This window comes from Panthera leo, chromosome D4 (genome assembly GCF_018350215.1).
Source record: "Panthera leo isolate Ple1 chromosome D4, P.leo_Ple1_pat1.1, whole genome shotgun sequence".
In the NCBI taxonomy this organism is placed as follows: domain Eukaryota; kingdom Metazoa; phylum Chordata; class Mammalia; order Carnivora; family Felidae; genus Panthera; species Panthera leo.
Window position 1 is genome coordinate 50,400,494 of NC_056691.1, and position 212,127 is coordinate 50,612,620.

A 212,127-nucleotide genomic window follows, 5' to 3' on the forward strand; every position below is an offset into this window, starting at 1 on the left:
AGGATTGTTGATACCTTTTCCCCTCTATGTTCTAAATATTTCTTGAAAATGCTTAGACTCTTACCCTTTGCTGATCTGATAATATATGAGGTCATGTCTCAATTGTATGATATGATTTCCTCTGGAGCAGATATTCCCCTTAATCTAGTGTGCACTAATAGTTACAAACTCAATCAAAGTTTATTTAGTTTGAACTGCATTTCCTCATTTAGTTTTTAATTTATTAAGTACTGGCAATTTGTGCTTGGTTTCTGTGTTCATGAAAACTCAGATGATGAAAGCTGCATTAAAACAATGAGAAGTTTCTGTTAACACATGGAGTTCTGATGAAATCTACCTCACAATGAAAGAGAAAAATGGGATAAAATATAGAGTTGTGATAAATGACACTACCATTGTTTTCAAGGACACTTCTTTATCATTATGGTCAAAGTAGCAATGAAGTTTGCTTGGGAGCACAGTTGAAGTTTAAGAATGTACAATCATTGAAAGGTTGGATAGATTCAGTGATTGGCTTACAGTCCACGGGAGTATCAATTTTTGCTGTTGTTGGGTGGAGGGACTGAAGGCATCTCATCTGAAAGTATTATGTTCTAGAAGAGTTTTCCATTCATTATCATCAATACAATGTAGGTTACAAGAAAGAACATAATGATATAGCAGATAGTGTGTGTAGGGACAGCTTGAAGATTAGAATCGTGGTTTCCTCAGTGGCCTCTCCAGACATGGTGGAGCAGGAGCTATGACCTGAAATGCCTTCAGGGGAACGGCAGGAAAAATGAGCAAGGGAAGCCTACCAGAGGAAGAGGACGATGGTAACTGACAGCCAGCCACGTGTCTGGGACACCACTGTGAGTGGTGAGGACATGCGTGAATCAAAGAGAACGTACCCCATCACAATGGGTGAGCCACTTCCCAGCCAGTCCTGCCACACAAAAACAAAAGTCTGGTGTTGCCAGATCTGATTTTGTAAGAGGAGACAGGCATTCTGATTTTTAGGTGTCAAATTTCTCAACTTTAAACTGTTGGCAGCTAGTTAGAAAAAGGAAAACAGGGGCACCTGGGTGGCTCAGTTGGTTAAGCATCTGACTTCGGCTCAGGTCATGATCTCGCAGTTCACGAGTTCGAGCCCTGCATTGGGCTCTGGCCTGACAGCTCGGAGCCTGAAGCCTGCTTTAGATTCTGTGTCTCTCCCTCTCTCTCTGCCCCTTCTCCACTTGTATGTGCACACGCACTCTCTTTCTCTCTCTCAAAAATAAATAAGCATTAAAAAAAGAAAGAAAAACAAAACTGTGTTAGTCTAACAAAACATGCCTGCAGACTAAATTCAGTCTACAGTCTGCCTCTCTGTCACATCTCGGTGTATATTTCAAACAGTGGAAGTGAAGTAGAGGAACCCTTTGTATTTGTGCTGGGGTACCAGAAGTCTCATTCCTCACTAGAAATTACCTCATCACAAATAGCTTTTGTCAGACATAGTATTTGATTGTTGCTATTAGCTACGGTGGCTATTACACGAGGCATTTACAATTATTCTAAAGTGGCTGTAAATGTACTAATACTATAAAAATACACAGAATTTATGTATTTGTTTTCCAAATATGTTAATATTTTTATATTATATTACTTTGCAAAACAATTGTAAGTTAAATAGGAACAAATCCATGAGCAGTTGCAGTTCTAAAACCTGAGACAAAGAACAGTTGAATATAATATTCAAGGTCACACAAGGAAGGCAGTGGCAAACCTGAGGTTAAAACTCAGGTTTATTTAATCTGATTGATGAGCTATTTCTATAGTCAAGGTTTATTATATTTATATGCCATATTGTCATCAAATTTAATGTTGAATTCTACCACAAGAAAAAAGATGCACGACATGAATCTAAACCATATGCATGACATACCCTCCTGGGAAAATCTGAAGAGTATAAAGGAACTTCTGCTAAAATACAAATACATGTATGTGTGTTCTAAAATAAATACACTTTGAATTACTTTTTGTAGAGTTAAGGTTCCATTTCATTTACCTGTTCCAGGATGGCTGCAAAATGAAAAACATTTTTGGTTAAAGAAATTAATTAAGCACACACAAAAAAGACAGACTAGATGATGGTTACATGTCTTTTATTTGTGACATTTGAATTCCTAAGCTCACATGAACTGATTCCATAAATACCCTTTCATTTCCTCTTGCTTTCCTAATTGATATAATTGTGTTAGTTTGTTCTTAGAGTCAAACCCTTAATTTAATCTCAAATGGAACTAAAATATAGTAAACATTTTTTTTTCTGATACAATTAGAAAAGATACTGGAAAACCTTGACATTAGAACACTAAAAGCTAGTAAAATAGCTTAACTTTCAGATTAGAAATGGACGCTTCCCTCTAAAAGTTATAAAAATCCTTATTTAGTCATCAGAAACTTCTCACCCAGAATTAATAACTGCCCAGAGGGAAATAACCTAAGTTTTTGTTGTTGTTGAAATATTTTTTAAAGCGGGGGTGGGGGGACCTTCTATTTCCAAAACACTGTTTGGCTACTTCTAGGAGAGAATCACCGATTTTATCATGGACCAAAATGCTCCAAGCACAAACAACAACACCTGGTGTATCCAGGTGTCACGACTGACTCCTTTTCATGATTTTGCCTTTGTACATATTCCTTGAAGATATGGCTGTTCTTGTCCCATGATATTTCTTTCACTCACAGTGTGATACCCGTGGGATACAGGAGCGATGGAAGGTCAGAGACCACAGGGAATGATGTGCTTCCATCAACGACCAGATGATGACTTGGCCTAATTCACCACAAAAATACAAGAGGCCCTCCATCCAAGTCTCAGTGCTTTGCCAATTAAAGAAGCAGTTAAAACAAAACTGTCATCTGCTGAGGAATATCAAAGGTAGAAAGGAAGGAAACTCAGGAAGATAAACCAAAATGGTTGACTATAATGGAGATATGCTCACAAATGGATTAACAAGCAAGTCAGGACTTAGCAAAGAGACAATAGAGTTTGGAGGAAGCATGTGGTAATTTCTTACACGTTCACTGCTGGCTATATCCATAATGCACAGTGACATGGAAAGCTTGGGGAAGGGTTCAAGTTGAGGTGCAGAAATGTTAGCAACTGGGCACCAGGGTTTCCGTGAGAATTCTGCCCCTGAGAGAGCTGAAGGGAAAGGAAGCCGAAGGCCATTGGTAACAGTCTTCAAATACTTCGTGGATATGCAAATAAGGCTCTCATTGCTTATGCTTCTTCTTATCCTAATCTTTGTGTTTTCCTTAATGTGAGACACTAGGAAAGGTGTGCTGAAACCCAAAGATAATAGTTTGGTTCAGGTCAGATGGAAGGATTTCAGGTGTTGTGAAGTGCTCAGTGGGGACACACCAAAGGATGTTGTAGAACGTCTATGCTTGAAGGTCTTCGAGAGGAGAATGGGGTTTTCACCGGGAAGGTTACTGATAGCATTTGGGAGGGTAGAAGGGATGGATGAAGAAATCTCTTGAAGTTGCTTCCACTGATCCTAGCCCTCAGAAATGGGAAAACACTCCAAGAGAGAGTTAACAACCTAAGAAGCAGGATATGACTCTAGATGAGTATTTCTTCATGTATTTTTTTTTTTCATTATCATCCTCTTAAGGAGCCTTTTAGGACAGTTTATTCTTAATCATGCCCATGAAAGTTTAATACCACATATACGCTTTATATCTGTTTATGTACTATGGCCCTTTGAAGGGCCACAACGCACTGTAATATCTAAGATTTCTCCCCCACCCCTAAAACACTCCTCACAATTTTGAGAGAAATCACCTTTAATGAGAACACACACTCTCTAAAATAAACCATGGGTCTGAATGGGAAGTCATTGAGGATGGGAGCAAAAAAAAAAAAAAAAAGTTATATATTTCAACTCTGGCTACAGGGACCATACAGATTCTCATTAGCCAGCATACCAATCTAGTGCTGTTATTACTTCCCCTTCCCTCTGTTAAGGGGGAAGTTATGAAGCCTTTGTCATTGCTGTATCATTGAACTGCAAGGGTTATAATCTTTTGGAGATCGTGGACCTCTTTGAGAAAATTAAGAAAGGAAGCCACATTTGCCCAGTCTCAAACTATAAAATGGGTGCGTGTTGAATTTCAGAGCTTCTTAATGGATTAAGTACCTTTATAATGAATGGATCAGGCAGACAACGCCTGAACCCATTGGTCAAGTTTAATATCATGAAGAGACAACTGGTCATATGTTTCCTGATAAATGCAACAGGAACAAATCTTCACTTGTGTAATGTTCTTGCTAAAATAAAAAAATGTTTAACTGAGTCTAATAAGAGGAAATAATCAGAAAAAAAATTCCAGATTGTGGAACATTCTACAAAAAAATGTCAGTGTCATGACACACACACACCACAACCACCACCACCATACCACACACACACACACACACACAAGACAAGAACTCTAACCCACTAACGAAAGAGAACAACAACAAATGCCACATGTGATTTGTAAATGGATCCTGGATAAATAAACAAAAGAAGCTATAAACATTTTGGGGACAAATGATAACGTATTTAAAGTTTTATGATGTCTGCAACATATTTTGAAATGGTTCGGCAATCAGAATGTGTATTTACAGAGAAAGAAAGAAAATGTATGGAAACTGTCAACAATTAAAGAATGTTAACAACTGATGTGCATACATGAAGGGGTGTGGATATTCACTGTAATCTTGATTCTTTGAAATTTCCACTTTAAAATTTCTCAAAATAAAAAAAGGCAGTGGATACATGTATCCAACTAAAAAAAAATGGTGTGAAATGAAAGAGAGCCCATCAAGTTAGGAGGCAGAAGCAGAATGTGAGGCTCAGATCCCCTGGTTGCAATAAGATGTACTTAGGATGTAGTCAGGTCAAAGAGATAAAAACTGTTGTGATAATTTTCTTTAGAATTGGCCAAAGTTCTGCAGGAGTAAGGAATACTCAGTAATTAAAAAATAGGAGTGGTTTGCCAGAACTTATCCTAGAGGAGTTGATTAATGCAATTAGAAACATAACCAGGAGGAAATTGTGCCAAGAAGTTTAAAAAATACTTTTTAAAAATGGAATGGAAATTTCATATGCACACACAGTTAATAGGAAGTAGCTTTAAAAAGAATTAATAATAAATGTCTTCAGAGTCCAGTATCCTGCTTGATTAGGCGTTGCTGAAATGCAGGAACATAGTCAACTTCTTAATGCAAAAATCCTGTGGTTTTCCATGATGGCAGACCTTCGGGGTTCCTCCTAGGGCGTGGGCTTCGTTGTCATTTCTCTTGTCTCTCTGCCAGAACACTCCCATGAAGTACTTTACAGTGTATTGCATAGGTTGGGAATGGAGGTTCTTATTTCTCTGTTTTCTGGATCCTTAGGACAGTCATATTCTTTCAGCCAAAAATGCCCAGAAGAATCTTTGCCGATCTTGTCCTCTCAGAATTACTTAGGAAGCCAAAAAAAGGGGAGGGGGTCTGTTTGTTGTTGACCAGAGCACAACAATATGGAAAGAGGTAGCAGCATTTGGATTCCATGAGATAACTCTGACAAGATCGGAAGCAAAGGTCAGTTTGCTGGGTGAGGGCAGAATGCCACAGGGTCCAGGCAGTCAGCCCTTTCTCTGGACAAAGAAAGATTTCATGCTCTCTAGGCTCCTGTGGCAGCCACAAAAGGCTTTAACACATTACATCCAATGAAACGAAATCAGAGTTTTTTAGTTATTCTTTAATTGGTGTTACATTAAAATATACTAATACATTCTTATCTACTTCCCTCCACCAACTGCTATTTTGTCAGATTCCAAGGATCGCCAGATTATTATCACCCTCCAATCACAGGCTCTCAGGACTACCACCAGTTTCATGAATGAAGCAGAGAAGGCAACATTTCTTCAGCTAAGACTCACTTGGGTTTCAAAAGGCAGGACGTAGCACAGAATGCGTTATTCTGTTTACTGGAATAGGAAAACTGGGAAGGAATGGAAGAAGGAAGTTAGCTCCAGTTACACTGTTGCCTTGGCAACTGTGGCACAATCATAGGGGCAGAAATTAATTCTTGCCATAATATAATATGGCCAAGGAGGGGGAGTGCAGAGGAAGAGAAAGAAAACACGGGCTGGATGTAGGAGCTCAGAGGGCCAGCTGGGAAGGCGACAAACCAATGAGCTGGGTGTTTGAGCTATGTGTACCAAATAGCCAATGGCACTTGTTTTATTTTGTTTTGTTTTGTTTTTTTCCACCGAAACTTCAGTATTATGTAGAGACAGCCAGAACTCCCTACCCTTTGCTCAAGAACAAACACTGCACTAATCTGGCTCAGAGCTTTTGCTGATCATTCTTGGTCATTTATAACTTCCTTTTATTCCTCTCTTCTTGGAAACAGGAAAAAAATTTTGAATAGAAGAGACAAGGAATGGTGTGGCTATAAAAAAAAACACATTCTATTCAGAGTTAACTGGTAACCAGTCAGCTTTATCCTAACAGCCAGACTCTTCCCCATAGTTAAGGTTTGTCTGGGGTCATGGGTGGTCCCTGATAAAACTGCCGAGTAGGGAATTCTCGCTGAGGCTGAAGGGTGGGGGTCTCAGACGTCTTCAAGGCTCCGTGGTCCTGCATGAAGTTAAACCACAGAATCAGATCAGGGTGGAAGCTTTCAAAGACCTGAAAGGAAGACTTGTTATAGACAAACTTGCTGCTCATCCAGAGTTCCAAAATTCACCCGGGATTTAGAAGACACGGTACGGAAAAGTCGGCCAGTTGACAAGACAGGAGTGGGGAAGTACAAGTAAGTGTCTCAGTCTCAAAACCTGAATTCCAGTAAAGCTTAGGCGGCAGGTCACAGGCAGACTGCGACGCGCACGTAAGTGCAGAGGCTTCCTCGGGGCACTTGAGAGCCAGAAGGGAGAGGGGGCAGTCCTTCCTGCACACTGTGGTCAGACAGGTCCACAGGTCGTGGCTAGCAGCACTCAGAGGGTTAAGAGCACACGGGGTGAGTAGGGAACGTCTCTCAGGAATCACTGCTCGTCTCCACCTTGCCTGCTCCTGGAAGCAGGTGCCTGTTTGGCCAGGGGAGGTCTCCCTCCTGCTGGTGCAGGGCTCCAGGAGGGAAGAGCTTTCCTCAGTCTTCCAAAGGGGAGATGGGGCGTTAGTGACACATCCTGCTCGTCATCTCTTTCTGGAAAGCAGGGAGAGAAGGATGGTTAGGAGTGACTAGAAGCAGTGACATGTTGAAGGATTCTAAAAAGAAAGCCCTCACAATCTCTGGAGTCTTTAAACAAGAAATTGCCAACATGGCCCATGGACAAGGCTCAGCATGTGAATGTGTTCCATTTGGCCTGCAGGTTTGGGTTTTGTTTTTTGTCTTTGTTTTTTTTTTTTTTTAATTTTTTTTAATGTTTATTTATTTTTGAGAGAAAGACAGAATGCAAGTGGGTTAGGGGCAGAGAGAGAGGGAGACACAGAATCCGAAGCAGGCTCCAGGCTCTGAGCTGTCAGCACAGAGCCTGACGCGGGGCCCAAATTCATGAGCTGTGAGATAATGACCTGCGCTCAACCAAGTGACCCATCCAGGCGCCCCTGTCCTTGTTTTAATCAAAGCATATATATATATATATATATATATATATATATATATATATATATAGGCTAACTTGCCAAAACTCTAGGTAGCTCACTTTTTTTTTTTAACTGCAATATCTGGAGCCACTGGACAGTTGAGGTTGAAGAAGGGCTGTCCTCCTCAGATGGAGAATATGGTCTCCAGTTGGCCCCAGTCCCCACCACTCCCAGTTGTCTCCCCAGGAGGAGCCAAGTATCATTCCTGATTGATTTGATCATTGGATTTAGGCTGCTACTTTTCTAATAGGAGAGAACAATTTCTTTTTACCTAAGTTTCAGTCAAAGATGGAAAAATGAAGGATAGCATAAGAGGGTATAAGTGAAGGAAGAAAAGTGGGAGGGAGGATTTTTTTTTAATGGGCATGAAGAATATACCAATGTGTCTGACATGCAACCACCTGGCCTTTCACTCATCTCCATCACCTGCTGGTTCTTGTGAGCATTTGCACATCCCTAATGTGCCATCTGCTCTCTGTCTCCGGGCTGCTGCATCTTGCCTCTGCATCGGAGAGACCCTTGCCTGTGCCCTGCTCCTACCACAGCCTGCCCTCTTTACCTCGCTAACGGCCACTCATTTTCCCAACTCAGGCATGATGAGTTTCAAGATGCCTGGGAGACCTTCTGAGACTTCTGCCCCAGCCTCTGTGGCGTTAACCACTCCTTCACCTGTGCCAGCCTGGAGTCTTGCATGCAATGAGCTGGTCTGCACATCAGTGTGTATGCATGTGCTGTGGGCATTCTGTGGGCCCTACTCCACTGTGAGCCACTGTGTGTCAAGAAAAGAAACATTCACGGCATCACCAACGTCTATGCATCTTGTATCCCCTGCCCTAACACAGTGCCTGGCACAGGGCAGTCACTTCACTTTCATCTCCAAGAATGGCCTGGACAGGCTGGTAATGAACCTTACACCCTGCAGCATTTGGGAGGACACATTTTACACCACTTTATGTAAATGAATGAGCTGCTTTCAAGTTTCACCTATTGCACAGCTGATGCCAGCTGCTACCTCTCTCACGTGCTGACCCCGGATCACCCCAGCTTATAAAACAGAAAACATCTGAGTAAAAGGAGTTTGGGACCAGGAGTGCCCAGGGGCTTAGAGATTCTATTAGAAAACCACACCAATGTGTTGGTTAAAGAAATGACGGGATATACATGGCATATTCTAGGTACTTTTGCATCCTTGTAATATTATTAAAGACAAGCAATCACATACAGATACATGTATTAAAACACTAAATGACCAATTCCTTATGCTCATGACTTGTGTTATGCACCATGTGCCTGGGAGATGAGGTTGTTGTTCGCAAGGAGCTATGATCTTTCAGAGAGAAAGAAATATAGATCACAAGCTAAAATACAATGACATGAATGCAAATATTTAGAGGAGGAAAGGCCATGAGGCATGGTGGCACCAAATTCCACCCACATTGGAGCTCACTTCTGTCCTTACTATCTACCTGTGTGATCTCCCTGAGTCTTTAGGTCTTAGCAGAAATACCTTTTCTTTAGGGACACCCTCCCTAAGCTCTGAGATAGGGCATTTCCCCATTCTCTGCTTTTCATGGCACCCTCTTCACAACTGGAATAGTCTATCATTTGTTTCCCTCCTGCCTCTTGGATTCATCCTCTGTCAGATCCTGGAAGATCCACAAAGGAAGGGGCTGCTCTATTCCCTGTGTTGGCAACTGATATTCAATACGTATTTGTTTAATGAAGCAATGGATGGGCCCTCAGTCTCCTCAGCTATAAAATGGAACAGTGATACCTACCTGACAAGGTGACTGGGAAGGGTAAAAGTATTAAGATATGACCAGACTCAATATACATTAATTCCCTTCTCTTCAGAAATACACACATAGCAACAATCACTTCCTGTCAGGGCAAGAAGAGGCTTGAAGAAACTTCTCTGATAATATACCCATTTAGGTGGGCCCTCAAATTTATTTATTTATTTTAATGTTTATTTATTTTTGAGAGACAGAGCGTGAGTGGTGGAGGGGCAGAGAGAGAGGGAGACACAGAATTTGAAGCAGGCTCCAGGCTCCGAGCTGTCAGCACAGAGCCCGACGCAGGGCTCGAACCCACAAACTGCGAGATCATGACCTGAGCCGAAGTCAGACACTTGACCGACTGAGCCACCCAGGTGCAGTGGGTGGACCCCACAATTTAAAGGAGTCTGATGAGTGAGGCAGGGAGAAGGGGCTGGAGATCTGAAGGGGGGTGGGAAGAGTGGCCGAGGTGATGACCTCTATGGTCTGGTGGTACCGTGGCTGGAGCAGAGGGGCCGGGCCAGGATGGGACAGTGGGGTGGGGACACAGAAAAATGCACAACTGCTCAAATAAGGACTCATGTACTTGGTGTGAGGAATGGTAATAAATGACAACAATCTTAAAATGAATTTGCTGCTCCTTTGTTAAGCCTCCAAAAGTTCTTGGACTTTTGGTTAACTTCCGATGACAAAGATGGAAAAAATAAGGTGGGAATGCACAGTGTGCACCTGTGTATCTGAGCTAGCAAGAGAGACAGGTGGCGGGGGAGAGATCATGGGATGAACACAATTTGGCCTTACAACTAATTCTGCAGGTATCTTCAGTGGGTTAATATTTTTGGAAAGAAAGGAACTAGCATTTGTTAAGCACCTGTGAGGTGCCAGATGCTTGGTGGGGATGGAGGAGGTGTTATGTCATTGCATCTGTAAAACCCTAAGAGAAGGAACTCTGGCCCATTTGACAGATGAGGAATCCAGGCCTCTAAGCAGAAGTGATTCACTCAAGCCGAACAAGTAAGCGCAGAGCCTTCCATCAAACAAAGGTCAGCAATCCCCTCGTCCCACTGACCCTGCAGTCATTACATCCCGTAACTCTTACACTAGCCCTGTGAAATAAGATTTGCCATGCTCATTGACACAGGCTCAGAGACAGACAGTAACTTCTCAAAGTCACACAGAAAGTGGCAGGGGTAGGACTTAAACTCAGGTCTACCTGAGTGGAAAGGCCAGCTCTTTGCACTACACCATGTGATTTGTGGTTTAAAGCATCTGAGAATTCCTTATGAAGATGCATTCAGATGATACTGACATATATACTAATCGATAGATATTAATTGCAAATGGTTGCAGTCATTCTTGGATTTTCAAAAGGTCAAAGATATTTTTTTCATTACCTGGACTGATGCCAATTACAGGTGCACTGGCTAAATAATAAAAAACAATGATGCCACTAAAATGCCATACACACTAGAAATATGGAAGAATTACACACATACACACATACACACACACACACACGGGAACGCTTTGATAGAGGATATGGGACTTATCTAAAGCCATTAGTCTATGAAAAGCCAGGACTTTCCTTACTGCAAATGCTTTCATGACCCCAAAATGAAGGAGAAAAACTGTTTATGGGGATGTCTCCTAACATTTTTATAGGGAAAGAATGATTGAAATAACAGACCAGGAAGTTCCAGATCCATCCCTGAGGAAGAACATCTATCTCAGTTAGATCCACCCTTCAAAGCTGTATTCTAGCACTTCCCCACTGGATGGAGCAAATGAGCTGGTTAAGAAACAACTGGTTCTTGCCGGAAACCACCCCCCAACCAAAAACCAGCCAAATATTGGGTTCCATAGCTTTCGTCACCATCAAAGCCCTCCTGAAGTCATCTAGCAGAACCAAACACATTCCCTGCTATCACAGAGAGTGGCCTAAACAACATTTGCCCAGACTTCTTTAGGAATGAATTTGCCATTGTAGGAGTCATCTATATGCAATGTGTATTAAGGCAGACCACTCAAGAACTCCAAAAGGTACTTTAAAAACTTCTGCAGAGGTGCTGAGAATTTCCTGAGAAATTTTCATGAAGACTGTATTTGACTTGTATAGGAAGATGTTTTTAAGTACCTGGATTTTTAAAAATCCATCCTTGAGGAAAGAGTAAAGCTGGGTTTTGGTTGTGCTCACTCAGTATTATTTGCTTTAATGTAAGGCAGTACTTGATTTTGTAAAGTCCCTGGTTCCCCACTGTCAACAGAACAAATTCCATACTCTATGGCTTGGCAAACAAATCTGTTTATAACAGACTCACCCCCTCTGTTCACCTCCTGTTGAACCCCCCACCCAGTCACACACCACGCCCACCAGGCAACCCAAACTCCTCCCATTTCCAACAGGGCACCATCTATCAAGGTTTCTAGTAGTTTTTCTAGCTCTTTCTTCCATCTGAGAAATACCTTCTGCTCTTCTGTGCCTGGCAAACACTGACATCCTTCAGGATTCAACTGTTAGCTCCCAGAAAGCATTCCTTAGTTTCTTCGGTTTCTTTGGTTCCCCATCACTTTGCACACACCTGTCACTTTCTACCAGCATTGGAACTCATCATTTCATTTTTTGCCAGAGTCTGAAAAGACCCTTAAAACTTTGTTATATATTAATGTATGATGAGAAATATTTTGATATATGGTTTGATATAATTATTTTGGGGAAAAGTATAAACAAAATAGGAGTCCAACATGATGAGTAAGCTTATCTCTGGGTGAAGGAAATGATGCATGTTTTCTATTTCTGATATTTGCCCTTTGCATATCTTCTGGATTTTTAGATATTTTTAATACACATGTAATTTTTTTCTAAGAAAATAAGCTCCAATAATTTAAAACAACAACAAAAATAGAAGTGGACCAAACCTCCAAATTGAAATCATATTTGCTTTTAGAAATAAAGTTAAAATGACTTTTGGCTAGTTTTTGTGTGGAATGGGGGTGGTGGATGAAATCAGCATATCTTCTGCATAAGAAATTCAAGCTCTTCTGTTCTAAACACTTTTAAACTGAAATAGAGATCTTTCCTGGCCATTGGAACAAGAGTTTGATATCTGTAGAACAAACTTGCATGAACTCTAAAAGTCAAAACTTACTCTTATCTCCCAGGGTAGCCATTTTTAGAATGGGCAGTGGAGGGCAGAGAGTACATGGTTGCAAAGAGAAGTGAAATAAGTTAACTGAGGCCACACAAATAATTGCTGATCCAGCTGTGACTAACAGAGCCCAACTGACTCTTTGCTTACCGTACTTACCATCATACATTTTAGCAATTTTTCACATAAAGGGAAAATATTCACATCTACTGGGTGTCAGTCATGTTCACATAGTGATTTTACTAAGTTAGCATTAGAAAACCTAAAACAAGCTCTGAGGGATGCCTGAGTGAATCAGTCGGTTAAGTATCTAACTTGATTTTGGCTCAGGTCATGGTCTCAAGGTTTGTGATATGGAGCCCGGAATATGGTTCTATACTGATAGCACTGCAGAGTCTGCTTGAGGTTCTCTCTCCTTTTCTCTTTGCCTCTCTCCGGCTAGCACTCTCTTTCTCACTGTTTCCCTCTCAAAATAAGTAAACACTAAAAAACAAAACAAAACAAACAAACAAAAACACACCACCAACAAGCTCTACAAAATGGTGGCATGATCACAGAATCACAGCCTACTGTTAAAGCCAGGAGGACTCTTGGATATTGTCTCAGACCTTCACTTCAGAGACTGAAAACCCAGATGGTGGGAGAGTGGAGACTTGCCTGAGGTGGCACAGACAATTAGCAGCAGGGTTAGCACCCCTGGCTGCGGGCTCTGGGTGCTTGGTGTTTATCTGAGAGAAGGAATCTGTGTAAACGAGGATGTCTTAGAGTTAGCTCAGTGCACTTCAGGTAAAGTCCCTCCCACGTTATTGGCTTCCCCTAACCTACGCTCTAACAGCTGTCCCTGGTTTTCACACTAGTAAGTCCCAACCCTCGTGTTCAATGCTCTTTTTCATCTGGACTCCCTACCTCTCTGCCACCCTGCCACTCCTCAGCTCTCCTTCTCTCCTTTTGAACTCACAGCAACTCTTCCTGAATATAGGCTTTCCCTTGTTCCTCTTCTTCCACAACACCCTTCTCCCAACTCCAACATCCTTCAAGGCTCTTGATCAGGGTGGCCTCTTCAGGGACACCTTCTCTTGCCTCCTCCCTCACCCTGTCCCCAAGAAGTGTTCGGTGCTCCTCTTCTGGTTTCCCTTAGCGCCCACAGCACTCTTCACATTGTTCTGTGATAGTTTATTACTTTCCTGGTTCCTGCATGAGGTTGCCACTGAGGAGATGAACCATATCTTGTGTCTGTTTGGACCCTGGTGCCCAAGGCCTGACACATATCAGGTGCTGAAAAAATATGTGTTAATTAGACTAAAATCCAATGAAGAAAAACAATGATTAGGTCTACAGGCCCGTAAAGTGAGTGGTGGTAGGAAATATGTGTTGAGAACCTACTTTGGTAGAGACATTTATATTTATTTTATGGACTTATTTTCAAAACTGTAGAGTACACATTGTTTTCTAACATACAGATGAGGAGACAGAGGCTCAGAGAATGGAGGTAACTTGCTCAAGTTCACAGAGCAAGCGAGGGGAAGAAAAAGGATTTGCATCCGGGTTTGGTGTGACTCAAGAACAAAAATAAGCCAACAAACACCAAACATACTGTCTCCATTACTGCGCTGCCATGAGAAATAAAAGAAGAGCAGTGGGGCCTTTGGTTTTTCTAGTGTTTTCTAGTATATTCGGATACGAGGGCATAACAACAGCATTCTGAAGTCTACTGTTTTCACTTCACCAACTCTGCTAATTCTGAGAAATAAGAGGAGAAGGAGAAAGAAATATTGGAAATGAAGACGTGTCCGAGGAAGAAGGGGAGCACAGAGAGATGAAAGGAAGGTGGGTGCAGAAGGCTGGAAGCACGGTAAGGAGAGAACACAGGGCTGAAAACTGTGAAAATGACCTTTATGTAAATAAACGGCCCCTCCCCCCATCAGCCACCATTAAAAACCCAGTGGCTTAAAATGGGGTAGTTTGAATAGACAACCTACTGTTAGATTTGGCCCTAAGAGGGCAGTAAATTGCTTCTCAGTCAACAGAGTGTGTGTGCACACACACCCTCACCTTCTCCAGGAGTGGAGCATCATCTGACACATTTAAAAGACAGTATGTTAAGGTAATGGTTGCTGAAAAACACCAAAGAAAAACGGTGAGTCCACCAGGAAAAGCAATCAGGTGTGGTGATCTTTTTATAAATTGTCTCCTTGCCCACCCACCTGCAGCACGGCCTCAGCCCCCGCAGTGACGCACCCTCCCCTCACAGTCTCCCCCAAGAGCAGAGCCAGCCCCGCCTCTCATCAGCCCCCAGGCTCCCCTCAGAGAGACTTGGGAACGTGGGTTTGAACTGCAGCCTGAAGTACAGGGGCAACATTTCTGGCTCCAGGGTGAGGGTGTGGCTGACACCAGAGTCCTCTAACGGGGAGAAATTTCATTCCCAGCAGCGAGTTGGGCCTTTTAAGGGGTGGTGGCCAGGTTAGAGAGAAAGCTTTCAGTGGTGCCTTTCATCCTACAAATTCCATTTTTTAGACACTTGAAAACCTCCAAGTTGTATCCACATTATCCATTTGTTTCTTTTGTTATTGGATGTTTTTCCCCCTAAAAGTGGGTGCTTTGAAAATGTTAACCATCTTGAAAATTCTTTCTGTCATGGGTCTTGCCCCCTTCCTTCCTCCATTCCAAACGACTATACTGCTGGTGTCCATGCCAAGATTTCACCAGAACCACTGCAGTCCACCTGCCTCTCCAGGGTCCTCGGCTCCTGCCAACACCCATTTCTCTCAGGTCATGTTGCTACACTAGAGGTCAAGCAGATTATTTATTTCTTTATCTCGAGATCTGACCCACTGGTAGCAAAAGCAAGTCCCAGGGGCGAGGAGAGTGAGAACCAAAGTCAGCTAAACTGTGTGGGTCAGGCTGAGGTCAAGGGACAAGGACTCAGTGAAGTTTCTTGGGCACCAGGACACTAAGAGTAAGAATTCCAGGAATGGGCAGGTGTGGCCCTAGGGGCTGTGGATTCAGAAGAGGAAAGTGGTATGTATGGTGATAAGGCATTACATGGTAAGAATCAACATCAGCTGTTGTCTCCTAATCATCCAGTTTGAAGGACTCAGAATTTCCTGCGATCCCACGCTGCCTTATGATTCCAGAGAAGCAGGCGCTCTAATCCCTGCTGGTATCATCAACGGGGCTGGCTGGAAAGGTGCCCTTGAAAATCCACAGGGGCATAAAACTTGCTTCCACTCATCTCCATCTCCTACCTGATAAATCCAGATATCTCAGGATCTGCCCCGTTCTTCTCTCCAGCCTTGCACACACCTTGCTTCTGTCTGCTTCTGTATCTTTGTGTGCTTTCTTCTTCTACCTGGAGAGCCCATTCCCTTCTCCTGCCCAGAACACTCCTGTTCACCCTTTCGTGCTCTGCTTACAGGTCTGTGAGGGTTACAAGCTGCCTCCATGGGACACAGAGAGATTCAGAGAAAGGGACCAGGACTCGGGGAAAGGAAAGAGAGAAGGAGGGTCCCAGTGTCCCTAAAGCTGGTTGCTAAGAATGTAGCCTGGCAGCTAGCTCTCCCTCAGACAGGGGTGCAGAACAATTCTGCTCTGGAGGGCAGTGTCTCTCTTCCAGGGGGAGCCCAGGAAAACCAGGAGGCTGCCTGCTGCAGGGAAATCCCCAGAACAAGAAAAGACGGAAAGAAAAACAAACAAGGAAATACAAAATGCCCCATCTACTTTCCAGCCCAGTCCCTGTGGGAAAGCTGGAGAGTTGACAGTGGAAACAACAGGGTTAGCGGGGGGAGGGGGGGGGGCGAGGGGCGGTGGGGGGGGGGGGCAGCTTCCACCTGCCCTCAGGCCCCAGAGAAGCTGCTATGTCTCAGGACCACAGCCCTTGAGCCCACCTTGCAGAATCTCTGTGGCACCCTCCCCCTGACCTCTCCTGCTCCAGGGACTTGTTTCATCCTCAGGGCTTTTGAAGCCAGGAGGATGCAGTTTCTCTCCAGGGTCCTGTAGGCAGGGAGCTTCTGTTCAGGAGGGCAAACTGAATAGAGAGCAGGTACTTTGTGCAAGGATCAGGCATTGGGCTTAAATGTTTTCTTAAAACTATCTTTTTTACATAGTTGTGTCTCTTTAACAGGACCTGAGAGAAAGCATTCCAGTGGGAGACTGACACCAGACACCTAAAATTATTTTTGGAACAAGGCTTTATACATTATAACTAACTTGATGAATGAATGAGTGAATGAATGAATGAAGTAGTGTCAGGTCACAAAAGATGGAGTGGACAAGTTGGGGCAACGGTGTTAAGAGCCTTTGTGAATCAATAAAAGTCTATTGTGTTCCTAACAGAATAGAACCTATCACTTCCTGCACTTTTTCTATGCCAGATGCTGTGCTCAATGCTGGACATTCGTTATTTCATTCAGTCCTTACAGCCGTCTTCTATAGGGAGTGGTGTTATCCTCATTTTACAGATGAGGGAACTGAGGTTAAGAACCTTGGTCAAAGTAACACAGCTATTAGTGAGGGTAGACAATGTGGGAACTTGAAAACCTGTCTTTCCAACCAGTCCACCATGTCCCAAGGCCTTGTGCTGAATAGATCTTCCTTCAGCTGCATTGATCTGAGTCTGCGGGCACACACAGCCAGCACTGGCCTTGGGAACAGGGACGTGGCCAGTGGAATCATTCATGGGAAGCCCACGGTCAGCATCCCAAAGTCTGAATTCTTGTAAGGCAGGCAGGGCAGCCAGACTACAGAATTAAGATTTCTCCCGGTTCAAAGTATACATGGGATCCAACCAGCACACAGGAATTAAGAACGTTCTTTCTGTTTTCTTTTAGGAATGTGGGTGGCAAATAAGCCAAAAGAAATAAAAATAGAAACATGGCAGGCCAGACCTCCCTAAACAGGAAAGAACAATATTTATTTGATTAATTCTGTTCCTAAACAGCAGCCCACATTACTGACACAGAGGGCGTTCCCCAACAGAGGGGTGTGTGTGTGTGTGTGTGTCTGTGTGTGTGTGTGTGTGTGTGTGTGTGTGTGAATGTGTGTGCATATGTGTACGCCCCCAAGTACATGTATACATATGTATGGATAGATAAACACACAGACCTGCCACCCACAGAGAATATTTATTCATATGATACAAGAATCAAACTGCTCTTCTTTTCCCCAATCCTGCAAGCATTAAAAATAAGTCACTTTATGTAAACATATTCAGTCTCTTGATTTACACTGGTTCTCATAAAGGCAGAGCTGCACATTTTTGAAAACTCTCTCACTTAACCACAGGAGATGGGTTATGGACACCCTCCAGATGGAGACAGGCTGCCTTACCAGGCATCATGAAAGCAAGAGTGTGATTCACAACGTTCCATCACCGCATTTCTCAAGACCTTCTCTCGAAGCCCTGCAGGGCCCGTTCTGACACTCCAGGCATTGTAACGTTCCGACTTACTCTGCAATGGAGCTACCCTGTCCTCCCCATGCCATCCTTCCGCTGGTGCACTATTAGCTCCTGACCATTAAAGTGCATGCACCCAACCGGATTCCTGCTCAAAGTGATGCGACCTATAACCCAACGAGGCACAGTCTTGGCCTCTCTGGCTGGCAGCCGCCCCTCCCTCCTCCTTCCCATCTCTGCCTGCCTCCCTCCTCCACAGCCTGGAGCCTTGAGCTCCACACAGCTATAAAGTGTCTGACTCCCTCCCTCCCATACCCTGCATGTGTCAGCACAGCCGGACTGCTTTCTGGCACATGCTCCTCAGACCCCTCGTTTGGGGATGAGCAAAGTGTGGCTGAGTGCACTCACTCCCCTAGAGGGAGGTGGCAGGTTTCAAAGTGGCCCAGTGGCCACTTATCAGGTTGCTGCTCTTTGAAGGCTGGATGTGGGAGGGCAGGGTAAGGAATTCTCTGGCTTCTGTCACTTGGCCTTTCCATGAGGGGGTGGGGGAGGGGAGGCACTGGCTGGTGAAGCAGTTCTCAGTCTAGGCCAGGCAGCTGCAGGCACAGACTTTCTTATTCCTAGAGAAGCTTAATGGACCCAACTCTTAATGACATTCAAGAAACGCTGAAGAAACACGACTTGTCATTTTGGGTGTGCCCTGAACTTTCAGGGCATGGGTCCCCGGAGGAAGAATTTACCTCCCCCAGGAAAACAAAGAGTTCATAGAAGTTGTTCAGCCGAGCTGACTGCACCACAGGACAGAGGCTGCCATCACTTAATAAGACCTCTATTGTGTGTCTGATGAAAACACATGGAGATTTGCTTCCTCAGAGAGCCTATAATTTAGGAGGATAGTAGCTTCTCAGCAGTCCCATTCCTTTGGAAGGAACAGAGTGTTAGGTTAATGAAATACATAGACATGAAACAAACGGAATCTTCATTTTAACAAAATAAGATTGCTTGCTCAGGGTTAGACTACAGAAATGAAACATGTTCTCAGGAGCCTCAGAGGTTTAGGTTAGGGGCCGATCTTGGTGTCCCTCTTGGTGGCCCACTTTGTCACTGACCCTCATCTCTATGGGGTGGCCATTACGATTCCCCTACAGAGAAGCTGAAAGTTACAGAGGTTGGTGGCTTGCCCACGGTTACGCGGTTAATACTTGGCAGAGCGAGAATTTGACCCGAGATCTGTCATTTGGGTCAAAGGGCCTCAGAATCACATCTTTCCTTTATATCAGAGAACTGGAAACCACAGCCCACAGGCCAGATCCAGTCCACACCTGTTTTGTATGGCCCATAAACTAAAGATAGTTTTTACACTTACAAATCATTGGAAACAAAACAAGAAGAATATTCCATGACACACATGCTATGAAGTTCAAATTTCAATGTCCACCAATAAAGTGGTCCTGGGACACAGTCATGCCCATTTGTTTATGCATTGTCTCTGGCTGCTTTCCCACCTGAAAGGCGGAGTCGAGCAGCAGTGACACAGACCATTTAGGGGCCACAAGCTAAAACATGGGAGTGTCTGGACCTTTTCAGAGAAAGTTTGCTGTACCCTGATACCATGGCCAGTGTGACTACAGTTTTAAAGACCATGGGATTATAAATGGATCCTCAGGCTGCCAAGCTTGTAAAGTTTACCTGGCCACAAACAGTTCAATATTGCTCCTGCTGTGGGAGGGCAGTGACGGTGCATCAGGAAGAAAACACACGTAAAACAAGAATAAACTCTGCATGTGCCTGCAGCCCCTTAGAACCATACTTGTATAGCTTTCAGAGTCTGGGAGGAGGCAAGCCCCTTTCTTTTCTTAGCCTCTGATTCCTAATTAATGAACCATGAAAACAACATGGATTTTACTTAAAGGGGATGTGCTTCAGAGAGCGAAAGCAAGTTTTACTTGTTAGGGCTCCTTCCTCACTTGTTCTGCTGACATTTTAGTATGAAGCTGCAATTTTAGACATTGTAGCAATCGGGGCGATTCTGTGCCTACGTGGCCACACTGTGTTGCTCTCAGGAGGGAAACTGTCTAATGTATTGAAGGTGGGTAGCTGTTCGGTCTCAGTTAAAGAGAAATAGAACCAGATATGCTTTTTCTTTGCATACTTTTTTGTTCCCTTTCCTGGCCTCATTTGCACAGCCTAGACTTCTGGCTCGTATGTGAAAACAAAACAAAACAAAACAAAACAAAACAAAACAAAACAAAACAAAACACAAAACAAAACCCACATGTATCAAGATGAAAAGAGTTCTGAAGATGGATGGTGGTGTGGATTGCACAACAATGTGAGTGTACTGAATGCTAGTAAACTGTACACTTAAAACAGTTCAGATGGTAAATTTTATGCTATGTGTATTTTACCACAATTTAAAAAAACAAAACAAAACAATACCAATAACAAACACCCCCATAGGTATCAATTTTGGAAAAAGGATTTTAAAAGCTTCCAGGAAGAAGATTTTTATGTGCAATTTCAGTAACAAAACGGAAAAAAAATCCACAGAGAAGGGGTTTTGAAAGATCTGAAGCTTTCTCAGAAAAAATGCGTGTGTCTGTGTGTGTCTGTGTGTGTGCCTGTGTACCCAAGTGCACACTTGTGTCCAGCTAATTAAATGCCCTCTATTATTGCTGTTCATATTGGAAACAAATGTTCACCAGAATTTTTCCATTTAGAATGATCTATTAATACAAAATGCCAAGCACCCTTGCAGCAGCAACAGAAACCAAAATAAAGGGTAACTGTCTGAGAAGCTCTCACAACTCTAACATCTTATGCCAGTGACAGAGGAAAGAACCACACGTGCGAGTACCTATCAAGATTCCTCTGTGGTAGAGTACGCACAAAGGCTGCTGTCCCTGTCAAAGAAGGAGAGTTCCAAATAAGAGAAAACCACAATAGAAACCTTCTATTAAAAGTGGGATTTAGATATGGATAGGAGTGCCAACTTCATGAAAAATCTACCTCTTCCATCAGCAGGCCATAAAATTAAAACCAACATACGTTGGATGTGGTCAAATATCTTATTTGACTCCTGTCCATTTGCCAATGTTTTTCAAAGATTAATAAGATAAAATCCCTTGAGTGTGTGCTGTGAGGACTCTGGTACTTTCTGCCAGTTTCCCCGAGCAGAGATGGTACATGGCGGGGCTTCTGAAGGCTCCACTGTTTGGAGCGAATGTATACAATAACAACAGCTGCTTTGCGGCCCTGGGCCTGGCAGCGACGGGGTCAACAATCTCAGTGCCAACTGGCGATGACACCGGTCGTGTCAAGTGAAGCCAACGACAAAGGAACAGATGTGCTCTGTGTCTCTCAGTGCCTCCAGCAATACAGTCGCTGCAGACCGGCAACGGTGACGAGCACAGAGCAGCATGGTGTGAAACTAACACCAACTCAATCAAATGGCCACTCTCTTATCTGCTTCATCCAAACCGTGCACACTCCCCCCCCCCCCCCCCACACACGCACACACACCGATGCTCACTTCATAGGTTTGGAAGTTCTGGGCTTCCAAGATATGAGAAAACTCTAAATGTAACACTTAAGTGCAGGCAAGTGTGAATGTGTTGCCAGACTGTAATAGGTCAGACCCTGCTCTGCCCTGTCCAGAGGCTCTATAAAAGGCAGGAGGGCAAAATGATGGCTCCTAGGTAAAGTGCACTCCTAGAAAGAATTTATTAGGCCTCTGGCGTTATGAATGGAATGGAAGAGAATGGAATGGAATGGAATGGGATGGGATGGAGTGCAATGAAACGAAATGAAATGAAATGAAACGAAACGAAGCGAAACGAAACGAAACGAAACGAAACAAAAAAAATAAAATAATAAAATAAAATAAAATAAAATAAAATACAAGAACTGCTCTAATAAGTTGCCACCATTTAAAATTCTGAAGAGTTCACCTAAAATGTTGGAGCTTCAATTTCTTCTGATGTGCAAACTCTGGGTCCCTACTCCCCCCAATGAAACCATGAGCTGGAGGTGCATGGCGGTTGCTCCCAGAGCTTCCTTTTTTTTATGGCCTGCCTGTTAATTCGCATTTGCTACCTGCCTGGACTCTGTAGGCTTTGGGTTTGGGTCATCTGGTCTATACACATTACACTTCTGGAGGCAGGTGCCATTCTTTTTAGTTGCTCCAGCACTCAGCGCCAGCTCTTTACACACTGTCATCTCCTTGGAATCATTAAACAATGCACATTCCACGTGCCCAGAGAGTTGACGTGACTTGACCGTGGCCTCACAGCCAGATGATGTTCTATCCAAGGGTCAGAACCTTAGGAAATCACCTGGCTGCTGCAGATTATCAGAAACCGTTTGGGTTAGTGTGCTTCTGAGCAAAACTCTGCCTCAGTGAAGGCCGTGTCTGGGTTTCTGGGTCAGAATGCATATGTTGAACTCCTGACTCCACAGGGCTATGTGACATGGGACAAGTGACTTCGCATCTTGTCCGATTTTCCTCTTCTTTAAAATGGAGATAAAAACAGTATTTATCTCACAGAATTGTGTGCAGATTATATAAGGTAATACAGGGGCACCTGGGTGGCTGAGTCAGTTAAGCGTCTGACTTCGGCTCAGGTCATGATCTCACTCACAGCTTGTGAATTCGAGCCCCACATCAGTCTCTCTGCTGTCAGTGCAGAGCCCTCTTCAGATCCTTTGTCTCCCTCTCTCTGCCCCTCCCTGACAGAGAGCCCCCAGCTCTCTGTCTTTCAAAAATAAATAAACATTAAAAAACAAATAAATACATACATAATACATAATACATAAATACATAATACATAAATACATAAACACATATCCCACAGCACTTGGTCCATAGCTTTATTTTAAAAATTTCCCTATTATTATATCCTCAGATGCTGAGCATATCAAATTTTAAAAGTATATAGTTATTACCAGCCACTTAAAGTTCTTATATGCTGAAATACTTTAATAAGACATAGACATAAATCTCTACTATAAACCTGTTTCAAAATAATTATACTATTATGAATAAATGAAGTAAAAAAAAAGCCAGTGGACATTTTATTCATTCTGGATCTACACTGTGCCAGAACTGGAAGTATATAGAAATCTCCCCTAATCCAGTGGATTTACAGCTTATTTTAGTTGTAGAAACCATTTCTTCTAAAGCAATCTTACACAGAAGCCATTAAGGAAAAAATATAGCAAATCTAGTTGAAGAGGAGGAAGGGTCCCAGATCCCAGCTCTGGCTTCACCCTGCATGGTCACAGAACCTGTTGCTAAGGATCACTGATTTGGGCTATGCCCCCTCATTTTACCCGTGGGAAAACTAAGACCCTTCAGACCTCTCCACAGGTAGGAAGACTCAAGTTAAGGACCAAGACTGACCTGTCACGGTATCCCCAAAGCCTAGCCATATGCCTGGAGCACAGGGTCCTGGAGGTACTATGGTTTGTGTGATGGGGGTTCAACACATGAGGTGCTATGCTGAAATGGTGAGGTCTGGAAGGGATGGGCTTCTAGGGTGTGGTGATGACTAGTGCCACTGGTGGGGGGGGGGGCGACAAAAACACCATTATGGTTTAGACAGGGTATGGAGTGTAGGTATGGAGTGATTCTGGGGGAAGGGATGGGGTGGAGGAACGTGAGCCTGAACTTAAGCAAACAAAAGTAGTGGGTCTGGGTGCCATCTAAGAAATCAAGATGAGGGGACCATTCTTCAGCCTAGGCATCTTGTTGGATTCCATTTCTGCCCAGAAATTTGGGAATTGATGGTATTAGTTTCTTATTTTTATTTATTTAAATTTTTTTCTTTTTTTATGATTGAGAGAGTGAGAGAGACAAAGCATGAGCAGGGCAGGGGCAGAGAGAGAGGGAGACACAGAATTTGAAGCAGGTTTCAGGCTCTGAGCTGTCAAGCTTGAGCCCCACATGGGGCTTGAACTCACACACCATTAGATCATGACCTGAGCCAAGTCTGAAGCTTAACCGACTGAGCTACCCAGGTGCTCCTTGATGGTATTAGTTTCAAAGTGTGATGCCTGGCCCACCTGCATCAAAATTACTTGGAAGCTTTATTAAAGATGAAGATTTCATGAGTCCTATTCTGGAACTACTGAATCAAAATTTCCAGTAGTAGAACCCATGTATATATCCTCCACAAGCTCCCAGGTGTTCTTGTGTGGCAAAAGTCTGAGAAGCACCATACTCCATCTCCCTGGGGCTCACCTGGTGGCACATGAGAGCCATCTAGAGAGCTTTACTTTGCTCGAGCCCCACCCTTGGAGATTCTAATTTAATAGGCCTGGGATGGAGACTGAGAACCGAAAAGCCTTCTGAAACCTCCCCAGGTGATATACAGCACAACAGTTTACAGGAATGCAGACTGGTGCAGCCGCTCTGGAAAACAGTGTGGAGGTTCCTCAAAGAATTAACTACCCTACGACCCAGCAATAGCCTGCTAGGAATTTACCCAAGGGATAAAGGAGTGCTGATGCACAGGGACACATGTACCCCTGTGTTTATAGCAGTGCTTTCAACAATAGCCAAATTATGGAAACAACCATTCTTAACTGGTTGCCAGAGGGAAGGGAGAGCTACTGTCTCTGTGACAGGAATTACTTCTGTTCTTATAACTATATTCTAATTGGCCCTTAGGGATAAGTTGCTACTTTTCCTTTCAGTTTGTCTTGTTAACCACCCAGGCAGCAGGGAGACAAAAGTTTTCAACAAAGACCTGTCAAAACACTGTTTTGGTGAATCCTGACGTTGTTTAAAAAATAAATTGAATGCATTCACCAAGCAAACTTTAAAAATAAAGTGTATCGAGGTAGACGTGGTCTTCTAAAGTGCTTCTATTTAAACGTACAGTTTGATGAATTTTGATATGGATATGCTCCCAGGTAACCACCACATTAAGATATGGAACATTTCTATTACCTCTGAAACCTCCCTCTTGCCCCTTTGCAGTCAAGCCCCTACCCACACCCTTGGTGCCAGACAACGACCAACCTGCTTTCTAACACCGTGACTTATTTTAGACTGCTTTAGAATTTGATACAAATGGGATCAAACAGTATGTACTTTTTATGTCTGTTTTCTTTTGCTCAGCACAATGTTTTTGAGATCTGTCTGTAACATGAATTATACTACTTGCTGTTTCTTCTGTTTCAAAGGCAAGCGCACAGGGCTGCAGGGCACTACTTCAAGGGCAAGTTTCTGGAGTGACGGAAGGCGATTACTGACACAACAGGCTTGACTGTCTTATATAAGGAGCTTGGCTAGGAAGGGGAGGAGTTTGCTACCACTCTGAGGTAACAAGTGTTTTCACTGAAGCAGGTGGTTTCTGGAGGAACGAGCGCACTGGGGGAGGCAGCAGACCTGAGCTGCAGGACGTGGGGAATGAAAGAAGAAAGGGCAATGCATGGACCAAAGGCAAACATCACCTGTGAAGTAAATTTGGTCTCTGGTTTAAAAATATATTAGAGGAGGCGCCTGGGTGGCTCATTTGGGTGAACGTTTGATTCTCTATTTGGGCTCAGGTCGTGGAGCCTGCTTAAGATCCTCTCTCTCCTTCTGCCCCTTGCATACACATGCATGTGCGCTCTGTCTCTCGTTCTCTTTCTCTCAAAAGAATATTAAAATAAAATAAAAACATACTAGAAAATTCTTTGATATTTCTCTCTTCAATAAATAGAGCTTAATTGCCCTCCCCTTAAGTGTGGGCTGGACTGAATGACTCACTTCTAAGGAAAAGAAAATGGTGGAAGGGGGGTCGTTTATCACTTCTGATACTAGTCCTTAACAATATGGTGGCTTCCATCTTGTTTGCCCTCTTTGGGCTCAGCGAGCAGTTAGCACGGACCCAATGTGGTATAGCATGAGGGGAGATCCCTCTGAGGAAGGGACAATAAAACTGCAGCTTTAAACTGCAAACTCTTGATCAGGACTCAATAGGACATGGTGATCAAGGGCTCACATGGATCTCTGGCCTGGTGGTGAGAAGCCAAGGCCCGTTCAAGGAACTCTAGGAAGTTCCCTTTCGAGTAGTCTGTATTTCTCTCTTTTTTTTTTCAATCCAGACCTACCTGTATGCATTTATTTTTTATTTATTGGTCCAGGTACACTCACATTCACAATGTCATAGGAATCTGTTACCACTAACATCATGGAACTAATATTGATTCATAGTATGTTATAGTACTACACTATGGCCTAACTGGCTTTGTTGGTGGCCTATATATATCTGAACTTTATGCATAAAATTATTTCATGGGAAGAGGTGTTCCTAAGACCACACAAGCCCCTAGGATAGGGACTGCCATACTCTTATCCTCATGCTTTTATGGGGTGGATGGAGCAGGTGGGTGGTGAGAGAAGACATACTGTTATATTTCAATAAATAAAACCTTCCCGCATTCAAATACCAATACTCATTTGACATCTTTTGGAGCCAAAGAATCTAGTCTTATCTGGCTGGGAAATTTGAACTAGTCTAGACCACACAGAGCAGCCAAAATTTGGCAGGCTTATCTATGGGCATCAAGCCATACTGACTATTCACATCTTCATATAAACGCTCATGGAGATGAATTAATTCCTACTGTGACTGACATTCTGTAGCAATTTCCAATACCGCAGACACAATGAAGTATAATTATGATTTGGTGCCCCAGAGACCAACAGCAGTCCCGAGGTATGGAGCTGCTCTCTGAGGTGGAGGATCTGACATTGCACCGAGGGAGAAACACTAAACATATGATTTCGAGTTTTATCTATCTTTCATCTGTAAACTAGGTAGGAGAGGAGTGGCGTAGCAAAAAGAGACAGACCATGCAAGGAGCTAAATGCCAATGTCTTACTGAGGCATCCTAGGGACAATTTTAAACATATTTGGCAGCCACTGGTGGTGGGACAGGGTATTAACAGTGTATTGTAGGAAGGAATTCTTGAAGATAAACCCTCTACCTCAGCGGTGTCCAACAGAATGTTCCATGATGATGGAAAGATTTACTATCTGCACTATACAATAGCCACTAGACACATGTGGCTTTTGAGCACTTGAAACGTGGCTAGTAAGATTAAGAAACTAATTTTCATTTTAGTTCAATTTTAATTAATTTAACTTTTAGTAGCCACAAGTAGTTAGTGGCTTCTGTATTGTATGGTACGGCTCTAAGTAATGGATTAAAGGGTAGGATTCTTTAAAAGCATGAGTTTCTTGGGGCCCCTGGGTGGCTCAGTCAGTTAAGCATCTGACTCCTGATTTCAGCTCAGGTCATGATCTCACCGTTTGTGAGATCAAGCCCTGAGTCAGGCTCTATGCTGACAGTGTGGAGCCTGCTTGGGATTCCCTCTCTTGTTCTCTCTCTCTGCCCCATTCCCCCTCCCCTTGACACTCTCTCTCTCAAAAAAATAAACTTTAGAAAAATAAAATCATTCTTTAAAATGGAGATGCATCTTATATGACTGGTACTCAGCACAGTGTCTGCGATATAGGTTTTCAAAAAATGTCTATTAACAGACACTCAGCAGCCAGAAGAGAACTGAGCTCATAATACAGAAAGTAGATTACAGAAGACTGAGTAGTTAGTATTTCCCAAAGGGTATCTCAAAGCTTTAGAAACACAAAACTCTCTGTAGCGAGAGGATTCCCTGATCAAATAAATCTGCACATTGTGTGCTTTAGCTGGAAGGTTAGGATTCATGTTAGGGTATTAAGGACCCCAGAACAGCTAGCTAGCTAGCTTCCTTCCTTCCTTTCACATTTATTTATTCTTGAGAGACACACAGAGAGCATGAGCAGGAGAGGTGGAGAGAGAGAGAGAGAGAGAGAGAGAGGGAGACACAGAATCTGAAGCAGGCTTCAGGCTCTGAGCTGTTTGTTAGCACAGAGCTGACGTGGGGCTCGAACCCACGAACCATGAGACCATGACCTGAGCCGAAGTCGGACGCTCAACCGACTGAGCTACCCAGGTGCCCCCTGCCCCAGAACAGCTTTATTAACTCACTGTTTCCCAAGTTATGTGACCATGGAACTCCCTTTCACATAACACCTTCTGACATCCCTTAGAACTAGCAGATTTGGGGAAGAATACTTTGGGATATGTTACACTAATGACAGAGTAGGAGGGAATCTTCCAGTGAACCCCTTCAAAGCAGGGACCCTGATTTTCAGCACATATTCAGCAGGTAATAAGTGTTTACTGAATGGTCTAGAAATGACTCTCTTCCATTAAAACTCAGAGGCAGTCTGTAACCATGCCTACTCAGCCAAGGTAAAGAGACGAGCCAGTGTGTGCTCTGTAAGCCTAGGCATTCTTAGGCTGCTGTAGTGGGCATACTTACAGAACTGGAAGATAATCTGACATGTAAGCATGACACAGAAGTATGTAATGGAAAACTGGAACAGGAATAACAACAGCTATGGAAATACATATATTTAAAAACTTTTTAGTAATCTCTATGCCCAACATGGGGTTCAAACTCATCAGAGATCAAGAGTTGTATGCTCTACTAACTAAGCCAGCCAGGTACCCCTGGAAATATACTAATAGCATTTTAAGACTAATTCATTGTGATTGGAATATCAACTTCCATAAAAAAGAATCACACCAGAGATACAGGGTGGTGTAAAACAAGATGGGGCATGGGTTCCTGGGGATAGGAGAAGAGAATGGTCCTGTCTGAGGGGGGCGGGGGAAGATAATACAAGAGTCTGATTGAGACCAGGGTGGTCTTAGTTATTTAGTTACTTCCCTAGTTACTTCTGATTCTAGGCTTTGCTAATATTTTAGTAAGAAGGGTTTGGAATTAACTCTAAGTCCACATGATAATTTCAGCTAAAAATTATTTGTAGTTATTGTACATACACATATGCTTAAGTTTAATAACGTGCATATAGACCATTCCATGGTCTAGATTAATCTCTTTTCAATGAATCCCTTTTGTTATCTTTTATTTTTGTTTATTTTTATTTTATTTTGGAGAGAGAGCAAGCAGGGAAGGGGCAGAGAGAGGGAGACAGAGGATCTCAAGTGGGCCCTGCACTGACAGCAGAGAACCCGTTGTGGGGCTCAAACTCAGGAACTGTGAGATCATGACCTGAGCTGACGTTGGACACTCAACTGACTGAGCCACCCAGGTGCCCCCCGCTTTTGTTCTCTTAAAACTTGAAATTAAAAAAAAAAACCTCAAAAGTCTTTTCAGATCTAGTTGAGTAGAGGAATCTGGATGGAGAAAACTCCAACCAAAACCTTTCATCAAGATCACAGAACCCTGTGCCATGAGGTGCCCGCAGGGCTGGGCGTGTTATATGTGAGTATATCTGCAGCCTTCACCGCAGGCGTGTTATATGTGGGTATATCTGCAGCCTTCACCATGTGCTTTAGATTCACCGAGATCTTTCCCCTTCAAACTGGGGCTTCAAAAGGAAAATGTGTACATAGTGTAAAGATAAACATTACCTCAATGTTTACAAAGATGCTTAACTCCCTACTCCAGGAGGGACCACTCCATCTCCAGGGAAAGCTTAATTGTTTAGTTCAAGGAGACTGTATGTAGTCCACCTTCAACTATAATCACAAAGTGACCTGCACCATCACCAGCTTGCTCCTTCAAGCATCACTGCCATGGCAGTTCTGTGAGGGGGGAGCAGAGGGTATGGCCAGAGAGAGCAGAGAGGACATTCAGAACGCCTGGTCCTGGGCACACAGGCCACCATATGCAGCTTTGGTCTTTGTTGGTAAGGCCTTTGAAAGCAAAAGATTTGATTTTTCTGCTTCTCATAAAAGTGATACATGTTTGTGATAGAAAACTTGAAAAGACCAAATAATTATCTATATATAATCCATATATATATATATATATATATATATATATATATATATATAATCCACACACACATATATATATATGAAGCATTACCCATATTTCCACCAAGAGAGAACTACCCTGGACACTTTTTGCCATATTTCCTTCCTCATCTATGATTAGATGCTTCTAAAGGACATACTAATAGATACAGGATTAGAGTGATTTTCCAATACATTTTGAATCTTGTTTTTATTACTCAGTATTACATGCTGACAATTTTCCCATGGGCATCATCTTCAGCTATAATTGATCACATTTTAGGCCCTGAAATAAACCAGAGCACATCTCCCCTGACCCAACCAAAAAAAGAAAAAAAGAAAAAAAAAAAAAAAAAGAAAAACCCAAAAAACTAAAACCAGTCATCAGCCCACAGACCAGAAGCAAAACTCTCTGGATATCAGCAAAGGATGAATAAATAGAACTGACAAAGACATGTAGCTGATTTTGCCACATTCCCAGTAACTCAGTACAATGTAGTTCATTGAAATTAGTCCCACATTTCTTTGCTGTTTTTCAAACTGCCACTTTACAGTATGTTTGCCAAGGCTCTTAAAATGTTCTCAGCCTGGCACATCCACTCAGCTCTGGGCATTAAGGTTGCCCTGTACTACCACCACCAGCTGATGCCACAATGGACACACACACATACACACAGCATGTCATCTAAAATGACAAAGTCTCAGGAATGCAAACTCCAGCTGTTCTTTGGGCCGGGTGTACCCCCCTCTGCTGGCATGATGGGCTTTAACTCATGAACGCCCCACTAAGCAAGAAGATGCCAGCCTGGACCAAAGATGACAAGGCTGGGACATGCCATGTCAAAGATCATAATCACCGTACTCAAGCTGGGGGAGACTCTTGATACGGTGTCTTTTACATCTGGGAAAACTGAGGCCCACAGAGATCACATGCCTTGCTCAGGGGCGGACAACTACTGGCGTAGCATTAATAGTGGAAGCATCCTTGTAGGGAAGGCCGAACTGCCAGACTCACAGGCTGAAGCTCTCTCTTTCTTCTTCAACGCCTGTGCCCATGTCCAAGCCATTTGGCCGCAAGTCAAGGAAACTGCATGACAAGAAACACCACAGAGGACTTTGCAGAGATGACGTTTCCAAAGAAAAGTTCCTTTCAAAAGCCCACAATGGCTCTTTTGGGGAGCAGCTCTGGCTCATGTGAGAGGTTCTGCTTCTTTTTACAGACCTGATCTCATCTTGCCATGACAGGCCAACCTTGGCTACCGTACTCACCCAGGCATCTCCAAGGGGAGTTTAGGCATGATCTGGCCACCCCTTAGGGGAATATAAGGTCAGCATATGCTTGGGCCTACATGGGTTGTGGCGAGGACTTATAGAATAAGGCTTTCCAAATCTTTGGTCTCCAAAGTGCCCTGGTCCTAAATTATCCATTGTTAAATGGGTGGTTTTGGAGCTAAAGCCTAAAATCACTAGGTGCAAGGACCTCAATAATTAGCCAACTGGAGGAGGAGTGGGAGACTTAGTGTGACAAAATGGTAGTAATGGCAGTGAGAGACGGAGAGGAATGTAGTTTAGATATGGAGAAACAGATGACCACACTTGTCTGAAGTAAAGGTAACAAGTGTGAGAAGTAGATAAAATAATTACGTAAAGAACTTAATGGAATATCTGGAATTCAAGAAATGGAGCTACTGTCTATTTCTTGAAAATGCTTGTGTGCCTTGTACATACTAAGAACTCAGTGGCAGGTGTGATACAATGATGCAGAAGGACTGAGGGGTGAGAATGAACAGGGCTGGGCTTATTTTCTTTCTCTGAAGCCCTCCCTTAGGATGAGTTTCATTTCCTTCTCATCTTCCTCTTTCCATCTTCTCTCCTTCCTCACCCCATGCAGCAGTGGTGGGTGTGGTAGGGGCCCAGGTGGAGGCAGGGAGGGAAACCTCAAAATCTAGAGACATACCACAAAGATGGAACAGTATTACCCAAAGTTTGCTGCGTGGACCATGATCTTTATGTTAACGAGTGATAACAAATGAAAAAAATTTTGCGGGAGTCAAATGTAGTTAAACTGAGTGGGTTACACAAAACTGAACCAGCTTCTTCACTGCAGGACGTCTCAAGGTCTTTAATCTGCAATTCTACATTGTGGGTCTTCAGGGCTGGAGATGATATAGCATTTTGTAAACTTACTTGATCAAAGGAAAGAAGTCTGTTTTCACTGAGCATTACTCAAGATCAACTTTTTTTTAAAATATAGTTGGCACACAATGTCACATTATTTCAGGTATACAACATAGGGATTGCCATGCTTCTTTGTTATGCTATGCTCACTCACCATCTGTCACCATACAGAGCTATTACAGTGTCATTGAGTATATTCCCTATGCCATGCCTTTTATTCCCATGACTTCTTCATTACAGGACTGACATTTTGAGGAATATTCTTGGCCAATACTGATCCTTAGATTTTTCTTCTTTGCTTTACTTTCCCACCTCATTGAGCTAACCTCCAATCCTAGAGAAGACCCGGAGTGCTAAAAATAGTAAATCTCACATCTGAGAGTAATTGTCATGCACAGCCTTGCCGCCAGAGTGTGGTCTGGGAACCAACAGCACGGACATCACCTGGGAGCACAATGTGCACGTTCAAGTCCCCTTCCAGGTGTACTGAATTGGAATCTACAGTTTGGCAGCATGCCCATGTGATTCACATGCACAGTAAAGTCTGAGATGCAGACCGAGGGAGCTTGGTAGTAGGCCCTGAGCTCAATAATTCTGATTTGCTGTATCTGTGGCAAGGCCCAGGTATGTGCATTTTAAAACATAACCTCCAGAAGATTCTGATGCGCTGGCATATGGACCCCTATTAAGAAACACTGATTTAATTTAAGAGCTTCTATAGCCCAAGTGCCCTGCCATAAGGTAAAAGAACAGCCTTGTGACAGTATTTGGCCTCACAGCTGCACCTGTGCAAGGTAGGTTCTTAACAATCACCTTCATTGTTAGAAATAAGGAAATGAAACCCTAGAGGGAGATGGAGAAGGCCCTGGACCAAGATCACCCAGGGGTCAGCAGGTGCACGAGGGTGAGCAAGCACCCTCCTTCCTCCCCACCTCCACAACCTTCCTCCTCCTCCCTAATCAGCTTTTTATTCACCAGCTACTGCAATGCTAACAGCGCTTTCGGAGTCTGCTTTTGTTTTTAGTGAAAGGCCCACAAAACACTGCTGGTTATTTGTGCTTGCTAATGATAATTCTGATCAGCTCAATTCTGTCAGCTGACTCCCCGGCTGCCAGGGGCCCACAGCAGCCTGCTTATTCAATCAGGGACTGGCCCATTTTCTAATTACCAGCATCATTTGGGCTCGTTTCCTCCAACTGTGAACTTGCTTGAGTTCAAGTCTTCTTCAGCTGTTGCATTTACATGAGAAATGGCTCATCTGTCAAGTCTGTGTCTCTGTTCGCCTCCCTCTCCCTGTTGGAGACCAGATGCAATGGGTTCCCAGGCTGCCGCTGACCAGCAGGTCCCAATGGGAGCCATGAGGCAAGCCCTGTGGGGGGATGCACACACTGGCCTTCCTCACTGGGCTGGCCAGAGTGACCTCTTCCCAGCTTCTGAATTCCAAATTTCACTCCCACTCTGAGGCCAGAGAGGGTCACCAACCGTCCCAGTTTGCCAGGGATCGAGAGTTTTCCCAGGACATGAGACTTTTAGTGCCAAATCTGGGAGGGTTAGTCACCTGGACGCAGTAGTATGAGAGCATTCAACGCTGCCCAGGTGACCTAGCTGGAATTTAAAACAGAAAACTAACTGAAAGTTGGGGTATAGATGATACTAAGACTGATGATACATCCTTTCACTGCTCTGTGCCTAATTTTGCTTTTAAGTTCTATTGCTAATCCAACAGGATGAAGCTTTATTTCCAACAATGAAGAAGTGAAGTCTGCTGGCATGTTCTGAGATAAAGGTGGCACCAAGGGAGGAATGATTGGTATACAATCTCTGTGGATGGAGGTGCAACACCCTCAAAGTACTCTTCCTAATTCAAAACATATTATGTACTTGGTGTGTACTTGGCAATAGAGGCATGCGAGCATATATCCTGTAGACCCCCAATTCTCAAAGAGTTGACCATTCTATGGGAGACACCAATACAAAGATGATAAACTGCATCTGTTACAAGGATACCTAGGGGATCACTAAGATGGCAAAAGGCCATGGGAGCTGGGAAGGGAGAAATGGGGTATCCTTGCTCACTATATGCCAGGGACTTTATATTCATTATCTCATTTAACAGCCAACATTCCTTAAGCCCTTACCATGCGACTAATCCATTTAATGTCTACAACAATTCAATTATTATACCCATTCTAGGAGTGAGGAAAATGAGGCTTTGAGAAATCAACTACTTGCTGAAGATTGCAAGTTAGTAAATGAAGAGTTTGAACCCAGAGAGACTGAGTCTGGTGTTAGGCACTGAAGTTGAATCTCCTCCCCTGTGGGGTGCTGGACACTCCGTAAACATCAGATGAAAGCTACAGGGTAGTCTCTGGGAACAGACGAGTACAGCTGTCCATGGTGGACGCATGGCAGAGAGGAACCTGAGGTGGGGTCTCTGAGTTCTACACTCATGCAATCCCAAGGCATGATATCGGAAATATCCCACTGGAGATGTGGGAACTCAGAATGCTCGTGTTCTAAAGGAAGCTGGCTGCTCAAATGTTGCCCTTCTGGCCTTTTGCTGCATTAGATCCTAAAGAATGCACACTAGAATGTGAAGCCAAAATGCCTGACTTGCTTATCATTTTGCAAGGGCTGAAGATGAGTGTGTCATTATTTTACATTTTTTAGTTTGTAGCTATAAGTTCTTCAAAGCATACCCTTCTTATGAACATCTGAGGAACTTGTGTTGCACATACAGGGTACCTGATATATGCAAATTAAATAAAAATGTGTTCATCTGACATACTATGACTGATTTTAATATGTTCATTGCTACAGTCAACTTAGAAGTTAGGTGTTCTAGCATTATCAACTACTGAAAGTGTTCCTATCAGTAAAAACAGTCCAAGAGTACAGTATTCTTAGTGGATACTGGACTATGCTAAGTATCCAGAGCCCGATATCATATAATTATAATTATTTTTTTAAAGTTTATTTACTTATTTTGAGACAGAGATCATGGGAGTGGGGGGGGGCAGAAGGAGGGAGGGAAGGAGAGAGAGGGATTGGGAGAGAGGGAGAGAGGGAGAGAGAGAGAGAGAGAGAGAGAGACTATCTTAAGCAGGCTCCGTGCTGTCAGTGCAGAGCCTGATGCAGAGCTCAATTCCATGACCCAGAATTCAAGAGTCAGACGCTCAACCCACTGACCCACCCAGGTGCCCCTATAATTACTGTCCTTAGAAACGTTCTCAGTATCTTTTTCTGTTAACTTTATAGGCTTTGGTTTGTGTAAAATGAACACATAATTTCAGACAATTAGGCATGAAAAACATTTGTTAATATGTAAAAGCATTAAAGTTAATTACCCTGCAATTATAATTAAGAAAGCATAAAGGTAGGAAGGATTCTGTTTCAAGCAAGATTTAAAGAAATAAAAGGTTCTAGGGGAAAAACTGATAACCCTTCTTCCTCAGTTCCACTGTTAACAATTCCTGGCTAACCTTGAGTCAGTCTTCCCTATGCCTCCAAAGAAGCTCTCGTCTGGAACACTGAGCTGTTCAGAGCCTTTCTGTGACTCTCACTTCAGTCAGCTCCTAGTACTGCCAGGTGTTAGAATCCCTGGGGCTCTTCCTCAGTTACTGAAAATGACTGATAGTTTTTTGATGGCTAAGAAAGGCTGGCTGGAGCTCAGCTTAGTCTTACAATGGCCTTTATGCTTTTGTATGTAAAGAAGAAACTGTTGCTTCTATCCAGCTGTTTCTGTTCCTTTGAGGCAGTGAAACCGACACAGTGAGTGCTTTGGGGAGACTCTTCCTTCTGGTGGACCTTTGGGGGAAGGTATTTCCCCTGACGGTTTCTCCACCCTCTTGGTTTCCGTGGCCTGGAGTCCCTCTTTCCTTTGTCCTTGACATTTTCTAAATTAGCTTTGTCAACTCTTTCCAGCCTTTTAACTCCCTTGAGCTGTTTGCACACCTTTTCTTCTTGTACTGTTTACCCACAGCTGCCTTAAAGGACAAAGTAGGAGAAGTTCAATCGTGAAGCATTTCAGCTTCTTTCCACACTACTTGCCCAACTGAATTCAGAGACAACCTAGTTCCTGCCCCCAAGAACTTTCTAGAAAACTATTGTAAAAGAAAATGAAGAAGATGAGCACTTCTGTAGCCAACGATATATCTTATTTGTGTCCAGAAAGTCCTGTTTTTTTCCAGAACTCCCAGTGATGCAAACAAAAATATTTTTTCCCCATGTACTTTCATAGCATGATAATAGATTTCAAGTTGAGAAACTCTAAATGTGATATATCAATTTCTTTTCCAGACACAGATACTGTACCATATTAAACATCTCTCTCTCTCTCTCTCTCTCTCTCTTTGTATTTTTGATTCTTTAACAACAGAGCCTTGTTGACCCCGGAGGGACTGCCCCTCCCAGGGCTAGCCAATTCCTATATGTAGTAAACAACTCACCCTCCAGCTGTTTACTCCCCAACCAATACAAACCAATCAATCCAGAGCCCACAGCCCCAACCACCTCCCCTATGCCTCTCACCCTTAGGGCTACTAATGCCTTCCACAAATCACCCCAGATCCAGGTACCACACAACTAAGGCAGCCCCTAATCCCCAGGGCCTCCTGAAATTATTCAGATTAGTCAATTCTAATCTTGCTTAGCTTGGCTCACCTGTTCTTTCCCAGAGAAACCCCAATAAAGGCTTTTGCCCCCATTTTCTCTGTTTCCCCTGCCTCTAACCAACCCTGGTGGCTCCCCCACCGTGCCTTGCCCTGCCCCCCACCTTGACATGGTGTGTGCCCCTTGCCTTCGATCTGTGAGTGTAACACTCTATCTTTCCAATGGCAGTTGTTTCCTGATCTGTTGGCCTCACCATACATAAATAACAACAAAACCTATACTTAAAAAACATGTACATAAAGAGAAAGGAAGATGGACTAGCAAAAGACCATAGTCTGGGTCCTGTGTTGGTCATTATTCAAATGGACTTGGAAGAAAGTTAGTTGCAAAACTGCCATTTTTAATGTTTTAAGAAGAAAGTGTGATTTTAGTATAAAGCTCTGTATTATACGGGATAAGTACTCAGTAGAGCCAACTAGAAATAGCTGCGATGAGGGCATCCACATTAAGATACTACATGTTACAAAAGATGTTGAGGATTTCAAGGGTCCTTGACTTCTAAAGCACAGACTGAGTCCAACTATAAAAACACCTTATGAAGAAAACACAAGGAATTCCCATTCACCTAAACAATAACTGTTAAGTTTCTTAAATCAGATGTTCTGGATTTTAATATATCCCATTAAAATGCATCACAGGAGATTCAGTACGAAAAGCAAAGCCCTTCAGACACCGTATTCTCATCTGGAGCTTACTTCTGTCGCCATTTCTGGAGTCCAAGGGCTTACTTCTGTCTCTGTCTCTGGAGTCAAAGTGCTTACTTCTGTCTCTATCTCTGGCATCCAAGCACTGACTTCTGTCTCTGTCTCTGGAGTCCAAGCACTGACTTCTGTCTCTATCTCTGGAGTCAAAGCACTTAGTTCTATCTCTGTCTTTGGTGTCCAAGCACTGACTTCTGTCTCTGACTCTGCAGTCAAAGCGCTGACTTCTGTCTCTGTCTCTGGAGTCAAAGGGCTTAGTTCTGTCTCTAACTCTGGAGTCAAAGTGCTTACTTTTCTGTCTTACTCTTTGGAGTCAAAGCGCTTACTTCCGTCTCACTCTCTGGAGTCAAAGCTACTCGCAGGTAGTTTTGCTTGACTTGGCATGCCTAGCAGCAAACAGTAGGTGCTAAATATGTGTTCACTGATTAAAGGAATGTTTCTGGTTATCTTTGAATGGAGGTATAATGGATAACATGAGAGATCAAAGATGCTCATTTAAGGGAGTAAGTAGATAGGTGGCTGGTTTGGGAGCTGAGAATTAAAGCTACTCCCTCGAGCCCAATCCTACTACATTCTGCCAGTATAATCCCACTACAAACCACTATGTGGTTTACTACACTGGGTGCTGTGGACATCTTGGCATCTCCTGCTCCTGAAGCTGACCTCTAACTCCTGTCTAATGCTGTAGGCCTCTGGCTGACGGCTCATCATGAATGAGCATTTTGCATGGGTTTGTCAGTGTGCTGGGACAAAAGGCTGAGCTCCTAGAAGTAGCATGGTGACACTTACCAAAGGCTCTAGCTCCTTGCGGTCTATGAGGTTCATCTCTGTGACGAAGTAATAGAAGTGCTTGTAGCAGGTGTTGACATGGGCCTCCGCGCCCATCACAATGACCCGGTCAAAGTGGTGGATGTAGACGTGGACAAAGACTCGGAAAAGGCGGCACAGGATCTTCTTGCAGATCTGAAGGAAGTTCTTTGGGAAGGGAACACCTAGAGAAGTTAAAAAAAAGAAAAAAAAAAAAGGAGAACAAAGCCATGATGGGAAAGCTCTCATAGCCCAGGAGCACATGTGTGAGGCTGGAGAGCATCCTGGACCTGAGCTCCCTGGCCAGCCTACAGACGCCTGCTCTCTGCGGGTGGCTGTGTCGGATCCTGCCTAAAAAAAGTGGCTGAAATGCTGTTGTATTTAAATGCCAACAATGACCAGGAAGAGACCAAAAAATGAACGAAAAGGGCCAGGTTGGTTTCTTTACCTAAATGTATGGGTGTGTATGTGTGTCTATATCTGTATATATCTGTATATATCTATATATCTATATCTATAGCTATCTGTATATATCTATCATATATCAGTATATATCTGTATGTATAATGTGTGCATATACATTGGTTATATTTATATAAAAATATTCATTTTTACATACAAATGTGTGCTCTCCCTTCTTGTGTTTTTCCCCCACTTGATAGAGCACAAGAAAGTTCATCTTCCTCTTACATTAACATAAAGAAAACCAGCAGGAGGAGGGGAATGCTCCAAGGAGACAAGCGCTCCCTGACACATCGTGATGGGGGCGGGGCCTTGAGCACTGAAGTAAATTGAAAACACCTTCTCCTCAGAGGGAGCTGTTGTGCCAAAACTCCCGCCAAGGGTGGCCATGTGAGAACTCCTGAGTTTTCAAGATAATTCAGAAATTTGGAGTGCTATGTGAATTTGCTGCGTTTTTAAAACATCAGCAGTTAAAGTTTTACAGAAATACCAACGGTCAACACAAGACATCTTTCTAGCTTAATTTCACCTACAGGCTACCAGTGTGCAAATTCTGATCCAAATTTCTCCTGAGATTCACTGTTTCTGAGGTGGGCAAATGCAGCAAACTCCATAGACACTTTGCATTACTTATTACCACTTCATCCCCTTGTGGAAGGTAAGAGTGGGTTATGTGGCCAGAGGAGACACCCAGATTTCCTGTTTGATGACCACTACTGCTGTCTGGTCAGAGCAACACACAGCAGGATCCACAAACCCACTTCCTTTCCCCCTCTTAAACACTGTTCAAACTCTTGTTATTTACACTGTCCTAAAATGGTGACAAGTCTGTTGTAAGTCCAACAGACTTTGATTTCCTGCTCTGCAACTTTTCTATCTGTATCACCATAGGCAAGATACATAACCTCTCTGAGCTTCAGTTTTGCCATATGTAAGTAAAAGTTGCAACAGTTGTGAGGATTCGATACAGGTAAAATTTCCAGTGGCTGTCAAGAATGAGAAGTGGTACTCATGCAATTTTGGTTTCTCATCTATAAAAGAAGGATCATAATAAAGCCTTCCTTGCATGCGTTGGAGGGTGCTAACATGAGTAAAATCCTTCGACAGTGCCTAGAACAGAGTAAGAGCTCACCAAATGGGAATGGCCCCCTTCTCTCTGCACTACAGTGAGGGTCTGGAGCACCTCACTGTTGTTATAAGGAATATATTACCTTTCTCAAGAAAAGGTAGACATGGCAACCAGCCTTTCATCAGAATTGGAGAGTGTGCTCAGGACGTGGCCCTGGTCCCTAGGAAGCCTGGAATTTTGTTCTCTGTTCCTCCACAGGGTCCCAGTGGCAGCTGTCTGGTGAGATACTCTGTAATGGGATCACCTGGGACGCCCAGGACACGATGGGAGAGACAGAACATGACTGGCAGCTGGCAGAGGCAAGATCTGTCTCCCTGGGGCCCGGCACTCTTACCTGCTTTTCTTCAAAAACAAAGTGGGACCTATCAAATGAACCCAGGGAGAGACTCAGGCATAGTGTGGCAGCTGTCTGGGCAACAGATGCTGGGATTTAGGGATGGAGGTGAGGTACAGCTGGGAAGGAGGTGGTGGGCAGACCCTCGCAGAAATTATGGGTGGTTTTCTAGGCTGAGGAGAGGCCAGCAGAAAGCACTGCTGCCAGGCTGTGGAAGGTTCTGGAGTCTTCAAAGAAGCTCAAGTCCCAGAGATGATGGAATCCCCTCCAAGTGTGTTCCCATGAGAAGGGGAACCCTGTAACCCACACAGTGACAATACCAACGGCTGACATATTTTTCCTTTACAACCTCTCTGCAAAGTAGGCTTTACTACCTATATGTCATGGATGGCTAACACTGAAGCTCTGAAGCACAGATTGACTTGCCCCAGGCTATTTAGCTAAAAAGTGGCAGGGCTGGGATTTGGACCAAGACCGCTTGATTCTAAACACCAAAAGATCTGGTTAAGTTTGGAGTATAACTCTCTACCAAGGATAGAGGTATAGCTCGACTGCTAAGTGAAACAAGGCATCCAAAGGTTACTCTTTGGTGGTATAGAAATATGACTTAAAAAAAGAAAAGGAGTGGAGAGAGAGAGAGAGAGAAGTTTGAAAGAAGTCCACATCGCTGGCAGCCACAGATTCAAGGGGATAAGAGGAAGGCTAATTAATACACTCTACTGCCTTCAAGGAGAAATGTGTTTTCTCTGCCCATGCCTTGGGACTGGGGATCTGGGACTAACAGTAAAAGCCAACATCAACTGAGCACTTACTGTGTTGTAGGAACTGAGCCAAGAGATTTACACAGATTAGTTGATTAAGTTTGCAGAACAAGACTTGAAGACAGGTACTATTATTATTGTTTCCATCTCAAAGATGAGAAAACAGACTCAGAAAATTAAGTAGCTGCCCAAGGTCACTCAGTAGAGGAGGGGTCTGGACCCAGGTTTGTCCAATCCTAAAGCCCAGGACCACCCTGAAAACCTGAGATCCTGCTCTGGGGCTCCAACACACACCTGCAGCTCTGTGGCCCTTCCTTTCTGGGTGGCCTGAACCCCCTCCAGTGGGTTTACCTTTCACATCCCTGCCTCCAGTCTCTGTGGAGGCTCACCAGCTGCTAGAGAACATGGGGAGTCTTAGCTGTGTCAGTGCATCTGCTTGACTAGCCCCAGGCCCCACACACTGACTCAGAGGTAAAGCCAACTATTGGGCATACTGAGGATGTTCATGGCAATTGCTAGGTGTCTCTAGATGGTCCCCAGTTTGCCATATTCCCCCCATTCCTATTCTGCTTAGTTCTGAATTCCTGGTGCTACCTTCCATTCCATACCTGGTCTCTGGCCTTGCTTTTGTTCTCAAAGTTGGTTTGCCTCTATCTCTCCCTTTTGGGATATGGCTGGAAATTATCTTGAGAATAGCTGAGTTGCTTTGAGAATCTGCAAGGTCTACTTTTAAAGTCCTGGCCCTACAATTTACTAGCTGTATAGGCAGGTTACTTCACTCTTCTGGATTATTAAATAAAAACATTTGCTTTGCAGTGTCCTTGTACTAGTATCTGTACTGTAATGGGTATGTAGTGGGAACTTTTACACTAAGTTCTATTTTTTAATTTCTCACCTGAATTCCTCGGGACTCTAGCGGCTTAGTTGGATCTGACCCTTCCACCATTCCCTCCCTTACACGCAATTCATTCTTCAAAAGTGAACGCTGCAAATGGTTCAAGTCAGGACGTGCTCAGCATGTACCAGTCACCTCAGGCCAACTCTGGAAGCTGACAATCCTGGACTGAGAGTTCTAGGGAGCCCAGAAACCCCAGTGAGTTCTCTGCTGCACCAGAGATAAAATTTCAGTTCACAGAGCATGGGATTAAGAGTAAGAAAGCTACACAGCAGTTAGGAAATTCATTCCATAATATCTATGGTTCAGGGGCCACTCCTATAGTTTGTGTAATATTTTAGGTCTTTCCCCCTCTTCTCTTCAGCCTTCCAGGTGTTCAGATTTGTGTGTGTGTGCATATGTACGTATGTGTGTATACTTGTGGATATATGTGTGCATGCGTATATGTATGTATGTGTGTATATGTGTGAGTGTATGTGTGTTACATGTACGAATCTGTGTGTTTATATGTGTGTATGTACATGTATGCATATGTCTGTGTAGCATGTATATCTGTGTGTTTTCAATAAGCCTTCAGAAGGTGGGAGGTAGAAGAGACCACTCCCTTTGATGTAGAGAACTGGATGTCTAACCCTTTGGTGGACTCTGCAACTATCTCACCCTGTGTAACTGGCTTCATGGCAGCAAGATAGGGCAAGACTCAGCCCTGCTGATCCACTCCCTTCCTTGACAGGCCCCAGATGGGCCAGATCATGAAAAGTGATCCATCTGAGGGTTTTTGTCTTCATGGGGCTGCTAAGACGTATCCAATTTCCAAAGGAGCCAAGGAAAGGGCTCCTTGGCCAAGGAGCCAAAGGAAAGGGATCCTTGGGTGATGCCTGATACATATGTGTGTGAAGTCCTTTAGTCTCAGGGACATCCTGAGCAGTGATATTATTGTTGCAGCTTTGTTTTTAACTGAGGCTTAGCTCAGTGAAAGTATTTGCTCCTAGCCTCATAGCTAAAAGGAGATAATGATTTGGCTCTAAAACTCAGGTCTTTTCTTCTGCATCCTGTTACTGCAGGCTCCATGGTAGCAGGGAACAGATCACCATTTTATGACCTGCACTTAGCTCAGTACCTGGCTAATGGAAGGAGCTTGGAAAATGTGTGTTTGCTTGCTTTAAATGCATACAGTCCAGCAATAGGAAGAATGAAAGGCTAATGAATCATCACAAACGGATGCTGGGCTTGTTATAATGATGGCTGGCAGCTGAGGGGGCTGTACACTGGCTGGGTCTGGGCAAAGGGCTATGTGGACATGTGGCACCACTGATCCAGCTCAGGACCACATCCAACCTTCTGTCCCTCTGCTTCTCTTGTGTGTGTGAGATATTATGCACCCTTCACTTTAGTATTTCCCAAGCCATGTTTTGAAAATCACTCATCTTGGGAGATCCTTGGTTAAAAAAAGAGGATCATGAGATCAAATGTATTTGCAAAAATGATGCTTTTGGGGTGCCTGGGTGGCTCAGTTGGTTAAATGTCTGACTTATCTCATGGTTCATGAATTCGAGCGCCACGTTGGGCTCTGTGCTGATAGCTCAGAGCTTGGAGCCCTCTTTGGATTCTGTGTCTCCCTCTCTCTCTGCCCCTCCCCCACGCTCTCTTTAAAATAAATATTAAAAGAAATTTTAAATGCTGTTTTCATAGAGGTTTACAATGTATCTCTGCAAAATAAAGGATCTGAGAATTCCTGTAGGAAAAAGTCCTATTTTACTCTAAACTCCTCCCCCTGCCCCATAATATCTACTGGTTTAAAACACAGTCTGTAATCATACTCCCCAGCTTTCATTTCTATGTCACTCTACCTTCTATTCACAAGGTAGTCATGTGCAAAGTTAGTCCCTCTAAGCCTCAGTTTCCCCATCCAGAAAGAAACAGGGATGTTAATGTTGTCTGTAGCTCATGAGGTTGTTGTGAAGGTTAAACACACACACATAAAAAAGGTTTTGCCTAATGCGTTGCAGATAGTAAGCACCCTCTTGTGAACTGTTATTTTTAGTATCCCATAGACCCAAAGTTCTTTGGAAGACACTTTGGGATTAAATTCCTCCTGCATATTTATTTTCATGAGGGCAGTTTGGGCATTAACACATCAGTTCTGAACTCACAAAGAACTCACAGTGGCAAGTACTCAATTGAGCACTGGGTTACATTCTGCCTTATATTATCTTCTACAAATTTCTCATATTTATGTCTCATATTATTGTAAGCTCCCTGAACAAAGGGATTGTTTTAAATTCTGAGTCTGCTTTTAAAAGTACCTGGCACAGACCTAGGTAGGGAATACTTATCAATCAAAAGTGAATCATAAAAGAGCAGTGATTTTATTTAGTCAAGATGTGACTCTATCATTTCCTATTTGGGGGAGGAAAAAAGCCTACAGCAGAACAACAGTGTTTTGCCAGGGTCTTGACAAGGTCCTGATATGGGAAGCTTCACACTGCCTTTGGTGAAAAGGGAGGAGAACTCTGTGATAAGAACATTTTGATTTCAACAAGGAGGTGGGAAGAAAAAAATCTGAAACTCCTCTTTTCTTATCATTAAAACCTCCCTTATTTGCCTTTCAATGTATTTTTTCAGGTGCTGATAGTTAATTTTCAGTTACTGTACTCAATTAGAAAGTTAATGCTAGACAATATTAACCAGTAGTCTTAACTGAAGTAGATTGCATGTCTGAAGGGTTTGGAGTTAAACTTTGACTAGTCTTATTATAAACCAGATAAGCCATGTGACCATAATCCCAGACAGATATGTACTAATTGATAAAGAAAACAACCTTTGATCAGAAGGTCTCTAAATGATTTGCAATCAGTGATTGAGTCTCAGGGCAATCTCTTTCACCACCCCACCTTGAGCCACATCCCAGGACTCTCAGATTCAAGCTGGGGAATTTCAGACTCTAAGAAGTTATCCCCAAATGAGAAGATGTGTTCAGAAGAGTGTTCTCTACAGAGGTGATACACACACACGCACACACACAACCTTGGACCTGGATGATCTTGGGTCATGTGATGGAGTTGGGTCTCTGCAAATGGGTCAGTACCGAAACGAAGTTGGTGAACCTAAAACAGGGCCAGGCTGAGCCCAGATTCCAGAGGGAGCTGAGGCAAAATGCCTGGGCAGAGGTCAGAATCCCAAGCCAATCACTTGTATGTGCTTCCCTCAGGAATTTGCTCAACAATTAGACTCAAAGCAAGACTGGAGTTTGCTGGATGATCAGGCCAAGGAGGAGGCTGAGCCAGACAGGAGGGATGAAGGCAGAGGGTAAGGTGAGACTGGGGGGCCTGGACTCTCCTGAAGGCCTGACAGGCAGCCCCCAGCCCTGCCTCTGCTGCTCAGGAAGATGTGGTGCTCGGCAGGGAACCAGCATCTGACAGAGTCCTGCAGAGTTTATGAATGTGCCTAACCACAACTTTCTGATCTCCAAACCACAGTCAGTATGAGAGCTAAATCGAGCATGGAATATAATAATTTCTCTGGGGCCCCATGTGGATTTGCCTTTTATCTCGGACTTAGTAAATCTCCTTTCTCCCAAACAAAATTTAATAAAAAATTCCAGTAATTTCTGAGCTTCAATCCATTTTCTTCCTTCCTCCCCCCTCCTCTCCCTTCCCTTGCACTGTTAAGCAGATGCCCCATTCAATCCTTCCTTTTAGAAAACCCCTGAAAGAAAATAAACTATCTAAATGGCCTATGTTTTCTCTTTTGTTCTGTTATGGAAGCTGCAAAAGAAAAGAGTCCCTCAGAGAATGCAGAAATGCTTTGGATAACAGAGCCACAGATTGAAGACAAAGGTCCCAAACTCAAGACCCAGGTGAAAGCTTCTGTGCTAGCTATAGCACATTCCTGTTCTGTTTTCTATCTTTTTTTTTTTTTTTTAAGGTTTATTTATTTTTGAGACAGAGAGAGACAGAGCATGAATGGGGGAGGGTCAGAGAGAGGGAGACACAGAATCTGAAACAGGCTCCAGGCTCTGAGCAGTCAGCACAGAGCCTGACGCGGGGCTTGAACTCACGGACCGCGAGATCACGACCTGAGCCGAAGTCAGACGCTTAACCGACTGAGCTACCCAAGCGCCCCTGTTTTTTATCTTTTAAGAGAATGTCCAATGCTTGGGGAGGAGACTCTGGTCCATGATCACACTGGGTTGGACCCGGACTATGGAGATGTAGCAAGTAAGGGCTAAGAGGTTGTCTCCAGGGACAGCAGAGAACTTTCCTCAAAAATCCCAGGTTCCATAAGTAATTGGCAGATATTCCAGCCTGTCATTTATTTTGTTAATGCCTCTACTTCCTAAGAGCTCAGCTCAAAGACTTCCATCATCTCCAGCCTCAGGTTGTCTGCCATCTGCTGAACCTTCCTGAGCACAGATCCCACATGGTAATTTCATACTTCTCTGTGGACCCTGACTCAGGTCTGCCTTCTCTCCTAGACCGTACCCTCCCTGAGGGTCCTTGCAGCCGATCCTCGGTGCCTGGCAGGGAGCCTGGAGTGGGCTCACCATGTAACCAATAGTTGCCAAGTGCTGGACCCAGAGCTGAGCTCTCAAGCCACATGCTGACCCTGAAATCAAAGCTCAGAAAGGCGAGGGGACTGACTGGTTGGGATTTCAAACTAGGCTGTGATGAAAAGGGGTCTGAAGTCCAGCCTCTGATTCTGGAGCCTGTGCTCTTTCCACTCGGCCAGGACACTCAATGGGGTGTTCTCACAGCTCCTTTCATCTCTTTCATCCAACTGGAGAAACTGGAGAGGCAAAGCTTGTTAAAAGACGAAGGTGGAAGGCGGAGGTTTGGCTCTTACTTCTCCAAATGCATGTGTCGTCCAGCATTAAGAACAGTGGCTAAGGTATCTGGTTCTGGTGCCCATCAGACTTGGGTTCACATTCTAGCTGGGAAACTTCCGGGCTGCTTGCTCTTGAGCAAGTTTGCGAATGAAAAGGCTCATTTCCTCATCCAAGAAACGGGGATAATTAGACCTAGGTGTCTGTGAGATTGTGAGGGTTAAACATGGAGCACAGTGCCAGCAGGCACTCAGGAGCACCCAGTAACTAACAGAACTAACAGCCGGCGTTAACAGCTGTTAGGAAACTTTGGCTCTTCCTCATCAAAGCCCAGGGTGCCGGGGAAGGACAAATGAAACAGGACAGACGAAGTTACCTTTTCTTCAAAGGGCAAACTCTCCTGGAAAGTGGATCTGGGGAACATCCTGTGAGTTGTCTAAGGAGTTTCCACATGGCACAAGATGAAACCTAATGTTCTGGCCCATCCTTTTGGGACCCCTGATAGCACACGAATGACAACAACCAGAAATGCCCACAACTCCCTTTAAAACCGTCACTCACGTCTGAGGGCATTTGTGCTGTCCTTTTTGTCTTTGGGGTCCAGTAACCGAAGAGTGCATGGATGAAAATCCCTGCACAAGCCATAGAATTCCCTCATTCTCAATAGTTCCTGAAGAAAAACAACATCCCACACACGTGGGAAAAGAAAACAGACCTCCTCTGGCAGCGTGGCCGAGAACATACCATTTCCCAAACACTTGCAAAACAAAATGCAATTGGATCACGAGGAAAACAAACAGCGAAAAAAACCTCATAACACAGATCTGTTTCTTACAAATACACATCCTCCTCCTCTTAGCTTCCGCCCGCTGCCTGCCCATTGCATCACCGTTCTCCCGCCTCCTAAATGTATCTACATATTGATCTAAAGAAGCCCCATGTGCTCGGGCTCAGGCTGATGAAAAGTCAGCTGCAGAGGACTGACTCCTTGAAGCAGATGTTTTGTGTTATCTCTGTGCGTTCCTCAAGAAAGTGTCTGTTCGTCATGCCAAGCAAAACAATCCCGTGTAGCAAGACTTTGTTCCTCTGCCTTAAAAAAAATAAAGTCCCCAAACAAGCTGACAGCTGCAAATGGTTAGAAATAAACTGGCTACTACCCTGTTCCCCAACTCCCTTTGCCCTTCCCCAGTGCCCCCTGTGTTGCCCTCTGACCTACCACCACAGTGGTTGGACCAAAGGAAAATAGACTAGCATGTGATTATATGTTCTAAACAGATCGTTAATTCTTTCAGACATGCCATTTTGCCAGGCAGAGGAAGTGCTGTTTCAGCCACCCAAAGGAGCGACTGTAAATACAATGTGCCTGCCTCCCACACTTCCCTCTTCTCCCCATGTCACTTCCCTACTGCCAGAGGCTGTTCCTTATCTGCCCATTCATCTCCAGGATGTCTGCCTTCACCCTCTGCCATCGCAGCATGGAGGTGGAAGTAGACTGAGAAAGACCCAGGAAATCCTGAGGAAGATGCTCATTCACTACAGAAAGGCAATAAAAGCCGTAAAAAACAAACTGTAGCTAGTTCAGATGTGCTGAATTTGCTGAAAATCAAATGGGGCCAAATGGGGTGGAGTGAGAACAAGATGATAATCAACTTCATTAGTACTAGAAAGTCAGACAGAAGTACCTGCACTTTGATCATGAGCGCCAGTTGGAATCTGAAAATGACTCTGCCTTCTTGTCATGGATGATGTACTATGAGCATCATCACAAATAACACTTTCCTTTATTCACCAGCAGACTCATTTTTCCATGATGTGATGAAGGGCAATTAATCCCAAATCTTGTCTGAAGAGTTCTCCCTCCACCTCTACCACCACTTCTCTAGCTCAAGCCACCATCATTTCCTGCCTGGTTTGCTGGAGCTTCTCCCCTCTACTCTTGGATTTTTTCTAATCTCCCACTGGGCAAGCAGATAATCTTCCTACTATGCAAATCTAACCAAGCCATCCACCTTTTTGCATTAAACTCTAAAGCAGCTTCCTACTGCTTTAAGGTAACATCAGAGCTATTTAACACAGCAAGCAAGACCCTCTACGGTTTCAACTTTGTTTATCTCTCCATCATCACTTCCGGAGCCTCCTAATTTGTATATAATACTCCAGTCTTCTGGAGCTAAGATCCTATTCTGCTCACTCTGGGAGTTGCCTCATACTGAAGAGTTGGCAGCTGGAAACCCTCTTCTTCAACTTCCCCTTCTCGTCTGGCTAACTCCCATTTGTTATTCAAGGCTCAACTCCATCATCACTTCCTCTAGGATATCCTCCTTGTCCACCTAACCCATTCAAGTCAGGCATATCATGATGCCCTGTACTTCTCCTATGACAATACTTGCTACATTATAATTGTCCATTTTTTAAGTCTCCCCCTGGACTGAAAATTTTGTACTGTCAGGGAATGTACTTTTACCTTTCTTGTTCACAGTTATCCCTGGCATCAAATGCATACCAGAACATGGTGGTCTCAGTGAGTATCTGTAGAGTGAATACATGAACAAATGACCATGTAAAGTGTGGGTGGTGAAAACTTCTGCTTGGGTTGCCTTTGCTTTTCCCATCCCCAAGCAGTGGCCTTGAGTTACTGCCTGAAAACTCTTGCTCTGTGGAAAGTTTCCCTGGGGGAATTGAAAAACAGGCCCATGTTTAACCTTGTCATGTCTGAAGTTATAAGGCTTCAGTGAAAGTTGATACTTGTATCTCTTCATACTTGGCAGATCACAGAGAGAAATGCATTTTTCTATCAGGTTTTCACTCATAAAGAGAAAGAAGCAACCCCTCAAACCGTATTGTATATTTGTACTGAAGTGCGTATTTTCATATAAATAGAAAAGTGCCAGACAGGTAGTTTTCCAAATTTAGCAAAGTCAGAAATAAGCCAGGATTGACTGACAAATACTCCTGATACATGACGGGGGTAAGCAGGGGACAGGGAGAAGACAGCAAAGCAACAGATCCTTTTTGCAAAGGGTGGGCAGATCCAGAAAGAATGATGACTGGAACCCAATTTAAGGAGTGCTTTGCAGAGCCACAAGGCAACAGTGACCAGGAAGAAATTAATCTGAGGTAGGGGTGTGACTGTTGGGGGATCTTCTCCAGACAGAAAGAGTCTAAGAAAAGGACACTTGGCCAAAGACATTCAGGGCAGACCCTGCCTGCAAAGACCCTTGAAGCCTGAAGCTGAGGGGAAAATGCCAAGTGGACGCAGATGACTCTTTACACCTGAGCTGGAGGGGTGAAGGCAGGGACTGAGCAAGAAATGGTGAGTCACTGTATTTGCATGTAAGAGCCAATGAGGGTGAACCAGTAAGAGAGGGGTCAAACCAGAAATAGAGCTCTGATACTTGATCTCTGGGATCCAAGTTCAGCTAAAATCACGGACTAAGCTGTGTATCTGTAAATTACCTACTTGAATACAGTCTGAACCAGGAATCACAAAATCGAATGCCTTCAAGGGTCAGAAAGAAAAAAAGAAGAGTATAGTCGGTTGGGTGTAATAAGATAGTGAGCAGTGTGTACAGTGACAACCCGAGAGGGCTCTAGGCAGGAAAGGACAAGAGCCCTTCTGCCTCAGCTGACTGCTGTTGAGGGGGTATATGGGTCTAGGACTGCCAGATCTTCTAGGAGCCTAGATTCCAATGTGGAATCTGTTTATAGTTAAATGTTGGTGGTTAATTCAGAAACATTAAAAATTTTAACATTTAATTTATTAAGGTTATTTATTTTTACATAGTTAGCTTGGAAAAGCTGACTTTCTATAAGATGACAGCTTAATTTTTAAAGATTTACACTAAAAAATGTAAAATGCTCTGGTAGTAATGAGCTACAGCAATGAGCACACAACACCCATATCTTAGCTTCTTTTTTTTTAAGTTTATTTATTTTTGAGAGAGAGAGTGTGTGCACACAGGTTGGGGAGGGGTAGAGAAAGGGAGAGAGAGAATCCAAGGCAGGCTCTGCACTATCAGCTCAAAGCCTGATGTGGGGCTTGAACTCATGAGCCATGAGATCATAACCCAAGCCAAAGTCGGATGCCCATCCAACTGAGCCACCCAGGTACCCTCCAGATCTTAGCTTCTAATACCATTCTTGAATAAAAGGAATCAGGGCTCCTTGGAGAAACGGCTGATTCTAGGGCTGCAGAAGGAAATGTAAAAGACAGCCTGGCACCTTGTAGTGCCAGAAAGAAAGGATGTCTTCAATAAAATCACAACCTTAGGGGTATGTCCAAGGGACACTGGAGGCAACCTGAAAGAGCTCGTGAACCACCAAAGCTGGAATGGGAGCAACAAAATAAATGGAAGAGTACTGGATTGTAACCCAAAGTATAAAATAAATATCCACAAGTCCCGACTGATAGACGGTTGAATAAATGAATGGAAAATTGACAAACGTCCCATGGAGGGGAATTCCAGGTAACTTATGTAGATACTTCCCCCTGAAGGAGGTGGAGGCCCCCTCCCCGCCACTGATTGTGGGGTACACTAGGTGACTTTCTTCCAAAGAGTAAGTATGGAAAGAGTTAATGGAGAAACCTGGCAAGCACTACATTGGCCAGGTGATCAAGATTAATATCAATGACAAGTCATGTGCATGGCATAGATCTTTGATATGATGTGATGAAAATGTCACTTCATATCTGTAGTCTTCCTCTCAAGAACTTATAGCCCCTGTCTAACCATGAGAAAAACATCAGGGAAACCCAAACTGAGGGGACATTCTATAAAATATTTGACAAGTAGTGCTCAAAATTGTCAAAGTCATCAAAAACAAGAAATGTCTGAGAAAAACATCATAGCCCAGAGGAGCCTAAACAGATTTGATGGCTAAATGTAATGCAGTGTCCTGGATGGAATCCAGGAACAGGAAAGGGGCATTAGGGAAAGATTCATAAAATGTGAATACTGTGTGGAGTTTATAGTACTGTTGTTAGTTCCTTAGTTATGACACATGTATTATAGATATAAATGTAATGTAAGATGTTACCAACATGAGAAACTGTGTGAGGGATATATGGGTTCTCTCTGTACTACCTTTAAACTTTTGGATAAATCTAAAACTATTCTAACTAAAAATTTTATTTAGATAAAAAATACCACTCTGTGGACCACAAATATTTGATTAGGCCCTGAAACCATAATTTTTTCCCTTTGGTTCATGCACTGACATTTCTATGTTTACTGATGAAACTCTGATCAGGATGGCTACATAATTTGCAGAGCCCCTAGTTCACAAATTATTAAGAATTTCAAGATGATGACAGCAGAGTATTCAACCGAGCACAGGGCTCTCCTGAGGGCAGGCTCCATGTGACTGTACATGACCCGTGGCTGGGAAGCAGACAGTCTCTGATACATAGCATGGTCTGAACAGAGCTGTCCAGTTATTGGGAAGCAGACAGTCTCTGATACATAGCATGGTCTGAACAGAGCTCCTAGTTATTCTTGCCAGATAAAACTCCCACCTACGCTCTTTATTTGTTCACTAACCAATTTACATAACTAACAAACATTTATTTATTTGGTGGTGTGCTAGATACTAGAGATTCAGCAGTGAGCAAGAGTTAAAATGGACTGATAAATCATAAGGTCACCTTATATGTAACTGAATTTGGGCACTGACCCTAGGACCTCCCCCAGGCAGACACCCCTCAGGTTCATCCCCTCAACCTCTTGATTTTCCCCTTTTCTCCCATCTCAACTGCAACACTACTTCCTACAATGGGATTTCTTGTATGTGTATGTATTTAAGTTTATTTTACTTATTTTGAGAGAGAGAGAGAGAGAGAGAGAGAGAGCGAGCACCCACAGGGAGGGGCAGAGAGAGGGGGAGAGAGATGGAATCCCAAGCAGGCTCCATGCTGTCAGCCTGTCAACACAGAGCCCAATGTGGGGCTCAGACTCATGAACTGAGAGATCACGACCTGAGCTGAAATCAAGAGTCAGTCGCTTAAATGACTGAGCCACCCAGGCACTCCTACAATGGGATACCTGAAGAAAGTGGATTTTAAAAATTCTAATATTAAATATGTAAATGCTTTATGAGGCTATTTTGTAACATTTGCAATTGAAAGTTTCAGTTACTTTGGCTCCTAAGAGAAACTTTATACTTCCTGAGCACCTAATGGCATCAGATATTAACATTCGTTAATACTGATTACCCTAAACAAACCAATAAACCCATGAGTTGTTTCCCGCCCCGCCCCCCCCCCTCTTTTGCAGATGAGATAATGAGAAGCTTGAGAGGCTGAGTCACTTGCCCGAGAGATACAAATGACAGGTGGTAAAGCTGGAATTTCAACCCAAACCGGCCTCACTCGGAAGCACACATTTCTCAAATAAAACACGATTTACCCCTCAAAATCCAGGGCGGTTCCTTTAAAATTATTTTTTAAATTAACTTCATTTTCCAGAAAATACCTCTGTATAGCTCGTTTTAAAAATCCTCAACTGAAATAAATTACTGTGAGGCCATTAGCCAGTTTTAAGGTCCTTAATAAAGCATGACATTTGAGGAGGACAGTTCAGGAATTCGTCACTTGGAATTTGGTGGGGGTAGGTGGGAAGAGAGGTAAGAAGACAAGGGGACTCCAGCAACTGCCTCTTTAGCATCTGAGATTCTAAAGCAGAGGGAAGAGGCTGATGCTGCAGGCCAAAACCAGCCAGCAGGCATGTTTTCTTTGGACCACACAGTATTTTGCAATGCTGCCAACATTTAGAAATTGGGAACTATAGTACAAAGATCAAGAATTCTGGCTTCTTTTGGAAAAACTCAGAAGACCTGTCACAGCTGGCCTGAAATTCCCTCATGGCAACAGCTAAGTGATACCTGCTTCCTGTAATTGGGAGATGCTCCATTCCCCTGGGCAGCCCCATTCAATTCATTCATTCACTTTGTCAGCTTGGACCCTTTAAAGAAAACATTGCACATGGTTGCAAATGTGACTGCAGTAAATGGTAGGCACTTCTGGCTGGATGCCCTTCCTTAGGATGAGTCTTCTGCCCTTCAGGCAGAAGGGGCTCTTTCCACCAAGGGGCCACCCCAGAATGGTGCCCACTGGCCTGCCACCTGCTACTCTAACTTGGGTCACCAGTCCCAGCTGTTGTAGAAGCAGGTGGTTTTGTTTTGTGTGGCCAGGTGAGGCTTGGTTGCAGAGAAAATGTCTACTGGCTATACTGGAAAATTATTACCCTAGTGACACTGCCCCCGAGTATGTAATATTTTCAGATTCCTTCTTCCCAGGCCTCTCTGAGCACTGACTGGCACCATCCTCTTTCTAGTCCTCTGACACAAATGTGCAGAGGGCACCATTTGCTTGTTTGAAGGCAACTCCAAGAGGAGCATCAACAGACAGGCATCTGGATTAATGAAGGCAATGGGCTTGGTGTTTTGCAACACAGGAGTGTCCTCCCTATGCCTTTTCTTTGTTAACATTTACATAGACTTGATTTTCTTACTGCCTGCATATTTGCATGATACACATAGACATTGCTAAACTCCCCTTCTGGCATATTTGGTCTATTCTACACTAACTAACTATGGTGATGCTTTGGTGATGTCACACAGAAGCACCGTCAGCCAGCTTACTCACTGGTGAGGACTGTGCACCTTGAGAGCCTCCTAGGAGTCCCAAGGAAACCACCTTGCAGGGCACGTGTCTCCTTGCCCAGTACTACCTCTCCTAAGTTCTCATGAAGTTCTTACTTTCCTGGGCTGAAATGCATTAGCACCCTTTGAAATAGTAATTAGCAATTTTAAATGTTTTCTAGTTTGGTGAAAAAACTTCTGACTTATAAATCCATGGTTTATATTTTCAGACAGGTATTTCGGAATATGTACTTATAAAGATAAGTCATTGCCTAAATTCTTTTGGTCTAATCACAAAAGTAATATTGTTAAAAAATCAGAAAATGCTGGTCAAGTATAAATATTATTATCACCCATAATCCTACCATGAAATAACCACTGATAGTATTTTGGTGTGTTAACTTCCAATCTTTTATCTTTGAATATATATATATATATACATATACATGTATATATATGTATATATATGTATGTAAATGGTATATTGTTTTTAAAAATAAGATTAAAATCATATAATACATTGTATCCTCTTTTTTACACTTAATATTATATCATGAGTACATATAAATATTCTTTGAGCAATGGATTGTCACAGATTCAGCAATGACGAGGACAAAATAATATGTTTGAGTGACTCTCCTTGAGTATATCTTCAGCAATTAGTCTCTGACAATGTTCCTTGGTTAGATTCTTAGGAATGGGTTGAATCTCATAGATTGTATTAGTAGTTCATGCACATTTTGCACTTTACTCCACAGTAGATCCATTTGTCTTATAGAAATTATTAACTTTTCTGTAAACCTTGAAATAAAATGAATGGGCTCTATTTATCCTGCAGGATAGTATTGGTATTCCCTGGCATACCAGTGGGTTCCCTGTCATTGTGAACACCTTTGCAAGAGAAGCCCTGACGTAGGACTGAAGAACTAAGGCTGTAGAAAGCAGTTAATAGTCTTCCTTTGAGTATAGCAGTGGTTCTCTCAACCCTGGCTGCACATTAGAATCATTTGGGAAGCATATTACACACACGCACACACACACAGACACACACACACACACACACAAAAGAATGGCAATGTCCCACACTAAAAAAATTGAATCTGAAATTCTCCAGATGATTCTAGTGTGTAGCACTGGTTGAGAAACACTGGCCTAGAGCCGTGATCTTAAAGTGTGGTCCTTCAAACAGCAGCACCAGCAATATGTGGAACTCACTAGAAATGCAAATTCCCAGACTCCAAGCTAGAGGCACTGAATCTGACTCTTTGGGACCAGGGCACAGCAATCAGTGCATTTTAAGATGCTTTCCAGATAATCCTGATCCATGCTAAAATTTAAGACCACTGGCCTAGGGTATTCCTTGTCCATGTTCCTGGTCCAGAGATATAGCATACCTAACCAAGCAAGGGAGTTTACTGAAGATTCATAGAATCTGCTACCAGACAGATTGAGTTCAAGTCTCTTGTCTGCCACTGACTAGCCAAATGACTTCAGGCAAGTGAATTAGCTCCTCTAAGGCTCAGTTTCACCATACAGGATATGGGGATAATATTAACAATACACCTACCTCATTTGGTTATTATGAGAATTAAATGGAAAAAAAATAATGAAAGGTATTTTGCAACATGGGAAGAGCTCGAAAAATATTTGCTATTATCATTACCCATCCAAGATACCATTATTAGTGGTCAGGAGGCTGGAAGGAAGCTTCAAAGGTGGAAGAAACCAACTGATCTGATGGTTTTAACATCCCAAACAAATGCTTGTTCCCTGACTGTTGTCTAGCACAGGTTTGGATTTAGATTACACCTCCCAGTGGCAAGAACAGATGAGTCTCCCAGGATAAGACATCAATCATTCTCTCAGGAGCTATCTTCAAATTGTGGAAGCACTGAGGGGCGCCTGGGTGGCTCGGTTGGTTAAGCATGCGACTTCAACTCAGGTCATGATATCACAGTTAGTGGGTTCGAGTCCCTCATCGGACTCTGTGCTGACAGCTCAGAGCCTGGAGCCTGCTTCCGATTCTGTGTCTCCCTCTCTCTCTGCCACTCACCCACTCACACTCTGTCTCTCTCTGCCTCTTGAAAATAAATAAATGTTAAAAAAAAATTAAAAAATTGTGGAAGCACTGAAAATATATGGCTAAAGACACAGGCTTGGTCACAGGCTTGGTCACCTGGATGTGAAAACTGCCAGGGGTGGGAGGAGGGGGAGAAGGAAGGACCCCATATTATCTAGACCAATGTTCTCAAATGGGGGCCTTAAGAAGCACTTGGAGGGCTCACTAAAACACAGATTGCTAGGCTGCACCCCAGAGTTTCTGCATGTTCGGGGTGGGGTCCAGGCTTTATACTTCCATCAAGCTCCCAGGTGATGCTCACGTAGCTGGTCAGACCACATTTTCCATGCTAAATTGAAACTTCATGAAACTGAAAGGCCACAATGAATGGTGACCTATAAAAGCTTAAGAAAGGAAGAAATATTCTCCAAGACATTGACATTTCCTCTGTAAAATTCAAATTCCTTTTGATGTGCTACTTAGATTTGCCTCAAACAGGACTGGCCAACTGGACAGATGTGCTGATAGTCACATTTTCATTTGAAGCCCAGGTCCTGTGCTGGGAGAGATGGAGCAATGGGCGGTTGCAGCCCCCAGGCTGCTTTCACAGGTGGTGGTGGTGGGGTGGGATACCAGCCATTCCCAGCTGCACCTCTTCCTCCCAAGAAGCCAACCCACACCAATCAGTTAGTATGTCCTAAGCATTTGCTTTTTAAAAAATTGTTTAATGTTACTTATTTTTGAGAGAGAGAGAGAGAGAGAGAGAGCGAGAGCGAGCGCACACGCAAGGGGGGAGGGGCAGAGAAAGAGGGAAACAATCTGAAGCAGGATCCAGGCTCCAAGCTGACTGCACAGAGCCCAACGTGGGGCTTGAACTCACGAATCCCGAGATCATTACCTGAGCTGAAGTTGGATGCTTAACCAACTAACTGAGCCACCCAGGTGCCCCTGTACTAAGCATTTGTATACACAATGTCATTTGATCCTTCTTGTGATCTTATGAGGTAGGTAGTACTTGTATCCCAATTTTACAGATGAAGGAACTGAGCTCAAAGAGGTTAAACAAGTTTTCTGAAGACATGTGACTAGTAATAAAGATCTTCAGAAATCAGACCTCAAAAGATTCCTTTCTCTTTCTGACCCACACAATGGGTAGAGGAGTCCTAGTTTGTAGACTGAAAAGACCATGTGCATGGCTGAGGACGAACCAGGCATTGTTGGTATATGGACACCCTGTATCTGAGCCATCATGGGGCTAAGAGAATGGAAGGGACTCAGCATTTGGGTGTAAGTAATAGGGTCACAGCCCATATTCCTGTTTTCCTGCGCTCCAGCAAGCTCTGGTCTCACCATTTGGACCAACTGAACAGGAGGCAGAGTTGGCCTCACCCCATCCAGTTCCTTGATAACCAACTTCAAGGATGTGGCCAGTATGATGACATCTATCCCCAGTCCCAGCTCCAAAGGGACATGGTCAAGGTGTAGACTCAGAAGCATTTGACCTGGAGGTCAGCTCTGCTGAATGACCATAGGGATGAGGGCTGGGGATTTCTGTGGCTGTCTATTCATGTCTCTGGCTCACTCTTTGGTTTATGGTCCACTCACCCAGCCCCTGCCAGCTCTGCATTATTTCCTGACCCAGAACCACACCTGGGGAACTATATGCATCTTTGGGTATAAAATGACTGACTAGGCAAAGGCAGAGCCTGGGCATGTGATTGAAGTGATAAGAGAAACTGAGGTCTTATCATATAGGGAGGCTAAGAGAAGACTGGAAAGATAGGGTTCAAATACTGGAAGATTGTCACTGGAAAGACAAATGGGAAAAGAAAATTTGCCCAGGGCCACAGAGCTAATAAGCACTGGAGTGGAATTCAAGCCCATTTCTTTCTGACTTCAAAGTCTGTTCTCTTTTCACTATTATATTCCACCTCCTTAAAGCCAGAGGCAGTCCCTCCCTTCTTCAGGTCAATGCAAAGACATAACTTCGTATCACCAGAAGTGCCCAAAAGTGGGGATGCACTGCTTCAGGTGATGGTACAAGCCTCCTGTGCAAGGAGGTGTTCAAACAGAGGCTACGTGCTAGTGTTGTTGGGGAGGCAATTCAGGTAAGAGAAGGTGGTTTCCATTACTGGCTATACATGACAATCACCTACATTTGTTTACAGGACAGATTCCCAACCCCTCTTCTGATCTTCCCCAAGAACAGGGAATTTTTCAAAGCATCTTCAGGAATTCTAAAGCAACCTTTGGTAACTGTTAGGGTGTCTTTTACCTCTGAGATCTTATGGGTATAGAGATTCTGGTGTAAGAGAAGGCCAGCTATGGGGTGTCAGTGCTGATGTTAACAGTAACAACACCAGTTAACTGCTGAGTGTTTACCCTGGGCCAGAGTAAGACCTCAATTTCTCTTATCACTTCAATCACATGCCCAGTCAGTCATTTTATACCCAAAGATGCATATAGTTCCCCAGGTGTGGTTCTGGGTCAGGGAATGATGCAGAGCTGGCAGGGGCTGGGTGAGCGGACCAGAAACCAAAGAGTGAGCCAGAGGCATGAAAAGACTGCCATAAAAGTCCCCAGCCCTCATCCCTATGGTCGTTCAGCTGAGCTGACCTCCAGTTCTGTGCATTACATCACTAAGTCCACACAATCATCTCACTGGACAGACACCACTGTCATCTACTTCCCAGATGAGGAACTGGGCAGAGGCAGATTGAGTTCTCTGCCCAAAGTCACACCACAAGGAGTTGGAGGAGCCAGACTGTGAGTCCAAGCAGGCTCTAGATTTTTACTCCTAACTGTAGGACCTGATCCAAAGCCATCCAGTCCAGGGAAGGTTCTAAATGAAACCTACCAGTGGTTAACCTCCCAATTAACAAAAACTGCACAGTAAAGGAAGCACCAGGAGTGAAACAGACTCAGACCTTGAAATAAGTATAAGAACTGAGTTGCAAAGCTCACAAGGTAAAGTCTAGACATTGCTTTATTCTAAATATATCATACTGGGTTCGTAAAATTTTAAACTTTTAAACATAGCACAAAGGGCATCCAAGTAATTCATACTGCCATTCTTTCACTTAAAAACAAAACAATACTTAAGCTACTTGGACGGCTCCGTTGGTTGAGCCTCTCTGACTTTGGCTCAAGCCATGACTCATGGTTGGTGAGTTTGAGCCCCAAATTGGGCTCTGTGCTAACAGCTTCAGATTCTTTGTCCCCCTCTCTCTGCCCCTCCCCCACTTGTGTGCACATATTCTCTCTCTCTCAAAAATAATTAAACATTTAAAAAAAATACATAGGGGCACCTGGGTGGCTCAGTCAGTTAAGCGTCTGACTTCGGCTCAGGTCATGATCTCGCAGTTTGTGAGTTTGAGCCTCGCATAGGGTTCTGTGCTGACAGCTTGGAGCCTGGAGTCTGCTTCAGATTCTGTGTCTCCCCTCTCTCTTCCCCTCCCTTGCTCATGTTCTCTCTCTCTCTCTCTCTCTCTCAAAAATAAATGTTAAAAAAATAATTTATATATATATATATATATATATATATATATATATATAAACAAAACAAAGCTTGCTTACTTAAAAGTGGTTTTATTCTGTCAGAGAATGTTCAGACAAAATGGTATAAATGTATTGGCACAATGGTTAAAACATTAATCCCAGTGAAATTCCTGATGTGCTAATTCAACAGAACCTGCCCATGCCTTTCTGAGAAGAGTTGGGTCACCTCTGCTTGCAGGGTGTGTACAAATCCTCACCCACTACAGGTCTAGAGACCACCACCAGGAGTGAAACTTTATTTCTGAGCCTTTCTCAACCAAGTATGTTCTTATTTCTTCTTTCTGGGCCAATCTCAAGGTCTCAGGAGGGCTGAGTACAAAAATAGGTGGGATTTTTATACTCCAATTCCTGAACTCACTGGGGACTTTCCAGGTACATGCCCTATTAAACTAATCCTCTTGGAAAGTGGATTCTGGGCAAGATGGTTGGAGGAGTGAAGTTGGTCCATCTTCTTACTGTCACTCCTTCTTCCCTCTGGCATTGCGAATCACCCTTGTTCTTGGTTCTGGCCCAGGGCTCTTAAACTATTCTTGCTGTTTAATAATCCTCTCTCCCAAAGTTGTTAACCCCCTGTGAGATTGGCTAAAATTCACAGGAAAGAGTTGGATTAGCCTGAATGGGATGTCTGAGCTTTTTCCCGCAGCTGAGAGAAGTTCAGTTGAAGCTGTGGCTGGCAGGAGGTAAAGCCAATGTCACCGTTTTAAACCTAGAAATCATCTGGGGAATCCTGATTCACAACACCTCTCACCAGATGAAGATCCGGGTGGCCTCTGGAGGAACTCAACTAATCTCTGTAGGGTTTCAGGCTCTTGGCTCTAGAGTTAGATAAAACACTTCACATGACAAGAGGTTTGACTGAGCTCAGCCTGTCTCAAACTCTTTACCTAGGGCACTGAGGCACTTCCAGGCTGGCGGGAGGAACAAGGGGATCTCTTCTTCCACCTGCCAATCCATTGTGACATTCGTGTTCTGTGTAGGATTTCACTTGACAAAATTAAAGTTTGAAAATTCCTGGCCTAGGTGATTTCTAAGGTTCCTTCCAGACCTAACATTCTATGGTTCTGAGATGCAATTATCCACAGAAACAATGCTGTCTTCTCTTGGTGTTACCACCTCAACCCATGCTGATTGGAGATTGTTTGAGGGTTAATACCTCTTCCCTGGAATTCTCAGGGCTACAAACCTGTCTCTGCCAAACTACTGGGAAGCTGCCTCCATTTTCTGCACATCCTCTGATCAGACGGGATTCCCTCAGTGTCCCTGGAAATCTGCCAAGTGCCTATGCAAACCAAGCCGGCTGCAGGCAGCAGGGGTCTGGGATGAATGGCCACTTTGGACACCCCAGGCCAGGCCGCTCATGGCACTGCCTGCTTTGTGATGGAATTAAAGACCGTTTCCTTTCAGGTGTCACCCTAGAATTTCCAAGTCTGTGAGAAGGTAACATTAAATTGGCGAGGGGTAGGCATAACCTGATAGGAGTAGGTGTTCCCAATCTGAAGTCTTGGTGCCAAAAAACCCTGGATTCATAATTCTGACTTCCCTTCATTCTGGCTTATTTCATCTTTCTGAGCCTCAGCTTTTTCATAGGTCAAACAGGTGAGGAAGTGACAATGTGTGTGTTGACAGGTTGGCACAGCGTCTGGAACTGTACATGTTATTATCTGTTATTGCTGCCACTTTGTACTCAGTGAACACCTGGACTGCCTTAAAACGTGATGAGTAATAAAAGGAGCTCCCCAAATGAAGGGGCTCAAAGTTACCCAGCTGTACGGATACCCATTGCTTTAGATAGCAAAGCAGTTCTCTTTCTACAAGGGCTCCTCTGCCTGAAGTCTCAGGCTCCCCATATTCGAGTGTTCCTAGTTATTGCCAAGCTCTGAGTCATCCTTTGTGCCTAGAAGCTGGCAAGTGTGAGCACTGTTCAGAAGATCAAGGCCAACTGTCCCCTAGCTCCTCCACACCCCACCACCCCCACTCTCATGGCTTGGGGTGGAGAAAACCACCTCATAAATCAAGGTACATGATGAGTTCCTTCATGTTGATTCACGCAAATAGCTCCTCAGCTCCTACCTGGGCTGAGAAAAGGCAAGACCAAGAATTCTAGGGACTGTGCCTTCTCAGGACTTAATAAAAACCTGGTACGTGTGAACTTGTAGAGATATATGGTACTCCAGGACACCATGAGAGATGAAGGGACACTCAGGGGCCACTCAGAATGTTACTCACTACAGAGCGGGACTGGCAGAAACAGGTTCTGGCAGCTCTCCCACGGGTGTGAAAGTAGCAGTTTCCCTCTCCAGTCCTGCTGAAAGCCCCACAGCAATATCACGAACTTCCAGGGCTTGGTGCTATGTGACCTTTATGTACTAAACATGTAAACAATTAAACAAGTAAAATCTCAGTAAGCAAGAAGGTACTGGGGAAGGGGAGAACAAACTGATTGAGAAGACGGAATACGGGCGCCTGGGTGGCTCTGTCGGTTAAATGTCTGACTCTTGGTTTTGGCTTAGGTCATGATCTCACGGTTCATGAGTTCGAGCCCGGCATCGGGCTCCATGCTGACAGAGGAGAGCCTGTTTGGGATTCTCTCTCTCTTCTCATTCTGCTTTTACCCTGCTCACACACACACACACTCTCTCTCTCTCTCAAAATAAATAAACTTAAAAAATAATTTTTAGAAAAGAAGAGAGAACAGATGTGGAGGGAGAAGGAAATGTTCATCAATATAGACCTACTCCATGCCATGCACTATTCAAGTTCTTTATAAGAAAGAAAGGTGAAGTAGCAAGAGCGTGGATTTGGAACCCGGCCTTCCAGCATTCACATCCTGGCACATGGGCACTTGGACAAGTTACATCGTCTCTCTGCGTCTTGAAGTGCTCACTCACAGCACTCCATTAGGATGACACAAATTCCTATGTGTTGGTGCTTGTACAACACAGCCTGGTCCATAGGAAATGCTACAGAACTTGCTCTTACTCACAAGGTTTCTCATTTAATCTCTCCAACTTATTTTGATCTTGGTAAGGCAGGCAGGGTCCAAGTTTTACAGTTGAAGGAACCTGGACACAATTTATCTAGGGTCACATGGATAATAAGTGGAAGTTTGGGAATTCAGACTCCACCTCAAATGACTCCAAGTCTGTTAGATAAATAAACACTGATTCATGAAGGTCCCATGAGAGAGGGCCAGAAGACTTGTCAAAGGAGCTGACAGAATAGGTTGTGGGGTGGATCCTGAGTCAAGTCTAGAAGGGCAGGCAAGCTGTTTATATGTGGGTGTGGGTGTAGAAGGATACCTATCTGTAGAAACATATTATTTTCGTTTTAAATCAGGACAGAGAAACTCTGTGAACCCAGTAAGCCAGTGCCTTTAAAGAGTGTTTGGGAATTACGTACGTACATACATTTCCTGGTAAGGTGCCGGCAGACTGCATTCTTAATTTGTGATTTATACTGTCCTCTACCCAAAACATAGTGGGCATCTAGTAAAGGGTTGTGATTACCCTTAATTACTATTATATGTTGGCATGAAGTTAAATTTACATGCATTATCTAGCAGTCCTCAAAGTTTGTTCTCATGGCTAGATGTTCCTTTAAAAAGAAATTAAAAGGGGAGCCTGCGTGGATCAGTCTGTTAAGCGTCAGACTTAGGCTCAGGTCCTAATGTTGCAGTTCTTGAGTTTGAGCCCCACATGGGGCTCTGTGCTGACAGCTCAGACCCTGGAGCCCACCTTAGATCCTCTGTCTCCCTCTTTCTCTCCACCCCTCCCCCATTCACATTCAGTCTCTTTCTCTCTCAAAAAATGAATAAACATTAAAAAAAATTTTTTAATTAAAAAATATCAGAGTTAGATAAAACGCTTTTTACTAGCTCTTTCCTGGAAATTTCCTGGTATACATAAGCCTCATAAAGATTCAGAGAAATTCTACAGTAAAGAAACCTGCTTACTTTTAATGCAGGATTTCCTAAGCCTCCTTAGCCACAGAGTGCTTTTCTATGTAATAGAAACTTAGGGGAATGTTGAAATTACCTGATTAAATTTTGACTTCCCTGCGAGCAAGGTATAATTATCCCCATTTTTGAGGTAAGAAAAGAGAAACTCATCCAGTAGGTGGTGGAGCCACCGTGAGATGCCCAGGCTCTGCCTCCAAAATAACAATGCTCACATTTCCAAAGCACTGAGCTATAAAAGCCACCATCACAGGCATCACATCGTTTGCTTTTCAATGTAAAATTTTAGGTAAAACTAAATGTTAGTAGAATTAAATGGCTTGAACAAAATCACAGAGCTCCTTAAGACTGGAGAGAGGACTAGGCTGAAGTTCACTAGGCTTTCAAAATCTGTAAATGAAGAAATAAACTACCATCGTTTGTCATGAATGGTCTGAGTGCACAGCGGCCTGAGCCAAGAGCCTGCCCAACAGCTGACTTCTGATGGCACTGGGGGTGAGTTGCAGGAACGCAACTGGGGAGCTCCTATTATTTTAGAGCTCAATAGCTCAAACAACCTCAGTCTGTTCCCACTGGCAACTAGCTGGCACACCCCTCAGTGGACTGATGAAAACAGAAATCTGGCCACTTGGCGATGATAATCACTCTTATTTAAAACACATGTTCTCAGGGGCGCCTGGGTGGCTCAGTCGGTTAAGCATGATCAGACTCCTGGTTTCAGCTCAGGTCATGATCTCACAGTTCGTGAGTTCGAGCCCTGCGTTGGGCCCTGCACTGCCAGTGCAGAGCCTGCTTGGGATTCTCTCTCTCTCTCTCTCTCTGCCCCACCCCCCCCCCATTTGCTATCTCTTTCAGAAAAAAAAAAAACTTGAAAATAATTAAAAACATATGTTTTGCAGCAACTCCTATTCTTCCAGAGGAAACAGCAGTGGAGGAGAATGTGCTTTAGGATCGGGACACACCCACTTCAATGTTGTCTCCATCAGGAGCCCCCTCCAGCATTTCTCTGGCACATGTGAGTGGACAGAAGCACCCCAAAGGCTTGCCAAGTGCCTCCCAGTGCAGCCCACCCTGCTGTTCTGCCAGTAAGTAGCATCTGATAGGGAGGCGAGTCCTCCTGGCTACATGGCACAGCCAGTACCTGGGAAGGTGTGCCTGCTTCCCAGCCAGCAGCCCACAGCCCCTGTCCCAGGAGCCCAGATGTGTCTCACCAATTACAGAGGTTGCTCAGTGAGTCCCTGTCAAAGAGAAGGGGGATGAGCATCTAGAGACCATTAAGGGATGGAGAAAGTCTTCTTGCCCTACAAATCAACATCAAGCCACAACTGTGTAATTACTGCCACACAGCCTGCTACAGGGCAGGAAGCAGGACCACCAGAAGAGGAGAAGGGAGGAAAAGAAAAGTCTGTAGAGTATGTTTTCCCTGAACATGTTTTTTAGTTGACTTTCCTCTGTGAGGTTTAACATGCTCCTCTGAATTCTTATACTAACAATAACTTCTATTTTTTTATTTTTTAAAATGTTTTTTGTATTTATTTTTGAGAGCGAGAGAGACAGAGCACAAGCAGGAGAGGGGCAGAGAGAGAAGAGAGGGAGACAAAGAATCTGAAGCAGGCTCCAGGCTCTGAGCTGTCAGCACAGAGTCCACTGTGGGGCTTGAACTCAAGAACCATGAGATCATGACCTGGGCCGAAGTCAGACACTCAACCGACTGAGCCACCCAGGCACCCCACTACTAACAATAAATTTTAAAACAAAGCAGGGCATACAAAAAGAACAGTGACTATTTTTTCCCAATTCATGTCAACTCAGTAAAAAAAATGTATTCAGCACTCCCAGAGGGTCAGACCCTATGCTAGGCACCGTGAGACCATGACAGAGTGACAAGGAGATAAAGAAGGTAGGGCAGGACCGACCAGTGGCTTTGAAATTGTATTGTGTAGGTATTAAGACGGTGTCTGAGGGGGTGCAATGGGGGGGGGGGGTTGACAGGCTGAAAGCACCGGGATTTCTCCTGCTCACTGCACTCTTCCTCATCCACCTTCTCTCCAGCAACCTCCACAGCTCCACTATGACCTGCTCTGTCTCTTCGCAGGGACAGCTGTTGAGAGACTTAATTTCTTGATATTTATAAATCCCTCAACAATATCTGAAGGTACTTTCTGCAGGCCTGGCCCAGGAACAGAATTCTTACTGAGCATGCAAAGACATGTGCTGATATTGACTGCCCTAATGGGTTCTGGCAGAGGAAACACCCTCACAGTGAATTGCTTGCTGAGGGCTTTAGAGCGTGCTCCAGCACTGGCCAGGCAGCATGGCCGCAAGCATCGACTTGCTCCCTTTGACAGTTGGCTGAGGCAGCTGCTGAATTAAGCCCCAGGGCACCCTGAGCTCTGGATGCTTCTGGTGCCAACCATCATGGTGAATGGTGTCTCCATGCCTCATGCACAGGAATGAAGAAGGTTCTCAGACACTTTCCCCACAGACATGTTTGGGGAGGTTTCCAACCTTGTAAGTTCCGGACACCTAGACAGCTGCACAGAGATATGCAAGAGGAACATCTGTGACTGTGTCTCCTTGGGGATATATTCTTCACAGGCGGGAGGCAGTACGTAAAAGACACTGGGTGTCCAGGAATGTGTGCAAAGTTCAAGTCTTGACCCCACTGCTGCCTCACTCATGACCTGGGGCAGGCAAGTCACCCTTGTCTTTAAGCCTGCATTTTCTCATCTGTGGATCAGGGGGCAGTACTGTTCCTATCTCATTGGCTTGAGGGGTTAAATCAGTCACATGGAGTGATGAGCACATTAGGTACGTACCCAATATGTCTCAGCCATTTTTAGTATGATTAACATTATTACTGACACATCTGAGAGGAACAAGCACCAAGGAAAGTCCAAGGACATGTCCTGTCACAGCATGTGATGGTCTGGATCTGGAAGTAAGGCTAGTCAAAAAAAAAAAATCACAAAACACAAAACAAACAACCCCACAACAATAACAAAACAAAAACAAAACCACTAAAGCAGGTCGAAGGAACTGCTATGTTGATGGCAATTTTTTATTTTTTCAAGAACAGCATGAAGAATTTTTTTTTTTTTTTCAGATGCTGGAACGTCTTAGTGCAAGAAACCTCTCTCCTTAGAGAAATACACCAGATGGAAGCTCTTTTCGAAGGAATTTCAAAATCTATAAATGTAGCACAAACAGGGTCAGGTGTAACCCTGTATCAGTTGTCATCACATTCTTGACGGCCCTCAAGGCCCCATCAGCCTGAGATCCAGTGATATTTTATTAAGCTACAGGAATTGCATTTCAGAACATGGTTTGAAGGAAAATGTCATGAGCTTATCTTTCCAAGGGCCAAGGCAACAATCAAGGAATCAGCTCATGACTCATGTTATATCCCTCATGCAAGCACACTTCCCTCTGCCATCTCCTTGCTGTCGGGGGAGTTTTGGGGAAGGTGCGAGCATTCATCCCTATTAAATCACGTGAACTCAGCACACCTCTAATTCCACAGCTGTCTGCCGTTGCCACAGTAATAGACATTCTGTTTGCATTGGCTTCTCCATGCAATCTGGAAATAGCAGCAAAATGTGGCAGAGTTGCTTCTGGGTACCAAAAATAATGTTACAAACCTCTGAAAATGAATACCTATGACTTAATGAAACCTGTGGTCTTAATAGTGTTTGCTTAGAAAATTAAACTTAGATGCCTCCTTTAAACAGAATGAAAGGGAGGAAGTGGATGAATAAATGAATGACTGTTTACTGAAAATAGGTGTCATCAATGGGATTCACAATTTATAAAATACTTTCAATGCTGGGAATTTGTTACTGAAGAGACTTGGCAGACTTAGAACCATGGCTGAGGATTAAAGGTGATACATCCTAGCAGGCAGATTGTTCTACCCTCCTTTGCAAACACAGTGAAGTTAGGAGGATGGAAGTCGAGGGGCAGACTGCCTGGGTCTGAACCCAGTTGTTACTAAATGGTGTGACCTTGGATAAGAATCTACAACTCCATTTCCCCATCCGTAAAATGAGGATGATAATACCATCAAAGTCATGGTGCTGCTGTGAGGACTGAGTTAATATTTTTGAAATATTTAAATCTGTGTTATCACACATTTCTATATAAATATTAGCAGCTGCTATTGTTGTTACTATTACTACCATTATCATTATAGTGATTCTCATCAGATTCTCCCATTTTTCCTCCTACAGGCTGCCCTAAAGTTCCTTACTTGAGCAAATTTAACAGAAACATTTTAAGGCCAGAGATGCTCTCTACAAAATCATTATAGCATCTCCTTAACCACTGACCTGTATTTACATTTCAGCCTGATTGAAAGTCTCCTTGATTTTTTTTAATGTTTATTTAGTTTTGATAGAGAGAGGGATAGCACAAGCTGGGAGGGGCAGAGAGACAGGGAGACTCAGAATCTGAAGCAGGCTCCAGGCTTTGAGCTGTCAGCACAGAGCCCGATGTGGGGCTTGAACTCATGAACTGCAAGATCATGACCTGAGCCAAAGGTGGATGCTTAACTGACTGAGCCACTGCGGCGCCCCTGAAAGTCTCCTTGAAAGGGAGTCCTGAGAGGCTGGGATAGAAAGAAGGAATATTAAATGAGGAATAGTTTGTCTTGTGGCAAGGGGTACCATGGGGGATTCACATGCTATGCTATTTTGCTTCCCGGGGTACGTGTGGCAATGTCAGAAGGTATCTTGGGGTGTCACAGTTAGGAGGCAGAAGGGCTACTGGCATCTGATAGGTAGAGGCCAGAAATGCTGCTAAATATTTTATAAGGTTCAGGACAGCGTCCCTGCCTGCCCCCAGCAGAGAATCATCCAAACCAAATGTCAACAGTGCCAAAGGTTAGAAACCTTGTTAGAATAGACCTTGGAAAGAAAAGCATGCTGGCCCCACAGGATCTTCCACTTTAGAATGGATACAATGGGTTTTTTAAAAATGTTTATTTATTTATTTTTGAAAGAGAGAGAGCGTGTGTTTGTGCGTGTGTGCGCATGCGCGTGCTTGTATATGCACCCTCGAGTGGATGAGGGGCAGAGAGAGAGAGAGAGAGAGAGAGAGAGAGAATCCCAAGCAGGCTCTGCACTGTTGTTGCAGAGCCTGACACGGGGCTTGATCTCATGAACCATGAGATTGTGACCTGAGCAGAAATCAAGAATCGGACACCCTTCTGACTGAGGCACTCAGGTGCCCCTAGGATGGATTATAGTGTTAACTCCCAGCAATCCAAGAGTTAATCTAGTTTCCAAAGGTGCTGGCCTACTTTAAGGTGACATGGGGGGGGGGTGCTACTACACTAGTAGCAGTATTCATTTATTCCGGGGCATTCCCGGTTCCCAAGAAAGGAAACCAAGGAGCTGGTCCTCCAGCACCCATATAGTTTTCATTTTAGCACTGAAGAGGCTGCCTTCCATATTTTCAATTCGTGCATTGAACATCTGTACATGCTAGTTCTGAGCCTTGAGATGGTTCTTCAAATCTAACGTGTCTAAAACATGCCCAGCCAATTCCTTTCCTCTTCTTCCTGAACATGCCCACCTTTCCTATCTCAATAAACACTTTGACCATCTTCCCTGTTTCTCAAGCCTGAGAGCCAGGCAACATCCTCCCCTCCCTTTTTCCCTCATGCTCACATTCAGTCCTCAGGCAGATTCTTTTTGCTCCTGCCTCCTGAGTACATCTTGAATGCTTCCTTCCTTCCTTCTCTACTGCCACTGCCCTGGCCTGACCACTGTGACTAACATCCTAAATTGCCTCCCCATTGTTATTCTTGATAATTTCTAATTAATTCTCCACACAGTGATCTAAGTCATCATTAAAAAAAAATAATTAAAGGCTATGGCTTTTTACATCCTTTGTTGGCTTCTCACTAATGCTTCAACTAAAATTCAAACCCTTTCCTATGGCCTGAAAAAGTCTTATATCAGGGGGTCTCAAAGAGTGGTCCCAGACCTGCAGCATCAGTGTCATGGCTGTGTCACCAGGAACTTGTGTGCAAATTCCCAGCATCGCCCACCACTGGATCTGAAACATCAGGGGTGAGGGCCAGGAATCTGGATGTTAACAAGCTCTTGGGGTAATGGTGATGCATGCACTTGGAGAACCACTGCTTTATGTGATCTGATTCTCCTCTCTTCCCAGTACACTCAAGTCAAAGGGGCTTCCTTGCAATTCCTTGACCATCCCAAGGTCTCTTCTACTTCAGGTCCTTACATGGTCTGCCCTTGCTGCCTGTAACACACTTCCCATCTCTCTTCTCCTCTCCCTTCCTAGATACTTCCTCTGACCACTCCTCATGCAGACTTCTGCCTACACCTGAAATTCTTAGTTTTCTTCACAGCACTCCCTATCACTAGTTCTTTTCTATCTTCTTCTTCTTCTTTTTTTTTTTTTCTGGTTTACTTGTTACTATCTGGCTCCTCCACTATTCCATAACCTCCACTAGGCCCGGCCATGTCTTGTTTGTTAATGTATGTACAATGAATATTACAGTGCTTGGTATGTAGCAGATGATCAATACAGAGGGCCTGGATGTATTATCACTCTATGGTACTTCTAGTAGAGCACAGGGAGACAAAATGTGTGGCATCTGCAGCCACTCCACATCTGAATTAGGCAGACATAGCTATTTGACACCCACAGTCCCTCCTCCTTGTACCTAGCTCTGCTTCAGAATTTGTCATGACACTTCATTCCAGGGAAGGGGGAAGGGAGAAAGGGGAAGGGGGAAGCAAGGGGGAAGAGGGGGAAGGGAAGGGAAGGGTAAAGGGAAAAGGGAATGGTAAAGGGGAAGGGGAAGGGGAAGGGGAAGGGGAAGGGGAAGGGGAAGGGGAAGAGAAGGGAAGGGAAGGGAAGGGAAGGGAAGGGAAGGGAAGGGAAGGGAAGGGAAGGGAAGGAAAGGGAGGAAAGGAAAGGAAAGGAAAGGAAAGGAAAGGAAAGGAAAGGAAAGAAGGAATGAAGGAAGAAAAGGAAGGAAGGGAGAGAGGGAAGGAAGAAAGGAAGGAGAGGAAGGAAAGAGAGGAAGGAAGAGGGAAGGAGGGAGAGAGAGAGACAGAGTTGGGGTGAAGGAAGGAGAGGAAAGAAGAAAGGAAGGAAGGAGAGGAAGGAAAGGAAGGAAGGAAGGAAGGAAGGAAGGAAGGAAGGAGAGGAAGAAAGGAGAGGAGCGAAGGAAGGAGAGGAACAAAGGAAGGAAGGAGAAGAAGGAGAGGAAGCAGAGGGAGGAAGGAGAGGGAGGAAGGAAAGAAGGAAGGAAGGAAGAGGGAGGGAGGGTGAGTGAGAGAGAGACACAGTTGGGGGGAAGGAAGGAAGGAAGGAAGGAAGGAAGGAAGGAAGGAAGGAAAGAAGGAAGGATGCAAGGAAGGAAGGAAGGAAGGAAAGAAGGAAGGATGCAAGGAAGGAAGGAAGGAAAGAAGGAAGGAAGGAATCAAAGTTGTTACTTGCAGTGGAGATGAAAGAAATACACTCAATAACTGAAATGCTAGTATTATTTATGTGCCCAACAGTGTGCTTATATTTCACAAGAATTATCTTATTTAACAGTCATGTGGAAGAAGCAATAACTATTCTCTAGCCCAGGTGGAGGTGCCAGAGGGAATCCTGGAGGAGTTTTGAGGAATGGGTGAATCAAAAGCACAAAAACCAAAGAAACAGGGAAGCAGAGGCATGAACCCTTTACTCACACCTACTTTCTTAAGAGAGGTCTTATTTGGGAAGAGGAAAGCTTTGGTAAAATGACTTTTGGCCGAGCATTATTCTATTCAGAGGTTATACTGCTGGCTGCTCTTGTCTCCGCCAATTCTTCAATGGTAATCTTCTTTTTGAATATTGGCAGCATAACTGATCTCTGTGAAGTTTATTGGTATAAATGAATGCTGGAGTGTCATGGCAGTGCTTAAAAGATCTCCGGAGAAAGGACTTCCAAGTTATACGCAGGCCCCAGCTAATCTGATTCGTGTCTCCTGGGCCAGTAATCCCTGCCTGTGATGAGTTAGGTTATTGTTGGAAGCGTACTGTCGTGTGAAAAATGTGATGGCAGAAAATGTTTGGAAACCATAAACTATTAAAGTATTTTAATAAAACTAAGTGTTTATACTAAATATCCTCTCTGAGTGTGATCCAAAAGAAAAAAAAAGTGTTTCTCACTTGATTTGCAATAAATGGAGATCTGCAGAGAGATGGGAATTATAGCACAGCCTTCACTTCCATGGCAATGGACTGATGTCACATAGGGGATGGAGAATTTCCTGATGGGGCCAGGATTTGGCATGGAGGTATTAATTACATGTTTAGTCAGTGTAAAACTGATACCAAATTTAGGAATTTTTTTTTAATATTTAATTGTACTTAAATTGATTTTGGAAGGAAGCACTTACAGCAAATCAAGGGGTCATTTTCCAATACTTTAACCAGAAATGGATGTAGAAATCTCATATAATTCAGAAAATTGAGCTTGACGTGATGCCATGCCTCCATGGAAAGGACAAAGAATTCTCAATGCGGGGAAGGAAGATCATTTCATGTGAGATCCAATGCCTTTATATGAGAGTCTCTGGAAGTATCATTCCCAGATGAGCAGTGCCCAGCATCCCCTCCACGGGGTCCTAAAAACTCAAATCTGAGGACTTGCCCAGAACTACTGAATCAGTCTCTGAGGGCAGGGCTCTGGAATCTGAAGTTTTAGTGTTTCCCAGAGAATTTTTAATTGAAACCATTTTTTTGGTAGAATGTGAACAAAGTAACAAGGAAATGTTCCTTTATTATATCTAGGTAATTCTCGAACATCATTACAGCTTAATGAAAAATATAGACCATAAACACATACTAGGCCCACCGGTTATGAGGGGTATCATAGAGTGCAAACATGGGCAATTAAGACATTTGCAGGTATTTTGAGGGAAGCAAAACAGTGTCATATAACAATACTAGACTTCCGGGTTTCAAAATTCAGCACAATTTTAAAAACTGGGTAAAGGGATCAACACAAGTTGTCTCCTTTACTTTGCCAACTAAGGCACATAAAAATGCCTCACCAGCTCTACCATTTCATAAAAGAAATAGCATTTTTTTTTAAAGAAACGATATTTTTAATGCCAAAAAAAAAATAAGCAGGAAAGAATCTCAGAATAAAAAAACAGACCTTACCCAGAATACACTTTAAAGTACAAAGCATTTGATACAATGTCTGTATTTTCCTCATTTTCATTTTGTCCCAGGGAGTGCTGACTCCAGCACTGATGTTTGGGAACCTTTCATGCAGTGGAGAGACCAGGGTTTTTAGAAAGTCCAAAGTCTATGCTAAGCTTTGCCCCTTGCTGGCTGTATGACTTGTGCATCACCTGCAAGACTGATGCACCTTGGCTTCCTCATCTATAAAATAAGGATAATTGTCATTGTAACCATGGATTGGTCAATTGCCACACTGAATACACTCAAAAGATGTCCTCCTTCCCTGGTTTTCTCTTCTTAGGGCTCTACAATCTACTAAGAACCTTGTTGGATGTGAGATAAAGACTTGCTTCCAGGGGCGCCTGGGTGGCGCAGTCGGTTAAGCATCCGACTTCAGCCAGGTCACGATCTCGCGGTCCGTGAGTTCGAGCCCCGCGTCAGGCTCTGGGCTGATGGCTCGGAGCCTGGAGCCTGTTTCCGATTCTGTGTCTCCCTCTCTCTCTGCCCCTCCCCCGTTCATGCTCTGTCTCTCTCTGTCCCAAAAATAAATAAAAAACGTTGAAAAAAAAAAAAAATTAAAAAAAAAAAAAAAAAAAAGACTTGCTTCCAACCAAGAGGAGGAAAAGACTCTGCTTAACTAATTGCTCCCAGCTTTTTTTTTTTTTTTAAGCTTCTTTCCTCTTTCTTTAGATTCTGATGGAATTTCACATGAGGCAGATCCTGGGTACTTGGTTGTTACCAACTATCTGAAATAGCACTTCCCTGCCTAGTTTGTCATAAAAGAATGGGTACGAGTAAATTCCTGCCATACATGTTTAAAATGCTGTCTAGGTCTTGTTTGCTTTTTCTATTATAACTATTCATGAGTAACTTATTTCCGCAAAGTAAGAGTGGGCCAGGTGATTATTTGTGTGTGTGTGTGTGTGTGTGTGTGTGTGTGTGTGTGTGAGAGACAGAGAGAGAGAGAGACAGAGAGAGAGCAGAATGGAGGGAACAGAGCTGCTGGCACAGCTCCAGAGCACCATGGACACAGCAGTCTATGTGATTGGGGTCCCATCACCAACTGTGCCTCAACGAGTCATACAAAATGATGGACCTGGGTGGAGGGAGGCACACAGATGAATACTGTTCCACAAACAGAGCCTATGCATGGGCCTCCAAACAACTTAAGATAATTTTGTAGCTAGTATTTTTTCAGTCTTCTGTGTCAAGCATTATGCTAAGCACTTTATATGCATTGTCATATTTTATCTCTCACAATAACCCCACAATAATTATCCCCACTTTTGATATGAAGAAACCAAGAATTAAGTGGTCACTTGCTCAAGACTGCCCAGCTGGTCAACAGGAAGAGGAAGAACCTGAATCTAGATCTGTGGAAATGCACAGCCTAAACTCTATACCTGTTGGCTAAACCACCCCTCCACGTAGAAGAAAGTAGAGAACAGAGATCTTGTTTAACACATGAACTTTTAAGGAGGGTTCGTTTCTCTTCTTTCCTCTGAAAAAAGGCAGCTGACCAGCTCTGGCTTATGTTTCACCTCTGTGAAGGCAGAAAACAAAAACTTTTGGAATAACTTACTCCTCAATCCCTAGAACAATGATATTTCTGTTTTCCTGGGGATAGGAGGCTCTCATATTTGGGGCTCTCGCAGAATAAGTTGGTGGTTGTATTTCCTAAAGGGATGACCTCCCTTTCTTCAAGCAGTAATCACTCATGCCCTGCTGAACTGGACAGAAAGCGGTAGCCAAATATCCTGTCGTTAAGCCTCCTCCAAGGCAACTCTGGTGAGTGGTTATTTTGGAAGTGGCTCTAATCTGTCACGTTATGCAGCTTTGCTAAGACTCACTTTATTAGCTACCACCAAGAGCTAATAAAACATGTCAGGAAGTCTCTGTAAGCTGTAAAAACATTTCCAAAGGTCACTGCCGACACTCCGGACTTCAATGAGTTTTTAAAGGAAAAGAAAACAGAGGCAGAGGCCCAGAGTTTCAAAAGACAGAACTACCAAAAGCAGTGGCCCCAAATGGGTTGTAAAGGGCGGCAACTCCATATTACACCAGCCATTGAATAAACTCTGTCTAGAGGATGTCTTGAAGAAAAGGTCCAAAAGCCACAAAAGGGTGGTGGGGATGGTGACGAGGAGGAAAAGCAGGACATCCGAGGTTTGATCTCATATGAGGATACTTTATTTCTCTTGGTTATTTAAATTTGGTGTGTGGGGCATCGAATGGTCACACTTATTTACAACAGACTCCTTTATAAACAACGGTGTGGGTGGCAGAGAAGTGATTAATTTTAGATTACCTACTGCATGAGGCATTTTTCTTAATATAGCACTTTTTTTTCTATTACAAAAGTAAGCACGCTTTTTAATAAATAGTAGTAAAACATGAAAAAGAAGTATTCATGTCACCTTAAAAGCAGGGAACAGAGTTTCACGCTTTGTGTTTCAGGAGCCATACTTTAACATTTGGGCTGTCTTATGACAGGTGACTAGGGTGCATGGTTCTACTAGCTTGAAAATATTAATAATCACTGGGATTTCCATTCACCACTGATAGACAGAGTAACAACAATCCTGGCTTAGGATAAAAATTTTAGATTTGAAATCTGAACTTTAAGGGAAAAAAGGTCATCCACGGAGTCAGTCAGTCAGGATGTCATGTTGTAGGAGCTCAGTGAGAAAAGACCATTGACAAATTGGTGCGCTCCAGACTGAGAGAGGCAAGTTTGGTCCTGCCCTGGAACAGCTGCCAGGTAGCTCTAGTGCACAGACTGTGCATGTCTGTCCTTAAAATTTATCACAGGCTGCCGTAGGGGGTGAACGTGATTCAATTCCTGAGGGCTGTAATGCCCAGTGAACTAGTCACTAACTGGAGATACAGTAGGGTTGAACTGAGTCAGATGAATTCCTTTGGTCTTACTGTTTTATTTTTCCTCCTCTATTTGCTAAGACAGTCAACATAAAGTGGCAACGAGAGCCCTAGACCTTGGAGCTGAAGTGAGCAGGGCTCTGAGTCCCTGCTCTGCCCTGCTTGCTTCTAATTTCAGGCTAGTTCTCCGGCTCCCACAGCAGCTCAACACTGAAGATAACAACAGGACCAGCCTCAAAGAACACTAGGAGGACCAAATGAGCTCCTAAAGCTCTCAGCAGAAAGCTTGGCACCTAGTGGGCATACGGTACGTGAGGAATTCACAACAATGTGTTGCTTGCAAGACTGGAGGCTCTTTGAGGACTGGGTTGTGTCTCCTTCAGGTACTGAGCGAGATGAGCCTGGGAACAACCCAGGGAGGTGGGGATCTCTAAATATGCTCAAGAATAAAGGAATTTGGCTTAATTTATTTCACTTTCCTTTCTTGGTACATTCTCCCTATTTTTTGTTTCTTCTCCAAAATAGTGAACCACATTTTTTCTTGCTTCAAACAGATGTATCATCGTTAGCAGGTTAAGGCTATCCAATCCTCTTCTTCTTCTTCTTTTCTTTTTTTTTTTTTTACTTGTTCTAGAAATATTTATCTTTCTTGTATTATTCTTGATAGTCAGTTTTTCTTTCTACCTTCTTCTTTCATAGCTTTCCTCCCTAGGAAAACTGCTTTCCCTTTAGTTACTGAGGTTCTGGTGAGTTTGTCAGTCTGTTATCCTTGCCACCTTATCCCTAACCACCCCAATTCACATATACCCAGAATTCTCATTTGACTCTCAGATCACCTACTCTGTAAGAAATCATTTTTACCACTCAGGTTAGTCAGAGTCTGTTTCCGTTGTTTGAGACCAAAGAGCGATAGCTGATACCTACTGATTTTTGCTTCTTTTCTAGTGATGCTTCCTTCCTACTTTGTGGGTGGTTTTCCCATATGTCTCCTTGACTAGCCACCACCAATCTCCTTCTTCACCAAACATGGCAGATTTTGTTCTGTGAGTAAAGATGAGCCACCACTCTACTCACAGGTCAGCCCTCCTCTTAAACTAGCACAGTGGCTCCATGAAATTCAGTTACCTTCAAGGCAACCTGATATTCTGCTGAACAAAATGTTAATGTCAGCATCCTACGTGCCCTGAGACTTGGCTATCACAGTCTTAAAGTGGTAATGCATGAGGAGAAGTAGATACCATCTGCTTTAACTCTATTCATTGACAGTGTGGAAAAAGGAGGAGAGACTTTTAATGACTTGTGTAAGTCCAAACGGGTAGACAGAGGACAGATTAAAATGCAGTCTCCTTACACTTGGGTAAAGTGCTTTTGCCATCTGATTGGGCAACTTACAAGGAAATACTATTTTGGACCCAATCCAAGCAAATTTTCTTTGTGAGGTAGAAAAGTCTTTGTCATAGGATGCTAACATCTACAAGACAGTCTCATAATAAAGAGATCTAATAATTGTTCAAAATCAAAAAAGAAGTCAGGGAAGAAAGAAATGCACCAAGAAGGGAGAGAGGTGTTAAGGAAAAATGCCTGATATTTCTTCTACAGGGAGGTGCAGGGATCCTCCAAAATGAAACCATTCCAAGTCCTTTGCTAGCCAACACATATTGAACATAACACATATTGAACATAACACATACTGCACATAAAAATGTGCAGTGAACTGTTTTAAATTTGAGGGTTCCCCACAAAAAACAAGCATTGGATAACTGACCCAAAGCAATGAACCAATAAAAGAGTTCTTTATTTTGAATTCATATAAAAATATTTAATTTTCTTTTGTCCCCAAGGAACAAAATATCATAGTCTCTTAAAACTCCCTGAGTGATTGAATGAAGGCAATGGGAAGGGGGATATGTAGGTTTTGGAAATGCATTGCATAATACATGTATAGTTCTCCAAAATTTTTTGTTAGATAACACTATATAAATAATCGTATCTCCAAGTATGAACACCAAAGGCATATGGCAATGATATGTATCTTTAAAATTCTCTGATCTAAAAATCTGTTTTACAGCAGATATTTTCTAGACAGAGGTGTTGGTTGTCATACCATCTGGCATATTACATTAGCTTTAAAAATGAATGAAATTAGATCTGCACACTTGACTTTAACCACGTAATTAAATGTCTATGTAAGGCAGTTGTAATTGACAAAAGGTGGGCAGATACAGCTTTCTGATTTTTTTTTAACAGATTCTCTAACTCAGAGAACTTTTAAATGAAGGGCTTTAAGAGATACTGCTTAACTGTTAAACACATAAAGCAGGGTGGTCAAATATACGGGTTACATGTCACCATGCTCCTTACCATACTTCCAAAGCAGATGTTGCTAATTCACCACAAGTGCTCTTTTTAACTTGGGCCGAAGAGTCTCAGAATCTTCTCAACACAGTACAACAAACAGCCATAACCAACAGATCAACATAAAGAAACCCGCTTACCATTCCTCTATTAAACTATCCTGGTACTCATGCTACTTATTCAATGACTGGAATTTCCAGAGTTCTGTGAGTTGGCAAGTTGATTAATTATGTGGTCTTCCATAATGAAAAATCAGTTATCAGTTACAAATTGGTCTAAAAATGTGCAGAATGCATGGGTCATTCATTTCCCCTGGCTCTCAAGAACATATAGATGGGCGCCGAGTGTCCCTGTACACTTCAATGATCTACTGTAGCACTTTCCATAACATCTCACTCAACTCCACCTCTGTAACTGAAGTAAAAATATCCTCAACTATGACAGAGGAGTATTTTTTTTTCACATTTTCCAGATCAAAAATGGATTTCTTTTCTTCCATTCAAGACACAGGGCCTGGCCTCTTCAATTTCATATCCTCCCCAAAGTAGAAATAAAACACATAGGCAGGCCTAGGATGAGACCTGGTTTTACAGAAGTGCCTCCCAACCTCACCACTGCAAAAAAGGTCAAGACTGATAATACAGTTAACCCTTGAATAACAGATTTGAATTCTAGAAGTCTACTTACATGTGGATTTTTTTCGATAAATACAGTACTGTAAATGTATTTTCCCTTCCTTATGGTTTTTTAAATAACATTTTCTTTTCTCTGGCTTATTTTATTACAAGAATACAGTATATAATACACATATAAAATACATGTTAATTGGCTGTTTATGTTTTCAGTAAGGCTTCTGGTCAACAGTAGGCCATTAGTAGTTAAGTTTTGGGGGAGTTAAAAGTTATATGAGGATTTTCTACTGTGTGTGGTAAGGGGGCAGGAACAGCACACTTAGCCCCCACATTGTTCAAGAGTCAACTGTATTAAGCATCTCATTTAATTCAAGGCTTTTCTTCCATCGAACCACAGCCTTTTTAGAGCTAATACTTACATTAGAAAGTAATGACCAAATAAATGCAAATCAATAGTGTCTCCACTGATTAACAAGAAAAGCAATACATTACAAGGGAATAAACCAAATAGTGACTCAGTATTTTGAAGTTATCACTAATTCTGAGTGATTACTTCCTCTCCTTGCTCTGATGAGTGTAAGTCTGTGAAAATGGACTATTGTCTCTTTCCTTATTACAATATTCTTTTTAAAAAGTTCATAGTGGGGTGCCTGAGTGGACTCAGTCAATTGAGCATCTGACTCTAGATTTTGGCTCACGTCATGATCTCATGGTTCATGAGACACGAGGCTCTGCATCGGCAGTGTGGGCCTGCTTGGGATCCTCTCTCTCTCCCTCTCTCTTTTCCCCTCTCCTGTTCATACTCTCTTTAAAAAATAAAACAAAAAACTTCATAGAATACTCAGGAATTGATAATTAACAATAAGAATTGAATTCCCTCCTAAGAATTGCTTTTATGGCTAGACATTTTGTAATTTATAATTACAATAACTTTTCATGTGCGAATAAGTACTTCCAAAATACTTGGGATTTCATGAAGTTAACTTGCTCATTTAGAGCAGTTGGACTGTTTTCCCAGCAAGTGCATTTTATTTATTATTATTATTATTTTTAATGTTTATTTATTTTTGAGAGGGACAGAGACAGAATGTGAGTGAGTTAGGGGCAGAGAGAGAGGGAGACACAGAATCCGAAGGAGGCTCCAGGCTCCGAGCTGTTAGCACAGAGCCCGACACAGGGCTTGAACTCACGAGCTGCGAGATCATGAAATGAGCTGAAGTCAGATGTTCAATGGACTGAGCCCCCCAGGAGCCCCCCAGCAAGTGCATTTTAGACCAGAGTTTCTCAGCCTCAACACCATTCACATTTGGGGCTGGGTACTTGTAGTGAGAGGCTGTCCTGTGCATTGTAGGATATTTGGAAGTATCTACCTGATAGATTCTAGGAGCACCTTCCCACATGTGACAACTAAAAAATGTCTGTAGACACTGCCGCATGTCTAGAGTCACCTGTGTACAGTATCACTCTCATGTGACAGCTCCTACTTCAGGTCACTCATTTCCTGCTTACTAGCCACTCCCCTCTACTGACAAATGAAGCAAAGATAAAGTTTGTGGCATACCTCCTCCCTACTGAGAAGGTCACCCTTCTAAGCTGAGTAGAAATTAAAGCAATTTTACCTTTAATCACATAGCATCCCTGCAAGGAGCTCCAATTCATTGTTGAGAAACAGAATCCAATACCACAGAGTAAACAGAGATACAGTGTGTCTCCTGAGAGATATCTCCTTCTCATCCCCCCCTCCCAATCTGGGCAGAGATATAGATATCACTTCACCTCTTGCCTTCTTCCCTCCAGGAGATCAACTTAGCACTAGAGGGTTTCAGAGCTCAGAGCAAGAACTAACCAACAGCAACCATCTCCTAGGTAATTCTGTGCAAGTTATCTCATCTCTTAGAGCCTCAGTTTTCCTCTTCATGAAAACCAAGATAATTCCCACTTCTTAAAGTTGTTGGTTGGTCTACGACCCAGAAATTGTACTACTAGGTATTTATCCAAGGGATACAAGTATGCTGTTTTGAAGGGGCACATGACCCCCAATGTTTATAGCAGCACTATCAACAATAGCCAAACTATGGAAAGAGCGCAAATGTCCATTGATGGATGAATGGATAAAGATGTGGTGTGTGTGTGTGTGTATATATATATATATACATTACATACATACATATACACACACACGTATGTGTGTATGTATATATATATATATATATATATATATACATACACACGCAATGGAGTATTACTTGGCAATCAAAAGAATGAAATCTTGCCATTTGCAACTATGTGGATGGAACTAAAGGGTATTATGCTAAGCGAAATTAGTCAAAGACAAATATCATATGACTTCACTCACTCACATGAGGACTTTAAGACACAGAACAGATGAACACAAGGGAAGGGAAGGAAAAATAATATAAAAACAGGCAGGGGGACGAAACGTAAGAGACTCTTAAATATGGAGAACAGACAGAGGGTTACTGAAGGGGTTGTGGGAGGGGAGATGGGCTAAATGGGTAAGGGGCACTAAGGAATCTACTCCTAAAATCATTGTTGCACTATATGCTAACTAACTTGGATGTAAATTAAAAAAAAAAAAAAAGTTGTTGGTTGGAACTGAAGAAAAGAATATATATATAAAGCATTTAGCACAGAGTTTAGTATACAGCAGATGTACATAATGAGAATTATGAGTCTTTCAGTCCCTCTACAATGACCCCCAAACCAGGGCCACCTCACAGTCTAATTTGCAAGTCACGATGGAGACCAGAGAGCCACGGGGAAAAGCAAGCACACATGTACCCCTACCATGATCTGGATGAACAAGGAAGGTCAACATATCTGAGAGGCAGAAAACACCTTTGAAACAGAAATATTCACTCTGTAATACTGCCAAGTCTATCTACAAATACATGGTTACATATAATTAAATGCCTTGATGACTTTTTAAAGTCACGTGTGATCTGAACTAATGAAAAGAAACACCCGTAGCTGTTGTGACACATTATGCACACAATACATAACATTTCCCTTGCTTTCACCCCACCATCCACATCCCCTGCTGCTAGTAGGCTGAACCACATGAAACTGCTGATATGTGACTATTTTTCATCTGTGAAATGGCAATTTCTTGGGGATCAATTTCACCTTTGGGGGAAAACAGACTCTTTCAAATATCTAGAATGTTAGGTTCTCAAGTAGAGATCAAATAAATTATTCTTGGTTACATGTGGAGAATTCTGAGGAAGCCAAGCCCAGGTGAGGTATACTCAGTGTGGGTGAAAATTCTATTCTTTCTCATCTTTTTTTCATCAACTCAAGAAGCAAATTTACAATGCTCCCAAAAGACTCTAGCAAAAGAGGCAGGTGCTTGATCCTAAATCCCAACAGAGCTCTGAATTAATAATAGCAGGGAAAGGGAACTATCTATCTGAAACTGCTCATAGGTTATTAACTAAGAGAGAGGCATATGTATGTCACATGGGGGAAGGACAAGGAAAAAGGACCCTACAGCACAAAATGGCAGATGGAAAAGCAGTTGAGGCTATTATAGATTTGGGCATCCCACCCCTAGCTCACTCTGGCCTAGGAGCATCCCACTCCTGGCTCATCCCTAGGGAGCAAGCACTAAGCAGTAGAGAGGCAGAGCTCCAGGGACTTGGCTGAGAGAGACAAGCCCCTGGATGGATGTTTTAGAGAGTACTACACACACCAACTGGACGTGACTGCTGTGGCCTGGACACCCTCCCATTAACACAAATCTTGAAAACGGTCTTGCACACCCCTCTGAACCCTTCCACTGGTCACAAGGACAGAGGGATCAAAACTCCCAAATCTGTCTATTCATTCCTAATTCCTTTCCCAAGCTCAGACTCCCCACTGACTGCCAACAGATCTCCACCTTGATCTCTTCTTAGATCTTAAACTTCATATGCTCCCTAAATGAAATCACGTCCTTCTGCCCGTTCCTGTTCCTCAGTCATCTCTCTCAGTTAGTGCAATCACTATTGACCCCCCCTCTGAAAAGGAAATCCTTCAAATGCAAGGTTCAAGGTTCTTTTTCATTCTCCTTCCACGTATTTAAATAATTTTGCTTCAGAAGTGGGTCTCGGGCCCAACTTCTCCTAGGGAGGCTGCAGCTGTTGCCCTGGATCAGGTACTTGCTTCTCACTTGGACTTAGAGCTGCCGCCCGCCCGCCTTCCCTTGTTCCTCATCTTCCCTCAGAGCAGTCTCTCCTCCAAACTGCCTCCAGAGCCCTCATCCTGAAAAACTAGCTTTAAAACCTTTCCGTTGGTTGAACATTGCCCACAACACATTTGTTTGGCATTTAACTAAATGAGAACATATATATGAATGGATTACTTTGGCCCTGGCAGAGAATAATGAATAATACTTACTGAAATTATTAATTGCATTGTTAATTGTATATTCAGCTCTTCAAAATGTGGCCCCAACCTAACCTTATTCCTACTGCTCACCCAAAACACCCGCTTTTTCAACTGTGCTTTCTCCTGGCTCCCTGAACTCCTCAGGACATTTTAGAATCCCCTGCCTTTGCATACTCTGTTCCCTCTGCCTGGAGTACCTGCCTCCCTCCTTCATTCCCCAACTGCCAGGCAGATTTTGGCCAAAAATCGCCTCCTGGGCGAAACCTTCTCCAATATACTCAGGTGAAAATAGTCATTCCCTTCTCAAAGGAACACTTTTATATCTCTGCTATTGTAGCACCCATATTTTATGGTGATTTATTTGTTTGCTGTTCTCTCCATGTTTCCCTGTGAACACCTCAAGAACAGGTACTCTGTCACTTACTTTCATCTACTCAGTACCTAGCTCAGAGCCTGAATTAGAGAAGGCCTGTGTAACGGTGGGTGAAAGGGGTGGCCAGTGGCTGGAGTACAATAATGGTTCTGGTGTTACATTAAATGTACAAAGATAATTACTTAGGGGTGCCTGGGTGGCTCGGTCACTTAAGTATCCAACTCTTGATTTCGGCTCACGTCATGATCTCACGGTTCATGAGCTCGAGCTCCACACTGGGCTCTGTGCTGATGGCATGGAGCCTGCTTGGGATTTTCTCTCTCTCTGCCCCTCCCCACTCACTCTCTTCCTCAAAATAAATAAATTAATTAAAAAAAAAAGATAATTACTTAAATAGGGCAGTTTGCTTATATGCTCTCTTTCTTTTAGTGTTTCTTTTAGGAGAAAATGATATGAAGTATCTAGCTTAGCCTTCTGTGGAGAGGGCAGAAGTATCTGAGACCCAGAAGCAGGACATCGAGGGTTCCTCTGTTCCTTTTCAAATAGCTGTTCCCTTTCAAATTGCTTCACCTGCTTTGAGAACTTGTGTTTTTATCTATCCATTGCAAAGAACAGAAGCCTCCTGAAGCTATTTAAATAGTGAGAGATTTACTGTGTTAAACATGGCCCCCAAGAGCAGGCAATGGAGCACAACAGGGGAACTGGATGAGGAAACCGAAGCCTGGGGACTGATGCCCCTCCTCTCTCATGGGCCTTGTGGCCTCATTTCTTTGGCTGGCACTACCACCTGGAGTCACTCTCTTCTTTTTAATCTCTGCCGAGACTTTACTCTTTCTTCATCTGACACATGTGTAAGCCCCAAATGGCAGCCTCAGCCTGGCCCCCAAGACTTTTCAACTCAAGGGCTCTAACAATTTCCCTCTGGGCCTTAGTACTATTAAATCAGTTCAACAAGGAGGCTATTAGACTGAGGTGCCTCTAATTCCTCAGAAGCCTATGCAAGCAAACCAAAACCTAAGTCTGAAATGCCTGAAGGTTAGGAAATCAAACGTAAGGACAAACAATCACGTGTAGCCAACTAAGCTTTCCTAAATAAGGCAAATGCTTAAGCTATAACCAATCAAAAAATTTTCTTGCTTTGTTTCCACCTTTTCTCCATGAAAATCTTTCCCCTTGCACCAGACAGTGGAGAGCTTCTAACCACCTCCAGTTTGGTGCTGCCTGATTTGAATTGATTTTTGTTCATAAACTCTTAAAAATTTTAACATGCCTCAGTTTATCTTTTTTCAAAAATTTTTTAATACTTTTGTTTTTGAGAGAGAGAGGAAGAGAGAGAGAGAGAGAGAGAGAGAGAGCAGGGGAGGGGCAGAGAGAGAGGGAGACACAGAATCTGAAGCAGGCTCCAGGCTCCGAGCTACCAGTACAGAGCCCAAAGCAGGGCTCAAACTCAGGAACTGTGAGATCATGACCTGAGATGAAGTTGGACGCTTAACCAACTGAGCCACCCAGGTGCCCCTCCGTTTATCTTTAAGAGTAAAAAGATCATAAGACAGGAGCTCTAGTTGGTCAGCTCCCTTGTAGATGGCACAAGAGTCACACGGCACAGGCCACCCTATTGGTGGACTTGGCACACATAAGGTGTCCACCCTGGTCCAGTCACCTGTGTCAAGGAGGGGTGGGATCACATGGACAGATGCCTTCTTATCTGGGGCTGTGAGCAAGAATTGGTGATGGGAGAAGGGTCACAGGCAGTATAGTCAGCTCCAAGGGTATATTTCCACTTCTAAACCCCCACCTGCCAACCTCCAAGACTTGTCCTATAACTTTCTGTCTCACCCTTCATCCCTGACAACTATGCTAGCCTGCCAACATCAATACTATCGGAAAGGGCACATCTAGATGCCAAAAGTTAAATCCTTTTAATACAGTAATGAGGCGTTAAAAGCATTAAAGGAACATCAAAGCAAGGAAAGCAAAAGAAAAACATACAGGTAAGCCAAAAATTAAAAACATATGGTAAATTTTGCAATCTATCTCCTATCTCAGAGCATATTTTAAAATACAGCAACCACAATTCCAGAGGCGAAACTTCATTTCAGCCACTATTCCATGTAATGGGTGAGCTCTATGCTCTACCAATTTCCTCTGCTCCTGTCCAATGGCCTGACACGCAGGTGCAGATGCTTCTGTACTACAGAGAACACAGCACAGAAGCTGGGGTCAGACAGAGTTCTGCCACTTAGTATTTGTTACCGAGAGAATTTCATCCAACCTCTTTTTATCTCAGTTTCCTCATCTATCAAATGTTAATAATAAACTCCCTTTGCAGGGTTCTTGTGTATGTTAATCGTGATAGTCACAAAACACATCTTCTTATGCCTACCATGTAGGGAGCAGTCAATGAGCAGTACTGGGTTGTACCAGATGAAGTTGACCCTTTGGTAGGTCCACTGATTTCATATGCTTCCCCTGTCAGAGAACTTATCACTTTTTATGATTATCTTGTATGTGTATGTTTCCACCATTAAATTATGCCTTCCTGTTTCCCTCATGAGGCCTGTCAGCACTTGGCAGACAGTAGGTATTTCATCCGTATTTTTTGAATGAATGAATGTTAACAACGACGGTGATGGTGGTGATGATGAAGCTACCTCTTCTGGACAGCCTACCGGGACAATACGGTCCTTGATTCCATTGCCGGGCATACAGTAGGGACACAATAAATGTTTATTAAAGAAATGAATGAGTGAACAAGTGAATAAATTTGAGGCCTATGTATACAAATTTCAGAGAGTATCAAGTCCATAAAAACTGCTACAAATCTGGATATTGGTCATTGCCATCACAAAACATACAGTGGCTTGCCTTCATTATCACATTTTCAGCGGGTTCTTTGGTATTACATGGACCCTATCAGCATTCATGTGGCCCCATAGGCCTCCCAGGGAAATGAGAAAGGCAAAGTGCTGAACTGCAGCCTGACAAGGCAGAAAAGGTTAGGACTGTTGTGTATAGCTCCCCGAAGCCTGCTGGCTTTAGTCTTCCCTAAAACAGCCAGCAGCTTGCAATTGTACCATAAGTCTTTGGATGGAACAAGACCTTCCCAAGGCACTGTGTGGAGCTCATGCTACTTAATGTAGCTTTTGTCCAAAGAGCCCACTGAGTTGATTCCCTATATCTCTGATCAAATGTTCAGTCTTCCCTAGAGAAAGAAGGTTGGAATGGAGAATAGTCCTAGAAAAAAGAAGAAGAAGAAGGAGGAGGAGGAGGAGGAGGAGGAGGAGGAGGAGGAGAAGGAGGAGGAGGAGGAGGAAAAGAAGAAGAAGAAGAAGAAGAAGAAGAACAAGAAGAAGAACAAGAAGAAGAACAAGAAGAAGAACAAGAAGAACAAGAAGAAGAACAAGAACAAGAAGAACAAGAAGAAAGAAAGAAAGAAAGAAAGAAAGAAGAAGGGAGAAGAAGAGGAAGAAGAAGAAAGAAAGGAGAAGGGAGAAGAAGAAGAGGAAAAAGAGGAAGAAGTAATAGAATTTCTGGTATCTGGCCCTGGTGACCACCAGAACTGGAGAGGGGCTGGATTGATGAAGAAGATAGGAAGAAAAAGATCCAGAAAAAAGGAAGACTTCATTCAGCCATAAATGTATCTTTAAAATTTCAAATAGTGACCAGTTTATGTGTCTGGATTTTAAAATGAAGTCACTTTTAGAGGAGAGGAATGTTCTTTCTTGTCTTGACAACAAATAAAGGAGAAACAAAGTATGAAAGGTAGAATGTAAATTACATTTAAGAGAAAATCAGTGACTTTCAATTATTTAGCCTTCAGGAAACCACAAATATGCAAGTATGGGAAGAAGAGAAGAAGAAAAGAATGGCTGAGGTTCACAGAGACAAACACACCAATGTTATCCTCAGAGATCTTCTACATTGCTTACCTCCTGGCCCCCTCTTTGTGTTATCTGGCTGGTCTGGGGAAGGCAGAAGTGCCCTGTATTTCACCATGTGAATTTAGAAAAAATACTCAAGAGCAGAACATCAGGGAACCATTCCCAGACAAGCATAAGGAGTCTTGCCATTTCTCACCGATCCGGGAGCTGGTCTTTTCAACTCAAGCTGCTGTTTACAGAAGCGTTACCACAGGATTATAATTACAGGTTTTGTTTAGTTATAAAGAGAGTCTGAATCCTCCATCAAAGGAAGAGGAAACAACTCACTGAGAGGTGTGGAGTGAATCTTTCACACTCACTGTTGGATGGAATGCCAGTGGTCTGCATGGATTCGGGCCAAAGCATGAGCCCTTGAGGTATGGGGAGCTCTGAGCTCATGGTGGGCAGGAGAGTCAGTGCTCTACCCCACCTTTCCTTCTTCTTGGAGAAGTGCTGGAAGTAAGGGAGGCATGAAAGGCCTGTGCTCCCATGGGCCGGCACCCATCCAGCCAGACTTCCCTCTGCTCCAAAAACTGGTTGTTCTCATTTCTCCTGCCCAGATGCACGGAGGGGTGCTGTTCTGGCAATGAGAATGTGGGGCAAGGTCTCAGGGGCTGTCTCTGGCCAGACAATGGGATCCCTGGAATGCCCATTTGCTCCCAATATTGCTTCCTCTCAACTTTTCTGGTCTTTTCTCTCATCTTTGGCCCTGATCCTAAAACTTGGACTGAATTCACATTCTTTGACAACCCATCACATCACTGGCTCTGAAGACCTAAGCCCTGGTCCTGCCTGCCCCACGTGGTATCTTCCCTCAATCCTCACAGGTCTCTCCGTTTCTAGAGGTTATTTCTGTGCACTGAGCTGGGTACTGGGAGCACCTATAGCTCTCCAGTGCCCCAGGGTATCCTGTTGATCTTGACCAGGACGTACACAGCAGGCTTGAGTCTGATCCTCGGAAAAAATGTGCTATGCACAGAGGAGGGTCTGTTGACCTTCCACCCCATGACAGCTGTACAGATTAATATATTGGTGACTCAGCTGCTGGAATAATGCATGTGCTACTTCTGAAATGTCCCAGCAGGCTCTGTCAAGTTGATAAAACAGGCAAGCCACACTGGGGGTAAAAGTAAAAATTACCCTCCTCCTAAGAGAAATCTATTTGACACAAGCCAGCCATTCACCAGACACATAACAGACCAAACTGGGATTTAGTCTTCACCCTGCCCGAATTCTCAAGAATCTTCACTTCTGCACACAGATGGGAGGTGCATTTTCTATTAACATCTGAGCAAGGAGGGAAACTCCCGGCTTTCCTCTCCTTTAATCTACTTTCTCCTGGATGCTGGGCATTAGCATTCCATTAACATTTGGTTACATGGAGCTTCATTTTCCCAGTGCATTAGTATGTATCTTGAAGGAACATGGTAGCTGTAGCTATAAGACCCACCATCAATCAATCACTGGGCATGAATCTCCACTGAGTGTTGCTCATGCTGCAGTCTCACTGTGCCTGTTCTGGTTTAAGGTCCTGCTGACTGGGCCCATTGACAGCATGCCTCCCGGCTCTCCTCCTTGGGCTTCTGGTCCCCTGGTATCATTGCCAGGGAGTGCATTTGCTCTGGGGAGCTCTGAGCTTTATGGATTTTGCAGCACTTCCCTTTTCTTCCTGTTACAAAGCTCTGGCTTAGCATGAAAGCCACCTGGCAGAGGGCACTATCTTTTTTCCCATGTTATGGTTGAGGAAATGGAGGCAAGTTATCAACTTAAGTCAGGCCACATAGCTAGTAAGTGCTGGAGCTAGAATTCATCCATTTGACAGATAATGTTAGGTTCTTATTATGAGCCAGTCACTGTCTTAGGGATTGGGGATTCCATGTTAGTAAACAAAACAGCCTAAAATTCCTTCCTTCCTACCTTCCTTCATTTCCCACCGGGGTTTAAACTCAAAGCTGTTTGACCCCAGAGTCAGAGTCCAACAATGGTTAAATTACATGACACTAGTTCAGAGGTGGTCACAACCACATGGGAAGACTTGCTTTAAAATGTTTGACTGTAACCACAATGAGATATCACTTCACACCCATTATGATCGCTTGTATCAAAGAAATAGAAAATAACAAGTGTTGGCAAGGCTGTGAAGAAATCAGAATTGTGTGCCGTTGGTGAAAATGTAAAATGATGCCATCACTGTGGATGAGAGTTTGGCAGTTACTCAACAAGCTACACATAGAATTATAATCTGATCCAGCAATACCATTTCTAGGTACACATACAAAGGAATTGAAAGCAGGGACTTGAACAACAACCTGTACACAAGTGTTCACAGCAGCATTGTTCACAATAGCCAACAGGTGGAGAAACCCAAATTTCCATCAACAAATGAATGAATAAACACACAATGAAGTATTGTTCAGCTTTAAACATTATTCAGATTCTGATTATTATCTCATTATTGAGATTCTGATACCGGCTACAACATGGATGAAACTTCAAAACATTATACCAGTGAAATAAGCCAGATACAACAGAACAAATATTGTATAATTTTACTCACACAAAGTACCTAGAATAGGTAAGTTCATAGAGTCACAGAATAGAATAGAAGTTACCAGGGGCTGGGGGAAAGGTAGAAAGGGGAATTAGTGTTTAATGGGTGCACAGGACATTTGGAGTGATCAAAAGTTCTGTAACTAGACAGTGGTAATGGTTGAACAATACCGTGAAAGCACAACATAGTAAATCCACTGAATGTAACACTTAAAAACAGTGACAATGGTGAATTTTATGTTATGTGTACTTTACCACACTACAAGAAATAGCATTTTGTTTTGTTTTGTTTTGTTTTGTTTTGTTTTGTTTTGTTTTGTTGATCATAAAGGAAATCAGCCCCAGAACAAGAAGTCAGCAGATAATTATTGAGGTTCTCTCAGGGTCTGGAGTACCTGCTTGATCATTCTGTCATTTTTTTAAAAAGTTTATTTATTCTGAGAGAGAGAGAGAGGCGGCGGGGGGGTGGAGGGCAAAGAGAAAGGGAGAGAGAGAATTGCATGCACTGTCAGCACAGAGCTCGATGTGAGGCTCAAGCTCACAAACGGGGAGATCAAGACCTGAGCAGAAACCAAGAGGTGGGTACTGAACCAAACAAACCACCCAGACGCCCTGAGACACTGTGGGAAGAAAAGATGCCAGCTTTCTACAAGTCCTCACTCAGCTCCTTTATCCACTGGCGTCGTTTATCCCCAAACGCACAGCCAGTATGGGACAAATGTACTGAGTATAGTCTGATAAAGATCACGGCAGGGCAGTACTGCAAAGTGGCAAATCTGAGTCACCAAATACAAGAGTTTCTACATGCATCTGGCTAGGAAATTGCTTAGAAAAGAGGATTTATTATACCTTGAGTTTCTGGAAATTCTTTTAAGAGCATAGTTGCTCTGGGATAAAGATATATTTTGTATCTTTCTGGAATTAAGCACAGGCAAAATTAACCATAGGGCCTTGCATCTAGCAGGTGGGGGTCTTCCCTAAATAGTAGTGGCTTCTTTCCTGGTAGATATTTCTCTTCCGAATAAAAAGGCACCTTGCTCTCTCAGTATGAAACCTGGAAGGAAAGTCCTGGGATTAGGGGAGAGGGATACTATTGCAGTAGAGGAATCCAGCTCTCTCCTGGTCCCAGAGAATGTTCAAAATTTCTAGGGAGGAGCATCAAAATGGTGAATTGTGGCCCTCTAATTTCCACCAAAAGGCTTGCAGATTTGTACCAACCTTTTGGGATTATAGTGTGGGGATCAGAAGCCAGCGTGAGGCCTCAGATGGGCAAGGCGGCCTGGAGGAGAGGGACAGCCATCATCAGAACCCACGCTCCGCCTAGTTTTAGACTTTTAAAAAGTCTGTATGTATTTCTTTGTTGATCTTTCTCAGGATCTGGCAGAGCTTGAAAATTTGAAGCAGGCCAATTCGACCAAATGAGGCAACAAAGGAGAGTTTTAGTTCACACCTGAGGCATGACAAATGTAAATAAGTAAGTAAATAAAGACATAAAGGGGAGTGATGAAATGGCAAAGTACAGGGTAGTTTTAGGGCAGTGAAACCATTCCGTATGGTATGGTGGATTTGTGATAGTATGCATTTGTCAAAACCCATAGAACCATAACACAAAGTGAGCCCTAATGTGATCTATGGACGTCAGTTAATAATAATGAATCAATTTCGGCCCATCAATTATATCAAATGTACCACACTGGCCTAAGATGTGAACAACAGGAAAGGCTATGAGAGGAAAAGGGACATAGGAGAAGTCTGTATTACCTGCTTAAGTTCCTGCTTAAAACCTAAAACTGCTCTAAAACAATAAAGCCTATTAATTCAGGAAAAAAGAGGATGGCTATTGGTCCCAAATAGTTTATTACTCATGCTGTTTTCTTGCAGCCTAAGAAAGATGAAACAGTTCAGGTAGAATGTGGCAGGATAATAATGGCACACAGCTTATTAAAAATAAAAAAAGTCAACTTTGTCTTGAAATCTGTCCTTACAATAAAAAAAAAATTGAAAAATTAAATAAAAACAAGGAGGAGCAGCATTCCTATCCATGTCCAGGGCAGTGTTTGAGAGGTAGCTTGAAATTCCAGGGGGTGGAGACAGGCTGCCTGACCAGGCTCCTTTCCTCACCTGGAGAGTCTTTTCCAAAGCAGTCGTCTTAAAAACTCCTGGTTGAAGGTGCCTGGGTGGCTCAGTTGGTTGAGCATCTGACTCTTGATTTCAGCTCAGGTCATGATCTCATGGTTCGTGAGTTCAAGTCCTGCATTGGGCTCTGCGTTGACAGCATGGAGCCTGCTTTAGATTCTCTCTCTGTCCCTGTCTCTTTGCCCCTCCCTGGATCTCTCTCAAAATAAAAAAAAAAACAACTTTTTTTTTTTTTCTTAAAGAAAAAGATGGAACAGGAGTGGAATCCTGCCATATTTCCATTGCTCTACTCCCCTGAGGCAGACAGCTCAATTGTAAATCTTAGCACCATAAAGAAGTGGGTGGCAGGGGTAGGAGGAGGAGTCTTCCCTTTGGAATGTTATCATCAACTTGGATTGGATTCATTCTCTTCACTGAATTGGGGCTTTTATGTGATTTGAAGCAATGTACAATTGTTACTACCTAAGAGAGACTGGAATGGCCTGAGACAATGGCCTAGGAACAAAGGGAAGGCCACCACATTGAACGCATTTTTTTAAAGGGAGAGTAGGAGACAAAGCACAAAGTTACATTCTGGCTGCAACACCAGGCATATCCAGGAATGGACCAGTTATGTACATCACTAGGTTTGTTTTAAAAGCTTTCCCTTGGCTATTTTGAAGAGAATGGATTGGAGAGGGGGCAAGAATAAAGTTGGAAGACTTAAGATTGGAGATGCTGTGGTATTCTGGTGGAGAGAGGATTACAGAAAGGACAATGACAGAAAGGGAGAAGTTTGACATGCATTAGAGCGTACGAGCACTAGTATCTAAGGCTAGATTGAAAATTCAGGTAATGGAGAAAGAAGCAAGGATTTTTCTAGGTTTCTGGCTTGAGCAATTGGGTAGGAGATCATGGATGAATTGTGGGCTGGAGAGCCCTGAGGAGAAGCATGGAGGGGTCTGGGGTGGAGGGGAGGCTAATAAATCCAAGCTTAGCAAGTTCCTGAGGCTATTTTAAAACAGTCTTCCAAAGAGCTCTGGTTTCTTTGAGGTATCTCAATGAACAGAAGGCAAATGCTGGAATCTGGGATGAATTCTGAAAACTGACATATGCATTGGCTGGAGTCAAGCTTTCATTTAGCTTGGGAGCAACAAAGTATCCTGTGACATCTCCACACAGTGCCTAGCCCTATAAATCTGGAGTGGGTTCTGATGGAGAAATACATATGATCTCTCATTGCTGCTTCCCAAGGGGAAGACTTGCTTTTTAAAGCACCAAATGTTTGCCTATTCTCGTCAACAGATGCCAACTTCTACAGGTACCATTAAACGGCTTCAGAAGACCTCAAAGTATGACTGCGAATAACCACTGTCCCTGGCAACGTGCAGCAAAACTGCACATTCATTTCCCAGTGTTCAGAGCAGAAACATCTGTCTAAAGCCACAAGGCCTTGGTGGACGCAGGCAGCAGCAGACCCGTGGGGCCCATTCATCTTGACACCAGATTGTTACAGATGTTTGCAGCCGCTGAGAGCCTGTTCTGAAACTCATGGCCTCCATTCAACTAGGGCTGGGCAGTGGGATGACCCTGAGGTTCCCCACATGAGGCAAGACCCACCTCCTGCCTCAGCAAAAGCTAATATGGGGATTAGGTTTAAAGTGTCCAAGTGTTGAACAAAAGGCAGTTTTTCTTGGCTCCTGCTACTGAGGTTATACTCCCTTTGGCCCTGGATTTGGTGATAAAGAACCAGTAACACATGGTGTAATTTTCAAAGTGCTGCCTCACTACTTAAATCAGCAACATAAACATGAAATGACTCGGTCACAAGTTCTTTTCCCCCAGTAAGTCAAATGCATGTCGGCCTTCCAAGCAGCTGTTGGTAAGAATTGCTATTCGGATCTTCAAAATTTTTTTACCGAAGTGAGGAAGAAATCCTTCAAGAGGGCTTAGCCAAACTGTAACTATGGTTTTAAGGTCCTTTGGAATGAAGGAATTTTTATAAGATGGCTTTATGTGTGTGCACAATCTGTAAAGACAAAATACCAAATTTTTCCTCAAGTATAGGCTAAAGGTGCAATTTCACTATATGTTTTCAGAAAAGTTATTAAAAATGACGACTTAATGCCCATTTCCTAGGTTTGAAAACTGCCCTAAGGCTATGTTAACATTAGGAGAAGCCAGGTGAATAATGGGAATTCCAAGCACTGTATCTGCAGCTTACCTCTCAGTCTAAAATTATTTCAAATTATAAAATAAAAATCTTAAAAATGATGACAGGATTCTATGGTCTTTGGGTTTTCCCATCGATGACTTCTCTCACCAAGAGCATTATTCCGCACTGATGAAAAATCTTATCTGATCAATTTTGGATGGGATCATGACACAATAAGTGAGGTGGATGCTTGCATTTTCTATCAGTCTAAACTTGGCAATCATTGACCCAACATGCTAGCAAAGCACCACCAGCCAATAGTATGAAAAAGGGCCTCATTCTTCCATTTCAAATGGAAAAGGTCCTGGCTGATTCAAGTGGATTTGGCTCTAGATCTGAAAACCACCGTGTCATCCAGGGACGACCAAACAGATGTCTGTCTACTTTCCTGTAAGTGATGCCTTGCTGAGGAAAACACAATTTCATCACACGTAGTCCTAAACTGCAGCAAGAGTGGATTCTATCACTCATATACATTTTAATGTGTGGTTTTATGCACTTCTTTTTTTTTTAATTTTTAAAATGTTTATTTTTTGAGAGAGAGACAGAGAAACAGAGAGAGAGAGAGAGAAAGAGAGAGTAGAGGAGGAGCAGAGAGAGAGGGAGACATGGAATCCAAAGCAGGCTCCAGGCTCTGAGCTTTCAGCACAGAGCCTGACATGGGGCTCTAACTCACAAACTGTGAGATCATGACCTGAGCCGAAGTTGGACGCTTAACCAACTGAGCCACCCAGGCGCCCCTGCAATTATTTCTTTAGCTAACTCATGTAGACAATAGGATTAGATACATTTTTCATATGCTGTCATTTCTGAGTCATGTACATTCAAGCTCTGTCAATATTTGGACTTGTAATTATGTTTTTATCCTCTTATGACAAAAAGGTATTTTGGCTAATGGACTATCCTAATTGATAAAACTATTATGTAGCATATACTAGTATTGTTGAATTCTGAATAATTAGAATTTAATAAACTACACTTGTGGGGAAAAAATTAAGTATCTCTATTAAGCAGTAAGCTCTCCCTTCATGATTCTGAAGGACTGCAAGATTTTATTAGGCTTAAAGACCAGTTGAAAAGAGAAATCCAATAAGTTGCTTATCAAAGAAAAAGTGTTTTTCTTGAATTTGAACATGAGAAGATTTGGTGAAACAGCAACAATAGAGGGACCTCAGAGAACATCTGGTCTAGTTACCATGTTTCAGGATTTTAGGAAGTTTAAAATGACTGGTGCTTAATTTGGGGTTGGGGTGGGCTGCTAGTCTACTTGGACAATCTGATAAAGCTGTAGAGATCCTACCTAGAAAATGCAATATGAAATACTTTAGGTATAATTTGAAGGGTCTGGTAGAACCCCTGGAGGTTTCTTTTCTTTATTTTTGTAAAACAAAACAGAAGAGAGGCACCACCATAAATCTTCAAACGTGTTTACGGTCGTTAGAACAGACCAGGGAAAGACTAAAAGAAAGATATACACTGATTTGTTATCTTTACTTACATCTGGAGTTTGGCATTGTGGTGAGTTGGAGGGGGGGTGGACCCTCTTAATTTTATTGAGACTTGAGACACTTGGTATTACTTAAATTATTAGTGCCAGGATGTATTAATATAAGAGCCAGAAAAGAAATGAGAGAGAGAGAGAGAGAGAGAGAGAGAGAGAGAGAGGGAAGCAGGGTGAAGAGAGACAGAGGGAGACAGAAATTCCACCTTTAAATGACATGGTCAAGTTGGGTTTGGGCAACATGACTGCAACTTGTCTTCTCCTAGCCCCCTGGGCCTGGCTCCAGGAGTCAATAGTTGTCTTCCCTGGGATTTTTTATTTTTATTTTTTTTAACATTTATTCATCTTTGAGAGACAGAGCAAGAGGAAGGGGCAGAGAGAGGGAGACACAGAATCCGAAGCAGGCTTCAGGCTCTGAGCTGTCAGCACAGAACCCGACATGGGGCTCTCATTCACGAATCGCAAGATCATGACCTGAGCGGAAGTCAGATGCTCAACTGACTGAGCCACCCAGGCGCCCCTTTCCTGGGATTTTTAAGAGCACCCTCTAAGCCTCTAAACTCCTGCTCAGTGTCCCTAGATGAGAAGAAAGAAGACAATAGTTGGGACTATACCAGTAAAGGGATGGTAAAGGGAGCCAATGCTTACTGAGCCCCTGCCAAGAACTTTACATACATGATCTCCTGTGAGCCTTGTACACAAACCTCTGGGGTGAGGAAATAGGAAGGCCGACAATATGCATCACCGACCCAGAGCCTGACACCAGTAATGATTTTATCTGTGCTGTGAGCCTTCAGCATACATGCGGGAATATTTCACACCCAACCCTTCCTCACAGGAAAGAGAGGTACTCTCACCTCCATTGTACAGATGAGGGGTGGAGGCTTGCAGTCAAAGAGCTACCTGAGAGTAGCAGAAATCAACTCGAATCTTCTCACTCACATCAAGTACTCCTCTCAAACCACGGTGTTCTCTAACACAGCAGTTGGAATGATTCTCTTAGAAATCAAAGGAGAGGGGCGCCTGGGTGGTTCAGTCGGTTGTGCATCCAGCTTCGGTTCAGGTCATGATCTCGCGGCTTGTGAGTTCAAGCCCCGCGTTGGGCTCTGTGCTGATAGCTCGGACCCTGGAGCCTGCTTTGGATTCTGTGTCTCCCTCTCTCTCTCCCCCTCCCCTGCTTGTGCTCTGTCTCTCTCTGTCCCTCAAAAATGAATAAACGTAAAAAAAAAAAAAAAAAAAAAAAAAAAAAAAAAGAAACCAAGGGAGATTACTTCATGTCTCTGCTCACAAGCCTTCACTGGCTCCCCATCTCCCTCAGAATAAAATGCAAAAACCTTACTGTGGCCTTAGAGAATGTAACTTCCTTCAACTGTCCTCATTTTCCCACTGTAGTCCCACTGGCCTCCCTGCTGTTCCTCGAGCATCCAAACACAGTCCTTTTTCAGGTCCTTCGCACCTCCTGGCCCTACTTGGAGCATGCTTTCCCCAGATGGCCAGGGATGCCATCTCTCAGGCCACTCAGATGTTGCTCCAATATCACTTTCTCACAGTGGTTCTTCTGTCCTCTTGGTATGAAGCAGTACTTCGTCACCCTCCCGTTACTTTTCTCACTTATCACCTGCTGACATCTTATACATTTGATTCTAGTCTGCCTTCCTCTTCCACTCAGAAGCCCAGTGAAAGTGGGGACTTAGTCTTTATTGTTCTCTGTTGTATCCCCCTTAAGAGACAAAACTTGATAGGAGCTCAATCGATATTTGCTGAGTGAGGGAACGAATAAATGCAGGAAAAAGTGAATGAATGCTACCTTCCCTCAGGGCACTAAGTTACAAATGGAAAATAATGAGGACTTCATATTGAGTGTGGCTTACAAATCTAGGGCTGATCCTGCTTTCCAAAGACTGGCTGGCTGAGCAATTTACGCTTGAGCTTTCATTTCCCAGCATTTCCTGAGTTCATTCATTCAATCTTCTCTCCATGAAAATAAATCAAGCACCGGTCACTTCATGCATAAATTAAATTCAGTCCAACTTTATTACCTACTTTCAAAGGAAACTTTCACAACAGAGGCATTTAGTGAATGTGAAATATACTGAACACCTATACTGGTGTCATTTCTTTAAGCCTGCTGATGTAGTCTGACCTAGGTTAACATTCGGCATCTGTAGAAATGAAAGCTATTAGTGGAATGTAACCAAGGCATCATATTTAATAAAGACAGCTGAAGCCAGATTTTTATTGCTCTGTTTTCACACCTTTGCAATATGTAGTTTTATGCTTTACCAAAAGTTTCACAGGAGTGATGTACTTCATAAGCTTTTTGTAAGACAATCCTTGTGAGATCAGCCTCTAATGATTATTAATGGCTTTGAAAAGATTGTATCTGGAAGAGATAATTCTAGGACTGGTGAGGCATGCGTACCACTAATTCTGCTTTGCCTATAAATTACAGATACAGAAACAATTTGTCAGGAAACACTGTATTGTAATGTTTAAAAATTATTAAAATGTCACTTATAAAATTTTAAAAGGTATGCCTTGAAAATCAGTTTTCTATGTCCTGACTTTGCAAACAGAAAAATGATGGAGATGTACAGATGTCAGATGTCAGGTCTTAATAGGGTCAGGAAAAAAGTGCTGCCAATGATTACCTTCAGAGAAGTAGTATAAATCATCCTAATAATACTAATTAAGCACAAAACTGAAAAACACTCAAGTTGAGGTTTTGCTTGTGTTCTGCACTGAGAACCAGAAAGAGCAGGACACAGGGAGTCAGGATGCCCGGATGCCATGCCATCCAACAAACACTAGAGGGGCTGATTATGTTTCAGGCACTGACCATGCCTATGACGTGGGGTCATTTTTCTATTCTGGGCTTCAGTTTTCTCATCTGTACATCGGGCATAAATCCTGCCCTGCTGACTTTACATCACAGTTGTGAAAATCAAGGATGAAGAATGAAGTACTAAGCATTACAACTCTTCTGGTTATTATTGCAAATAAATGCAAAAATTTTACTTGTTCTGTAGATACCTTTGGCGCCACATATATGATAGTAATAACACTTTTTTAAAAAAAAAAACTTATCCATAATTTAAATCATTTCTTGTCCCAAGCAAGCAACTATTGGTATAACTGGTATTCTAAGACATCCTCACTCATCTGCTTACACTTGGATCATTGGAAAATTTATGAAGTATTTTGCAGGAGTATTGAAAGAGAAAAGACAGTGGAGTTGGATTTATTATTATCTGGTTTCTGATCTTCTCTTTAGAAAGCTTGCACCATCCCATATGTAATAACTTGTTTACTATCTGTCTTTACCACAAGACTAGAAGATACATGAATTGTTCACCTGTTCAAACACAGTGCCTTCACATGGTAGACACAAAATACCCGCAAATAAGTATCTATTTAATGAATGAGTAAGAGTCTAACTCAGACTCAGCGCTTGTAAGAGGAAAGTATCAAATGTTTATCCAGAACTACTTATATGCCAGGTACTTTCTAAGTGATTTTGCATATATTAGCTCATCTAATCATCAAACCACTATGGAAAATAGGTGCGGGGAGGCTGACTTTACAGGTGAAAGAATGAGGACACAGTCAGGTTAAGCAGCTTTCCAGAGGTTACGTAGCTAGTAAGTGGTAGAACTAGGACATGAATCTGGAAGGCTGGCTCCAGAGTCTGCTCTCTTTAATCCCTGCACTAATCAGGGTGAATGTCTGTGCACACTGTGTATGTGTCCAGCGCTCCAGCTTCCTGACAATCATCACTCAGATTGACTGAGCCCCTTGACATCCCCCATGCTCATGTATGACGCTGTAAGATAAGAGAAGGAAGATGGGAAAGGACACTTAAAGAAGTTTCTGTGGCTTCTTAAAGACACTAAGACTAAAGATAATGTGCTCAGAAAAAGTGATTTGGCTGATTTTAGAGGCTCATCCAAATAGTCATGACCAAGTGAAGCCAGGTTCCAAGGCCCATGGGCCTGGGACAGAGAGCTAATGCACATGGAGCTCAAAGTAAAGATCCGAAGAAATACTGAGGAACAGGGTAGCTTGCCTCATTTCACATCAGGGTGGCTTTTTGTTATCCTTCTCCCATTTTGCTTCATTTCTCATATATTTGTATGTAAATTAAGCCCCACAACTGTAGGGAAGATCAACTCTGACTGATTCCTGCCATTGCCAAACCCCATGAAGGAACCACTGGGGGCTAATCGCAAGCTGCACAGGGACCACTGGCTGTGCAGCCCAGCAGAGCCATGAAAGACCACTGTAAAGAGACACTACAAAAGGAAATTCTGATAGTGGCTTAATAGAAAAGTGCAATGTGTGTTGGCCACCACGCAAGTAATATATCAGACTGGAGAGCCAATCTGTGAACTGACACATACACATTACTTTCCTACCTGCCACAGGTTGGGGCTCCAGGATATAACTGGTACATCAATGGCAGCCACCCTCTAAAGATCCAGACCTTCTGAGATCTCCCAGGCCTGCTTCCATCCCCTTCTCAAGGCAGCTGCCCTTATGCCCTGGGTTCTGTAAGATATGCCTATAATCCTTGAAATAAATTTCTTGCCCAGCACCCCCCAAGTTAGTGTTTGTTTGCTTACACTACTTTCGCATTAGCTTTTGTCAAAGAAAAACCCTATTCAAAGTCTCTGGGGACAGATTTACTACTATAATTTAAGGATCTTTCAGAATTTAGAATAGCAATATAATGGTATATATGCTGCTTATTACATACACTCCCCCCCCCCCCCCAAGCAGGGCCAGGAGCAACACCCTGGAATCAAACACATTAATGTATCTTTGTGGCAAAATATAAGAATGTTCATAGTAAGTTTAAGGAATATAAATAGCCTCATGCCAGAGGAGAACACTTGTAGCTTTTAGACCTTTTCTGGACTCTGAAATGGCTAATGAGGGATTACAGACCCATTTTCATAACCTGAAGTTCAATATGGTGGGCCTTACAAAACTGGAAGTGCTCAGGGTGGGATGGAAGACAGGGTTCAGTGGGTTCATCAGAAAGTCTGAGGGCCCCTCCACCAGTCCTCTCCTCCCTTCATTCCTCTTTTCCTGGTACTCCCTCCTCCAAGGTGTTTCCAAACTTCATGTATTTCAAGCATACATTATACCGCGTGCTCATCAATCGAATCAGAGGGGCTCAAAATGTGAGGCTAGAAAAGGCACAGAAAAAGTAAGACCAACTGCTAAGTGGCTTGTCCATTAGAGAACACAGTGCTGATTCACCGAGTAGAAGGAGAAGGGCAATCTGTTTCTCTATGAAAAGCAAAAAGAAACAGTCCGATATTTATTCAATACTTCCCATAGCAAAAGACGAGGCTAAGCCTTCTAACAGAAGGTCTTGTTCCCTCCTCTCAGTAAATTTTAGGAGATAGGTGCTATTATTACCCCCACCTTATCTATGAGGACACGAAGGCTTAGTAAGGTTAAGTAACTTACCAGTAAGTAACAACACTATAACTGTGTTGATACCAGAGAACACACTCTTGATCTGTTTAACTTGGTGTTAACTTGGAGAACACACTGAGTGATACTGAAACCCAATTTTCTCAGTTATAAGCATCACTTAGGAAGGAAAGAAGGGCGGTATGCTTTGTTGTTCTGTTTTCATTTTTGCCGGGCATGAGCAGGACAGGAAGGTGCTTGTGTTGAGAGGTGGGGAGCAGTCTTGGGGAGTACAGATTTTTAAGCCCTTATTGGTTGAGATACCACATATATTGGCAGAGCTCATGCACACAGAGGTCCAGGCAGGTGACAAAGCTGCTTTGAAGCAGATCTCTTATTTGGGCACTAATTCCATTCCCTTGGGGATTTGTGAAGCTGACTTGAGAATGTCAATGCCATTGTGTGTCACGGAGCTCTAGCTCATGTCTAGGCAGCAGCCGCTGCTTCTACACAAGAAGTCCAGGATCAGCTGAATTCTGATCTCAGAGTAACACAGGACCACTCTCCCCCTCAAGTCTGAATTCAAGGGGGAAATGAGCTGTTCCACGCTCCCCAGGACTCATTTTCCCAGCTTGCACGATTTCCTTTTCTGCAGCCTCCTACTGCCCAGACAGGGAGGCCTGGCTTCCATCAGAACACTCTCCCCTCCCCCATGAGTGCTTTGAAAGCAAGCTCTCAGAGTTCATTACAAGCACAGAGAGGTGGAAGAGAATGGAATGGGCAAGGACACTTGATTTTTCTTGCAGAACCCCATGCTTGTGTAGGCAAGACAGAATTTGCAAGCACACACTAGATTATCCCAGGTGCCAAATTCAGCAGAGGGCATCCAAGTTTGCCAAAAGCAAAGGCAGAGTGAGTGCTACATGCTCCCCTAAAAGCAGATGCAGACATTCCAGGGCAAGGACTGCAGAAAGCCTCCAAGGCTTAACTTCTTACCCATCTGCAGCAGAGTCTGGGGCCCCTTGATGCAGCCCTAAGACAGTGCTGCTTTCATTCCCCCCACCAGCCCCCCCCTCCGACCCTAGATCCCGTGCTAAGCCTCCTTGATACAATCCATACAGATTATGTTCTACAAAAGAGAAATTTCAGTAACTGATATGGCACCAATGTGCAAGCATCCCAAAAGAGTATCTGGTTATCTCCTAGGGAAAAGGAAATGCCAGTAAGAGTGAAGCACTTCACCTGCAGACAGTTCCCATGTGGCCAACATCAAACATTCCTTCGGAGTGACCAGTTTGAAGAGAAATGTCTGCACACACAAGCATAATCTTTTCATAGCCAGCCACCTCTCTGCCCTGGTTACTCTAATGGTGGCTTCATGTCAAACCAGCTGGCCATGTCTTTGCAGTAAGTAGGTGTGTAAAACCTGCCACCTAAATCTCAGATTCCTAACTTGAGACATGGATTTAATCCATTTTTTTGGCTCTTCTCCCCCCCCCCCACCCTTAAGTTCAAATGCATAAAAGGAATGAATAGAACAACAGAGATTCTGTTCATATTTTGTACCTTGTCTTTGATCTAGCTGGAATCTATGCTTCAATACTGGGTGGGAAATGAATGCCATTGGAATTTCAGTCTACTTGTCCAAACTTATTTCCCATCACGTCCTTCAGAAACCCTTCCAAGGTTGCCCTACCCACTCTTCTTTACTTCAGTCTTTGCTCCTCTTCCTCCTGGGTAGGCTCTCCTATAGGCTCTCCAACTCAGCCCACCTGGTCCCACCTGGCCTATTGAGTTGGTTATGATACCTGTGGTTCTGGCTATATAACTTGACCTGAGTCCACCATTTCTGACTAGACTGAGTGGTATCCCAAACTACCTCCTCCATCTCCAGCTTGGTCCAGTATAGTAACTCCCAGGGCACACTTGAGGCACAATTCCTCTTCTAATAGCAGCCACTGCAAACTAAGTGTTTGGTCTATATCATTATTATAGGCTCTTCATGCATTCAGTAGCTATTTACTGAGGGCTGTCATGAAGTAGGCACTGTGAAAGGGGATATGGAGGTGAAAACAAGTAATGTCCTCATGGTCAAGAAGCTCAGGATCAAGTAAGTCTGTGCTTCTCACACTTTGATGTGCATATGGGCCATCTGGGAATGTTGTTAAAACAAAGATTCTATTCTGGCAATCTGATCCTGGGTGGGGCCTGAGATTCTGCATTTTTTACAATTTCCCATGCAATCCAGTTGTAAATCATACTTGGAGTCAATGTAGTAGGAAAGTGGATGGGCAGGTAGAGGGGATGCACACATGAGCACCTCTAACTTGGTCAGCAATTATCACAGCTAAGACCCAGAGGATGAGTAAGAGTTGGCCAGAAGAAGATGGGTTTGGTCTGTGAGGAAAAATGAGTGGTGGCAGAGGCAGAAGGTAAAATAAAGTGAAAATGTTGAATTTCTGTCAGTGAAGTTCTCAAAGCCTGAACAGCAGGAAGAGTTTGAAGATAATGTATTGATGACTCATTGGTGAGGGAAACGGCAGCCTATCAAAGGTGACAGCATTAGGGTGTATCTAAAATATAAGATGGCAGGTACGAGGGCTCCCAACTCTGCCAAAGATTCCTGTGCTCCAAGACTGGCACAGATGCAGCACTCCAGGGGACCACGCAGGGTGGGACAATGGGCATCTCAGTGGTAACCGGTGTAGATAAAGGACTGACTAAGCTGGCTTTGGCACTGAGTCAAGTCCAAGAAGCTTTGCCAAACTCTAGGGAGGGACAGAAAGCCTCAACAATGTCTGGGGCTGGGTTCCCCACCACCTGGTAGAAAAAGGACTGTACTCAGAAGTTAAATTAAGGAAAATAAATGTGACATTCCATTCACACTCAGGCTTGTGTTCTTGATTTGTACATACTTCAGAAGCTTAAAGAATTCAAACTGGTTTGATCCGCAGGTGACACTCATAGGAAGATACCCTGGCTTTCGATCCATGCTGTGGATGCCAGGGCACCAAGGGAAAGCACCCAGTAACACTTGGAGTGCTTCTCACCAACTCTAGGAACACGTTGTTACCCTCACTTCAACGAACAGGTCTTGGTTGAGTTTAGGACTTCAGAATAATGTTGTAAGATGGACCACTTGGAAAGCCCAATTAGATACAGCAGTCAGTATACCAATGATCTGCATAGCCCCACAATGAAATGCGTGATCTTTGGAAATACCCCCATGGAAGGAGATGATGTACGCAGAGTGAGTAACTGTGTCTCAGCAGCTATCAGCTGAAATCTGATCACAGGAAAGGAAAATGTTGGGGAGGGGCATCTCTCCTAAAAGTATTCTAATCCCATTCAGAACAATTTCGCAGAGACCAGGAAACAGTTAAGAGAAAAATCTATCTTAAAACCACTAAAATAAGCAAAGGAAAAACTCCTGGGAGCTAGAACAGGATTTGTTTTCTCAGTTTGCTATGGCAGTTGGTTAACAGCAAAAAAGAGGAGGCTGGGCCAGGCACTAGAGAATTAGGAACCCAGGAAAAGGAGTACGCAGATGGATGCTGTGGCTGATGCATGGATGAGAAGCTTGGGCCAGCCCACCCATGGTGGAGGGTTACCCAGTTTCAGGGTGACAGTTCAAGGTAATGAGTATGAAGTTTCATAACCTCAAGGAATAAGCACCATCACCAGGTAAAAGCACCCATGACACCTCTAATGGTAACTATGAGAGCAGGTATCAGGAGGAGTAAGAATGTGTTAAGGCTTAAGAATCTAAGATAGTGTCAGCAGTAAGATCAGTGTTTACAGCTCAGAATTGAGTGCAACAAAGCTCTCTGGGACCCTGTGCAGCAAGAGAGTTCCCTGATGGGCCCCAAGGGTGTCAACTGCTTTGCAGTAGCTTCCCAGAGTACTTCCTTCAACTATGCTGCCTGATGAACCTTGCTGAATTTAAGGGGACATTGCTACTCCCTGACCAGGTACTTTCGCCATCCACCTCTCTGGCCAGGCACACCTTCTCAGGGTAAGTGGGGAAGGTTGGAGAAGTTGCTGGGACCATCAGAGGCTGGCACTTGAGTCCCCAACCTCTTCCTTTTTAAGCAGCCTCTCTCAGGTCTGTGACTCCTTCCTAACTTTCAACAAGAAGAAAGGCGGGCCCCCAGGGAAAACTGTTAAGTGACAAAGGCTTATGAAGCAATGGTTTGCAAACTATGTTCCTTGAAGCTTTAGGGTTCCATTTTATGAGTGAGGGAGGTACTTTGCCTTAAGTGGTGGTGGGTGGGGGGAACTCTCAGCCTTTCATCCACCACTGTAGCCAATGCAGATCCAATTTTACTCATTTTGTTCCAGGTTCTGTATCTTTTTGTTGTTATTGGTTTGAAAAACATAAAGAAAGGTTTAAAACAGGTAAAATGGTGTGTCTGTAGCTATAACATCATACCATATTTTTGTAAAGTTAAAACAACTGAAGGGTTGAGGCCAAAAGCAGAGTGTGGCCAGGTGGAATTCAAAGGAGACAGGAAATTCCTAAAAGAGGTCATCATAAAACACAAAAGCTCATGGGCCAATTATTAACTGAGGGTTTCTGTGGTAGTTGTTTTTAAGTATTTTCTGTGAAGGGAGGCACAACAAGGCCTGGCTCTTACCACCATGTTAACCTTCTGAACCCTCCCCTTCGGAACATTAACCACATGGTTTCTGTTCCACATTTTGTTAAGCTGCCATCCTGCCTGCCAGAAAAAAAAAAAAAAAAAAAAAAAAAAATTCCCAGTCAAGGATCAGATTTCACCTGAGACTCTTAAGCCCCAAGAATTTGGCCACTGCTAATTTAGCCATTCCTTAAACAGGTTCCTCCACTTGTAAATCACTGGGATTTTGTGCATAGCTAGAGAAACTGACTTCTGCAACTAGGGAAAAGTTCAACTTTTTTTTTTGAGAGAAACTTCCATTTAAACAAACAAACAAACAAACAAACAAAACAGTTTTCTACCCTTGAAAGGATATTCTATATATTCCCAAAGGCGGAGATGCTAGATCACCCCACAATTAAAAAAATAAACAAACCCCATGAATCACAACCAAAGAATCAAAAGTTAAACAAACAACAGCATTTCCCTCACTTAACTGGAGATGTGTGGTTTTATTTCAGTTGTTAATCCCAACTCCTGATCTGCTTTCAAGCAGGCCTAGGGATTTAACCACATTTGAAAGGAGACCCAGGATAGAAAATGGAGATAGGGAAGGTGACTGAGGAAGGAATCTTCTTAGCTCTCCCTTCCCCAATCTTCACAGAACTCAGAGGGCACCAAGTCTCATAACGATGAGAGCCTTAAGCACTTTCCAGAAAGACAAGACTTCCCTTGGGAAGAAGAGCTTGACCTGGAGTGGCAACGGTAGCTGACTACTCTGGAGAGAACATGAGAACTTTGATGTAAATATTCCCTGCAAACCAAAGTCCAGCACAGGTGACCGACAGCCACACAGCTCCTGTTCCCCTCATCTTCTCTGCTTCTCTTTCTAATCTGCTTTAAAGTATGTGGTTGGGGTGAAGGGGAAGGTGTGAAGCTGGGAATCTGGTCATTCTCAAATGCAAAACTCTTGAGGCAGCCCCAGGGGAAGAAGAGAAAGAACTTTTTTTTTTTTTTTTTTCCAAATAACAGCAAGCAGCCTTAAGTAAAGTTCTTTGTTCAGAAAAGGTCATAAAGTCATGCTTTTCCCATTAAAAACTGTACACAACCCATCAACATGAGACACAAACACAGCTCCATGTACCAAGAGATAAATAAATATGCTAAAAATTTCCCAAACTCTCTGGAGTAACAGGCTGATGTATCACACACAGAATAGATGAGGTGAGGTGTTGGGCATCACAGTGCAGGGCAGTTTCGTGCAGAACTAAATAAACTTTTTAGGGCTGGAATGAACTGAGCACCAGCCTGGAAATTAAAAAAAAAAAAAGGTAACATTAGAAACAGTCCAACTCCACTTGGTAATGCACTTCACAAAAGCAAAAGACATCAAGCAAGCAGCTACCATTTTCAGAAAAATTATGCAGGGACATGCCAAGCTAAGAGAGAAACTAATTGCAAAGAGGAAGGCAGCCTATTATGAAACTGGCCACAGAAAAGAGCAGTCGATCCCTAGTTTGACTCCCCGTCATTTCTATAAAACCTATTCTGTGATCACCCGGCCAGATAGGAGTTCTTCTTTTGCTCGTCTATTAGATGTCTTTCTTTCTGTAAACTGAATTTCTTTCCCTGAGTAGTAGAAATAGCAGTAACTCCATCATAGGATTACTGCCATATGAGGTATAATAATCCATACACTACAAAGTTCTATTTTGTGGGGTCACGTTGATAGAGCTTTTATGTTTCATCGTTTTTCACTTAGAGATAGGAAGCTCAAGGAAAGGGAGCACTTTTCACTGCTATTTCTGCCCTGCAATGCCTTACCCCCTGCCCAGCACATGGCAGGCACTCGTCCAGTGAGTCTCTTTTGAACTGAACCGAATCCCAGCCAGGGTTGTGTGCTCCTGACCCTTGTCATGCCCACAGAACGGGTTCTGTCATCAACAATCCTTTTCTGTAACAGAATGGTACGAGACCCCGGAAGTCTTCTAGTTTTATCCCTTCCTACCCAAAACCAGTGTGGGGGAAAATGCAGAGTTCCCAACTTGTACTTAAGGGTGGGTCCAACTAGTGTCTTCCTCTGCCTCTTTGATTCTACACACTCTTGTGCAGGGACAGGAGGTATCAAAGTAAGGAGTCAAGATGAGGTGAAATAGGAAGAGGAGAAAAAAGAGGAAGAGGAGGGAAAAAAGCAGCTTTCCAACCTTTGCTCCCAATTACACTGAAATTTTGATTCATCTGGGAAATAGAGAACGATGCTAAAAAAAAAAAAATCAGTCCAGGTATATCCCCTTCTCTTCTTTTAGAATATTATCTTTAAGAAAAATCAACATTTTCCCTCTAGGAAATTATTTTCTAAATCAGATTTGCTGATTTTCAACTAGGCCCCCTCCCCCAAATTTTAAATCAAATTGTTCCAGTCCCTAGCTCCCCGCCTTTTTTTTTTTTTTTAGCTCCAAATACATTTCCACACACATCTGTCCCATGCCACACCTCTTACCTCTGCCCACCTTGAGCAGCAAGATGATTCTAAACTAGGAGGTGCCCATGAATTAAGCCACAGAGAGGTGAAATTGCTGGCAGATGTTCAGGGGAAACAGGGGTACCAGCCTCACTGTCACAGAAATCAGAGATGCAAAAAGTCTCTGAGATAAACCAACCTCGTGTCTTCTGCCCTAAAAAGAGAGGTATTGCTCTCACTTCTTCATATGGCCAAGGATACCGAAAATGAGCCTGCAAAGCCCCATCTCCAGCCTTCCAGTTAATCAAGTCTGAAAATATTCCTGGAAGTGAAAGAATGGAGGGAGGTTGTGCTGTGAATCGTCAAGGTCTTTAGAATCCTTGTGATTTATAGATGAGAATGAAGCCTTTCCCGTGCATGTGGAAGGTGCATGGGCTTCGTAATTTATGGTGTAGGAACTGCAGGCTATGGCAGTAAACCTGCTAAGCTACTGAATCACTGCCAAGGGTGACCTCTCACGGAGCCTGCGGAGGGCAAGCAGCCTTTTCTCTATGGGTCAGAGTTCTTGGCTTACCCAAGGCACTTTGGATTGAACAAAAGAAAACCATTTGAGTGAGCACAGTGAATGCAGGCAATTTGGTGGAAAGGAACGAGGGTGGGAGGAACGGTCCAGCATCATGAGGGGAGAAACGGAACTGAGAAGTCAAGACCCACATTATTCATTCGGCCTCTCTGGAGATGCATGGCAGCTTCGTGTCTCTCCCTCTTCCCCCCACGACAGACGGTCTCTGCCTTGGAAAGGGGATTTGGAGCTGGTGAGGCTCTGTTAGGCACAGATGTGGATCGGAACCTGTTCAGGAGAAGAGGGCTGCCTTCTAAGCGTTTTTGCCTCCCCTGGACTGCTGCCTGCCCCTCTCGTTCTGTTGATCTGTGATGTGCTGGCCTTTTCTGTGCTTATCTTAACCTTTCAAGGCACTACTCTTTACAGCACTCCCCACCTCTGTTCTGGTGACACCACGTCCCTGGTTTTCCTAAACTCTGACTTCTCCAACCCCTTTACCAACATACCCCCCCCCCCCGACTGTGCCCCACCCCGCTAACTGTGAGGTCCCTCGGGGCTCTGTCCTAGGACTTTTTTCCTTATACTTTCAACTCCCCCCTTAGGTGAAGCCACAGCTATGGGTTCAATGCCCTATGGCTTCAATGGCCCACCTGTCCTCCGAGTCCCAGACCTGTATCTCCACTAGCCTGGTACATATTCTTACTTGGATGTCTCAGAGGCACCTCAAAATCAGCTCATCCAAACTTCCAGCCCCCAAAACTCCTCTTCCAAGATTCTCATTCTCACTAAGTGGCTCTACTCAGTGCTCAAGCCAGAAACCTAGGAGTGACCCTTACTCTTATTCCCTGCGTTATCCCCAGATATCCCATCACTGATTCTCCCTGCTAAACGTCTTCAATCCACCATATTCTCTCCACACTGGAGTTTCAGCCCACACTGTCTCTTATCTGGACCACTGCAATGGGCTCCCGGCTGGTTTCCATGCATCCATCCTTCCCTCTCCCTGGCTTGTGGCCAGGGAAATTCTTTTAACATTCAAGTCTCACCATTCACGTATCTGTTTTCAGAGGCTTCCTAAGACCACAGAATAAAGCTCAGAGTTCTTCTCAGGACCTCTGTGTTCTCGTGCATGGCCTCCAAGGCCCTGCTGCCCCTGCGAACTCATCCTGTGTCACTCCTGCCTCACTCACTATGCGGCACTCACATCTGCACTCACACTCACACTTTTCTCACCTGAGAGCCTCCACACACGTGGCTCTCTCCTTCTGACCAAACCATCCCCCTCCCGTCCCCTCTCACCATTGCTGAATCCCACTCGCCATCCAGACTCACCTTAAATATCACTTCTGAGCTCCCCCTGTTGCAGACTTTGTGTGTGTGTGTGTGTGTGTGTGTGTGCATTTGTATTTTGTATATTTGTACATATTTGTAAATTGTGTATATTAGGAAGAAAATATAATTATAAAGGTATTTGTTGACTTTAGTCCTCTTTATGAGTTTCAAGCCCTTGCTAATAGCACTGGGACAACTGTCTTATTTTATTGGACACTAGCCATGGCTCTCTTATCAGATTTGTTTGTTTATTTATTTATATGCAACCTATTTATCTACTAATCATTGACAACTATGATCCATATGATGGGGGAAAAAACCAATAGTCATTTCTGATAAAAATCTCCCTTCAACCATTACAATGTGCATAACACTGTCACCAGATGCCTTCCTTCTGAAATCCACTGATGCATCCTCCATTTGTCACAAGCATTATCTATGAGCAGTGAACTATGCAGTAGAGGGAGAATCATCCTTAGGGAAATATCTGCCTGTCTTCTATCTGAAACTGCTTATTCTCCAATGAAAAAAGACTTTAGTTTTTAGTTTTTTTTTTAAATCATGTAATTTAAAACAATGTATTGGAAGTATTTTTAGTATGGAGACTTTTTCTTAAAAAACATTTTTCTAATATTCATTTATTTCTGAGAGAGAGAGAGAGAGAGAGAGAGAGCGAGCATGAATGGGGGAGGGGCAGGGAGAGAGGGAGACACAGAACTCAGAAGCAGGCTCCAGGCTCTGAGCTGTCAGCACAGAGCCTGATGCAGGGTTTAAACTCACAAACCACGAGATCATGACCTGAGCCAAAGTTGGATGCCCAACCGAGTGAGTCACCCAGGCCCCCCTGGAGGCTTTTTCTTAAAGCATGGGATAATGACTTTGTTAAAGCCCACTGAAAACAAAAACACATCTAGAAGCTGTGGAAGAACAGAAATCACATTGCTATTTCTTAAATTAAGGAGATGGACTGCTGGAGTAGATGAATGGAGCGTCTTGATAAGGCCCTCCCATGCAATATGTCAGAGGCATTTTTCCTTTTCTTATTTCATTGCAATACCATTAAGACACTGTGACACAAGTGAATTTGCCTATTGGATGCCACATTCACAGGCAGCCGTAGCAGTAACATAACAGCATAACAGCTGAGAGCACTAGGAAGTCTTGTAAAGAAGGGGTTGCACCGAGGTGCCTGGGTGGCTCAGTCGGTTGAGCATCCAACCAGCTCAGGTCATGATCTCATGGTCTGTGGGTTCGAGCCCGACATCAGACTCTGTGCTGACACCTCAGGGCCTGCAGCCTGCTTCCGATCCTGTGTCTCCCTCTCTATCTGCCCCTCCCCCACTCTCACTTTGTCTCACTCTGTCTCTCAAAAATAAATAAATGTAAAAAAAAAATTAAAAAAAAAAAAAAAAAAGAAGGGGCTGCACCATCTCTTAGCCACTCAGTCTTTTACTACACTTCAGCTCCGGCAGAGGAGCAGAGTTTTAACCTTAGAAAAAGCCTGAGCAGGGGGCACTTGGGTGGCTCAGTGGGTTAAGCGTCTGACTTCGGCTCAAACGGTGCTCTCATGGTTCGTGAGTTCGAGCCCAGCATTAGGCTCTATGCTGACAGCTCAGAGCCTGGAGCCCGCTTCAGCTTCTGTGTCTCCCTCTCTCTGCCCCTCCCCTGCTCTCTCTCTCCCTCTCTCTCTCTCTCAAAAATAAACATTAAAACAAATTAAAAAGAAAAGAAAAAGAAAAAGCCTGAGCAGTATCAGCTAGAGGAAGCTTGATTCAGAGGCCCATTCCTGCCCAGCCTGCGAGCCTCAGTTGCTCCCTGCTCAAAGCACAGTGCCCAGCCTGAAGCTGTGTCTGGCTTCAGAGCTTCTGCTAAGTTGATGGTAGGATGCCCTCTTCAGCAGCATGAGGTTTAGGACCCCCGAGAGATCTGTGAGGATGAGGCAGGTGCTTTGGGGCAAATTTAGCGGGAGGCAGCCCATGGAGCGGCAGCAGATGGCAGAGTGCTGTGGCACAGGAACCAGGGGCTGGCCAGCGGTCAGCATGGGAGGGGATGGCATCAAGCAGTGTGGATCCTGTGATCAGCCTGGACACCCAAAGTGACTCCAATATGGGCACAACTGGGCAGACAGGTGAGATGCCAGTCTGTGACTGGGGTACAAGGTAGAACTCCGGGAAAGAATTCGCTTCCTGGTCTTGGAATTTGGGAGTGTGGGGTCAGCCTGATAAACAACATTAGGAGAGTCCAGACAGTTACTAAAACCTGGGAAGACAGAGCCTCTGGTGGGTGAAATGCTCCAACTGTTGGCTCTTAAGGGTGTGGAGGAGACCCTGAGAGGTAGGCATGTATCCCACTGATGAATACAGTACTTGGAATATGGAGGTGTTTAATAAATAGCTGTTGAATTAATAACCCCGAACCTAGTTCTGAAATCTAACTTTTTCAAGAAACCTGTCCGTATAGATCAATTTTGGATAGTTTAAAAGGTTCACTTTGATAACATCCCCTTTTCAAACGGTCTTGGAAAGGGCTACCCTATTATATCTGAAAAACTTGAGCCCTGCTTTTGGTCGTATTTCTCATGAGCTGACAGAGTGCCCCCGTGGACCTCGCTCAAAGGCCAGCTGCTGGATAGCACCGCGGGGAGGCCAGGGAGCTGCAGGAGGTGAAACATATACCTGTGACACCTGAAATAACATCAGGTCCAATCAGCCCCGTGAGTCATCATAGACTGATAAAGGCAGTCAGATTCCATGGCTATTTTAACAGTCAACATGTTTTAGGTCTAAAAACAATTTCATGGGCCCTGAAGGGTCAACTGTCTGAGGGGGTGACTGAGAAACCATGGCTGAAAAGTCCACCTCTGCAAAAAATTCAGAAACCTGCTTCTGACCCTGCCTGTCGAGGGTCTTAAGGTCTCCAGGGTCTTTAGTTCTGGGAGCCTCAACTATTTATTAATTGGCATGTGCAGCTTCTTCTGTGGGAGAAAGACACAGCAACTACTTTGCAGATATACGGTAGAGACAATATTATCAGGAACCACGTTAGTTGATATTTATCAAGCATTTTCTACATGCCAAGCTATGTAGCCTCCTAAGACCTCATAGTTACCTTATGACCCAGGTCCTCTAGCATTACAGCAGAGAAAACAGGGTTAACAACAAAGGAGCAAAAAAGAGGAGGCAGAGGGAGCCACAGGCACAGTGCTCATGAGACTGAAAACTGAAGACTGTATTATATTGGTCTGCTCAGGGATGCAGTGTGAAACTACAGGGCACTAAATGTAGCAAGGTGGCATGCCCTCACATCCTTTTATTTTTTCCTCTTCTTTATAACCAGTGAGATTTAATCTTACACACACACACACACACACACACACACACACACACAATCAACCCTCACCACACACATGCAAATCACTGAAACATCTGTTTCACCTTATTAATTAATGGGAAGTTTGCCTGACTGGCATCAATCTTCCAAGCTGCAGCATACTGTGTGTCAACATCCCAGTGGTCAAGGCACAGTGAGAAAGTATTAAAGCCATGACTTGAAATACCTTACTTCATCCATGCGAGATTTCTTCTGCAAAGGCCTCATGCTTTGGTGTTACAGAGAAGCCAAACTTTTTGCATCTTCAAATTATCCTTTCATTTTTTTCCTCTCTCACTCAGTCTTTGAATATATTTGTGTCTGTGGGTTTATGCAAAGGCGTGCATGCACATGCCTCATACGTGCATGTCACAGAGGTCCCTGGCATAGTGAAAAAACACAGTGGAGTCAAGAAAATTACTACAGGTCTTTACAGGCTGTGTGACCTGTGCTTCTCTGAGACTGCCTCCTTATTTGGAAAAAAGGTAAAAAACATCTTTCTAAAAAAGGTTATTAAACCCAAGTGAACTTTGTAAAGCAATTAACTTACATAGTAGATGGTCAGTAAATGGTACACATCATTATGGCAACTGCATAACATCAAAGCTAGATATGACACAATCTGCAGAAAGGCAGATGTGAGATTTGCCTCTGACAAAGCAATGAAACACATTTCATTCTGCATAAGATATTTTATAAAGTTCATTTAAAAATTAGTCTGTCCGCAGACGGTAACACTTATCTGCCCATTTGCAGGTTGAAGCAATGGGGTCATGTCTACCTAAACCTGACTAATGGTTGTCTCCTTTGTCATGGGGCTCAGTTAATGCTGAATTCAATTATCTATGCTGATGGAAAGAGCAGGTCACAGCTAATCCAAAAGAGCAAATATTTTCTAAATCAATCAATTTCTTTTCCATAATAGCTTACAAATACTACTTAGGTGTTGGCTAATGTTGGCATTCTGTAAGAATGTAAGAATGAGTGCCAGTTGATGGGAGAAGAAATTCATGACCTCTCAGATTCAGACAGAACACTACCCTGGACTTGAAAACTTGTTGCATAAAATTTGCAAGGTGAATAACTGGTGGTAGTCTACCACCAGCTATTCAAGTGTATGGCACAATAATTATGTCACAGCAATTCCATTCAAATTTTAAAATACTTCCTATGTGCGCATCAAGAACTACCAATTAAGTGTCTAGTCTGGAGTAGCTCATTAGGTTGGTGTGAACACAATACTAAAGAAAACAGGGTTCATTTTTTTTTCCAGAGAGTAATTAGCATCTTTCTTTTGGTGGTCCTACAAAAGTCTGTGAGAAGGAGACTACGCAACTGAGCCCATGGAAGTGAAATGCCATCAGTATTTCTGTAAATACCACAAAGCTTATGACCTACTGACCAATGGGGCCCTAGGAACAGTGTTATCTAACTGGTTTATACTATCACGATGTCACCAGTATCAATCACCATTATCACAAGGGACAGCAAACCCTCAATGCAATTTTAACTTGCACTCATTCAACCACAATTTCAAGTGCCTAGTAGGTGCAAAGGACTGGCTTCCCCATTGCTTTACCTGTATCAGTGGTTTTCAAAGTACTGTAAGGACCCTGGAGGTTCTTTCATGGGGGGTCCTGCCAGGGGTACACAAAGCCACTGCATTTCCAACTATTTATCTGTGACCCTGGACTTGAATTTAAAACAACCTCTCACAATAGATCAAAATGCAGAACCAGATAAGGGAGGCCAGCTGTCTTCTCAACAGACATTAAAGTGATTTACCAAGAAAACAAAAAAACAAAACAAAACCAAAACCCAAAAACCACAATGCCACTCTTCTTACTCAAATTCTTTTTGTTTTGGGAAATGTTATTTTTCATGAAAGATGTTTTATATGTTAGTACGTGATGAGTTTATTATCTTTTTTCAATGAATACGTATTTGTAAGCCTTCCTGCTTATAATTTCTAAAATGGTAACTATTGATAGACATAACCCATGTAAACAAAAGGCCTTTGGAATTTGCAATAATTTTTAAGAGACCAAAAAAAAAAAAAAATTGAGAAGCACTGTTCTACATCTATCTCATTTAAATCTTGCAGCATCCCAATACCGTGTCCCAACTTTAGCTGTCTCCATAGAACTTACCACTACCTAAAATCATATCATCCATTTATTTGTTATTTATCTGTTTTCTCCATGAGTCAATCACTTGCCTATTTGTTCTCAGATCCATTCCCTACGCTTTGCACCATATTTCCCAGGTTCTTTCGCAAAGACAAGGGGAAGTACTGGTGGGAGAGTGGAGGAGAGCAGAAGCCCAGGGGCTTTTCCTTGCCCTCTCTCCTTTGGGCTCATCTTCTTTTTTTTATTTTTTATTAAATTTTTTAAATTTTTATTTATTTTGGGGGAGAGAGAGAGAGAGAGGGAGGGAGAGAGAGAAAGTGGGGGAGGGGCAGAGAGAGAAGGAGAAAGAATCCCAAGCAGGCTCCGAACTGTCAGCGCAGAGCCCGACGACCTGGGGCTGGATCCCATGAACCTTGAGCTCATGACCTGAGCCAAAATCAAGAGCCAGATGCTTAACCAAGTGAGCCACCCAGGCGCCCCTGGACTTACCTACTCATCTTCTTGGCTCCACTGTTTATGGACCAGGTCTTTGCTCTGTGTTCCCAATTCCTGCTGAGCAGCCCTGGCTCCCCGCGTCCTTGTGTCCAACCTGAGGGGCACAGTGGCTGGCACCTTTTGTTATTACTTGCTTGCTTCACCATCCCTGTTTGACTTTCCAGCTCTCTCCATACTTTGGGGAGAGAGAGAGTCATCTCAGGTGCCTCATTTCAAAATAGGGATAATAATAATAGTCAACCAGAGCCTCTGTGAGGTCTAGAAAAAAATATATGGAAAGAATTTACCACAGTGCTTGGCCCAGAATAGGTAATACATGTTCGTTAATATTACTATGGCTGTATTTTAAATTTTGGAATTCCTGCCCCACGTTTAAAATGGAATCTATTACTTTCAGCTGTTGTTCAAGTTTTGATTATTAACTGAGATCCATAAAAATTATTTTTTTTCAAGGTAACTATTGTAATTGTCATTGATAACTTCTCTCAATTTTACTTCAGATAGAAATGTGGAGAGAATGCAGCAGGAGAAATTCTCCTCTGTAATCAGGCATTAGAAGCTCCAATAAATCACAAGCCTTCCCTTTTTATATTACTATGAAAAGGAAATAAAGCTCAAATTTATTCAGCACTTAACTCTCTACCGGGAACTCACTAAGAGCTTCATGTGCGTTATGACACTTAATTCTCATAACCTTACAAAGTGGATATTATCATTACCCGCCCCCATTTTCCAGATGAGGAAACAGCTCAGAGAGATTCAGGGCTTGCCAAGTCACACAGTCCACAAAGACAGGAACAGATTTGAACCTGGACTGACAATCAGCCATTAATTCTACACTATTTTTGGAAAATAAAAATAAAGCCATCAAAACACATCCCATGTATTTTGACAGTTCCTGTCCAAAGACAGTCTCTCGGTATGTCATTGACATATTTGCTCCCATTTCGTCTTCCAAGACCTGGGAAGACAGACTCCCTCAGCTACCCGCTTTTTCTTCCCTACTCTGGGATGGCAAAATATGAATGGTTTATATTTGATGAGAGGCCATACCAGGCAAATCCCCAGTATTCAACAACTGCCTTCCCTCTGCTCCTTGAAAGATTCCTCATAGGACTCCTCAGATGGGCCCAGCAACCAAGGTGATGCTGAAGGAAGTCATCCACAAGTAATGCTTGCTGGTCCCCAGATGCTGAGGCTCCACTGGGCTGCAAGCATTAGGGCTCCCACACTTCAGCCTCTCTTTTCTGGCAGTTTCCTGGATGATATGACTCAGGGAGTGGGCAACAAAACAAACACTCTACAATTGGCTAGAGTTTCCCCCTCAAATCATCCATGCTCTCCGTTCTTGAGAACCTGGGCTGAATGATGTAGAAACACCGAAAGCCTATTGCTTCTTTTCAAGAACGATGCCTCCTTTTCCTGTGAGAAAACTAACAATTCAGTTTGAGTCTCCACAAAGACAAACACTTTAACTTCTAGAGGCATGCACTGAGAATCAATCAGACACATCGCTAAAGAGGTATTCACCTAATAAAGGGATTCTTTTTTTTTTAAACGTTTTATTTATTTTTGAGACAGAGAGAGACAGAGCATGAACGGGGGAGGGGCAGAGAGAGAGGGAGACACAGAATCGGAAGCAGGCTCCAGGCTCTGAGCCATCAGCCCAGAGCCCGACACGGGGCTTGAACTCACGGACCGCGAGATCGTGACCTGAGCTGAAGTCGGACACTTAACTGACTGAGCCACCCAGGCGCCCCATAAAGGGATTCTTTGACAAGCTTTCTTTAAATACTGAACTTTCTCTGAGAAATGAAAATATTAGCCAAGTAACAAAAAATTCAACTCCTTCACATTTTTCAGGGATACATCTGTTCTGCAATATGAACTGTATGGCAGTGGCCAATCAATCTATACCTGTGTAGTAGTAATTAGTTCTCCAGGTGTCTACTTAGTGCAGAGTGTTATGTGGAATGCTGTATCCTGTAGTGGAAACAAGAAGGTGGAATCAGCTAGGTGCAGGCCACATATGCCATGCATGTGAAGGATCTTCTGAAGTTCCATTGTGGACCTGTTCCTGCTTCTGGCTGTCAAGGCCAAGCAAACTTAATCTCATCCCATAAAAGTTTGCCCTTTTTTCCACTGGTTCCATCAGATGTAGCAAAAGAGGAAGGCAACATGGATGATCGACTCCACAGTCAAATGCTTGATATAATGCCTGATTGGTTTTAAAATTTTTTTTAATGTTTATTCATTTTTGAGAGACAGAGCGCAAGCAGGGGAAGGGTAGAGAGAGAGGAAGACACAGAATGTGAAACGGGCTCCAGGCTCTGAGCTGTCAGCACAGAGCCCGACACGGGGCTTGAACCCATGAACCGCGATATCATGACCTGAGCCGAAGTCGGACGCTTAACCAACTGAGCTATCCAGGCACCCCTATAATGCTTGATTTTTATCCGAGGCTCTTTTTTACCTCAATTTACCTGATGAGTCTATTTCATCACATTGATACTGTGTGATACTGAGGGAACTAACATTTAAAGCATATCTAACGCTGAGCGGAGTGTTTGAAAGGTAGCATGTTATTTAATACCTTCAATAATCCCAAGAAGTAGGTCCTGTTAGATGCATTTTATAGATGAAAAAATAAGCTTAGAGAGACTGAAATTCTGCTAGTAAAAGTTGATAACTGGGATTCAAAGTCACGTCTGACAGACACTAATGCTTTTGTTGCTTTTTACTGCCCCCCTACTCCCTGCTTCAAACTGGCTCATTTTCCCAGAGCATCCATTCTACTAGAAGAAAACTTAATGGAAAAAAATGATTATGTGAAGGAAAACATGGATAGAATTATCACTTAAGACTATGCATTTAGCATGAGTTTTTAAAGATAAAATGACAAAAAGGTCCTGTCTCCAGAAGACAACACACGCCCCTAGACCTGTAAGTTATTTTAAAGGAAAAGCCAGTGAATCATTCTCCACACATGGGGATCTGAGGCAGGCACATCATTTTATCTCCCTTCAAAATGGCATTATTTAAGAATCTATACCCTACGTAAAGGGAGTTCAGAGCACTGGTCAGGAGGGTAGAGCTGGAGACCTCTGGTGTCAGGGCTGTGCGGATGCCCCTACTCAGGTAAACCTGTGCTCTCTTTAGAAATCAGTTGGGAATTCCAGAACCAGTACGTGGGTGTCCTCCTCACTTCAAGTGGCTTGTACAACTGTTCCCTCCAACTCCATACTCTGTTCTGGGCAAGAGTTCTGGTTAGGTCACTGTGGTCCATCCCACTGCACTTCCAGATATATTTCCACATCCCTTACAGCATGGCTCTGAGCGGGCCCGTGCAGCACTCACCTCCACAGTGCAGCCTTTGTTGGCTAAGGAAGGACACCATGTCTACAATCACCAACAAGTTAAAGCTGCAGATGCCCCACCCCCACCCCAGTACAACTTTTGTTTTTCATCTCTGTTTTCCACTGAATATCACATATCCCTTTTCCCTTCCCAGCTGATGCTGAGATGTAACAACCTGTCACCTGAGATATGGCCCATTAAAATTACATAGCACAGGTAATGGAGAATTCAGTGCAGGTTGGGACAGCAGGTGATTAGCCTTACTTTACAGGGCAGTCTTCAGGCCCTCTGAGCTACCTGTATCTGCTTCTCTTCCTTTCTGCTTCTTAGCACTCACTATTTTTCGGAGCTATCTCTTGGGGTTTGTTAAGTCGGGGTGGTTATTCAACACTGTCCTCATTAACTGAGCCACCAAGCCACTGTAGTATTGCGTTAACAAGGCAAGGAATTGTGACCATCCACAATGGACCATCAATTCTCCAGTAGCCAGTGGGGGTAGGAAAGAATGGATTCAGCTGTGTCTGCATATCTTCCATGAATATAAAACTGAACAAACTTGGGTAGCATCAGAATCTAGAGGAGGCAAGTTCTGAAAAAAGAGCAGAACCTTGGAGTTCCCATCAGAAAGGACCTTGTACAATTTGTATCAGATGCAGGGCCCTGTCTATTTTCACATCCCTTGCTGTGACTATTGGGTTTGTCTTAGGACTTTTTCCAGAGAGGATTTAACATGTGATACAACAGGCAGGGGGAAATCAAGGGTGGTGTTGATTCTGGGATATGAATATCACAGACACAAGATGTTGCAAATTCTTAGAAAGCCAAACAGTTTCTCAGATCCCAAAGGCAAATCATGTTTCCAGAGCCTTGGGAAAACTTGCTAGTTCACAAGGCTACCTTGTGAATGGGGGCTCCATTCTTGGCACTAAGCTGCCTGAGAACCCCTTCCCCATCCTCTTGAGAGATCAAATCCAGGTAACCTTGCCCAACACTGATTTTAATGAGTAGCTGATCCTAGAGGTGACTAGTAGGCTATCTCCCCTCTTCTCCAGCTAACCTGTGCCCACCCTCTGCTGAGGTTGGCTGGTTTCACACTGCACATGGGCAGGTTTAGTACTCAGTCTTCTGAAAACCAAGCAAGAAGACACAACCAAATGTCTTTTTCCCTAAATAGTTATGTGTTCATCCCCCAAACCAGGATTTGACCTAGCTCCTTAAAAACCAATGAAATTTCCCAAAGTCTTTGAGAGATGACAACCTGTAGTATTTACAACCCCATCACAGAGTGATTCAGCAATGAAGACTGCTAACTTTTAAAAATCTTGTTGAGTCTTTTACAATGCATTTATTTTATTTTTCTAGGGATACTGTTCAGAAACCGCCTAGTGGTCTCCAGGATTTTTTGTTGTTAGTTATGCAGAAATGTATGCAGAGACAGAAAAGCAATGAACACATTTGTTTTTTCCAGCACCTCTTATGGGTGATTAGGGCTCTGGGCTCTGTGTTTTTACTCACACAGCCTCATTTAATCCTTACAACAGTCCCGTGAGATCGAATTACAATCGTCAGTTTACAAACAGAAATGTAAGCTCAGAAGTTATGTGTCTACCAATGTCACATAACACCTTGTAATGGCAGAGCAGTTGAATAAATTTAAGTCTCTGTCTACAAGTCCAGTGCTAGTCCTACCACATCGTAAATATATTTTGTTGATGTACATTCTGTCTTTCCAGTGTTATACAGATTTATATCAAAACAAAAAAAAATGCGGGAGCCATGCAATAAAAAATAAGTTAAAATTTAAAGGCTAATTATAAACTCAGTTCCCTGACACCTCGTGTCTGAAAAGTTCTCCCTATGGACATTTTTATAGTCTCATGTTTCCTGCCACAATATTTTGAGAGAGGATGAAACTCAGCTGTAGCCTCATGAGAAAGATTGCCAAAGGGATGTGACTATTCCCACAGTGCACTTGACCACTGAGCAAACTACTCATTTCGGAAAACCGTACAGAGGAACTAGATCTTCTGGACATTATGGAAAGGCTCAAGGACATGAACTCTGCTTTCCTCTCTTAGTGCCTAAAATAGGGCTTGCTTCCGAGCAGGTGCCGGACAAACATTTATTGAATGAATGAATGAATGAATGAATGAATGGCAGTAACAGGTCATTGTGGGCCCACAAAACGCATTGGCAAAGTCATCCCTTCGCCAATCTTGGAATGGAACATGGAAACAGTTAAAGTGCTTGGGCACACACTTAAGGCGTTTCAGAGGTGATTTTTTAAATAGGAACAAACAAAAACAAAATAAAACAAAAACTAAAAACCACTTCCTTAAAAGTTAATACAAAATTGGGGTTTCTAAAATTTTCTCCATCCTAAACAACTTCCTAAAACCACTGACTGAGAAATCTTTAGCCATGTGAAGGAAAACTTGCAAAATAATAATACATACTATGAATGGTAGTAGGAAACAAGGACATAGATTTTTGTCTACTCTTGAGCCCAAACTCTGACTTCCTTCTCCTTCTCTTTCCCCTTCTCCTTCTTCTTTTTTTTAAGTAGGCTCCACGCCCAGCACAGAGCTCAATGCGGGGCTTGAACTCATGACCGTGAGAACAAGACTTGAACTGAGATCAACAGTTGGACCCTTAACAGACTGAACCACCCAGGCACCCCCCAAATTCTCACTTCTAAATGACATATTAGCTGTACAGCCTTGGGAAAGCCCCTTACGTTGTTTAAATGTCAGCATCCTCACTGGTAAAATGGAATATTTAATTAACTGAGTTATTGCAAGAATTAAAGATTAACAGTGGCACTTGGCAGGCTCAGTAGATGTGAGTCCCCTCCTTCGCCTCTCTCCCTTTCCTTCCCTGACACCCATCTAATATAAACCATAAAGGTAGGTGAGATCATGTAATTAATTTTTAAATGTTCTTATTCCTCCTGTTCAGAGGCTTTTTAAAAACATGAGTTGGAGGAGCTCTAAGTTTTCCACTCACTTTTTTTCTTAGTGTCAGAACTAAGATATTACATCCTATTATATAACAAGAACAGAGAAGCTGGGGGCTAGAACATAAAAATTATTGTTAACAAGACAGGCAACAGAATAAAAAAGAAGGCTGTGGCTATTTTTCTGTTGTTATCTCTAAGAGTGGTTGAGGAGATACAATGGAAGAGGAGGAGGTGGCCTGTGCTTCTGAAGTTACTGCTGTCTTAGAAGCTTTAACCGGGACATCTGTTGACTTTTTAACAAAGGAAGCTAAAGGGGATCGAGGGGGAGTGAAAGAAACTCTGGTTCACAAAGAAGCCACATCTGTTTGGTATTCTCCCAACTGAGAAAGCTCGACTTCGAAATAGTCTGGGTATCCTAGTTAAACTAGGATCCAGGAACCGATGAAAGCTTTTCTTTCCCTCATGTTTCAATGGTAGAGATCAACAGCTGTTTATATCCTTTAATACCTAACTGAGGGTGAAGCCTTCACATCTGTCAGTATTTTCCGGTCCTATTTCCTTGGATCACAGTGGGGAGGAGGTGAAGTTTGAACCCCTCCCAATTCCCAGGCAAGAACACAGAAATATGCCTGGGATTCAAAGCTGTAATGCTAAGCAGAACTCCCCATGTCTCATCCACCCAGGGTCTGCTGTTTGCAGAGAATTCTTCTTTTACTTTATCCTGACAGACATCTTGATCATTTCCATGATAATGACTCACCGCAGTACAAAGATCAAAAAGAAGAAAAGTGGGCTGGAATCAGGGGGAGGAAGAAGAGGAGGAAATGAATTCTAACAGAGAAAGTGGCTCCTAGAGATAAATTTTTTTCAAAACATAGCAACAATATTATGCAAGGGCAAATAGTAGAGGTGAGCAGGATGCTGATGAAGACCTTCGAGGTGATGGTGGATGGTGGTGGTTTTTACTGACCCCTAACATTTCATCTTGGAAAAATAAGAGATAACTAAACTCTGTGAAGGCAAGGTGCAGGATATTCCAAGGATGCTGATAAAGGGATTCAGATCTATTTAACTTTTGGTCCCTGGCACTACAGACATGTTGGGTCTTTGTAAAGATCATTTTTACTCCATTCTTCCATCCATCTATCCACCCATCCACCCATTCAACAATTTATAAGGCACCAAGACAGGACTTTGTGCTAGAATATTCAAGTGAACAAAACATATTCCGTAATTTTAAGGAGCGTGCATTCTGACGGGTGAAAAGCTTCACAGAGGCATGAGAATTCACTAGTTAGAGAAGATGGGGAATTCCATCCAAACAAGATGGATAAAACCAGAGAGGTAAGAAATAGACTGTTTCTGGGGGGAATGCAAAGCATTCTGGGCAGTTAAAGAGAGGAGAGGTGGGTGCTTACTGAAAGTGCAGATTCTTAGGTCTCATCTAAGATATTCTAATTTAGTTGTTAAGGGGGAAGGGCAAAGAATTTGTATTTTGAACAGAAGGCCCAAAGAATTCTGATAGAAACAAATGTTTGACCCCTCTAACTTATATAGATAAACATTTCTCAAAAGATGCTAATGGTGTTCATTAAAAGCAAAAAAAGATACACATTCAAATTAGGAAATACTACACACTAAAGTATTCCTTTCTTGGAGAATTATAATGCACATTAGCATATTAAAAGTCCTGCAGTAAAGAAACTGGTTTCATTCAGCAGTTCCCAAACTTATTTTCCATGGGCAAAAAGAAAAGAAAGAAAGAAAACCATGGTGCGCCTGCTAAGATCTCTCAGGACGCCAATGTACTCTGGAGCCAACAGAGGACTCTGATGAGGTGAGCACAGTCTGCAAGCCCACTGAATGGCTAACGAAATGTCTGGAAAAAGACAGCAAAGTCTATTACTCTAGGGGATATGGCGGCATCTGCTGATTTCCTCCAAGGAAAGTCTAAAACCATCTATTATGTCCTAGTTTCCAAGCAGACTGCCAGAAGCTTCCTTACTCTCAAGTAACACACCATGGTTCTGTGATGTTATTTCTGGTCACCAACTCTATGTGGTAATCACAGCTGCCAGAGACAGCAGAAGTGCCCAGAGTTCAAAGCATCAAGGAGTAGAAACAGAAGGGGAAAGACAAAGAGGAGGTATCATTGCCCAAATTTATTTATCTTTATTGCTATCACATGTTCTGCACAGAGAATTGGCAGTTGGGAAAACTCCTCCTAGCAAAAAAAAGAAGCCTCTGCCAGCCAGTGAAAGTACAAAAACCACGAACCTAAGAAATTCCCACCCCTTCCAAGGTGCCTATGATACGGCCAGGGGAGTTTCTGAACCCTGCCTTCTTCCTCCTGTGCTGGTGAGCCAAGGGAGTTTGCATTACCACACACACCACCTCCTTCCCTAGCAAGGGACAGCATCGGGCAAGCGCATGAGAGAGCTGGGCAAATCAAGGCAATACAGTGATTCTGAGCAAATTGGTGTGTGTGCTGAATATTTCAAGATGCACATACTGCCCTAATCAATTTATACACTCCCCTCCCAACCCGGTTTAGCTTAATTACTTCCATACGCCCCACCTCAACTTCCATATACCACAGGGGGGATACACACATCCCATCTAGAGGTGATCTCAACAATGTGCTCCAAATGCTTCTTTTATATCCCAACCATCTCAGAGCTTTTTTAATACTACTGTCTAAGAGCACAAGTATTTTTTCAATCATTCCACAAATATTTCCTGAGGGCCTACAAAGTTCCAGGGCACTGTGCTAGACACTGGAGACACATAGGAGGTGGCTCATTCCTATTGAATCTGATGCCTAAAACCCCCCTGAACTTTAAATTCAGCCTGTCGGTGCATGGCAAATCCAATTATCAGCAGCATAAAGAAATATAAAAGGGAGATAAGGTTTGGTCCTTCCCCTTGAAGAGTTTTATAGCTCAGAGCACCACACAAATGAAAGCATTTGCATTTCAAGTTCTAGTGGGTCTAGCAGCTACACATGGGTCCAGAGTTACTAATACAACCTGGAATTAATAACAAATGATCAGGAGTGGTAAGAACAGATGCCAGGATTTTTATTTCTCCAGAAGGCCAACCCCTGTTTGCTTGATCCCCAAACAAATCCATGCATTCTCACACTGGGATTCCTTAACCTGAGAGATGAATACCAATAAATGCACCAGAGTTAATGTAACTTTAGTTAATTATCCAAAAAGTGAAAATTCTACATGGCTAACTGGGTGAGTCTGGAATGTAGTCCTAAAGAAACCAGCAAGATCAAATCTAACATCTCAGCAAGGCAATGCTCTCTAGCATGTGGTACCTATACCACTGAGGTCCACAAAATAATTGTAAGTAGTCCACAAATGATTTTTTTTTTAATTTCAAGGAGGTTCTTAGATCTGAAAAAAGACACTGCAAGTACGATGGATGTTAGGGAAACACTGATAGGGTGCCACCCAGCATTCAAGGACAGACCCTAGAAGAAGCCCCTGCAAACTTTCTGAGCTTGGGTGGGATGCACCAAAACAAGCAAGAAGCTGGTCATGGACTTACCCACGCATGTTGGAAATATGTCCTCATTGTTGATCTGGACCTCGATCCAATCCATAAGGAGGTTCATGTACTGGGGAGCTGGCAGGGCAGTTGGCTTCTTGTACTTGAGGTCATCCTGCCAGCGATACTCATATTTGGGGCCCCCTGACATCACAGGGCAGGTCTGCTCGGTACAGAACTCACAGATGGTGCCATAGATGAGGTTGATCCTATTGAAGAAGTCCACCACGTGCACTGCCACCCAGTCGTTCTGGTCCTCCCCACTGGGCAGCTGCACGGCCGCCTTCAGGTCCACGCCTGAGTTGAGCGACGCCTGAGCCCGTTTGTGGAGCTCAAACCTCTGTGTGCCAGGTTCAAATTTCCTCTTGGGCCGGAAGGTCTTGTCCTTGTTGAACACCTGCTTCAAGGCTATGGACATGGTCTTTTCCTTCTCTTCTTTTCTTTTGCAGGAAGCAAAAAGGCACCTGGAACTTTTCAGTGAGAGGTCACAACCCAGCAGGGTTTTCCACTGCCAGCCCTCTGGCCCCAGTATTGCGGTCTGCAGCTTTTAATCGCTTTTAAACGGCCCCTTCCATCTTCCTCTTGAATAGTTTCCAAGAGAACCTCATGTTTCTTCCTAAAGGCTGAAGAGAAAAGGGTCTTACTAGTACACAGTTTGCATTTAAGAAATGACAAACGCTTAGATCTGATTTCCACCTTGCTCTGGCAGTACCTACTTCCATCCAAGTATAAGGATGTTGAGGGTACCAAACCCCCAAGGATCTGTGATGATGATTCAAACCACGCAAATAACTCTTTTTCTTCGTGGCCTTGGTCAAATCTCTGGCAACTCCTCCCTGTGTGGTCATTGGTTAATGAACTCTCCAAGGTGTCAACATGAACATGTTAGTCAATGCCCCATCCCCATGCCTTTTATGCTCCTTTTTACAGCATCTGTCCTACTCCCCACTGCCTTTATTGAGGAAGCATAGAATCACTACCCCATCCTCCTAAATATGGCTGATTGGATCAGGGGTGGCTATCATTCCAAACTGGCTAATGTCTCTCCTGGGAATCTGGGATCAGAACCCAGCCTTTGTTAGGCATTGTCCCTGAGAAACAATGAAAACTGGGCCTGGTTGAGCCCTAGTTGGACCGCATGCAGTGCAGCTAAGAAAGCTGGTCTGCAGAGAGGGGAGGGAGGAGAGAAGGCTGAGGAAGGAAGGAGAATGGGGGGGGGGGGAGAGGAAGAAAAAGGAGAGGAAAGGAAAAAGTCATTGACACAAAGAGAAACAGAGAGCACAGCACAAGTGGCTACAGGGAAAGGAAGACAAGAGAAAAAGAGAAACAGTGAGGAGAGTGGCTTCTTGAGTTCCTGATAAGCTTCTAGGAATTGGTTCTAGTTGTTTTTGAAGCCTAGCTATGATTCCAGCTCTTGAGATCCATACGTTTACCCTGAATTTGCCGAATAAATCCCTTGTTTTACTTCAACTAACTTGAGTAGGTTTTGTCTGTTTCCAAGAATCCTCAACTATGACAGCATTTATCACTCCTCTAACTTCATCCTTTACATCTTTGGTATCACACCTTAGAGTTCTGAGGCAGAAGTGTACAATAAAACTTTCTGTGATAATGCAAATGTTCCATATCTTTGTTGTCTAATATGGTACTCACCAGCCGTATGTGCCTATGGAGCACTTGAAATGTGGCTAGTGTGACTGAGGCACTGAACTTTTCATTTTATTGAATTTTAATGAATTGAAATTCAAATGGTCACATGCAGCTAGTGGCTATCATTTTAGAAAATGCAGCTTTGGTTTTCAGTGCTCTCTTCCCTATCTCATTTGACCCTTACAAAATTTTGGTGTGGTTTATAGTAGATGTGTGGTAGTTATTATACCTGGGTCTCTAAGAGATAAAATTACTTGCCTAACAACATAGCTAGTACAGGCAAAGGTAGGATTAAAATCCAGTTTCCTGACTCCTAGCAAATGCTCTGTCCACATAGCCTCCTATTCTAAAAAGTGATGCCCTTCAACCTGTCTCTCCTGCTTGTTCATGAAACCTCTATACCCAGACTCTCCATCCACATATTCCCCAAAGACCACAAGTGTAGACTGGCTGGAGGTAAAGATGGTGTCCTGTGGCTTAGAAGCAGAAAGGAGATAAATGATCCACGCAGGGGTCAAGCCCTAGCAAAATGGGCCAACAGCTGTGGCCAGATTCAGAAGAGCCCATCCTGGAATCTGTGAAAATGAACTTGGAGCATGATCTCACTGAACTGCACTTTCCCGACTTAGATGGGGTTTTGCTATTCCACACTCAAGCATGGCTTGGTGATGCAATCAACCTAAAGTTATTCAGGCAAAAACATAAAAACAAAAACACCTGAGACACTGGTATTCCCTCTCACACACTGCTCTTTGCGCAGAACTGCTGATCATTCAGATGATGCCTCCCCTGGCCACTCTCTGCAGCCTCTGTCTGCTCACTTCCTCCCTCTCAATCTCACCCTCTTCCAATTAGGTTTTCACTGAAATGACACTTGGGCGGCATTTTTGTTTTTTTGTTTTTTTTCTCTCCTCCTCACATGGAGCTGAGCACACCTCCCCACCCCATACAAAGATAGTCATGTTCAAAGGCAGGTCCCGTGGCATTCTCTGCCTGAGACTGTCTGTGAAATGACACGCCTGGGGTGCTTCAAAATATCACCACGAAGGATATCACCACACAAACTCTGCCAACCCTAGGGAGAGGAGGGAGCAATCTTTCTCCCTAAAAAGAATACCTTCCCAAAGGCTGGCTCTACCTGGAAAGAGGTGTGAGAAAACTGAGGGCACTAAAAGTGCTTTTCCAGAATAAAAATACGAGCTGGAAGTTGGGAAGATGGAGAAAGGATGGTGCGGTTTTTTTTTTTTTTTCCTCTTTTAAAATAGACAATAGTTCCTCTGTATCACAAATGCTTAGTTGCTGACAAAAAAGCAGCAATCATCCATCAGCCGCCTCCTCGTGTCTCCAGCAAATAAGAACTTGCTGTTCTGCTGTTCTGACGATGAGGATGCTGTCAGTTACCATGGACCTCAGAACAGTCTTCTTGCATCACCTTACATGACCCTCAGTATCACTTGTTTGGCTGTTTCCCTGGGGCCTGGAGTATCTGCTTGCATGGACACCAATGGGAAACCTTCCTGCATACGCTGCCAGTCTCCTGTGCACGCCATCAAAAGAGCCTCCATTCTGATGAGAGTGTGTGAATGAGACAGAATAATCATAGCAAATCCTTGTCACAAAACCCTGCAGTGTGGCTGGTACTCACAAATACTTCAGTAAATATTAAAATCTCATGAAGTTTGGAGATTTTTCTTCCAGAGATACTTAGATAATGAACTTCAAGACATCAGTCTCTTGAACCACATGGGTATTTATTCAGACTTTCAACCAGCTTTAAAGTCACTCTTTCTTTTTGCCTCAATGTAAAAGGCTGACTGAAGGGGAAAACAATCATCTTTGGAGGATTATGTCTCAACCAAGTCCCTTAATGTGCCACTACTGGCTACCATTTATTAAACTCTACTATGTACCAGATCCTTTACATGTATTATCAACATTTTATTTTTTATTTTTTTAATGTTTATTTTATTTTTGAGAGAGAGAGAGAGAGAGAGAGAGAGAGAGAGAGAGAGAGAGAGCACACATGCATGAGTTGGTGGAGGGGCAGAGAAGAGAGAATCCCAAGCAGGCTCTGCGTTGGTCAGCACAGACCCCTGTGTGGGGCTTGAAACCATGAACCACGAGCTCATGACCTGAGAGGAAGTCAAGAGCCAGAGGCTCAAGGGACCGAGCCACCCAGGTGCCCCAATTATTAACATTTTAATCCCCATTATAGTCTTACATGGTGGATGTTTTTATGACCATTTAAGAGAAAAAGAAATTGAGGCTCAGCTAGATGAAGTAATTTGGCAAAAATCACAAAATTAGTAGAAAGTAAGGCTAAATTTTGAACCCAGAACTCCTCAGCACTAAAACATAGATGATTTTTTTTCTCACTAAAACTGTTTTGAAATCTCACGAACACTTTTATGTTTTCAAAGCTCCTTCACATGTAGATTTCAAAGCTCCTCACAACAAGACTATAAAGAAAGCTAGAACAGATGGTATTTTTATCTCCATTTCACAGATAAGGAAACAGAAACTCTGATCTCCTCCAGTCCTCATTCCAAATGCATTAAACATTCTGCCATGCTCAAACATTACGATGTCTCTTTTGCTCAAACTTTTTTATCTAGAATGAAGCTCCCTGGAAATGCAAAGAGCTGATAGGCAAGTCCCCATGTTTAATGACACTGGCCATCCAGGATGGGCAATAACAATTTCATCATTTAACTGAATGGATGAACAAACAGGCATCTGTGTCTTTATTTGAGTGTCAAATGCTATATTGTGGAAGATACCCAGAAGTTTGAAGTGAAAAAGGGAACAGGAAATCCACCTGGACTTACTTTCCAACCCCAAGCCCCATCAGGACCCTTGCCCATAATTTATACAGTGGGCTTATTAAATGGTTGGAGCAGTGTTTCTCAAATGTTAAGGTGGGATCGTGTTAAAATTCAGGTTCAGATCCAGTAGGTCTGGGGTGATGCCTAAGCATCTGCATTTCTAACAAACTCCCTGGTGATGCTAACTCTACAGCCCACAGATTACACCTTAGGTCACTATGAGAGCTTGCTAGAAATGCAGGCGCTCAGGTCTCACCCCAGACCTGGTATATCTAAATGTGCACTTTAACAAAATCTCAGAAGTATGTACTTTGAGGAGCACTGGGTAGGAGGGCTGCCTGACTAGCCTGGTAAAGGGACAACTGAATATACTTCCATTTGTTGTTTTGTGGACAGTTTGCTTCATAAACATAGTCTTCAGGGGTGTGTGTGTATGCGTGTGTTTGTAGGTGTGTGTGTGGTGTGTGTGTGTGTGTGTGTGTGTGTAAGAAGAATGAGGAGAAACTCACTGTTTTGAATACAAATGCCTGATGGTGACAATGACCAGGTCTATTGTTCTGGATTGATTTGGAGAGCACAGCGCCCAGAACCCAGAAGGTTCCCAGTAAATAACTTTCCATAAATGCCAGATGGAATGGGGCTGCTGCTAATGGCTGCTGCAGCCTCACGCAGAAATGCTTCTTTGGCTAAAGAAAATGTAACACTAGCAACAACACAGTTGTTATTCTCTGTCCTTGTCCAGTCTCCAGAAAGGAAAGAACAAGTCATAAGTTTTGCCCCCTGGGTAGAACTATAATAAAATTTTATGTTATGAATAGTGTCTACTACAATGCTGGTTCTCAATAAATATCTGAAGCCAACTGCTCATTCAATCAATGGACATTTACGAAAGACCTTGTATGTGCCAGACTCAAAGCTAGGCACCAAGGACCCAGAGCTGATGAAAACTTGGTGTCTGCCTTTGAAAAGTCCACAATTTGCTGTCTAGTTTGAGGTTAGTTTATCAGCTTTTGCTTTTTAAGCTACAAAGTGAAATGCATCAACGTGGATAGTGATGTGACTTCTTCACAGGATTATTCCAGTTAGGAATGCAAAGGGTACTGAAGAGTGAGGTCTCATGGAAAGAGAAAAATGGAAACCCAAATAAACAGCATAAAATTGACAGGAGCTCCATGTGTTCTCCATATTTTCTGCTTAATAGATCAATTATAGCAATAAAACATGTGCACTATAAAAATATGCACAGAGAATTCGGCCAGCCTGCGAGGGAATGTTGACAAGGTAACTAAGCAACACTGGCAAGGAAAGTTCTTATTTTTCTTTTCCTCTTGATGTCTTCTGCCTTATTAGTTGAAAATTCAAAGTGTCCTTGCCAGGATGAGGAAGAAATGAAGCAATTCTCCCATTCACTCTGGAGAGATCCATCTTTCTAGGTGTGACCACCTCTAAAGAGATGTTGGTAGTACAGAAGGGTGGGCAGGACAGAAAGGAGAGGAACCAAAGCTGGTATTAGTTGGGGAAAAAAGTTCACTATCTCATCTACAGGATGGAGGACTCCTGGCAGGACCAGCCGGCAGGGCGATTCACCATAGGAAGGTAAGGGAAATGCCCCAGAAGTGCCCCACATGAAGGAGGTTTCATGTCATTTTCATTGCTGGGGTCCCAGGAGCTTGGATGGTGCCTGGCACATAGCCAACTTCACTGAATATTTGCTGAATGAACAAAGAGGTGACAGTAAATGAAAAACCCTTTGCATCAAAGTGAAATCATGGAAGTAAAAACAAATTGAATCTCCTGCACTGTAGTTTTTTGGGGACTCCACCTCTATCTGTAAGCTCAGTGTCAACTCACTGAGGTCTGACATTACCAGCTGCTGGGCCGCTCTGAAGCATCCTCTCCTGAAAGATAAAGACATCTGTCCAACTTCTCTCCCAAATGGACTGCTCTTTTCCCATGTGTTACCTAAAAATTCAAGCTCTTCAGAATTGAAGAACGACTAGCTTGATCTCTCATCTTTCCACCATTTTTCTCTTTATGACTGGAATAGTACATGGAACTCTTTTATGACACCCCAGAAACCGAATAAAAGTAGTTAAGGTTTTTACTTTAAAGGAGTGTGTGAATGAAATGAATATCATCTGACCTTTCTAGGCTCCAATAAGAGACACATTTCTTCCCCCAACTAATATACCTCCCCAACTTCAAGCCACCATATCATTGCATTTTAGATTAGTTGGGAGAAACACACTTGCCTCATTTTAATCTTCAAAGACATGCATGATTTCCGAGTTTCCAAATGGCCATGCTATTTCTGAACCATATTAAGTCAGTATAAGCAGGTACAGCTATATGGAAGTCTGTCACACGACCCTCCCTGTCATTTCTGACATTTCCCCCCTCTTCAACATCAACATTTAAGTTACCCTCTTACTGGTTCAGTCACTTATTTATTCAGTCACCAGCACAGACATTCTACCATTAGAAATGGGAGTAAATGTTCTGAAGAGGAAAACATCACATGCAACCTTGTGCACCACAATGACAGCAACAGCAGTGATCAATCAATGTATGGGTGGCTACAGCAGAGACCTGTAATGGTTCACCATTCACTCACAGACATAGTGACATCACCATTCAGAAGAGGATGCTTGGTGGGGAGAAAAAGTGAAAAGGGTAGAAGGATAAAAGCGGGTAGGATTTATTTGGTGTGGTTTAATTCATGACATTTTTAGGTTCTGGTGAAGAAAAGACAGACTTAAAAAAAAATGTTTTCTTAAAGGGAATAACATTCTCCTAAATATAGGCCTTCTGGAGCCCAGGAGAGATTGGCTCACATTCCCAGTAATGAGGAAGATGGCAAATCTTTGATCCAACCTTGGACAGAATGGATTCAATCCTGAGGCAGTTCAAAAAAAAATAGTGAAGGTAAAATTATTAGAAGATAAATGCTCAGTTGACCCATTAAGTATTTATGAAAGACATCCTAATTATTTTATTAATTTTTTAAAGGGGAGAAAAACTTCTCCAACTCAGTAACCACTTGCGGTATTATTTCCAGATCTTTGCACTAGCTAAAAATATTTCTAGTTAAAAAAAAATCGACATAGGATTTGAGGACCCAATACCTAAGGCATGTAAAAATAAGGAAACGGAGGATAGGAGGGAATGACAGCTACTATAATAGCTGAAATTTAAAAATTAAGGCAGATTTTTTTTCATTTTTAAATTTAGTTTTTAACATATAGTATACTAAATTACATTTTCAGATTTTTATTCAGATTTTTTAACTCATTTTGTGCCAGTTTCAGAAAGTTGTGTCCTTTAAGTAAGTTTTCCATTTCATCTGTTTGTTGAATTTATTGACATGAAGTTTCATAATATTCCCTTATTATTCTTTAAATGTCTACAAGACTTGCAATGATAACCTTATTTTGATTTCAAATATTGTTAATTTGTATTCTGCTTCTGCTATGGACTGAATGTGTGCCCCAAAAATTCATATGTAAAACTCTGACCCCCAATGTGACGGTATTAGGAGGTGGGGCCTTTGGGAGGTAATTAGGTTTAGATGAGATCACGGGCGTTGAGCACAATGGTGGAATTAGTACCTTTATATGAAGAGGAAGAAACACCAGCGCTTACTCTCTCCACTGTGTGAGGACACAGTGAAAAGGCAGCCATCTGCAAACCAGGAAGAGCGCTCTTACCAGAACCTAACCATGCTGCAATGGACTTCCAGCCTCCAGAACTGTGGGAAATAAATTTCTGTTGTTTAACTCAAAAAAGAAAAAAAATAAGGCAAGTAAAAAATAGATATTGCTTGTTAAAGCACAGGTGTATACCAGCTGGTGTGATGTCACTCAGAACCCCTATCAGATACTGGGATAAAGGTCATTGTCAATTACCATTTCCTTCTTTCTCTTTGAGACAGGGTATGACAATTCATTCTTGGAAAAGTCTTGCTTTAAAGGGAAAATGTACAAATTCAAGGAAGTTGGTTCCTGTAACTGTCAACAGACTTATTTACTCTTAGCCACGCTAAGTGAATTTGAGTCTCAGGATCTGGAAAATTTTTATACCCGGCACTATGGGAACTTATGTATGACATCTGGAACCACTGCAAGAGATCTCTGAAGGGGAGCGGAGAGAACAAAATGGGCCAGAAGACTGTAAATTGGAAAATACAGTTCTAATTTTCAAACAATACTATTTTTAGCTTGGGGAGATGGGTAAAAGTGAGACCAACTGCAGGCAAGATTTAGAGCAATATAACTCAATAGCTAAGAGCACAGCATCCACAGGTTGCTGCTCATTTGAAAGGGCATATGTAAAATGTCTGGAACACAGTAAGCACTGAGTAATCTGGTCTGCGATTACCATCATCATCCTTTGAATCATATTATGATGCTAGTTTTAACAGAGAGTCAGATTCTTGAGAGGCCAAACAGCTTCTAAGACAAATCTTAGAATGCTTAAAATTCTATTCAACCTAACTATGCAACAGTAACAATAACTAATATTTATTTTGCAATCTATTTTCATTTTTTTAACAGTTCTATGAGTTAGGTATTATTATTATCCGCGTTTTACACTTAGAGAAACTTGAGACACAGTGAGATTAAAACTTTGTCTCAGGTCATAGAACTTGTAAGTAGGCAGGCTGACTCCAAAATTCTAACTTTAATTAAGACTGCTTCTCTAGACATTTTGGGTAGTTCACAACAACAACAACAACAACAAAATGAAAAACAAACAACAAATAAACAAAACAAAAACAGAGGAACTTCTAGGGCAATTTCCTCTAACAGAGGAACTTTCTAGGTTAGGGAAAGGGATGGGAGAAACAAAGACTTAGCCCTATGTACCTGGTCATGTGCCACTACCAAAGCCTTGTATTTCTTGAACCTTTGTGGTTTAGATTCAGAAGGGCTGGATTTTGACTGGCAATGACTCTAACTAGCTATGTCTTTGGATGAGACACCCTTTTTTAGCCTCAGTTTTTCTTTAAAGATAACAGCACTTATCTCTCAAGATTACTGTAAAAATTAAAGAGATAGTGAAATCACTTCATCAATGAAAATCATTATGCAGTATGGGCACAGGGACTAATGACAACGAGAACCACAACTGATGACAGAACATGAAGAAATTTCATGAAGTCAAGGAAAATGATTCCATTCAAATATGTGTTTATGACTAAGAAACAGGGCCAGGGAATAGGGATGATGGGAGCCCTGAATAAGAGGAAACAAATCAAATGCTTCCTTCTTGCTCAATTTGGATAGACTTCTGATTCTCAGGCAAAAAGAAATAGTAATCTAAGTGATTTGATGATGCATCAATATTCTCCTACATCTATAGCCTGGTTAGCTCAATACTGTAAGATAGCTCCAGTGTTTCTGCATATAATACAATCTAGTGCATTATTAGGGCAAATTATATCCGTCCTGCCTTCCCAGTAATCCTTCAAACACTTTTGAGAACTGAGTATAAAAGCGCCTCATTTTAACCTTCAAAATGCTTTACATTTAATACAACACATCAGATTACAACTCAGCTGTGACCTCTGCTAGAGTGATCCTGCTGGAGGATTCAACTGCACCCTCAGAAACTCTCAAGAGAGAAAAGACAACCATCTACCTGTGGGCTTTTCAACTGGCTTTGGTGAAAACAGATGGATATAGAGGGTAAGACAGAGATAAAACTGAGACAAATAATTAATGATGCCATCCTCTCTACATGTCTGAACATTCCACAACTGAAAAAGAGGTCTGACATAAAATGGAATCAAACAAGTAATTGAAAAGGATATGGGCACATGGAGGACTGTGCCAGACCCTACCTCTACAGTCAGAAAGATACAGTCTTGAGTCCAAACTCTACCCCTCAACTGGTTACCCTCCTCAGTTAAACACTGTCTCTGTGTTTCAATTTCTCTTTGAATCAATGAGGGCAGGAGTATCAATATCACAGTGTGTTTGGGGCTAAGTGAGAAAATGTACTAAAGATGGGCAAATGTCAAATGTCATACTTATTAATCCAGACTTCTGTTAGGTTTCGGGTGGCTTCGTGATCATGCAGGATCTGAACCATAATCTGATCTGTTCTTTGACTTCTTTCTTGTAAGAGCTGAGCATCTGACCCTAAAATATATAAACTCTTGGAAAATTTGGGAGCAGAGTTCTGTTCTCCCACTTCTGGATTTTATGAGGATCTTCCCTAGGTACACAATTGGTCTTTCTCTTTTTACTAACGTTGGCTAGGGGAAGTGGAAGGAGTAATTAATTGGTAAATTTTACCAGTATCAATTGGGCATGCTCAGCTGGCTCACCCAGCTCTTGGGAGCTGCCTGCCTTCAAGGAGTGTGCTATTTGCGGTTTCCCCAACTTTCTGAATGGAGGAAGCCTGCTCTCTCCAGTGCTGCATGGGAAAAGTGGGTAACTCTGGGGTGTATTAGCAGGCTCATTTGGCTAACAGACCTAGAGATTTGTCTTCCATTCTGGCTTCCGTAAGCTGATATCTGTTTTTGTTGTTGTTGTTGTTGCGTTAACTTCTTCAGAAGCCATGTAGAGAAGAGTGGCATTATTTGTGTACTGGGGGCCATCCTGGAGACCCCAATATTAGGTTGTGCAGCCTGGTTTGCAAAGGTAGCTGGGTTTTGGTAGAGACTCATTGCGACATCAATTAAAGGAGAGCCCCATACAAGATACAACTTAAAATTTATCTGCAGGAAGTCTGTGCCTACATACCAGGCACATAGTCTTCTCCAGGGTTTTCTCAGACAAGAGAGATAACCCAGTCACAGAGAGCATCTGTCTCAGTTACTGTTCGGCTGCAGGCATAAAGAGAATGCTCAGGGGGCCTGGGTGGCTCAGTTGGTAGAGCATGTGACTCCTTGTCTAGGATCGTGAGTTCAAGCCACACAGCCCCATGTTGGGCATAGGGCTTACTTAAAAAAAAAAAATACACATTTTTAAAAAGAAGTCATCTAAAATTCACTTAAAAATAAACTTCCTGGGGTGCCTGGGTGGCTCAGTTGATTAAGCATCCAACTCCTGATCTCAGCTCAGGTCATGATCTCCTGGTTCATGGGACTCAGCCTCACATCTGGCTCTGCGTTATCTCTATCTCCTCTCTCCCCCACTCCCCAGCTCATGTGAATGTGTGTGCACGCACACGCTATCTCTCTCACAATAAATAGGTAAACTTAAAAAAAAAAGAGTGAGAATGCTCAGAACAGAGTACCCACTCATCTGTGAGGTGTTTATAAACCTTCCCCAATAGTCAGTGAGCAGCAGACTTTATAGTCCCATGCTGTATGTGGCTACTGTTCAGGAACATATCACCAGTGTTCTCCATGGGTAATCTAGAAACTTCAACCCAGATGAGGCCTCTTCTTTGCCAAACACATTTGGCACAAATTTCTCTCTGAGTTAAATTTAACCTCTGGTATAAAGTAAGGGGAGAAAGGTGGAGAAAGAAGGGGGGAAAAAGAAGGAGAGGCCAATTATCATTGTCCTGTGACTTCCGCCTCTTGTACATACCTCTCTCGCACACACACACATATCTTGACCTCACACTATACTCCTGAGCTCACATGTCTGGCCCCTCCATCAGTCTGTGAGGGTGGGATCATACCCTAGACTTTACTGCAGTTTGAGTACCTAACACAGGACCCAGCATAAATAAGAAGTCATTAGTTTTGCAGTTGAACTGTGTATCTAAGTGATGGCTAATCAAATACTGCACCCATGAACAGTTGCTTCTCCGGTGGAGAGGGCAATGCTCCCGGAATCAGGATGACATGATCAATGAGCACTGGGTGTTGTATGGAAACCAATTTGACAATAAATTTCATATTAAAAAACAAACAAACAAAAAAAGAAAGAAAGCTTTTCAGAAAACAGAGATACTTGACACAAGGTCAGCAGCAGCCACTGGACACGTGGTTCCCCAGGCCAATCTAAACAGCTCACAGGTTTTCATTTTCCAGCATTCACTAAAAAAGTCAGGTCCTTTGGAACTATGTCCAGCCTTAAAAGAATGTTTAAAAATTCATGGTAGATCTTTGTAAAGATCTTTGCATAGTGTTACAAAAATCTCTACCTGTGTGCTTTGTTTAAAAAGTAAGTTTAAAATATATAGCTGAAAGAAAAAATAATGGGGAAGAAAAGAAGTCAATCAACTTGGGTAATTTTTTTTTCTAATGGAAGAAGAAAATGTATCCTATTACCTTCTTTGGTGCAAACTCTGCTTCTGTGACTTTGATGTCCATCCCCAGGCCTCTGTTACATCCATCCTTGTCCACTTTTACCCCTTCATACTGGGTCCTGGCAGCAGGCATTGTGACCCCTTACCTGTGTCCCCACCATCCTGCAGAGTACCAAGGAATTCACTTTCCTCAAGCATGATCCTGCTACCCACCTGTGTGTATGTTGGGAGGCCTGTAAGCAAGATCATTGCTGATATGATTTTACAGCAGGAAGAACCCTCAAAAATCACTTAATTCAATTCAACTTCTTTTTTTTTTTTTAGATTTTATTAGATATTATTTATTATTATTTAGATTATATGTGTGTGTGTTCAATGCAACCTCTTAATGTATTAAATACAAAAACAGAAACAGACATGCCTCATATCCAGAAAAGTGAGGTGAGATCCACAGTTAGAACAGTCTAGGGCTAAAAGCAAAGTCTCAACCCTGAGGCCAGTGTTCTTTCCACAAAGCCATGAGTCTCTTCAATGGTTAAGCAAAGCTGACACCTAAGCACCCTTCAAAAGGGCCCCCAAATTATTATATTATATATAATTATATAAATTAATTAATTAATTAATTTATTTATTTATTTATTTATTTATTTATTTATATTTTAATCCCCCGGTGGTGGATTTGGGTGGTTTTTAAGGCTTTTATTTTTTTAAGCAAGACAGTCCATTTCTCCCAAATAAAACCTTATGTGGGACCCAATTATAGAAAAATAGATAAAAATTCTCTCTTCTGTGGTATAAGCAGGGAGAAGGACACTCACTCTTAGTCTACCTCTCCCAACAGGCACAGAAACCTCCCTGAGGACCTTCAGGTTTGGCTCTATAGAGCAGACAGTGCACCAGGCCGCTAATGGCCACTGCACCTGTCAGTGACTAAATCTCTGCCCTGGCCTTTCCTCGGCTGGCCCGCCTGCCATCATCCTTCTTCAGTCTTTAAGGCCTAGACATCTGCCACCACCTCCAGGCAGGCTCTCCTGACCACACTGTTAGGAAGTGACCCTGTCTCCCCTTTGCTACAAAGCTCTGAATATTTAACCCTTCCACTGCACCAAAACAGTCCGAATCATTTGTGATTCTCATGCCCTCCTCCCTGTCTGACCTACCTATGGTCAGGGCCCACCCACCTATCTGGGAGCCCCTGAGTTTCCATCAAATCACACTTCAAACACAAGCTGTCACTCAGGTGAAGTTTCAACCCACCTCTTTACCTTCCCTCCTGACCCTTCCCTAATCTGGCTTGGTTTCTACTCATTCTTTTTAAGTTCATTTGAACCCTTGCTTCTCAACAAATATTTATGAGTTCCACTCACTCTGCTTGAGTTCAACACTCTTCCCCCAGCACTGCCTCCCGTTTGTTCTTTCTCTCCTCTCGAGTTCTGGGGTCTCTGGTAGAAGGTGAATGGTTGCTGAAGAAAAAAAATACACCCCCTACTCACCCAGAGCCATCTGTCCATTGACTATCAAGTTCCCCCTGGACCTCCTAGGGACCATCACAAATGACAGAAGACCAAAATCACCTGGATGTTTGTTCAAAATGCAGACGCTAAGGTCCCGCCCCTCACCTTCAGATGTATGGACTCTGATGCATTCCAAAGTTTAAGAACTCCCTAGGACAGGGAGTTTGACACACCAGACCTAGCCTCTCCAGGAGTCCCTGGGCCAAAACTCATTTACTGAGGAGAATGGTCAGGGGAGAAATGTGGCCATCTGGAAAGATGAATGTCCAGCAGTAAAGTGACAGAAAAAGTCCTTAGGAAGAAGGAAGGCTTACCTGAATCACAGTGGAAATAGAGAGGGTGGCCCTTTCCCTGACTGGTCCATCAGCTACACCACCAATGGAAAGCCTGGTCCAGTTAACCACACCCTGCCTGTGTCTGTGGGCCCCTCTATTATACAGGCTGGTGGTTAAGTAAATGAGTGTGTGATCAGACAGCCTGGGTTGACTCCCACATCTATCATTTTCAGCACTGTGGACTCCCGAGCTTGTGCAACATCGCTAAACTTCAGTTTCCTCTTCTACAAAAGGGGATAGAATTAATTCTCTATCACATAGTATTTCTAAGAGATTGAAATGCCTTTATCCAAATAAAGCATGTGACAGAGCACCAGGCACAAATAGGTCTGTCATAAGCACTGGCTTTTAATTCTTATCATTAACACTGCTTTCTTGAACCCACTCATTCATGTGTGTCCCGTCCCTTCTGGACAGAAAACTCTAGGCTTTCTGCTTTCTTTCTCTTAGAAAAACACTCCTAGTGGATTTCACCTGGTAGGCTTGTGATGGTGACAAAATGAGGCAGTGGGTGGAGAGAGGCTAACAGTGGGTCGGCCACCCTGGAGGTACTCTGCAATCGTCCATGATTAGTGAAAAGGCTGATCCACCTTAGCCATGCCCTGGCTGCCAGGAACAGCAGGCTTTCCCTCATCAGAGCTAATGCTCTGCACCTCCTTCCTGCTACCAGGCAGGGGAGACTTTCTGGAGGGCAGGGGCTTGATTCAGGAAGTGTTTCCAGGGCCCAGAGGGAGAAGTTGGCGGGCAAGCCTGTGCTGATTAGACATTTATGCCTATTATTTGAGCTCTTCTCACAGCAGTGCCAGAAAAACTCATCCTGAGTCAATGGGTGCTTTTTTAAATACCAAATATCTCCATTCTGATTTTCTTATGTAAGCACAATGTGTAGACTTGCCAGAAATGTTAAAAATAGACAACCAAAAATCAAAGAGAAAAAACCTTCTCATAGTTTCTAAATCAACCTTGCATGGAAACAGTTACCACACAAAAGTGGGATGGGGGTAATTTTTTCATTCATTTAGGGGAGTGGTTTTTGTTCTTCCTGTTTTTATTCTTTGGATAGTTGTATTTATTTTCCCCCACACTATTCTTTAATGACAAGTGAGGGTGGCCCACTCTTCTTAAAAACAATAAAAGCTAGAGGGGGCGGGGGGTGGGGGGAAGCCTATAAACCTTCCAAAGGCATGGAGAACTTTTGCCCAGAGAAGTGAACTGCTCAAGTAAAGCCATGGAAAACAACTGTGGCCGCAGGCACTGGGCTGAGCCAAGCCCCTGTGGTGAGGACTCACTTTATTTCTGGTCCAAGCACAGAGTCCAGGAAGCCACATCCACTGACTTCCTTTTCATTTAAGATTCTACATTCATCAATATGTCTATTGAGAAGCCTCCATAAGAGATTTCCTCTTTGCTCTAAGAGAGAGGAGGAAAAACAGAAGCACAGTGACCATTCCTGGGAAAACAACACCCACCCAGCAAGAGATCAAAACAGGTGTTTGCTACTACCTCCTACTCTGTTTCCTTCTAACTGCATTTTATTCTTTAAAAGAAAAAAAAAGGCAACTTATTGAGTTTTATTAGTGTTTGATTTTATATAAGTGCCAGATGACTCAAATTCCTTTTGGAAGAGGGTGGTGTAAGAATCTATAAAAACTCTGATAAGCAAAACTACAAACATTGCTTCCACCAACTTTAGTCAATTAAAAAAAATTCAAAGGCTTAATATAGTTGAAGACTGAAAAATACAGAGTTCCACACAGACAAAGCTGTCATATTAAAAAAAAAAAAAGAAGAAAATCTAACAGCCACTTTAGCACATGTCAAATGCAGATTTTTATATAACTGATCAAGATACAATCATTTGCAAATATTTATATTTTAAATCACAAGATGGCTGTTTCCCTACTCCAGAGATTGTGAGTGATTATATAGTGAGCTGATTCTCGTTTGGTCTCCCCTAATTTCCCCTAACCCACCGTGGCTTCTAGAAAAAGACAAAAACCAACAGACCAAGCCAGTGGAGCCAAGGAGCCCTGATTTATTTCAGTTTTGAAAGGGTACTACAGTCAGATTCTCTTTTCTGTAGGGAATGCAATCTGCACCACTGGGCTAGCTGTCCTGCACAGAATACACGTTTTTCTCATCTAGTGAAGTAATCTTGTGAAACGTGAGCACAACCTGTGAAGGCGTCTGGGGGAGGGCAGAGGGGGAATGCGAGGTCGTGCTGGGACATGGAGTCACTCCACCTTCGGCAAGCCTCGCTCGCTCACTTGCTCTCTCAGCACTAGGCTTGCAGGAGGGCCCAGACAGGAAGGAGGCAGGGCCTTGACCTTCAACATTTCCAGTAAGCAAAGCTTTCCGTGCTGGCATCACAAGCCGAGATGGAATTGCTGCCCTGAGAGTGAGGTCCCTAAACTGATCTATATCAGAGAGGACCCTGTGGCTTCTCGGGGCAACACGGGGACCAGAAGGTGGAAAATGGGGGCAGAGTAAAGGGAATTCCAGATCCTTCTCCACCCAAAGGGCTAGCCACAAACTGGAAAAGTAGATGATGGCCTCCATCAACATGATCCCTCAGCATCATCATCTTACTCCAGTTCCACCCCTAACCCCACCTTGTTCACAAGAGGAAGGCATCCTGGCATCCATTTGGTAAGATGCCAACACAACCTGAGCTTTCCAGCTAGGCACCTGACCTGATTGCAGCCACAGACTCTTGGAAGACCAATCCTTTCATTTTTATAATAGTCTAGCTTTAGGATGTATTTAATTTTATAAAGCCACCTCAAATTGCGTGGGAGGGAGACAAAGTAATTCTAATGATAATCTGCATTTCCTACAACCATATCCCAGTAAACATAAGCAGGTCCTTGTAAGTAAAGGTGCTTTCTGACTAATAAAGAAATAAACATACACCTCATTATTCCATGGCCTACCAGAAACTCCTGAGGACTGAGGATTTAGAAGAAATGATTCAAGTGGATTTTCCCTAGACCTCATCAGCCCAACCTACCTCTCTCTGATATTACTTTTTCATCCTCCTCACCAAGGCTGGCTGGAAACACCTCACCCAAGCCAGGAAATGAGTTAAGGCAATGACATTTTTTTTAATGGCACAACCCAGGTCTGCATACCCTAGACTAGGTGCCATGATGATGGGGATGGCATGTACCTGCTGGTTAGAACCTTTCTATTCTTTCTGTTACAAGACCCACAGTTATTTCCTGTTCTGGGAAATTTTGGAGGGGCAAGAAAAAGAAGACAGCAAGGGAAGAGATGCTCATGACAAAATCTGCCAAAGCCTCTTTGAGGATCTACAGTCTCTCCTTCTTAGGAAATAGCAAACAGTCCTTTCAAAATGCGCCTTGAAATCTTGAGCAAAGCTTTTAAAAAGAAATCTCATGTTACACTTGAAAATTTAAAATACGTGTAACGTTTCCCTTAGCAAACCCACCTTAACAATCTATCAAAAGACACATATAGTGGACTATTGTGACAAGCAGATTGCTAGGAGGGTCCCCAATGATTTCTGCCTCCTGATATCTATGCCTCTTGAATCATCCTCTCTGTCTAAGTAAGGGCTGGACCTAGTGATTTACTTCTAGAGAATAAGACTTGGCAAGAGAGATGGGGAGCACTTCTGAGATTAGGTTATAGAAGATTGATTTGTCTTGCTTTCATATTCTTTCACTCTCTCTTGCCTGCTCACTTTGATGAAGCCAGCTGCCATGTGGTGAGCTCTTCTTTGAGGAAGTCCACATGACAAGGAACTGAAGGTGTCTTCCAGTCAGTAGTCAGAATGAAGGCTCTCAGACCAACTGTCCACCGAGAACTGAATCCTGCCAACAACCATTGAGTAAGCTTAGAAGGAGATCCTTCCACATTCCACCCTTCAGATAACTGCAGCCCCAGCTTACCCTTTGGTTACAGCCTTGTGAGAGATCCTGAACTGGAGAACCCAGCTAAGCTGTGCCCTGATTCTTGACCCAAAGAAACTGTAAGGCAATATATGTTGTTGTTTTTGAGCCACCAAATTTTGGGGTATTTCGTTATGCAGTAAGAGTAAATAATGTGGCTTTTAAGCATTGGTCTTTGCAATTGCACACAAAAAAGGAAAACAACCCAAAAGTCCATTCAGGGGGAGCTAGTTCAATCAAGAGTGGTATATCCACATAAGAAACATTAGGCAGCCCTCAAAATATAATGAGATCAAAATTTTTGTATTGAGATGGAAAGATTAGTCCACAAAACTTAAAAAGCAAGTTGCAAAACAGTGTGAAACTTCTAAACATGTCAAACATCCAAATTTCCATTCCTGTAAATTCCAGGCAAGCTCTGTACCCACTGTTCCCATCTCCAAAACTAGCAACTGGAGTTATCTAGTTGCTCCAGGCAAACAAACAAAAGCAAAGGGCAAAATATACACAATGAGTGAGAGAAAGAAGAGAGACTGTTCTACTCTCCTCTTTCCCTTCACTCCGGTCTCTAAGCTCTGTAAAGTCTTCCCATTACAGTCACTATAAAACCAAATTTGCTATGTTGGTTCACAAAGACATAATTTACAGATCTGGTCTCTGGATACTCTTCCTTCGTCTATAATTCCTCCTCTCACTTACCTGCTCTATCCACGTTGGCCTTGATGTTTCTATAACACACCAAGTTCACTATCATTTCAGGGCTGCATTAGGTTGCTAGGGCTGCCATAACAAAGTATCACAGACTGGATGGCTTAAATAACAGAAACTTATTGTCTCATGGTTTTGGAGGCTAGAAATCTAAAATCAAGGTGTTAGCATAGCTGTGCTCCTTTTGAAGGAGCTATGGAAGGATCTATTCTATGCCTCTCTCCTTGCTTCTGGCAGTTTGCTAGCAATCTTCGATGTTCCTTGGCCTGCAGACACATCACCTCAGTCTCTGACTTTATCTTCACATGGTGTTCTTGCTGTGTGTGTGTCTGTCTCTAAACTTCCCCTTTTTAAGAGGACATCAGTCTTAATGGATTAGGGGCCCATCCTACTCCAGTACGACCTCATCTTAACTGATTATAACTGAAATGGCCCTATTTCCAAATTAGGTCACGTTCTGAGGTACTAGGGCTTAGGACTTCTATATATGAATCTGGGAGAGACATCATTCAACCCATAACAAGACCCTTTGCAATCACTGTTCCCTCTTCCTGGAAAGTTCTCCACCCAGTGTGGTTGCCCTGAGGATACACCTCACATAAGGAGCATAACTGGCCAAGAGTCGCAGCTGCTGTGCTCTGAAATCCATTTCTACTTTTGTGCCAAAGCCACACTTCCCACAATCTACTCCTAGTCAGTGACTGAGCATGGCAAGGGTACTATAAGGCAAGCTTGTTCCTGGGAGATGAAAAATTCACCTGACAGGTGTCTTTGGCTCAAGGACTCTCCCACAGCCTTGCCAAACACCCTAGAATGCTTCTACTCCATCTTCCTTCCTCTCCTCTGTCTTTCACTTGGGGTTCGACCTGAGTCACAATCTGAGGGCTCTCTTCCAGGCTCCCACCAGCTCCCTCCCCATTTTCTTTTGAAGTTGGAGAAGAGTACTCAAAAGGGCCATGCACTTTGTTGGATGCTCCACTGTAGCTGACTTGAAATTCTTAATATGTTATTTATGAAGAAGGGGACTCACATTTCATTTTGTACTGAATACTGGTTTGGTTCACAGGGGTTGCCTTAATAAGTTTATTGAAAAGCTAATCCATGACTTGGTTATGCTTCTTGTGGGGGCCCGGGATGCTACCCCAGATATCAGCATGACTCTTCACCACTTCATGTAAGCCTCTGGTCAAATGTCATCTCCTCAGAGAGGCATCTTTTGCCATCCTAAGTAAAGCACACTTGATCCAACCCAGTCTCCCTCTCTCTCTTCCCCATTATTCTGCCTTAGTTTTCTTCATAACTCTATCTGATTTTACTGTACCTTTTTATTGTTTGTTTTGTCTTTCCCTTGAGAATGTAAACTATAAAGGGACAAAGACTTTTTGTTTGTTTCTTATTATACCCCCATACCTATAACAAAGCCAGGCACATGATAGGTAGTCAATAATTAGTTTGTATACAAATTAGTTTATAAAAAAAAAAATGTCATACTGAACTCACCCAGCTCCTTATTCAGTTCTAAACATACAAAAAATGTAGCCCAATGTGAACCTCTTGAGAATGTACTTCACAGACCTAGACAATACAACTGTTTTTGTTTTTGTTTAAAAGACAGGCCAGAAATGAGGACAGACTCCAAAGCCAAAGTAGTAGGCATGACAGTAAATACTGTGATCCCTCAGAGGTAAGTTGAATCTGAATATAGCTGGGGCCAGGGCTGGTATTTTAATGTCCAGGTAAGGACAGGTGACATGGACCTGGGACTGTGAAAGGTAGGATAAAAAAAATGAAAATAGGGCCAGAAAAACTACCACTGATCCTCAGTAGCTCAGGGAAGAGGCAAGTAAGTGTGTATTCTGCCCCAATCTCAGGGTGAAAAAAAAATGTATCTAATGAAACAACAAGACACCAAGTCTGTGGCATGCATAAGTATGTGGCCTAAATTTACATTGTTTATATTGTGCAAGAATCCAGAGCTTCTAAATCACCATAAAAATGTTCCCAGGACCAGAGAAGTCTGTGTAGAAATAAACTCAAATTGCTCTGTAGAAATATTTTCCTAACTCAGGACTCACAAGACTCCCTTAAACAATTCCTGTTGAACAAACAAGACAAACAACCAGAGGGAGAGGCCACATTCACAATAAGCAGAAGAATTAGCACCCCAAGAGCTGGTGGTAATAGAATAATGTGATGGATATATAAGCTAATTATATTTATTTTTTAAATAAAAGATGGAATAAAAACTATCACAAAAAAACCCTCTATTAAGAAAGAAAGGCAAGATTTTTAAGAAAAAATAGAATTTTAAGCATTAAAAATGCAACATTAAGTTGAATATTAGATATAGCTGAAAAGAGAATTAGTATCGTGGAAAATGGGTCTGAAAAAATTAATCATAATGTAGCAGAGAGAGAAAAAAGGAGATAGAAAAATATGAGAGGTTGTAAGACATGAAAAGTAGATTGAGAAAATAAAATATGCATTTAATTGGCATTCTATGAGGAAGGAGTAGGAAACTGTGAGAGAAGCAATACTGAAATGATAATGGCTGAAAATTTAACAGAATTAAAGTAATGCCTATACTCTTTATTTGAAACATCACAAGTCTCAAGCAGGATTCAAAAGAAACACACACACACACACACACACACACACACACACACACACACCTGGACACCACTGTGGTAAAATGCAGAATACTGAACCAAGTTGTAAAAGAGAAAGTTGTAAAAGCAACCAGAGAGAAAAAGATAGGTTACCAACCAAATAATGTCAATAAGATTAACAGTAGACTTTTAATCAGGGCCATAGGGGCCAGAAGATAATGGAATAGCATATTCAAAGTGGTAAAAGAAAATAGTTGTCAAATTAATACTCTATATCTAACTGCATTACAGTTCAAATATGGGGCTGAAATAAAGACATATTCATACAAAAAATAAGAGAATGTCCAATTCACAGATGGTCCCTGAAAAAAATATTAAATAATAATATATTTCAATATGAAGTAAACTGAGAAAAAAAGATAAATGATGATGAGCCAAGAAGCTAATAAACATGATAGTAAATAAGTAAATACCAAATGTTTAAAACGTTTTCTTTTTAAAATTATGGGGTAGTTATAAAGAACTCGGAAGTAAAATATTAGGTACAATAATATGGAAGGACAAGTACATTAAAATATTCTAAGGTCCTTGTGTTGTTTGGTATGAGAATAGAGATTCTGAATACTTTTTTTTAATTTAAAGCTAGTCATGCATACTATAATTTTAGGGGAAGTGGCAATGGGGATGAGGGAGAAAAAAATGGAATGTGTAACTTCCAAAGTAGTAAAGTGGAGAAAAAGAAAAAAAAAATAATACCCAAATAAGACTTATACAGACAAATAAACCTGGAAAGAATGTGCCATTAGCAGATCCCCATTAAAGAAAATTTAAAGAATGTAATCCAAGAAATAGACAATTGGTCATAGATGTAATACATATAAATGGAGATAAAAGAAGAAATTGTGAAGATATAAGATGCAAGATATAAGATCTCATGATATAAGAAAGACTTAAAAGGACACAAAATGGTAAATATATAGATAAATCAATACAAACATTGACTATGTAAACAATAAGAGAAACGATGCCTTGTGGGCTTAAAAAGTACATAGATTTCTTTTTAGCATAGGAGTTGGTATGGCATAAATGGGAAGGGTTTTGTTCAGAGGAAGATAAAGATATTAAGCACTTTAGAATATGGTAAGTTAAAGATACATGCTAGGTAGGGGCGCCTGGGTGGCTCAGTTTTAAGCGTCCAACTTCGGCTCAGGTCGTGATCTTGTAGTTTGTGAGTTCGAGCCCCGCATCAGGCTCTGTGCTGACAGCTCAGAGCCTGGAGCCTGCTTCGGATTCTGGGTCTGTCTCTCTCTGCCCCACCCCTGCTCATGCTCTGTCTCTCGAAAATGAATAAATGTTAAAAAAAAAACTTTTAAAGATACATGCTAGGTTAACCACTGAAAGAATGAAAAGATAATATAACTTTCGAAGTGTACAGGAAAAAAAGTGGAGTGAGAGAACAAACCCAATAAACCCAAAAGAAGAAAAGAAAGGAGACAAGAAACATAGAAACTGTAGGACAAATAGAAAGCACAAAAGACTTTGGCAGACATGAATTAAAATATATCAGTAATGATAACAAATGTAAATCCACCAAAGGCTCCAGGTAAAAAATGGTAACAAGGTCAAATACCTCCTGGGGCAGGTTAGGCCACATAAATGAGTAAACAGCTGGTATAAGAAAGCAACAACTCAAATGAAATGTCTTCTCAGGGCCAGGGAGGCAATGGGGTGTAGTGGAGCCTGCAGTAAACTGGTGAGTGAATTTGTATAAAAAAGGCAGCTCTCACAGTTTATTGCCACGTGGGAACACAAACCCAGTGTCATGCAGGTCAACCTTTTCAAACAAAGCTGGAAATCCAGTTTTGTGGCATATCTGATTTTTAAACTCAGGGTACTGATTTTTTTTAAAGCAAATACTAAAAAACAAGAGGAAAATAAAATGCTATCATACCAGTGGATGGAAGGAAAAAAGATAAAATAAAACAAAGAAGCAAAAAGCATGGTAAACAAAGTGCAAAGACAGGAACACAAAACAAAAGAAAACAGGAATGACCCTTGCAAAGCTTTGCAACAAGAATGGAAGTGACGGTTTATACTAAAACACCACCGGGATCCACACCCTATAATTTCCACCCTGTTCAACCTTATCATTTGGCTGAAGAGAACTAACATTAAAGGATGGGAAAAACACGGAATAATCCAAACATAAAGTACATGGAGCCCAGTGGTCACTCAAAATTCAAAATAACGTCTGGATGTTTGTTCCATCGGTTCTGCTTATACCAAGTCTCCTCTGGGGGTTTCCTGGATACCTGGGCTTATCTAGCTGTTAATAAAAAAAGTGATGTTAAATGATGCCTGCGAGGAGGGAGAGGAGGAAGCTGAGAAAGGAAAAGAAGAACCAACAATACTCTGAGTCCACTATTTGAGCCGGTTCCTGGAATGCCAGTTCTTCCCCAGGGCCTAGGAGGTAAGGTCCCACGTGTTCAGCACAGCCTACAAGGCCATTCAGACTGGGTCCTCCGAGCCTCTGCCTTTACATCTCTACCCAGGCAGGTGCCCCTGCCAGGATGTCTGCACTCCCCCTCCACACTTCAGACCAATTCCAACCTAAGTGAAGCATTCTGTAAACACTGCTTGAGGTTCCAGACAAAACCCCTATATGAGGAATGCACCACATGGCTATTTTTAAACTTAGGTAGGATCTGCAAAAATATATGTAATGAGACAAAGAAAATTGTACTCATGATAATTCCAGAAGGCATGAGGGATAAGTGGGTTGGCCTGATGGGGCTGTTCCAGGCAAGGGATGCAGCCATGATGGGGACTGGACTCTTTTCCTGGAGGGTCTACCATGTGAAGAGGCCTCCTGCCAAAGCTGTCTTACCCACTGCAAAACAGGGTCCCAGTGTCTATGATCTATCTCTTTATGGGGTGTACATAAAGATGTGAAGGCTTAAAAGAGATTACTGTCTCCAGAATGCAAACAGAACAACTTAAAATTGACATACATATAATGTTTATATCCTTCATTATTAAATCTAATATTCAAAGGTATTTTATTCTATTTGAAAACAATTGGTAGGTCAATTTTTCTCACTTTTTAACAACACATGACTGAATAACTCCAGAGAAATCAGAGCCAATCAAAACTGAATGAGTAACTTATAGTCAATTTCAAGAGCAAATTATAAAAATGCTTCTCATTTCTTGCCACAAAAAAAATTACATTTAATGTGGCGTGTGGGTGTATGTTGATATGTTCGGTATGTGTGTGGGCAGAAGAGGACCCGGAACCTCAGAAAGTCATAAAGACCAGGACCTGGGTACAGCTGGAGCGACAGGGAGGGCCAGTAGAACGTGATATGGTGCAGAGGGCATGGCTGAGGTGGTCCCTCCCTTCCTCTCAAGAAATCATTACTGAAACTATAGATCCAGGAAAATGTTGATTCCTTGTGGATGTTGAAAGAGCACTTAGAGTCCAGGTTGGATTCTGAGTCAAGTGAGAAGGCTGCACATTCAGGAGCAGGGGCAGAGAAACAAACAAAAGGTGGACCAGAGCAGGGATGAGGGGAACAAAGAAGCAAAAGAGTGTGCAGAGCAGGGGTGAGGAGGACAAAGAAGCAAAAGGAGGGGCAGAATAGAGATGAGAGGGGCAGGGAAGCAAAAGGGTAGCCAGAGCAGGGGTGAGGGGCTATGTTGAACTTGCAGCACCAGGAACTGGGGTTTAGACCAAATTCTACATAAGTCTTTCAGGGGCAGGGATGCCCCAAGTGAGAGATGTTACCTGCATTTCATAACATACACTTTTCTAAAAAATGCACAACCTGTCAAGATTGTCTGAGGCTAAGGATGGCTGAAAACAGAAGTTATAAGAATCCATCACAAGGGCTCCCTTCAAAGATGAACATTTGTTACGAGAGAAGAAGAAAGGCTAGTCACATGCTGCCCAGAAGACCTTGATCCTAAAAGGTCTTCCAGGGTTTCCTCGAAAGTCTGCTGCCTACCAGGTGGGGGTGAGAAGTTAGTCTCTGTGTTTTTAGTTATAACGGACTGATATTAAAACAAAAGAAACAAAACAAATCCGGGTGGGACAGGAAACCATAGGAAGTGCACATTTCTCCTGTACAAAGCTGATGGGTGGGAAGCAGTAAGCAGAGAGCTAAGTCTATTATTTTCAGCTTATTTCAACTTTAAATGAAAAAGCAGTTAGCCTTACTTTAGCCTACTTTTTTATTACAAAGTTAGCCTCCAACTTCGAAGTCACTCTAATGCATCTGCATTAAAAGGTCACCATAAAATCTCCATAGGCAGTGGTCCCAGGATGATTCCCTTCTGCTGCATTTCAGGTCTGCCCGCCTGCAGACCTGCTCTTATGCACCTGCACCTGCCCTGTGGATATGAAGGTTGCACAGATCGACCCCTCTGACTCCACCTGTTCATCTCTCATCTGTCTCTCTCCTATTCTCTCTCTCTCTCTCTCTCTCTCTCTCTCTCTCACACACACACACACACACACACACACACACACACACACACAAACACAAAGCTCAGGATTCCACTCATTCCTGGGCTATTCTGTAGGTGCTCATATCCAGGCATCAGGCTTACCAGGGTACAAGCCAGTAAATTACATCCACACAGCCAGGTCCAGGTACCCACGCTGGATAAGCTAGCCTGTGACTCTGAGACACTCAGTGGCAGTGACCATTATACTTCAGTTAATAGAAACTTGACTCCTAGCCTTTAACTCTGACAACATATCAACCACCCTGGAAAACTGGCCTTGCCACTATTTTTAAATAGACCGCTCATCTAAGCTTTAAACTAGCACTTCTCATCGCCAGGTGGATGGTTTCAACAAAATGTCTCACTGGCATCCAATCTAAATATTGATAAAAATAACTAACAATAAGGGTCATAGCAAATACTTCTATATATGAATTACTCTATACTACTAATTATTGCCAACCATGTAAGTACCAACTTTCTAAGGTGATGTTCAAGCGTATTTACAATAAGAGGGTCAAAAAACTACATTTAATTTGCCCAATCAGTATTTCTTGAGCACTTGCTATAGCAGGCTGGGTTTGCCGTAGTGAACAAAATAGACATGATTCTTACCTTAATGGAGCTTAGAGTCTGGTGGAAGAGAAGCCATTAAGCACACACATATACACACATACAAAGTATAGAGTTACAAATGGTATATGTGCTAAGAAAAATAAGAGCAGGTATTCTAAGAGCAGACAACAGGCAAGGGCTAGTTTAGATGGCAGGCCTAGGGCTCTGTGTCAGATTCAGTGCCTCGCTAAGCATCAAGGAGGCAATGAATGGAAATAATTTACAGTATCTTGGGCAGTCATGTCCCAAATGAACAGAAGCATAACCGGATCAAGCAAAATTCATGCTGGTCCTGTGGCATCCAAGACTTAGCGTTTCTTATTTGGTAATAACTTTGCCTGGCATTCAAGGCTCCACATTCTGACTATAACCTATTTTTCCAGCTTTATATTAGTTCTGCTCTTCTAGAGGCAAGGGGCAGAAGTCACCTAGGCTAGTGTAAGGGGAGAGTGGTGCTTTTAAGTATGTAAAGGCAATAGGGGCACCTGGGTGGCTCAGTCAGCTACATGTTAGACTCCTGGTTTCAGCTCAGGTCATGATATTGTGGTTCATGAGTTTGAGCCCCACATTGGCATGGAGCCTCACTGGGATTTTCTCTCTCTCTCTCTCTGTCTCTCTCTCACTCTCTCTCAAACTTAAAAAAAAAGAATGTAAAGGAATAAGGAAAACATGACTTTCATACGGATTTAAACAGGAGATAAAATAGGATTTGGCTTTGTGTGAACTCACGTGACAGCCAAAGCAGCTAAGAGTCCTTACTATTGGGAGACAATTCTCCGTGGTGTTTCTGTGAGTCTTATATCAGACTATCTTTTCTGGGATGTTTGCCATAGCAAACAGCCTAGGAAACAAGAGATGGTAACCCTCTCCAGATCACAGAGCACATTTGTTTCCTGATTATAGCAGTAAAGACCCCAGCCCAAAGATGTGTTTACATTCTAGAGTAATAAATATAATGGCACTGTTTCTGGAAAGGAGGATGGGCAGGTCTCTCCATAAAACTGGGGGTTTCCTAAGCTCAGTGTTGCTCACCTGTGAAACAGACCTTTGTGTGCAGAGGGCCCACCTGGGCTCATGTCCATATCACCCCATGGGACCCGGGTCAGGGGTGGAGGGTGAGAACTGATGTGAACATAAAGCTCATACTGCCTAATGTACCATGAATAATATGCTCTATAGATGCACTTGGGCTCATTGGTCTGGTCAATCAATTACGTTCCCACTCTAAGCTGCTACTCAGGGATTGCTTGATCACTTGACCCGTAGGAGCAAGAGTTTGGTGACCATCACTCTTGTGTCTGCTATTAAAATGCCTCAACCATTTCCACAGGTTCCCCATGTTTATCTTTGTTGCCCTGATGCTATGTATCTTTTTATCTGCCTTCTATGGTGGTTTCTGCCTTGTCTTAAATTGGTTTGCTCATGGCCTCTTATATGCATGCTTTAGCTTTTCCTGCTATCTACTAATCTTACTTCCACATGAGAGAAATGACCTATTGAGCCAAGCTGTCTCAAACTGGACAGAGATATCCAAGTCAGGTCAGTCCATAAATCTGTCCCTATGCAGAGCGGCTTCTCTTGGGTCCAGTGAAAATTATGTGCCTGCTCTCAGCCTCACACTTGCCCGCCTATGCTTTGCTCTACATTGCCCCTTGGAATGGAAGTCTGCAAATGATTCTCCCAACCTCCCTTAATAAGTTGGTTTCCTATCATATCGTGGTAGGGATGGGAGGCAGAAGACGAAGAGTATCAGGTGGAATAAAGACAAAACCTTCCTTCGTTTAGCTCTAGAGTGTGGCAGCTGCTGTAGTAGCAGCAAGAGTTAGGTGATCCAGAAATCTAATCTCAGCATTCAGCCCAGAAGACACCATGGTACACCGCAGACTTAATTTTTTAAACAGAGATTCAAGATTGGTGTCACATCTGTAGTGGGTTCACGATGAACCTACTGAGTAGCCCTGACTCAATCACACAGAACCCCATGAGATTGTGGTCAGCTCACAGTGGGAAGTGCGATTTATATGACACACATTTCAAGGCTGTCTGTGCCGGCCTATCTTGTGCAGGGCTGAAAGGGCTGAAAGGGTTGAACGGACCAGTACAGGGTTATAACCATCCCATGGCAGGGGCTCAAAATTGTTCCTACTTATTCTGGAAGGATTGGTAACTTGTACAGACTACAAGGGTGAGACATGATTGTTTCAAATGATAATGTCTGGTGGAGATTTTAGATAATTTTGGTTCCCATCCTCCTTTCAGAAAATTTGGATGTTACCACCAGGTTTTCTTTCCAGCCATTCTGGGCTTATTTTTCAGCTTTTCTCTGCTGTTTCACACTCACACGTTATCTTTCTGCTCTAGCACAGCCTCTGTCAACAGTATTCCCTTTTGCTTCTCTTGGGCCGTCCCTCTCTTTCACTTGTGGTTTTCTTCCCTTGTCATTTAAGCTTTCTCAGCTATGCACAGAAATCCAACAGAAGCCTTTTGTGTGGGGGATTCCCTCCATCCCAGGCAGTTCTGAGAGTGGCAGGTGCCTCTGCAAAGGCTTCTGTCAGCCCTTAGACCTATACCCAGCAGCTGCTAGTCCTGGGCTCTCACTCTTAAAAGCAGTAGAATGGACTTAAGTCAAAAACAAGCATGGTGGGGTTAACTCTGTCATCTTGAACTCAAGCCATTTTTGCTTTGAAACTTTCCCAAATACACTAAGCTCATTTCTCTGACCATGGGAAGAGAGAAAGACTATGTTACTGGTATAGAATTCTGCTTACACTGGAGGTGGTGAGGCATGGATTTCCCTAATCAGCAGATAGATGTAAACTGTATACATGGGTGGGGTGGGGGTTGGGAGGTGGTTTGCAGGGTGCCAGAGCTGTAAGTAAAAACACAAATTATGGGGCGCCTGGGTGGCTCAGTAGGTTGGGCGGCTGACTTCGGCTCAGGTCATGATCTCACACTCCATGAGTTCGAGCCCTGCATCGGGCTCTGTGCTGACAGCTCAGAGCCTGGAGCCTGTTTCGGATTCTGTGTCTCCCTCTCTCTGATCCTCCCCCGTTCATGCTCTGTCTCTCTCTGTGTCAAAAATAAATAAACGTTAAAAAAAATTTTTTTTTTTTTAACACAAATTTCCCAGCTGGGAATAGGCCCCTGTAAAGGGAACTGCCACACCTGATAAGAAAAGAATCTATTTCCTTTTTGACCAGGAAGGCATTAAGGCTGTTAGCACACAACGAATCACGTCCACCTATAAAGGAACATGCAGACTAGATTCTCAACACTATCAACACAGATGTATCTCTAAAACAGTCATGTAAGTTTTAAAAATACCTAAAAATATGTTTGATGTTGTTTATGGATTCAGTCATATATATAGTAAAAGTTAAAAAAAATGCAGAGGGGCCAACATGGTGGAGAAGTAGGGGGATCCACACTTCCCGTGTCTCTCAAACAAAGAAGTGCAGAAGCCAAAGGACTTTGAACACCAGAGCCTGAAAGGAAAAAAACTGGGGGAGATAAAAAAAAAAAAAAGGCCGCGTGGGCACAGAGGGGAGGGACCCCCTTCTACGGACAGACAACGGGAAGAAAAAGAGCGGCTAGTGAAGTGTAGGACCGTATCTGGACAGGAGAAAGACCTCAGACCTAGACTGAGAGGGATCCGATCTCTAACTATGGGGCTTTCTTCAAAGCCGGCTCCCTGTTCATGCACTGGGGAGGAGGGAAGCCAGCCCTGGGTGCGGTTGTAGGTCAGAGGCTCAGTCCGCAATTGGAAAGAGTGGTTCCCTCTCTGGAGGGCTATGAGATAGTATAAAACCTGCCTGCGTCTGCCACCCCTGGGCACAGCGGCTGGGCAGAGGCTGCAGTCTGCAGGAGGAAAAGGCCGCCGTCTCCCTGGAGTGCTGTGGGAGAAGACAAAGCCTGCCTGTGTCTGCCTGCATCCACAAGGGCGGCGGCTCAGTCCGCAGTAGGAGGACTACACTAAGGACCACACTAAGAGGCGCTTCCCCGGTGCCAGAGCGCAGAGAGCGGGACTTTGAATCCTAGCCAAGCGCAGAGTCAGGGGAGTTGTCAGAGCGAGAAGGACCGCCTGTCTGTGCCCGCAGCACAGTAAGGATGACTCAAACGGAGTCCACCAGGTCTGGCTCTGTGGAGAAGAGACTGGGGGATCACCATTCCCCGCCCCCCCCCCCCACCAACCTCTGAAAGAACACCTCCTGAAGGGCCAGGCCCTGGACAGTGTATGACCCTCCTTTAATACAGCAGGGCTTGCAGGTGCAGAGCACACAACAAGCTTTTAAAATGCATAAGGGACAGAAAACTAGCCAAAATTATGAAACGGACGAATTCTCCTCAGAAGAAATTCTAAGAAGTAGCAACAGCTAACAAATTGATCAAAATCGATTTAAGCAATATAACGGAACAAGAATTTAGAATAATAGTCATAAAATTATTTACTGTGCTGGAAAAAAGCATAGAGGACAGCAGAGAATCTATTGCTACAGAGATCAAGGGACTAAAAATAGTCATGATGAATTAAAAAATGCTATAAATGAAGCAGCCATAGCACGGATTGAAGAGGCAGAGGGGAGAACAGGTGAATTAGAAGATAAATTATGGAAAAAGAGGAAGCTGAGAAAAAGAGAGATAAAAAAATCCAGGAGTATGAGGGGAGAATTAGAGAACTAAGAGATGCAATCAAATGGAACAATATCCATATCACAGAAATTCCAGAAGAAGAAGAAGAGAGAGAAAGGGGCTGAAGGTGTACTTGAACAAATCATAGCTGAGAACTTCCCCAATCTGGGGAAGGAAACAGGCATTGAAATCCAAAAGGCACAGAGAACTCCCTTCAGACGTAACTTGAATCAATCTTCTGCACAACATATCATACTGAAACTGGCAAAATGCAAGGATAAAAAGAGAATTCTGAAAGCAGCTCGGGATAAACGGGCCTTAACATACAAAGGCAGACACAAAAGGGTAGTAGCAGACCTATCTACTAAAACTTGGTGGGCCAGAAAGGAATGGCAGGAAATATACAATGTGATGAATGGAAAAATATGCAGCCAAGAATCCTTTACCCAGCAAGTCTGTCATTCAGAATAGAATGAGAAATAAAGGTTTTCCCAAACAAACAAAAACTGAAGGAATTCATCACCACTAAACCAGCCCTCCAAGAGATCCTAAGGGGGATTCTGTGAGTGAAATATTGCAAGGACCACAAAGTACCAGAGACATCACTACAAGCATGAAAGCTACAGACATCACAATGACTCTAAACCCATATCTTTCAATAATAAATGCTGAATGTAAATGGACTAAACGCTCCAACAAAAAGAAACAGGGTATCAGAATGGATTAAAAAAAAACATCCATTTGCTGTCTATAAGAGGTTCATTTTAGACCTGGGGACACCTTTAGATTGAAAGTGAGGGGATGGAGAACTATCTATCATGCTACTGGAAGTCAAAAGAAAGCTGGAGTAAGCCATACTTACATCAGACAAACTAGACTTTAAATTAAAGGCTGTAACAAGCAATGAAGAAGGGCATTATATAATAATTACAGGGTCTATCCATCAGGAAGAGCTAACAATTATAAATGTCTATGCACCGAACACAGAGGCCCCCAAATATGTAAAACAGTTCATCACAAACATAAGCAACCTTATTGATAAGAATGTGGTAATTGCAGGAGACTTTAATACTCCACTTACAACAATGGATAGAACATCGAGACAGAGAATAAATAAAGAAACAAGGGCCCTGAATGATACATTGGATCAGATGGACTTGACAGATATATTTAGAAGTCTGCATCCCAAAGTAACAGAATATACTTTCTTCTCAAGTGCACATGGAACATTCTCCAAGATAGATCACATACTGGGTCACAAAACAGCCCTTAATAAGTATAAAAGAACTGAGATCATACCATGCACACTTTCAGATCACAATGCTATGAAACGTGAAATCAACCACAGGAAAAAGTCTGGAAAACCTCCAAAAGCATAGGTTTTGAACATTTAAGCATGAGGTTAAAGAACATCCTACTAAAGAATGAATGAGTCAACCAGGCAATTAGAGAAGAAATTACAAGATATATGGAAACAAATGAAAATGAAAATACAACAATCCAAACTCTTTGGGATGCAGCAAAGTCAGTCCTGAGAGGAAAATACATTGCAATCCAGGTCTATCTCAAGAAACAAGAAAAATCCAAAATACAAAATCTAACAGCACACCTAAAGGAAATAGAAGCAGAACAGCAAAGACATCCCAAACCCAGCAGAAGAAGAGAAATAATAAAAATCAGAGCAGAAATAAACAATATAGAATCTAAAAAAAACAGTGGAGCAGATCAATGAAACCAAGAGATGGTTTTTTGAAAAAATAAACAAAAATGATAAACCCCTAGCCAGGCTTCCCAGAAAGAAAAGGGAGAGGACCCAAATAGATAAAATCATGAACGAAAATGGAATTATTACAACCAATCCCTCAGAGATACAAGCAACTATCAGGGAATACTATGAAAAATTACATGCCAACAAACTGGACAACCTGGAAGAAATGGACAAATTCCTAAACACCCACACACTTCCAAAATTCAAATGGGAAGCAACAGAAAATTTGAACAGACCCATAACCAGTGAAGAAATTGAATCAGTTATCAAAAATCTCCCAACAAATAAGAGTCCAGGACCAGGTGGCTTCCCTGGGGAATTCTATCAGACACTGAAAGCAGAAATAATACCTATCCTTCTCAAGCTGTTCTAAAAAATAGAAAGGGAAGGAAAACTTCCAGAGTCATTCTATGAAGCCAGCATTACTTTGATTCCCAAACCAGACAGAGACCCAGCAAAAAAAGACAACTACAGGCCAATATCCCTGATGAATATGGATGCCAAAATTCTCAACAAGATACTAGCAAATCGAATTCAACAGCATATAAAAACAATTATTCACCATGATAATGTGGGATTCATTCCTGGGCTGCAGGGCTGGTTCAACATCCACAAATCAATCAATGTGATACATCACATTAATAAAAGAAGAGATAAGAACCATATGATCTGGTCAATAGATACAGAAAAAGCATTTGACAAAATTCAGCATCCTTTCTTAATAAAAACCCTTAAGAAAGTCAGGATAGAAGGAACATACTTAAACATCACAAAAGCCATTTATGAAAAGCCCACAGCTAATATCATCCTTAACGGGGAAAAAAATGAGAGCTTTCCCCCTGAGATCAGGAACACGACAGGGATGTCCACTCTCACTGCTATTGTTTAACATAGGGTTGGAAGTTCTAGCATCAGCAATCAGACAACAAAAGGAAATCAAAGGCATCAAAATTGGCAAAGATGAAGTCAAGCTTTCACTTTTTGCAGATGACATGATACTATACATGGAAAACCCGATAGACACCACCAAAAGTCTGCTAGAACTGATACATGAATTCAGCAAAGTCGCAGGATACCAAATCAATGTACAGAAATCAGCTGCACTCTTATACACTAATAATGAAGCAACAGAAAGACAGATAGATAAAGCAACTGATCCCATTCACAACTGCACCTAGGAAAATACCTAGGAATAAACCTAACCAAAGATGTAAAATACCTGAAACTATGCTGAAAACTATAGAAAGCTTATGAAGGAAATTGAAGAAGATACAAAGAAATGGAAAAACATTCTGTGCTCATGGATTGGAAGAATAAATATTGTTAAAATGTCAATACTACCCAAAGCAATCTACACATTCAATGCAATCCCAATCAAAATTGCACCAGCATTCTTCTCGAAGCTAGAACAAGCAATCATAAAATTTGTATGGAATCACAAAAGACCCCAAATAGCCAAAGTAATATTGAAGAAGAAGACCAAAGTGGGAAGCATCACAATCCCAGACTTTAGCTTCTACTACAAAGCTGTAATAATCAAGACAGCATGGTATTGGCACAAAAACAGACACATAGACCAATGGAATAGAATAGAAACCCCAGAACTAGGCCCACAAAAGTATGGCCAACTAGTCTTTGACAAAGCAGGAAAGAATATCCAACGGGAAAAAGACAGACTCTTTAACAAATGGTGCTGGGAGAACTGGACAGCAACATGCAGAAGAATGAAACTGGACCACTTTCTTACACCATTCACAAAAATAAACTCAAAATGGATGAAGGACCTGACTGTGAGACAGGAAACCATCAAAACCCTAGAGGAGAAATCAGGGAAAAACCTCTCTGACCTCAGCCGCAGCAAAGCAATTTCTTACTTGACACATCTCCAAAGGCAAGGGAATTAAAAGCAAAAATGAACTATTGGGACCTCATCAAGATAAAAAGCTACTGCGCTGCAAATGAAACAATCAACAAAACTAAAAGGCAACCAATGGAATGGGAAAAGATATTTGCAAATGACATCAGATAAAGGGCTAGTATCCAATATCTATAAAGAACTCACCAAACTCCACACCCAAAAAACAAATAATCCAGTGAAGAAATGGGCAGAAGACATGAATAGACATTTTTCTAAAGAAGACATCCAGATGGCTAACAGGCACATGAAAAGATGCTCAACGTCACTCCTCATCAGGGAAATACAAATCAAAACCACATTGAGATACCACCTCATGCTGGTCACAGTGGCTAAAATGAACAAATCAGGAGACTATAGACACTAGAGAGGATGTGGAGAAATGGGAACCCTCTTGCACTGTTGGTGGGAATGCAAACTGGTGCAGCTGCTCTGGAAAACAGTGTGCAGTTTCCTCAAAAAATTAATAGATAGATCTACCCTATGACCTGGCAATAGCACTGCTAGGAATTTACCCAAGGGATACAGGAGTGATGATGCATAGGGGCACTTGTATCCCAATGTTTATAGCAGCACTTTAAACAATAGCCAAATTATGGAAAGAGCCTAAATGTCCATCAGCTGAAGAATGGATAAAGAAGATGTGGTTTATATATACAATGGAATACTACTTGGCAATGAGAAAGAATGAAATCTGGTCATTTGTAGCAATGTGGATGGGACTGGAGAGTATTGTGCTAAGTGAAATAAGTCAGGCAGAGGAAGACAGATACCTTATGTTTTCACTCACATGCGGATCCTGAGAAACTTAACAGAAGACCATGGGGGGAGGGGCAGGGGGAAAAAAAAGTTACAGAGAGGGAAGGAGGCAAACCATAAGAGACTCTTAAATACTGAGAACAAACAGGGTTGATGGAGGGTGGGGGTGAGGGGAAAGTGGGTGATGGGCATTGAGGAGGGCACCTGTTGGGATGAACACTGGGTGCTGTATGGAAACCAATTTGACAATAAATTATATGAAAAAAAATGCAAGGAAAAATAAATAAATAAAATACAAGGGATCAATGCTTAATTGCAAGATAGTTGTTACCTCTGGAGATGAAAGCAGTAGAAAAAAATGGGTTTAGGTGTGTCTAATATTTTATTTATTTATATAATTATTTATTTATATATTTATTTTATAATATTTTATTTCCTTAATAAAAACAGAAATCTAAAGCTTGTGCAATAAACTGTTTGCTTCTGCAAGATCTAGGCAGTGTGTATTTAGTATATTCCATATTATTTATCATGTATTTCTGTTTGTGGTATAAACAATTAAAACATAAGAAATGGGGACTAACCAGAGGGATCCCCCAAGTCACACTCTTCCCTTCAAGTCCTGGAAGATGAAGTTGGTAGAGAAATGTATTATAGAGAAAAATAAAAAAAATAGATACACATCTGTTTTAAAAATTATTTAGGAGTGGTATCACCAGTCCTCCATATAGAGTTCACAGAGTGACCTTTCTAAAGCACGAATCTGATCAAGGCCCAGGCTCAGAGTCCTCAAGGGCTCTCCATTGCCTTCAGAACATATTATAAGTGCCTAAAGGATCTGCCCCAATCTGGCCTCAATGCCACTCCACCCACTCCTTGGAACTCAACACCCCCCTCTGAGCACTTTGAACTCAGCACCCCACTCCAAGAGCACCATTCTCTGACTCCTCGGTCTTTGAGCATGCTGCACACTATATGCCTTCAGCTCTGTCCTCCTTTGGCTCTCCCTGACCTCTGCTCTTGGCTCCCTCCCACTCAGCCTTCAGATTCAGGAAACTTTCCCTGCTCCTGAGTTCAGGATCTTCCTTCTATACCTCCCCAAATCGTTAAGTCTTATTACAATGGAAGCCAACCTTCTGGTTGTTTCCTTCTCCACCAGAGAGGGAGCTCCATGTCAGCAGGGACTATATTTTGCTGTCCTCTGGATGCCTAGCACATGGCGTAATGTCTGGCACCCTGGAACCTTTAGTAAATATTTGTTCATGAGTGGGAGAGTGGATAGTGAGTGGATAAATGAATGACTCTAGAAACAGGACTAATCTACTCTCCTAGTCACTTCTAGTCCAATGTCAAGGAGCCCAATAATCAGTTTATTTTATGACAAGCATAAAAACCTCAGTGGAAATTTCTAAATCCGTTTTTAATTTCTTAAAATCAAACAGGCCAGATTAAAAACTATCACAGGATTTTTCAAAGCAAGGATTATTCAAAACTGGTAAAGATTCAGGCAGAGAATAAAATAGCATTTTATGAATTTTTTATAATAATAAACTCCCAGTGATTACTGATTCTTTAAAGTACAGTAAGACATTAGGACCAATAACATAGCTAAAGCTCAAAAGAGGTAATTTGCCTCTTTTGCCCACCATTATGAAATGGCAATGCGGCCAAGTGTCTCATTCCACTGACATACCTCCCCTCTGCACTATACACACAAAGTATCACCTGGCAGTCCTGGGTTCTCTTGTTTAAGGTCTCTGTCTAAACACAGAATTCCAAGGCACTGCTTTAACACCACCTGGTCTAATCCTCTTACTGCAGATGAGGAAATTGAGGTCCACGCCTTCAGTGAACAAAGAGGTAAAGAAGACCTACTATCCATCAGTAGGCCCTGGGGAGATAATGATGAATGAGAAACAGTCCCTGCCCTGAAGGTGCTCATGGTTTTAGCAAGGGAGGTTTAGACATACGCACACACAATCACAATGACATATTAACAGTATTATCTTGATTACTGGCAGAATTATGAGTTTGGTCAAAAAGGAAGAAGCCAACAATAGTACAAGGAAAACCTGGGTTTGCAAGCATAATTCATTCCAGAAACATGCTTGTAATCCAAAGCACTCGTGTATTAAAGCGAATTTCAAGAACCATTGGCTCAGTTGTGATCATGTGACATTCAGCATCATATACTACTCGTATTGCAAGACATTGCTCATTTATCAAGTTAAAATTTATTAGACATGTTCGCTCATCTTGTGAAACACTCGCAGAACAAGTCACTCGCAATCCAAGGTTTTACTGTACTTACTAGAGGGGCTCAAGAAAAGCTTCCCATGGGAGATGAGATTTGAACTTGGTCATTTAAAGGTGAGTAGGAGTTTGTCTGGTAGGAGATAAGAATGGCATTCGGGTAGAAAGAACAGTATATGCAAATGCAGGCAGTGTAAGCCCTGGATGTAGCTAGTGTAACTCGGGAGAATGGCAGTAAGGAGTGGGATAGGAGTCTACGGAGATTACATGATTTGCCCAAAGTTTTCACAGTGAAATAGCTCCAGGGCCCACCTAACCAGGTTTCTTGACTCTCCCCTCTGGTACTCTTTTCACTAGACCTTGACACCTATATTTCTAACGAAATGTAACCATGTGAAACTAGGATCATTTTGTATAAATGCCATCAGATGCTGTGGGCACAATGGGAACCTCAAGGGGAGGCCACACGGAAGCAAAAAAAAAAAGCAAATTAGTAGATGGACTAACAGGTATGTATTTATTGCCATTTTGTTCATTGTTTTCTTGCTGTTCTGTAGTTCTTCTCTATTCCTTTCTTCTCTTGCTCTCTTCCCTTGTGGTCTGATGAGTTTCTTTAGTGTTATGTTTAGATTCCTTTCCTAATATCTCTTGTGTTTCTACTATAGGAGTTTGCTTTGTTGTTACCATGAGGCTTACATATAACAGCCTATATATATATATATATATGGGCTGTTGTATATATCAGGTACGTACATACACATATACATATATACATATACACATACATATACATATATTCTATTCACAGTCTATTTCAACTTAAGTTTGAATGCATTCTAAAACTCTATATTTGTTTACTCTGTGTTATGTTTTTGATGTCACATCTTACACTTTAACATTCTGTATATCCCTTAACTGATTATTGTAGTTATCATTACTTTTAATACTTTTTTTCTTTTAAATTTCATATAAGTTTTATAAGCAATTAATCCACAACTTCTACTATATATTTATCTTTACCAGTAAAATTTATGCTTTCATATGTTTTCTTGTTGCTAATTAATGCCCTTCTTTTTTAGCTTAAAAAATTCCGTTAGCATTTCTTGTAAGGTCAGGTTAGGGGTAATGAACTCCTTTAGCGTTTCCTTGCCTAGAAAATTCAATCTCTCTTTCAATTCTGAATAACTTTTCTGGGCAGAGTATTCTTGGTTGGAAGTTTTTTCCTTTCAGCACTTTGACTACATCATACTACTCCCTTCTGGCCTGCAAAGTTTCTGCTGAGAAATCAGCTAATAGTCTTATGGGGGTTCCCTTGTACATAGCAAGTTGTTTTCTCTTGCTGCTTTCAAGATTCTTTAACTCTTTACCTTTTTCAAAAAAATGTTTACTTATTTTTGAAAGACAGAAACACAGAGTGCAAGTAGGGTAGGGGCAGAGACAGAGTGGGAGACACAGAATCTGAAACAGACTCTAGGCTCTATGCTACCAGCATAGAGCCTAACATGGGGCTCAAACTCACAAACTGTGAGATCATGACCTGAGCTGAAGTTGGATACTTAACCAATTGAGCCATCCAGGCGCCCCAACCCTTTACTTTTTAATGATAATGTGTCTTGGTGTAGATCTTTTGGGGTTTAACTTACTGGGAACTCTCTATGCTTCTCATACCTACATGTATTTTTCCTTCCTGAGGTTAGGAAAGTTTTTGGCCATTAAATTTTCTGCCTTTTTCTCTCTCTTCTCCTCTAGGATCCCTATTCTGTGAATATTATTATCCTTGATAGTGTCCCACCAGTCCCTTAGGCTACCTTCAGCTTTTTAAAATTCTTTTCTTTTGCAGCCTCAGGGTGAGTTCCACTGCCCTATCTTTTGAATCATTGATCTAGAAAGTGAATTATAACAACTATAACAACAACCAGAACCAGAAGATTATTTATCAAGGTCCCAAATAGCATATCGTATAGCCATTTTTTTTTAAATTTAGAAAATAAAGTATACCAGAGAAGAGGAAAAAAAAGTTATAATAATTGCAAAAAAGTATTCCTAGTACTTAACACTTCTAAAATCTTTTATATATTATTTCATCACACGATAATTATATAGTATAAAAAAGTAATCTGTAGTCCATAACTAAAAAGAACAAGATATAGTGTTTTTAACTGTTCATTTAAGGTTATCAATGAGTCAAAATATAAAATAGACGCCTTCATGCGGAAGGATTTGGTGCTAATTCTGCATAAACGAGAAGGTTAGAAAAAAACAGAAGTATATTTATGCTATTTATTAAGAAAGGGAATCTTTTCCTCTCAAATAACAGGGACTTTGAAGTTGTGGAAAAGAACACAGGAACAGGTATGGAGAAATTAGTGCAGCATACTTTTATTATTTTATTTTTTGTCATTGCTCCTTTTTGTAAAAGACCTTCAAACTTAATACAGACTGCTATATGCATAAGATGTTACATACAAACCTAATGGTAACTACAAATCACAAACCAGTAATAGATATGCAAAGAATAAAGAGAACGGAATCCAGGTATATCACTAAAGAAAGCCAAAAAACCATGAAAGAGAACAAGAAAAAGAAAGGATCAGATAAAATCTATAGAAATAACCATAAAACAAGTAACAAAATAGCAATAAACACATATCTATCAATAATTACTTTGTAAATGGACTAAACACTCCAACCAAAATACATAAGGTGACAGACTGGGGAAAAAAAAAAACATCTATATGCTGCCTATAAGAGATTCATTTCAATCCTAAAGTCACCCACAGGATGAAAGTGAGGGAATGGAGAAACATTTATCATGCAAATGGATATCAAAAGAAAACCAGGGTAGCAATACTTACATGGGACAAAATAGACTTTAAAACAAAGACTATAATAAGAGACAAAAAAGGTCACTATATCATAATAAAGGGGACAATCCAATAGGAAGATATAACAATTGTAAGTATTTATGCACCCAGCGTGGAACACCCAAATACATAAAACAATAACAAACACAAAGGAAATAATTGATAGTAATACAAGAATGGTAAGGAATTTTAACACCCCACTTACATCAATGGACAGATCATCCAAATAGAAAATTAACAAGAAAACAGTGGCTTTGAATGACACACTGGATCAGATAGATTTAACAGACATACACAGAACATTCCACCCTAAAGCCACAGAAAAACATTCTTTTCAAGTGCACACAAAACATATTCCAGAATAGATCACATATTAGGCCACAAAACAAGTCTCAACAAATTTAAAAAAATCAGAGTCATACCATACGTCTTTTCTCACCATAATATGAAACTAGAAATCAGCCACAAGGAAAAATACGGAAAGACCACAAATACATGGAGGTTAAATAACATGCTACTAAACAGTGAATGGGTCAACCAAGAAATCAAAGAAGTCAAAAATTACATGGAAACAAATGAAAATGAAAACACAAGGGCCCAAAATCATTGGGATGCAGCAAAAGTGGTTCTAAAAGGGAAGTTTATAGCAAAACAGGCCTACCTCAAGAAGCAAGAAAAATATCAAATAAATACCAGATAAACAACACCTAAAGGAGCTAGGAAAAGAACAATAAAAAAAAAAACCACCTAAAACCAACAAAAGGAAGGAAATAATAAAGATTAAAGCAGAAATAAATGATATAGAAACTAAAAAAAAAAAAAAAAAAAAAGAACAGACCAATGAAACCAGGAGCTAGTTCTATGAAAAGATCAACAAAATTGATAAACATCTAGCCAGACTCATAAAGAGAGAGAGAGAGAGAGAGGATCCAAATAAACAAAATCACAAACGACAGAGAAGAAATAACAACCAACACCACAGAAATACAAACAATTATAGGAGAGTATTATGAAAACCTATATACCAACAAATTAGACAACCTAAAAGAAATGGATAAATTCCCAGAAACATAATCTATTAAAACTAAAAAAGGAAGAAATAGAAAATTTGAACAGATCAACTACCAGCAATGAAATTGATTCAGTCATCAAAAAACTCCCAACAAACAAAAGTCCAGGACCAGATGGCTTCACAGATGAACCCTACCAAACATTTAAAGAAGAGTTAAGACCTATTCTTCTCAAATCATTCCAAAAAATAGAAGAGGAAAGAAAGCTTCCAAATTCATTGTATGAGGCCAGTATCACTCTAATTCCAAAACCAGATAAAGACACCACAAAAAAAGAGAACTACAGGCCAATATCTCTCATGAATATAGATGCAAAAATCCTCAACAAAATATTAGCAAACCAAACCCAACAATACATTTAAAAAAACATATTGCAATCAGGTGGGATTTATTCCTGGGATGTAAGTATGGTTCAATATTCAGAAAACAATCAACATGACAAGTCACACCAGTAAGAGAAAGGATAAAGACCAGATGATCATTTCAATAGGTGCAGAAAAAGCATTCAACAAAGTACAACTCCATGATAAAAACCCTCTGCAAAGTTTATCTAGAGGGAACAAACTTCAACATATTAAAGGCCATATATGAAAAACACACAGCTGGGGTGCCTGGGTGGCTCAGTCGGTTGAGCCTCTGACTTCGGCTCAGGTCATGATCTCATGGCTCTTGAGTTTGAGCCCTGCATCAGGCTCTGTGCTGACAGCTCAGAGCCTGGAGCCTGCTTCCGATTCTGTGTCTCCCTCTCTCTCTGCCCCTAACCCACTTGCATTCTGTCTCTGTCTCTCTCAAAAATAAATAAACATTAAAGAAAAGAAGAAGAAGAAGAAAAAAGAAAAACAGCTAACATCATATTCAATGGGGAAAAACTAAGTGCTCTTCCCCTAAGGTGAGGAATAAGACAAGGATATTCACTCTCACCACTTTTATTCAACACAGCACTGGAAATCCTAGCCATAGCAATTAGAAAACATAAAGAAATAAAAGGCATCCAAACTGGTGAGAAAGAAGTGAAATTCTCAGTATTTGCACATGACATGATACTATATATAGGAAATGCTAACACTCCACCAAAAAACAAAACAAAACAAACAAAAAAATTACTGGAATTGATAAATGAACTCAGTAATGTTTCACGATACAAAATCAATGTACAGAAATGCGCTGCATTCCTATACACTAATAATGAAGCCACAGAAAGTGAAATTAAGAAAACAGTCCCATTTACAAATGCACCAAAACCAATAAAATATCTAGGAATAAACTTAACCAAAGAGGTGAAAGACTCTGAAAACTATAAAAAACTGCTGAAAACAATTCAAGATGATGCAAAGAAATAGAAAGACATCCCATGCTCATGGATTGGGACAGCAAATAGTCTTAAGATGTCTATAACACCCAAAGAAATCTTCAGATTTAATGCAATCCCTATCAAAATACCAACAGCATTTTTCACAGAACTAGAATAAACAATTCTAAAATTTGTGTGGAACCACAAAAGACCTCGAATGGGCAAAGCAATATTTAAAAAGAACAAAACTTAAGGTATCACAATTCCAGATTTCAAGTTATATTACAAGGCAGTAGCGGGGCACCTGAGTGGCTCAATTGGTGGCTTAATCATCCAACTTCAGCTCAGGTCATGATCTCACGATTTGTGAGTTTGAGCCCTGGATTGGGCTCTGTGCTGACAGCTCAGAATCTAGAGCCTGCTTCGGATTCTGTGTCTCCCTCTCCCTCTTCCTTGCTCGCACTCTGTCTCTGTCTCTCAAAAATAAATGAACATTAAAGAGGCGCTTAGGTGGCTAAGCCAGTTAAGCGTCCAACTTCAGCTCAGGTCATGATCTCATGGTCCGTGAGTTCGAGCCCTGTGTCGGGTTCTGTGTTGACAGCCCAGAGCCTGGAGCCTGCTTCAAATTCTGTGTCTTCCTCTCTCTCTCTGCCCCTCCCCTGCTCGCACTCTGTCTCTGTCTCTCTCTTTCAAAGATAATGAATTAAACATTAAAAAAAAAATTTTAATAAAAAAATAAATGAACATTAAAAAAAATTTTAAAAAAACAGGGCAGTAGCAATTAAAACAGTATAGTGCTGGCATTAAAACAGACACATAGTTCAAAAGAATAGAATAGAATAGAAAACCCAGAAATAAACCCACAATTATAGAGTCAATCAATCTTCAACAAAGGAGGAATGAATATATGATGGGAAAAAGTCTCCTCAACAATGCTTTTGGGAAAACTGGACAGTTACATGCAAAAGAATCCAATGACCACTTTTTTACACCATGTACACACACACAAAAAAACCTCAAAATAGATTAAAGACATAAATGTGAGACCTGAAGCCATAAAAAATCCTAGAGGAGAGCACAGGCAGTAATTTCTCTGACATTAGCCATAGCAACATTTTTCTAGATATGTCTCCTGAGGCGAGGGAAATAAAAGCAAAAATAAGCTATTAGGACAACATCAAAATAAAAAGCTTCTGCACAGGGGCACCTAAGTGGCTCATTTGAGCATCTGACTCTTGATTTCGGCTCAGGTCATGATCCTAGGGTCGTGGGATCGAGCCCTGTGTTGAGCTCTGCGCTGAACATGGAGCCTGCTTATGATTCTCTTTCTCTCCCCCCGTCTGCCCCTCTCTCCTGTTCACACACTCTCTCTCTAACAAAAAATAAAAATAAAAAAGCTTCTGCATAGCAGAAGAAACAATCAGCAAAAATGAAAGGCAACTTATTGAATGGGGGAAATATTTGCAAATTTGACATATTTGATGAAAGGATAGTATCCAAAATATAGAAAGAACTGATATAGCTTAACACCCAAAACACAAACAATCCAATTAAAAATGGGCAGGGGTGCCTGGGTGGCTCAAGTCAGTTAAGTGTCTGACTCTTGGTTTTGGCCCAGGTCAGATCTCACGGTTTGGGAGTTCAAGCCCCATGTTGGGCTCTGTGCTGATAGCGTGGAGCCTGCTTAGGATTCTCTCTCTCTACCCGCCTCTCTCTGCCCCTCTCCTGCTCACACTGTCTCTGTCTCTCTCAAAAAGAAATAAATAGACTAAAAAAAATAAAGAAAAAATGGGCAGAAGACATGAACAGACATTTTTCTAAAGCAGACATACAGATGGCCAACAGATACATGAAGAGATGCTCAACATCACTCATCATCAGGGAAATGCAAATCAAAACCACAATGAGATATCACCTCAGACCCATAAGAATGGCTAAAATAAAAAACAGAAAAAACAACAAGTGTTGACGAGGATACGGAGAAAAAAGAACCCTCTTGTACCATTGGTGGGAATGTAAATGGGTGCAACCACTGTGGAAACCAGTATGAAGGTTCCTCAAAAAGTAAAAATATGGGCACCTGGGTGACTCAGTCAATTAAGCATCCAACTCTTGATTTTGGTTCAGGTTATGGTCTTGCAGTTTTGTGAGTTGGAGCCCTGCACCCAACTCTGCACTGACAACACAAAGCCTGCCTGTGATTCTCCGTCTCTTTCTGCCCCTCCTCTGCTTGCACTTTCTGTCAAAATAAATAAATAAACTAAAAAAAGAAAAAAGAAATACAATTGACTTTTTTAAGTTAAAAACAGAACTACCCTATGATCTGGTAATCACACTACTGGGTATTTACCCCCAAAATACAAAAATACTAATTCAAAGGGACACATGCACTCCTATGTTTACTGCAGCATTATTTACAATAGCCAAACTATGGAAGCAGCCCACGTGTCCACTAACAGATGATGGATAAAGAAGCTGTGGTATATATATAAATACAATTTATTAGTCAGCCATAAAAAAAGAATGGAATCTTGCCATTTGCAACAACATGGATGGAGCTAGAGAGTATAATCCTGAATGAAATAAATCTGTCAGAGAAAGACAAATACCATATGATCTTCTTTTGTGAAATTTAAGAAATAAAACAAATGCACTTAGGGAAGAAAAAGAGAGACAGAGAGAGAGAGAGACAGACTGACAGACAGACAAACCAAGAACAGATTCTTAACTACAGAGAACAAACCGATGCTAGCAGAGGGGAGGGGGATAGGTAGGTGTTGGGGATTAGAGAGTACACTTATCATGACAAAAATAAATAAATAAATAAATAAATAAAATAATGATAATAGAAAGAGAGAGAAATGAGTGTAGCATACTTTTAGAACATTTCAGGTGGCTGCAATAATCCTGTCAGAATGAGACATATTTTCTGTCCAGAAACAGTCACCATCAATCAAACTGCTTAGTTCTAGAGAGTGATGAAAAAGACGTAGATCAGCACAAACCACTCTTTTTTAATAATCTAGATTAGAAAGATAATTCCTTAAAGATTAATGCAGGCATTTTCACATTTACATGCACCTTTTATTTTGCATTGCTGCCTTTATGGCGTAGCTCCTTAAACTCCAGTCTGAGATACTTAACTGAAACAGTCTTATTTTCCTCACCTCAAATTGAGAGTCCTTGTAGTGAAGAAAAATGAATTCTGCAAATGAGAGGTGAGAGTAGAGAGAGGGATGTTCAAGACATATTAAAAGCAAATAGCAGAGTATTTCTATAAAACTGAAAACCCTGCATATGCACAAATCTGTTTGTGTACATTGGTGTGAGGACGGAGAAAGGTGTGGAACCACACAAGTCAATCTGTGGAGGAAGTGGGAGGAAGGAAGTGAGCAGGAAAATTAGGGGAGAGATTATTAACTTGTCTTCACATATCCTCACAATGTTCACACTTACTACAATGACTGTAAAATGTCACACTCTTTCTTTAACAGAACAGAAAAAGAAATGGAATAGAAAAAACTTGAAAAGAAAAACAGATGCCATGAATCTAAAACACAAAATCTTTTAAAAGTTGATTCAATACGCATTCCCTGAGTAAAGTACATCTTATAGCAAAGAAACAGTCTCTGAAGGCCCAGGTTTCTGACAGTCTGCTGGCCAACTGTTGCCCAAATGATCCCCAAGGTGGGGTCTACCTGAAGATTTTTGGAGAAGTAATTCATCTAATATCTAGCTCCATGAATAAGCATACCAGGGGGATTCAACCACTGACCAAAACTGCCTTTGGGAACTGGCCAGGCTTCCTGCTAGCAAAATGAGAGCAATTATTAATTGTATTTGGAGCAGAAAATAACTCTGGCTTCAGATCTGTTTGCACTTGGCAGACTAAACTGCTATCATGAAACTGACAGACACGAGGAAATGAAGTGTAAAGCAAGCTTTCGGGGATATGTCTCCAGTATTGGATAGTCTGTATAGATACTGCAGGAGCAGGAGCAAGGCTTTGGCCTTGGACACATCCCTTGAGCCCTGTGAGCTTCTACAAAATGGGGAGAAGTATTCCTTTCTTGCAGGTTACACAGAGAAATGAGTAAGATCCTATGTCCGAGTCATTCAATAGCCACACTGGCAAGCAGTAGACATATCAGGAAGGGAGCTATTATTACTCAATTATTCCAACACCCATTGATTAAGACTGGGTTCTCTCTGCTCACTCTTTTAAGAGGATACATTTGTAATGGTACCCCTTTGATTCACACATGAGGAGATTTAGTCGTTTGACAAAATTTGGATCTTGTTAATATGCAAGCCATGATTCAATAGGTCTGCATGGGGTCAAGACGCTGCATTTCTCACAAACTGCCAGTGAGGCAGACGCTGCTGCTCTGTGTCCACAATCAGATTAGGCAGGCTCTAGAGTAAAACAGAAATAAAATAAAATGAAGGAAGCTGAGGGACACAGAACGGACTCTGAGGCATGGTTAGCTACTCCGTCGCCGTGCCTGTGCTCATCGAGCACGCTTCCTTGGTAGCACTAACCACACTATTAGAATTCTTCTCTCTGTGCCACTGGGCTGTGATCTTGAGGGCAAGAAGCTGATCCTTATGGCTTCAGGTGTCTGCTGCACTCAATTTAGACAGTTCAGGTATGAGTTAATACATGAATGAAGGAATGAATACATGAATATGGTGAATGAATGAAATTCAGGAGAATTGCTATTGGTTGATGTATAAAAATCTAAATGGGTTTGAACTCCGTATTTCTTAGTCACTGGGCCAGCTTCATATATTATTAATGTGGTTGCTGATAAGTACTTTATGGAGCTCAATATTCCAGCAGAAGAACCATCAGGAAAGATTAATCTTGGACATTCACTCTAGAAATGTAAAATTTCAAGAGTTCCCTTTACTGTAAAGAAAGATGCAGAATTCCTTTCTGCATCTCATGGAAGTCTGTCCTCAGGGAACAGGAACTACAGGTCCCAGGACCTCAATGGGACAACATCTCTTACAAATCAATCATGTTGGCAACATACTATTATAATTAGAATAGATTTCTCTTATAAGGCATGTAACAGCTTTATCCTTCTACATTACTCCAATTTATAGATTTTCTAAGTAGAATCACTAAAAACAAACAAAAAAATTCATTGCTTTTATAACTATAAAATATAGTGAGTTTTCCAACTGGAGTTTCACGTTGGCATCAGGTTGTGTAATCAAGTCATGTAGTCTTTACATGGTTAGTCTACTGCATGGACAACAGGAGGTTATGTTCGCCAAGTAAGCAACTATAGCAAAATCCAGTTTTACTGCTGGGGGTTAGAAACCCCTTTAAACTCAAAAGGACCACTGAAAACTTTCATTAGACAATACTAGGAAGCACTTATCCATATTCGATCTATTTATAAAGCATTCTTTTGACCAGAGCCTGAAGTTCTAATTCAGTCGGTCAGTTCAGGGCTTGTGTTCCTATGGCCTTTTCATTGTAAATTGTGATACTATGCATAGAGACAGTACAATATTCACTTCTAAACTTTTCCAGATATGTTTTAAAATTTTAGTTCTGTAGCCTACATGTTTAAAGATATGCGTGTGTTTAGCTGTGGTTCACCTTCTCAATAGAATAAAAGGACTCCAGAAAATACAGTGCATTACATTTATAAGAGGGGAAACTGTGGATGGGTTTAAAAATTTAGCTCCGACTTCATCAAGCCACTCCAGGTAGTTACAACATATTAGTGTTTGTCAACAAAGGAATCTACCTATTCTGAACTGAATCCTTCTCCTGGGAAGCCTGCAGGACATACTCCACACTCTCCCTAGGCTTCTGGGGAACTTTAAAATCATTCTTTAATTAACATTTTCAGCACCCCTATGGCCTCATTATGCTGTCATTATTAAATATTTTATTTTCTTGGTCCCAAGAGTTCTCAAAGCAAATACATGTTCCCCAGCAGTCATTTATGTTTTCTTACAGAAGAGTTGGTCTTTCATTCATGATATAAAACAAATGTTGATTAGGATGATGGTCAAGATGGACTAGGCTTTTTCCAAACATTGTTCTGTAAGCCAAGAAACTTAAATGGTTAGCCTTCTTCATAGAGTAAAAATATCTATGTAAAAAAAAAATCTAGGTAAAAGCAGTCAAAGTATATTCAGCGCAGCTTCCCAAAAAGGCATTCTCAGAAAATTTCCCTATTTAGAGCTCTCATAAAATGCCACTAGGGGCTTCATTCAGTTCCTACAACCTTCCTGGGGGTTACTATAAAGCCTAGTCATATCTTTTGACCCACAAGTTACTTCTCGGAATTTTTCCAAAGGAAAAATCATAGATGTGCACAAAGCTTGGATGTGATAAACCTATCTTGCTAAAGATAGATCAACCACAGAGCATCCATATAATGCAATTCTATAGAGACATTTTTAAAGCTTTAATATAATATCTGAAGATATGGAAATATTTATGGTTTAATTTTACACATACACAAGTAGATAATAAAATAGCACATCTAAAATTATCTCAATTTTCCTAAAAAATACACACACGTGTTTGACTGAAAAGAAATAAACTCAAAAATTAACAATAATTAGGTGGTAAGATAGGGTAATTTCAAATGTCTTCTTTGGATCTCCTGAATTTTCGTAGTTTTACTTTCTACACTAAATACGTATTACTTGAGTAATTAGAATATAAAATGTTTTCCTCATTTTTTTCTCTTATAACATGAATATGAATACAGCCTTCCTACATGTGGAACTAAATAACCACTGAATTAGTAAGAAATAAATGAAAATAAATAAAGATCAATGGACATAAAGTTAACTTACTATATAGACTTGTTATGCTTAAATAAATTCCTCCCAGGAGATTCTCTACCAACCATCTCCAGTTTCTACTAGCTGATTCTTTTTCTGAAACAGTTCAATGATTCTTAGAAATCCAAATGAAAATCCCAGACAGACAAGGAAATAAAATGTGCAAAGGAAGCTGGCCTTGGCCGTGTGAAGAGAGGTGGAAACCATGAATATGAATGGATGGGGGTTTAAGACAAGGGGATAATGAAAGAGGAAAATACTATTCAGATGACAGCTGCAATCTCCCTCCCCTGACTGTCACTCCCTTCCCTCCCCCTCATCCCCCCCAGCCTTTATTCCCAGCTCCTAGGAAAGCTGTGGTGCTTGTAGCTTTCATGGTGTTCTCAGCCTCCAAAAGCACAGAGGATAAAAGGCCACTGTGTTGAAAGCTTGTGCCTCGTAGAGTAACAACAGTGCTAAAAGTGCTTAAGAATACGTGCTTACTTTTCATATCAATCACAGCCTTTGCCAAGCTACTCTCCAATCTACTGGGAGGTACAGGGTGAGCATTGTTTAATTGGCTTTGGGAATCTTATGCGCTGTGCTAGACCATTAATTAGAGGAGTTGCTAGAATAAGTGTGTGATGTGTGATGTCTGTGTTGGGAGGGGAAGGCTCGTTATGCTACAGGTTTGATAAAACATTTGCAAATGCATCTTTGGATAAACAAGAGAAAGTAGAAAAAAGTTAGAACTCACATCTTGGGAAAGGACCATTCAAGGCAGCAGTACCATAAGTCATCTTTCAGGTACTTAATCTCTTTGAATACAAATACCACTTAATAATGCCTAAATCATCTACTCTCAATGCCAGAGTTTTCCCATCTAGGCCAACAGAGAAAACTGATCTGTAGACCCTGTAGAATCAGGGTCTCATACACAAATGTGTTGAGCTGTCAGGCAGAGGAAGAGACAAATAGTACTGCGGCTCAGGTATTATTTAAAGGGGGCAGGTCCTCAGTGCTAGCAGCTGTTGCTGATGTGGGTATAAAACCTAGTACTGCTGGATTTTCTGATTTTTAAAGAGTAACTGGAAATCCTAATTTTTATGTGAAATCTCTGTGTTTCTAGAGGCTGACAACTAAAAAGAAAAATCGGTGCTTTCCATGAACAAATAAAACATCTCTGAGGCCCAAAATAGACTGCCAGGATGTAACCTCTGATTCAAAGAACAAGATCTTAACACAGGACTTTTAAAGTGCATGTTACCAAATTTATCTGTATATGCATCAATTACTACCTAGGAAGTGGACTAGAAAAGAATCATGAACTTAAATTCTAAACTGTCTGACCAATTTACCCTAATCCAAGTTCCTAAATTCATTAAGGGATATGTTTTCCTTCTCTTATTAAAATATGAATAGTGTAATAGAGTTTTATGTAATTTAAAGATTTTACTCAAGGACTTAAATAGGCAAATGCATTTATTTTTATACCTCAGAGCTAATGCTAATAATTTATTTCTTTTATGTATGAAAAGACTAAGGAACAAAGTAAAATCACATCTAAGCCAGAGGATGAGGCTAGAACCCAAAAACCCTGTCTCCTTATGATTCAACAGTCCAATAAGAACCTTCTTTAAAGGATGACTAAGGAGGCAAGCCTATTAACATGTTAGGTTCACAAAGCAAGTAATCATGTAAATGAATCATTATTCTAATAGGCGCAGCAAGATGAACTCAGGATCCTTATTTAAAGCACATGGATAGGAAATGTGTCAGGTTAGGACATCTTCATCAGCCTAATAACTGGAATATTAATCATATCTAATCCAATGTACATTTTCAGTTGAGTCACTGCATCATTCACTGTCCAATTTAAGTTTCCTAGGACAGACACTTTAATATTTATTAATTTGCTTTCCACCCATGCCATTTCTCGTTAGAATGGCAACATCCGGTTTGTGAGGGAAATGAGTCATATTATGCCAGTATCCCACCTTCCAAGGGACAAGTTAAAGCAGGAAATGAATGGCTTTGTGTGTTTGTTTGTCAGTACAGGAAAACAGTGTATGCTAACACTGAAGGATCTTGAGGGCATAATTTTATTTTAGATATTGTTTACAACATTCAGAGCTGTCTTACATTGGATAGAATTATAATTTTGCCATTTTTACCTTGAACTGGTTCATAATTTACAGATATCTCGAAATATTTGTGAATTTTTCATCTGGAAATCAGCTTTTTAAGTAGTCTTATACAGACAGGTTCAACTTCGATTTCTGGCATTTACACCTACCTTAACTGTGTCCTGTTCTTAAATGTTGTGGCATACTTGACTAGACCTCAGAACTATTGAAAACTTCCAAATAATAATTGAAAAAAATCCCCCATTAACCAGAAATCCAGAACTGAGGTGCCAAAAAAGCCACTTTAATTGAGTCTGTTTGACCTTTAGTTTCTTTCTATGTCTCAAGTTCCCTCTACTGGGAAAATGGTGACTTTATACCTGTAAGGTATCTTAGGGAAATGCAAAGTTGCTTTACCAAGCTGCCTTATTATGAAATTTATTGTTTCTTTTTGTTTTCTATTTTTATTTTCGAGAGAGAGAGAGAGAGAAAGAGAGAGAGCTGGGAGGTGCAGAGAGAGGGGGACAGGGGATCTGAAATGGGCTCCATGCTGACAGCACAGAGTCTGATGTGGGGCTCGAACTCATGAACTCTGAGATCACGACCAGAGCAGAAGTTGGACACTCAATTGACTGAGCCACCCAGGGGCCCCTATTATGCAATTTAAATTACAGAAAGCACAAACAGGTGTCCTTACCAAACAGATGAAGAGTCCTTGTGTAAAACTCTATAGCAATACAATCTAAAAAAAAATTTTTTTAATGCTATTTATGAGATGAGGACTCCATGTTGAGCAAAGTAATATACTTACAGCAAGGGAAAATGTCAGAGAACTGATATTTTTGCTTTTTGCTTGACAAAAACAGATGTTGCTGGACAAAAGGACATTTAAAAAATCCTTGATGCTCTTTCAGGAATCTAACCCTATTTGTCCTTCACTCTTCTGCCACCAAGTTCAGCTCTCCTTATTTCTTCCAAATACATGCAATCCCTCTCCCTACTGATTAGGTAGGTCTTTGGTTTCTAGTCATCATTTGCTAAGCATAGCGCCATCAGCTCTATGGTCATACTTCATTACCTGCTATCAGAGCAAATTTGAAACCAAAGCAACCTTCATATCAACTGGTCCAGCCACATAGGACCTAGAACCGTGTTCATGGAGCCCCTGATCTGTGTCCCCTATGCACTAACAATACCAAAGAATATTTACACATTCCAATACCACTCTCTCTTCCTCATCCCAAACCCTCATTTTGGGATTTAATTTTCCTTCACTTTTTCCCTAAAGTCTAGAGACTAGATAATTACCTCTTTTGCTTATCATCCTACATTCAACATGTTACCTCTAAATAACTCAAAAACTATAAATGTCCCACAATGGGTTAAAGGTAAGCATTGGATATCATTTAAACAAACAAACAAAAACTCCCTTCAGCCACCTGAGGACTACTGGTGGACACTCCAGTCCTGAGATGGCCAAATACACATCAGCCTCCCCACACATCCACTCCTCCCCAGGTGCATGTCAGGGCAACCATCAGCCAGTCAGCCAGCGGCTCCTTCTGTCCTCAGCATCTTTCCTAACTCTGCCTCCCCAGGTGGCCACTCTGGATGGGTCAGACTTGGTTCTCCAGATGAGGAGGCCATGTCAGGTAGCCTCCAAACACTCAGTCCATCAGGATGTCAAATCTAAATGGTTACAGGCAGCGGCATCTTCAGTCTTTCTAAAGAGACTACCACATGAAGTGTGCACCAATCTTTTTTTCCCTGGCATCTAGCCTGGGCATTGGTATCAGCAATTCTAAAACATGCTGTCAGCCCTTCGTGACAAAGTTCTTTATTGCCCTGATCATCTCCCTACTGACTTCAGAGATCTGCCAACCCTCCCTTTCTTTGGAGGGAGGGGCAGTCCTCAAAACCTGAAGCGTGAGCTGATCAGTCACTTCAGCGAATGAGAAGTACTGACCCCACTGCTTCCCAATTCAGGGACTAAAGAGCTTGGGTAACTAACCTGCAGTAAAGCTGATACATGTGTGGGGTCTAAGAACCCAAAGGAAAAAGGAGGACAGGGAAGGAGGGGCAGGGAGTGAAAAAAACTTCATCTCTTCTTTACAAGATATCTATATTTTACTACAGGAAAAATTGACTATGAATGTCAATCTCAGCAACTTTCAATTTCAAGTTTTTGTCATTTCCTTCCTCTGCTCCAATTCAGAGTCCAAGTGCCCTAAGAGGCCAAGACAAGACCAAGGCACAAGACCTTCAACTCTTTTCACGTTTACAAGTTGTCTTAAGTGAAAATGCAAGCAGAGGCCAATGAGGCCCAGGGGGCCTTCACTCCGTTCTTTACCCTGGAAGAGGGTAATTCTGGGCTAGAAGGTGGTGGCCCTGCCTTCCTCCTTCAACCGTCTGTCAGCTCTCCAGTCTCTTCTTCTCACTTTGCCCCAGATTCTGAGTTGAGTGAGCCTTGCAAGAAATAGTGTTCAGGCCCCTGTAAAGTTTGGCTGTCTGATGGCACCAGAATCATAGGTGTGGTGGACCCTGTAATGTGCTGTGGCTCCCTTTAGGACTGAAGCATTCATTGCTGAGAGTGTTGGAGGCTGCCAGAGCCTCTGAGCTGAGTGTGTCCCCAGGAATTACACTTAGAGACTGCTACCTCTCTGGAGGGAACTTCTCTGCTGTGGCTTGGGCAGCCCACATCCAGTGACTGGCTGACAGACACAAAGACCTGACCTCCTTGCCTTAGTGTCATTCCAGCTCCAGAGCTGCCCCCATCAACCCCTCCTGCCTCAGAGTCTACCTCTCCCTCTGCCCAATTCTGCTGCCCTCATTTCCCTGCCAGACGTTACCATAAGTAGTCTCCAGTAAGCCTCCTACGTGCAAATCTCAGCGTCTCAGAATCTGTTTCCCAGAGAACTAAACTGTGATCATCGGAAACGAGGCACAAATAGTGCTGCACTACCCTCTGCTCAACTTCAAATTCATACAGGGTTTGCTAACATCCCTAACTCTCGCAGCAGCCACATGCAGACTTTGGTATGCAGTGGATGCATGAGGGCATGGCTGACCACCAGTCCAGTTATAACAAGTATACTGCAGGATTTGTGCCGTAACTTAAATACATGCAGCCCTCAGTTGTGCACAGTTCTGACAGGCATGCATTTCCATGACCATAGTTTGGTTAAATAATATCAGTCCCACAACAACCAGGTTCAGATTTCAGTTACCACAGAATATCATATTAGTAAGCACGTGAAGTACAAGCTGGGCAGGTGACTCTTCAGTCCACAAATCAGTATGCAAATAGCAGGTGCACATCACTCACCAGTGACCAGTTGCATCGCTTCTTTCAAAGTCCGTTGATGACTGGTCACTGCATATCTAAGCAGGGCAGCAAGAGCTGGAGTGATGTTTGGCCACTGCAGGGATGGGAAGGTGGAGGAAGGACAACCAGAAAGCAGGATCCACTTGGCCAGATAGTGGTAAGTGGCAGGCCTCCTGTCCAGTGTCAGGGTCTTAGAAGGGTACTTCTACCTTCTTCAAACACAGGAAAGGTGAGACCATTATCAAATCCCATATATTAGTTTCCTGTGGCTGCTGTCACAAATTATCTAAGCATAAACTTAGTGGCTTACGACAACAAAAATGTATTAGTTTACAGCTTGTAGGTCAGAAGCCTAAAATGGGTGGCAGGGCTGTGTTCCTTCTGGAGGCTCTATGGGAGAATCCATTTCTTTGCCTTTTCCAGTTTCCGGAGGCTACCTACATTCCCTGACTCATGGGCCCACCTTCCTCCAACCTCTGCTTCGGCCCTTGCATCTTCTCAGACCCTCACCTGCCTCCTCCTTCTGATTACACTGGGCCCACCCTGATCCTCCAGGATAACAGCCCTATCTCAGTGTCTTTACGGTAACCACACATGCAAAGTCCCTTTTGTCATGTAAGGTAAAATATTCACAGGTTCTAGAGATTTGAATGTGGACATTTGGGGGGGGGGGCATTATTTTCCCTACCATCCCCCATCAGGTATTTCCATATGATTGTGCCCTCCTGGATAGTGACCCCCATTTGTCCACTGGACAGGCAAAGCTGCCTGCAAACATCTGTGTCTATACCTGGATCCCCTGAGAAAGGGCAAGAACAAAGAAATAATGTAGCCTGGTGTTCCTGATCCTAAATCAGCTTTGCCCAAAGGCTGCTCAAGCCTCTAGGTATATATTCTACATCAAACAGTATCACTTTCCAGTACCTTTGGGGAGTACAGAATTCATACTCTCCTCCTTGGACACTCATAAATTCATGCTGGCATTTCAAAGGTCTTGAGGAGTCCTCCAGTAAAGAAACATACTTAGCTTGTTTAATCCTGAATTTTCTCAACTTACTTTTCACATCACATTTCATGGAACACTTCGGGAATGATGCACTAGATTGTCCTCGGACTCAGGCCAACACAATGGAAGCAGCTCCACCAGCAGTCTGCACGCCACTCCAGCTCGTCTTCAGAGCCAAACGCTGGAGGCCCTCCTGCCTTGAGGGAGTGGTTCTTGTCCTGCACCAGCCTTCAGGTGCACTTTGGCAAACTCAGGACCTACTTACTGACCCAAACACAAAGTATGTGAAGTGACATATTGTTCGGATGTCTCAGCTCTGCCTGGAGATTCATTTCCTGGAGAATTAAGTTTCGTTTTGTTTTTATTTCTTCTTCTCTTTTCCCTCTCTTTGACTCTGGCTCTCAAAATTGAATGGGAAAAAAATGAGCGGGAAATGGCGTGTCACCAAATACTCTTATGGGTTTTGCTTCCCTCCCTTACCTGTAAAGTCAAGTACTTGGGCAGATTGCCACATGAAAACTAAAACATTCTCTTCTCTCAGCAAATGGTTTCTATTGTCAAAACAGAAAAGACAGAGCATGTTCATCACCTTATTGCTGGTGTGTTCTGGGCTATAACCCTGGAACTCTACTGCACGGATCTTTGATTCACTGTGGTCTTTCTCAGGAATCACCAGAAGTTTGGGAGATACCACAGAATCTCAGAGTCAGAAGGAAACTCAGGGATCATGCATTTAATTTTCTTCTGGAATCCTGGAATCTTCCTTCAACATCTCTATTAAGAGGCTCTTCATTTATGTTTCACACATTTTACAACTGTCACCTACCTTTCAGCTACTACTCATCTGAACAAATGCACTGTAGTAGAGGGTTCCAGCCCACACCAGACTACGTGTCCCCTCTGCATGTCCAAGATGACCTCTCTCATCTATCTACATCTTCCATAGTAATAATAATAAAATTTACTGAATGCTAACCACAGGGTAGGCACTATGCCAGCCCTTTTAATTAGGTCATCTGACCACAGTCTTATGATGTAATATTGCTACTTGATAGACAAACAAAACACAAAACTATTCACTGAGGTTTTTGCTGCATTTACTGATATTATTTACTGAGTGTTTTCCACATTTCAGACGCTTAAAGAGCTAAGCACTTTACATTTGTATCATCATGTCTATGAATCGGCATTAAGGTTTATCTTTTGCAGATAAAGAAACTGAAGCTTCCACCAGGTAAGACATTCACCCATGGTCACACAGCCAGTGAGAGGCAGAACTGGGATCCAAACCTACAAGTATCTTCTGCTTATCCTTCACTGCCTCCTTCTCCCTCTTGTCTTTCCAGCCAGAGGGGTTCTCTGTAAGTCTGTGAATTCACGGAGCACTTACTCAGCATCCCAGTCTTGTCACTTGTCATATTCTGCACGGTGTTTAGTTTCTCCTCACTGGACATGTCTTCTACTACTTGGCATTCTTTAGCATGCTGCTCATAACACAGGCTCTATAAACATAAACTGCTTTAGAATAAGTCAGCTTACAGCAACCAGGACTGGAAAAACAAATAAACAAAGTTTTTTGATGAAGAGTTTCCAGGTCTCAGTTGATTCCTTCATTGTTTTAGGAAGCAGCTATGCAGAGGCGTTCAGTATGAGGGATTAAAGTAAATACTTTGTCCCGTGGCTCTTGTTTTGACAGCGACCATGGAAGCAGATGATCGTTAGGCTGAGTCCCCCCAGATCTACTGGTGAGGTTGAAAGCATCTGTGAGTCAGAGTTGAATCTCCAGCTTCTAGAACATCTGACACATAGTAGGCACTCAACAAATATCTTTTGAATAACAACCAGTTACAAAGTCATGTGCTACAGATTCAGCATCTATAAATGATAATCTCCTTGGGAATGTAAGCTGGTGCAGCCACTCTGGAAAACACTATGGAGGTTCCTAAAAAAACTAAAAATAGAACTACCCTACAACCCAGAAATTGCACCACTAGGTATTTATACAAGGGATACAGGTGTGCTGTTTCGAAGGGACACATGCACCCCCATATTTATATCAGCACTATCAACAATAGCCAAAGTATGGAAAGAGCCTAACTGTCCACTGATGGATGAATGGATAAAGAAGATGTGGTGTATATATACAATGGAGTATTTCTCGGCAATCAAAAAGAATGAAATCTTGCCATTTGCAACTACGTGGATGGAACTGGAGGGTATTATGCTAAGCGAAATTAGTCTGTCAGAGAAAGACAAATATCATATGACTTCACTCATATAAGGACTTAAGAGACAAAACAGATGAACATAAGGGAAGGGAAACAAAAATAATATAAAAACAGGGAGGGGGACAAAACAGAAGAGACTCATAAATATGGAGAACAAACAGAGGGTTACTGGAGGGGTGTGGGAGGGGGGATGGACTAAATGGGTAAAGGGCACTAAGGAATCTATTCCTGAAATCATTGTTGCACTATATGCTAACTAATTTGGATGTAAATTTAAAAAAATAAAATAAAAAATAAAATGAGCTTAAAAAAAAGGAATGATAATCTCCTTTCACCTCTGAAGTGATTCTTAGAAATCATTCATCCAGAACATGATAATACTCAAGACATTTATTTTCACTTAAATAATAGTATAACTTCAATAATAAAAATAAAAAAATAAGTTTAAGAAAAACTGTAAAATGAAATCTTACAGAGTCTCTTGGTGATAAAGTAAAATGCTGTTTGCAAACTTAGTAACAGTATGCTTGATGTACGATTAGTGCCCAGTGTAGTATTAGCTGTGAATGATACTGAAGGACCTTCCACATGTTGGTCCCCATGGGAAATAAGTGCTATGGGTTCTGATTTTTAAAGAAGGTTAATGACAGTATCTTTCTACCAAAATATATTTCTTGTATGGAAAGCATGCTTTTTTTTTAAAGCCATCAAATTAATAATGTCTCTTATTTGCATAACCTTAAAAAAAAAAGGCCAAAACTCTTACTTCGACAGTACTTCTTCTGCTCTTCAGTAAAAAAGAAAATAACCCTATTAGAGAGCTGCTTATGGCTTTGAGAACTCCAGTTCTCTTCAAATGGATTGCAGAAAATCTTTACTGAGTATCTACAATGTGTGTCACTCACCCTGCCAGCCCAACTCCTCCTCCCGTTCATACCACTGCCAACACATTTTGACTGCTGGTCTATTTCCCCAATTGTATCAGCAGCATGGCAGAGATGGGCTAGCTGTTGATCACTATAGTCCCTCCTCTTCTTGGGCACACAGCTGGGCTAAATTTCCTGGCGTCCCTTGCACTCAGCTGGAACTATGACTATGTGACTAAGTTCCCACCGACAGGATGTGGCTGGAAGTAATATGTGCCCCTCGAAGACTGGCTCATACAATGCCCCCCTGCACACCCCTCTGGCTCTTGCCATTTTGTCCCAGCTTGATAAAGATAAGCCGTGAAACCTTGAAAGCTACATCGAGGGGCGCCTGGGTGGCTCAGTCGGTTAAGCGTCCGACTTCAGCTCAGGTCATGATCTCACGGTCTGTGAGTTCGAGCCCCACGTCAGGCTCTGTGCTGACAGCTCAGAGCCTGGAGCCTGTTTCAGATTCTGTGTCTCCCTCTCTCTCTGCCCCTCCCCTGTTCATGCTCTGTCTCTCTCTGTCTCAAAAATAAATAAACGTTAAAAAAAAAAAAGAAAGCTACATCGAAGATGGCAGAGTCACAGGATAAGGGTTTCTGTGTCCCTGACCACTGCTTGGAAAAAAGCCAACCATTGCTCAAGTACCTCTGTTCTAAGCTTTACATGAGAAAAAATGCTTCTGCCATGTTTGATCCATTCTTCATTCTTTGGACGTGTTTGTTAAAGTAGCTAGCATCTGGAAGGCCTGAGATTTTTGCAAAACTATGAAATACTGATAGATTATTTATAAAATAGTGAATACAATCATTGTATGCCAAATCAGACACTGGCTCATAAAATAACTAAATAATATAGAACTAAGGTATCATTGCAGACAAGGTTCTACTGTAGATAAACCATCAAAGGTGCCATAAGTTTAAGAAAGATGTTGCTGAAAACCTTGAAATATAGAATGTTCATTTTTCAATTTTTCTGTGACACGAGAAAAGTCTGCTATGGCTTGATTTCAGTGACAAGAACAACTTGATCTAGCCTGTTAAGCACCAGTGTTTCAAAGGATAGCTTATGCCAGAGCATTCATGCACATAGACATTTCTGAGAATTAAGACATTTCTGAGACCTTATTAAAAAACCAAACTGGTGAGAATTGTGGACAACTGGTGGAGTTGTGAGCCACAGGCTTTCATCTAGGTTTAGTAAATGACAGATTAGGACCGCTTTCTTACCTTCATTCAGAATTGTATGATTATATTCCGTTATGATTTGACCACAGATAGCAATCCACAGTTTAAACTGATCATAAAAACACATTACTTTATTTAAATGTCAAAATGCACAGGAATATATATTTTTTCTGTGTACACATAGGATATGTATCAGGAGACACTCTCAGACATTTAAGCCTAAAGTGAAACCTGAGAAACTGAAGCTTCAACCACAACCAAAGTCCAATTAACTAAATTATTTATTTTGTTGTTCTAAGTGTAAGGGACTTAACCTGGTTTAAGGCCATCAAGTTAAAGATGTAATGCCAAAGAGGATTACTTACTGTTTATCAAAAAACTGTCCCACTAATTCAGTAAAGACCGTATAAGCAATGGGTAATCAATGGCACTTTTGGAAAACTGCCTTTGGTGATCACAGATATTTGCCTGGGCCCCAGTGTATCCCAAGTAACTGACTAAAAACATCTCTCAAATCAGTCTGATTCCTCCATCTCCACTGCCCCTACTTTTATCTAGGCCACTACAGTTCTTACCTAACATGCCAGAAATCTACTCTCAACCTGGCTTCCTTGCTTCCGCTCTTGCCTATTCTCCAAATGGTACCCCCACCCCCCTGCCCACCAAGGGGTGCCCAAAGCAGTGTCTTTAAAGCACATATCACATTACACCACTCTCTGGCTTAAAATGATTTCATGGGTCTTCACTGGTCTTAGAATGGAATTGGAACTCCCACCTGGCCTGCCATGCCATATTCCAATCCAAATCTATCATTGTACCAATCTCCCCCTTCCCTTCACTCCAACCCAACTAATCTCCTTTGTGTTCCTTGAATATCCCACATTCTTTTCAGGGATTTTGAACTTCTAGTTTTCTCTGCCTGAAATGTTCTCCTTCTAGCTCTTTACATTGCTGACTTCAAGTCTCAGTTCAGCCATCACCTCCCCCAATCACCCTCTCTCTTGCCCCACTAATTTCCTTCATAGCACTTAATAACACTCTATAATTTTATTCTCTATTGTCTGGAAATTTAGACACTCTATGAGGATGTGAACTTCACTTTTTTTATTTTTTATTACCTTGTTTCAGGTATCACACCCTCAGAGATGGAGGTTGAATGGATGAAATGCACAGGGAATGGATAATTTCAGCATTCTTTGTCCCAGTGACCGTCCATGGCAAATTGTAGTATCACATGTGTCGATAAGTGTTCCTGTCCTGTCCCGGCAGGATAGCTATAAAGTAATCCCAATTTCTGCTCTCCTAGGAATATAAAGATGTTTTAGTTCTGGAGCCAACCATACAGCCCTTTCCACACAGTGAGTCTTACTGTTAAATGAAAAATGCCCAAGTGTGCAAAACTGATCATCCCAAGAGGGTATGTCTTAATATTTCATTATCTATGACATCGCACAAGGCTATCCTGGCTTTGAATTTTAAGCTATCTAACCTATGAAGAAGCTCTTTCAGGAGAAACAAGAGTCATTTCAACACAGAGTAAACTACCAGCCACTTCCTTGGATTCCCACATCTAGGGCCATCACCCTTAGAGTTTGTTGTATAGCAAATCAAACCCACGTCTATGTGGAAATCCAGTGCACACTTCACTTTGGTTTATGGCACTGGGTCAATCTGACAGAATAGCTTGTTTTCCCAGTTCTGACTAACTGGAGGAGAGTCATGCCTACAAATCGGTTTTCCAGACGTTCCTCTTTACATATAATAGGAAATGCAGGATTGGATCCGGGCAGGAGCTCTGGAAATGTCAGGGCAGTCTCTCCACACTGAACAAACGTCCCCGAGAGTGCCAACATTCTCAAGTGAACACACTTTTCCCCATTTTGAGCCATGGTGAAGACATGCCATCCCAATCCAGCTGAACTAAAGAAATCCATTCTGTAACTCAACATGAGAAAACTCATTAAGTCCCTATGGAATGCCTGCCAAGAAACTTCACACTAGCAATGTGACATCTGCCTACACATAGGGAGGTTACAAGAATCACCCTTGCAACACATGTGGTGGTAGTTACTCCTGTAAGGAGGTTGCTGGGGTCTTTACCAAAGAAATTCCATAGTGGTCACTTCTTGAAAGCCCATGGGAGAAATTCCCCCCAGGACTCAGTACCAAGAAAAGCTTTGTTTCTTCTGAGGATTTAGCTTTGCTGATGGTTTTATCTTTTGGTTTACTTTAACAGATAACATTTCCTCTTTGCTTCTAGAAAGCCCAAGGAAGATTTGCAACCCTCTGCACTAATGACATTGGAGATCATGACATGCATTCTTATGTTCCTCTTGTTTTCTTACACATGTTTTCCCTCAACTTTGATTTCTTTAAATACTTTTTATTCTCTTATATTATATATACATTTTTTATAAGCTGCTTCAAATCCTTTTGGGAATTAAATAGGCTATTAATGCATAGATACACACAGTAGATTTTACACTAAACCTTTTTACAAACCTAGATCCTGTAAAAACACAATATGGCCTCAGACAGACCTGGGATTAAACCTGATTTTGTATATTTCTAGCTGTGTTATCTTGGGTAGGCCACTTAGTATTTCCAAGCTTCCATTTCCTCCTCTTTAAATTAAGGATAATAACATCTACATTGTATTGTGGCTGTGAGAAATAATGATAATTTATATAAACAGCTGATACTTAGCAACTGCTAAATAGTTTCTTCTATTATCAATAATAACTATGTAGATTGTTACCAGACAATACCTAAAGGCAATGTCTGGAAGACACAGGGACACAGACACATGGAGGATGTTATATAACTCTGCCGGCAGAGACTGGAGCGATGCATCAGCAAGACAACGAACATAAAGAATTACCAGCAATCACCAGAAACTGGAAGAGGTAAGAAAAGATTCTTCCCTAGAAGCTCTGCAGGGAAAATGGCCATGATGACATTTTTGATTTTAGACTTCTAGACTCCCAAACTGTGAGAGAATAAATCTGTTATTTTAAACCATGCTATTTGGGAAATTTTGTTATGGTAGTCTTGGGAAACAAATACATCTCTCAGCTTCTATAGCCCCAAATGGTAGAAGTGAAATTAACCAAACCAACTTCCAATCCAGCTGACATCTCCCAAAGTCTCGCAGACACATACTGGGCCACAGGATGTATTTCATGGAAGGCATATGCTAGAAGAGCATAAAGACTTTGACCTTAGGCTTAAATGAGTTAATTTCCCTCTCAAACCTTCAAATAGCTCATCTGTACAATGGGATTAGGTCGAGATCAATGATGGCAAATACATTATAATTGGGAATGGCTACCTGAGAGCACTGTGTTGAGAAGGATTATAAGGAGTCATCTGGGCAAAGAGGCAGAGACACTTTAACAGTCAAAATACTCCATCTTCATGCTCCCCATGCCTCTGTGACCATCCTTGTCAGTTTCCTCTTCCAGTGCCTACTCTTTAAACAGAGGTGATTCTTAGGATTCAGATAATGGCTCATACTTCTTTTCCCACCTTACATGTTCTCTTTAGACAAACCAACTAATTCTTAAGCTCTTAAGTGATCACTTATAGCTTCTGCTCATACTTTTAAATCTCTCTCTCCAGCCTGGATCAGTCTCCTATCCTCATTTAGTCCCACACATCCAAATGCTAGATGGACATGTCCATGTAGCTATCTCACGGACAACTCAAAGCAACTCATTTATAATAAAACTCACCAGTTGCTCCCCTAAGCTTGCTCTTCCTCTCATATACTATCTCTTAGTCAGCAGTACAACCATATACCTAGTAAGAAAACTGGGCTCTTTCCTGGACTATTTCCTCTTTCTTACCCCTTGATTCCCAATCAATCATCAAGACATCCCAATCTTACCTCCTAGATAATTCCCTTCTGTATTTACTATCACTGTCCTAATTCAAAGTTCCATCAGTTCTTGCCTTTCAAGATTCCCCTCAGGTAACACTGCCTCCAGATCCCTCTGCATCTGTGTTTTCTGCCCTCGAATCTCTGGAATCTGGCATTGTGTCTAACATGTAGGCAACAGATGATGATGAAGACAATGACCATGATGATGACAATGATGATAAGGATCATTTGTTTACCACTTGCTATGTACAAGGCACCATTCTCAGCAATTTTTATATCCACAGCCACGTTCTATGGTAGGTTCTCACCCCTATTTAGAGAAAAAGTACAGAAAGTTTAAGTGACTTTCTCAGAGTTACACAGTTCTACCAAGAGGATGCTAAACGGATCTGAAATTCAATTTAAATTAAAATACACTCATAAGGGGAAATAGTGAAACACATACCTATTTGTTCAATAAATTTTTATTGAACACACACTATGTGGTGAGCACTGGAGGCACAAATAAATGAATACATAAACACATTAACTACAGACATGGGGAAAATCTCTCAGGAAATTCATTCATTTCTCTAGACCAGAACTGACCCAGGATTCTGGGAAACGAGTTATTATCCATAGAATTCTAGGTAACTTTGAGAAATACTAGGGGTGGCAGACTGAACTCAGGGTTTCCTCCTCTAGTATCGCCTTCCCCACAGAGCTGAGAAGCCCTTGTGAAGTACCAGAAAAAGCTTCAGTTATGGCCTCCATTCCTGGCCTCACAGCAGTGCCAGCCTCCAGCCTCCTCAATCCCTTCTTCTTTGACTGCAAGAGGGCTGCTCCTCTCAGTCGAGGCAGAGAGAAGCAAGTTCTCTGCAAGCTGGTAAAGGCTTATTACTTTGACAGCGTTGGGTCAGAGGACCTATGTCAATCTGACTTTGCCAAGTAGCACTGTGACCTTGGGCAAGTCACTTCACCCGTCTGACCCCAGAAGCCTATCTCTAAGTGTCCTTCCAACCCCACATTCTATGATTTAGAGTATATACTTCAGAGCCTACTAAGGGCAGGGATCTTGGCAATAAGAGACCCTTCCCCTATCCCCCTTGGCTACACAGATTATTCCTGGACACTACCTGCAAAACCAAGCATTGCTCAGATACTAAAGAAATCCTAAAATTTGGGGTATGTGATTATTCTGTCAGTCTAAGAAAAGTCCACTTAAGTTTTCCCATAATAATGCCTTTGTTATTCATAAATGACAGGAAACCTATGACCACATGCAACCTGACAGCAAGTAAAAGAAGACCTTGTCCTCATCTCTGCAATGGCAATTGCTTTTTAAAATATCTATCCAAGACAAGATGACCTCTCTGTCCATCACATTCCTCCACTCTTGCCGTTTCTTCCCAGACTACAGGCACTCTTGGATGTGGTCTGGGAAGAAATCCACATTTACCCAGTGAGTAAAGGGGAGGATTATTCTGGAAGGTGACAACTCTCATCTGAAATGTTTACTACCATCTTGGAAGTGAAAGCCCCATTAGGGTTTGAATGGACCAAGCGAAAAAAGGATACAGGTGGAAACTGTTCTGGTAATCCCAAAACTGAGGGTAGGTTTTATTGATGGTGAATACTTATTTACTTACACATTTATTTCACATGGTAAATTTCTTTTTATCAGGGATCATTTTGTAAGGGCTAAAATTGTTTCTGTGCAGAAGTTACTACATGCATCATCTACAGCTGGACTATAAAAGAGATCCAAGGATAAGTCTGTCCAAAGAGCCTCTTTAAGGGTGATATGATAAAAACAAAAACAAAAACAAACAAAAAGAAAACAAACAAACAAAAAAAGCTATGGGGAGCATCTAATACAAAGAAGTGGCAATACTGGAGGAAAGAGGGGGAAGGAATGATCTTGAGCCTCTCAGCAGTTTTGCTTACATGGCAAACGAGCAAATCATAAGAAATCACAAGGCAGTATTTTGTTCAACAAACATTTAGTGTCTTTATGTAAGAGATGCCATGAATACAAGACTGAATAACTGCCTGGAGGGTTAGATATGTGAGTCACCCAAACGACTTAAAACTATGTGATCCCACTAGACTAGAGGTATGGCTGTGCTCGTGACCTAACCAGCCATGGGGAATCCCAGAAAAAGAAGCAGAGGTTTGAGTCGCTACCCACCATTCTGTGGACTTCTCAATTTTCCCAACACCCGACATTGTCCTCCCAAATCCCTAACTGAACCACCAAATGATTTCCCTGTCATTGAGACATGGCTTCATTCTTTTACTCATCCAACAAATAATTACTGAGTACCTACTTTGAGCCCGGCACTGTGAAAGGCACCAGGATCTGTTTGATCCAGGTCTAGTGACACATTTATCCCGGGCCTCATATTCATGAAGGGTTTATAACATACATTTGTTAGATTATACAAGTGATATCAGATATATAGTGACAGATACACTTACAGGATTAAATTTCAAAGCACATTATAATTTTTATAATCTTGTTTTGGCAATTTTCAAAAATATATACAAGTCTCCCCATGGTGACATATCACCCACAGAAGTTATCCAGGTCTCTCTCAATCACCATGGGTCCCACTGGACATTCAAGAGAGGACTGCAAACAAGCCAGCTGTTACACTGTGCTCACGGAACTTGGTGCTTAGTGGGGAAACAGTTATCAAATAAGAACACACATCCAACGAATAACGAGTTATCCAGGGGAGGAGAGTGGCATGGCGTGAGGCTGCACTGGCAAGCAGAGTTTTCACTTTTAGCTGAAGCATTTGAATTTTTACTATAAAGACATATATAAAGACACATGCCATGTGCTACTTGTAGAGTCATTATAAATTTCTACATCAGGCACATCATGAAAAGAACAGCCAAGAAGGGGACTACAAGACCATGAGAGAGGCTGACCCCAATGTGGGAGGCACTGAGAATGAGCAAAACGCCAAGTTGGAGCTTCAGACTTGGTCTGGAGCTCAAACAGCTGCACACAACTTTGTGGTGACCATGGAGGAGGTGCTGCCAGGCATGGGTGCAAGGCTCCCCATCTCAGAGCTCTCTCCTGGGCTCAAGCACCTTCTGACCCCACAAATGGAACGAGCTTTCAGCTATTGTGTAACATGGATGATTGATATGTTACTCGCACCTTGGTTTGAAACTTGCCTTCTCATGGAGAGCAATAAATCTTACCAGAAAATACTAAATGCTCCTGAGCTGAATCACAGCAATCCTGTCTAGACTGAAATGTCTCATCTTCATTTGTCAAGCAAATTGTGTCTTGACCATTACTGTGCACCTGGTAAGCCCCATTGGCTTATACAGTTCCATCAGCAACAGGGCAGCCCCTGCTAAACAGTTTTCTCTCTGAGGAAAGCCTGGCCACATACAAATGATCTCAAGGCATGCTAGAGAAATAAGAGCAAATATCATGGAAACATCATTAGGTATATCAACACACTGACTGCTGATGGTAGATGGAACAGTCCAATTCTGTACCAGACAAATTTGGGGAAAAATGTTTCCTTACACTGTTCTTTTTTATTTTCCTGATGATATTTTGAGATATACTCACATGGCATGGCTCTTATAAAACAGACGCAAGACCAATGACTGATCATCCAATAATGCTTCTGATCAGAGCAATTGTGTGTGTTTGTGTGTGTGTGTGTGTGTGTGTATGCATGAATGCACACATGCAATACTTTCTTAGTGTGGCAGGTGCCTCTTTGGAGCATGCAGTTTTTAGGGCTGTGTATACAAGTAAAGTCAGCACAGAGTAATGCAACTGAATGTACCTCTGCACGAGGTGGACAGCTAGCTGAGGAAAAGTTTCCTAGAATGGGTTTCATGTCTTAGTTCTACTCTAAGACCTCACTGGGAATCTGTATGGTAGAGAGGGTTACTAGGTAAAATATGGGGCACCTAGTTAAATTTGAATTTGGGGTAAACAATGAGTGATTGTTTTTTAGTATAGGTACTTTCTAAATATTGCACGGGTGTTATTTTTATTTGCAAAATCAGGTGACCCTGACAGCTGAAGAGGGGAAGACATGCATGTCAATCACCTTTGTCATGAATATTGTCACCGTCAGCATCAGTTAACATTTACAGCACATGGGGATGAGGTCCATGCTATAGGGAAGACCTATGAATTACTCCTGCTGCCTAAAAGACTCAGAATGTACCTACTTCTTCAATTGTGGCCTCCTTGAGATCAGGGGTTTTCCTTACTGCTCCATCTTTAAGACCAGGCCTGGTGACTGGCATGTGGTACTAGCTAACAATACAGTTTTGAATAAATGAGGATATGGTATGGAACGGTTATAAAAGGAAGAAATACGGGGTGAGCAGGATAAAATGACAAAACTGTACATGGCAGAAAATACAGGGAACCTCCAAATCTGCAGCCACCTCCATCACCTATGAGAAGAACCTCTTAGCAGAGCAATTCAATTGAACAGTCTCTTAGCTTGGTCAGTAAGACTGAACTGTCTCGAATAAGTGCAAAATAGTCCAGGCATTCTGAGTGGGTAGGGGAGGGGGAGTATGCAAAGCTGGGAAATCAACACTTATACAATTATCCATTTTAAAACATTTTTTTAAATGTTTATTTTTGACAGAAAGAGCATGAGCAGGAGAAGGGGAGAGGGAGAGGGAGACACAGAATCTGAAGCAGGCTCCAGGCTCTGAGCTGCCAGCTCAGAGTTCGACGCGGGGCTCAAATCCATGGACACCTCATGACATGAGCCAAGTCAGACATTTAACCAACTGAGCCACCCAGGAGCCCCTACAATTATCCATTTTAAAAAGCCATAATGAAGGGGACAAAGCACAGTAAAAGCCCACAAGAGGGACAAGCAGTTCTGCCTGGGACAGTGTAACAAGTTTTAGGTAGAAGAAGTTACGTGAAATACATAAGCAGGTATGATCCTCAGAAGTGCTTTGTACTTTATAGACTCTGTATGTATGTTTAATCACAAATATATGTAATATAGAAGCATACATACTATTATTCAAAAGTTGCAAGAATAGTACATTGAACTCCTACATACTCTATATTATTCTATGTAACTGGAACTGAATCTTCAGGCAAATTCATATTTCCTTTGGAAGTACCCTAGAATGGAGATGTTTAAATAAATAAAGTAGTACATACTGATCACATTGCAAATACATAACAATTTTTCTTTTTTAATGTATGTTGTTTTAAAATTTGTTTTACCTTATTAAATAAGAAATACTTGCTGACTACAGAAAACTAAAAAACAAAAAAAACAAGGTCATTTAAAAAATGCAAAAAATAAAAATCACTAAAAATAAAAATTATTTTTCTAGTCATAGAAAACATTTGTAGCATATACACTTCTAGATTTTTTCTGCACATATATGCATATTAGGTATTTAACAAATATGCTATCAGATTCTATATACTACCATGTTAACTTGGTTTTAAGCTACAAAGTAAATTTATCCAAGTGACCAAATATTTAATGCTTGCACAGAAATTTTCTACTGATGAATTACTTAACCAACTACCTACTGCTACACAAATTGTTTTCAGTTTTTTTCTGTGATAAACTTCCTGACAGCTAAGTCTTTAAAGATGTCCATCATTATTTCTTGGGGATGAATTCCCAGAGGGAGAACGTCTGAGTCAAACATTAGACACATTTTTAAGGCTTTTGATGCATATCATCATTTTGCTCTCTAGGAAGATTGTGTCAACTTATAGTGTTATAATTATAAAATATAAAAGGGCTCATTTTCCAAATTATTTTTCCAAGTTAGTCACCTCATAAAATCTGTGAAATCAGAATTTGGAGAGAGCACATGTAGAGTAATATAAGTAGCAAGTTTTCTTCTCAGAGGAAACCTGTCCAAAAAGCCATGATTTAAAAAAATCCCACTTGTCCACAGTTTGCCTTTGGTCCAACCAACTGGTTTAGATAAGAACTTTTAAAGTTAAGTTTCTAAAGTCTGTCATATTTGTGGAACTGTGTCTGCTTACTATTCTAAAATGACTTTATCAAAAACGAATATATTTCTTTTTTAAGGTGATAATTAAGCCAGCCTTGTTTAATGACATCCCATTCACTTTCCTGGACAACGGAATGCATTTGCCTTCCTTTTTCCATAACCATAAGAAGGTTATTTTTGGTCAAATAAAGTGAAAACCATAAATGGTGGATAGCTATCATTTTCCCGGTAATAGTGGTCCAGGTGTGAAGTACCTCCTCAGGGAAAAGCAAACAGGAACAAACAAAAACCTTTCCAGCATCCAGAACCTCCAAATAAGAAGAAAAGATAGCCAAGCAGAAGTTTTAAAATGCTGCCTAAACCATACCTAAAAAAGGAAAATGCATGACACTACAAGAGAAAAGCTAATGAAGCAGAAAAATACTTCCCACTATACAACTCCCTAGAGGACTATGACAGGTATCAGAGGTGTGTGAAATGTTTGACAGCCATGGGAAGCACTGGTTTGGGTTTAACTAAAGGAAAGGATAGTTGGAGAGTGCCAACATTTTCTACTGACAAAAGAAAACCAAGCCAGCTTTCTCTTCTGATAAGTTCCATGCTCAGTTGACCAACTCTGTTTTCATCTTTTCTGAGACCCATGAAAATAGAGTAAAAAGAGAAAATATCCAAATATAGAAGCTGAATTTAACAAGATTAGAAAAACCTAAACTATGTTATGTTCTGGTTATGTTCTGCAATCAAATAATTACAGTCATTTGGTCAATGTCTGATTAGTTCAATGAGAGAAGATGTTTGGCTATATGGCCAGATACCAAAAAACAAAACAAAACAAAACAAAATCATTTTTTTAAAGGATCACTCTCTCTACGTAATAATCAATCATGTTATGACAATTTTGTAATACTGGGATGGGTCATCCAAGCAACTAAGGAAATGGTAATGCTTTGCTCACTTTAAAGAAAAAAAAAATCAGCATTTCCAAAGTTGGCATAGTCACACAAAGTCAAAACAAGACTCAGAGGCAAAGGAAAGGGGCCGAAACCCTGAGAACCATAAAATGACGAATGAGAAAACTCCTCCCCACGGAAGATATTCAGGTATATAAAAGGCACATGATGGAACACTTAAGACCTAAAACATCACTGTCAATCTTGAGTCTGGGTGTTTAGCTTAGGAAGAAAAAAAAAAAAATGAACACTAAGCCTGATGTGATTCAAAAGTGTTTGTGGCCTGCATGCCTTGTAGGTCTGTTCATCCCTGGCGCCCTCTCTCTGCACTGTAACTTGCTGCATCTTCACCTGAGGGAAGTCACCTGGCAAAATCTGAGACTTCTGAACAGCATGAGCAATTCATTTCCTGTAGAGTGCCTAAGAGAAACCAGAGCTTTTGAGTTGCCCCAAGACATCCAATCACACACCCCACCTGGGAAAAGGTACCTCAAGGAGGCCTTCTATGAAATGTCCACACAGGCCTTCAACATCTTCAGAGAGTCCACCACCAAATCCACTTGGAAAAAGAAATACCTGAAACAAATCCAAATCAGACTTGATTGGCAGATGCACCACTTGGAAAAATGCTTCGAGGAAGAGGAGAAAGGGAAGGAAGACTCGAAACAGATGGAAGAGGATGGGATGGACTTCTCAGGAGCTGCTTCCCAGATGAGCAGCCTAGAACTGCTCCTCAGCCTAGAACTGAGGAGATATTTCTATAGGATGTACAACTTCCTGAAAGATAAGAAATACAGTCACTGTGCCTGGGAGATCATCCGAGTGGAACTCAGAAGATGTTTCTACTACTTCTATAAATTAACACTACTACTCAGGAAGAAATAAGGTATATTCTTAGAATTAAAATTCCATTTCTCTCCAACAGCTCCTTCTCTTTCATCTTCTTTTTAAGAATTATTGGGCTATTCTCCATTGGAGTGGCGGTGATTTATGCAAGGTTTAGAGTCTCTAAAGTTGGCCTTGAGACATCAGCTACCTTTCCAAGAGAGGTGATGCCAACCATCCCCTGGGTACCCTGAATCTTGTTAGAAAGTTCCGAAGTCAGTTCTAAAGAAATGAGATTCTCTTCATGTTCTTCTACTGTTTTCTTCCCCATTCCTTGTGCCATTTTGTACTCGCTTTGCTCTACTACCTTTGAACTTCACCCAGCCAATGGCTAGAGGATGTAGCCCAGAGAATGTTGCAGAATGTAACACCTCAATGACTTAATCCTCCTGCTGCCAAGGCTGTTTATTCTATGAAAATTTAGCTTGTTAAAGGAGCTTACACAAGCTATCATAAAGTTAAAACCCTCCCTGTCTCCCCCTGTCCTCAACAAAAAAATGAAAAAAAAAAAAAGTTGAAATTCCTGGCCTATTTGCTTCTCAGTTTGGTTTGTTTGAAATGATACAAAGACTTTATTATTTTAAGATAATAAAGACCCCCAATGATATTAGATGGTTGAACTGGATGGCCATTAAGCTCTCTCATTCAACCTTTGAGAGCCAATGATTGACTCTTGCTGCATATTATTTGATTTAGAAGGCACAGAAAATGTTGCAGAAAAGTACAGTATCTGCCTTTCATTGTTTTTCTGTTTTTTAATGCCTGAGATAAATTACCTACAGTCATACTTTGCATTGATTTTCACATTGAATTTTCCCAATTAGAACGCCACTTTCTGCCTGTCAAGTAAACTAGTTATAATAACACATGACACTTTACTATAGTTTATTTTTTTAGAAGTCAATTTGTATCCAGATTACTTAGATTATTTACCCAAATTTTCTTGTGTGATCCTTCATCTGTATTAATTCATCATCTAGCTGAAATTAATTTTCTCTTCCTCTCTCTCCTCCACCCCATTTCAGAAACCTGCACCGTCAAGCAAGAATTAACATAGAGATTTATGGCTACACAAATGCACAAAATGTACCTGGTTCCACCCTTCGGAAACCTTCCTGCTATTGTTTCAAAAGCAAGCTACTAAACTGTTTAGTTTCAAGATTCATTCAAGTACAGGGCTCAAATGGTAAAGCCAAATAGAGAAAGTCTTAAAAAAAACTGGGGTAAATTTCAGCCAAAAATTAAAAGTTGTGGATTATGACATACTGGTTACCAGTGGAAGGAACACAAATAAAATGAGTTAGTAAAATCCATTTAGTAAAAACAACTCAACAGAGTTGTTCTAAATGAAAAAAGGGGGGGGGCATAAACTGAAGAAACTGGGGCATGCACACTATGAAGCAGTAAGTATACACCTGGCATCTTCCAAGAATTTCTCTAATAATGCTTTTGCACAGTCTCCCTAATAACTCTACCGAGATCATGTCAATTATTGTAGTAATTTATGGCTGCAGTCTTGCCAAATGTCTGCCATGCTGGAGGGAAGAAAATTGGAACTTTGAGTTAATAAAGATTATCTGATTACATGGGCAGGGTCAGAAGTCAGAACAGTATGCTTTTATTAAAAGCACCTCTAAGGGACAACAGGAAAAATGCTTAATCTCATTTGTGATTAAAGAAATGCAAAAGACAAGAGCATACTTCCCTCCCATAGGTCTGGCAGAAATGAAAAACAGCGATTATAACACAGAGTGTGAGTGGGGTGCAGAATGCAAGGAAAAAAATCCTCTTGTATCTTGTTAGAGAGAAGGTAAAGCGGCACACCCTTCCTACAGGACGCTATGGCAATCTTAAATATCCTAAAAATTGCATTCAACCTAGCCGTACTATCTCCAGAAATTTATCCAAGGAAATCATTGGATAAGATTGTCCACTGGAGCCTTGCTTATAATATCCCCCTTCCTTTTGTCTTCATTTTCACTTCTCTGTATTTTTTTTTTTCCTACAGTGATTTGGGGGAGGGAGGGTAGTTAATTCTAAAATTAAAGAAACTGTACAAGCTTATCTTCCACTACAATTATCCTGTTTTCCTTACTGGAGTAGACCAGGACAAACACTGCCCTTACACTTTGTTAATGATGCCTTTGGGCACTTGGGCAACCCAGGTCTGCCTTGTTGCTCTTCTCCTGCTGCTACTGTGCAAAATTTCAAAGGAATCCTTCCTTATGCATCATTTTCATAATGAAATGTTTGTAAAGAGCCTTCCAGTGCTTCAAAGATTTTGCTTTTTGTTGCTGTTGTTGGTACCACTGGTAATATCCAGCACTTTCTGGAAGTGCTCTGTGTCCACCTTCCAGATTTAGCAGTCGACTTTGTATTTATTTGTTGAATGTAAGTCAAATTTCTATTAGGTCAGGTAAAGGATAGACTCTTAGAACTGTGGAGAGCCAAGTGCACAGCTCCCACTTAAAATGCTTGAGTGGGTACATAGGTCACAAGTGTTCAGAGGGGAGCTTCCTCCCTACCCCCTCTTGGGGGAAGGATCAAAAGGTAGAGTGTAATTGAGTCTCCTTGGAATAAGGACGAGTGGACCTCCCTCAGAAAAAGCTGGCAACATCACTGTATGTAAAGCTATGAGCATGTATAGGTTCTAACAGGTGCACAGGCTTGGCCTCCACTCACAGGCAAAACCACTCTCCCTTCACCGTTTCGGTGACCCCCCCTTCTCAAGAGTAGCTACTTTGCTTTGACCTATTTCTTTAATACTCCCCAGTAAGAAGAAACATGATGTGTAAGTATCTAACTTGTGAGGGAAGGGACAGAAATAGGGCCACCCATAATCTACCAGGCGCACCCCCAGGGGAACTCGGAGGCAGTCCCAAGCCACTGGTTCGCAAGGACTTGGAAGTCTGGACGCTTTCCCGGTGGCGTCTCTAAATGCTGAGAGGGGACCTGGGATTTAGACATGGGAAGCCCTACCCCAAGTCAAAACTCCACGTTTAATCTGGACGAAGCCACCTAACCACTATTTCTAGGCAAAGTCTCGAGGCTTCCCGGGTTATTTCCTTCTCCATCCTTGCCTGTCCTCCGGCCCTTGGAAACTCGCAGACCCCAGAACCTCGGCATTCTGCCCACCACAAGTGCCCCGACCCTGTGCCGCTGCCCTGGAAGCGGCCCAGCCACAGGCCTTTAGGCGATTTAAATCCACTGGAACTACCGAAGGACACCCTGGTCGGGGGCGGAAGGTCGCTTCCAGTCTCGGGAAAGCGGCACCTCTCCGTGACTGCGCCCTTCGCGGCGAGCCTGGGCTGAGATCTGAGAAATGCGCCCCGGGCCACAGTCAGCCGAGGAGGCGGGGAGGCTGCAACTTTCCCTCCGCCCTCTAACCGCAGGGCCTGGGTGCGGCGGCCTCGCGGGGGTCAGGCTCCTCTCCTTCCACGGTCGGGATCCTCAGCAGGAGGCGGCCGTGTGGGCTGGAGAGGGGGGGGGGGTGGCGGGCGGGTGCAGGGAGGACACGGGGGGCGTCCTTCTCTCCGCGAGCCCCGCCAGATGTTGCAAAGGCAAACAATAGGGGAGACGCGGAGAAACAAAAGGCCATTCGTCACGATCTCCACGGGCTCTGTGGCGTGGTCCCTACGGGGAGGACGTCTGGGAGGCGGTCAGGAAGGTGGGTGAAGGGGGGAGCCAGAGGCGATTGGGGGTTCCCGGTACTCACTTGCCAGGCAACGGGGGTCGGCCCTTTCCATTCCGAGAGGGGTCCCGAGGCAAGGAGGACCATCAAAGGAAAGTTGAGGGCTTTTCACCTTCCTCGGCGCGGGGGAAGGGAGGGGCTGGATTCCAGATGTTTGACAGTTGTTGGCCCAAGGGGTCGGCAGGGTTTCGTCCGTTCTTTCCCCACCCGCACCCTCCCCGGAGCTCGGACGGCGCCGGGGTCGAGCGGGACGGCGGAGCGGGCTTCCTTCCCCCGCTCAGCCCGCGTGGAGCCTCCGCACACGCCCCGAGCGCCGAGCTCCGGCCCAGGCGCACTTTCGCGAAAGTTTGTCTTCCCGTCCCCCCGCGGCCTGACACGCACGCTGCAGCCCCCCGCGCTTCGGGGCGGCTCCGGGACGCACTTGTGCCCCGCAGGGAGACCGAGGTTACAGAGTCTGCACAGTCAAGGCCCCGGAGCCCGGGCTGGGGACTGGACTCCCGTTCCCGCCCGGGAAGGGCGCGAGAGGGGCCCGCAGGGGCCGCGACGTGGGGCGGGGGTCTGACGCGGATCCCGGCCGCGGAGCCGCCCACCCCCCGGTCCCGCTGCGCCCGCCCCCAGGTGCGCCCCGCACCCCAGCCCGCCCGGGCGCCACCGGGGCGAGCAGCTGCCGGGCGGCGCCACCTTGCCTCTCCCGGCGCGGGCTCTCACTCACCGTGGGCTTTTACCTTCAGCCCGCGGCCGGGTCGGCTCCGTGCGCCGGGCGGGTCAGTAGCAGGCGGCGCCAGAGGAGGAGGGTGAGCCGGGGGCCAGACGGGCGACGCTGGCGGATCCACGCGGCGGGCAAGGGGCGAGCGGCGAGGGGCCAGCGCGCGCGGTCTCCAGGAGCGCGCGGGCGACCGAGCTCGGGGCTCGAGCTCCAGCCGCTGCTCCCAAGTAGCCCCCACAGGCGCCTCGCGTGCGGCTGTGCGCGGGGACGCCGAGAGGGGACCCCTGGCGGCCGCCCGCGGAATGGCAGCTCCGTGGGGGAGAGGAGTCAGTCAGGTCGCCTGGAGGCTCAACTTGCCTCCTTCAGAGGTGGGGAGTGGTCGGGCTAAGCGGGCTCCCCACCTTGGGGAAAAGAGGATGGTCTTCTCACCAGGGCGACAAGGGAGATACCGGATCAGAAAGGACGCGTTCAGGGTCCACAACGGCCAAGGCACCTATAAAGGGGGAATCACCTTCTCCAACGTTCCCTGACTTGTTGAAAAATACTGACAGAGGGGAGCATTAATCGTTGCAAAATACTCTGAGATTGTGGCAGATTTACTAGAACAAACTGGGAGTAGTGGGATGAGCATAGACTTTGAAGCCCAGTCACCCCTGAGACTTTCTACTGTGTGATCTTGATCTGTGACCTCTAAACTTCAGTATTCTTCTCTGTAAATTGGGAAAGCAATATCTACCTTGCAGGGTGGTCTTAAGGGTAAAGTAAACAAAGAAAGTATTCTTAATAGTAGGAGTCATTAAAGATAAGCTTCCTAGAGAAAATAATGTCTTATGGGGCGCCTGGGTGGCTTAGTCGGTTGGGCATCAGAATTCAGCTCAGGTCAAGATCTTGAAGTTTATGAGTTCAAGCCCCGCGCAGCGGCCCTGTGCTGACAGCTCAGAGCCTGGAGCCTGCTTCAGATTGTCTCACTCTCTTTCTACCTCTCCCCCACTTGTGCTCTTTCTGTCTCTGAAAAATAAATAAATGTAAAAAGAAAATAATGTCTTCCACATCTTTTATACCTGTTATATAGCACCTTAATACATATTGATTAAGGAGTACCAAATGTTGAGAAGTACCAAATTTTACAATTCTGATTATACACTTTAAAGACGTATGGAACTATATTAATTAGAAATTAGGATACGTGAAGAAAACATCTTTCCCCCAAAAGTGGTTTCCATGATCACTAAATGAGAACCTCGAAAACCACACACATCTTCTGCAATATCCAGTCATTTCTGTAATATTGTAAATATTGTAAGAAATATTCAATAGTCAAATTGTGATGGTCTAACGATATCAGGATTAAATGATTCCATTTAATTCTGTGTCACTTGGGCAGTGCAAAGATGTTGGAGATTGTAAACATAAAACTCAAACATGGGGGGGGAATGGTTAGATACAAATATACAGCCACTAAGCAATGATTCTGTTTATCATTGAGTAATGCAATTTCATTTCCAAACTGCCTCAAACCCTAGTCACTGGTTTTAAAGCTCCTTTTGTCCTTTTGGCCTCATGGCAATCGGAAAGCTCTTCATCATCCAGATCAGGATGATGATGTAATCTTAATTACCCCAGTTTACCTTTAATTTTCCTTCCCTTTCATTCACTAGTCCCTAATTGGGAAGTCTGTTGCCTGCCTAACAGTTCCCATTGCAGGATCTTTTCTGTCCTGCCAGCAGAGGAAAAATGAGGTTTCTTGGCTCAGAAACTAAAGCAGAACATTGAGATCCAACTTCTGCCCTTGGAGATAGGGCTCGTGCTCCAGGACACAGATGAGCTGGGCACGCACAGGGCGCAAAGGGTATTTGATTCTAATCAATAAACATTAATGGAACTGGCTCCGCCTCTCTCTTTGGCCATAGGGAAGAGAGGCCTTTCATCTCAGTTCCGTCTCCTTAGTGGCTTCTTCCCTGGGGAGGAATGGTAAATCTTGTGATTGGGAGAGAGCCTTCAATACTTCCTGGCCAACTTTCATCAGTGAGTGGGGTCAGTGTGATGAATGGTGCCCCAGCTCTCGCCCCGTCGCTGGCCCAGCTTCTCTGCCTGTGACCTAGTGGGCTGGAGAAGGATGGCTCAACCTTCAGCATCTTCTCTAAAGGACCAGCATTTGGATTCCAGTCTTCTTTGGTCCTCTTGTGTCTTTGTCTGTTCAGGCTACTGCAACAAAGCTTGGGGCTTCCAAACAACAGAAATGTATTTCTCACAGTTCTGGAAGCTGAGAAGTCCAAGATCAAGTTGCCAGCCAATTAAGGGTTTGGTGAGGACCTGTTTTCTCATAGACAACTTTTCACTATGTCCTCACAGGGCAGAAGGGGGCAGGGAGCTTTCTTAGGCTTCTTTTATAAGGACACTAATCCCATTCATAAGGCATCTGCCCTCATGACTGATCATCTCCCAAAAGCTCCATCTCTCAACACCATCACACTGGGGGATAGGATTCAACAGATGAATTTGGGGAGGACACAAACATTCACTCTGTAGCATCCTGGGCTACACCTCATTCTCCAATCCAGCTTTTATCAGAGCTCTGCATAGGTGTTATATAGCAAACTGGCTCCATCATGAATTGAACAAGATACCATTTCCCAATTGCTATTATTCTTTATGTGTATAGTTCTTTGCTTGAGGGACAGCAATCTGAAGGGAAATATTGGATGAAGGGAAGGATTCAGGTACCAAAAGTCCATCCAAACTATACCCATCCTCTCCCTCAAACTTGCTTCCATGGTTGTTTTCCCCATCTTGGTGAATGGACTCTCCAACCTTTCATTGACTTAAAACCCTAAGCCACGGAATCATCTTTGACTCCCCCTTTTGTAAATTTTGTCTATCAGCAAATTTCATTGGCTTTACCTTCAAAATATTTCCAGAAGCTGACAGACCTCTTTCCACCACCTCATTCCAAGCTACAAACACCTGTAGCTTGGATTACTGCAATAACCTAACTGTCCCCCCGCCTCCACCTTGCCCCCCATATGTGCTATTCTCAGTAGAGCAGCCAATGTGATTCCAGTAAAAGTTATGTCATATATTGTCACCCTGCTACTTCAAATCCTCCTTGGGCTTCCTGTCTTACTCAGAGTAAAACTAACACAAATAGGCATCCCTTTATCTCTGATCTTGTTTCCTCCTAATTTCTCCATCACAAATTCTGCTTCATGCACAGTACCTCTTTCGGTTCCCAGGAATGCCAGGTAAGTTAAAACAGAGCCTTTAAACTTCCTGTGACTTCTGCCAGGGACATTCTTTGCTCAGATTCTTCACAACTTACTGCCTCCCCTCCTTCAGCTCCTATTCAAAAGTTACCGGAGTCCCCCTCTTTCAACTCCACTGACAATTATAATCACCTTCCCCTTCTAACACTCCCTATCCTTCTTCCCTGCTCTGATTTTCTCCACAGAACTTATTGCCATCTGATGTACAATATATATGTTGCCTGTATTAGTTTTCTGTTTTCTGCCTGTGTTGGTTTTCTATGGCTGCTGTAGCAATGGACCACCAACTTAACACACAAACACAAACAACACAAACTTATTATCTTATAGTTCTAGAGGTTAGACAGTTCTCATTAGGCTAAACTCCAGGGGTCAGCAGGGCGTCATCCCTTTTTAAAGTCTATAGGGGAGAGAGAATCAATTTCCCTGTTTTTACTGGTGTCTAGAGGCTGCCCACATACCTCAGCCTGTGGCTCCCTTCCTCCTTCTTAAAACTGGCCACAGCAGTCAGGCCCTCATTTTCATCACTATGGCCTTTCTGCTTCCTTCCCTCTTCAATTTATAGAGGCCCTTGGGATTACACCAAGCCCATCCAAATAATCCAGGATTATCTCCCTATGTTAAAGTCAGCTGATTATCAACCTTAATTCCATCTGCAAAACCCAATTCCTTACAGGTTATGGAAATAAAGATGTGGACATTTTGGGGGGGGGGCATTATTCTGTCTACCACACTGTCTCACTCTTTCCACGAGAATGGAAATTCCATACTTCATGGATTTTTATCTGTTTTGTGTATTACTCTATCCCTTGACTAGCTCAGTAAATGTATAGACACTTGCTATGGGCTAACTTATATCTCACCTCCTTCTGCCTCCCAAATGCATGGGTTTAAGCCTTACCCCTCAATGTGAGTATGTGGGTATTTGGAGATGAAGTCTTTAGGAGGTAATTAGAGTTAGATGAAGTGATAAGGGTAGGACCCTCATGATGATATTAGTGGCTTCATAAGAAGAAACAAGAAAAGAGAGATTGTTCTCTCTGCCATGTGAGGACACGGGGAGAAGGCAGCCATCTGTAAGCCAACAAGATTCTCACCAGGAACAGAATTGGCCAGCATCATGATCTTAGACTTCCCAGTCCCCAAAACTGTGAGAAATAAATGTCTATTGTTTAAGCCAGCCAGTCTATGGTATTTTGTTATCCCAGCCTGAACACACTAATATGGCACTCAAATATTTGTTGAATTAATTAATGACGAGAACTCATTCTAGGTATTGCAAATACTTAACATCTTCCTAAGCTCCGAAATAATGGCAATTTAAGCAAAGCAGGTGTGTGTGTGTGTGTGTGTGTGTGTGTGTGTGTAAAAGATATGTATGTACCTACAATATGTCAGGTACTTGCTGAGTACTTTATGTAGAATATCTCATTTAATTGTCACAAAGTCCCTAAATAGTAAACACAGGTGAAGAAATTATAGGCCAGAAAGGAGAAGGAATTTACCCAAAGTCATGCAGCTAGTACATCATGTATGCAGGTTTTAGACTTGGCAGTGTGACTTAAACCCATAGCAGAAACTCTACACTCCTCTGCCACTGTCATGCTGCAACAGGCCACCCTGGATCTTGCTCTTGATGTGCTTACAATCTAATAAGATTGACAAGAGAATGACAAGAGAAATATACCTAGCAATAATACAAAGAAGACTATGGGGGGATAGTATAAAAGAGGCCAATATGTTGCTGTAGAGAATAGAGACAAGAAAGATTAATTTGAGATGGTGTTGGCTGTGGGGAGTTTCAGGGAGGAATGTGGCATTTGAGCTGGATTTGATGGTGGACACTGTTGGGAGTTAGAAAAGTCACTTCAGGTGCATAGAACTTAGAAAGATCAGGAAGGGAGAAAAGTCCTAGATGTGTCCTGGAAACTAAGGTTAATCTGGTTGGTATGGGCACTACCTGTGCAGTTAGATGATAAGGGCTGGGATCCCAAATGCTGGGCTAGAGATCAAAGGAAATGTAACGATTTTTGTTGTGTTATTAATGGAGAAAGTTTACCTGAAGGAGCTGCCAGAGCAATGCCTGAAGCTATAACTCAAAAGGCAAGAAGAAGGCAAAAATGAGCTCTTGCTGGATAAAATGTTTTGAGAGGCTTCTGACTCTGTTTGCCACATTATAAAAGGGCAATTGTGGATCTCTCACTCTAGATCCAGAGCACAGCCTCATACATCTTAGACCCAAAATGTTCTAAAGCGAACAAAAATAGATAATGAAAGAAACTGGGTTATTCCCTGGCCTTTGGACAGTTTTTGCCATTTTGATTTCATAGGTGAAGTAACTAAGCCTGGAAGAATTGACTTGCCCTGGATTACACAACCAAAAGATTGGGACATTGATTTTAGGTCTCATGACCATTGCTACTATGTCCTGATACAGCAGTGGAAAAGGCTCTAAGGATGTGTTTGTCCAAGATGGAGTTGTCAGATTTTAAGCTGTTTCAGATAAATCTCTCCAGGTAGCTGTGAAGCAAGTCTAAGGATTTTGGATGGAGGCTCCCATGATTCTCACTTCCAAGTTCTTCCAGGGAAAAGAGAAAAGCCAAGACCACCTGAAAGCTGCATTTTAGGGAGACAAAGTGGCATGGTAATTATTAGCTGTATCTGTTACCTCATTTTATAAAATGGGGTAAGTAATATACGTGGTTGTATGGATTCACTGAAGGGATGCATGTTATGTGCTTAGCACAGTGCTTGTTTCTGGAGCACACCACATCTTTTTCTTTTCAGCACATAGTTCTCACATCACCCTCACACAGCCCCTCTCTCATGAGGGTAAGAGACCCTAGCCCTCAGCACTTATTACATTCCACACTAAATCTAGAAGCCTCACTATCCCTTGTGATGTCATCTCCTAGAACCGGGAACAAGAAGAGAATATTTCTGGGTACTTTGATGTAGAATTAGTAACATTAACTTTCTTTGCCTAAGTCAATGCAAATTACTTTCTATCATTTTCAGTTCATGCTTTATGCATTTCCTGTAAGAGGAAAGCCATGCTGGTCTTCAATGGTGTAAGAGAAAAATCCCAAAAAGATTCTGTTGCCAAACCACCTCATTATAGCTTCCACTGAGAGGGCACCAAAAGAGCGGAGGGATATCCTAAGAGTGTCACCATAGTAACATCATAACACATTGGAACAGAGTAAAGTGGAGGCAATGACTTGCATAGTCATCGACAGACATAGACTCACAGTCATATTGTTCTAGAGAGCAGTGCTCACTCAAATAAGATTTGTGGGAGGGTCTTCCTATTAATTTCAGTAGTCTGATTACCCAGTGTCATTGTGTGCTAACCATGATTATTACAGGCAGGTTACTAACAAATAGCAGACATTCTCAGAGTCCTTCTTTTCATACGAAGCAATGAGAGATAACACAACTGTCTACTTAACAAATCTTCAAAAGTAGGGCACACTTCCTCCTCATCTATTTTGATTTTACTTTCAAAAGCTTGACTAGTCATGATCCTGGATATATTGTCTCCATGTTTTATGAGGCATCTCTGGGTCCTGAAAATGAATGCGCATGGCTCATCCTAAGCACCAAAATAATGGCAATTTAAACAAAGCAGATGTGTGCATATGTGTGTGTGTACAAAAGATATGTATAATATAGAAATATATATGGTATATATAAAGATATTTATATAAATTTTTATATATATCTGATATATATATATATATATATATATATATATATATATATATATATAAAACTTTTTAAGCAATTTTGAACCATGACAGGAGTCCATGTGTCCAGCATGTTTCCTGCTAACATAATTCTTACCATTTATGATGACACTGGATGTCTATAATCATTTCCTCTAAAATCCACATTACATCAATCCCATTTTGGAGAAGTGGAACTGAGGCATGAAAAGGTCACAGGGTTTGAGGTCTGGGGAAGACCTGTGACACTGTTCAAAGTTGTATCAGTGCAGTGAAACAAGAGGGTGCAATTTGGAATCATTATGGACAATGGCCTGCCTTCAGTTCTATAGGAGTAAAGTGAATGTGCTTTCCTAAATTATTTTTTAATTGATTTTATTTAAATGAAATTGTGATCTCTCCTCCTGCTCTTTAGATCTGTTTGTATTTTTCACAGTGATCCAACGTCCTTTCAGATCTCCTTACCAGAATGTGTTTTTTTTTGGGGGGGGGGTTGTTTGCTTTTTAAACCACTTGAAAAATGACTCTTCTCAGGAGAGAAGCATGATGTTTTTGTTTTAGTTTGACACAAACCATATGTATAGTACACTTGTGGTCTGCCTCAGTGCTGTGAAAAACGGAGAACAATTCTTTTCTAGGAATTGTCCTAAAACAGGTGTTTAGATGTGATCCAAGGAGAGTTAGTTGCTGGGAGAATCAGAGTCTAAGGTAGTCTTGTGTAAAGACACCATGGCCTGGCTCCCCCAAACCAATTTGAGAGAGACTTCAACATCTTTCTAAAATGGGGAAATCAGACTGTGTGCTCAATGGGTTTGAGAAGTGAAAATCAAAGTGATTCATACAGAAGGGGATAGGAAGACAGAGAAGAGGCTTCCAGCTTATATACACCCCTTCCTCCTCCAAGTAGGAAAATAAAGGGGATCTCATATGGACTTTCTTTTGAAAGGGGAAAAAAACACAGCTTTACTGTCTTTGTGATCAATGCCCACGACCATGCCCAATAAGTCACTCATTAACTCCCAACTGCCATGTATGGAAAACCAAGAAAAGTCTTTGTGCCTCCTCAACTCTCCTTGAATATCTGTGGAAAGAAATGAAAGAAGTAAACTGTTCCACTGTCTGACTGAAGGTGACTGTTAATGAACAAGGAGGCTTTCCAAACCACCCCCTGCCTTCCTGGCCTAAAAAAGAAACAAGATTATCCTTTTCACATCCTAATTAAGGCAAGACACAGAAATGAGGGGATCACTTGTCCTGCCCTACTTTAGCTTCCAGCTGTTTTACCTACTCAAGACCCCATTTCCTCAAGATTCCAATTAGATTTGATACACTGCTCAATACTAATTTCCTCCTAAGATGCTACTTCACCATTTGGAAGGCCCCTTGGGCTAAATAATTATTGACTTCTAAATGGCCTCCAGCCAGTTTCAGATATGATAGTGTTTCATGTCCAGAGATATGAAAGACTTGCCTTGGGTATTGAACAGCTTCGATGATGCTTTTCCGGGGAAAAACATCTCTCTGAAAGGTTTTTAGAAAAGTTTTAGTTAAACTTTTTCCCAAGTCTTACTAATGCTCAGGTAGAGTCTCTATAGAGATGAATGGATAATTTCCTTCCTTTTATTTATTCTTTTTCTTCCCCTCCCCATATCCCTCCCTCTTTCCTCCTTCCTTTCTTTCTCTTCCCTCCTTTGTTAGTTTGTACCGAAGAGGACTTATAACAGCTGGGTAACTCAAGGATTTCTACCCAATGTCCTAGAAGAACAAGGTTTCTACCCAATGTCCTAGAAGAACAATTCTCCTTTTCTCTAAAATGGC

General features: G+C 42.4%; 2 protein-coding genes across 5 annotated transcripts; one reads left to right on the forward strand and one right to left on the reverse strand.

Moving 5' to 3' along the window:
* Positions 1-5,738: 5,738 nt before the first annotated feature.
* On the reverse strand, positions 5,739-203,566 carry MOB3B (MOB kinase activator 3B). 4 transcript variants are annotated; one of them, XM_042912672.1, is made up of 7 exons: positions 203,325-203,566; positions 198,526-198,612; positions 188,337-188,520; positions 144,440-144,569; positions 126,199-126,821; positions 38,169-38,371; positions 5,739-7,208 (listed from the first exon to the last, which is right to left on the reverse strand). In XM_042912672.1, exons 5-7 carry the CDS (start codon positions 126,614-126,616, stop codon positions 7,179-7,181), a joined length of 651 nt encoding a protein of 216 aa, XP_042768606.1. In that variant the 5' UTR covers positions 126,617-126,821; positions 144,440-144,569; positions 188,337-188,520; positions 198,526-198,612; positions 203,325-203,566; the 3' UTR covers positions 5,739-7,178. The 4 variants fall into 4 exon arrangements, with proteins under 4 accessions (XP_042768606.1, XP_042768607.1, XP_042768604.1 ...); XM_042912670.1 differs by lacking the exons at positions 5,739-7,208; positions 198,526-198,612; positions 203,325-203,566 and adding exons at positions 35,896-35,993; positions 190,550-190,690; positions 191,108-191,389; XM_042912673.1 differs by lacking the exon at positions 38,169-38,371.
* Positions 198,198-198,921, forward strand: IFNK (interferon kappa). The gene has a single exon (XM_042912674.1). The coding sequence runs from the start codon at positions 198,280-198,282 to the stop codon at positions 198,919-198,921; it is 642 nt and encodes a 213-aa protein (XP_042768608.1). The 5' UTR covers positions 198,198-198,279.
* Positions 203,567-212,127: the final 8,561 nt, after the last annotated feature.

Excerpts from the sequence above, each read along its gene's own strand:
- IFNK (XM_042912674.1), top strand. The coding sequence starts at position 198,280 with ATGAACACTAAGCCTGATGTGATTCAAAAGTGTTTGTGGCCTGCATGC.
- MOB3B (XM_042912670.1), bottom strand. The coding sequence starts at position 126,616 with ATGTCCATAGCCTTGAAGCAGGTGTTCAACAAGGACAAGACCTTCCGG. Across the intron at positions 38,372-126,198 it reads CATATTTCCAACATGCGTGG|GTGTTCCCTTCCCAAAGAAC; the intron begins GTAAGTCCATGA and ends TAACTTCTCTAG. Across the intron at positions 35,994-38,168 it reads GCAAGGAGCTAGAGCCTTTG|GCAGCTGTGGGTAAACAGTA; the intron begins GTAAGTGTCACC and ends TTGTCCTTTAAG.